At 27.8% G+C, this 232,273-nt stretch overlaps 2 protein-coding genes and 1 non-coding gene across 4 annotated transcripts; 2 read left to right on the top strand and 1 right to left on the bottom strand.

Moving 5' to 3' along the window:
• Positions 1 to 11,146: 11,146 nt before the first annotated feature.
• Positions 11,147 to 28,008, bottom strand: Rab21 (RAS oncogene family member Rab21). 2 transcript variants are annotated; one of them, XM_016063820.3, is made up of 6 exons: positions 27,528 to 28,008; positions 25,227 to 25,286; positions 21,223 to 21,330; positions 19,910 to 20,028; positions 19,725 to 19,813; positions 11,147 to 13,053 (listed from the first exon to the last, which is right to left on the bottom strand). In XM_016063820.3, exons 1-6 carry the CDS (start codon positions 27,663 to 27,665, stop codon positions 12,920 to 12,922), a joined length of 648 nt encoding a protein of 215 aa, XP_015919306.1. In that variant the 5' UTR covers positions 27,666 to 28,008; the 3' UTR covers positions 11,147 to 12,919. The 2 variants fall into 2 exon arrangements, with proteins under 2 accessions (XP_015919306.1, XP_071044044.1); XM_071187943.1 differs by having other exon boundaries at positions 27,918 to 28,004.
• Positions 28,009 to 41,228: 13,220 nt separating this feature from the next.
• LOC107448567 (CD109 antigen) lies at positions 41,229 to 172,603 on the top strand. The gene is made up of 33 exons (XM_016063821.3): positions 41,229 to 41,562; positions 52,403 to 52,676; positions 72,022 to 72,202; positions 105,438 to 105,606; positions 105,741 to 105,811; positions 108,700 to 108,751; positions 108,858 to 109,180; positions 111,157 to 111,387; positions 113,031 to 113,225; positions 115,037 to 115,156; positions 117,364 to 117,426; positions 121,276 to 121,473; positions 122,623 to 122,772; positions 123,575 to 123,715; positions 128,391 to 128,439; positions 129,252 to 129,365; positions 130,668 to 130,791; positions 131,731 to 131,848; positions 131,970 to 132,083; positions 135,157 to 135,273; positions 138,140 to 138,268; positions 138,397 to 138,568; positions 140,843 to 141,043; positions 141,598 to 141,670; positions 144,867 to 145,047; positions 148,218 to 148,307; positions 160,005 to 160,182; positions 160,297 to 160,526; positions 161,388 to 161,549; positions 167,066 to 167,262; positions 168,868 to 169,042; positions 169,131 to 169,236; positions 171,883 to 172,603. The coding sequence occupies exons 2-33, from the start codon at positions 52,498 to 52,500 to the stop codon at positions 172,071 to 172,073; spliced, it is 4,794 nt and encodes a 1,597-aa protein (XP_015919307.1). The 5' UTR covers positions 41,229 to 41,562; positions 52,403 to 52,497; the 3' UTR covers positions 172,074 to 172,603.
• A 41,287-nt stretch (positions 172,604 to 213,890) lies between these two features.
• On the top strand, positions 213,891 to 213,962 carry TRNAG-UCC (transfer RNA glycine (anticodon UCC)). Its single transcript has one exon. It is a non-coding gene; the product is annotated as a tRNA-Gly (tRNA).
• Positions 213,963 to 232,273: the final 18,311 nt, after the last annotated feature.

Raw genomic sequence — 232,273 nt, forward strand, 5'->3', positions numbered from 1 at the left:
ATTTCATAGAGTGACATAAGTAAAAAATGCATAAAATGTAATAAATCAAATTCACAAATTATCATTTTTAAAAGCAAGGAAGGTGTTGTCTTAGTTCACAGATTATAAACCTGAAAAATATTGTAATCAAATCTTGTTTATCTGTAGACATATCAAACTAAATAGTTCATGGAATTTGGCCTTAATATTAAGGTTTTTTTTTCTTTTAGTTAAAAATATCAATATTAATTTCTTTGAAAACTAATATAATTCTTTAAAAATACAGTAAATTTTTTTCTAAAATTATTTAAGTTTTCCAAGCAGAAATCTAAAGAGGCAACTTAACAAAATCAAATAAATAGACAGGTGAAATTTTAAATGGCTCAAATCACATTTATCATTAACAGAGTCTTTCTTTCTTTTTGTATTTTTCTTTCATGCTGATGAAAATTATTTATTCTGCATGTTTGCTTCAGTGCTTCAAGTTCCTTAACTTGTCACTGACTATCAGTACTTATACAGAAAATAAAGTGAGAGAAGTAAAAGGCTTCATTCTTTGTTTTGGCAGTCATGATGGTACTTAGTTATAGGTTTGAAAGAACTCTATGTCTTTATTTTCATTCATTATGTTGTTTACATTTAATAAGTTCAAGTATTTAAAACTTGATTACTAGAAAACTACCAGGTAAAATACAAAACAATTTCCCCACATGGAAAGATAACCTAAAAGTGTGAGTGTAATCTCTATAATTTCCATTAACCATATAACTATCTAATCTAAACTTAGTTTCGAGTACAAGCTGTTAGCTTTCCTACATGGAAAACTAGTTTCTTCACATGTCATTCAATAGAATTTAACTGGAAAACTTTTATACAATTTGTTCTAGTAGCAAATTAGTTAAAGCGTCAAAAATACAAATTAAAAAAAAAAAGATATAATGCTTTAAAAAAGAACTTTTTCATATGAAATAAACTTGAGCTCTTAATATGAAAAAAAACTTATTTAAATGAATTTCAGAAACAGTTTTGAATTTATTTTGCATCAAATTAATTCAAAACTCACTTAAAACTTTTTCATTCCTTAAAATATGTTCAAAATTTATATTTTTAATGATGCCCAAATTTAACTTCACAACCTTGTTAATGTTGCTTGGCATAGATATCCATGATATTTGATGCAACTTGAACCAATATTTTGCTAGTAATAAATTTCCTAAAATTTAAACTTATTTTCTAATTATCCTGCATTTAAAATTAAATAATTTGATTTTATAAAGTGAAATCAATAAATAAATTATCTTTTTTCTTAATTTTTTAAAGAAATTTATTGTGAATCATTTTATTAAGTTTACAAAATATTTAAGGATTGATACAATTGCAATACAAATGATACTTCTGTATTTTTTTTTTTTTTTCAATTTAAGAAAAGTTGGACTTTCTTGATGTCACAAGACACAAATTCTCTTGTAGAAAAACTTATGTACAATTTACAAAGCTATGTAAATTGCTATTGCGCTTTTCTTACATTAAGTCTTTTTGTAGGAAGTTAGATTTAACAATCATCTATCATAAAGTGTTGCTTACTTATTTATTGTTAATATTTACATGCCTTACTAATCTAATCTAAATTGGAACAATGTGTTGAATCTTGCATTTGAGTAAAGTTTCCCTGAGTACAATGTGATGAATATTTTATATAAAAATTTAAATTTTTCTATGCAATATTAATTCCTCACATAACACTGTAAAATAATTTCAGCTGTGAATTTAAGCCTTATTTATGACAAACGAACTAATGATTTTGTGAAAAATCTCTTTGTTCCAAATAATTGATTATATTTATAAGATTTTAAAATAGTGGTAGCGCCAAAACTTCTTTGAAGGAGTAGTCTTTGTTTCCCAACAGGAAGGCACTATATATATAGAGAGAGAGTGAGAGAGACATGGTGCCGTATGTATGTATGACATTTGAAAAATCTTCAAAATTCTCACTTGTCCAAATAAAACTTTTACTTTAAGGCCTATTAATTAAAGCATATACTTACTATGAATCTATCGAAAAAAGAAAAACATTAACGTTATATTTGCCTCAACACTTCTAGTATAATTCAAAAGTATCAAGTATTATTTATAGAGAAGTTGCAAGTATTATGACAAGTCAATATTTAGAAAGAATAAGCATTGGATGAAGCATACACAGAGCATTAATATTAACAAAGAAGATCAATTTTTATAGATATACAGTGACTTGCTTAAGACTAATAATTACAAAGAGTATAGTGTTGAACCATAGCTAATAGACTAAATATCAAATTTTTTTCTTTAGAAATGCGATTTGTAAAAAAAAGAGAAAGAAATCGTAATAAATACAGAACTAATAGTGATGAATATTTCCAAACACAATCTTATATAATTTAAATTAAATTAGGGAGCTCTAGTCCCCCGGCTCACCTAATGGCGCCATCGCTATTTTAAAAGCAACTGGTGAAAATTGTATCTAGAATACTTTACTTTATATCATTTTATAAAGTTACAAAAACATTTTTTTTATAGAAACAAAGAATTCATCTAACATTGGTGCTGATAAAACATTCTACATTTACAATCATATATACTTATTTCAAATCTGTATAAAATAGAATTTTCTTAAAAGAAAGTAATTGTATCCTATAAATATTTAAAAGATGTATTTTCTGCGCTGGTAGATATTTTTGCATCAGTATTGTCTATTACTTGATGTTTTACCTAGATAGTTATTTTGTTTACTTGTTAACTACTATTCAAAATTTTCTTATTTCTTCTCTTACAAATAGTTATTCCAATTTGCTGTGTAGTTAAATCTGTTTTGTAAATAGTTAAATTGTTATTGCACAAAATTTTTTTATTATTTGACATAGTACTATACAGAATGTTTACAAATACAAACTGTTATTAATATATTGTTATTGTAGTTCAGCTTGTTAAAAAATGAACATGCCTCTTTGAGAAAAACTTTCATTCCTTTTATATCGAAAACTAATAATACAGATGGCATTAGCTGTTGAGTCATCAATTAAAACTGTTTCATTATAATTTTAAATTAAAGTAAAAGAAATAAAAACATAGTTCAAATTGATAAAAAAAAAAGAGAACAAAACTTGTGGGTTTTTTTTGTCGATAAAAAGGAGCTTTGTTTATCATGTAAAAACGTTTATGATTACTATGACTATAAAAAGAATATTTACTAATTCTTATCTATAGTTAGTAATTTTTTTAGTTACAGTAATGTTTGAATTATTTTTCCTAAAAAACCATGTTTATATTGCTTTTCATTTTTATTTCATTTTACTTTTAGAGACATTTAAATTTATAATAAATCATTAAAAAAAGCATAATAAAATTGCAAAATAAAAATGATTTGAAATTGGAATAGTTAATTTTCTGTGCTAAAAGTTTTTTTTTCTTATAAAAAAATATTAACTATATTTAAGAAGGTGTGCCATTGTGAATGTTTGAAAAAAAGTTTAGTTTCTTATTTAAATATATTGATCACATAATTAATAAAATAAGTATCTATAATTCTAGATTCTATATATTTAAATTACATTTAATATAGTTAAAAAAATTTTTAAAAATAAATTGCAGCATATGCTGGTTCATCTATTGTCATAATATATATTACTTTTTAAGTAAATTAAGTGCAATATTCATTTGCCATCTCTCTTGCTAAGTCCTTAAACGAATATATTTTTAACAGTCAAAAAACAAAGGTGGTGTTAAGAAAACATTGCAATTTCCATTTTTTTATTGGAACTTAATTTCTTTTAAAAAAATATTCTTATTTTTTAAAAAAGAGTTCTTGCCATGTTTAAATATATTCAAAGGTGGCAAGTTGAAAGAGAGATAGCTTTACAGTCAGGGTCTAACATTTAATTGATAGAAAACTATGAATACAATTAAAAAAATCATACATTTACTGGGATGGATTACTAAAATAGATGTTGTTAAATTTGTATGCAAATCTGATGAAAAGTGAACACAAGTAAAATTCTCTATTAAATCTATGCATAAATCCAATGAATGCTTTATTCTTGTTGTTCTATGAAATTCAGCTTATAGTTTTGTGAAAAAGTTGTATTGAATGTGAGACTCGAAAAATGTGAAAAAAATCTTTTAAAAATTCAGGGATTCTTGAAAATTTTAGCCCTTGATACATAAAATTCCTATTAAATTTTATTTTAAAAAAAATGCAGCATTATATTTTTATTTTTGCTATATGGTACTTTGATATCCAGCTCAGAACTTATTTTAACTGAAAATGTGTTTCAATTGTGTACATTAATTAAAAATTATTTGTCTTAATTTATTGCAAAATTCCTATTTCTAATTAATAAATACAGACAATCATTTTAACTTCAATTTATTCAAAAAATTATGTCTTTTTCTATAAATGTACTTATGATGGAGAAAAGTAATGATAGTTTATAGGCAGTCTTTTATGATATACTTTCATAAAGTTGCAATTTGAATGCTTTTTTTTAATACTTTTCCATTACATATAAGTTTTATAAAAAGTGCTAAAAGATAGTAAACTATGCAAAAGCTAGATTTTTAATGTATATAAAATATATGTTCCAGTTGTTTTATTTTGAAATTATATTTTTACAGAGAACTGTGTTGTTTCTTGTGCTCGATTCTATGTGCTGTATGAAAATAGAATAACTAAATTCACTGAAAATCAATAAATGATTTAATGCTTCAAGATTTATGTTTTTATTTTTATAAATATGATTTTAAATGATTTGGAGAAAATGATAATTGGTAAAGGTTTAATTTAACCCTCTCGTGCATGAATTATTTTGCAGACTTCAATAATTTCACAAAATGAAAACACTAAACAAATTAATCAAATTTAAGATGAAATACATAATTTTAATTTATTTTAAATTTTTCTGGAACTTAATTGAAATTATGTTTCAATCATGCAATCTACAATATACAGGGCAAGATCCTTAGGCGGAATGACAATCATGATACTAGTGCTCAACACTCAATGGATTACTGCATGATGAAAAAGTTTTTAAAAATAACTTCTTTTTTCAGTTCAAAAAATCTGAATCTTATGATGTAGTGCATTAGAAAATTTTCTATGATATTTTTCACTTAGATTCACAAAAACTGTGAAGTTTTCTTCAATTTTAGTTTATCTTTTAGGAAATAATTTTAATGATGTTCATTTTTATGTGTTTGCAGACAATTTAAGTACTGAAGCATCTTTTATTCTGAGGAAGGGGAAGAAAAAGATTTTCTCACTCATATCTCAGTTTTTATTGATGAAGGTGTCATCAATAAAAACGGTAAGGTAGGGTAAACTGGGTGGTAGGACACCAGAAAGTGTCAAATGAAGGTGTATCAGTTACCCCTTCATTTGACAATTATATTTTTACTACTTGTAATTTTTACATAGTAAACTAATAAACTTGATAGGTTTTAGGAACATAGGGTTTTATCATATCCGACCCTCAAAATACAGAAATCAAATAATTAAATATATTTTCAGAACATACGATCTGCTGTTAAAATATGTTTTTTATTTTTGCTATTTCAAGGAGAACACTTCTAGCAGGACCTGCTTTTCAAGTCAATAAATTGACTGCAATCATGCATTCTTAAATTTCGTAATTGTATTTAAAATGCTTTATAAAACTGACAAAATGGACCTTATTACTAAGAAGAGGTTTCTTGAGTTAATGTCCTTTTTTATACATTTTCATTTAAAGTCTATCAGTTCACTAGCTCCAACTACATCCACATCAAATTTTACAGCTAGCCTTCATTGATTCAACAGCATCCTCTATATACCAAAAAGGGACTGTTAAAATATTATGTAAGCATATTTTTGGCAATTTTGGGCTAGCCCCATTTGCCAGCAAAAATAAGCAAATCACAGACCCCCTTCCATGTTTACTCAAATTGTATACCCTCCTGGATTTTGTTTTACCTTTGACATTTACTATTATAGTAATCTAGTTTTGGGATTAAATTTGAATAAAAAAAATTCTTGTAGAATAAAAAGAAATAAAATCTTAAAATAATAAGATTCATGTTGTTTTTTATTTTTATTTTATTTGAATTTTTGAGAAAAAGGGGATTTTTATGTCTCACACAAGAATTGCTCAAACTATACTAAAAAATAAACATATACTAAACCCCTTATATTAAAAAATAAACATATTGCAATCCCTTCTCCCATTAGGTGTTTGCATAGTATTTAAACAGACCTTAATTCTATTATGAGGCCACAGATTCTTTTCTACTAAATCCCTATTACTAGTTAGAAATGAATGGACCCATATTGAGAAAAAATTGCTAAATCTTTTAAATCAATCAGAACCTATGAAAGCTTGCAAAAATATAGAAAAGCAGCTATTTTTATTTTGACCCTCATAATTTTAAAGAAACAATGTTTATAGCAACATAAATTTAGGAAGTACGTACTTTAAAATAACAATAGCTTGTATATTATACAGCTGCTACTAGATTTAAAATCTATAGTAAGGTAGGGTAAAGCAGAAAGGATAGCAGTCCAGTCCTTTGTTTATGCTTATAACAAGGAAATTGACCCCTGTATCACACAAATTAATAATTTGAGCTATTTCTGGGTAAATTAATAGATTCTCAAGTATGCTGAAACTACTTTTATTTCAGTTTTGACAAGAAAATGGATTATAATCCCATCTGTGTGCAGCGTAGAAAAAAAAGCAAACAGAAAATGAAAGTCAACTTACCCCTTTTGCTAATTAACATAGGTCTTTCTTACATTTTTATTTTAAAACTTGTATTCTGCCCAGAGTTCCATAATATGGGGAGGAGATATTTCACGAAATCTTCTGAAATAGAAGATTGGATTAAATCAAAGAAATGTTACCATGTATATTATCAAACTAAATTTGAAACATTTCCTAGATTGGAGAATTCAAGTTCAGTTTTCCACTTTTTAAGCCCAGTGAAACCTTTCAACTTCAAAATCTTTTCCAGAAATCATCCTCACAAAAAATTTGTTGCAGATCGAACACAAAAGCAATTTGATTTATAAAAAGATTGCTAATTACTTATCTTACTTTGTGCCCAGTGGTACATAAGCTCACTCGGATCTTTTTTTCCCCACAAGATCTCGCCTTGGACCAGCTCGTCCACCTCACCTATTTTCTTTCTTCTCCATGTTAGCATGGATCTGCCTCTTTTTCATTTGTCACTTGCTAATTATTCTTGCAATAATATTTCATTTATTGTGCTATATCCCTACCCAAGAAATAAAAAAAAAATATTTTCAGTACCCATTGCCTCACTCTTGATTCATCAAGATGCTGCTAAATAGAAACTATGAAAATTTGACAGTGATTCAAATGTGTAAAATTTTTCCTATTTTCTAAAAATACGAAGAGCTTTAGTTAGAAACATTAAAATGTTCTAAGGTTGATTTAAAGAAAAAAAATCCCAAAATTAAAACAGTTCAGTCAAATCAAGGGAATTTGAAAATAAAGTTCAGTAAGAGCTTTCATAAATTCACGGAACCCATTTTTAGATGTATTGTAAGAAACCTATAAGTAGAATGATTTCAATCTATCATCAGAAGAACAAATGCATCTCACTTCAGTAGGCAAATACGATTTACTTCTTTTTTCCCCGAGATTGTCTTCGATACAGGATTTTTGATCAACTTGTCTCTTAGCAATTCTATATCATCTAAATATATTTATCCTTCGACTTTGTCCTAGTAAATTTAGTTAGTAATTAAAAATATTCCGTTTTTTAGTTACTAAAAATAGTTGAACAAAAATCATTTTCAACTATTAGTGAAAATATAGTAACTAAAAAAGAATGGAAAAATTTTTGAATAAATAATAGGCTTTCTTATATCATAACCAAATAATTATAAAAGTTCTGGAGAGAAACAAATGATATGGAACCATTCTCTCAGTTTACCATTCAAAAATTCTGTTTTCACAGAATTGTAATTATGATGATTTATTTTTAAATCAAATGAGAGAAATGGATTAAAATTTTGAAACTATAAAACCCTTCCACAAGATTTGTTCCTACATTTATTGGAAGTTTTAAGTCAATGAACCCTCAATTTATAACTCTAAAAACAGGCAAAAGCAGAATAGTTAATTGATATTTTTTAAAAATTAAACTATTAGAATCCCAAAAACTTAACCTTGTAGGTAAGATCAGATGTCTGAAATGAGTATAATTTGTGGAAGGTCTCTAAAATTAATGGTTAGGTTTCACAACCTAATCATGATGTTCTATAATTTCAAAATGAATAAATAAAGTAGGTACATTAATTTTTCAAAAAATCAGATCTCTGAAATACTTTCAATGGATGATCCACAAGTTCTAAACATTGTATTTATTTGTGAATTATTAAGATCTATTATTTGAAACTAAAAAATGAACATTCTAAAAGAAAGATTTAAGGTGAAAGATTAATGTACAACTGTCTTATTCTAATCATTCTTTGAAAATATGAATTAGTGAATGATCCCCCCCTTGAAAAAAAATTAAATCAGAATTGCCTACTAGGACATCAGTCATTCATAAAAGTTTGGCCTGGATACCTAAGGCCATTGTGGCCTTTTACCCATTCATAGATAACATGAGGTAACTTGAGGTGATGTCTGTGTGTTCTTTGTACCCTAGAAATAAAAGTAGAAAATTAATAAATGGGCACATTACCCAAATATACATCATTATAAATGGTTCAAATGCACATAGAAAATAAAATAAGAGTAATAGGAAAAATTATACTTCCTGAACGAAGTTAGTCATAAAAACATTTAACGCTCAAAGTCAACACATAAATTGCAAATATAATTCTATTTCTATATCGTATTCAATATGAATTAAGTCATCTATAACAAACAACGTTTATTCAAATATTTATTTGCCATTAAAATATATTATAAGTTCAACTGTATATTCAATTTGAATATTGTCAGCGCTTTCTCATTTTTGCCATAAAATATTTCACTATATGCACACCATTGAGTTTTACTCAAATGATCATTATAGCATCACTTGAAAGAAAAGTGTGCAATTGGCCTTAGGGAGAAATCTTCTATGAGATTTTCATAGTCAAAAATACTGTTTAAATTTTCAGCATCACAGTTCAACGCTTCTTCATAAAAAATTTCAATTCAGTTTGTTAAAATGATGTTCGAAACTGCAAATGTTAAGGTCGGAGTGATTATCACTGTTCCTTTGATACTATCTCACATTCGTACTCTTTCTCAGAATTACATTCTGTTGTCTTGCGAGTTTGCCCAGCTCACTCTTTTAGATGTCGCACCATGCCGGAGAGGTGTAGGTCATGATCAGTCTAATCATGGAAATAAAAAGCAGTCTTTTCAGTTTTCTACTAAACACAAGTACTCGCAGTTTAACAACAGTTAGTTACTTAGTCCTTAACATTTTTCACATGATGTGACCACATTAGTTTAATAACTACTAGACCAAGGTATGTTGCTTTTGTTACTCTTGGAATCATTTTATTAAAAAGTATTAGTTCATTATGCTCTCCTGTCTTTCTGTATAATCAACAATTGTGACTTATGAGTATCTATCTTGAATTTCCAATCAAAACGCCATTCTTCGTATAATTGTATCTTGCAGTTTCTAAATTGCCAGATTTGGGTTACTAGATATAACAATAACACCTGTGTCGTCGGCATAGAATACAGTACATAGTCATCTCTATCAATAGGAAAATCGTGTATAAAAAGGTCATATATATGCTACCCTTCGGTACTCCTGCTCTGATACTTCTCACAGTCGAATTCACATTTTTCATTTCTATTTGCCAGATAGTTGTGTATGAACTTAGTCATTACGAATTTTAGTTCTATCAGTTTGTAATAAATACCATTGTGCTACACTCTATGAGAGATAAGGTTATAAGTCGACAGCTAGTTAATCTTTGGCTGCTTTAGGTAAGATTATGATGTTTTCTGTTTTCCATACATCAGGGAAATAGTTCAATGACAGACAAGCATGTTAAATAGATCTACTAGGACATGAGAATTAAAATTGATATGACATAAGCAATTTTTGGTGAATGAATAATTCCTGAACTTTATTACAACTGTGCAAAAAAAAAGAGGAAATATTCATTATATTTGTTCAATTAGTACTTTGTCCCACAGGCAGAAACTTAAATTTGATAAGCAAGCTTCATGAGGTAAAATTTTCTTCAGAAAAGAATAAAAAACTATCTTTTAATAAAGGAAAATTATTAAGCACTTTTAAGGTACCTAAGGATCATGCTATATAAATAAGCAATTGTTTTCAGAACTCTACACACCACTAATTTTATCAAGTATTTGTGACAATTAAATTTTAGGCCATAGATCAAAATTGTATTTTTCTTCCTAGAGAATCAAAAAAACTTATTTCCTACTGCAGGTTTTAACTAACTTTTCAAAATTACCTAAACCAAACAGTTGAGCCGCAGTGGCTCAGTAGATAGTGTTTACCTCCAAAATGAGGTGGCTGGTTGAAACTAATTCTGCTCTTGGATCGAACCAAGCATAGTGCTGATGTGAAATATCCTCAGAGATAGTTAGATCATGGGATAGAATCCTTTGGCCGCCTGGGCTAACCATGGGAGGTTTTGTACTCCATGTAATGCAAATCCAGCAAAAAAAGTACTCCACAAAAGCAAGTTTGTCCCAATCCTTGTCTTCTGGGTTGCATTCAAAATTACAAGGATACAGAGTTGAGCATTGATAGTCGTAAACTCAGAATTGGGCTGGCAGTTTAATGCAGGTTATAAAATAAACCAAGCAGGCATCATTAAGAGGATTTTTTTTATAAGTTTCTGATCAGAAACAAGATTAGAATAATAGAATGCTGCTTTAAGAGTGCAATATCATAATTAAGAAATAATTTTTAATGTTTAAAATATGTTATTAAAGTTTTATTCAGTGCTTATTTTAAGATATAGTAAATATGCAAATTTTACAGAAGTTGTGAGAGTTATGTATGTCTTTAAGTAGGAAGTGAAAAGAATTCAATATTTTGCAGCGGATTTATCTGTACCTATTGTATTCTGTAGTTTGTCATGTACCAATTTAAAATAATATTCGAAAATTATGTGTGTATTACAAAAAAGGCACAAAGAACAAAATTTTTAAGTTTAAATTTATTGATATATATATATTTATATAGAAATTTGTTTAATCATATTTTACAAGTAATGTTCAACCAAAATGTGTGGTTAAGAATAAAACAACTACAACACTTTTTACAATCATTTGCAAGAGAATAAACATTAAATCATTAATGAATAATATCTTAAATAATTATCAGGAACCTTAATATACAGAAAAAGCTAAACATTCACTTATAAAGCTTTTGCCTTAATTATGTGGCACTTCATAATTGCTTACAGATTTCATGTCATCAAACAAAATAACAAACCCTATGTATAAAAGAGGTAATACAATTTCTATCGGAAGTTTTTATTTTTACAAATTACAATATAATATAAATCCCTCCCCTTAGAGTAATAATAGAAAAATATTTATTTTTAGGCTACCTTTGATCAAATATGATACAGTGAAATCTGTTAAGACAATTACCTTTGTAAGTTGACTTTTTTTAAATCAAATTAGGAAAAAGAAAATCTCCCTGTTATAAGATGGCCACTTGTGTAAGTAGACAATCAAAATGTTGAGCTACAAATGATCAACTTACAGATTTCACTGTATTACAAACAGAAGTTTTTAAATTCTCTCAAAGGGTTTAAAAACTCTTCACCATACTCTTAGAAAACTAAATGGGACAATTTGAAGGAAAAAAAAGAAAGAATAATGACTGTTGAAACACTGTTTCTCCACATTGATTTTGTTCCCATAGTAATTGGCAAACTTGTGTATAGTCTGTCTATGTAAAGAACTTCCCTTAACATTTTTCTAGAGCAGTAGTGTTGATTATGGTTATGAGGTTTAACTATTTGAAGTAGGGATATTTAGTAAATATTTAATACAGGATTTGGCTCGCATTGCTCAGATAAAAGAATTATTTTTCTCTAGTCTATATTAAAGCTCCCCCTCTTTGAAACGTGCCATTTCTTGTTTCCACAGCACCAGGCGGACTTTGTGGTGAGAGTTCTTTATGTGGGCAGACTATACCTTTGGTAGATAAAGCTCAAAAACTAACAAAAAGAACTCTACTTTTATGCTAAGAAACAAACAATAGCATCTGAGTAGTAGAAAAAAAGTAGAAAATTCTTTAAATCACAATATCACCTTTTTTAATACTTTTAAGAAAACTGCTCTGATTTTATCAGATGGAGGTTTCTGATTTAATTACATTATATTGTTAAACATTTCAACAACACACACAATTTACAGAAAGTTTTGCACTAGTAAAAAGATTATTTTGTTTAGATTTATTGACATTTTTTACACCCTTGGTTTTGAAATTTATTTTAACAGTTCTCTCATACTCATTTGTGAGTTAAATACAATCAGATACATATTATCGTCTGAGCAAAGTAATTCAAGCAGCATTTAACAAATTAAAATTTTACAATTTTAAGGTGGAAGATTTTTAAAAATGGAAATAAAGATGCATTATCAATTTATATATAAAAGTTATATTTCATGTACAAAAGAATTAAATATTACTATAGAGTAACTTTTAGAGCATAATGTAAACCAAGTTGGAATACAGATAATGGCAATAAAAAGTACCTGTTTTATACAATTTGAATGATACCAAGTTTCATGACATAAATTCTTGAAATAGTTCCATATGTGTCAGTGGTAAAAATTTAACAATTCCACATACATACATAATATATATTTAGAACAGCTGTATTTGAATTTGAAGATGTGATTTATTTAGAGTTTTCAATCAGCAGCAAATGTTAATGGTATACTTTTGCAATTCATCACCCACCACCACAACAACCAGATCTTTGCTGTTGCGGTTCATCATCTACTATTACTACATTTCTTCTTTGAGTACTTCCTCTTCCCAAACTATTGGCATGTTGATCATTAGCTTCAGAAACTTCAATCATTCCTGGAAAAATAATTATTAGTACTATTCAGCTTCTTGCCAAACTATAATTGCTGAAAAGAAGCCAACTATTGATAAATTGAGAACAAAAGTAATGATATAACAATTAACTAATGAAGAAATGTTTTATTACACTTGAAATTTCTGAAATTTTTAAAAAACGTATTTTAAAAAGAACTTAACTATTTATAACTAAACACTGATATTAAATTTTTTAAAATGTTAGAATGTACATATAACATATATTTATAAACAAAGCTTTCTCAACTTTATATTTAAAAAAGAAAAATGGATTTGATAAAAATTATATGAATGTTATTTGCTCATAATCTCATGTAACAGAAACTTGTCATGGTGTTAGTGTGTGTTGTTATAGCAGAAGCCTTGAAATTTTTAAGTTCATTTAATTGCTATATAGATATTTTTTTCCTTACAATTTATAACATATCTCAAACATATGCCAATATATCAATAACTAGACTAGAGTCCAAGCTTAAGATCATTTTAATGGGAAAAAAACTAATTTAAAATCTAGATTCAAATTTTTTCTGTCTCCATATTTGGGAAGTAGCTCTTGTAGCCTAAAATTAATGATAATATGAACTACGACTTATTTCTACAAGATCGTGAACTGCACAAAACCATAACCTACTATTCCAAGAATTTTATTTTAGGATTTTAAAATGAGCAACATAAGAATTATAAATTAAAAAAAAAAGTGTCTGCCTGTAAATGGCAAGTTTTTAAGCTGAAAATATAAGTTTTGAGTCAAACAAACTTTTGGATTAAAAATCTTAAAAAATATTACCATAAAAAGACTATGTGCTTATATTTTTTTACCTATTCCACATTCTCAAGTGAAAATTTATATTTCATTATTAGTTACTTAGAAATAAAAAAAAAATTACAAATTCATATGTACTTGTATACGTAAAATTGCTGGGTCTATCATGGATGGCCCACCCACAGCAGAGAGGTAGGTAAGTAAACACATTATTTGAGAAATTAAATAAATAAAAAAAATAATGTTGCCTTCAGGAGCTTGGGCAAAATTTATAAAAGCTTTACTACTTAGATGTTTAATAATTAGATAGAAATTCAATGTTTTAAGCTATTCATTTTTATATTAAACATTGCTTAATTAAATGAAGTTTTAGGAACATTCACAAGGAATAAAAATTAAGTTTTTACCTTTGTTTTATTTATGTTTTCAAAGTTTCCAATCTGAATAGAATTATAAAGGGAAAAAATTCGCAATTTGCATCGAATTTCCCAAAATCAGTCTATAAATAACATTCTTTCACTTTTCTATAAATCTTTGAGAAAGTTGAAAAAACTGGAAAAATTGGAAGCAGCACTCATTTGTTTCTTCCAAAAGTGACACCTTTCCCAAAAGGTTGGCCACACCAGATATAAATGGAATGTATAATAGAAAAGAGCCTTGGGTGTTGCGTATTGATTGCCAGTAAGCAAAATCTACGGAAAAATTCTGGTATAGACAACACAGCTTTTATAAATCAGAATCAAATGAATAGTGTAAAAGTTGCAAATTTATATTTAGTAATTTGAGTATACGGTGCTTTTAAACTAAATCTGGAAAAATCAGATTTTAAACTCATCTTACTTTACAAATTTAAATTATGATTCAATTCTAGATACTATTTGGAATCTCACAGAAATAGAAGATAGTCAATGAACAAACTACTTGGTAAATAGAGATTCACAAAGTTTTATACTAGAAGCATGCAACCATTCAAAATATAAAACCAGCAGTTGATGACTTTTCAGCATCACAGACTTACCTATGTGGAAACAGTGTGCTTATGTAAACGGAGATTTTTAGTACATCCAATACTGGATTTTTCAGATATCAGTAAGTGTGATATCTATTTATTAGATATTTCATGTGCACAAACCTAATACCATTAAAATATTTCATACATTTTACTTAAGACTGGAATCTGTATTTTAAATAACTTGTAAGGTTAGCTATGTTTATAAAAGTATTTTGTTTATAAAACAAAAATAAATTAACAAAATTTGATAAATTATAAAATTCGCAAAATAAACAATAGGTTTATTATCACAGACGTGCCAACCTAGCAAAATTAACATTCAGGAATTTCCCTAACAAGAATTCAGGAGGGGTAAAAAAAGGTGCACGGATGCAACATTTGACACTTTTAAGGAATTTTAAGTAAAAAATTTATTAAATATAAGAATGCAAGAAATTTTACACACTAATAGAGCAGAAATTGTGGAAAAATATTAAATGGAAATAAAATAATTAAACACAGATTTAGCAACACAAAACTATATTAGGTAGATACTCTTAATTTAAAAAATAAATACCATTTCCTTAATAAAACATCATTCAAAAACCCTTGACACTGTAATAAAAATGCACAAAAACTTTTAAAAAATAAACAAATTGAAGAACTATTTTATTTTAAAAAACCAATTCAATACTAATGTATAATAATACTAATGTCTGTACAATAGAGAACAAATTATCCGGGATGCTCGGGACCATCGCTATCCCGGATGTCTTCATCTCCCTGTTTTCTGGATTGACCAAAAAGTGTCGTTAATCGATGTTTTATCGAACCCAGATTACAAGGAAAAAGTGTACAAACATTTTAAAGTAAGAGAAAAAAGAAAAGCACTCCTAAATCTAAAAAGGAAAAAAATTGTAGAAAAGAACATTTAAAGAATAAAAAAATTTGCAAGTTTAGACAAGAAAAACAAGTTTAAAAAATAATTACTATTCCTAAATTAACTAATAAACAAAACCAATGATTAAATAACTCAATATATTTCATACCTAATTATAAGGGGGGGGGACGATAAAATAAAAGGAAAACTTATTAATCTAAATAAAAACAACACTTAAAAATTATCGAAGGCACTAGCATAAATATTAAAACCTGGAACAAGGCAAGATCAATGGAATTAAAAAAAACAAAACCTAATGATAAAATTTAGGAATAATAATGATAATTTATTGAGTGCAAAATTTATCATGAAAAGGAAAAAAAAAATCAAACGTAGTGGAACAGAAAAACAAAACTGCAATCTGCTTCATAAAATAATTGCATGCTTAAATTAAAAAGCAATCCTCTTTTTTTTTTTTTTTTTTTACAAAAACACGATTTTTAATTAAAGCAGGTGTGATTCCACAATAAGAAAAACTTGCAAATAATACGGCACTTCCAAAGAATCAGAATTTATTTAAAAGAAAAATATTTTATTTTTATTAATCGATGTTAAATAGATAAATATATTTTTCTCTTTCATCTTCTGTTCACTGATATGCATGTGCAATGCATTTGCCCCACCCCCTCGTAAATCAAAGAGAAAACGAAATCAGCATGCCACTCCTTTGAGTTTGATTGACGGCCTAAAGGAGAAAATAAAGCTCTAAAATCTTCAAGGTGGCGGAAGAAATGACGTTTCTCTGGGTAAACGGGGAAAAAATTTTCCCTTTCCTCACATTTTCTTCTACTCAACTTCAAGGATGAGTCCAATTTCCGCTTTTTTTTTCATATCGTTTTAGTTCAAAATGGCGGGAGAACCAAGCAAAATTTTCCCACGGATTATCTGGATACTGGATAAATGGTTCTCTACTGTATGCATCAAAAAAAAAAAAAGAGTTGCAGATTTAGCTCTTCGCAATTAAGTCTTGCTAAAGTCATTGGTACATGATTTGTTGAAATTGGTTGAATTGGTACTTCCCTTTCGACTTAGACATCCTTGAAAAAAAAATATTTTTAATATATGAAGACTAAACGAATAATGTTGCCAACCGTGGAAAAATACACATTAAACGCTATAAAAACAGCAAGATACAATATCAATTCCAACTATTGAGAGTACGAGTTTCTCCACTCCTGTATGGACGTCACTCGATATCGTTATGTGACGTCATCGCATTCAACTCCACACGAAAGGAGAGGAAGAAGATTCCTACGAATCCCAGTGTAAGGGGGCGGGTGAAATAGGAGTGTTAAAGAAGGGGAGGAAATAAAGCACGTGCAGCTACGCTTCAGGCAGATGGTAGTTCGATAAGAGGGGATGGAATTCACGCTGAAAGAAAAACAAATCTTACGCTCTCGCAGAAAAATTAGGAATTTTGAGTTTGGCCGTCGATTGCAGTAAAATTTGGGAGTTTTTCGAATCAATTCCGGAGGGCGGGAGAATAACTCAAAATTGGGGAGACTCCCGCAAAATGCGAGAGATTTGGCATGTCTGTTATCAGAAGCATTTAGCAAACAAATGAAGAAATATTTCAATACTTTTTTAGAACATATTCATAATTATGTAATAAATATGAAAAACAGGGGTAATCTTATCACAATGAGGAAAACCCTGAAAATTTTATTTGCAGACACACAATATCAAGATATTATATACCATATATGTAAAATCTGATTTTTTGAACTACGATTTATAATTAAATTACCTACGAAAGAAGAATATAGCTCTTCAATGAAGAACATTTATAGAAACTTATCTAAGAAAAAACTTAGTGCTTACAAAAATTGTGATAATGGATTTTAAAAATTATGTGAATATGAAACGAGATATTGGATTTTAAAAAATTCGAAAATACAAATAACTCATGTCAATACGAATCACAATGCATAGCTTTTAAATCAAGTACCTGTTCGAAAATCAATGTTTGATATTACAAACTCATGAATACGAATCACGCTATCGATTTTAAAAATACGCAATTACAAATTGCAATGTACAATTTTTAAATTGTCTGAATAATACTTGCACTATGTTACTTCAAAATCAGGCAAATATATGAAAACTGATGCTTGAAATTATAATTGCGGGAATACGAATCACAATATTAGTGGATTCCGGCACAGTTCCAACAATTGAAAATTGTAAAAATATTCCAAACGAAAAGTATCAAATTCCCAGAAGAATCACATATTTATAAACCTCTTATTAACCCCTTAACTGCCGCGGGCGTATATATACGCCTCGGTCAGACGATGTGTTAACTGCCGCAGGCGTATATACGAGGGTTGTAAATTAAATAGTGGCAACTTAACCTTTAAACTCACAGAAGGACGGGCATGCGCAAATTAGATATGGGATCTGTGAGGTGGGGCTGTTGTCGATGTGTAGAGTGCAAAAAAAAGTCGATTAGCTCAGAAGGGTAGTTGTTGTGTGGCGTTAAAGTGAGGAGTTTCGTTTCCATCGCTGTAAAGCATGTTTTCAAAAGGTGATCAGCGGTCGTGGCTTACAATCGAGGTTGCCCGTGGCAAAAATGCAACAGAATGCTATCGAGGATTAGTGGAAGCCTTTGGAGCAAATGCTTTACCATATAGGACAGTAGCACGATGGATTCAAGCATCTCGTCTTTTTTCGTCATTAAGCCTTTTCACAACATGCTTAGAGCAATGGAAACGAAACTCCTCACTTTAACGCCACGCAACAACTACCCTTCTAAGCAAATCGACTGTTTTTTTGCACTCTACACATCGACAACAGCGCCACCTCACCGCACCCATACCCTATTTACGCATGCGCACCCTTTTGGGAGTTTCAAGGTTAAGTTGCCACTATTTAATTTACAACCCTCGTATACGCTTTCCCGAAGTACGATGCTTTGCATTGTGCTGCTATAGAATAGAACTACACCCCCTACTTCAGAATGCAGTAAAATGGCCTTGAAAGTGTTTGCTTTGCGAATGTATTACTAATTTCGGAGGAGAGGGAATGGGAAAAGGATGTTATGGAAAAGTGATATTGTATTAATTGCTTGTGTGTATTTATTTGAGTAAGGTCGGCTTTATTCTTTTTTCGCTTTTGTTTCCCGTATGTACTTGGTGCTTTTTATTCTTTCCATCAACGTCTTCAAAGAAAAATGCATCGCGAAAATGTGCTGTTTGTTCAAGGAAAAAAAATTCGTCCAACCATGTTTCAGGATTTATCATACAACAGCTAAGTTTTAACATCTTTTATATTGTATTTTCATTTTTTAATTTAAATTTTGTATTTTCTTTCTTTCCTTTTTCTTGTCAAGTAAAATTAAACCGTTTTTAAATTGCAAAGTGTGCATCATTTTTCTCACTCAAAACACCGTGCAAGAAAGTGCACTTGAGCGAGAAACGGTGGCACTGGGGAGTGAATCACGTTAATTTTACTCGGCAGTTGAGGGGTTAATAGGATTCAGCAAAAGCTTTAAATCCTAGAACTTCATGAAAATTCCTTTGCATTATACATTCAATTCGGGGAAGTTTGGGTACCGCTGGTCTTGAGATACTTAGAATTCGGTGTAAAAATTACAGGCTTTGCTCTTAGCTTTTAGACCCCGACAGTAGACCCAGAATTTCGAGGTACAGCTGGAATACAATCACTCTGAAAAAAAAAAAAAATGAAAGGACTAAGATGAAAAATTTCATGAAGCTTCACTGATACAATTTCTATTGATTCTAAGGGAAAACTTGAGGAACCAATGTTAAAAAGAGTCTTTAATGAGAATTAAAACATGAGAAAAATAAGTATTTCTTCCTTGGGTGTCTTATTCCAATACCCTTCTAAGCCATAAACAAAAAATCCTAAATAAATAATTTTTCTTTGTATAAGTCACTATAGATTAGGAGATTGATTAAGACAGCTTTCGACAGAAACATTTAAGATATAATGCATACTTCGTGTCAAATCTAGAAACAGCTCTTCAATTCCTCGGTTCTGCTTGGCTGAAGTCATGAAATGTTTTGCTTTCACAGATGCAGCATATCTTTGAATTAAAAAAATAAATAAATAAATAAAGTAAACAAAAAATTATTTTACATGGAAATTGCTTATATGGAAATTAATGCTTTCTTTTACTTACGATTCAGCTTCACCAACAGGTACAGCTCTATCTTTTTCCAAGTCCATTTTATTACCAGCAATACAAAGACAAACATCTTCCCCCAACATTTTTCTTAGCTCTTTTACCCAATTTTTGACCTAAAATCAAGCAATTTTGCATTTGAGAAGCAATTTCTTAAATAAAAAAGTGTAAATTTGTATGCTAAGTTTAAATGAAAAGACTAAATGATTATAACTATCTAAAAAAAAAATGTTTGAACTAGAATCTTAGCAGAAGAGTTAAAGTGGCATAGCAATTGGGTCTGCATGTTTATTTTTGGCTTTCAGACAAAAAGTAGTAAATAGAAATATCTAATTGTGGGCTTTGCATATAAATTCAGAGGCTTCTGCTACTAGGACAAGAACAGTTTCCTAAGCACTTCAATATTCTATATATATATTGCTTTATAAGTTGATCAAATTACTTATTATTTAAAAATATATCTAATATTTAGCTAGAGATCTAAGCTTTTTACTTTGAAAATTATGAAACAAGATAAAAATGTGTTTATAATTACTAATGAAATATGATAAAAGTGTGTTAATTTATTTGTCTTCAAAACAATGTTGTATCAAGGTTTAACTGTATGTAAAAATCTAAATTTCAAATTTTCTGTCACAAGCTGAATTGGAGTTACAGAAAAAGGACTGGACAACTATTTTTTTTCACTCAATAACTCTAACAATGCTAACATAATATTTCAGGAAATTGAAAAAAAAATTTTTTTTTTCAATTCTACTGCACATTGAACTGCACATTGAAAAAAAAAATTTTTTTTTCAATGTGCAGTTTTTATAAAAATCTTAATTTTGAATTTTCTGTTGCTGATGTTGAATTTCTATTATAGTCACATTCGGGGTTATAAATACTTTTTTTTCCCAGTAAAATTAACATAAGGAAAGGGGTTTTAAAGATATTTTTCCTGTTGTTTCGAAAATTATCAGGTATAAAAAATCAGTCTTGCAAATGATTAACAATTATTAGTCTTGGTTGATCAGGAAAAACTGGGTACTTGAACAAATCCCCCCCCTCCCATTTGATTCCAACTAATTGGATCAGTACTGTATAACTAATATTGCCTGCAATTCTTTATTATTTTAGAAATACTAACTTATAACTGTAAAGAAAATAAATTTTTATAGCATAATGTATATTTTATAAAAATTGAAATTTCAAATTGTGAAATAATTGAACTCTTTTGAATTAGAATGTCATTGCTCGCTTTTATTTTCAGAAAATTGAGAGACAATAGTCAAGATTTTAATATGTCAAGTGTATTATTTTATCAATACCTTTTTGAAAGAGTCTTCATCTGTTATATCATAAACAAGAATCGCCCCATTGCTATCTCTGTAATATATTGGTCCTAATGCATGGAATCTTTCCTGTCCAGCTGTATCCTACATAGCAAAACATTGAATTGCACAATTAATTTCAAAACTCCTTCATTGTTATCAGCAAAACATACATTGGTCTCTCATAAATGTGGTTTTGTTTAAGTTTGATCTCTGATTAATGAGAACAAATATAAAATTACACATTTTTCATACAGCTGCGAACATTTAATGTGTAGTATTCGTTAAAGAATACCAAGTTATTTCTTAATATTTCTGTACAGTGCAACAAAAAAAAAATTTGATTACCCTGAATAACTTTAGATCTAATGATCTTCATGCTCTAGGACTCCATGTTAATGTTTAGAGGGGGTGACCTCAAATATGCTAATTAGTGTATATGATATTTAACGTTACGAAATCAGACACAAAAACGTACTTTCTCTGAATAAACTTACCTTTTTTTAAGATAGACTCTGATTTCAGATCCCCAAATTATAGAGGGTAGCCACAATCTGGGAAATAGGGTCCCAATAGTTCGGTCAGGAGAGCAATCCAAAGTTTGGACCCCCTAATGTTAATTTTTACATATGTGGCTACATCTAGAGAACTTCACAAGCAAAATTGAAAAAAAAAAAAAATGTTTGCACACAATTATAAATTTTAGTAAATATGTTCTATTTTTTATTATTTCATTTAATATCAGTTGAAAAACTTTTGAATAGTAAGGTATATAAATTTTTACATAATTTTAAAGTTTCAAAACTTTACATGGCAAAATACAAAATTGTGCGAAATCGGTTAAATAGTTCCTGAGAAATCGAAGTTTAAATAAACGTGAAATAATATTTTATATTTTTAAAAAAGACTGTAGCAGAGATGCCAACTTGCTCCGGACAGCAAATAAATATTTTAAAGAGGTAGTTTATCAATTGTGATTCTTGGTTTAATAAATTCAATTTAGTAGATTTTTATTCACCACTATTTCAAAATAATTCTTTGGCTTATATAATTCACCACTTTATAGTAGTTATGTTATGCTACACCTTTTAAAAAGCAAGCAAAAATAGTCGAATATTAGCAAAATTTAGTTTGTAGTTATTTACCGTTTTTTAAAATTATTTTGGCTTGTCTGGAGCAGTTGGCATATCTGCTGTAGTATAAGTGAACTTTGAATTTAATGGGATTAAAATATTTTATTCCATTTTCAACATGTGATGATGTCAATTAAAATTTGTCTAAAGTGGTCGGGGAAGAAAAAAATTAAACATTAAGTCCATACGCATAGCAAATTAAGTTCCCTAATGAGCAACATATCACAACTTTGTGCGACAGTTTTGCATTGCAATCTTAAAGGGAATTTTTTTTCACCATATTTATTTTGTTCTTCTGAAAAAATTTTGTACCATATTTTTACCAGTGAATCTAAGAGATTTTCATTATGTTTAAATATGACTAAAAAATTGTTTAAATAATAATTTGTTATGTATTTTAGTTTGTAAAACATTATTTACTTTAGTATTATAAGCATTATTTATTTTAGTTTGTTAAACTCAGTGCCCGCTAGATACATCTGCTACAGTATGTTTGTCATTGTATTTGTGCGATACGTTAATTTTATTAAAGTCCTTCTGTTTCTTGATTGTTCATTGATTTTTTATATCCACCTACCACATTTAGAAACTAAAAATTTAATAAGATTTAATGATGCTTTTTTGTTAAAATTTTTCTTCTTATTTTCAGAAAGTAAAAGTGATGAGCCTTCTTTTTAGCCAAGTAATGTTTAAGTAATTATTGATTAGTAATACGATATAATAGACCAATCTGTCCCTGTAGAATATTTAATATGAATGAGTACAAACTTCGTAGTAAACCAAAGAAAAATTGGGACAACTTTTTACGAAAAATTAAGAACACAAATTATTACATTATTTGAATGAGTATACCAGTCTACTTTTGAAAAAGGCAAACTAAAAAATATGTATATATATGTTTATAATCTGCTCTACCTAAGCACAATTTATTGTACTTAAATAGAGCTGAGTTAGGTAAGTTTTATTGCAAAAAGAATTTTACAAAAATATATTATTTTTAATTTCAGACTTACTTTATTTAGGGCAGACTGTTCAAAATGGAGCTCTGAATAATTTATAAAATTTCGAGATTAGTATTTTTTTTTTAAAGTATTGCTATATTGAATAAAAGATTAACCAGTAGCAATTAGCTAATATTCTCCATACCATTAATTAAAATTTATAATTGAGTTCAAGAAATACTGCATTGCTGATTGGAATCAATCATTTTATAAATCAGGTGAAAAAGATGAATTAATCAAAGTGACATTAAAAAATTCAAACAAATTAAATTTGTTACTGCACATGCTGAATATAAATAAGTGCCTGATTTATTTATATTCAGCATTTTTTCCATGGCTCAACCCACCTTCATGAAAATGTGATAATTTAGAATTGTTTAAAAGTTTTGTTTTAATAAAATTCCAAAAAATTAATAAAAAAAAAAAAAAAAAAAGAATCTGGTGTGTAAGGATTTATATGACTATACATTAGGGATGTCATGAACATTCGGCTCTTTTCCGAATATTTGGTTGATTTTTTACTAGTTTTTACACATATTTGTAAAGTTCTGAAGCTCGTTAACGTATATTTTGAGAGACAAACTAGAAGAATAGAAACTAGATTACTTTAAACTGAACCATAAGCTTTTTACGGCAGATTTTCTTCTTACAGTAATATTCAGGCAAGTCTAATTCATCATTTTTTAAACTTTTTTTTTTTAATGTAATATGTAACATTTTAATGGAGCGTTCATTACAGACTATATTCTTTTATTATAATTTTTTTCCAGAACAGTAAGACAGATAACAGTAACCTAGAAAAGTGTGATTCTTAACATTATGGTTACATTTCAGAAGTAAGTAATTTTTTTTTTCTGTTTCTCTTCTGATCTTTTTATATAACTTTTCTTTTTTATCAGCATTTTATTATGATACGTTTTTTTAAAAAGCATTTCTAATGATTGTTAATTGTTTATGACTACATTTTTCTAAAAATACGGCAATGTAATAAAGTTAAATTGAGATTTTTAACGTTTAAATATTTTGTTAAAAAATTAATAATTTTAGTTTTGGTTTCTATCCAGCCTTTTCTTTTTTTAAAAAAGAGTTTGCTTTCATAAACAATCTTATTATGATGCGACAATTAAGAGGATTTCTAAGAGACTTTATTCTTCACTTTTTTTAAAAAATACATAAGAGAAAAATAAAGGATATACTATGTTTTTTCTATCTCTTTTTTAAAAACTTTATCACTTTATTTTTTTAAATAGCGGTTACTCAGTTTTTCATTTATCTTTCTATAGTTGTTAAGAATGAATACTTAAAATGACTTAAATAATATAATATAGAATTTTAAAATTCAGTATAAATTTTCAAATTCTGGTTCTACATTAAATTTAAGTTATTCCTATAATACTTTGAACCCCCCCCCACTTTTTTTACAATTTGTGTATGCTTGAAAGACTTTAAAAGATCTTTAAACAATACAAAATACTGTCTGAGTCCACTTAAGAGAATATCTGCCCAAGGGAGGAAGTAGATAATACTTTATTTACAAAAGGCTGCCAGGGATATCATAAAATGGTCAATATATTGAAGTGTAAGTCTGGTGAGATTTTAGTATATTGCACGTACAGTTACAATAGTATCAATCATATTACATACAGTTTTGTAAGAAACTAGAGATTTTTCAATAGTTCCTTACTAAACACTGCAGAAAAAACTAAAATTCATACTTTGCTCATAAATATATTTGTTAAAAGCTTAAGAGAAAATATTTAAAGAGATATTATTCATGGAGATAAATATATAAAAAATATATTGAAGATTACTAATATATGCATTATAAAATTGGGACTTTTAACAAATACATGATTAGATAACTTACCCATATGGCCAGGTTAACTTTTTTGCCAGCAATATTTAGCTTTTTGTTCAGAAAGGAAGCCTAAAATAAAGTAAAATACTATGTAATAATGACTGAAAAAATAACTTAAATAGTTAATAATATAATTATTATTATGAAAAAAAAAGGCCTTTTTTTTTTTTAAAGTTTAGAATACTTCTGAACTTATCGACAATTTTTCTAAATTTAGAAAAATAAATAATACCCACTACATCTGAAGACCATATTTAATTCAGTTGATTCATTTAAAAAGAATAAGGGATATGGTTGCTCAAAAAAGAGCATCTTCTTTAAAACAAAGATCTTTTCTGAATTTCCTTTGCAATGGAAAATAAAGAAAAATGTAAAATCAGTAATTGAGAAAAAAAATTATAAAAAGCTGAAATATGATTTAAAAAAAATCAAAATGAAAAAAAGCTTTTAAAAAAAATTAATAAATAAAAAATATTTAAAAATTGAAGAAAAAAAAAAACTATAAACAAACCAGTGCTATTTTAGAAAGTACTGCCAGTCCTAACCCTGGAAAAAGTGTGGAGGGAAGTTAGTGCATAAATAACAATCTTTTAAACTAGATTTTAAACAACTTTCCAGTTAACCGAACCACGTTCGATCCCCAGCAGTTCGGATAATCGGCGCTCTACTGTATCTATATATATATTTAAATAGTTAAGAATATAATATTCTAAAGAGAAAAAAATGCACTAATTAAACCACGGAACATCAAAATTTACAAATAGAAAAACATTTCTAGTGAATTTGCTTGAAGGCTTTCAAAAAATGTTTCTTAACTAGTGCATACTCCTACCGGAACAAACTCTGTGATTAAAAAATCTTCATTAATTCCTATCTTTATTAAATTAAATAAATAAAAAAAAAGATGGAAATTTTGAAGTGATGAACCACCATTATTGTTAACTGCTCTTGACATACATGAAAATACTTAATTAGTGAATAATCAAGTCAAGCTCAAGGATTGTGGTAATGACTTTTAAACAGAATAGAGTGAAAATGTCATTTAGTTGCCTGAGACGGGCAAACGACAATGACAACAGGGAAAAAATACTAAGAAAAATAACATTTTCTTTTGTTATTTGGTTATAAAATTTGGCAATGCTTTGATTTCTATGATCAGAAAAAAAATTCAAGATTTTTGATTGAACTTGATAAATGAAACCATGAATTTCTAGCAAAATGTGAGTCTGAGAATTCTTCTTACTGAATTCAACTCAAAGTAAGCACATTTGGGCCCACAAGTAATTCATCATTAGCTCTTTCATATGATACAGCATGCCTAAACAGATTGTAATTAGATGAATTGCAAAAATGTTGAATTGAGCAATTTAAAAATAAGCATATTTTTAAAACATTACTTTGGTCTGGTGTATAATGTCTGCATCGCCCAGAAACCATTGGGAAGTCAGGTGCGTAAACATATATTTATGGGTATTTTGAGCAAAATATATATTTAAATTGAAAACAATCCTTAAAAATTTATTTCTTTTGAATATTGAGAAAACATTTAAAAAGATTTAACTATATTACTATTAAAAAAAATTCTTAAAGCCTTATATTTTTTTAAAATAAAATAAAAAAAATAGCTAAATCAGGGATATTTTTGTGTTTGAGAATAACGAAAAATTAAGAAGACAAAAGGGTATTTCAGTGCTATAACAAAATTTTTTTTAAGTATTACATACATGTAACAAAACAGATTTAGAAATATCTATTTTCTAGTAAAGAACTTGACAGATTTGACTGCAGCTTTGTTATGTCAAAGTCTTTGTCCTTACTAGAAATGGAATCATGCACTTAAACTTATATAACACTCCAACTTCCTGAAATCACATTGCAGAGAAATGATAAGAGTACTAAGACATTTTGTCAAACCCAGCAAATTCAGATTATAAAACGAAAAAGAAGAATGGTTGGATTTTGTAGAACACTAAAATAAATATTAAATGCCAATTAATTTTTAGACATAACCTTGTTTGATTTCAAACAGTAGTATGCAGAATTACACTTTGGTTTTTAGTAATATAAACCTATTCATTGACATTTGTTTTGAAGATAATTGACAGATGAATAAGTATACACTCTTTACCCATAGGGAAATTTCAATTATAAATATACCAACAAAAGAAAAGGAATTTATATTAGAATTGTATGTGTGTTTAAGATACTTGAGTTTATTTATTAACTAATGCAAACGAGGAAAAATTGTGAAACATTCATAGCTTTGTAAAAGATTAATGAAATATAATTATATAAATTTATAAAACTCACTTGGAGAGTGCTGAAGTGCTTTTCATTAAATTTATTTTCGACATATCTAAGAACTAATGAAGTTTTACCTACACAGCCTTCACCTAAGAGTACAACTTTAAACGAAAAACTACGCCCAGAAGAAGAATTACTGGCCATTTTGTTCAGACAATATATTCTGTTTTCGAAATTCTCTTTTAATTTTAAAAAGCGATTACGAATTCTCAAACTTTCGATACAATGTACAAGACAGTAATTTTCATAATTGGATTTCTAGCGTATGACACCTATTTACAAGATGAATCAACTAAATAAATTTAACAATTTAGAGTATGAGGTATAAACACAAGACTAGAGCGTTGCTTTTAAAAAATTTAATAAAACACCTCATCAAATAAACAAATAATTTACACTATCAAAATAATTATTTATTTTTAATAAGCTTGTAAAACGAAAGAGACTAGCTTGTATCACAATTTTCATTTGTACAAGATTAGCGGTTAAGAGTTAGAAGCTAACTTCAAGTGCTGATAAGTCTTGCAAGGAAGTGTGAAATATACTTACGTTTTATTCACACTGCTAAAATTATTACATATGAGGAGGAGTAATTAAGGGAGAGAAGAGGGGGAAGCTCAATGACGTCTAGAGAACAACAGCTCTCTCTAGTGGCAATTTAGTAAAGTAATAAAAACGGTCTTGTAATACCAGCACATCGCAAACTTTTTACCGCCAAATATAAGAGCTTTTAATTTTTTTTTATCAGAACACAAAATAAGTTTTCTAAATTATAATTTGAATAATACTTTTTTTTGTAGTTTATTCAAATAAAAGTTTGAAAAAGTTGATGATGGGGTTAAAATGTGAGTGAAAAAACAAACAACAACCTCAAATAACAGACACACAGAGAAAGACAGGCAGAGTGGGGTACAATAATTAAAATATGTTTTAAGAATACTAAATAGCGCAATAAATGAACTGCATATAATTTTTTACACAGTGCACAAAAAAAATATCGGAACACCCTGAATAACTTTTGATCTAAGCATTTGATTCTGTCAGGCTTAAGCATTTGATTGGACGGGCTGGATTAACCATTAAGCAAACTAAGCACGTGGATAGGGCACCTGAAGTAAAGGGGGCACCACAAAGCACCAATTATAAGGAGAAAAGAAATTCTAGAAATATTTTTTTGCTTAATTTGATTCGATTGTAAATTCTTACACGTGATCCTGGTTTAAACTAAATTGCTATTGTGTTATATTTATTTCAATCCCACGGAAGCTAAAAATAAATATTGCCGGTATCCCATCAGAAAATGACCAATATTTTTTCTTAACAGACGAACAAAACTAGAGCAGGGAAGAAGCTATGCGTAAACTAGCATAACAAATTGATTTTCTACACTAACGTGCCTAAGCTAAAACATCCTTTTCCTCTCTGAAGCATCTTGGCGACCATTAAACTGCCTCCCAATACTTTTACTTTTTTTTATTTCTCTATATACTAAAGATAGACAAGCTTGAAAAATTTGAATTGTCTTTCTTTGGGGGAACTTCTGTTACAGAAAAGTGGGGAGGGAGCAGTGAAGGCTGAAGACATTTTCACGCAAAGGGTGATTCTGAAAAAGACACTCTTATCTCAATTTGGAAAATTTATCGTTAAAAAAAAGACCCCTCTCTGGTGTAGTCATAGAGTTGCATAAAACTGCCTTTTATATTTCAAATTACAATATTACTACCACAAAATTATAAAATCTAAATCAACCCTGAATGCTGATTTAAGAAACATATGACGAAAATAAATAACAATTAACGATTTCAAGGTTGAAAAACGAAAGACATCATTTTAATTTATGAGAATATCACCGCAAGTATTTTAATATACTTACTTACTTACTTATCTTCTACGTGCCTTTGGGCACTTAAAGCCTCTAGCACAGAGGTGTCAAACTCAATTTTGCAGAGGGCCATATATTAAATTTAGAATGTGTAGGCGGGCCAAAAAAATAAAATGTACTGAACTATTATAACATTTTATTTATCTAATTATATGGTATATAATATACGGTTGTTAAAAATCATATCAAAGTTATAAAAGATGGTAATTATTTTGAGCTCGAGAATCCAGATACCTGACTTCTCTTGTTCTCAGAATGCGTGCTGCATGCTTTTTTAGTTCCAGGTAGTTATCCAAACTCTTGAAATATTGTGCATAAAATGTAAGAGCGTTAACCTCTTTAAATTTTTCTTTCAAAATACTGTCCGATTGAAGATTTATCAACTCCATTTGCAAATGAACTAGTGCCTGTGAAGCTTCAAAATTGAATGGATTGTTGAAAATTGGGAATTCCGTTTCATTTATTTTGTGGAAGTCTTCGAAACGATTGTTGAATTCCGTGATCAGACTTTGCAGAAGTTGAGAATACTGTTCCAATTTTTTTAGGTTCACTGTGCCAAATGATTTTAAATGAGAGAAATGATCCAAAGTTTGATTGTTTTACCTGATTTTCCCACAACCTCAACTTTGTTTCAAAGGCTTGAATACATTTGAGTGACAATCAGATTTTTACCTTGTAACTTTGCATTCAGATCAGTCAAGTGCTAATTCATATCTACCAAAAAGACACAATCAATCCACCAGTCATTGTCATAATCAATTGGGTTGCCTTTTTCTTACATGAAAGCTTGAATAGGGTTACGTAATGCAAAAAAATTTTCATCCAAATCTTGTAAAAACTGCCTGAATTGTCGGTGATTTAGTCCTCTGCTCCTTATAAAATTTACTATTTTAATTATAGGTAGCATGACATGGTCCATTTTTAAATGCTTGGATGCCAATGATTCCTGATGAATTATACAGGGAAATCCCACAAAATTCCCTGATGTTTTCTGTTTTAATTTAGTTACAATGCCCGAATGATTGCCACCCATGGCAGGAGCGCCATCCGTAGTTGTGCTGCTAAGTATATTCCAGTCGAAGATTTCGCCTGTTGCTAAGAAAAGGCGTTACTGTCTATCTCTCTCGCTTGTCTATGCCCGCGCTGCCCTTGAAATTACTTATAAATGTAGTGTGCACATTTTAAAACTTCCGTAGAGGAATAGAGTGAAGTCTAAAAAACACGATTCTTCTTTCTGTGACATATCGCGATCGCTGGCCGTAATGATACGAACCGGGGGCCGGATGCGGCCCGCGGGCCGTATCTTTGACATGACTGCTCTAGCATATCCCTCCAACGCCTCCAGTCTCTAGCAATAGATCTTGCTTCCTCCCAGTCAGATATTCTACATTCTTTCAATTCACCCAAAAACATGCGCTGGATGGTAAGTCTGGGTCTTCCTCTTGTTCTTTTACCATCAGGGGCTCATGTAAGTGCAACAGATGTAATTTTTTCTTTGGGCACTCTAAGGATATGTCCGAGCCAGCTCCATCTTCGTTTTTTAATTTCATCTTCTATTATTTTTATTTTGGCTTTCTTTAATAGATTTTGACTTGATACTTTGTAAGGCCAGAAAATTTTAAAAATACATCTTAAACATTTGTTTTGAAAGGTTTCTAATTTTTGTATTTCGATCTTAGTCTGTTTCCAGGTTTCTGCGCCATATAATAGTACTGCTCTAACAATAGCTTTGTAAACAACTATTTTTGTCAGTATTCTAATATAAATAACCACTGAAATTAATATCTTTAATCATTGTAATCTTTTATGACTTATAAATAAATAAGCATTAACATTGAAATGTATTTTTTCGTGCTTTAGCAGACGCAAATAGTTTTATAGACTCTTCAAAATCAATTCTTTTTGCTGTTTATTTTCAACAGAAATTATTGCTAAAGAACTCTATCGTGTCATTGTAGATCTTAAATAGTTTTTCATAGCTTTTATTTTGCCATAAGAACTTTCAATACTTGCAGTGGGATTATTCACAAAATACTTAAATTATTCAAAAGTTTGGAAAAATATCCTCAACTTGATGCAGTCAAGCACTTTACGGTAGAATTGTTCAACGAGGGCCGATACGGCACAATCTCGATCCCTCCACTGGCTGATCAAAGTTTTCGCACTTCCTCACACTAACCACTGTCAGAAATGCAAGACTTCGGTGATCTATTGGGAACCGTGTCTCGAGAGTTCGAGACACGGTTCCCGGTAGAGCGAGTTCGAGAACCGGTAAAAATTAGTGGATTCGAGTACCGATCCCCTCCGCAGAGGATCAAAATTGTGATGGCATGTCTTCGGATCATCCTCCGGGATGTTTCCCAGACCGTCGCCAATAGCCCATTGTGCAGCTCTAGTGCTTCGTAAATTAACAACAACAACAACAACATCGAGTACCGATAAATACAGAGAGTTTGAGTATGATTAAATGATAGGGGGTTCAAGTACCAATAAAAAGATAGTAGGTTGGAGAATTGTTCAAAGGAGAGTGGGCTTGAAAACTCTTCAATTGATTTCCGGTTGGAGTATCGATAAAAAGATGGTGCGATTGATTACTGAGAAGAAAAAGGAGTTGGTAAGAAAAGTATTCAAATGATAGCGAGTTCGAAATAATGTTCAAATAGTCGATTTGAGATAGAAAATTAAAAAAATAAAAAACCGCAATTTAAAATTTTAATTTTTCAAACAATATTCAAATGATTTTGTTCCATATTGTGAATTTTGCCATCTAAAATTACTTAGTTCAAAATGACATGAAAACTTTCATACTATACAATTCAAAGTTTCTTCAGTCCCGCAGTGGACTGATCGTTAAGACACGGTTCCCAGCAGATCACCGAAGTCAAGCATCATTGGCTGTGGTCAGTGTGTGGGTGAGTGACCACTTGGATCAGTCTGCGCAGGGACCGAGGGTGTGCGGTATTGGCTCTCGTTAAACTGTTCTACCGTAAAGTGCTCGACATCGCGTGCAGGTCGTCGGGCTACCGAAGCTGGGGTGCCATCCCCTCTGCAGAGGATCAAAATTGTAATGGCATGTCTTCGGATCATCCTCAGGGATGTTTCCCAGACCGTCGCCAATAGCCCATTGGGCAGCTCTAGTGCGACGTAAATAAACTACAATTACAACAACAAAGTTTCTTCTACCCTTATTAAAAAAATTTTTTTTTTATAATTATTCTCATTTAAGCAGAAAATAACAAAAAAAGTATATGATTTCTCCTTTTAGTCTATGGCCACTATCGTTTAAATAACAAACTATTACTGAAAAAGAGCATATATGAGGAGTCATTTTTGAGACAATTCATTTTGCTCAAAAATGAGTGCATGATGTATCAATTTTGAGCCTATCACTATACGTAATATTGAGTACGTGGCATTTTTAAATTCGACTATATTGATTTGGTAAGTATTTTGAGTAATTCATATGATGAAAAATGACAAATAAAATATTACTACTATATTGCTTATAACAGAGGTGGCTTATGAGTCATTTGTCAAATTTAGGAACAGATACTATACATTAGGACTTCAGAGAGACACCGGTTTACTGTGGGACTTGAACCCACTATCTCTACGCTACAGAGCCCGCTTGGTCACGGAGTTCGGTTGATGAAGAAGATCTATATGCTTCTCGCTCTTATCTTCTGTATCTTGAGAGAGACGAGCTGTAATTACAGGGTTATCGGAACAACGGATATGGTGTACTAGTACCAACATCTTTGGAGAGCATCAAGTATTCTAAGGTACTCATTAGATAAAAATACCATCAGAGATAGGTAGGTAAGTAGGTACTTTATTTACGTCGCACTAGAGCTGCACAATGGCAATTGGCGACAGTCTGGGAATAATCCCTGAGGATGATCCAAAGCCATGACATCACAATTTTTGTGAGGTCATTTCCTAAATTTAGACATAGATCTGAAGCAGAAGGAAATTTTCTCCAAGTCCCTGTACTCATGGTACTGCTCTGCGACCAACCAGAGGACTATAGATTTCCCAACATGTCTATGGCATTTACTCGATGGGTCTCAGCAGAGTCAAGGATTGAACCCCGACCTTTCCGGATCGGAGTCTGATTCTCTAACCACTGGGATAACACGGCCCCCATCAGAGATAGTTGTAGTTTATTTATGTCCTGACATACGTTACGTACGTTACATCAAAGATCCTGAATACAATAAAAATACCAGTTCAATAGTTAAGTTATTTAATTGTTAATTTAAAAATTGTTTTCAAATTAATAGACTAAAGAGTTGTTTTTCAAATTAATAGATTTAAAATCTTTTATTAGAGTGGGAAAAAGGCAACTTTTCTAATTGATTAAAATTAAATTTATAATATTAATATTATATAAATTAATATTATATTATAAAATTAAATATATATTTCACGATAACCATATAATTTCAGCTCATCTCTCTCAAGTCCCGCAGTGGACAGATAGTTAAGACACGGTTCCCAGCAGATCACCGAAGTCAAGCTTCCCTGGCTACGGTCAGATGTGCAGGTGGTTGACAACTTGGATCAGTCTGCGTAGGAACCGAGGGTGTGCGGTATTGGTCCTCGTTAAACTGTTCTACCGTAAAGTGCTCGAATTTGCGTGCAGGTCGTCGGGCTACCGAAGCGGGGGTGCCATTCCCTCTGCAGAGGATCAAAATTGTGATGGCATGTCTTCGGATCATTCTCAGGGGTGTTTCCCAGACCGTCGCCAATAGCCCATTGTGCAGCTCTAGTGCGACGTATGTTAACTACAACAACAACATCTCTCTCAAGATACAGAAAATAAAAGCGAGAAGCATATAGATCTTTTTTTATCCATAATCGCGGACTTTTTCCTTTTACTCAACTACTTTCACGATAACCATATAATTTCAGGTCATTTCTCTCAAGTTACAGAAGATAAAAACGAGCACGTTTCATCACAGATCCTGAATACTATAAAAATACTAGTTCAATGGTTAAGTAAAAATCGGTCTGTAACAGTGCAATTGGTTGGTAACAGTTGTTTTTCAAATTAATAGATTTAATATCTTTTATTAGAATGGGAAAAAGGCAACTTTTCTAACTGATTAAAATTCACTAATTCTATTCGCTTCCATATTCTTATTCTTATTAATATTGAATATTGAATTATTGTTTGAAATTCTAAAGAAATATTAGTAGTTAAATTCGCAATATTGCTAAATAAACTCTTTAACGAAAAATATTTAACAGTGCAATTGGTATTGCGCAAAGACCGTCTTTACTTTTCAGACAAATTGGTAGTTACGCTGTGCATATTAAACTTATTTTATCATTTCATCTATTTTTTGTTACTTTTTTCCTTAAATAGGAAACGATTATACAAAATAAAAATAGCTATGCTCACTCAACTTATTAATCAAAATAATGAATAGTAAATGACTGTTTAAAATTCTAAAGCTATATTAATAGTTAAACTGACATTATTGTTAAATCGCTTCATTAACAAAAAATATATCACGATTCAGAGAGTGTGATCAGTATTGCTTACATACTTCTTTTATTTTAGAGAATAGGAAATGATTATTCAAATAAATAAATAAATATATATATAAAAACAATTATATTCACTCAAAGTATTAAATTAAAATAATATATAGTAAATAACTGCTTAAAATTCTGTTTGATGTAAGAATAAACGTTTAGCATTTATATAACATATATATATATATATATATATATATATATATATATATATATATATATATATATATATATATATATATATATATATATATATATATATATATATATATATATATATATATATATATATATATATATATATATATATATATATATATATATATATATATATATATATATATATATATATAAAGTAAGACTTTCAAAATCATGTTTGTAAAAGTTAATACATGATTATAACACAAAATATTATTAAATCTAAATTTTGTCTCAATAGAAAAGGGAACTAAATCTTCATTATTGCAATAAAATTTTTTAAATCTTTTAATTGCATTTTTCTTAATTTTGATGCAACATTCTGTCAAAAGAAACAAAAATAGTTGCGAAGTGATCGTATGAATTGGTGAACGAAGCGTGCTTAATCTCCTTTTTCCCGTAATAACGCACGCATGAAGAATTGCGTGAAATAATTTTGTGATGAAAAATAATCATTTAGTCCTTATTTGGGTAGTACGAACAGGAAAACCACGTCACTATGACACGACATATTTTTTACACACCGAGTGAACTTTTTCATTTTTTTTTCATAACGTTTGAGCTAATTTTTGTGAAAATTGTAATTTGCATCATAGTTCATGCAAATACAAGTTTGTCAATCGCATAGTTATAAAACTATTACAGATATTCTAATAGTCGAAGCGTTAGTGTTTTGGATAAAAAACATGACAATGACATATGTGTTTAGTATAAAAATAATTAGGGACAAAAAGAATTTTTTTAATAATATATATTATTCTTCAAAATATATTTATTATACACACAATATTAATAATCTAATAAATATCGAATCTTATTTTTTTTAACGTAATAAATAGGAAAAAGATGATCGTAGTACAATAGTTATAAAAGTAAATGCTTAAAATATAAATGTTTACAAAAAAAAAAAATATATTTTTTACTTTTTATTGCCTTTCTTTTTCAAAATAGATTTAATTTCAAGAATATTTAGCATATAGTGTCCTTTTTAAACAAACTCATCATGTTTTTTGTGTATAACATATTTATTCTTCTCAACAGAGATATTTCAAAATTTGACCAATCAAGGCTTGCCTTACTTCCCACACGCGACTGGCGCAAGCCATCTAATTGATGATGGGTTGCCGGTAGTTGTGGGCAGACTTCTTCATCCCCCCCTTTCTTATTAAAAATTTGGATGCGTATTTTTTCCCATTGAATACAAATTTCACCCGCTTTTACCAGTTCAGTATATTAATTAATAAAAAAATATTTAAATTGATTTTTTAGACTAAGTATTACTGTATTTCAACATAAGTTATTTTAATTAAAACTTCTCATAGATAAGTATGTCGCAGAACACCGTTATTCGAAATTATAATAGTGTATATAGTCTCTGGTATGTTTATAAAAACTACGCAAGTGAAAATGAAAATTTAATATTTGAAGAAATTTTTATCTCTCTCTCCTCTTATTATTATTATTTTTTAAAATCATTGATAGGCTCATTTTTACATATGAGAAATATATTTAAAAAAATACATTAATAAAAAAAGATTTAAAACCGCGTTATAGTTGATTTCACCTTGGCTAGAAAAAATCATATAATGTCCATAATGTCCTATTTAACAAAAAAGAGAATTCTTTGACTGACATCACTTAAAAACTTACCCTTTAAAATTTACAAAGGAAGTTACAGCTGTAGGATTTATCTGTAAATTATTATTTATCTCTTATAATAGGTAATTTTATTCTGTTCTATTTTGAATGCAGAGATATTTAATAAAAGAAAGTTTAAAATTGAAAGTGTTGTTTATAATATTATAAAATAATATCACATTATAGTATCTTATTATGCAACATTTTAAAATAAAGATACTTAGTCACAGTTTTACATTCATTAAATGCTGAATAAGGTATATTTTTTTCCCAATAGTTTTATGTTTAATATTAAAATAAACTGTAAAAAAAATTCTATTCAGTCATCGTATTCAATTAAAATTATAAATTTGAAATAACATATTTCTGTCAGGCTTAATTCGCACTCTCTTTCTTTCTTTTTTTTTTTCCCTTGAAAATAATTGAAAAATACATATTTATCAAGAAAATAATATATATATTTTTTAAAAATCTTGGGACACGCAATATACCTTACCACAAAAATATTGAGATTTAAGTTTTGTTTCAATTTGTTTTGAAATGAAAATTATTGAAGTCAGAAAATTTTTGAAAGGGAAACATTTTTTGATCTCCCCTTTTGAATTTTAGTGCTGCTCTCTCGTGTCGAGTTCTAGCACTAAATATAAATAAATAATATTATATGCTGCTGTTTCATTGAAGTTAGAATAAGTTCCCCATGTAATTCATGTACCAGAATTTATCAAAATTGAAAATGATAAAATAAAAAAATCTTGTTTCCTTTGACGTGGAATGATCCATATGGTTATGCTATAAACAAAATAAAGAATGTTTTTTAATCATTTTATCGACTAATCATTTTTGCCAGTTCTATATTCATGCTTGTTTAAGTGTAAAATAACAATGTTCAGAGATAATACACAATATTTTATGCATATATCCAAGGCTATATCTTTGAACAGCCATGTACTGTAAAAAAATTTGGATCAAATTGCGGTAAAATCTTACGAAATAAATCGTAATTTCATTAGTGTTTATGGCCCTTAGGAATGGTCTCAGAAATGCACAAATTCGCAGAAAGTTTCTTCAACCCAAAATATTTTAAGTATTCTTTTGATATGCGTGCTACTATAGATGAATTTTAACTAAGGTAGCATGCATCAAGTGTTTTGCTGACAACTGATATTTATTTTCGACCTCAATTCGAAAGTAATTTTTCGTAATGTCGAGAAAAAAAGTTTTAAGTTTGTATAACGTTTTAATAAATAAGATTGTTCACAAAAACTTTTAACTTTAAATCTTAAATAAATTAAAATTTTAATTGTTTTTTTTTTAAAAAATAAAGCAAAGATGACTTTATAAATGACAATGATTATGCATTGAAAATTACTATACTTGGCAACACAAAATTTTTACATTGAACGAATATATATTCTAGCATCTGATAATATTAATTGATTTGAAGAAAAAAAAGGTCATACCCTTATTTTCTTACCCTTATTTGATAACTCTTCATATTTTCATAATAATATTCACTAGAAACGTTCTAGTAATCTTTCAAATTACTAGACTTAGTAACGCATCTCAGGAATCTCATCTTAGAATTTAATTTCTCTCTCTCTCTAGAAAACTTTGAAAGTGCATTTAGAAATATTTTTGCACTCGTAGAAAAAAAAAAAAAAGAGAGAGAGAGAGAGAGAGAGAGAGAGAGAGAGGGAGAGAGAGAGAGAGGGAGAGAGAGAGAGAGAGAGAGAGAGGGGGAGAGAGAGAGAGAGAGAGAGAGAGAGAGAGAGAGAGAGAGAGAGAGAGAGAGAGAGAGAGAGAGAGAGTTTATTACCGACGTGGAACAGCAGACCTAATTCTGAAATTTACAACTATCAATGTTCACATTCGTAGTCTTGTAATTTTAAATCCTACCCAGACCAGGGCACTTCTGGATGAATCATTGGGAGAAGTTAGCTTTCGAGGAGAATTTTTAGATGGAACTAACCCGCATTCACGTAACATGGAGGAGAAAACCACGAAAACCTACCACGGTTAGCTCGCCAACAAGAGGACTTAACCCGTCATCCGTCTACCACTGGCGTCTACCGCTTACATCAGCGCTGTGGTTGGTGTGAGCCGGGTTCAAAAGCCATATCATCCAGCCATCGATGGGATTCGAACTTGGGTCACCTCATTGGGAAGCGAGCGTTACATCCTCTGAGCCACCACGGTTAATATAAAAATACTTTTCTTTATATAAAATTTCATAACCGTTGTTGAACAGTTGACCTAATTTTGCGTTTACGACTACCAATGATGTTCAACTTTGTATCCTTGCAATTTTGAACCCAATACTGAAGACAGGGGAACTCCTGGATCAAGGAAATATTTGCCTTTGTGGCGGACTTTTTTGATGGAACTAACCCGCACTTTCGTTACATGGAGAGGAAGACTACGAAAGCCTCCCACGGAAAGCCTCTGATGGGAAGGAGACTTTTACTCATCGGTCTACCCTTGAGGATATTTTATGTCAGCACAGTGGTCGGAGTGAGCCAGGTGTGGAATTCGTATCGGCCGGCCATCTCTGAGATTGAGCCTGGGTTACCTCATTGGGAGGTGAGCGTTCGATTCTCTGAGCCACTACTGCTCAATATAAAAATATTTTATTATATTTTATTTTATAACCGTCGTTGAACATCTGACCTAATTTTTGGGTTTACGGCTACTAATGTACAACTATGTAGCCTTGTAATTTTTAACCCAATCCAGAAGACAGGGTACTCCTGTATTTTAGTATTGGGAGAAATTTGCCTTCATGGAGGACTTTTTGATGAAACTTACCCGCATTTGCGTTACATGGAGAGGAAGACTACGAGAACCTCACATGGTTAGCCTGAAGGCAAGGGAACTCTAACCCATGATTTGTCTACCACTGAGGATGTCATGGCATCCATGGCACTCAACAGAAATGATTTAATAAAATTATTATGGTAACAGAGTTGAAAAAATCCTGGTACAACATTAAGAAGTTAGATTTTTGCGCAGAAGTAATTTTAATACCGTATATTAGATGAACTGTGCTGTATATTACATATAACAAAATTTTTCAACTGGATAAATTAAAATTATTTTCATTTAATAGTTAGTTTAATTGCGGTAAAATAAGAAGCAAGGAATTCTGGGAAATAGCAATTTAGCTGTTTCTGACGTATTAAAAAGGTATTGCACGGACCTTATTTTTAAAATACTAATTAATATGTATCTACATTTACTAAAAACATACAATAAATAAATTTGAATCAAAAATGTTATTCGAAATTTTATTTTAGTAATTAAATTTACTTACGAGTAAAGTCACGGGATATCAAGAGTGCAATTTTTTTTATTTTTTAAAAATGACCTATTTGGGATGTTCTCTACTTATTATTATTATTTTTTAATAAATTTAGTTATATTCCTCGTCGGAAAAAAATTATCATAGAATTTTCTTAAAATGGTTAAAGATATTTAAGTGATAAAAAATTATTTCAAAATTCTGCGGAATCATTGCGAAAAACAAACTATGGAGTGGTCGTGTAAAAATAATTAAAATAACTTTATTTACAGATTGAAACCGGAAAGTTCTCCAAATAGTTTCGATTCGTCAATATACCGAACGAAGAACGGAAGCTGAAAAAAATGCAAGAAGTTTTAATTTTTCAATAGAGTTTTACATGTCATGAAATTAACTTTCTCAGTATTTGATACTCATTACTTTAAGCTTTCAATTGTCATTTCGAACGGAAAAATTATTAGATAAGGAATTCTATATTTAAAAATATAATTACTAATTTAATTAATATCTTCCTTTCTTTGATTTTTATAATTCTTAACAATTCATTTAAAAATGCTATATATACTTTTTAACTCAGCCTTTTCAAGTCAGAATCATGAAATTGCGACATAGAATAGTTAAAATATTTCGAGTCACTTTAAACACACTGTAAAAAATTCCGGATCAAATTACAGTACCGACTCATTGGGTACGCATCATCCATAAAATCCATTATACTGTAAAATTCATTTTACCGCAATTTTTACAGTAATATTTATTTAATTAGAGAGATTTAGTGATTTTGTAGCAATTATTACTGTAAAAATTACTGTCCATCAGATTTTTTGTTCCGTAACACAATTCGGTAAAAAAAGGATTTCATAGTAAAAAATACCGGTACCCTGAATGCTAGTACATTTTACCGTAATTTGCTCCGGAATTTTTTACAGTGAACCATCAGTTATGAATTTCAGTAACACTGTGAAAATGTAAACTTTCATAAGATTTAAATAGCCTCTTTTTATAAAAAAAATTATGATAATACCATGTGACCTCATAGAATTTGATATCGAATGAAATCAAAGCTACCTTCTCGTAATTTTTAACCAATAACGTCGTCTCTTTCCCCCTCTCTGTCTATTAAATATTGCGTTATTGAGTAGCGTTTGAAATCATTGTTCAAAGGAAATATTATGAAAGGTAATTAAAGAGCGAAAAGAACAACCTATTTAATAACAAAGTAGCCAAGCAACTCTAACAGTAGACGTAAAAATGGTTTTCAAATAATATGACGCTTGCGCAGTTCGGACACATGCGCCAAGGAAAGTCGCATTATCAAAATCACCATGGAGAGCCGCTTTTGTTTATTTACTGTCCAGACATTCGCACACTTGGTCCTCGGATACCTTAAGTTTCGTTTCATTAGAAATTATATATTTATATGAATTAGGTGTGTTTTTATAGTAATAATTGCATTGGATTACATTGCAGGCTTATTTAAGGTAAGTTTTTCATTTCATAAATATATAAAAAAAAATTTGGAAATTAATATATTTTTTTATTTTTAAATTGTAATACCATAGTAGAAATCAATTATTTTAATATTAAGGAAACAGTAGTATTTCTTTTTTATTTTTGCCAATATTTTGTTTGAAAATAAAAATGCAACAATTTTATGTAATAAATGAGTAGTTAAAAAAATGTGATGAATTATTAGATATAGATATTACTTTTCTTTAAAAGAAAAGCAATACACTTCTTCTGCAATACAGCAATTCTTTAAAAAAAGCAAAAAAGCAATTGAAGAAACATATTTTTTAAAAATTTCCTTTATTTACCTAATTTGTTTGTCTAAATAATAAAAACGACACATTTTTGAAACTAATTTTAATTTGCTATTTAATGATTTATTTTAAAATAAATTTAATAAAGTGTATTATTATTTTAATGATGGTGTAATGACATCTATTTAGTGCCTAAAAGCATTATAAATAGTCTACAAAATAGAATGATCAGAAAATAGATACTAATATGTAAGCAAACATAATTTACCGGTTTATTAACAGCAACATAAATATATTTTTTAAAAAAAAATTCTTAATTGAGCGCCGGTGGCTTTACTTGAAAAGTTTAATTGAAAATTATATTAAGAAACATTTTAATATATGTTTTTAGAAAATCAATTTTATAATGGATAGAAACACCAGAAAGTGATAGATAAAATAATTTTTTTCTATTGAAAACAATTATATTTAAAGATTTGGCAGGATAAATTAATGTTCTATGGTTACTGTCGTCAACAACAAGGTTTGAAACATGAAAAATTGAGCATTTTCAAAACTTTCACTTAACATGTTCAAAAGACGCGTAACATCTCCACATTCTTATTTAGCATATCCAAAATAAATAAATCATGTAAAGAGTTCATTTAAATCGTGTAAAGTGTTCAATCATTTAAAATGTTTTCAAAAGAAAATTTAGATGTCACTACACTTAACATTATGATGTACTAATAATTTCCCTTGAGCTTTTTGTATATCATAATATACTAATTTATTAATGGAATTGCTTAATGATAAAGTAAAGCTCATTTCCAATATATCGATGTCCAAGATTTTTTTTCCTCAGGGAAACCCCTTTGATATCAGAATTGTCAAAGGTATTAAAGTACAAAATGCATTTTTACACGTTTCATATATTTAAATGTATTTTTCCGCCAATACTAAGTCTCATATTACCAATAATTAAAAGAAATATTGAGTCATTAAAATTTTCTAATTCATTTCTTGAAAGAAATTCAAATTTTTGTACTTTAATGAAACTGCTTTTTTCCTTTTTTAATTCATTTATATTTACTTTAAAAATCTAATCTGAAAATATTTCAGAAATCATTTTTTTGGAATTTTTCGTATATCCTTTTAAAATTCACTATGAAATTTACATATCAATTGAAAAATGCTAAATATGCTTTTTCTTTGCGCTCTTTCATCCTAAACTTATACTGAGAGATTTTTTTTATGAATTTCAATTTTTTAGAACGAAAGTAAAGTCCTAATAAAATGGGTGTGGCTCATTTTTTATTGATTAAATATCTTGATTTTAAGACATTTTATCAATTCCATTGTTTTAAAAATATTTATTAAATGCTTTAGAATTGAAAATTTTCTTGATTTACTTTTTATATGTTTCTTTCAGCAATATTTGTTCGAATATACATTAAAAATCATTTGTAAACAATCTGTAGGGAATAATACAGTTACTCATACAAACGATATTTTGGTTACATTTTTCAAACAAAAGTAGACCGAGACAAAAAAGTATGGTCAAAACTACCAAAATATGGTAAAATTCATTGCGTTCCTGGCTCTGTGGGAACACCCAAAAACTCAGTAGTTTTCACAGAAGCACTTTGATAATGATTTTGGTAAAATTAATAATAAAATATGGTTTTATTATCTGTGATAAAATTTGGTAAATGCCGTAATTTTATAATGATATTTTATAGCATGGCATAAAAACCTTTTATTTGGTTAAATTTTAAATTTTGTATTTTTCACTAAATATGTAGCAATACGAACTATTGTTTTGAAAATCAGAATTTCTGCTTAGCCGCAAATATATGAACAGAAAAATTACAAAATGAATGGTTTAAATACTGTATATTTTGATTTTTATTACCAGAATCATTCTTTTACTAGAAATGTCATTATCATACAATAGGGTAATTTTACCAGAATTTTTCTCTCTATGTATTTAATAGTTTATAATACATTTTACCTAGAAGTTATATAGTTTTCATCAATTTAAATTATTATTAGTAATCATATATGGCAGAACTTTTACTTTCGTTACTTGTACCGCCGGTACAAGTAAAAAGTACGTACTTTTACTTGTACTTCGTTACTTTTTAAATTCAGTACTTTTACTTGTACTTTCGTTACTTTTTTTGGGAAAAAGTACAAGTATTTGCAACGGAAATGTTGAATGAAATCGTTACTTTTTTCTAAAGCTCGGTAAGCTTTCTAAAAGAAAAAAAAAATTTAAAAAAAAAAAAAAAAATTCTGTCAAAATGCAATTATTTTGAAAAATGAAAAAAAATATTAATTTAGAAGTTATTTTCATTCATTTTCGAGTTTTATGCATTTGTTTAATACATTTCAAATTAAAAAATGTTGGATTTTGTTATTACGTTTTTCAATTTTCTTTTTGGACTCACTAATAATACATTTTTGTCTTAATACATTTTTTACTAAATACATTTTTACCTAGTACATTTTTTACTAAAATTATGTTTATGCCCGACCTTGTCAAACAACGCCCAGTCAAATCTCTAAGAACTTCGGAACTATTTGTGCTACTGAAAACTATTATAATTACTATTTTAACTCTTGAAAACTCGAAGGTATTAATTTAGCCGCAGATACTAAAATTCGTTTACAAATTTTAATTATTCCGTTTGGCAGAAATGTTCGGAAAATGATTTTCTCGCATGAGTTCAGCATTAGCCATTGCTACAAATAAAACTGCAGACTGTTCTGTTTCAATTTATACTGATGCACATTCAATTATTTTTTATTAGCTCAAAGATCACAAAGCTATCTGAAACCCCGTGTTTGCTTTGTTTATGTTTGAGCTTTTAAAACGCGTTTCTATAGAGTAAAACAATTTTAAATCAATGGTAATTTAAATAAATAAAGATAATAAACTAAAAATTAAAATCAATAGATAAAATTTCTTTTTCGTGCAAATCCATAAAAAGTTTCATATTAAAATTATACTTGATTTTAAAATTATATTATACGATTATATCATAAAATTATATTATAATATTCCTCCGAATTTAAAAATAAATTAATGTCCATAACTTTCAAAATTAAAAATAATTAAATAAATAAAACCAATTTTGCAAAACCATTGAAGAACATAAGAATATTATTCAATAAAATTTTAGGTTACTTTGAATTTTCGATTTCCTAGAAATGTACTTTTAAATCGTTACTTTTTTTGTTTAGTACTTGTACTTTTACTTGTACTTTTTACTCGTTACTTTTTAAAATAAGAACTTTTTACTCCTTACTTTTTTAAAAATACTTGTACTTTTACTCGTTACTTTTTAAAAGTAACGTTGCCATATATGTTAGTAATCGATAGGGTAATCCGAAGCCAAATAGCAACAAAGTCAACTTTTAAGTTAGAAGTTAGTTTATTAATACGTGAATGCAAGACTTTATTGCTATTTGCAGTAGTACTTGCAAGAGGGTATTCGGCACATAGTGTTTGCGAATAAATTTAAAGATGTGTATTTAGAATTGGCAAAGTAGTAACTGGTGCAAAATGTAGACATTTTTCAACTTTATTTATAGAATTTCTCTGAGCTTCAATTTTTTTTGTGGTACATAAAGGTACAGATCAGCTTCATTTGCTAGCTAATTTTATTTAATTTAAAAAAGTACAGCATTAATTTCATAATTAAAATAGAACATTTTCTGAAATGCATTGTTAAATGTAAGTTTCACGGGGAGCCAGACAATTTCAAAAATAAAAATCTCAATTATCCCTTTATATCCAACAAAAGAAAATAAATTAATGCATGAAAAATTTTGTAAATATCTTGATATCGAAAAGTTTCTTATACTTGTTATATTTTGGTCAGTCCAAAAGATTGTTAAAAATGTTATATAGATTTAAAAAATATTTCATAATGATTGCTTTAAGCTGTTATAGATAAATAACAAAAACTATGTATTGAAAGATTTTTTCTACTCGGAGAAAAAAATTCTGGTAAAATTACCGTATTGCATGGTAATGACATTTTTGGTAAAAAACCTCCATAATTCAGGTTAATAAAATCAAAATACACGATATTTAAAGCACTGATTTCGTAATTTTTCCGTTTATATGGCATAGCTGATTTTCAAACTTATAGTTCTTAATACCACTCATTTAGTAAAAAATACAAGACTGAATAGTAAATTTAAGTGAATAAATGGTTTTTATTCCATGCTCTAAAGTATCATGACAAAATTACCAACTTTTACCACATTTGCCAAATTTTATTAAATATTATATTTTCTTGCCAATTTTAGCAAAATCATAAGAAATGCGCAGCAGTAAAAATAACCGAGCTTTTTGGCGTCCCCATAGAGCCAGAAATACAATAAGTTTTACTTTATTTTGGTAGCTTTGACCATACTTTTTTCTCAGTGTGAAAAATCCTTTTGAAGAATGCAAAACAACATAATTTGTCTATCCAAAATATTATAGACATTGGTAAATATTTCATAATAATACAAATTGATAATTTGATATTCTTATTTCAATTGATTTTCATGCAGAGACATTTGCAGAGTTTTACTTCAAAAGGCTGGCAATTTTTGCTTTTTTTATAATTTTAAGTTTACAAAAGTTAACTGTATTTCAATGAGGAGAAAATTTGTAGCTGTTTTCTGTTCAATATTAAGTAAACGACTTATCATTTATTAAAAAATATTTATATATAATTAAAAAAAGTATGTCTTGAAAATTCACTGTCACTAGATACACTTTTTTTAAGAAACAAAATTAAAGCTATAAGATTTTAATCACCGATTTGTAAAACTAAAGCAAGGAAAAAACTCAAAAAATAAGAATAATTTTATTTTAAAGTATTCGGCTCTTCAGATTTCAGAAGTGCATATAAATGTGAGTTTAAAGATCATTTTTTTGCTTAACACAATTGATTCGGCCGTCAGAAATGGACTTTTCAACATGATAATGCTCGAGTTCGCAGAACTCGTATTTAAAAAAATTCTTGTTTCAAAACAATAATATGGAAGTTATACATAGAAGTATTGATCTAAACTCCTTTATCGAGCTCAAAATCTTTTCAGTCATTTGTTAATTAAACATCCGAAGTTGAAGATCAACGTTATGAAAATAAAACTTCGCAATATCAAAAAGTTATTATATTCATGAAAATAAGTACATTTGAGGAGGTCAAAAACATCAAAAATAGACAAACCATTGATAATTTTTTTTCGGATCGTACATTGTAGCACACAAATTTACGGTAAAAAGAACTGACACTTTAAGTGCACCATCCGTGAAATATTAAACTGCAATTTTTACAGTAATCTTTATTTAATTAAAGTAATTCAGTGACTTCATACTAATTATTACTGTAAAAAATACAGTTTATCAAATTTTTTGTTCAGGTATATCAGAATTTCATGCTTCGGTAAAAATGGATTTGTAAAAAGGATCTGCATCCTGAGTGCCGGTACCTTTTATCTCAATTTGATCCAGAATTTATTACAATGCATGTGTCCTAGTTTTTAACGGACGCATTTCGTAATAATTTTACGTCAAAATGCGTTAAACATGAGTTTTGTCCTTCTTATGATTTATCGAAAGCATGGAGCAATAAAACTGAATTTTTATTAAAGTTTTCTCCGTTTCGAAATTTGCTATTATTTGAATGTTGTTTAATTTTTACTCATATTGCATATCTTTTTACCGAGAAATACTGACAACATTGAAGAAAATTAGCAGAATTCGGTGGTTAAAAGCAACATATATAGCAACAACTTATGGCAAAATAAAATATTGTTTTGAATCCCATCTATACAACAATAAAAACGTAAAAAGGTAATAAAAGTGATTAAAAATAATAATATTTGTAAATAGGACTGGATAGTTAAGGGGTTTGAACATCGCTTTATACACAAGCATGTCTTGCTTTTACCCACTGTGCCGACATGAAATAATTCTATTGATGGATGAATCATGTCATCGGGCTGACCATGATAAGGTTTCATGACTGTAATATTTGTTTCGCAAAATGTATATTAGTTTATCTAAAGATATCCTCCTGGAAAGGTAAATTTTCATTATACTCACGAATTCTCTTATATTTTGAGTTTGGTTTAAAACCACGAGGTCATGTAGGGAAATATTATTGCCTTAAATTTAAGTAAGTGGAAAGGTTGTTTCCCAACGGTGACGAAGTAAAATAAAATAATTAAGACTGATTTTCTAAATTTTTGATAATTATTGAATACAAATTGAAATTTCATGTTAAAACCACGGTTTAAAACCACGAGGGCATGTAGGGAAATATTATTGCCTTAAATTTAAATAAGTGGAAAGGTTGTTTCACAACGGTGACAAAGTAAAATAAAATAATTAAGACTGATTTTCTAAATTTTTGATATTTGTTGAATACAAATTGAAATTTCATGTTAAAACCACGGTTTAAAACCACGAGGGCATGTAGGGAAATATTATTGCCTTAAATTTAAATAAGTGGAAAGGTTGTTTCACAACGGTGACAAAGTAAAATAAAATAATTAAGACTGATTTTCTAAATTTTTGATATTTGTTGAATACAAATTGAAATTTCATGTTAAAACCACGGTTTAAAACCACGAGGGCATGTAGGGAAATATTATTGCCTTAAATTTAAATAAGTGGAAAGGTTGTTTCACAACGGTGACAAAGTAAAATAAAATAATTAAGACTGATTTTCTAAATTTTTGATATTTGTTGAATACAAATTGAAATTTCATATTAAAACCACGGTTTAAAACCACGAGGGCATGTAGGGAAAGATTATTGCCTTAAATTTAAATAAGTGGAAAGGTTGTTTAACAACGGTGACAAAGTGAAATAAAATAATTAAGACTGATTTTCTAAATTTTTGATAATTGTGAAATACAAATTGAAAATTCATGTTAAAACCCCGGCTTAAAACAACGAGGACATATAGGGGAATATTATTGCCTTAAATTTAAATAAGTGGAAAGGTTGTTTAATAACGGTGGCATAGTAAAATAAAATAATTAAGACTGATTTTCTAAATTTTTGATAATTGTTGAATACAAATTGAAATTTCATGTTATTTTAATTAAATGTCAGAAGTTCTTTTAAACTTATGAAACAGAAAGCTTAATTTGAAAATAGAGTGCCTAAAACTGAAAAGAAAACCAGATGTATTTTATAAAAAAGTTTTGTTTGAAAGAACATTTACAAGTATTTTCTTTCAAATTAAAGTTTATTTGTTTTTTTAGAACTTGAGAAAATATTTGGATCATTTTGATATATGTATGTAAAAAACGTAAGTAAAATTTTATGAGGTACTGTTGTAGATTCTAACAGATTAATTATATTATTTTGATTAGCTCAAAGATTATTTTGAGAAGATTAGGCAGTGAGAATGCAAGTTTTCGAAGGGACGAACTGAAAATTGAAAAAAAAAACCTTCTTTAACATCAATATTTTGATCATCAGCTACTATTCAATGAATTAAAATGCGATTTCTTTTGATGCTTCCGTAAAATAAAAAGAATAATAAAACTAAAAGAAGAGAACTACTTAACTTAATCTGATTCTTCAAAGAAAATTGTATTCTTTTTTTCATTGAATTTCTGTCAGAATAAGACAAACTTTAGATCCAAAAAAACCTTCACCTATTGTTTCCACAAAAATATATTTAGTGATTTTCCGCATTACGATGTGTACACAAATTTATTCTGAGTTCTAACGGTTTGTTCTGTGAGAGACGCGCAAGACTTAAAACACTCGAGTTTTTCAGTTGTAAATCTGCATAAGATTGTCATTCATCTTTTGTTTTTATTGTTTTCAATATGTCATGCTTGTGAAGATCTTTTAATGGGTGAAGCTTAGAATATTTGATGGAATATGTTGATATTTTGGGCCTAATATTTCTGAGGGAGCTTTATGTTCAAATCACTCTGACCTAAAGAAAAAAGAATTATTATGCAGGTAACGCGGATATAAAGTTTTACGAGCACCTCATGTACGTTTATACCAATTTATATTCATATCTGTAAATGCAATTGTTTAAATTGTTTCAAAATACTGATTTGATCGAATCTTTTCAACAATTGATGGCATAATGAGAAAAAAAGTGCGGGTAAAGATATTGAATTGGAGTAATCGTACCCGTTCAAATTATGTCAAGGTAAAGGGATCTTACCTGTAAGTTAAATTAATTTTGAAAACACTTATGAATTTTGTATCAGATGTTTGAGGGACAAAATTTGATAATAATTATTATCAAATAATTTTATGAGAATTTCAAAATCCTGTTCTGCAGGAATATCTGATTCAGCTTTTAACATTATAGGCTCTTACTGCTTTAAAATTTGATCTTAAATATTACTAAAGATATATAAAAGCAGAATATGAAAAAAGAAACAAAGTTATGTTCGAATAAAAATAGTTAAAGCCTTTTGGCGACCATAAACAAGAACTATCATGGACTTTTGCTGTGTCATTAAGCTGTAATTATTCATTAGTTAAACGAACACAAAGCTAGCCCACGTTATTTACGAATTTTATTACTGCAATGTTTCCGTGAGTGTGACTTTGTCACAATATAACGAAAATTTGAAATAAAAAAAAAGATATTTTTTGAGAAAAACTGTTTCTTTCAGTATTTAAAAGAAATTGCAATATTGAGGACTTTTTACTAACTTTTAAGTTCCTTTAGAAATTGTGGGCCCTAGGCTCATGCCTATTGGGCCTAGGCGAGAATCAGGCTCTGGGTACAAGTCACTTTATTTTGCTCATTATACTTGAAAAGACCAGACAGAATAAGAAATATTTTTTCCTAAAAAACGAAAAATGTAATAAACAATTCAAATTTTATTTTTAGATAAAACAAGTGAATAGCTTAAAATTACTCATTTAAAACTGTATTTTGCTCATTATACTTAAAAGATCAGACAAAATAAGAAATATTTTTTCATAAAAAAGAAAAATATAATACCAGAAAAAAATATCTGAAATTAAATCTTTTAGAAACCTTTTGACCAATTTTCCTAGAATTTTTGATTTTTTAGCTAGAACTACATAGTTAAAAACGAGGTAAAAATGTGTATTTCTTGCTATTTAAAAATGCTTCTAACATTAATAAACGTAATAATTAAATATAATGAATAATCATAACATATCCTGATGATAACACATAACCTTAAGATATCTCCACATGCCTTGATATACGAGACACATTCATGAAACTAGTATCTTTGCTTAAGAGAGTGTAATTGGATTTTTCTCTGTGTAAGATAAACTGTGAACATATACCTTTTTTATTGAAGAAAATAACTCAATATTTTAAAAATAGGGTTAGAGACATTCTTCGTTGCTTTATCCTTTATATAATTCAAGAAATGATGAATAATCCAAATCCGTCCAAAGAAATACAATATAATTAAAAAAGAAACATAATACTTAACAGAAATACGAATCAGCAACTTCTTTTGCCATAATTTGAAGTGGTAAATTAATAAAAATTGTTTGTAACCAGAGCTAAGTTTGCAGAAAAATTAATCTTACACGTCCTTCCTATGTTCCTATACTTCGGTATGCGATACGTATTCATTTTTGTTCATATAAAACTGCTATTGATTTTTTTATTGCCCTAAAACATGTGGAACTAGATACTTTTTTATACGTGCATTGTTTATTTTAATAAGAAATTAAACCACGTACAATTTTTAATTTTGCAAATAAATTAATTATAAATTTTTTAAAAATTTTTACTGTACTAAAGCGGAAAAAAATTAAATTTTTCAAAGGAGCATTAATTTAAACCTCTGGTTTAGTATGTTTTTCACGGAGAAAAGAATTCTGGTAGAATTACCATACTGTATGATAATTGAATTTTTTGAAAAAAAAATTATAATTATGTCAATAAAAACCAAAATATATGGTATTTGAATTATTCATTTGATATTTTTTCCGTTTATATGGTTACAGTTTACCAAAAATTCTGGTTTTCAAAAAAATACAGAACTGAAAAGTAAATTTTACCAAATAAATGGTTTTTACGCTATGTTTCAAGGTATTATGATAAAATTACCAAATTTTACCACATTTACCGAATTTTATCACACGTTTTATAACCATATTTTACTGTTAATGCTACCAAAATTATTACCATCAATGTACAAATTATTATTATTACCAAAATTATTACATCTCGGTAAAATTTACCGTGGGTTTTGCTGTTCCCATAGAACCAGAAACACTGTGAATTTTACCATATTCTGGTAGTTTTGAATATACTTTTTTCTCAGCGTAGCTCAATATCTTTTACTACATTCATTATTTATTTTATTTTAAAAAATTACCCCTCATATAGTTTTTAATTTTACGAATAAACAAATTAATTATTAATTTTATAGAGTAACAAATTACGTAACTCTAAGGAGCATCAAGTTAAACAACTCGCTTATCTTTATGTTTTTAAAAGTCTGTTAAAAGTATGCGCCCTAGTTTCGATCCATAATATGATTTCTTTAAGTTAAACTCTAAATTTTTTGTTCTTTTTTTCAGATTGTATGCAAACATGAAGCCATCAAATCGAAAGAAAAAGGTTTAGTGTTTAATGTTGTCCTACTTCTAGAACTTTCAATGTGAAAAGAGTCGAGATGCATTCATTTTCAAGAATTATTCAAAGTGACTGCCTGATAATATTTTTCTTTATTTGTACATATGTAATCTATTCAACTTCGCAAGAAACGAGAATCTTCACAGCAGGGGAATGGGACGGAACGTCAGATGAAAATGTTTATCTGTCACTCAGTGGCAGAAATTTCAATGATGATCCGTAAGTAATGAATCTTCCATATCAGACATTTGTGCTGGACTATAAATTTATTTTAAGAACTTATTCCTGTGCAATCCTTTCCATCTTTCAGAATTTAAAAAACAGCTGAATAAATATAGAAATATAAACACAGGAATGACTAACATTCTGAACGTCAATTTAAAAATTCCAGAAGGAGTATTATCCCTCTGTTTATATTTCAAATTTTAATATTTTTCTTAGACATTATTTGAAATTTTAGAATAAAAAGTGAATAGCTTTAATGGAGGCAGGAAATGAGAATGTATTAATATCTTTTCAATTTCAGACAGTTCCCATTTTCACATTTTTGGAAATTAACTTTTCTTTAGTGTTTTGACAAACCTTGTTGAATTTTACAATTTAAAAAATTCCAAATAAAATTACCGTATAAGATACCGGTACGCAGGATGCCAGTAATTTTAATATTGAGACGCTAGATTCAAAGAACTTCAACCACTGAAAAGATGCGAATACTATAAACTAACCTTTTATCGGCACATCCAAAGTGCCTTAAGAAGAATACTTATACACTTAACATGTCTTGTAAGGAGATAAGAGTAGAAGATATTAAAAAAGGCATTTAGTTATAATGCGAAAAGAAAACAATTATTTTAACGTAGATCGTCTCTAGACCGGAAACATCACTCCAATGAACAGAAAACAAGAATATTTTTAAATTATTATGATGGTTCGTATTGCTTCAAGCAATTTATTTTTATGTATATATATATATATATATATATATATATATATATATATATATATATATATATATATATATATATATATATATATATATATATATATATATATATATATATATATATATATATATATATATATATATATATATATATATATATATTCAAATATATATATCCAAATTTTCAATTTTCACATTTTCGTATGGTAGCGTCAACAAAGGTAAAGTTTTCAAAAGCTTGTACTAATATTTGTAATTTAGTTTAATGACATTATACAAAATATATAAGGGCCTTGATGACGGCTTAATGATCTTTATGGATACACATGAGTTATGTTCAACAAAACTAAATGATTATTTTGACTACAAAGCGAATCATAAGACAATGCATAATGTCTTTGGCAGTATATTGTTATTTGGAAACGTTTGCATTCTCTTCTAAATTTTACAGTAATGAAAAAAACTGTAATCGTAAGAAATTTTTTTTCTGTCAAACTTAATTTAAAGCAAAAAACATTTAATTTAAATTTAGTTTAAAAGTTAGTTTTATATCCTTTAAATTATTATGCATGCATTTTAATCTTGAAAATTTGATCTTACTTTTATCTTATTTAAAGCTTAAAGTTAATCTTACTTTACTCTGACTTTAATCTTAAAGTTAATCTGAATTTGGTCGTAAAAGAAAGGTCGTAAGTCCGGCTGAAATATTTTTGTCTTTAAAAAAGTAAAATTTTTTTGTACAAAGAAAACATAATTTAAATTATTTAATAATTGAAAAATAATTAAATTTTTTTTTCTTTTATTAAAAATCACAAAAATATCTTAATTTAATCAATGTAGATTTCAGTAGAAGTTTAAATATTTTACTTCTAAAAATCTTAAATGAAAATTCTTTATTTTAACATAATTAAATATTTGAAACAGTAATTACACCCAGTATTCCAATTTTGAAAAGGAACCGATAAAACATTATCTTTTACTATTCTTTGTTAATAAAACGAATTAAAATCCTTATTTATCTTCTTAATAAGTAATTTATGGGGGTGAGAGAAAATTTTTACTTTGTCTGGCACAAATGTGCCAATCATCATAAATATCTTCACTATATTTCCTTACTTTTTTGCCCAGAGGTTATCTAAAAGAGGCCAGGCATAGGGTCAAGTTGAAACAGGTATAAGATATGAAAGGAAACTGAAATAATTCTTATTGTGAAATGCTCCTGAATTTCAGTGCCACCGACCAGAGAAAAGAGAACTAAGTTACTTTCAGCTATTTGAATAGTTGCTATTGTTTTACCAATAATTCTTCAGAGTGCTTGCTATTTAATATTTCGTCCAAAGAAATATAAAAAAGTAAATCACTAGCCATTGTTGCGGAAGAAAAAACTTAAAACTCTATAGGCGTGCATAAAAATTTCATTTAGTTACTTATACATATGAATTTTTAGAGGAACATTTGAAAAATATAAATATTGTTTAGATATTATTAAACTTGATAAAGGAGCCTTAATGGCTCAGGGTATAGAGCGTTCGCCTTCAAATGAGGCAACCCGAGTTCGAATTTCAGCGATGGCTGGTCGATACGAATTCCACATTCGGCTTGCACTGACCACAGTTCTGACGTAAAATACCCTCAGTGGTAGGTGGATCATGGGTTAGAGTCCCCTTATCGTCAGACTAACCATGGGAGGTTTTCGTGGTTTTCCTTTTCATGTAGAGCAAATGCGGGTTAGTTTCATCAAAAATTCCTCCACGAAGTCAAATTTCTCCCAATACTTGATCCAGGAGTTCCCTTATCTTCTGGATGGGGTTCAAAATTACAAGGCTTTGGAGTTAAACATAAGTTGTCGTAAGCCCAAAGATTTGGGTCGGCTTTTCACGGTGATAAAATTAAATATTAGAATAAACTTGATATAATTGATGAATGAGTCTAAGCATATCCTTTGGAGAAATATTGCTTTCAGATATAATGGAGTGTCTCTGGTTATGCATGAAATAAATGTTTTTAAATTTTCACTCCTTCACTACTTTAGATAATTATAATGATATATTTAGCACTTCAGATAATTTTAGTTACATACGTCTGGAAATTTTAGAGACAAAAAGGCTATTTTACACTTTGCACAAAAACATACGACTATACACTGTAAAAAATTTCCGAAACTCGACAAAAATGTTTCCGAAAATTATAGAGAACTTCATTTGATAGCATGTTTCCTATCCATTCCTATCCATGTATCCTACCCATCCTTTTATTTTTTGAAGTACGAAACTGAATCACATCAACAATGATTTAGTTTCAGAGGTTTCCAAAATATTCAGAAACGGCTTTCAAAACTGCATGCACCGTAGCTGCTTCATATATTTAGAAAAGTTTCGAGAATTTTTTTACGGTGTACTGTAAAAATTTCCTGATCAAATTAAGTTAAAAAGTACCGGCACTTAGAGAGCGAGTGCCTTTTACTGTAAAATTTTATGAAACAAAATTGATATACCGTAATGTTTACAGTAATTTTTACTGTAAAACCACCGAATCATTGTATTGAAATAAATATTACTGTAAAAATTGTGGTATAAAATTTTACTGCACTCAGGTTGCCAGTACTTTTTACCTTAATTTGATCTGAAATTTTTACAGTGTACTTTTATTTTTAAAGATATATTAACTGACTTCTAAATTTTGAATTTTGAGAACAATTTTCGGTTATTACGAGCTCTTAAAGTGTGCAATCACTGGGGGAATAAAAAAAAAACTATTTTAAAAATTATGTAAATAAAAATTCGTAAGATTATTTATAAAAACCTAAATCCGCACTTCAAATTCATTTTTTAAGTTAATATATTTGAGATTTTTTTTGTGACAAAAAATTAATTGCTTCTAACAAATAATTCCCAATTTTTTTCCTTAAATGTAGAGAACATTTTATTTAATGTGTGATTGATTTTTCTCTTTAATTTTCTAATGTGCAAAAACTTCATTATTAAATTTATTTGAAAATTATATGATTCTTCATAAATCTTTCCTAGATTCAAATATTTATTTGTTAAAATATGTGAATAAAAGATATAATTACAGTAAAAAACTGAAAGCTTTTGTGACTTCAGACATTTATTGGGTGCCCTCTTTGGATTGATCCTTGTGGCAGTTGCACCATTGGCCCCTTTCTCTTCATGAAATTGTTTTCAATGCAAGTTTTTAATCTCATTCAAAGTTTCTACAGTAATTAATTTTGCTGTTTTGAAGACTAAATGCGAAAAATTTTATTAATCAGCTATTAAATAATATTGTTTTAAAGGAAACTGTTTTTACGAATTAATTAACTAAAATGTATTTCAAAGAGGGGGATTAAGAGTTTCAGTCTTCCTTTTAATTTAAAATGATGAATGAATAAATTGTTAGCAAAATTATTTTTCATTCATTAGATTTTTACTTCAGCTTTCTATTAATTTTAAGATTTATTATTAGCAAAAAAAATTTTTTTTTTGACATTAGGGGAAAATATTAGGTCATTAACGTAACACTAGTCAATCTTAGCGTCTGAAATGTCGTGAAAATTAGAAATTGCTCATCAACTGATATGTAATAATAGTAAGACATAATGCATAATTAAAAAAAAAGGTACTTTTGTTATTTTTATTTCAATGTATTATCAGTAGCTAGTTCAGTAGGTCCTGGACACATATTTGAACATTCTCAAAAATGTATGCATTGTTTGAAATTTATTTAGTACTATTGCATTATACAAGAGAAAGTAAAAGAAAAAAAAATACAAAATATGCTTAAAATATTTATGAGTTATTTTCATAAATTTTAAAAATTTTAATTTTGAAGAAATTAATGCTTCTCATTATTGATATAAGTGAAAGTATTATGCTGAATTATTATTGCTAGTATATTAGAATTATTATTGCTAGATGGAATATTATACATTATATATATAGAATTATGCTGAATTGAATTGTTTTTCAGCTTATTTCAAATAAAAATATTCATTTGTTTGCATCTTTTTTGCAAATATCATTAAGAATTATCTAATTTTTAAATGCAATATTTCTATTTTTATTATTTTTTTAAACATATAATAACATATAATATAACATATTTTATAGCATATATAAACATATATTATAAAATAAATCTATTAATGTTTTATAAATTTCCTGCAATTTACATAAAATAACTCAAATATACATAGTCTGAATTTAATGTAGATATAGTTAATGGGTTATGAGATAAATCGTTAAGTTGATGAAAGAAGGATTGCGATGAAAATAAATTATATAAATATTCAAAATTATGATATAGTTTTTAATGATGGTTTTATCTAACAATTTAACATTTTAAGACGAAGAATCTAACATTTTAAGATTTTTTTTTGATGTTAAAAGATTAAAAATTATTCCGAATGACGTTTTTTAGTCGAAAACTATCTGAATTGATTAGTTACTTTTTGCAAACAAAATCAAATCAAAGACTTTTAATGAGGAAAAGGATTTTTTTAAAATTAAGCCGATTTTTACTAAGCAGACGACATTTCTGCACAGCTGATTTTTTGTTATATTGTTCATCATATAAAACGTTTTATCATCCAAACTTTAAAACGCTGTTTAATCCTTTGAAGCTCAGTTTTTGTTAAACATATTTTTCTCACAGTTTTTATTATTTTATATTAATTTAGGTCAAAATAAGTGGCAAATATTATATTCAACATTCTAATAATTTATGATTATGAAATACAGTATGAAACACCGGTGTCTTTTTCTGCGTTAATCTTCCAAACAATAATTTTTATATTTGCCGTTATTTAAGTCTAAGAGAAACATAAATTCATTATTGAAATTTCTTAAATTCATAAAATTCTTTATTGATAAATATTTGAATATGAATGGAAAAAACTAAATTTTTGTGTTTTATATTTTAACACGAAAATAATTCCTGTAATCTAACAGATTTTTTAAGCATATATTAGACTGCTTTTTTATAATTAAAAAATACTTAAATATATTTGGTTGTAAGTAGAGCGTCCGAAAAAATATATACAAAAGGAACTTTGGGGTCCCATCTGCCTCAAAGGGAAAAATTGACAGTGATAACGTATTTTCCTCGCATTCTGAAATGATTGTTGAAAATTTTTTTAAAAGTGTATTCCTCAGAAAAGCTGTTCTTAGAAACGCAAAGCTCGCATAGTATTATCATCGATCAAATTAATTTTAGGAAGTGAACTTTTATTTCAAAATGACTATCTCAGCATAAATTATGCACGTATGTCCATGACAAACGTTTATTTCGAATGACCAACTTTCAAGGACAAAGCAAAAAAAGAAATAAAGCTCATCAGGAAGATTAATCCTAATCATAAAATCAAAACATCCCAGTGTCCTTCACAAATACAAATTCAGTTTTTTTTATTTATGGTATTTTTGAATAAGCCTAGCAGGAAAAGTTTCAAGTAATTCCTGCGGGTTGTGTACCTGATGTCTGTTGTCTTTCCTGCAAGATTTTTTCAATTTATGTATGTATTTTTCCGTTGTTCGCATTTTTTCCCTACTCATCATATGAAGGAAAAAATAGATTAGAAAATGTGTCTCGCCATAGTTGAGATGATAAATGACAATATAGACTATTAGTTGATTGTTAAAGAGTGAATGGTGAACGAATTGTTTTTTTTTTCAGGTTTTTTTTATCAATTGATTGTTAAAAATTTTGCTATTATAAAGCAAATTTAAATAGTAAAATAATTTCAAAATATTTGAATTGAATGAAAAAATTATTAGGGATTATATCCTGCGCTGACCTGAGATAAAAAAAAACGGGGAATTCTGAACAATATTTAGAAAGCCAATAGATTTATATATTTTATCATGTAGCTTTCTTCGAAGAGAAAGAGGAATTTATGCATCTTTAACGTGCATATTTTTGCCTAGTGTCTTACATATTTTTGAGTTTTTATACAAGTAATTAAATTTAAAGGTGCCATATTTTCCAAAATTAAGGGCATCCGTAATTTTTAACGTGCATGTTTTTGTCGAGTGTCTTACTTAATATTGATTTTTTATACTACAAACAATTAAATTTAAAGGTGCTTATATTTTCAGATATTTAAGAGCATTCGTAGGAATTTTTACAAGTAAGATGCATTTTCTATAATTTTTCTGATAACAAAAAGCAAGCTCGGAGCTATTGTAATTTTAATATTAGAGCTTGTTTCAGATTAATTATAATATAATATATTGCTCTTAGGTTAAGTGTAAAATTAGCCTGCGAGAAACATATTGCTATTAGTTTTCGAATTAATGAATAATTAGTTTAAATCCTCCAATTAGTCATGATGAGTAGTTGAACAATTAGCTGATGCTCATTACTCATTCTAAAATGTTAGAGTATGGTTGAACAGTAAAATGGTTCAAATTTGCAACAACCTAAGTGTGGTGATAAGTTGAAACCTATTATCGCATTTCGGAAGCTTGATTGCAAGATATTATGGTTCCACGTGAATGAAAATCTGATATTCAAAGATTATATTCAAAGATCATTATATTCATTCAGAAGGTAAGTAAATTGGTTTAGTATATTGAAATGTCAGTATATTAATTTTATTTGATATTCTGATATTCAAAGCTCGCCAACATCAGCAATTTTGGAAGTTAAAATAATTCTCGTTTGATGTAAATGAGCGAATGTTTGGTGTAAGCCTATTTAACCATATGTGTTTAGATTTAATTTGCATCCTTTAAATTGCATATGCAAGCTTGATTTGGTGTCAATCTGAAATAAAGTGTTTCTTAACTTTTTTGGGTTAGTCAGCAATATATTAGGAGAGATATTACATTACGGTTTTTTCAGTGTATGTTTAAAATATGTTTTTGTGGCTAATTTCGTAATTTAAAATATCATCTACACTAATTAATGGAATATTTAAGCTAAGGCATTAAAATTGAATTTTAGAGATTGGAAATCCGATCATTAGATCAAAATATACTCCGAATGTTTTATTTTTTTGCTCACTGTATAGTTTAGTTATTAATATATTTCACTCACAAATTTTGATCAGAATTTGTGAAATTATTTATACATGAGAATTAATCTTTTCCAAGTTACAATGAAGTTTTCATGTAAATATATATGTAGTTTGCTTGACTCTAAGCAGCTTATAAAAAAAAGCGAAAAATACGTTCCAATTGAAAGTCTGGCAATAGATCATTTAAAAGATAGATTGTATCGATTTCAAACATAATTGCAAGTTTTTAATTTATTTTATTATCTTTTTAAAATTTGCAAATTGCAAGAAAATATTCAATTATCGGTGACTTATGTATTATATTTTGACTAATGTAACATAATTAATATTGTGGTAAAATGCAAAATAGATTCTGTTTTATTTTATTTATCGCAATTTTAAACCATTTTTTCCCCAATTTTTTCTTAATTTTTTAAGAGCATTACACTATGCATCAGCAAATTTGAGATAGTTTAAAAAGTTTAATTGCTCATTTATTTAGTTTATTAAACCAATTGTTCTTACAGTAAAATGAATAAAATTAATTTTTAAAGAAAATGTTCAGGTATTCTTTGCAAATGTTTTCCTCACCAAAAAGTATAAATATGTGCTTACGAAATAGAGAGGAAAAGATCTAATTTAGAAATTTGTTCTTATTTTGTAATTGTGTTTATTTCCATCAAAATATCTTATCTTCAAACTATGAAATCTAACCTTGAAATTATATTGGATTTTTCTAACACGGAAATAAAATAATCATATCCGCGGTAAAATAATTGTAAGACGAATAATGAATGATTCATATTGATTGTTTTTACAAAGAAAATATTAATGATATATCCTTAAATCTGAAATTAATCTTTAATACCCTGATATAGATCCTTTTCTTTAATCTTGAATATCTGATAAACTGCTTAATACATTCGAGACTGAAATCGTGTATTTCATAAATTTTTTAAAACTCATTTAATTCACAAAGAAAGTAGTTTTTTCATGTCTCTGTACTACACTTCAAAATTCGTATTTTAAATAATAATTTAATTCACTAATTAATTAAAAATAATGTTTAATATTATTGTCATTTTTTAAACTTTTTCTGAGAGTAGATCAGAAAATGAATTTTCAAAACTATTCATCAATAATTAATTGAATTTTAGATCATTTATAAGTTTGAAACATTCACTAAAGAATGTCAATAAACAAAGTGAGTTAAAGGGATAAAAATTAACATACTTTATTGGCCCACTTTTAATACAATGTACAACTTTTTATTAGGTGTCTACATGAAGAAAAAAATTTTGGTAAAATAAGTGTACTAAATGGTAGTGACTTTTCCGGTAAAAACAAATTCTGGTTGATAAAACCAAAATACGGTATTTAAGCCATTTATTTGGAAATTCTTTCGTTCATATGGTAACGTTTTACAGGAAATTCTGGTTTTTATTACCAAATTTTTAGAAAAATACAAAACTGAAAAGTAAATTTTACTGAATAAATGGCTCTACAGTATCATTATAAAATTATCAAATTTTACCTCATTTACCAAATTTTATCATGCATTATAACCATATTTTATTGCTAATTTTACTAAAATCATTTTCAAAACTCTTCGTTAAATATTACCGAACGTTTTGATTTTCTCATAGAGTCGGAAACAGTATATTTTTTTTCCGCAAAAACATTTATCAATTTATCTAAAACTCAACAAGTAATTAACTAACAATATATAAGATAACTCAAGTTCATTGGAATTAAATGCTTATTTATTTGCGCTTGGAAGTTAAGATTCTAGTAAAGTGACTACGTGATTGTTTTAATTTATTGTATAGTACGCACTTAAGCAGTGATAAGAATATAAATTTCGAGTTAGAAGAATTTCAGATATTAATTCAAACTACTTTTGCAATTATTTTGATTTTTTTGAAATAAATATATCTTAGATTAACTTATCATTATTTTTATCTAAACATAATACTCAGGAGATAATTTTTTTAAATTCTAATCATGCTTATAATTGTGATTAAACTTTCTAAACTTGACCTTTCTGAAAACGACTATTATTATTTAAAAAAATATGTACATTTTACAATGTATGTGTAAAATTTTAAAATGTCCACTTAGAGGAGTTGTAAATGGAAATATAAAATGTTTTTAAAATATGTGTTATTTTGACCATTTAATTAATAACTGTAACATCTGAACTTTCGATTAAGGAATCTTTAAATCTTTTTCGGTGTATAAACTTTCTAACTTCTTGTATTTTTAGTCTCGAAATTTTCAGTTTTGTATTTCAAATTTTTTATTTTAAGTCTCAACATCTCAATTTGAGTTAAATGTCTTTTTTCTTTTTATCATGTATGAGAAAAAAAGCAGAAATGCAACAAAATTTTGTTTTTGAATGTAAATTGTCGAAAATTTATGAAAAACGTTCCTCTTTTCATTTTGTGATTTCTTTTATTTCTACATAAAATGTTTTTATCGAAATTATTTATTAAAATTCTGCCTTGCAATATTTTTAAATAATAAGAATTTTTAAAAAATATATTAAATTTGAAGAAACTTGAATGGCTGTTGTTATATAGACTATTTCTAGGGCGTATGCATTATTGAAATATGTTATTTTTATTCTGTATAAATTGAACCTGTCATAACATTCTATTGTTCTATTGCTATATTAACCACCCTCTACATTTAATTAAATGTTAATATATAAATATGCTCAGCTGAGTTAAATATTTTTTTTCTTCAGCAACCGACCCTAATTGGGCTATAAAATATCTTTTCTTCTTCTCATTTAATGGAATATCATTTTTATTCATAGCGATTAATAAAAAATAGCATATCTTTCATTACACGGTTGATTTAAAGATTTTGCCAACACCTGCGTGTCTAATTCACGATTTCATGATAGCACTGATAACCTTCCGATTCAAGTTTTTGGATATAAGATATTTGTAAAACAAATTTTAACTTGCTTGCTATTCTGAGTTGTTTTATTGCAGTGGATTAAGTGTACATAACAATAGGCAATTTTCAAAAGTTATGTATATTTATCAAAAATGCTAGTAAAAAAATTTTAAAAAAGAAATGTAAAGAGTCTCAAATATAGGAAGCTATTATTTATAACAAGAATCAAATAAAATATTATATTTTTCAAAAAAATTATCAACCTATTTTGCTATATTTTTTGAAAAATTGATTGCTTGACTGATCTTGAATTTTATATAATATGTAAGGCTTGAAATATGGTCAAACGATCAATTTTGGAAAACAATGAACGAAAATAAGTTAAACATCTCCTAAGAGCAATTAGATTAAATATTTCGTTTAAAAGGAGTTAAATACAATAATTTTCATTTGTTTCAAATGTGTCAATCAAATTATTTATCAAATGATCAAATTAAGTTCTCACCAATCTCTGTATTCTTAATAATTTTATAATGAATTATAGTTTGAAGTTTCGGAAATGAATTATTACAATTTTAAATTACAGAAATTGAATACATTTATATTTAATGAGTTAGATTCTAGGTATTTAATCTAAAAAAATTTGGTACAATTCTTTTGCAATTTGTGAAAAAAATCTCTGGAAGTAATCGGCAAATAACGATTTTTTACTTAACTTAAATTAAAATTTGCTTGTTATTTTTATTTCAATTGGTATTTTAATTAAATAATTATTTCGAGTTTTGAAAAATTGTTATATCTATCAAATTTAGTGGTCATAAAATAAAGATATTCAAAAATGATCACAACTTACAGATTTTAAAGATTTTGTCACAATTTTAATTTTTAATATTTGAATATATCGATATTTAATGAGTTAGATGTTAAATAATTAATTTAAAATATTGTTGATACAATTACTTTTATATTTTGCGAGAAAAATCTCTTAAAGTAATCGACCAACAACGATTTTTACTTAAATTAATTATTTTTGTTTTTTATTGTGAATTTAATTGGTATTTTAATTAAATAATTACTTCAAATCTCAAAAGTCGGTAATTCGAAAATGTCTGTATGTTGGTATCAAAGTTAGTGGTCGTAAAATAAATACGTAAATCTAAATGTAAACAATTCTGAAATATATTAAATAAAGAAATATATATTAATAAAATCTGTAATGCTTAGCATTTTAACTCACAGAAAAGTTTCAAAAATAATTATAAAAAGAAGGAAAAAACTGCATGACTACAGTAAGTAGTAAATGTGAAGAAAAGTAAAAATAAAGAAATATTTAAGGCATGCTATATTCTCACAAAGTAATTTAAATAGATTTTGATATTTCATGTAACTAAGTGTGCTTTTTAATTTAAAGTTCATTCCATCTTAATATTCTGAACTTTTAAGACCATCTAATAAAAGTTTTAAGGTCACGTATAAATTAAAGTCAAATAATTAGAGTTTAGTTTTTTAGTGTTTTCAGTTAGAATAATTTTTTTAATTCTACCATATGACCATCGAATTCAAATGAATTTATATTTTATTCTGTTGATAATATGCTGCATATTTATACTCATTTTATACGTCAAACATTATAAATAATTGAAATATATGCAGATGCACATTTTAATATATCAAATATTAGTAATTTTATGAAATAACGTAGCGTTACTAAAATTTTTCATCAGTGTTTAGTTAAGTGCCAATGATCTGTTATTTTTTTTAAATAAAGTTATTCATTTATTTTGAAATAAAAAAAACTCTGCAGATATTTATCAATAATATGTCTTAATTTTAAAAATGAAACTATTTAATAAAATACTGCAAGATGTTACGAAATGCTTTTTAAGCCGCTCTTAGCTTTCTTTTTCTATGTAAAGTAAAGGAACTGCAATGTTATTTTCAAGTTCTCCTTGTATTTGTTAACCGTGATCTTCCTCTAAAATTGTCTTCACAGTAATTTAATTTTCTTTTGTCAGAACAAGTGTTTAGAACTTACATATTTTATTTCTTAACTGTGATTTGGAAATAAAACTTATAGTTAAGGTATTAAAAAACTTTTTAGCAAATAATAATATGTTTAAATTTAGCTTTGATTCACGAATTCTATTGATTTATTTTCACGGTACTTTCCTCAACTTGTTTCTTAATTCAAAATGAGGTGTTTTTAACCACTCCTTTATGAATAGACGATTCATGCCGAATTGAAGGTTAACTTCTTATCTAATAATGCTCATGTGAGGTCATGCGGCACATCTTTTTCACGATTTTCTTTAAAGAGAAAAATATGATTTAACGTTCTTTTTTAATTCCGCTTTGCGTAAAATTAAGACTGCTGAAAAGTAAAATGTATCGGTGTTAGTTTTGAAAATACTTCGTAAAAATTTTTCGTATATCAAGCCAAATATGGTATAGTGCCATAGTACCAAAAAATGGTGGCAACTACTCTACACTGTTTCGCAACACCAATAATCAAGTTCCTGCACTGTTAGAAATTTCTCAGAAAAAGTGGTTAAATAACAGTTTATTTTGTTATTTTACCATATTCAAACAAAACAGTCAAAACATCGCAAATAAGATGTTATTCAAACTGTCAATTGCGAGAAAAACCGTTTATTAACTGGTGTCACCTAATATGGTTAAGAAACCAGAATTTTATCACATCAACAAGGCCCACCTAATGAAGCCACTTAATTTCTTTAAGATAGGTAGATATTATAGCAGAAATGACTAATCTGTCAATCTCAAGACTGACAAAACAGGGGATAGAGTCCCTGCGTTGACACAAAAATATTTCTCTCATTCCCTTCAACACATGAAGAGTTTCCAGTGTCCTGCACTGTTCATTTTATAACTCTGAGTTATTTGAATACGATACCTTCATTCACGTATAGATAGCAGCACCATAAAGCTGCTAAACTATCTCTAATGTCTAGTTAAATTTTACGGTTTACGTTTTTTTACGTTGCGTTTACGGTTTACGGGACATTTTTAAACGGTTTTGAAGCCATGCTAGTTGTAAATGGTTAAAAAACCTCATAGTTTTGTATCCATGGTTTCTCAACCATACTAGTTGTAAACAGTTTCAAAACTGTGAAGGTAAAAAATGTTCTTTACCGCAAACTTTTCGGTTAGTTGGAGGGACAGACTGCTACCGGTAATTTTACCATAATGTTAGAAGGGAAATTCTAACAGCGTGGTGTAGTGAAACACTAAGAATGTTTGTTTACACTACTTGGTGTAAAGTATTTGCCAAACTTTTTGGTTATCAGTAACTTTAAAATTTGTAGCTACAACAATATAAGATACACATAATATACAGTGAAGTTAATTCTACGATATAATATGAACCTGTATGCACTATTTCTTAAAATAAAATTGGCTTATAAATCAAATCTACTCGTAGCACAGTTTTCAATTTCGCTTCAGTAATATTAAAATTTTGCAAGATAAGATGCACATTAGAGTCAGCAAAGTTATTTTTAGGAGAAGATGTAATGTAAGAATCACTAATTTAGGATGAATATATGCATTAATTCCTAAAATAAAATTAGTTTGTAAATCCATACACGTACCACAGAGAGAATATAAGACGAATTCAAACTAGGCTTAACAAAACCGAAGTACATAGAAATTATATTATAAAATTATTTAGTACAGTTCACAGAGATTAAAAAATGATGATATAATTATTCTTATCACACAACTAATAACGGCGAACTTTAATTTCTGTCGAAGTATAGAAGCGTAGAACACAAGAAACATAGGGAATTGTAAACACTTTACTGACGATGTCTTAAGTGCTCCAATATTGGTGTTTTCGGAGGCGAAAATAATTCATGTATGGTGTGAATGCGGGTGAGATTGGTGCAAGCTTTTTCTGCTTTAGAAGTGTAGATTTAAATTAAACCTTTTAAATTGTGATTGAAAGCTCGATTTGTTGTTGAGTTGAAATGAAATGTTCCTTAGGATAATTTTTGTGTGGTATAATTCTTTATCAATTTTCAATTTTTTATACTCAGAAAGTAACAATTTGAAACAAATGAAAAAGTACGCATAAAATCCTTTGCTTCTAATAATTTTTATGAGGATAAATAATTTGTTTTGTAACACATAAAAAATTTAATGTTATACTATTTATCTTTCAAAGTTGATGCAAATTTTTCCTATTTTAAAAGTAACAATTTGAAATGATTAGATAAAATCATTTTAAGTAGGAAAAAATTAATTTTTCTTAAACATAATTTTTTCTGCGTTTGAATTTTTTCAATGAAATAAGATAGATTAAAACCCTTTATTGTTCAAATCATTTTAAAACAGTATTTAATAAATTTAAATTAGATTTTTTGTACAACCTTTAAAGTTAAATTTCTTTTATAATAACGTCAAGGGTAAACGACACAATCTCAATCATCACGATACATTTTCTTTACTCTGCCATTCGTTTAAAAATCAAACAATCATCCTGATATTAAAACGAAAATAACTTTAAAAAATTTTCGCACTCGAAAGAAAAAATAATAATCTGTTGATGATGGAGTTTCGATTAGACATTGATATAGGAAAGTAAGAAGTTGAAATAGTGTGAATTATTGTAAGACACTTTTAATTTAAAATTTATATTTGTTTCATATAACCATTTTATCGAAGTGTATTTAAATAAAAAATGTTTCGATAATCTTCCTATGAGAAATACAAATTTTAATTCAGGAAATTTTTTAAATAAGGTGATAATAAATAATAATAAATAAAATAATAATCAATAAGTAATAATCAATAAATAATAATCAATGAATAATAATCAATGAATAATAATCAATGAATAATAATCAATAAATAATAATCAATAAAATAATAATCAATAAAATAATAAATAAAATAATAACTTATTGATGATCTCGTTTATTCTTGAACCTAGGAAGGTAGGAATTTGTTATGGTATAAAGTTTTGGAGAGCATATTAATTTGAAATTTCTGTTTGTATCATATAACTGTTTTATTGAAGTGCATTTAAATAAAAAAATGTTTCGTGAATTTCCTTATAATAAAGACTAATTTTTATTTATGATAATTAATAAAATTACAACATATTAATGAAGATTTTGTTAATACATCAAACTTTGATATATAAATATAGGAATTTGGTATACGATAAAGTATTGAAAAGCATTTATTAAATTAATTAGCATTAATTTAAAGTTTCTATTTGAGTCATATAACTATTTTATAGAAGTGCATTTAAATAAAAAATGCTTCAAATACTTCGTTATAAGAAATATTTATTTTAGTTTATGAAACTTTTCAAATAAGATGAAAATAAATAAAATAATTATTTAATATAATTTAATAATAACTTATTTTTAACATAGTTCAATATGCCTCATATTTCGCACAAGGTTTCATTAATTTATTCATCATATAAATTGTAATATTTATTTTTAGAATAGAAAAGAAGCATTTAAATTTTGCGGCATTGAACATAATACAATTTATTCAAATTCAGAAATAGCTTTTCCGCTCAATGAATATTAATGATCTGCGATATTATGTTAACACAAACTTGTTTATGCGTTAAGCTCCGATGATAAATATTGTAATCAATTATAAGATTAAACTTTTTTTAGCAATTACGATCGTCTAGTGGTTAGTTTTTTCTGAATATTAAATGAGTTTACGAAACAACAAAATCAAACAATGCGAAGGTCAGTTAAGTGAATGGTATAGTAATTCTGAAGCGTTATACGTACTTTTTAGATGCATTGAGAATGAATGAAGATGTGGAATTTTTTTGTTCCTAACCTTCATCCAAGAAAAAGATGAAGTGTATCTGAGACCAAGATATGATGCGATAAAAAAATAAAAAAATCAAGATCAATTTGCTCTTTTTGTTGTTATGATTTCGGAAAAATGGGAGTAATAATAATTTTTAATCGTGTATTTATTTGTAGTGCTCTATAATAATAAAATGAATGATGTTAAGCAATTGTACAGCTTTATTTCACGCTACAAAATAATACTTAAGTCAAAAATCATTCTGCAACTATGAATCTACACAGTAAAAATTTGGGATTAAATTACGGAATAAAGTAACAGCACTTTGGGAGCGTCATCCGTAAAATCCATTTTACCGTAAAATATCACGCCGTGAATTTTACAGTAAGTTTTACCTAATCAAAGTGATTCAGTGAGCTTACGAGAATTATTATTGTGAAAATTACGGTGCATCAAATTTTTTGTTTTGTAACATGTACCGGTAAAATTGGATTTTATGGTAAAAAGTACCGGTACCCTGAGTACCAGTATTTCTTATTGTAATTTGATCAGGAATTTCTTTTTACAGTGTTGGTCTGAAATACCTTTGTGCTAAATGAGAAAAAAGGTACATAAAAATAATTTTATTCATATTTATGAAAAAAAATTGTCTACAAATACAGTTTCTTATTGTCCCTGACGTGAAGTTGTATTGTATATTATAACATATAAGATTTATAAGAATATAAAATTATAACGGAGGTATGAGATTCGATCATGAGTAAAAATAAAATGGTTATTTTTTTCGATACATTCAATGAAAAAGTGCTATTTGAGCACGAAACTACAGCACTAATAAAAAAATGTACGAGCTTATTTTAGAACGAGCTCATTTATCATTCATTATTTTCTTATTTTTTAGGTTTCAATTTTTTCTCAGGAAATACTGATAAATACATTCAAAAATATATATTCCATCAAAGTTTAGGTGTGTCTTATTTCACAAAACTTTCTAGGTTTTTATTCTAACAAAATCCATGTATACTTAATGTCAAAATGCTCTTACTGTCATTATTATTTTGTAAATAAGAGTTTTAAGAAGTGCATTTATTATGTAGTGTTTTATTATTTATAAGATAAATCATGTTTTGTTTTAAATTTTTTGAGCTATAAATACGTGGTTGCCGTAATCGTGTTTAATTCTGCTATGTGCACAAATAAAATTATTATTTTTGTCGCTTTCGAAATGTAACTTAGTGGAAAAGTTCTACTGCAAGAAGTATTTAACTCGCTAGCTATATCCAACTTATAGATCAAACTTAACTTATAGATCAAATAACAGCAACAAAACAGGCACAATCATTGATCTTCACTATCTTCTTAAAATTTCAATTACTTTTTAGTTTTATCCATAACTTTACCAAAGTATAATTACTTGCCTATAAATTTCTACAGTAACAAATGATTATTTCGAAATTCAGAAAAAAAGATTTTGTTAAAAGTTAGAAACATAAGATAAAGTTTTTTTACTTAACTATGGTTTCAAATGTAAAACATAACAACAAAAGAAGCATGCAACATTTTTCAGAATGGATTATTCTTTATGTGTAAAAGTATACATATTTTTTTTCCTTTGGAAATGATAACTCCTTCGTAATATAGATTTATTAATTTAATTTACATTGATTTGCATATATTTTTTAAAAATTTCATTTTATTAACAGCGCAGACCAACCGAGTTGACAAAATTTTAAAATGTTTTGGTTTTTTTAGTGAATTTGTTACGAAAACGTGATATTTTATCATTTTAAAGGGACACAGAATGAGAAAAATCCTACAAAAATCTTTTTTGTAGGTTTTTGAAATTAAAAAAAAAATCGCATTTAATTCAGTAATATGCAGCAAACTGTGTTTAAATCGGAGTTTTTTTTACTGAGTTATAAGATTATGAATTTGGAAAAGCCCATCAATCAATCAATATGTAGTTCCGGTTGACGAAGATGCTTTTTCTCGTAATGGAATATTTCAATGCTCACAGAACTTCAAAAAGTTTCTTGCTCACCAGTTTTTATTTTATTGTTTTTAGCAATTTTTTAGATACTCTTCGAAGTGTCTTGCTTTATTTTAAATGCATTTGATTAATTCAATAGAGTAATTTAATTTTTTAATAAATGAGCTAACATAATTAAAACGCGTTTTTCGAAGAGAATTTTGGTAACAAAATAAAAATTTAATGGCTCGGGACGTTATGCTTTTATATTGTTACTATAGGCACTTAAATTTATTTAAATACCAATAAACAACGTATTTGGGTAAACATTTAATCAAAAAAAAAATTAAAATTTGCTCTCAAGGAACTTTTTAATTACTAACAATTAAAAGCCATATTTTTAGCTATAATTTAAAATATAATCATCATTCTTTCGAAAACATTTTACACAGATTTATATTAATGTTAGCAATATTCAGTTAAAATTTGAAAATGATAGCATAAAAATTAAAATTTTTTGTTTTGAAATTCCAGTGTCCCCATAAATAACGCTCAATAAAGTCAACTCACGTCGGTATATCTTGAAAGAAATTCCGGATCAAAATAGGGTGTAAAGTACCAGCACTTCAGGCGCATTATTCGTACAAAATCCATTTTCACGGTAAAATATTATACTGTAATTTTTACAGTAATATTTATTTTATTCAATTGATTCGGTGATTTTACGGAAATTATTACTGTAGAAATGGATTTTATGATAAAAAGTACCGACACCCTGAGTACTGGAACTTTTTACCGTAATTTGATCCGGGATTCTTCACAGTGCAAGACTAGAATAAAAAGTTGTAACTTTTCGTTAGATGTGTTCTGAAAATTTCGTTTTAAACAGCATTGTATGACTTTATAAATATTTAATTGAAATATATCTTTCATTCCTTAGGAGATATCTAGTGATAGCTTCAAATATTGTCCGGCCAGGTCAAGTGTATCGCGTGTGTGTATCTATATTATCCTCATCAAATCCTCTCATTGTAAGAGCTTCACTTCACCGTGATGGTGAACAAATTGTATCCGCGACTGAAACAGTCAATCCACAACATGTTTCTACTTTACTTATGCAAGTAAGTTATTTTGTTTACTTATGCAAAGTAAATAAAGTCGTATGATTTATCTCCAGATTTTATAGATTTGCTATTTTTTTCATTAAGCGAGCAAATTCATCGAGCTGGTATTAAGTACAACAACTACAATTATTAAGTACAACAATTTTTTCAGCTTATAAAAGAAATCAATGCCGAAAAACTATGGCGTATAAGAATAAACGGATAAAAAATGGCTCCAGTGTAAAGTTCTGGGAAGGATATTAAAAAAATTATAATTAAACAACGTTGCGCAACAAAATATTAATTAAAAAAATTTACAATCAACTTTCAAAACCATTTTATGGTCTAGAATTGAATTATTATTGAATTTCAAATAAGTTTTGTTCATGACCAAACGAGAAAAGTGAAGGTAGAGTTGTTAAGACTCTAAGAGGGCCAGGTGAAGCTCTATTCCCACCGGCAGCTTGAAGTCTAGCGAGCTTCAGATTGATGGTCAGAGAAGTACAAGCAGCCAGGGTGCGTTACTGACCACATTGCCTCCATCATGTCGTTGGTCTCGAAAATGTGGTCTCTCTAATAATATCCCACAGCAAAAAACTTGCTATTAGTTAAATGTGTGCCTTTTTACTTTTATAAAAGATTAAACGCTTATCGCCTTTTTTTGTATTTCCTTTAATTCTAAAATAAAATGAATTAAAAACGTTAAAAAGGATCTATTTTACGAACGAAATGATTTCTTTTTGCTTTTATTAACAATGAATAGATAAGTAACCCAAATGTGAACGTTTGTTTTTTCTGCATTTATTAATAATTTGTTTCCTCTAACTTAGAAATGTTTTGACTTCAATTTTTGCAAGGATTCTAAAAATAGACATAAAAGGCCTTACTGATCATCTTCTTTACACGTAAAAACTGTGCCAAAGCATTTCTTTTTTCCTTTGTAGTTTAAAGCGCCATACATTGAATTAGTAATTAATATAATTTAATCGTTACTTTATAAAATGTAACAATACCGATTCTTTTCTTGTAACATCAGCATTAATTTTTAGGTACTTCCTATATTATTTCACCTATGTACTTTTGATCAAACGTAACAGTTGTGTTTGCTATTTTTAAACAATAGGAAATTTTTAGTTATTACTAAGATTCAAAAACCTATAATCTCTGTTTTGGAATTAAAGAGAAAAACTTTTAAATTTTTACTTTTTGTCGTTCTTTTAAATGCTGTTTTAACAAACGCTAGTTTTTGTAAAAATATTAGCTGAAAGTATTTTAACTTTTAAACTCGTTTTTCTGGTGCAAAATGCTATGCAAGTGGAAAATCGTAAATATAGGGGAGTAAAAGAGGCACTAATTTTTTAAAAAAAATTTTTTAGAAGTTATTTGCATCAAATTAATTTTTTTAAACTAAATCTATACACCATAACTCTCTTTTCATTGGAGATAGTTAATAATATTAAGAACTTGGAAAAATGCTTTATTAATTGTCATTACATCATGTAATTTTTTGTATGAATTTTTGAAGTGTAATGTTGTTCATGAAACAATCATTTTAATAATAATTTTCGACATAATAATTTTCGATACAATCAGAGAGCGTGGTAATTTAATTTTTATGGAAAACAGAGAGTAAATATGCAACAGTTGACAAACTTATTCTACTAAATTTTACGACACATTAAACATGGTAGACATGGCTATTATAGAATATGTATTAATCTGCTGTTTATTCTTTTCAATTTGTTGTCCGAATCATGATTGTGATTCATGCTTATTCTTTGGTGACAATTTCGAACAAAGAGAAAAAAAGCTGTCTGCATTGATCATCGTCAGTTGTATCAGTAACTGTTAAATATAAGTTCTCAAAACAAAGAAGTTTTATTTAAACACATTTTAAAGATTTCTGTCAGTTTTTCTTGAAATACTAGTATGATTAAAGCTACCATGAAAACTGCTATGAATAAAGTCATTAAATGACAGGTCATTACGTGTCAAATACTTATGCGAAACTTCAAAATCTTGTCAGTGAGAAATTTGAGAGAGAAAAGTTAAGCGTTGATAAATTCTTTCACTTTTGCTTAAAACTGTGTTTTCCAATTCAATTGAGGCTGCGAATATTTTTTTCACTTTAATTGAATCTGAGCACCATTTTGAAAAATCTTCACCAGTTAAGAAGAATTTTGTTCTCTGTAAATTTCCTTACCCTCTAAAAAAGCCAGTTTCTACTTTGCCTCATTCGAAAAAAAAAAATGCAGCAAAAATATAAAATTTTACATTGCTCACAGTCAGTAATGAAAATATGAAATATTCAAAAAGCATATCTTAATAAAAACTGAAAAAAGAACTTTTAAAAAACTTTTTGGAATTGAAATATATATATATATATATATATATATATATATATATATATATATATATATATATATATATATATATATATATATATATATATATATATATATATATATATATATATATATATATATATATATATATATATATATATATATATATATATATAAACACAAGTTTTTTTTTCCTATTTACATAATTTATTGATTGTCAAAGTATGTTTTTTCGTTGTTGAAGGATTCATGTCTAATACTATTTGTAACACGGGTACACTTGTGAGTAATTTTTGATTTTGTAGTTATCATGACAGAAACATATGTTGCATTTTAATATTGTTTCATCCAGTCTACTAGGTAAAACTCAAAACTGTGACTATATAAATTTTTAAATAAATACAGTGCAATTTAATTTTTTAATTAAGGATTCCAGGTTAACTCCCTGACCATCGGTGGGTAATGAGTCACCAAATGAAAACATACCGTTTATACGAATACAGGTATATTACCTAATTTTTAAATACAAAAAGAAATTATTTTCTAACAAGCTCAATTCCTTTAAACACTTGTGCAGCAATAGTTTAATCTAAATTCAAATTATACTTAATTTGGAGCGCATCAATAAATTTTTCACATTAATCAAAAATACAATTTGTATTGCTTATTGTAATTGCTTTGTATATGATTGAAATGGGGAGATAATATAATCACGCATCATCATTTTCATGGACGAAGAAGGAAAGGAATTCAATTGTTGTTTTATTGAATCTTTTTTTTTCTATCCATACTCGATGAAAAATTCCCAAACATGTAGATGCGATTCTCCTGATCAAAGGATTGTTTAACAATTACTTACCTGAAATATTATTATCATTCAAGCCCGATAATATATATTTTTCCTTTTGAGCTCCGAGGCAAGTCGAAGAAAAAAGTGACGGATAATTTACTTAATTATACAGCATTGATTTGCAGTGTCAAAGTTTATAGAAGATTGTGTATAGTAACTTATCATTAGAGAGAAAAAATACTGATTCGAAACTGGTTTGTTTTATGGCTGTTCTAAGAGAATATTTCTGTGACACAAAACGGTGGATCATTCCTTCAATTCCTTTGAAGTCAATGGGATGAAACTAAGCTTAACATCTGATTATAATTTTAGGATCGATAAAAATGCCAGATTTAAAATAAACATACTATAATATGCTTAGAAGTCTGGATGTGTTTGGTAAAGATTGATATTCTTATATCATTTGTTCATCAGAAAAATGTAATGTAAGACTAGAAAATTTACATTGCTCGGCATGTTCAAAACATGCAGAAATTCCAATCTGGCATGTATTTTTTACGCTCATGTGCACAATCGGATATGCAAATATACCATAAAATACCAATTAAGCACTTGTCAAATTTCCACGAATATTGACAATTCGTAGCCCTATTTGTGAGTAACACTTCGGATACTTTCCTTGTAAGATGAGGAATGAATTATCCAATGTATAAGAAAAAATAAGCAACAACACTGTTAGGGGTTTCAGTCAAAAAGTACACTAAAATATCTGGCAGCAGTCTGTTCTTCCAATTAACAGTAAAATTTACGGCTAGGAAAATTTTTCACCTTTACGGTTTTGATACCGTTTTCTACTAGCATGGTTTCAAAACTGTAAAAATGGAGTTTAGCTTGAAAGTTAGGCTTTTCATTAGGTAATGGTTATTGGAGTTAATATGTGGTTAACTTGAGTTTTGTCAAATAAACCGTGGAGTATGGTTTAATTAGTTTATCAAGTGGTGCCATCTATCGGGAGAGACTATTGCTGCTAGACTTTTTGTATCAAGCAGCTCTGTGGTGTTGCATTCTTTGATTGAATGAGGGCTTCGTGTTCTATTAGTTCACGTCACCGATTGGTGCGTACAGGCCGCTGGAAACTCTCCACGTGTCTAAGGAATGGCAGAATTATTGTAATGTCAACGTTGGCTTTTGAACCTATGTTCAGCCGGCCATGAGACTGACACTAGTCCTCTCGGCTATAGTACGAACCCAGTTGCGTGGATTTGTGAAATGGAGCGGATAAAATTCCGGTTGTTTAACCTTATTAGATGAAAACAGTCAATAAGCATTTTTTTTCACACTCAACAACTATAATGCCATATTTTATAATTATTTGGCTGTTTTGATTGAAATTGTAAAATAATAATTACATAAATTGTTATTTAACCATTTTTTCAGAGAAATTTCTGAGAATGTTGAAATATACCATCGGTTTTTACATTTAAAACTGGAAATTTTTTTAAAATTTTTTCTATATAATATATGATTTCCTAAGCATGCTCTATAAATAACGAATAACAATTTATTAAATACTAAAGCCTAAATTTGATAGCTAGGTACAATAGGTAGAAATTCTTAGCCTTTTTGTAAGTATTTGTTTTGATGATATTGTAGTTCATTAATATGAAAAACAAAACGTGTTTTCATAAATTAACTCTGATTTATAATAGTAATAATATTATGCTGTAGAAAAATACAATGGGTAAGATAAAGGTCAAGATCATCAACCCTTCTTTTTAACTTCAAACCTTTATTGTGAAAAAGTTTGCTGATATTTTTCACAAAAAAAGGGTTGAAGTCACACAGCTATTGTTTTTTCTGTCTGAACTGACTAGGTGCACTTGATATAATTTCAATATGCATTGTTTAATTCCTTGATTTGACCAATTAAACCACAACTACTAGAAACGTGATTTGTTTTTGAGTTACGGATCTTTGTTTTTAGTTTTTCTCAGAGCCATCATCAGTTGTTTCATAGGGGAAGTTTTCATAAACATATACTTGAAGCCAAAGATTTTTAATTTTTGCAGGATGACATACACAGAATTGTTAGAACTAGGAGCATTGTTTCGGTTCAAAAAATAATATGACAAATCATTTTTGTAATTTGTCTCATAGAACAAAACGCAAAAAAACATATTACACTACTCGATGTAAATAAAAGATTCCATCAAAATTTCTTCACATGCAACTATTCAATGACCATGTTTGTAATTTGTTCAAATATGAAAACTTTTAATTTTTCATTTAGACAATGTGTGCAAAAGTATTTGCTTGTAGATTTTAAATAATTTTTCTTGTCAATTTATTTAAGCATACGATTTTATAAATGTGTTATTTTTTTTATAAAAGCAAGCAAATATATAATTTTTTTTTTATAAAAGCAAGTATGTACAAATATTTCTTAAGTTAACAATCCTGAAAATCCTGGGTTTCATCCAAAGCAACAGTAGTTTCAGAGCAAAAATCTGGGAAATGTTATAGAAAAGTTATAATTAACCAACTTTGCACATCAAAATAATAATAATCATCATTAAGAAATTTACGCTCAACTTTCCAAACCACGTTGAGGGTTTAGACTTGAATTGTTGTTGAAGTTTTAATAAATTTTTATCAGGATCAAGCGACAGCCGCTAAGGTAAAGCCTATCCCTCATGCCTAATAGAGACTACAGATTATCGAAAGATATGCACAGTAAAAATATTCTTGTATCTCAACTCCAAAAATGTTGGCAACTACTTTACACCAGAGTCATGTTCCACTACATCAAGAATAGTCTCTTACACTACTTGGTGTAAAGTAGCCGCCTCCGTTTTTTCTGTAATCAGTAGCACTAAAATTTATAATAACAGTAAGATAAGATACATATAAGAGTCATACATAACATAACATACCGTAAGAATCATTAACGTAAGAATCATAACCTAAGAGCATAACATAACGATACATAAAGTAAGAATCATTAATTTAGAATGCATATATTCACTAATTCTAAAAATAAATTAAGTTTCTTCTTCTTCTTCTTCTTGCTTGAGCTTGTCAGATATGTGGCACCTCTGCACATGTTGCATTTTGTACCATACTCCAAGCCCAATTTTTCCTAGCTCCATTGTCTCGGGTCGCCTACTTTATTAATATAGTCTGACAGTCCCTTAATGGAATTAAGGTGAAGCTCTTTAGGATATGGATTGCCTAAGGTAGTGAGGCGCGTAAGGGCGAGGGCATCACACTCGTATAGGATGTGATGTGCTGATTCTACCTCTTCACGGCATTTCCGACATATTGGTTCTTGTTCGAAAAGTCCCAATCTATGTAGATGTTTCCTGAAATGATAATGCCCAGTGATGAAGCCTACAATTGTTTGAATCTTCAATCTTGGGAGCCTAAGAATTTCAGAAGCAATTTTTGCAGAAGGGCTGCTGATCATGCTTTTAGCATGTTTTTGTCCAGGAGAATTGCGCCAAACTTTGTTCATCTCCTGTTTTTCCCATTTTAGGACAGCCTTCTTTGTAGTCTTCATATTGATTCCACAGAAGGGTTCCGTTCCTATTGGATTGAAAGAGGATCCCTGTTTTGCGAGTTCATCAGCTCTTTCATTACCATCAATTCCCATATGCCCTGGTACCCAAATAAGAATGATTTTATTCCTTTTTGCCAGTTCTATTAGGAGATTCTTGCATTCCAGAGCAATTTTTGATTTTACTTGAAATGAGTAAAGAGCCATCAAGGCTGCTTGACTGTCGCTGAAAATAAGAATCCGCTTACCATGGTAGCCTTTCTTAATATTTATCTGCAGACAGTTTACAATAGCAAGTACCTCCGCCTGAAAGACAGTAGCATACTCCCCAAGACCTTCAAAAAGGTTGAATCTTGGTGACAAGCCACAGACACCCAGTCCTGAGAGGTTACCTTTCTTTGATCCATCGGTATACCAGATTAGATCATCATTTTTTGTATCGATCGTGTTGTTATCCCATTCTTCTCTGGTAGGAAAAACTACTTCAAATGGTCTTTCAAACACGTACTTTCTCTCCATGCAGTCAGAAGGCATAAAGAGAGTTGGATGGTAAATTTTCTTAGTAATACTGGTATGACTCCAGAAGAGGGCTTGTCATACCATTGATATTGCAATTTCATTCTATATGCAGTCATTCTGGCAGAGCTGCACATGAAGATATCTAAAGGAGTCAGGTCCAGAATTGCCTCAAGTGCTCTGGTAGGGGCCGTGGACATTGCACCTGTGATACACAAGCAGGCCAGTCTTTGCAGACCTCCCAGCTTATCCTTCACAGTTTTCTGTTCCACTTTACACCACCATATCACTGAAGCATATGTGAAAGCAGGCCTGACAATTGCTGTGTACATCCAAAACATCATTTTTGGTTGTAATCCCCAGTTTTTACCAAGCATGCGTCTGCACATCATTATGCATTTTTTTGCTTGATTAATTTTGTAATCAACATGTTTATTCCAGGTGAGTTTTTGGTCAAGAATTAAGCCTAAAAATTTCACCTCAGAGGCAATATTGATTTCAACGTTAAAAAGTTTTGGGATAGAAAAGCCTTCCCTTTTTATTTTACGAGTGAATGGTACTAGATTGGTCTTCTGTGGATTTATGTCCAGATTCCTCTCCCTGCACCCCCTGTTTGCAAATCTAACATACTCTCAGCACGGAAAAAATATTAGAACAAGTTCGAGCTAGGCTTAACAGAATGAAAGTTGATCGAAATTATACAAAATAAAATCTTCCCCAAGGATTTAAAACTTTAATATAATTATTTTTATTACACAATTCAAAACATACATACATATTTAAACGGCAACATTTTGTTTTGGTTAATGGATAGCAGCGACAAAGGCTTCCATTAACTCATGCCAACTTGCATTCAAAAGCAAACAATCTATAGACGATATTCAAAGATTGCAATTATCGGTGTTTCTGGAAGTGAAAATAGCTTTTGTTTGGTGTAAATGGGCGAGTATTGGGCATAAACTTATTTCAGTATAAGTGTTAAGGTTTAAATTATACTCTTAACTTGTACATAAAAGTTCGATTTAGTGTTAACCTGAAATAAAGTGTTTCTTCACATGATTTTTCAGGTTGGTCAACATAATATTCAGAGAGATATTTCATCACAGTTCTTAAAGTACAAAAACCCATTTATTCTCATTTGTTACAAGAATTAGTGGTGCAATTAAGATGTTCCATCAATACAATGCCTAAATTTACATTGAAAATTCTTTATGGATAATAGGAGTTTTGGATAATAGGGTGCTTGTCATGAACGGCCACCCTCCCCCTAACCTCTATCTCCAAGAAAAACGCGAGGGGAGTTCAGGGGGTCATATAACTTTTTTTTTCATTCGAAGGGATTCAAGAAATTTTCCATTTATTGTGTGATAATATCAAAGGAAATAATGGTTTAGATAAGTTTTTGAAACATTTTCTGAGTCAAATGACTAAATTTTGGTATTTTATACTGTAAGAAATTCCGGATAAATTCCTACAAAAAGTACCGGCATAAAATTACGATATGATATTTTGAGGTAAAAATGGATTTTACGGATTATTTACCCAAAGTGCCGGTACTTCATACCGTAATTTGATCCAGATTATTTTACAGTGTATGCATCGGTCACTATTCTGAAAGGGTCGCTATAATAGGAGGTCGTACTATAGAGCATTGGCTGTATAAATAGCACACGTTTCAGCCTGCAAAGGGAAATGACGGTGTATTGAGTCCTTTTCTTTCTGTTATCCCGCATAAAACCATTTCTTCTTTGGGATGTTGAGACTTATAAAACATTCAAGTGGCTTCAAAAGAAATAACATACTATTTTAGTTCAGAGCATCGAAATCTGTAAAAAAAAGTCGTTCGATATCAAGAGTTTATGTTACTCCAGTTAACATTTTTTTGACAGTCAAGTTTCTAAGAGCAATGCTTTATTTTTGTTATTCGTATTGTCTGACAGAAATTTATTGTCAAAACGAAAAAGAAAGCGTTTTTCTAATGCTATTCTTGCATAACATTTGAAAAACAATATAATCTAAGCATGTTTAGAAAAACATATTTTTTTAATTATAAAATCCAAACTATTTGCTTGTAGTATATTAAGTTTATGCCTTTTTTTTCTCATTGTTCATTGTAGTATTAGCTGAGAGTAAGCCCATAGAATTTTCCTGTATTCTTTCATCAAACAATGCAAATATCGCGTAACGAACATTAAGTTTTTTAGGCTTCTTAGAAACTTTAAAAAAGAATAAATTGATTATTCTTAAACAGTCAAAAGTGAGCTGTGATCATTTGCGAGATTGAAAGTGATTAGCGAGCTGTAAATGAGTTGTGAAAACGAACAATACTACACGACATGAATCCTTTTTCACTAGAATAGTTTTGTGATGCAAATTCCTCTAAAACGATTGTTCTATTGTTTTTTCCAAGAAGACTACATCTTTGCATTACAGTGCTATGAATGAACAGGGACCCCTTATGGAAAGTATGTCAATGTAAAGTAAAATTATATTCTATCAAATATGAATTTTATAAAGGAAAATTTGATATGTTCTATCAAGTGTTAAATTCTTATAAAAACATTCAAATTAAAGCAGAAAATATTTTTTATTTCATTAGCTTCTATCTTAAAAAAAACTGCAAAAGATTAGATGAGCAAAATTGTATTGGTTGAGTTATTTCTAATATATGTGTTAGATCAATGTAATATACACTGTAAAAATTTCCGGATTAAATTACGGTAAGAAATACGGATCAAACTACGGTACACTCAAGAGTGTACCGTAAAATCCCTTTTTACTGGAACATGTTACGAGACAAAAAATTTGATGTACCGTAATTTTCACAGTAATAACTACCGTAAAGTTGCTGAATCACTGTAATTAAATAACTATTGCTGTAAAAATTACGATATAATATTTTACGGTGCAAATGGATTTCGTGGTAAAATAGATTTAACGGATAAAGCACCTAAATGCCGGTACTTTATATTGTAATTTGATCCGGAATTTCTTACAGTGTACTTTTTATTTGCATAAAAACTTCTATGTTTTTATCAATTGAAGGAATTTATCAGTGCGCAGTATTTTTCGCTACATGATTTAAACTAGCTCTACTTGTCTTACACGTAATGCAACTCTTAGCTCTTAGAAAATGATATAAAACAAATTTGAGTTCTGTTTAATTGCTTTGAATAAAATAGTAAATATAAGTAAATTATCTGCTTTGAATAAAATTGTAAATTTCTGCAATAAAATAGAAAAAAACACTGTAGTTCACATTTTTCATTTCTCTATTTGCTTACAGTAAAAAATATAATAACTAATAGGTAATAAATATTAGCTAAAAATTTTTAAAATGTAGGTAAAAAATATGTACCAACTTACTTAGTTATTATTAATAATAACCGGTGATTATTAATATTATTAGATTGACATTGATCGTAACATAGATGTTTTAATTAATTATATTCAAATCATTATTATTTATAAATTTTTTTACTGCTGTGTATTATTCGTCATTATTTCATAATTGTTACGATTAAATGAATTTAAACTTTTCGATTTCGAAAGAAGAAGATAAAAAAAAAAGATTACATCGACAATGCTTATACTTAGCATACAATTTATACCCAAACCTATACTGACATCATTAAAATATCACAGAAATTTTCTTTTTGTCTTTGGATGTTGAATACACAGTGAATTTCTCTTGGCCGTGTTTAGCTATAAAAACATAAAATTCAAATCGTGGTAGCGAAGTATGTTACACAGGTCTCCTATCATAAATTATGAATAAAATGAGGATGCTGTCATTTATTCAGCGAGTTTATGTTTTGCAAGTGGAATCATAAAAACGCTTATTTTTTTCAGTCCATATTAGCATATTAATTTAATGACAAAGCTATTTCCGAATCATGAAAGCTTGACGAAACCATCATTAAATAGTTGTTTGGTAATGAAAAAATCACGAAATAGCCATAGAATAAAAAGAAAAGAGATAAATAAAGTTTTCTGAAAATTAGTTATGCTGATGGATTTTATTCACAGGAAAATCATTTTATAGTTTTGTTTTTATTGTGTTATGAAAAAAAAATTACTGTTGCTTGTCGAATCTTAGAGTTAACATATTAGACCATAATTTTACAGTCAAAATATTGCTTGTGCTTACAAATTTTATAAGGGGTAATACCTGTCAAAAAATTAAAACAACACATGAAAAAAAAAACAGGTAAAAAAATTACCGCACTTCACGGCAATGAAATTTCTGGTATTCTGGTTAATAAAACTAAAAGTAAACGGTTTTTAAGCTATACATTTAGTGTTTTTTCCGTTCACACGGTAACGGTTTAACGGAAATTCTGGATTTCAAAACTAATTCTTATTTCCGCATATTAAGTAAAAAATACAAAACTGAAAAGTAAATTAAATTAAAGAAATGGTTTTTATGCCATGATCTAAGGTATTATAAAATTTCCAAATTTTATCATATTTACCTAATTTCATCATATATTAAAAATCCATAATTTAATGTTAATTTAATCAAAATTGTTATCAAAACTCTTCGATAATAATTACAGAGCTTTTTGGTGTTCCCATAGAATCTGAAACACGGTAAATTTATCATAACTTTTTTTTAACCTATGAATTAAAAAGTTTTTGAAAAGTTCTTTTGAAATTAAAACACTATTAATCTGTGGATTTAGAACAATTCTTTCAAACAAATTAGGTACACTGATTAAACTAATAATACTATAAAGTAAAACAAACAGTTGAATTAAGTGTTACTATTGATACTTTAGAATCATTTTAATTGCAACTGAATTATTCAAAAGTTGTTATTTTTGTTCCGAAAATTTCGATAACTAATTAAGACAATATTAAAATTATAGTTCTAGAATTTAAGTGAAGATGACTTCTTGAGATAAAATCCATAGTTTTATTTGAAATAAGTTTTAAATTCCAGTCTTTTATTTCCTTTTAATTTTTGATTTATATAAAAAAAACAAATAATTAATTGCGTTTAATGTAGAAAATGATATGAAATTCATACTAAATATTAAATCAAAAATATCATTTGTTAGCGAAATTAATTATTTCGAGCTTCGATTGTCATTTTCAAAGAGATAAAAAAAAACAGTCCAAGACATATTATTAATTAATATAAAAATATGCTAGTACAATAAAGGTAATATTAGTGTCAATCTCTAGGTAAGAATATTTACAAACTTTGGTATAACTAAGTCCACAAGGTCATTTAAAAGGTAAAATAGTCTGTTCATTTCTTTCTTTGTAGTCATATAATTTGACTGTCAATGAAAATCAACTCAAATTTCCATGGTTGGAAAAATAACAGTTGAAACAGGTGTAAACACAGCTGGAATGTTCCACTTATGTCCAGATGAAATGCAATTTATTTACGTGTTTTCTTCCACGTGTTGTCTGAGCTATTATAATATGTTTGAGGTTAATAATCACTGCAGCATACATACCAATATACCAACTTGATATTTTAAAATATTAAATATCGAAATGCTATCTCTATATTATAAACTAAAATCAATTATTTTTTGTTACTTAATCTATTGTGTAACATCTTATTTTATTTTAGCGTATTAGTACACTAAATGCTTTTCAAAATTATTAAGTATCACCTTTTTAGGCCAACATTCTGCTCTTCCATTAACGACTTGTTTATATTTTTTTCTAAATGCAAATGTAAATACTACATAAACTAAATGTAAATACTCTATGGTAACTGGGAGTGAATGGGTGGCATACAGGGGGAGTAGATACATAAAAGTTTTGGGTGGTGCTGAAAATTCAAGATTTAGAAAATAATATAGCACTTTCTTTTCTTGCCTTTAGAAGTGCTTATAATAGAAAATATACATATAAATAGGAAATGGTAAAATTTTCTTTAAGTATATATTATTAAGGAAATGAAATCCTAAACTATATTTGTATTGATGAATATGCACTTCGAAAAAGAAGCGTGGTAAAATCTACCACAATATGGTAAAATTTATCGTCTTTCTGGCTGTATAGGAACGTAAATCTCATTAACTTTTACCGAAATGCTTCGAAAATAATTTTAGTAACATTAACAATCAAATATTGTTCTACAATATGAGATTAAATTTTTCGAAAATTGTAAAATTTGGTAATTTTATAATGACACCTTAGATCATAGCATAAAAACCATTTATTTGGTTAAATTTAATTTTCAGTTTTGTATTTTTTACTAAATGCGTGGTAATAAGAATTATAATTTTGAAAACCAGAATTTTCGGTAAATCGTTACCATATGAACAGAAAAAATTACCAAATGAATGGTTTGAATATCGTATACTTTGGTTCTTATAACCAGACTTATGATTTTTTTTTATATCAAAAAATGTTATAACTGAAAATTCGGTAATTTTGCCAGAACATTTTTATCTTTGTGCGCTTATTCTGAGATATAAATATAAGTATTTATATTCAGTGTTTAATAATATTATCGTTCTGTTAAACTTACCCTTACCTTCATTTAAAACTTACTCCCATGAGATTCTAGCTGAAGAATATAATTATATCCTGGGTGAAATAAGGTAGGTAGATACTTTATTTACGTCGCACTAGAGCTGAGCAATGGGCTATTGGCGACTGTCTGGGAAACATCCCTGAGGACGATCCGAAGACATGCTATCGCAATTTTAATCTTCTGCAGAGGGGATGGCTCCCCTGCTTTGGTAGCCCGATGACCTGCAAGCGAAGTCGAGCACTTTAAGGTAGAACAGTTTAACAAGGATCGATACCGCGCACCTTCGGTCCCTACGCAGACTGGTCAAAGTGGTCAACCACCCGCTTACTTACCGTGGCCAGTGATGCTTGACTTCGGTGCTCTACTGAGAACCGTGTCTTTACTATCAATCCACTGCGGGACTGGGTGAAATAAATTTCTAACTAGTAAGTGTGTAAAGTTGGCCAATTTCTTAATATAAAAATTAGAAATGGCGATAAAATCAAAATTCGAATATTAATTGATCTAGTTTTTGATTAAAATGGAATATTTCAGGAAAAAGGGAAAGTATTATAGGAACAAAAACAAAATTTAACTTTTAACATGCTGAAAGTAGTTCAGTTAAAATTACTGTATTGTATATAGTGATTACATTTTTGGTAAAAAAAACAAACAAACATGATTCTGGTTAACAAAACCAAAATATACGGTATTTAAATCATTCATTTGCTAATTATTCCATTAATATGGTAAACGTTGACCTGAAAATCTGGTTCTTAAAATTATAGCTCTTATTATCACACATTTAGAAAAAATTACAAAATTGAAAAGTAAATTTAACCGAATAAATGGTATTTATGCCATGCTATGAAATATCATGATAAAATCACCAATTTGACCGTATTAACCAAATTTTATCACATATAACACCATATTTTATTATTGATTTTACTAAAATCATTACCAAAGCACTTTGGCAAAAATTACCAAGATTTATGGTATTCACACGGTAAATTTCATCTATTTTGATAGTTTTAACTATACTTTTTTCTCTGGGTTGTAAGTACTTTATTTTCTCAAATTAGCGTTTGCTGCAATTCTGTTCTTAACAATTCATAATCATGCCAACGCATTTTAATCTGTAGACGTGAGGGTTTTGTGAATAACAGGCTTCACTGATTTACAATGCCCCAAGGCCGGTGGGAGGGCAATTGATACAAAAAGAAACGTTTAGTTTTTGTTTGCTTTTATTTTTTACCGAGTATGAGGGGAAGTGTTTTCCCTTTTATTTAGGACGGGCTTCCTTTATTGTTTTTTTTTTTATGCCTGTTGTTTAAAGATAGCTTGTTCACGCATGACTGAGATAGAGTGCAACCAAAGATCACGAGTCTACAATACCGTAATTAAGGCCTACTGCGTATAACATGAACTGATAACTGTCCTCACCACGGGAGATTTCATAATTGATTTCATGAATCTTGTTAAAATAAAATTGAAGAAAGTGATTTTTTGACATGACAGCCAAAAGCTACTTTTTTGTTTTTTTTGAATTGATTAAGGTGAATAACTTTTTTAGCGTTTGTATGAAGCGATATTTATTTTGTTGAATTAATGTATTAGAGGCGGATTAAATCAGAACTTTAATAAATTAGCAGAAAAAATCATTATATCTGTATCTTGAAATAATAAATGGTGCAAATTTATTTATAATGGTTCAAATGCTATTTTTTTGTTTTTTAATTGATTAAGGTGAATAACTTTTTTAGCGTTTGTATGAAGCGATATTTATTTTGTTGAATTAATGTATCAGAGGCGGATTAAATCAGAACTTTAATAAATTCTCAGAAAAATCATTATATCTGTATCTTGAAATAATAAATGGTGCAAATTTATTTATAATGGTTCAAAAATTATTTTTTTTTTTGAGTTGATTAAGGTGAATAACTTTTTTAGCGTTTGTATGAAGCGATATTTATTTTGATGAATTAATGTATTAGAGGCGGATTAAATCAGAACTTTAATAAATTAGCAGAAAAAATCATTATATCTGTATCTTGAAATAATAAATGGTGCAAATTTATTTATAATGGTTCAAATGCTATTTTTTTGTTTTTGAATTAATTAAGGTGAATAACTTTTTTAGCGTTTGTAGTGATATTTATTTTGTTGAATTAATGTATTAGAGGCAGATTAAATCAGAACTTTAATAAATTAGCAGAAAAATCATTATATCTGTATCTTGAAATGATAAATGGTGCAAATTTACTTCAATTTCATTAAGAAGTTAAATAGAACCATGTTACAGTTCAAGTTGAACTGTAGTGCAGTATTATCAATTGAAAGAATTGCGATACCATGTGCAACACCTTCCAAAATTTTTAATAACACAGATATATCTTAAACGCAAGTGAAAATACTATACAACTGGAAAGAAATCGCCATGGACAGGAGGCGTTGGAGGCTACGTGTGGTTTAGACAGCCAAGGCCTGTAAGGGGCTGTAGTGCTGAAGAAGAAGAAGAAGAAGAAAAATACTATTCAGATAAGGAATAAAAATACCATTTGGGTAAATTAACTTAAAATATTAAAGAGCATAAGGTTTGTTCTAGTATCAGTAAAAATAAATAACAAATTAGTAAAAATCAACTAAAAATAAAATGAAAATCTAAAAGCAAATTATTTAATGTAAAAAAAATAATAAATTCAGAAGCAATTAAAAATAAAATCCTATTGCTGAAAGGTTACTGTTGATAACGTAAGCATGCACTAAGAAACAAGTATTATCAAATCAACCAGAATATGGTAAAATTGATCGTGTTTCTGGCTCTATGGGAACACCAAAAAGCTCGGTAATTTTTACCGAAGCGTTTTGGTAACGATTTTGGTAAAATTAACAATAAAATGTGGTTTTATAACATTCGGTAAAATTGAGCAAATCTGGTAAAATTTGTAATTTTACGATGATACCTTAGAGCATGGCATGAAAACCATTTATTCAGTTAAATTTAATTTTCAGCTTTATATTTTTTACTAATTGTAAATAATAAGAACAATAATTTTGAAAACAAGTATTACCACATGAAAAAAAATTACTAAATGAGTGGTTTAAATTCCATATATTTTTGTTTTATTAACCAGAATTGCGATTTTTTTTTACTATAAAATCCATTACCATACACTACGGTATTTTAACCAGGATTTTTTTTTCTTCGTGTGATATTTTCCTAAAAGTAAAAATTTTGTGATTGTGACGATAGCGAAATATTTCATTTTTAGAAAGGGATAGTTATGTTTCCTACAGTTATGAAGGTTATTTTGAATAATACAATTTTAATTTGCTAAAAATTGAATGTTTAATTTCCACTTTCTCACTTTTTTGTTAGCTTATTGAAAATTGTTATTTTATTCTTCTTCTTGACAAGGTGTTAAGAAAAATATTTTCTTATATTTTAACGTAATATTTAGAGTTATTCTCAATGTAAATAATACTGCTTAAAATTGTAACAGCAAAAAATATTTTAACTCGAAGAGGATGCTATGGAAGGTGAATTAGAATCTCCTTCTATTCACATAATAGGCCAAAATGAAGATATAAATCTAGTATTGAATATTATTATAACTTTGATTATAATCATGTAAAAACTTAGTTGTTTTATTTCATTGTTCTTACAAACATTAGAAATCATCAACTGTTCTCTTGTTCATCAACTTAATATCAACAATTATTTCTATTCAAAAGTGAAAGTAAGCATGCTCTTAAAAAAATAAAATATTGTATACATTTTTTGCCGTGTAAATAATAATGGATTGCCGTCTAAATTAGTTTTTGAAATTTTATGAATTCATTTTTGTTTGAGTTAGGACAATGAAAAACTTAATTTGATCTTATCTTTTCAAAAAAAATCGAAGATTTTTGCTTTTTTTTAATAGTTTTAGGAAACTTTTGAATTAGAGTCGAAGAATTATGCTTTCTTTTATTTCTTAATATCACATGTGTTTTTGATGTGAAGTCTAACATTCGTATATAATGTTTTCTGCACCTGTTCTTTCAAGAAAAATAGTTTAAACTTACGTAATTTAATTTTTTCCAAACAAAATTAACTAAGTGCTTTATTTCCTATAAATTTCATTTCATTTAACCATTATTTACTTTTGTTTTACCTTTAACTTAAGCATAATCTAATTAATAGTTACACAACTTAATTTTTTCCAAGTAAAAATAACAACGTGCTTTTTTGGCATAATAAGTTTTATTTTTGTACCACCACTTTTATAATTGTTCGATAATTTAAATATAATTTAATTGATAGCAAAATAATTTAATTTTTCCAAGCAATACTTATGAAGTGCCCATTAAATTTACTTTCATTTAGCCCATACTTTTTTATTTTCTGTCCGTTAATTTAATTTTGGAAGCCATAAGGCTAGAATGCCTTTTAGTATTTCGATTTTCAAGACATATATTTTATATAATTAGCTCAGTAATTACTATTATAAGAAAAAAGATGTTTCTTACGCTAGCACATACCCTGATAAGCCAAAAAGTTTAATTATAGCAATCTTTGTCCTCAGACAGATTGTTTAATCAGGTTTTAGCTTTTGTAGCTTGTGAATCACTATTTTTCTGAATACATCAGCCTGAATCATCAAATAAGTCACGAATTAGAATGTGCTTATAAAAAAAGAGACCAGAATTTGTTTTCTCAGATGTGAAATTTAGATATATCTTGATTTGGAGAGTTTTACGACTATGCATATCATTATTGATTTAAGAATCATCGCTTTTGGATTATTTTTTGTTTCTATTTTGCCATTTTAATTTATAAAAAACAAGGATAGTAAGAAATGATATACTTGGAAAACTAAGTAATTATTTAAAAGAACAATTTCGTTAATTAGACGAGGGAATTTAATATTTTGAATTTTGAATTTTTTATTAATTTGAGAGTAATTTCAGCTGATTCCTTTATTTTTCAATAAAAATCCTACAGTGCAAAAAAAATGCGGTCAAAACTACTAGAATATGGTAAAAATTACAGTGTTTCTGGTTTTAGGGGAACACCAGAAAGCGCGGTAATTTTTTTTGAAACCCTATTATAATGATTTTGGTAGTATTAAAAATAAGATATTGTTTTATAATACTCCCTAAAGCTTGGTAATTTTATCATGACATCTTAGAGCATGGCATAAGAACCATTTATTGGGTTAAATTTACTTTTCAGTGTTAAAACAAACATGAATTTTTAAAAGTCTGATTTTCCAATAAAACGTTACCATAATTAACGGATAAATTATCAAATGAATTTTTTAAATACCATATATTAAGTTTCAGGACGAGAATTACGGTACTTTCTACCAGAAATATATATATATATATATATATATATATATATATATATATATATATATATATATATATATATATATATATATATATATATATATATATATATATATATATATATATATACCTTAAGTTCTTAAAAGCAGAATCTGACTAATTAAGATTAGATGGCTAATGGTCAGCAACCAGAAAAGTTTGTTGGCTGGACTTAATTATAGAGACTAATGCATAGCTATGCTAATAGATGCGATAGAAGTGTTTCTCATTCTTCTTAAATAATTCACAATACATAAATAATTAGTAAATTCATTCATTAAACTCCTTCATAAATTTTTACAAAAATTTATATTCAATTTAAAAAAGTTAAAAACAAAAAGCAATAAACAATATCAAAAAATAAAGTCAAAAATTAACAAAATTGTAAGTATATACTTAGAGTTCCTAAGGTTATATATATACTGGGCTATTCATAATTCCCTCCGGGGTTTCGAAGCGTTATAGTAAAAAAACGAAGACGAATATGGCAAAAAAGAACATATGAAAATATTCCGAAAGTATTCATGCTTTAATTTAAGCAGTTGCCGGTAGATGGCAGTAACATGTACCACTGAAGCCAGTTGCAGTACAGAAAAATGGCGTTTACAGGCGGAGGGAATTATGAATAACCCTGTATTTTTAAGTATAAATTTTGAATTTTAAACAGTGACATATATCAAGAATATTAAATAGCCTAAGTATTATATTTTTTAGGTATTCTCTAAAAATTCTTTTAAATATTTTCCAACAACATATGCGTTTCAAATTCCTGTGATTATGAAGTACATGCTATTTAAGTCTACTTACGACATGAACACTCGTTGCATTCATATTTTGCTAAAAATATTTAAATAGGTTTATTAGTTAGAATGAATTATGATAAGTGTTTGTAGACATGTTAAAGGAAATGTCTTATATTGTTCAAAATGTATAACTTTTCAAATTTTCATTAGTTTAACGGCGTTGTTTTGAGCACATTGATTACTAAAAGGAGTTCTGAGTTGAGACTTGTCATCTTCTTAGGAAAAAAAAAATCGATTTTTGGAATTGCGTGATCCTATATGGGTCAGTTTCTCGTAAGGAAAGATCATTTTGGTTTTTATACCTTCGTGTCGTTTCTAAAAGCATGCGTTCAGCATTAATGAAATTTGTTTATTATTGCTGAATTAATAAAACTCTTCAGTAAAAATTTATGTTTCAAGCTAAATTTTGAACAAGAACAGAATTTCATGAAAATTAAGTAAAAATTAAGAAGGTAGATTATGAAAGTGTAAACTAAACAAACTACAGTTAATGAAAAAAAAATTGTATTTTTTACTTTTATAGACTTAAAACATCAGGTATTATAGGTGATGAGAAAAACGAATTCTCCGTATTTTCAGCAGAGATGAAAGGATCCGTAAAAGATCATTTTAAGGAGGTGCTTTTAAAGTTAATTTCTATTGAATTAGAATTATATGAAACTATAATTTAAATACTGAATTAGTAAACACCCATTATCAAAGCGTAAATTAAAATTTTTACCACAGAGATTATTTTTTGTTACATTACATGAAATAATACGAGACAAAACTTATATTATTGATTGGTGAATACGTTTTTCTCGATACAAACTATTGTTCACTCCTGCGCTCAAAGAACATTTTCAAACTCTTTAGAGCCTACTCAAAACCTGCTAAAACACACACGCACAAAAAAAAAAAAAAAAAAAAAAAAAAAAAAAAAAAAAAACGTTTAAGCCTTACATTAAAGAAATAAATTGATTCCAACCAAACATTTTGATGTATGGAAAATTCCATTATACTGAGGTTAGAGATTTTTGCAGTCATTTAAATTAACAACTGCAATTGCTAATTAAGTAGAAAAATTTTTCGTCGGTACACTGAGGTTAAAAAGTATTCAATTAAAGATTTTAATTAAAAATGAAGTTGATTGATACATTTTATAAGAAAATTAAAATCATAAATTATTATTTCATAAATAAAAGATCAAAAGTGCAAACAATTTATCAATTTAGAGAATAATATACAGTACAGTACTTTGTTTTACTTTAAAAATTCCATGATATTACATTGCATTGTATTTCATTGTGTTAAATTTATTTAAAAGTTTTCATATTTTATGAGTAAGTGAAACAGAGTGGGGTAATTTTTTTTCACTTGGAAACCTTTTTTTATTGGTTTCGAATAGTAGTAGCATTTCAGTTCAATGTGGATTTGACTGTATCATATTTGTATTTTCGGAAATAGTGTTACTTTCCTAGTCTTTATCGTTGTCTATTACACTGTTTAAAATGCCTTAATCTGGTAAACAGGTAACACCACTTATAAGTTTGCTTTTATTTCCTTCTTACGTACCATCTAATTATAACTTTCTTAAAATAACAAAAATTGAATAGATAAATATCTAAAACATTCGTTTTAGGAAGACATTCACTTCATAATAAGAAGGTGCTATAGTACTCGATAAAATATGCAATAATTCCATGTGACACCTCATTTATAGCCGAATATTTGTTGGTTCAACTAATATTATTCTGAAACGTAGGTGAAGGTTTCATGAAGACGACAGTAAGAAAACAGAAGCCTTCGATTGGCTATAGTGCGATTATGAATACTGTTTGAAAAACTTTCCTTTGTTGAGCTTTTAAGTTCATTGAAGCCTATTATTTTTAGTCGAATGCGAGAAAATACTTCGTTGTGCTTTAATCATAAAAAGATGTCCATAAGTAACCATAGTCAAATGTTATAAGCGCCTTTGAGTTTAGGAAATTTGAGTGATGCTTCATGATTTACACCTGACACATGTACATTAGATTTGATAATAATGAGCATCATTGTAATTGTTATGTTCTAATCTTAATTTTAAAAGAATTTTAAAAAAATATACGATACCTTTTTTCATATTTGTGGAATATATTAAATAATATTTAGCTTTCTGATTACAAATTTCCTTATAGTTGGAGAAATTCAATGTAGGGAGATAGTAATGAAATTTTTTTTCAAATATGTTTTGTAAAAGCCTATTTTTTTAATACTTGTTATTGTATTTTAATCAACAAATGTGGATTTGAATAATTTTCGTTGTAAAGTTTTTTTGGTTGAAGTAGACGCACTACGTAAATTTTTTCTCTCAATCAAATGAAGCTTGCATTTGCCATCTGAACCGAAGCAAATATGAACGAGGTGTTCCTCTAACATTTAATGAGAACCCCAAATAATTAAAACCAGTTACTTTCTGCAGTTAATAATTAAGGAGGTTTTGTTAGTAAATACTAATTAAAACAATTTTTAAAGTTTCGTATACTATTAAGTAAACGTTATTAGGGTGTGTTATATTTACCAGAATTTAGTCATTGTAAGTAAAACATTGTGCGTCGGTCTTCCTGTAACCTTAATTGCTTGAAGAAACATTTCACAAGTATTCAAATTTTGTGATACTTCAGTTTCTGTTTGTTTCCTGTGCAATTGCGTAACTTGCTTTTAAAGTAATATAGGAATCTCTGTATAATCACATCTTTAATGAAAGAAAAGATGTGCAGTACTTTTAGAAGAAAAGAATATAATCTATAATCTCCGGTTGATAATAACTTTCAGTAATGTAAGAACAATTTGACTTGTTTTCGAGGGTGATTCAAATCGGTATATCATACATTCATACTATTTTTCCTCAATGCTTCAGTGTAAAAAACTACAAAATTCAATTTTTTTTAAATAAAAAGTACATTGTAAAAAAATCTGTTAATTTTACAGAAAAAAAAATTGTCAGCTAGTATGCCAGCATAAAACTGCTTATTTCACAGATGTTATATACTGTTATCTGTTATTTAAGCAGATAAGTACCGTAAACCGGGGTGAGTCTACCCATTTTTTCAGTTTGTCAACTTTCAAGTGGTCAAACTTTTGTAAATATTAAACAAAAAAGGCTTTTAATAGGTGTTTCGGAATCGCTATTTATCCCTCTTTAAAGCTGTGAAATCGATTTTATAAAATATTAACAGTTACGCTGTTACTGTATATTTTTATAGAACTGCTGACAAATCTCTCGTATGGGGCGAGTCTACCCATTCTACTAAAATGAATGTTAACATTGTAAATAATCAAATTTTACTATTAAGTTGTTATTTTAGTTACTATATAGGATATTTATGAAGTAAAATTCATAACTTTATGATATATTCCATTTTTTTATTCATAAAATAACACAAATTGAGTATTTGATCGATTATCGCATTTTGATCACAGTTTTGTTTTTATAATCAGTAACATTATAAAATAAAATTTTTTTCTGATTATTGTTGATAAAAATAAATTAAAATTAATATTGTTATTGTTTGGCTTTTATCCTTTGGATAGCTTTTTCCATCTCAGGTGGCATTTTTTTGTAACATTTAAATCCATTTGTTTTGCGAATATAATTTCGAACCATCTGAAATAATAAATAATAATTTATTTAACTTGCATTAAATAAAAAAAGTTAATTTTGTAATATAAAAATTGAAAAAATAGGTGAAATAAACATATTTTATATTTACATTTATATTTAACCTATAAATTTTCTTATTAATGATAAATTTATCAATGCTTAAAATAATATACTCAAATTCATTTAAAATGACTTAATTTTAATATAAACAAAGTTCTAAATTATATTATTATGCTTTATTAAAACTAAATACGAATGGGTAGACTCGCCCCGCGAATTCTGGCTTTTTGTTTACAACAGCAAAACTTACATTCTTTTTGTTTTTTTTCACATATAATTAATGTAATCTTAGTCTTAGATAAGTTTATCGCTTAACCAAAGTGAAAATAGTAATAATAATAATATACTTACGGAGCACCAACTAAAAGTTTGCTGATTTTCAATACAAATCTCTCAAAAGACGTTTGAACAGATCGGTTAAAAAGACACCAAATAAATAAAAACGGATCAAACTACTACAGCGCCATCTTCTTTAGAGTCTGAACTAAGTCCGTAAAACTCCGTCGGTAAAAATTTTCTTATTTGCAATTTAAAACAGTGAAAATTAAATAAAACTAAAATGGGTAGACTCGCCCCTGGATGGGTAGACTCGCCCCTGGATGGGTAGACTCGCCCCGGTTTACGGTACTGCTATTTTAAAAAGTAAACTCTGTTATTTTAGTAAACAAACTCTGTCATTTTAACAAAAAAACTGTATAATTTTTACAAAAAAACCTCTATAAAATAACTATGGTCTATAAATAATGCTCTAAAAAATAACTAGCATGGCCAGTCTACACTAGGATTCGAACCCGTGTCACTGCATTGGATGGAGAGTGCTCAGTCCCAGAACCAAGGCAGCGGTAGGGTTGGATTATGAAAAATAAAAAAACATAAACTGTCTTTATCTTAAAAGTCCTATTGAAGTAATATTTAAGTGTGAAAACGTTTAAAAATTTATTGGTCCTCTATTAATAAAAATGTCTAGCAAATTAACTTAACGAAAAATTTTATATAAAGACAGTTGTATTCAGGTAGAGTATCAATTCGACTATGAAGTCAAATCGCAAGTTTATTTAAACGATGCTTAAAAGCATAAAATAATTTCTGAAAAGTATAGAAAATAATTGTAAAATGATTTGAGGAAAGATAAAGTTTGTGAAAAACAGCTTTAAACCGTAAAATATACGGAGAAAGTCCGAAAAAAAGGGAATGTTTTGCGGTGCGAGTTTCAATACTAAAAGTAGAAAAATTCAATTTATCTTTAAGCAGTTTTTTTTTCAGCAAAAAAATATTTTTTCTGTAGAATTAACAGTTATTTTTTTGCAGTGTGTGATAAAATTTCTACAATTGTTTCTTTATTATACACATTAGTGCTATAAACAATAACATTTTATTTCAGAGCTGTCTTGATTTCATTGAAAAATATTATTTGAAGGTGAAAAAGGAGCACCCTCTCTTGGGAAACAATTTCTAAACGTTACAAAGTCACTTATCTTTCATAATATTTTGTATAAATTGTTAAAATACTCGTAGATAAAGTGTAAAAAAAGCTTTTTTAAAAAAAAGGAACTATCTAAGAAATGGAAAAAAAAAGAAACAACATTCTTATTGCTTAAAAGACTAATTAAATGATTTTTAAAACTCTCATTTTTTGGAATTAGATTCTTATAATCATTTTGAAAAGCTTAAAATACAAACAATTTTACCCTTCTTTTATATAAGAATGATTTTTAGGGAAAATCCAGTGACGTCAAGCTGTTTATTGATTTTAAATCCTTTTTACATGCTGATTCTTTGCGGGAAATCATTGTTTCGAATTGTTGTTTGAAGGACAGTGAGTACGATGAATTTAAACTAAATGAAACATCAAGGTGTAGGGTAGGATTACTACGTAGGAGTTGATAAAAGTAAATGTGTAGTATCTTTTCGTTTTTTTCTTCTTCTGTAGAAAATGGGCTGATTGAAAGGATAAATAGTATACGAGGCCAGTTGGAGCAAATATATATGAGTTAACCTTTTGAAATTGTAATTGAATTAATTAAGAGCTGCACCTATACTTTTATTTTAATAAAATATAGTTTAAAAAATAATTTTTAAAATTCAGATCCTGATTTGTAAATGTATAGTAAATATAAGAGATTTAATTAAAAATTCTAATTTTTGAGAAAAGAGATGATAAATTAAAAGCGGAGCTTAGGAAATTAAATTTGAGTTTTAAATGTTTAAAAAGTTTTATTTCATTATTGCAGGGTTATTTATGTTACTCTTGTCCAGATATTCTTAGATATAAAAATATCTGTTGTAACACGTACTATTGTAAAGATATTTAAAAACACAACAACGCTACTAGAGACCAAAAAATTATTGGCCGCTGGACAGTTGTTTTTTGTATAGAAGGTTTTTTTGATGTTCGGAAAAAGTTGTCATCAGTCGATATACAAAATTCAGTTCAAACAGAGACGCACTTTTTATTTTAAATTCTGTGATTTTCATATGCTTCACTACACTTTAATAAATTCCGCCTCAAATTATGGCATAAAGTACGGCACTTTGGGTGCATCATTCGTAAAATCCATTTTTTTAGTGTAAAATATTATACCGAAATTTTTACAGTAATATTTAATTAATTAAGGTGGTTCAGTGATTTTACAGTAATTATTGTAAAAATTATAACATATTAGATTTTTTCCCCTTTTACATGTTCCAGAAAAAATAGATTTTACGGTAAAAAATACGAATAACTTGATTTGAACATTTTTGCAGTGTATTTGATGTCTTTCAACTTATTAATAAAAGTAGTTTTTTCAAAATATTTTTAAACTGTTCGAACAGACTTCCGATTTGCCACGAAAAGGGAATATTTTTTAACTGAAAAATTAGAACTCATAAGGAAACTCTAGGAGTGATTACGTATAAGGAAAACGCACAAGTATAGTGCGTTTTATGCGATTCCAGGTATTTGTACAAGAGCAAATTGATTCCTACGAGAGTCAAGGATAAAACATGGTTATTTTGTTTTGTTTTCCCAAATCAAGTGTCGACATTTAAATAGTTTTTCCTCTTATTTCTCTATAGAATACCAATAGTACAAATACATCAATAGTTCCTTTTTATAAACAGCCATTTTCGCTTTTTTTAAAAAAAAAGAAAAACAAAGGAAGGAAACAAAAATCAGTGAAATTTCTCCCACCGAAACTGGGTGGATTTGGAGAGATTACTCTGTTTTCAGAACAGTCAAAAAAGAAGCTGACAAAGTGTGGGAACTTTTCAAGAGGCCCTAATCCATTTATGTAGAAGTTCATTTTCCCGATTATTTAATATTTTAGCAATAATTAAAATTCTTCTATTTTTCTGGTATTATAATAATTAAGCTGAAATATTTACTTCAAATAATACGATATCTGTTTATAAAAACCTTATAACAGTTTTAATTATCTTCAAATATCATAATTAACTATTTAATTGTAGTTACTATTAACAACAATCTCTCCTCCGTAAGCATAGACTATGCGTAAAAAGCTTTTTTGGTTTGATTACAGCTGTCGTTCAAAATTAAAGTATAACAACGATCTAATAATGCTCAAAAAAACAAATGTAAATTTCTGCTGTAAATGGCGCTCCTAAATATTTAAATATTATTCATGCCTAAAAGTAGGTTTCAAATTTGTTTTTGTATTATGCACCTTTCTACACTTAGCAATCCATGTCTAATATAGAATTATGAAATATTTTCAGGAAAAAAGCAATTAAATGTTTAGATTAAACTTGCACTAAAACAAAGCTATTTCTCTATCAAGTACTAAGTTTGCTGTGGTAATTCAACATATAAAAAATGATATTTATTTTTTCTTCTTCGGATTAAAACTGACGAAATATTACCCGAAAAATTGTTTTCTTATACAGTGTAAAAAAATCAGTGTATAGTTACTACCATTTTTGGTGCTGAGGTATATTAAATGCATTAACGAATCTGTAGTTATCGAGAAAAATTTATAAAAAATTGACAAAATAACAATTGTTGAAAAGAACTAGCGCAAATATATCACTAAAAATGTGCTTGCTCAATAAACGAATTGTTTTTGAGATGAAACCATAAATTGATTTTAATGCGCATAAGAATATGTGGTATGAGTGAACAAACAAACAAAATGAATACATAAATAAATAAACAAGTGGAACTATGACAGTGAAAAAGTAAATAAAAAATGTGAATACATGTAAAGTAAAATTTTAGTTTATCTTAACCCCGACAAACGTTAGCAACTACACTGTAAAAAATTCGGGATCAAAATATGACAGAAAGTACCGGTACTCAAGATGCCGGTACTTTTTACCGTAAAATCCATTTTTACCGGAACGTGTTACGGAACAAAGAACCTGACCCTTCTTTTTTACAGTAATGATTACCGAGATATCATTGAATCACTTTAATGAAATAAATACGCAAAAAATAAGGCGTAATATTTTACTTTAAGAATGAAATTTACTGTAAAATGGACTTTAAGGATGATGCACCCAAAGTGCTGGTACATAATACCGTAATTTATACTGAATTTCTTACAACAATGTATACACCAAATTTTTTTACAGGATACTTCTAAGACTATGTAAAAAAATGCATGGAGTTTCAACCTCCAATAAGTATGTGATAAAGTTTCATGAACTAATTTTGTCTAATATCTTCGGAAAAATAAGTGTTTAACACGTTCTGCTGTAAGTTTAGAAAGGATTAATGTGAATCTGTTTTCAAGGACATTGACAAGGTAAAAAATGTATTTGAGTTCATAAATTTCTTTTTTCTTGATGACAACTTCAAACACCTGCTAAGTGCACGAGGTCCTGTTCTTCATTAAAAGTAATCTTTGTGACCTCTTAATGACTAAATAAATTCTCATCATCTGTGTTATTTAAAAGGAAAAAAAATACAGCTTTTGTGTTTGCATGGTAATTTTGCACGGAAATGTGTGTTATGTAATGAGAAAAAACAGTTACAAACTCTTTTGTTATGAGAATATGTTGATAAAACTAAATTGAAAATAGATTATATTAAATTTTTTTGGCAGAATAATAACTGTTCGCATGAAATAGGAGTAACATCGTTTCATTATTATGATTAAGTGGGATAAGTTATAATTAAACATTGTCTGAGAGTAATTTCTTGTTTTGCTTTTTATAGCACACCAAATCGTTGTAAAGGGAAACTTATATTCAGGTTTAACTCTTGAGCAATTCCTGTTTATTCTGAAATGTTACGAGTTAATTCAACAATAGTTAAAAAAAGAAGAAAAAGGAAAGTTAACCTCATTTTATAAAGTTAAAAAGTTTCTCACACTATGCAATATTGGAACAGGTGCACACAATGTTAAAACAATAGCTACACTGAGAACAAAAGTATGAAACTGAAACTAGTAGAATATATCAAAATTTATCGTGTTTCTGGCTCTATGGGAACACCAAAAAGATCAGTATTTTTTACCTGAAGTACTTTGGTAATGATTTTGGTAAAATTAACAATAAAATTTATTTTAATATGTGATAAAATGTGGTGATTTCATCATGATACCGTAGAGCATGGTATAAAAACCCTTTATTCCGTTAAATTTATTTTTCAGTTTTGTACTTTTTAACTAAATATGAGGCAATAAGAACAATGGTTTTAAAAACCAGAATTTCCGGTAAACTGTTACCATATAAGCGAAAAAATTACCAAATAAATGGTTGAACCGCATATTTTAGTTTTTTTTAGCCAAAATAATGTTGTGTTTTTTTTACTAGAAATGTTATGGCCATACAGCTTGGTAATTTTATCAGATTTTTTTTCTCCATTTATGAATTGTATTTTTCATTTTAATATTAATGTATAATTAATAAAAAAACTCAAGCTAAATATTTTTTTAACACAGTGCTGGTGACAAAAAAGCAAAGAGAATAAAACAATCCTTTGAAAGGAGAATGCAGCGAAGTGTTGCTTCAAATTTATCACGTTTTTTCTCGAATGCTAAAAGAGCATTATTTTGAGACTATAAACCTAAAAATATTACAATCTGATATTCCGAAATTCAGCGCTTTTCTCAAGGTTATATGGTAATAGAATTATTGTACATTATTACTATCACGAGAATAAACTGTCCTTCCGCAAATGTAAATGAAAAGGAGATTGACTCCGTGATCGAAACAGCAATTACCTCCATAAAACTTAGTTTTCTTGCATAGTAGATTTTCATTTACCAGAGGAAGAACTTGGTTATATTAGTATGCATTTTAGCATAGGTGTACAGTGCGCAAAATAAAAAGTAAATTAAAAAAAACAACAACCTTGAATAACTATTGATCTAATAATCAGATCTTCACGTTTTATGACTCAATCTTAATGATTTAAGGGGGTTACCTTAAAGATGCTGATTAATTAGTGCTGACGATATTTTAAGTTGCAAAATAAAGCACAAAAATGTACTTTCACTGTATAAACATACCTTTTTTTGCTGGATTCGGATTACTGATCCCTAAAATATAGGGGGAAGATGCAATATGGGAAATATGGTCCACATGTTAGGTCAGGAGAGCGATTCAAAGTTTGGACCTCATAATGTTAAATTTATTTTCTGTGCATTTCACTAAATCTCAAAAACTTTTAAGGTGAATTGAAAACTCTTCGCACACTATTATAAAATTCGTTTATCCAAAGATAATTAGTGGCAAAAATAACTTTCAGTAAATTTTTATAATTTTTTATTATTTTCCTTAATAATAGTCAAAAAATTGTAAGGTATACAATTTTTAATATAATTTCAAATAAATTATTTTACGCAAAATTTGAGCGAAATCGGTCGAATAGTTCCTGAGAAATCGAATTTTAAAAAAGTCAAGATTTCAAAATTCCATTTCTCATGAATTATCATTTGTTCGAAGGTTTTTCTTGTGGTATAAGAAACACAGATTTTTGGGAAGTATTTTATAATATCACTTGCTAATTAAGTGACTTGTGCCAACGTATTAAAAAAGAATTTATCCTATACCGAACGTGGGAAATTTATTTCAATATTAAATTATTCGACAGTATTTTGAAGATGCTTTTAGAGTAATGCCAATAATTTGCCTTCCCTCGACGCTTTAAAAGATCATTCTGATCTTTAACTTCATTGAAAATTATTCAAAAGAAACTGTTTAACTGATTTTATCTGAAAATTAAAAATTGATATAAAACATTACAACACAACAATTGCTTATGATTTAAAATTTCGAAAAAATCGAAATTAATTTTTGTTTTGCCGGAATACGGAAGTTTGTTTTCAAACCGGAAAATTAATGTGTTAAACTTATTAGATTAGCACAGTTCATTTTGCTCTAAAAATTTTGTAAAAAATAGCCAACATATTTATAAAGACATTTCTGATAAGAAAAAATGAGAATTACAGCTATAAACACTAAAATTAAAGTTGCTTGATTCATTTATTTGACTTTCTTTTTCTCTTCGTTATGGTAATGGCTTAGCGGAGATACTAAATGATTGATCTTATTAATTAATCATACATTTAATAAAAATTCAAAAAAGAAAATTAAGTTTAACAGATAAAATGTTTTCACTTCATATTTTGAAGAATCGCTATAAAATTAAAGACTATTCCTCGGAGCATTCAATTCACCACATTTTGATAATTTTAAGACTTAAATGGCGGCAACCTTTATCAAATAGAGTGGTATAAGACTTAATAAACTGTTAATTATGGATTCTGGTATGGTTTATTTAAAATGTATTAATGGGCGTTAGAGATGACGTAATTACGTCATCGAACACAGCACCTATCAACCAATTCTTTCCTAATAATTTATTTTCCAAATATCCATCTAAATCTACACAGGAAAAAGAGTCATGGATGATTATTTGAAGTGTTTTTAAAATGTGTTTGTGTGTAACATATTGTGTTACACATACTAGAGTCCAGTGGCTTCTATTTCATGCGGTGGATAATGGTATTTACAGTATAGTTTCACTCTGACCTAGTGAAACAGAAATTTAACTTATGTCTAACAATGAATTATCGCTAAGTTTAACACAAAACTTTGATATTAAACGAAGCAGGTTTTCTTTCTGGAGCCTGAATACGCTATTTATGCTATTCTCGCCGTTTTCATAATTAAATTATTTCTTACATTTTTCAAATGCTTTTTTTCAAAATTTATATACTGTCGGACCTCTATTTAAATCCCAATAAAAAGTTCGTTATATGGAAAATTCGTTAAGTAGAAAATCACCATTTTAAATTCTAAAGCAACACAAAACAGGTTTTAAATTCATAAACCCTAGACATAATTAAAATATCAATTGATACACCTTTTTCTTCTAAATTATTATCAACCTTCGAATTGTTTCAAATGATTTTAGCATTTTATCACATGAAGGTTTGGAGATTTCCTCATCATTTCCTTCTTCATCTTTTTCATCTTCCTCACAATTTATTGCTGTATTGTTTTTATTTTTCACACTGTCCAAAATATCCGATTAAGTTAATGTTTCTGTGGTCGCAGTTTCAGAATCAATAAAAAGAAACTCATTTATGAGTACATCATGATTAATTTTGTGGTTCTCTTTTTTTAAAAAAGATTTTATCAGATTGTTTTAAGCTCTAAAGGAACGTCATCTTCGTCCTCTGCTTTTTCCAAATCCTCCGCGCTGACTAAGACTCCAGCTTTAGCAATACTGCAACGAATAGTACTATATTTTAGTAGTTTTGACAGTTTTTTTTCTCGTTGTAGAGATACGTCAATATATAAACATAATCATGCTTATAAACCTTGTAGGGTTATTATGTTAAGTAAACTAAAGTTATTTCCTTATTCTAATTTTCCTTTTCCTCGATAAAATGTATTCTAGTTCAGTAAGTATGCGTCTGCAAAAAAGAGTGTTATCGAAATAATATTTGTAATTTGCTTGCGCCATGTAAATTGTATTTTGATTTTTGAAGTGATGAAACGACATTCAGCAAAAAGATTAGTTTTTGATATTTTTTTTGTGCACAATATACACTGTAAACATTTACTGTAACGTTTATCATGGAATATTTAGATAGAAAGCAATCTTTTTTATTACTAGATTTGAGGTGTTAAAATCAAATATGCGAGTTATATTGATGACACTTGGATGGTTACTAAGTTGTCAAAAAGAAGAAAAAAAACTTTATGCTGCATTAAGGTGAAAACAAGTCCCAGTACTTTTATGGAACCATAAGTTCATTTGGGTCGAAGTTTGCAATTTTTCCCCTTTTTGTCTTGTATATTATTTTAAACATTTTTACAATCAACTTAAGACCGAGTTTATATAATTTTGATTGATAGTTTTGATGTTAGAGGGGTTTTCGTACCACAAAATAGGAATCTTTGCATCGCTAAGCACATTTTGTGAACAAGTGTTTCTTCCCTCTTTTCTTTTTTTCTTTCTTTTTCTTTCATGTTATAGTGCAAATTTGAGTATTTTATTTTAATATTTATTTTTTTAACTTTTAAACCCAATATTATGAAAATTTTCTTTTAAATTTCAATTGAAAATCCTTCCATCTTTCTTTTTAAATCAAGAAGATACAAGTAAAAGAGTTTCTGAAAACCGTTTTTATAGTTTCTCAGAAAAATATACGAAAGTTGGCCTTTTTAGTGTATGACGCTTCATTAGAAAAATTGTACTTTTATTTCATTTTTAATTAATCTTCATATTTTCATTTTAGGTTCCTTTTAATGCAATTCCTGGTGCTTATTTGTTCAAAGTTGAAGGTCATTTAGAGGGAGATCTTGGAGGCTCTGGATTTAGTAATGAGACATTAGTAGATTTTTCCGAAAGATTCCTCACAATTCTAATTCAAACAAATCAGCTGGTTTATAATTTGGAACAAATGAGTGAGTTCCTTTTTTAAAATAATTTTAATGATATAAATGATAATTGATAAATTTAGAAGTATGCACCATCATATCAATTCTTAAATTTAGATTAGCATTTTGATCATTAAAATACTTAAATTTTTATTTAACAGTGTACATAAGGATAATATTGCTAACAACCGAGTTGAAGCCATTTACTGAACCAATTGATGTTTACATTGTCGTAAGTACTTTAAGAATTTTTGAATTATAGATTTATCATTTTGTTCTAACCTCTGTACCATCCCTTCATACTGCATAGTTGGTTTTAAAAATAGATAAAATTATTGCTGAAAAACCTTCAGAATGCAGTATTTTAGATTGAGGAATAAATTTCATCATATAACTTAAAATTCGTTTTTAAAGATTTAAAAAAAAATCACCTAATTTCGTGATAAAAATATAGTCAAAATTAACCTTTTGACGCAGTTGGGACACCGGTATTTCTTTTATAAATTTTTTTTCCGACGCTCTACTTACAAACAAAAATATATTTTATATTTTTTGATTATAAGAAATTGTCTAATAGTTACTAAAAAAAATCTGCTAGAATGGTGGCATTATATTTGTACTAAATTTTAAAATCCAAACAAAGTAGTTTGGAGTTTTTTTTTTCATTAATATTCAAAAATTTATCAATAATTACTTTCGTAGATTAAAGAAATTTCAATGATGAATAACTGTTTCTCTAAGATCTAAATAACTGCAAATAAGAGCAAACTGAAAAAATTATTGTCTGGAAAAGAGCCGTGTTTCAACGATTTTTCCTTTAACTTCTCATATTAAAATGGAGCAAATTAATAAAATAAAATTAATATTAAAAAAAATCCGCTCAGCTCAAAATATGAAGGGAAATAAATTTTTTTTTCTGAAATACTATTATAAATTTCGTTACACCTTATTTGAAATATAATAATTTCCTAGTTATGAAATAAGATAAAAGCTTGAAATAATATAATATTAAGCTTTTCCTTTGTTCTACATTTATTGAATTCTATTTCAAAGTAATATACATTGGTTGTATAATAATAATGATGAATAAATGAAAAAAAATGATATTTGTTAGTATTGCATAAAAATAAAACTACATTAAGCTAGTGCTATATTAAATGTGTAGTATTGAATGTTACTTAACTTCAATTCGTCACATTCACGAATTGAATATACTTATTATAAGTTTCACTCAATGCGTTGTGAATATTGAATCAGACCTTCAGTAAAATAAAGCGATATCAAAAAGCACAGAATGTACCACTAAGAGCAATTATTCTCTATAAATGTGATCAATCTACATTTTAAGGAATTGCCGCATTCTATTAATCACCAACTTAAAAAGTCTGTATTCCATTTCGAAAATTTGTAAAAAGAAAAAAAAAAAAGAAAAAAAATTTTATATTATGAATCCTATGTTTTATATATTATCCTATGTTTTATAAAGTATATATATTAAAGTATATATAATATCCTACGTTTTTTTGCCCTATTAAAAAAAAATAATAAAAAAAAGAACTCGAATCAACAGAATTTGTGTGAGAGACGGAAGAATCTGTAATAACATGTGGCGCTATCTATGAGGCACTTGAAGAAATAGAAATTTTATGCTTTTAAAAAGTCGGTTGCTTTTACCCTCAACATATAAAATTTTCTCATCCATATTTACTCGATACAATCGATCGTATGAGATATTTTTTTTAAAAAAAATAGTAATTAGAACTGATTTTATTAAAAAAAAAATCATGGATTTTTATTTCGTCGAAGACTTCAAAAGAAATTAAAATGTATTATCCAATATTTAATTTAGCACTAACAAGAGACTAGCATGCGGTTAAATTATTTTGAAAATTTTCACTTTAATGAAACGCATTATTTCTCGTTTCATTTGATCGCAGAGGGAAAATAACAACTAGAGATAAATATAATAATTATAAATATTGGTAGATGGCAGCACCACTGACTAGGAGTACTAGAAATTTTTTTTACTTATTATTCCAAAACAATACTAACTGCTATTGAATCATAATATTTCATATTTTTTCTAAATCCAAAAAAAGTAGTTGCTATGCTACTAAAACTATTATTTTACAAACAATTAAGGATGCAGCATCCCAAAGGGACCAGGTCTGATCGATAATACAGTGAATACTGTATCGGTTAATAATATACAACCAACTATTAAAAATAATTTTGAAACTTTAATGCGCATATATGAATTTCAATTTAATTCAATCTTCAGATTTCCTTGAAATACAATATTTAAAAATATGCAGTTCATGTTTCTACGATCAAAGGGGCTTCCAATTGATAAAGGGACGCTAATACTAAATCTATTACTACTATTTTTATTATGAAATTAAGCTTTTTTGCAAAAGTATAGTTAGCTTCAGCAAAATATATTATGAGGAATGAAGTGTAATTTTTCAAGCAAATTTAATTATGAATTCCTCAAATATTCTTCATATTAAGAGCTTATTCTTCATAATAATCAAAGAACAGCTTACATAGCTGCCGGTTAGACTCTTTACAGTCATTAGATTTGTTGGTGACTATCAAAAATTACCATTTAACCGATTAATGTGCTGAATTAACAATTTTCAATAAAAAAGTTTGTATTAATATACACATAAAATATCAGGCAATCAACTGGAAAATTACAAAAAATTCCTTCCTTAAATTTTTTATTTGAATCTAAAAAAATCGAAAACTTTCTAAGACTTTGAAATACGCAACAAATTTACAAAACAAACTTAAAAAAAAAAAAAAAGAAATAATAAATCTATGTATTATTTTTAAAAAAAACCTTACAGTAGCATTAAATAAATATATGCGTAATACATCAATTAATTAATAAATAAAAAGTTGAATAAGCATGTCATCTGGACAATGCTGTCGACAATGCCGAAATCTTCGTCTGGAGCATTTCTCAAGAATTAGTTTCGCTATCAGCTAAGAAAATATTGCGTATTCATTTTTTTTACAGTGTGGACTAGTTAATTATTTTGTCAATATATCATTTTAAAAATAACGTTCCTTTTTGGAATATTTATTGTAATTAGGATTCTTTAACTCTTTCAGGATTCTAGAGGAGTCATTATGAAACGATGGGTTTCCATTTACCCACTCTTAGGTATGGTATTAATAAAAAAAATACATATAAAATTTAATAAAATATTAAATTTTCATAATTAAATTTTTTTAATTGATGTTTTTATTTTAATGTTGAAAATTTTCAGGTGTGGTTAATTTAGAATTTGAATTACCCTATGATTACCCTGAAGGATGGTGGACAATAAAAGCTGTTGCTCTTGGACAAACAGAGGAAACTCGTGTGTTATTAGAACGATGGTTTAGTCATAGGTTTGATGTAAATGTTGGAACGGATGCGTTTGTCTTAAATTCTGATGAATACATTGAAGGGCAAATATTAGCAAATTACACTAGTGTTGCTACAGTAACAGGAAATATTACTCTCCGAACATATTTGAGACCTTTGGGAAGATACCGTGATTTAGGATTGAATTTTAAGGATCGATATGTGGAAGAATATGTAGATCTTGTAAGTATTTTGTATTTAAGCAATTTACAAAGGTATTCATAATCCTTCTTGTGTTAAATTTTGAACGTGGGATTAAAATCTACTGGCTTAAAAGAAAAACATTTTAGTGGAAAAAATGAAGGCTGAAACTATGGTTTCGTTTTTCATTTTTGTCCAAAAGCGATTCAAAAACATTCTCTCAACTTTCTAAAACTTCTCTGTCAACTACTGGAGTTTGAAAAAGTTTCTATGAAGCAATAGTAAAAAAGTTAGGAAATCAACAACTGTCAGTGTTATAAAAAATTATTTAAAATAACAAAATATAAATTAAGCTTCTGATAAATGCGAATTCTGATAAATTTGAAAAAGCAAAACTTAAATAACAAATAAAAGAGCAAATAAAAAACAGATAAATAACTGAAGTAAAATGATAATTGAGCTGTAATTTTTAAGTGGGATCTTCTCTTCGAAACACTTTTTTGTAAAAGTAAAAACTGCTTTTTTTCCGAAACTATTTCACTGAGAAAGAGAGTATTGGTGAAAGCTACCAGAATATTGTAAAATTGACAGTGATTCTGGCTTTCCAACATAAAAAAGCACGCTAATTTTTATCTAAGTGCTTTGGTAATAACTTTTGGTAAAATTAATAATAAAATATGGTGTTATTACCATGCTGTTTGTGGTAAATGTGGTGAAATTTGGTAATTTTATCATGACACCTTAGAGTGTGGTATAAAAACCACACTCTAACATCAGTTTTGTATTTTTACTAAATGTGGGGTAAAAAGGACCTCTAGAATTTCCGGTAAACCTCTGGCATACAAACGGAAAAAATACCAAATGAATGGTTAAAATGCCGTATATTTTGGTGAAATTAGACGAATTATGTTTATTTATTTATTATTATTTTTGCAGAAATGTCATTACCATGTAAGCACGGTAGTTTTATTATAATTTTTTTCCTCTGTTATATGAGCTTTATTTTGCAAAATTTTAAAGATATTGGGTTTGTGCAATATATCTATATAAAAACCTCTATATTTTATAGCTTATTATACCTGTAATTTTGTAATACCTATATGTTTTATAATTTAATCTTATAACGTAAAATAAATAACTAATTTTGAGATTTCAAGTAATAACCTATTGTTAAAAACTAAACATGCATTCAAAAGAATAGATTGATATTTATTTTTTCATATACAATAAGTGTATAGTGATTATATTCGGCGATATAAGTACTTTAAATATTTTTAAAGTAGTATGTTTTGGACAATATCAAAGTAAAAAAGATTAAAATGGAAAAATATGAAATAACAGTTTTTTAAAAACACAACCTTCTTAAGAAACAGTATTCAACTTTTACATTTAACGAATCGGCGTTATAGTCCTTAATTCTCAATACAGTATTTTAAATTTATTACGAAATGTATGTGATTAAAACTTATGAAATAAAATCCTTTAATGATTTTTTTTGCAAATCCTTCCATTTCTTTTAAAAAAATATAGTCTTGAAAATGTTAAAAAAAACTTTTTTTTCGCAGATTTGAAAAAAAAAAAATTTGAATATTTTTAAAACTGAAAGTTAATCGATGCGGTGCATTAGGAAGTTTTTGATTTTCATTGAAAAAAAATATCATGTAATCATAATGCATTATTCGTCAAAAATGCAAAACATTGGAAAAAATACGCCCTTCGGGGAGCCAGACGAAAGCGATTAGATTGCTCCCAAATGCTCTTAGATTCATGCAAACGACGGAGTTTTGTTACATACATTTGTCAAGAAGACGGGAGTATCGTTGTATTTTGATCTTTTTATAATGGAACATCAAAATAAATATTTTTTCAACAAAAAAAAAAATAAAATAAAATAACATTTACATTTTTAAAGAAATAAAAACCAAAGTAATGACTTTTTGAATTAACGTTTATTTTATCATTCATGTTTATATCTTGATTTTGATTCATTGTAAAATTAAATTAATTTTATTTTTCAGTTTCATGGCACTTATGATTTTAGTATCTCAATGGCTCAACTTAGAGACATGGCAATGCCTGTGCCTTTGGAACACTGCGAAATTGAAATACAAGCTGATGTTTACGAGCGATTTTACGATTTTAAGGTTTCTGCATACGGCCGTCTTCGAGTAGTTAATTCCAGCGTCAGTTTAAGATTTCTTGGAGTTAATCCCCAAGTATTTAAACCTGGAATGCCATTTAAAACTCACGTAAGAATTTTCTTCACTTCAATATTTAGCGAAAATTTACATTAAATTGTAAAGTTCTTTTTTTGCAGACATTCTTAATTTGAAGCAATTAAAATATGTATTTAAATAATTTAAACTAAAGGCATATAATCTACACTCTTAGAAATTTCTCGATAAGAATAGTTAAATAGCAAATTATTTAATTTGTTATCTTAACATTTTCAACCAAAACTGTCAAAAAAATCATAAAAAAGATGTTATTCAAACTGTTAAGTGTGAGAAAAAACGTTTATTGATTGTTTTTACATAATATGGTTTAACAACCAGAATTCTATCCGTGCCAACTCTGCCCACCTTATGAAGCTATTTAGTTGCGTGCAGCTGGGTAGATCGGTCAATTTCTTGGCCGGTTGAGCAGAGGTTCGAATCCCAACGTTGACACCACAATATTTCCTCAATACATAAAGAGTTTCCAGTGTCCTGCACTCTTAAAATGACCCTAAATTTTAAGAACACAAAACTATCATTCAAGCATAAATGGCACAGCATCCACAGAAATGTCGGTCAAGTTTTATCTTTATTGTTTGAAAACTATGCAAGTTGTAAATGGTTACAATACCGTTTAGTTTTACATTTACTATTTTTTGACCGCACAAGTTAGTTATAAATGGTTTCAAAACAGTAAAGGTAAAAAAATGTTCTCGACCATAAAATTTATGGTTAATCAAATAGACAGACTACTGCCGGTTGTCTTATCATAATTTCAGAATGAAAGCTTCAACATTGTAAGGAAATTAGATTTAATTAAAAAAATTACTCGTAATTAATACTTTTTTTTAAAAAAAAGTTTAATAAAGTAATACAAAAGAAGAAGCTCATTATTGATAATTTTTATCTTTGCTTCAGAGGAATAACGGTCTGAAAATAAATCTTAAATTATTAGAATTATTTCATACGTATAGTGAATCGTTTAATTTGATGTTTAAGATGGTGTTGAAATTAAATAGACTGTTTGAATAAGGGAAGCAGCTTAAAATGTAACGTTTTTCTTTTTTTTTCTCCATATTTAAAAGAGAAAAAACTTTTGTCATAGTTACAAAATGCTAACGAGATAATAAATTTTTAGATAAAACACTAATGCTGGAAATTTTCTTTCTGATATTTATATTTTTTTTAAAAAAATCTTCAAAAAGAAAAAAATCGAACTAAGCAAAAAATGTGATACACTTTATTGCAGTGAAACTTCCAGTTTGTAGTCTGAAAGTCTGGAAAAAGTAATTAATATAGCATATCTTAAAGCTAACAAAGCAACATTTTACTTTTCGTACACGGAAAAACACAAAAACACTAATTAACTTTCTAAGTTTCCTCCGTAGACATTCTAGCAATATTTAGGGGGAAAATGTTTAGGGGAAAAATAATAAATCAATAAACTTATTTCATTTTTATGAGATTAAATTTACTTATAGTTATGGGTTCGATTGTTAAATTGACACAATAAATATTTTTTAAACTAATTTGATTTCTTTTTCCTTTAAGTCGTTCTAAGTGCCGAAAAAATAGTTTTTAAAATTTATGTTTAACATTTATTTAGTTAAAAAATAATATGATAGTTCATAGTAATTCCGAAAATTGTTATGTCATTTGTTTTCTCTCTCTTTTAGTTAGCTATATCATACAATGATCTGGTGCCTTTTCCCGAAGATAAATTAGAAACAGCCAGAGTTGTGGTTAATCCAATAGTGATCACCCGTAATGGTAGACGAGAATTGAATCAACAAATTTTATCCTTCAATAGTGATGGTGTTGTTGAAGTAGCTATTGATACTCCAAAAAATTCTGAAAGGATTATAATAAGAGTAAGATGTGTAGAAATAATCAACAATAGTTGATATTTTTTTTATTTTTCATCTAATGTAAATGAAGTTGTATGAAGTTAAATGAAGTTGTATATAGTGTGACAAATTTACCGTGAAAAATGACCTAAAATTTAAATCTTTATAAATTAAATGCTAATAAGAAAAAATAAAGCAAAAAAATTTTTTCTTCTTCTTAAATGTATGCAATGCTTGAATTTTACTGTATTATTTCGTTTTTCACAATAAATGAACAATGTGCAAAATAAACAAAAACCCCTAATTACGTTTGATTTTTTGAACGGATCCTCAGAGCTTCGGAGTAATCGAATTTTAAAAAAGTCGCATTTTTGAAATTCGAGCGATTTTGCTAACATTTTGTATTTTGCCATTTAAAATAGTATTCTTTAAAAAGATGTAAAAATTCGAATACTTAGCAATTCAAAATTCTTTTGACTGTTATTAAATAAATTAACACACATTTTCTGAAACTTATATTTTACATGGAATTATCTTTAGATAGACAAATTTTCTAATTGTTTCTAATTTTATAATTTTTTTTTCAATTCGCTTAAGAAGTTCTCGAGATATTTTAAAATGTACGAAAAGTAAAATTAACATTAAAGGGTGCTAACTTTCAACCGCTCCTCTGACCGAACTATGGTGATCACATTTCTCAGACTGTGGCTACCCCCTTATATTAGGGTCAGAAATCCGAATCCGTCGAAAAAAGGTATGTTTATTCAGAGAAAGTGCGTTTTGTGCCTGATTTTGTGATTTAAAAGTATCGTTTTCACTAATTAACTTTATTTTATTTTATTTCATATTCGTCGGCCTACCCAATTTTTGGGTTTACGACTACTTATGTTCAACTCCGTAGCCCTGTAATTTTTAATCAATTCAGAAGACAAGGACACTCATGGATCAGTACCCCCAGAGGCACTGATTTGTTATGGGAATATGGAGGACTTTTCGACTCGACAGATTTAACGTGCATCAGTCACCATGTACTGCATGGGGAGTCTTCGGCTGCTGGGGATCGAACCCACGAACTCGTGGACATGGGCCAAATGCCCTACCAACCAGACTATCCCGGACTCACTAATAATTTTTTCTTATATAGATCGAGTTTTGGGAGAAATTTGTCTTCGTGGAGGAGTTTTTGATGGATCTAGCCCACATTTACGTTACAAGGAGAGGAAGACCACGAGAATCTCCCACGGTTAGCTTGACGGCAAGGGGACTCTAACCCATGATCAGTCTATCAATGAGGATATTTCACGTCAGCACTGTGGTCGGTGCAAGCCGGATGCGGAATTCGTATCGACTGGGATTCGAGCCCGGTTCGCCTCATTGGAAAGTAAACGGTCTCTCCCCTGACACACTGCAGCTTCTACTAATTAATTAGCATATTTGAGGTCATCCCTTCGAACCATTAAGATTGAGTTCAGTTCTAGAGTGTGAAAATCATTATATCAAAAGTTTTTTACGCACTGTACATAGTAGATAATCAATATAGTCATTATATAATGATTATATAGGGGATGATAAGAAATATTGTAACACAGATATATATATATATATATATATATATATATATATATATATATATATATATATATATATATATATATATATATATATATATTGTAATTAACATTGCAATAATTTATCCTTGTGGAATAAATTAATATGTAATAATGATTTGTAAAAGAAAACCAAATAATTATTTAAAGAACTAGCTATTTCCGAGAAATTCATTAGTAATAATTTATAAATGGTATTTTTATAAATTAAAATAGATATTTTTACAGGCTTATTATGAAGATGACCTGGAAGTTGGTAGTCGCGCACGAACAGAATTAACAGTTTTGGCTATGCACAGTCGAAAAGATAGGTACTTACAAATTTCAACAAGCACAAAACAAGCAAAAGTAAGTGAAAGATTGTGTTTTAAGTGCAATGTAAAACAAATTTCAGAAAAATTACAGTAAAAAGTATTGGCATTCAGGGTACTAATACTTTTTGATGCAAAATTCATTTTTTGGTACAGTTTAACGGAACAAAAACATCTGATATGCATAATGTTTCCAGTAATATTTACTAAATTACTCTCATTCAGTAAATATTACTGTAAAATCTACTGTATAAAATTTTACTGTAAAAAGTACTAGCATTCTGAGAGCCGGTACTGCTTACCGTAATTTTTTTGGAATTATTTTTACAGTGAGAGGTTTGACACTTTTTTAACAAAAATATTTTTTAAACATAATAAAATTTTCGCATTCAAATTATTTGATATTTAACAATGTTTCTTATCTTTGTACGTTATTATATTTATTTAAATTATAAACTACCATTTCTTTATATATTTGTAAGAAACTAAAAAAAAATTGATCATGCCTTCTTGTTATAGGGTGGTTTGACCTACTAAGAAAGAGGCTGAATCAAGGGCAGCTGAAAGAGCAATTAAAATTAATGAAGAAATAGCTAAATGTCTAAAAAATATTACTGATATGTGTCTGAAAATATTAAAAATTATTTACTGATGAAAAATAACAAATCTAAACTAAAATTGTTAAGTAACTTTAGTCTGATTTATTACACTGAAGTATCAGAAAGGTTTTTTATTATTTGCTTTTTTCAATATTCTGTGAAGTTTTCATTATTTTTTTTCATAAGATCCTCTTATATATTATATTTTATAAGAGTTTAATGTATTTCATAAGAGCCTCTTATATAAAAACTAGAATATCAATTTAAATTATATTTGTTATTTGGTAGAGCTGGTCAAATTTCCTTTTATGGCGATTTTGTAAAAAAATTTAAAAGACAGCAAATTGGATAGCAAAAGTGAACAATGAGTATACTGTTTTCTTTATATATTTTAATTCAAGTAAGCTAAGACTTCAATTTTTTTCCATGGCGCGCAGTGGAAAAACTATCACAAAACTTTTCTGGAATAAAATTATATTACACATTATTTTTCCTCGATTTTACGTGCAAATGGCTGATAGGCAAAAATAGTTCGTTATTCTTATTAATACCATGGTGAAATACCTAATGTTCATCCGATAGTAAATGTGAAGGTTGTATTTACTGCCTTTTTATATATTAATCCAAGAACACGAAGAATTCAGCTTTTTTTTTCTATACGGTAAAGGGAGAAAAGCTATCAAATATTTTTTTCTCCATAAAAATTGTATTACTCTAGATTTCTCTTCGATTTTATGTACTTGTGGTAGATAGATAATGTTTAAATATCAAAAAGATAGGGTTGGATAAATATTCCACATGGTAAAACGCTTCATGTTTCCCTATCGTCATCACGATTTCGTTTATTTACTGCATTATTAAACGTTAGTTAATTGCTAAGTTTGCTCTTATACACATTTGCTTAGAAAATAGAGAACTAAGCAGTCCACTTCTGTAAATTTTTCATAAATTTTTTTCATTTTAAAATAATTAAAGTCATAGTAATTTTTTCTAACAGCTCATTTTAGTATAAGTTAATGTAAGTATTGATGACTGACTATATAATAATTTTCCAATCCTTGGTCATTTGTATTCTATTTTGACTATTATTTTTTTCAAAATAATCACTGACTTACTAATATTTTTCTGGTGTAAGACACTATTTCAAAAATAAATATGCGAATGGAGTAGGTATAGATTCGGCATTGCTTTGGTATATATATTTGGTGTATTGCTATCCCAACAGGAGGCTATGTAACCTCTTGTTGTGATACCAATACCCGGTTTCTGATATTCTCTATTTATTAAAAAAGTTATGTTAAATCAGTACTGATACCTGAAACTTCCGATCAATTGAATCATTTATGATATATAACGCATTTAATGACGCCAGTAATGTAATATTTAACTATTACATGTGGTATCATACTATTTTACCGTAATGAAATTTTTTTAATATAAATGATTTAATAATTTTATTAAAATTTCCTGTTATATTTTTTTATTCTCCATTTTTTAATTTTTTCAGACTCTTTTATACTGAATGCTGTAGCAGATGATAATTTTTTATTTTGATTATTTTGATGCTAATTTTTTGAACTTTATTTTAAAACATTTTGCCTTTTATATTAAATCATGTGAAATAAATCAACTCACTTGCTTTCAGGCTGGTGAATATGCAGTTTTGCATGTATGGTCAAACTTTTACTTGAAATCTTTTCATTATTTGGTAAGTTATACACTTGAAACAAGTCAGCTTTTTGCTATAATAATCTTGTAAATTTCAAACAGTGTCATAAACTTAATTGATGGTTGATTCCAATTCAACACATTTTCAAAGTAAATGATTTCATTTTATTCTTTTTGTCAGAAAAAATGCAAAAAAGGTAAGTTTTTTTAGACGCAATTCATAAAACTGGGCACGTTCATATCTAAAAAAAGGAAAATAACACATAATAATTGAAAAACAGGTAATACACTTTAAGATATTCATAAGTATGGCTTTTTTTATTTCATTTTGCTTCTTTTTTTTAAAAAAAGGAAAAATATTGCTACTAATGAATGTAGCATTCCTATATAATACTTTATATATAAGGTTAAAAATAGTTAAATTCAAGGTAATTAGTATGCATCAGCAAATACGTTATTAATGCCTTTTTCAATTTGCAATTTGAAAAGAATCTGTCTAAAAGGAGTAATTCTAATTTGATACACTGAAAGGGATTGGTAATTGAAAGCTGTAAGCAGACCAATAAAGGAGAAATTGTCAGATCAAACCGGTTCATTCTGCTTGTCAATTCCCATTACAAGGAGACCAGAGTGAACCTTTAATGACAAGAATTCTACTTTTCTGGGTTGAATAGAAGGCAGAGATTAATACTAATGAAAGTGGTGAAAGCTGAAATTTGATGATCGTAATGGCTTTGTTGCCATAAGTCGACAAGATACGGAGAATTCTACCAAATGAAAATGATCGAGATTTAGCAAAGGGTAGAAATCAAGACCGATAATTGTAGCGAGGCTTAGTTATTATGGTTTATTTCTGAAGGATTATTCTAAGACATAGAAATGGAAATATTTGGTATTTTATTATTGTATTGTAATTATTTTATTTATTGTACACACACACACACACACACACACACACACACATATATATATATATATATATATATATATATATATATATATATACATACATATATACATATATATATATATATATATATATATATATATATATATATATATATATATATATATATATATATATATATATATATATATATATATATATATATATATATATATATATATATATATATATAATAAATAAATAAAAATTTCTGATTAATTTTTGTCTTTTTAGTAATTATCTTTACAATGGAGAGGATATTTTTCTTCAAATTAATGGAATACCACAAGGATCTAATTATTCATATCTCTTAGCTAACTTATTTTTGCATTATTATGAAAAAAATTATGCTCTTAGTATTAAATTTGTTTTTAGATATATTGATGACTTAATTATCTTTAATTTCCAAGATTTTACTATTTTATTGAGTGATATATACCCTGAGGAATTAATCTTACTTCGTAATCATGATGATAATATTAATTTCAATTTTTTGGATTTGGGTATTATGAAGGTTGAAAATATCTGCTTTGTTGATTTATACGATAAAAGAAATGATTTTAATATTAATAAACTAGTCACTTGGAATTCTAATGTTTCTAGGAGCATCTATTTAAATACCACTTTTAATGAAATGAACAGAATTAAAAGAATACGTAGTAATATTTATTTATCCAAAAAAAAAATCGATAAACTCTTTCAAAATTTGATACAAAACAATGGATACCCAACTAAAGTAATAAAATGTTATATAAAATCATTGAATTAATCGTATATTTTTGTGGACATATTTACTAAAAATTTTTTTTTTGTTTATTTTTATAATTTTCCCATGTGCAAATCCATTTCAGGTAAATCCATTGCCAAAATTATTTACTAAATAATTTCTTTGTTAATTTGTATAATTTTTCCATGTGCAAATCCATTTCGGGGAAATCCGTGGTTAGAATTATTTACTAAAAATTCCTTTACTAAATAATTTCCTTTGTTAATCTATACAGTTTTTCCATGTGCAAATCCATTTCGGGCAAATCCATGGGTAAAATTGTTTGCTAGAAATTTCTTTATTAATTTATACAATTTTTTCATGTGCAGATCCATTTCGGGCAAATCCGTGTTAAAATTATCTATTAATTTTTTTTTCTTTGATAATTTAAATAATTTTTCTATGTGCTAATCCATATCGTGCAAATCCGCGGCTAAAATTATTTGTAAAACAGGCAATTTATGTTTCTCTTTTCTATTTTATATGCTTACTTAAATAAACATCTATCTTCTAAAACTATTTATGATCAATTTCTGAAATTATTCAGTATAATATTACCTTGCGCACATCCATTTCGGGCCCATCCTTGGTAACTAACAAATCAAACTCAGAATAACAAATCACTTCAGCAGTGCAGTAAGAACGACACTTTAAAACCCTGTTGTTACACTCAATTTGCGCTTTTGTTTTCATCATTTGTTTCCATATTTTGTAGTCCCGCAGTGGACTGATCGTTAAAACACGGTTCCCAGCAGATCACCGAAGTCAAGCATCACTGGCTGCGGTCAGTGTGCGGGTGGGTGACCACTTGGATCAGTCTGCGTAGGCACCGAGGGTGTGCGGTATTGGTCCTCGTTAAACTGTGCTACCGTAAAGTGCTCGACTTCGCGAGCAGGTCGTCGGACTACCGAAGCGGGGGTGCCATCCTCTCCGCAGAGGATCAAAATTGTGATGGCATATCTTCGGATCATCCTCCGGGATGTTTCCCAGACAGTCGCCAATAGCTCATTGTGCAGCTCTAGTGCGACGTAAATTAACAACAACAACATATTTTGTAATCTGGCAATCTTTCTGCGAAAAAATTTTTAAATCATTCTTGAAAAATTTTCTGTCCATCTAAGTTGATCTGATTTTGCTACTCGCTTTATAGTCCCTTTTTAATGTTTTTTCTTTTATTTTATTTTCTGTTTTTACTTGCTATTTTTACTTATTTTTACTTTTTGTGATCTATTTTATTTGTTCTTATTTTTATAAAAAAATTTTTGAGTGCTCCTCACACAATTGTATTAATATAATTTGCTTTGACTTTATTGATACAATATCAGAATGCACTCTGTTTCGCGGATATAATCGTGTGGGTTGAAGAAAAGATTCTATCTTTTTTTCCCGCTTTTTTAAATAAAATTTCATCCTTTTTTTTTCTTTTTAAACTGTTGTTTGTTATTTTTTTACTTATTTTTTCCCAATTTATTATTTTTTTACTTATTTGTTATTTTTTTACTTATTTTTTCCCATATGTCTGTTATTTTTCTTTGTTTTATTCTTCATTTTGAACTTATATATATATATATATATATATATATATATATATATATATATATATATATATATATATATATATATATATATATATATATATATATATATATATATATATATGTATATATATATATATATATATATATATATATATATATATATATATATATATATATATATATATATATATATATATATATATATATATATATGTTCCTTTTGAAGCTATAAAACTTTCTGATTTCAAAATATAATCTTTTTTATTATTTGATGTGATGATCGTGATAGTTGATTACTGTAATTGATATTAAAATATTAAGAACGTTATTCAAAATTGTTTTGTTACAATGATATTGTGCAAAATAATAATTTAATAAATGATTTTAGTATAGTTTTAATAAATGTTTAACTAAATGTGACATAAATTTAGCTTTATTTTATGCAATATCAGTTATGACTATCTTCTCAACTGTAATAATATGTTGCAATAGTTTCCATAATAACCCTTTTTACATATATTTGACCTATATGTACAGATATTTATTTTGAATTTCTCGATTCTAATTTTGGTAATTTTAAATTTATTTTAAGAATTGAAATAAGAGAAAGTTATAGTCTTTTTTTAAATTCAAATTTAGGTTGTGGCCAAAGGAATCATCGTTCAAACTGGAACAGAGAAAGTTATGGGAATGTTGCACAGTATAACAACATTTTCCGTACCCGTATCTCCAGAGATGGCTCCAGTATTTCATGTAGTGGTTTACCATATTACTGCTGATGGAGAAGTTTTAACAGATAGCGTTATAATACCTATAGACGCTTTGAATAAACATGACGTAATAATTTTAATAGATAAAACAATTTAAAATTTTTAAAAATTCAAATGTTTTAGCATCAGTGAAGCAATAGTGGAAAATTATTGCAAAATAAATTATGTTGCATTTTGTGCAAAATGATTCATATATTTAAAATGAGAGAAAACTAATCAATCATTCAAACTTTGTATTTTGTAACGTAAAATTATATTCTTTAAAATGATTTTAAAAATTGTAGATATTACAATTCAAAATGTTTTCAGTGATTTCTAAATAAAATATTTAAAAGTAATATATAATAACTGAAAACTAATTTTTGCATGGAATTATTTTTAAATAAAGAAAAATTATAATTTTTTGCGAAAACTTTTTCAATTCACTTAAAAAGTTCTCAAACTGCCAAAATACTCTCAAAGTAAAATTAACATTAAGGGTCCAAACTTTTGACCTCTTTTCTGACCAAACTATAACCTTTTTTTTTTGAAAAATTCTGCTCTCTATAACTGCCATTAGTAAGCTTTAGAAAAATATGTTTGGGAGCAAATGATTAAAAAAAATGAAAATAAATTGTTTTTGTTAATTATTAAAAATATATACATTGTGTTTTGCCTAAGATGCATAAAAGGAGAAATATTTAACATAAATTTATTATTTCCTGGTTTTAGTATACATGCATCTTTTGTGTTTACATTTTTAGCTAGGAATAAGTTTATACCCGTTTTTAATTTTACTTCGCTTATTAAATGATAAATTAAGATCTTTTAAAGAGTGCTTACATACGCAATGCATTATTAAAAAATAAAAGATTTTTGTAATGCAATATATAATTTTATAGATGATAACTTTTTCAATTTTATTATTCCAAATATTGTGTTTTATTAACAAACATATAAAGACTTCTTCTGTGGTAGAAACATTTTTACAGAAAGTGTCAATTTTGTATCCAACATCAAAAAATTTCTTATTTGAACATAATTTCCAGTAATTACTTGAAAATTAAAAAAAATTTTTAAAAAGTTTTTTTTTTTGAGAGTAGCACTTATTTTATAATGAAAGATAAACACTTTTCCGTATACTGCACAAATTATGGTAATACTTTCTAATTAAAAATCATTAATATGATCAATTTTAATTTACATAAAATTTATTTAATTTTTTTTACGCTTTCAGTTTAAGCTGGTTGTCAATATGAAGCAAGAAAGATCTGGAAACTATATTGAGTTGATACCATTTTTAACGTCAGAATCCAACATTGGAATCTGGGGATTTGACAGCGATCACGTATCTACTCATGGACGCCAACAACTAACTGTGACCTCAGTGAGTAGAAAAGAAAATGCAAGAAAAATCCATATGAATTTATAATTTTTCTAATCTTTGCTGGTTCAAGCTATAAATGTTCAAGCTGTAAATGTTTAAATTTGCGATAATGAGTTTCTATGCAAATCGGAATCCTTGTGATGTCCCCTACCTTCCCTCAAAGTTTATCCCAATAATCCTGAGACACATTGTATATGCAGGTTACAAAATATATTAGAATTTAAAAAAATGCCTATGAAGTATTCATTACATATTTTTTAATGAGAATTATTTTGATAGTAAAGAGCGATCAAAAATTTTACTCATCCGATCATAGAATGTCTTCTGTTTTTCAAAATGATGTCTGAAAAGAAGTCATCATTTTCCTAAAAAAACATTCCATATTTAATGATTTATTAATTTTAAACTTGAATGAAAATAATAATAAAAGTAGTTTTGCAGTCAAATTTCATACATAAACGTGGTAAAATTAATCTTTAATAGAAAAAATAGGGTTTGGGAAAATTGGCTAGTATTATTCTTTGAGTTAAAGCAAAGAATAATGCTAGCCAATATTCTTTGCTTTAACTTAATAGATAGCACCATGCCTTGTAGTTTCATGAAATATATAAATTATTTTAATTTTGAACTCAATTTTTGAACATTAAGTTTAAATTGGCTAAATATTTTACATTAATTACATAAATATGTCATTGGAAAGGAATAAATAAGGTTTAATAATTTTTGTAACAGTTAATGTTTTTGATTGTGGCGACTTATGTAATATTATTTATACATTTATGATTTTTTTTTATTGTTTTAGATCAATGAAGCCATGTATGAATTTGAACCTGATCATTTGAAATTTCATCGTGCTTTTTGGCGTAATAGAGACGGTTCTCCTGAAAAAATATCATATTATACAACGCATAATAGTGCAAGAGATACTAAAAATTCTTTTGAGGTAAACTAGTTTTTTTTTAAAATTGCATTATAAGTTGCTCTATTAGTATTTATGATAAAATGTTCATATAATATTTAAGCAAGAAAAAAGGTAATAATAGCAATAAGATTCGAGATTGAAATAAAATGACTGCGATTTTTTTTACCTCTGTTGTACAGTGGGCTAAAAAAAAAAAGAAAAAAAAGATATAACCTTGAATAACTTTCGTTCTAATGATCAGATTTTCACGCACTAAGTATCAATCTTAATGATTCCTGGGGGTGACCTCAAATATACTACTTATTTAGTGCTAACTATTAATTTAGTTACGAAATTGGACACCGAATCGTATTTTCTCTGAATAAACATATATATATTTTTTTACATATTTGGATTTTTAATCTTCAAAATATAGGGGGTAACCGCAATCTGGGAAATATAGCCCCCATAGTTTGGTCAGGAGAGCGATCCAAAGTTCAAACCCATTAATGTTAAGTTCACTTTTTGCGTTTTTAGTCATACTTTTAAAATTAGTTAAGCAATTCAGAGAAAAAAATTGCCCCCACTCATGAAATTCATTTACAAAAAGATAATTTCATGCAAGATATAATTTTTAATAATAATTTATTATTTTTTATTATTTAGTTTAATTGAGGATAAAAAAATTTCTTTAAACTATTTTACCAATTATTTAATTAAATTTTAACACTTTTAAAAATATTATTTTTCACACTACCACGTATATTAATTTTTCCTTAATATACTAATAAACTTTTTAGTACTTTAATTTAGGTTTTCCCTTAAAGTAAAATTCCTTTTTTAATTATTGTAAAGTTTTTATTAAAAGAAAACTCAGAATTATAGCTTACTAGCTGAGAAAAATGTTTTATTAAGAAATTGAAAACATTCTGCTGCTTAAAATTATTCGATTCAAAACAGCTGACTACTTACTAAGCATACTACTTTTTCGAAAAATGAAGATAAATTATTGATTGCCTCTTTTTCATTTTTTTTCTTGTAACTTCATAGATTGTCTTAAATAGTGTTGATGTTTCATAAGTCACTACAAGGAGCATAAAGATACCGAACATAAAAAGCTATCGAAGACGTAGCCAAAATCTTTAAGCGTCTTAAAATATCTCAGTATTTTAAATATCGTTCAAACAACTTAATTGCTAAATTAAATTTTTAATTACCTGGGCGCGTGTCTTACAAAATTGCGTCAACTAATTATTTCATTATATTTTTTACTCCTTCTTTATGCTACTACGTAGATTTTTTCTTATCATATACTAATCTATTTGGTTTAATTTTTATTGGTACTTAAGGTTTTTATTTAAATTTGCACTCGTTGTAAGTAATTGCTAATTTTTTTTTCGATTCTCAGAACTGTAGCTAGTTAGAGAAAAGGGTGCACCTATTTACTATGATCAGTTTTGCACTGAGTAATTTTAACATAGAAAATGCTATAAAAATCTTGTCAGCTAAGATTAAACGAACAAATTATTTATTTACTTACTTAATAGTTTCTTATTTGTTTGCTTTGTGAAAAGTAAACACATATTAGTGCAACTAAAAAAACCACAATTGTTTGCTTTGTTTTTTAAATGAACAAATTCGAACCGCAATTTTATTTTGACGTTTAAATTTATATATTGCACAGTTAATTTTAAGAAAGCTGTTCTTTTAAAAAAAGATGTTAAAAAAATTTACTTTTGCTAAAATTATTTTTCAACTTTAGCATGATTCCCAGAATATTATTATAGCATAATTTGCTATTAGGAAAATGCATTACATATTTTGTTAAACAGCAAATGCCAAAAATTAAAATTTCTAAAAAGGTTCCGAAGCCGTGTCTATTTTAGAATCATCATCGGATTTGAAAAATGTAATAAAAGTACGCAATTTTCGAACATCTTTTGAAGAAGAAAAAAACCGCTAGAGAAGGTTGCATACTTCTTACAACTGTATAAAACTGTGAAAACCAATTTTTCCTATATTTCGTCGTAAGAGGATAAGAATGATATTGCTCCAAGGAACCTAAGCTCAATAATTTTGTTATTTCCCGAATTGAAATCTGTTTGGACGAAATATATTATTCCTTGAAGGCCAAAACGAGAAAATGTTTAACTATAATTATTTATCTAAGCTTATTCCATTAATTTAATGATAGCTGCATCAAGGTTAATGATATGCGATGGAAGCCTCGTATACTATAAACGCATTAAATCATAGAGCTTCACTAATTTATTTTCAGAGAATTATTTATTTATAGGAAATTATTTAATTATTTTAAGCAAATAAGGGTGTAAAAATGAATTCGATCTAAATACGCCTTAAAGTGCACTCTAAAATATACATAGAACCGATAAATAAAATCGGTAGTAATGGTAATCTTTGAATTCATAAACAAGAAATACATTTTCAAACAACTTTGAGCAAGACGGAAACGCTAACTTGTTTGAAATAGTTGTCCTTGTAACTACTTCATTTTGATTCCTGGTGCTAGGGGACATTCCATTTTCACATTCGATTTTTGATATTTCAATTGTATATGGAATTTTCTTATGCCCTTAAAAAGTGTTATTATGTCTAGCAGTAAAAAAAAAATTGTTCTACATTGATTTTTTAGAAAGTAATGACTAATTATTATTTTTTCAATCTACGAACCTATACCTTTATCTTACGTAAAACTTATATTTTAATATCACTTGAAGTAATTTAATATACTGTGTAACTAAATGAATGATTCCAAGAAACTGAATCGTAAAGTTAAAAACTTCATTGATTTAAAAAATAATAGATGATAATAAAAGTGGACATGTTTTGAGCGTCCTATAATTAACGTCATAAGTCATTCACGCCTGATGAAGTCTTGAGAATTGGCGCTTATATTTGAACTCTCGAAGCAGGTCGACTTTTATTTCCCTCTTCATTTTCCTTCCTGAAATTTTTTAGAAATTATACTGTTTTCCATTTGGGTCTTGATCATTATTTTGTTAAGGATTTTATGCTCCTAAAAGTAAACATATGCATTTTAATACTTTAGCAGGATTCATGTGGTCTTTAAAAACGTAAGAGAACCGTAGCATCAATATTGTATCTATGAAGTTATCTTTAACTTTAAAATTAAAATTTTGAGACCAAATATTTTGAGTTAATGAACTTGACCATTTTGTGCCACCATTTCAGTATCTTAAGGACCTTACGAACTCTGTTCGTATCAGATATATGCAAGAAACAATAGTAGCGATAATTAGTGATAAATGTAGCTTTTCGTAATTGAATAGCATGCAATACGACATTTTCTGATGAATTTGCGAAAACAAGTTTCAGAATGTATGTACATCAGGATGCTATTTGCAGATCATCTTTGTCCAAAGATGTAACCAAATGTAACTTAATGTAACCTATATATCTCGTAGAATGAAGCGATTTTGTAAACAATGAATCATACAATATGCAACACATTATTTCAATATGTTATTCTTAAACATAAAACATTTCAATGTTTTTAAAAGGCCACTTAGCATTTAGCAATTCCTTCATTTATAAAAAAAAGAACTATCGTAAATTATATAAAACCTTGTGAATGTGACTTAGAATTACTATAAAATCTACATTTTATTTTTCAGTCACTTTTTTTGTTTCTTTAAACTTTCTTGCCTAGAAGACTCCATCAAAGCTGTAAAAATAATTATCTCTAAAATTTTTTATATAGTTATAATAAGTCACGTAAGATTGATTATAGTATGAAATCTTCGTATAAATGAAGTATAAAAACAGCATAAAAAATCCAATTAATGCCAGATAAGAAGTTCATGTATTCAAATTCTAAAAGCTTAGAAAATTATAAATAATTTATTAATCAATTCAATTTTTCCTTTCAAGGGAGATTAAAAAGAAAAATTTTTTTTTCGTTTTCGTCAGAAATCAGCTGAAAAATTATCTATTGCCTAGAAACTTCAATTTTTGCATAGAAAATTATTTCGATTTTTTTTAATAGTCTGAACTTGGTTGCTTAGCAACGGAGTAAAATTAAGTATTTAAACATTTGAATTAAACTCGTAAATTAGTTTATGGGTTATCTTAAAATATTCATTTGGGGCGGTGATTTTCCTTGGTTGTTTATTACCAAATATATATAACTATGTGGCTTACTAGCCCCCTATTTTGAGAGTCAAGAGAATCAATATATATATATATATATATATATATATATATATATATATATATATATATATATATATATATATATATATATATATATATATATATATATATATATATATATATATATATATATATATATATATATATATATATATATATATATATATATATATATATATATATATATATATATATATATATATATATATATGTTTATTTAGAGAAAATGTGTTTTTGTGTTTAAGTTCGTAACTTGATTAATAATTAGAACTAATTAATTAGCATATTTGAAGTCACCCCAAGAAACCATTAAGATTTACACTTAGTACGTTAAAATCCGATCATCAGAGCGAAAGCTATTCCTGGTGATATGTTATAATTTTTTTTTGCCCACTGTGCATCCATTCATTCTTTGAATGTATGTTGTAAATTGCCTTTTACTCAGGAAATGTTTTATCAATATATATTGTCAGAATTATTGTTATTATGTAAATAGGTAATGAATTAATTTCTTTCTTTCCAGAACTCCAACTTGCTTGTTTTCACTAATTTAATCGTTAGTTATTTGCCATGTAAGTAACTTATTTATTACTTTTCAATTTAATTTATTAATTTTGAAATAAATATCATTTCCAAATAGTTTTAGGCCACTCTACATTATTTCAATATTTATTTTAATTAAATTATTTACAAGTGAATTGTTTTCTCCATTTACAATATTGTAAAAATTTGTGGACAGCGGTGAAGCTTAGCTCTTCAGTTGTCTAACGCGAAATATGTTTTAAAATCATTGTTTAAACATGTATTTTTATATTTTCTGTGCCATAGAACTTTTGACAAGGTTCTCAATTGGTAGTATTAAATTTAAAAGAACAACAATATATTAAATGGAAAATTTTAGATTTATTTATTTAATTTTTAGTATGGAAGTTCTGATTTTTAACACAAATTTATACAGTTTTTAAACAGATAGCCAATAAAGTAAAATTGGATTAAATACTACGATAATCTAGATTGATATGTTTCTACGTTTCTGAGAATGCATTATACATGAAAGTGGTAAATAATAAAATATTATGTTAATTATTTATTGCGTGTTATAGTATAATTACCTGCGAAAAATACATAAAACTTATAGTGTCAAAAATTCCTGTACTAAGGAAAATAATTCAACTTTTAACTGTTGAACCCTGTTCAAAATAAAAAATACTGAATATATGTTTCATGTTCGTAGCTCAAAAATAAAATATTCGTAAATTCTTGTTTATTTTGTACTTTAGTCAAATGTATAATTTGAAGGAGAAATAATTTTTGAGAACAAAAATACGAAAAATATCGTTTTATAAAAAGGGTTTCTAAGTGCACATGCATTATTTCATTTTAGATTTTTGCAATACATCTACAGATTTAAGTTCCTGCAAGTCGGGACAATGTTATCCAACCAACAAAAAATGCGATGGAATTAGAGATTGTGAAGATGGAACTGATGAAGGAAGCTGTAAGTTTCATTTCATATAGTTTTATATAGTCGATATGTAAAAAATAATTTCATAAATACAATATGCTGATAAAAATTAATAATCATTTGAAAAATTATGTACAAAATAATTTTAAGTAGAACTCTTATCGGAGAAACATCGTAATTTCTACCTGTAAAACATTTACATATTTCAAAACCCTTATTAAAAGTTTTTTTCTTTCCGAATATCGATATTTAAGTGAAAAATAATGAAAAACCAAGTTTCAAAATCCGATGATTCATTATTGAGACAAATCTATGTTTAAAAAATATTTGTCGCATGAATTATAGTTTCACTCAAAAAATGCTGATTTAAAATTCATTTGCTTAGATTGACTTTGATAAATATTATACGATTTTGAAACTGATTTTTGTTTCTTTCGTAACGTAAATATTAAATTGGAGGCAAATTAGGCAATTAAACAGCTATTACACTTTGCATTAATCCAATAAAGCTTTTTTTTCATTTATTTTACTAGACCCTGATTCTATTTTGCGGTTTTAAACCATGTTAGTTGTAAATGGTTGGAATATTATATATTTTTTTATTTCGGTATTTTAACCATACCATTTTTAAACGTTTTCAAACCGTAGAGGTTTAAAACCGTTAAAACTTTTTATAATAGGTAACAAAATGTTTACAAGCGTAAACTTCATGGTTAATTGGACAGACAGACTGCTGCAGGCTACTTTACAGTAATTTTAGAGTGAAAGTTCTAACAGTGCAGGGTGTTCCTGGATTATTGGAACAAATTTTAAGGATGGTATTTATGATGGAACTTTAAGTCAAGGGTAAATAGTATGACAGGTACAAGGAACAAAGAGACAGAAAACTAAATAATTTGAAGTATTTATTGGTCAAAGATATTGCACGTTCTGTGGTAGATGATATGCGAAAATGTTACGAAAATGGTTAAAGTTTCTACCATTGCTAGCGACTTTAGCAATGGTTTCTACCATTGCTAAAGCTTCTACTATGGCTACCATTGCTAGAGTCTGACCATAGATTAACGGACTCTCTCAAATACCTGGATTTTATTGGATATCCGTAGCAGCACAGACGATTCTTGCAATGAAAAAATAAATGGTTTAAACAGTGCATTTTATGTTTTCTTGCAATGCATTTTGAGTTCTCTTCTGGCAGATCTTATACAACAAATGAAAGAATGCCTTGTATAGATTTCCAACAAATAGTGTTTTTCTTATTAACACACTGTAAAATATTTTGTATATTTAATTAAATAAAATAATGATAAGTCTGTACATCTATAACTATTTCAGGTTTCCAAATGCAGCTGAATGAAGATAAGGATTTGTTTGAGTTTTATCTATATCGACGAAATAGACAAGGCGCATTTTATGATGCTACAGCAGGGAATTTTGCATGGAAGAACAAAATTATTGGGTAATTTTTTTATATAATTTACAATACGTAATATATGAAATTTATTTTGTTCTATCAATACAATAATTATTTCCATATAAAATGAATATCAGTATTATGTATATATATATATATATATATATATATATTCGCAGAAAATGTAAATGGAAAATACTGATGAATACAACTGCGTCATGAGAGGGGTGTTAGCATGGCGTGAGTGCCAGCAGAGAACTCAGTTGCAGAAACTGCTCCGGCACTGACGGCATATATATATATATATATATATATATATATATATATATATATATATATATATATATATATATATATATATATATATATATATATATATATATATATATATATATATATATATATATAGAGATATATATATATATATATATATATATATATATATATATATATATATATATATATATATATATATATATATATATATATATATATATATATATATATATATATATATAGATATATATATATATATATATATATTGAATAAATTTTTAGAATCTACCCATTTCAAGAAACGGTACGCAAATATGCAACCGTGCTACCGGCTAAATCTCTGTTCTGTTTATAACCTAAACAATATTTGAATAAGAGTAATGAGTTATATAATACTACATTGTTCGAAATTATGGAGAGTATTGAACCATACTGACATGCAAATTTGCTTCAATAGTAATATCGATTATTATTTACACTATACTAGGGTTCAATATAAATGGATGTTTAACGCATTATTAAGATTTCATCAAATTCATAGTGTAGTGTGGTACAAAGTACAGATATTATGCTTCTTCGTTAAGACGTCTTTTTGAGGGTGTAGCTATAGTGAAAAATATGTATCCTTCAGTAGCGTTTGTGATGATTTATTCAAAAATATTTATTTAATTTTATTTTTAACACATCTTTGTAATATAATTTTCTTAGAGAAGATCAAGAAGAATATATAGGAACGACGGCTCCAAAAGGTCCTTCCGCTTATGCTTTAAACGCTGTTGGAATGAACAAAATGTATGGACTTCACATTTTACCCGAATCAATAATTGTAAGCTCTTTACATTTATTTAAATTAAAGTTGATTATAATACCTCATGTGGGAGTATACTTAATTAAAGTAAAGTACGGTAGAACGTCATTAGTACTAAGTTTGGAATCTTTGTTTTTAGTTTGATTCAACGAAACCATTCTTCATTATTGCTGAAGGGCCGGAAGAGGCAGTAATTGGTGAGCAAATTGGCATCAGGGTATCCGTTATGAATTATCAATTTATCGAAATAAAGGTAATAATTTCTTTTTTGTTCTGTACTCATTATCTGCGAAAAATGTTAAGGATATCATTATTTTATTGTAGAATTTATTTCCTAAGAAAATGAGGAATTTACTCCACCCACTTTTTTTTTATCTCAAAATAGTTGAAGAATGCTAATTCATGAAAAATTATATAAATCATAATAATATATCATTTATATATATATGATTTTATATATTAAAAATATTTAATAAGAACTAAAAGATGAATAGAGCAAGGAAGTTTCAAGTTTCGACACAAGTTGGCTAAAATGAGTAAAGTTCAATTCAAGTAAAGTTAATTAAACAATTTTAACGATTAGATTTTATTGTGTAGATTTTTATTGATATTTTTCAACATTTTAATTTACTGTGTGAGCATAGGGGATAATAAATTTAATTTTTTTAACGAAATTTGCGGCTTTTGAAATAATTAGTGTTTTAAGGATCCTATTGCCCTATAAAAGGTATGAAGTTTCTTTGTAGTAAGATTAAAATTATTCTTTTTTAAATGTTTTCCGCAAAAATGAGTAGGAAAAAAACATTTTAATGAAAAACAGTTTTATAATTTCCTTATTTATCATATTGAGAACTAAATAAATTCTTTGTGCACCATAAAGTGCACAACAGAAGTAAGTCAAGTAAGTTAGTAATAAAGTGAGAATAAATTAGGTTTTAACAAGTACAAATTAACTGTGAAGCGAGAATAAAATTACACATGAAATGAAAGTTAGCTGATATAATTATGATATAAAATGGAATAGAATGGCATATAAAAATGAAATGTCATATGAAATGAAAGACACGTGAAGTTAAATAGTAAAAGAAATAAAAAGGAAAAAAATTAGGGGCAAAAGAAATAAAAAGGATTAAAAAATACATTTTGACAGAAAATAAAGCCTGGATGAATTTGCAAAATAAGTAAACAGCAAATCCTTTGTTTATATTTGAGATAGTAAAAGGAGGCAGAAAACTTAATGTTAAAGAAATCTTTAGACACAATCTTTTTTTTTTTATTAATATAGATTTGTGTAAGTGTTTTGCATTTTTATTATCTTCAATATTAGATTTACACTAGTCACAGGAAAATAATCTAAATATGTTTTAAAATGACTTGAAATCACCTTGTTTAGTGAGCAAATCATTAAAAGTATTGCTTAGCCTTCATTTGATTGATATAAAGAAAATTTTCGTAATCGGGGCATTAAGAGAAGTTTTATATCATTTATGTCATTCACTTTAATTATAAGTAAAATTTAAAAAAAGAATTTTGGTATTTGGATACGATGTAAAATTGCACTGAGAAAAAAAATGTATGGTTAAGACTACCAGGATATGGTAAGACTTACCGTGTTCTTTGTCTCCATGAGAACTTCAAAACATACAGCAATTTTTACCATAGAGCTTTGATAATGACCTTTGATATAATTACAAATAAAATACGGTTTTATTAGTAAAGTATGGTGTAAATTCGGTAAAATGGTTTTCTGATAAACTACAAAAGGAGGCGGTAGCCTCAACAGTTCTAGTAATATTTGAAATGACTCAAAAATGTTCAGCAGCTTGATAACCACTATATTATTTAGTAAAAGCTTGTTAACTTTATTTTCGTTCGGTTAGCCTTTTTATTATTTCTATGCAAAATGTAAGCTAACATCTACCAATCTTTAAAACTGTATATAAATCGTATTTATAATATCATATATATAAGCGTAATATACAAATGACTGAACAAAACTGAACTATATCAGTAACGTAATTGTTTCGTATCAGTCTGTCCTAATACCCTAAGATGTAGGTAGTGGGTTCGAATCCCGCTTTAAATCTGAGTGTTTATTTATATTTATTTATTGCAAAAAATTCCAAGGGACCTCCCCTGCCCTTCATATTTTTAGCTGTTTTGCTAAGCACACAGAAATGTAATGGTAGCAAGATCGAATCCCGCCATAACCTTATGTATCTTTGTGCTATCTTTCTCAAACGTGGGCTATCTGTTTTTAAAATTGCCAACTTTTATAGGCCGTTCTTTGTATTAATCTTCCATACCCGCTTATTTATGTGAATTAATAAATAAATCTCACTACCCTCTTAAAAATTGCGGGAAAAAGGCACCCTAGCTTGAGTATCTATCTCAGTTTAGTGAATTTAAAACATTTCAATTCAACACTTGAACGAATTTATTATTCATGCTCCTTATCTGTTTGTTGTAGTTGCGAAATATATTAGGAACAGAAATAATTAACCATTACTTATCTCCTATCAACCAGTTTATATTATTGATAATATTTAACATAATAATTTAATAATTTACCACTATTTTATATAGACAATATAACACCTGTCAACCAATTAAAATGTCATATAATTTAACATTATAATTTAACAATTAACTAAAATTTTACAATTGCAGGATAAACGACTTATAAAGTCTATAACTACCTTATTTAGTAAAAGTCATAACTAAAATCAGCAAATAAATTCATGTTTCGAAGAATAGTCTGGTGCTCAAGGGTAAGAGAATCGACAAAAATGAGGTTTTTATTTCTGAGATGGAAATTTTTGATTTATAGTCTGTTTTACCAACAATTACTTTTCCCAGAATACTAGCATAGCTTGAAACTTGTGAAACGAAATTTTCTATGTCTTTATTTTTGAAATCTGTTATATTTAAAATGTTAATGACAATAAAAAAATGAAAACAAAAATATTAATACTTTTTCTTCAAGAAAATTAAAACCAAAAAAAAAATAAATAAAAATAAAGTTTTCTTTATACGCTGCATGGTTTTTCAACGTTTTTTTTTGAACTTTCATATTAGGCCTAAAATTTTAATAATTTAATAAATGAATGTTTATCAAATTATAAATGCCATAAAATAAATTTTAAGTTTTAATGGAATGCTTAAGAAGAACTAAATTTTATTGAAAATAAAAGTTATGCATAACAGTTTTGATAATTTTCAAGATTCGAATAAATAAATGGAAATTATATGTTATAACTTTGAATTTTTATATTTGCCTTCATTATTTCAGAAATTCTTCCTTTATTAAGTTTTTTTTGTTGTAGGCTGAAATTATTTTGATGGCTTCCGACGATTATAGATTTGTTCAAGTGGAGCCCATGGGAATAGTTTCATCATATAATCCAAGAACTGGAAGCGGAGAGCTGCAACATTTAATCTATGTAATCTTGTTTTTAATAATCCAGTCTGTGCCTTAGCATGTATCAAAGAGTTATTCAAAATTTCAAACATTAAAAAGTACATAAAAATGACTGTCCAACTTTAGGTTTAAAATATAACCAATTTCTTTCAAATATTTACTTGTCAATAATTTTTGAAAATTAATTTTCTTTATTCATGAGTTTATTTATTCATTTATAATTTCGAAGTAAAAGTAATCTATTTATAATATTTTTCTTTTATTTTCAATAAAAAACTTCATTTGGTGTCATTCCTTATATTTTTATTTCTGACACATTTATGAAAAATTTTATAACTTAAAAATGTTTGAATGACATTTACTAAAATTTGCCTTATTAATTTTTATTTTCTAAATGCTTGAATTATGCAACTGAAATTTACTAGTTCTTTTATTAGTTTAAATATTATGCACTGAGGAAACAATTATGGTCAAAACTACCAGATGGTAAAATGTTTCGTATTTCTGTCTCTATAGGAACACCAAAAAGCTCGGTAATTTTAACCTAAGTGCCTCGGCAATGATTTTGGTAAAATTAACAAAATATGGTTATATGATACTTGATGAAAATTTAATAAATGCTGTGAAATTTGGTAATTTTATCATGATTCCTTAGAGCATGGCTTAAAACCATTTATTCGGTTAAATTTACTTTTCAATTTTGTATTCTTTACTAAATGTGTGGTAATAAGAGCTATAATTTTGAAAACTAAAAAATCCGGTCAAGCGTTGCCATATGAACGAAAAAATCATGAAATGAATAGTTTAAATAGTGTACTTTTTAGTTTTATTAACCAAAATTATGTTTTATTTATTTTTTATTTTATTTTATTTTTGTTTTTTTTTAACCGAAAATGTCATTTTTATACTGTACGGAAATTTTACCAGAATTTTTTTTCTCCGTGACGAGTTATTAAAATTAGCGTTTCGAACTTAAAATACACTATATATGAAAAATACGCGTTATCATGCATTGCAAATTATATGTGTTTAACAGTTGAAATAATTGAAAACAACGTGCTATTAAGAATGTTAATATTATTAACTGAAATAGCTTGTAACATAATGATCACAATTTCTAAATTATCCACCATAAATATTAATATTTATCTCACTATTATAATGCTTTAAATATCTATATTAAATGGTTTCTAAAAAGGAGTATTAACCCCAAAATGTGACAGTTTAGAATTTACAGCTTAAATTAACTTTTGAGAGATTTTTTGAGAGATACATGATACAGTATTTTGAGCAGCAATTTCTAACGTCTTGTTTCATATTAAAAGAACAATACAGCTTTTTTAAATATTTTATTATTTCTTCATTTATTAAGTATTTTTATAAAATTTTTTTGGTTCATTTTATAGAAAATTTTATTTAAATAACACTTTATGCTATGTTTATTGTCTAATATGAGACGGCTGGTAAATAAATCCGTGCAAAGAAAGTCAGAAATTAATTTTGCACAATTACACGAATTTAAGCTTTGCAAAAACACGAATCTCTTATTGCTTACAAAATATAAAAGTTTTTGAATTGAAAAAAATATGCAATTTTGATATCTACATTTCTAATGCTCGGTCTCGAAGGCAAAAACCAAGAAAAAACAGGAAAGGAAAAATTTAAAGGCCATTTTTATCGAAGTTTTCCATTGTTGAATGTACGAAGCTCTTATCACAGTGAAAAAAAGTTTCCTATTCTCTCTCTCCTGTAAAAATGATTTTTCTAAAATTTTCAATCGACTGTTTCATAAGTGGAGTTTCAATATTCAGCTATTCCAGAAGTATTCCAGAATATTGTGGTCTGGAGTTGCTCCTCACGGAGAAAAAAATTTTGGTAAAATTACTCTATTATATGGAAATGATATTTCTGGTTAAAAAATACCGTAATTCAGGTTAATAAAATTAAAATATATGTTATTTATACCATTCATTTGGTAATTTTTCCCTTTATATGGTAATGGATTACCGTAAATTCTATTCTTCAAAATTATAATTATTAATACACATTTAATCAATAATGCAAAACTGATAGGTAAATTTAACCGAATAAATGATTTTTATGCCTTCCTCTGAAATATAATGATAAAATTATCAAATGTTACCACATTTATCAAATTTTATTACATATTATAAAACCAAATTTATTGTTAATCTTACCAAAATCGTTTCCAAAGCGTTTTTGGTGTTTCCATGAAGTCAGAAGAATGAATTCCCATGAAGTCACACGGAAAATTCTGATAGTTTTGATTACACTTTTTTTTTCCGTTAGCCGAAGGCATGGTTCATTTTCATTAGTATTTTCTCACAAATTCCTGACGCCCTAGTAAATGTGACCCACAAGTATTAATACAATTATAGAATAAGCTATTATTTTGCAATTCTGGCTCTATAATGGTTTGTTTTTCACATCGAAATAAAAAAAATACTTCATTTCCACTTGTTTAAAAATATTTTCTTTTTAATTACTTTTACTAAAATCGTCCGAATTTTGTGCTGACAATTTTAACCGAAAAGTAACAAGGGTAAGAACAATTTTGGCAATTGAAAATAAAATCCCTGATTAATGTAAAATTTCAAATTGAGTCAAAAATTATTGACTGAAAGTTATCGAGTTTGCTTTTAGGAAAATTAACTAGAATTGTTTTTATATTTTACCAACATTTGTCAAAATATTAACGTATAATAACACACAAAAATATACAATCAAAATACATTTTGGGTTTCAAAAATACATGTGATATTCATTTGAATTTTACAAGAATTATTTTTTAGATATTTTGCAAAATGATCACGTTATATAATTAAATTATTGCTTGTTATTGTTTTGACTATCATATTTATTTTTAGGTTAAACCTGTTAGTCATGCTTTTGTTCACATACCGATAGTTGCGACGAAAATTGGAGAGATTCAAGTAACAATCATAGGAAGAACACAGGTTGCGAAAGATGTAGCCGAAATGACTATAACTATTTCTGTACGACAAATACTTTTATTTTATTTTTTATTCTTAATTTATATTAAATATATAAACTGAAATATACTTCTCTCAATATCAATGAAAATTATTTTCAATCAATAATTGTATTTTTCTATTATTTTCAGCCAGATGGTGTACCTGTTCATAGACACACTTCTTTACTTTTGGATATGAGGAATGAAGCTTATCTTATACGTTACTTGGATGTTAACGTAACAGAAGATCCTATAATTCCTTACGAAGAGACATATCGTTATTACATTTTTGATTCACCTAAAGCGAGTGTATCAATTATAGGTAACTGTATGGTTGTGACTAGTTTTTAAATTTATCAAAACGAGTCTATAGTTTTATTACAATAATTCAATGATTTTACAATGAAAAATAGAAATATGTTAGTTATCCAGCAAAAATATTTGTTTTATATATATATATATATATATATATATATATATATATATATATATATATATATATATATATATATATATATATATATATATATATATATATATATATATATATATATATATATATATATATATATATATATATATATATATATATATATATATATATATATATATATATATATATATATATATATATATATATATATATATATATATATATATATATATATATATATATATATATATAGGCAGGGAAGGAGGGTACAAAATTTATTTATTAATTATTAGGCAGAGATGAGTCATTAAAGTGCACACGAAAAGTTGTGCTCCTCAATTATATGTTGGGGAAATTCTTGCAAAGTAAATCCGTAAAATGTTTCAATTTAGGGAAAGAGGGAAATCTTAGTAATTGCAATTGGTTTATCAAATAGGTCACGCGATTCCCACAAAGAGTAAAGGGGAAAAATATCTTTCTTTTAATTAATGCATACTTGAGTCAAAAATAGATGTATGGACAGGATGTGAATTTAAAAGTGTGAGAAAGCGTTTCGATTAGAATAATAAAATAAAATAAAAGGATTTACAGAAAAGAACTAACATAAAAAGATTAATTGAAGTTTTTTATGCCCCCCCCACATATATATATATGAGTGGAAAATTATTAAATAAATAATTTAAATGCCGTATATTTTAACTTTATTAACCAGGATTAGGTTATTTTAAAATTTATTTTTAATTTTTCTATTTTACCAAAAATGCCATTAACTTATAGTGCAGCAGTTTTGCTAAAATATTTTCTTCGTGTTGTAAAATTTCAATAACTGGTGATAAATTATAAAAATATTATTGAGTTTTTGAAGAAAATTTAAAGCGCAACCTTCAAAGTTAATAAATATATTAAATAAAGAAAATAAAAAAAATATTACAAGTTGTGTATTAAAACAAAACCTAATTTTTTTTACATTTACTTACGATTTAAGATTAATTAAAAATATTTATTTGCGAATAAAAAGTACAAGTAGATGAAATCTGTAAATACATAAAATCAAAATTAAAGAAATGTTTCTCACAGTAAGAAAATAAAATGTTTGCTCTTAATTACATTTTTCTTAAAGGCATTTAAAATGTTTTGGAAACTGCTTTTTAATACGGAACATGAAGAAAATAAAATTAAAATTAATGATTTCCTTGCCTATATTAAATGAATTAATAAGTGTTTTTCATAAATTTATTTAGACAAATAAAACTTATGCATTGAATGGGTTTTTAAATGCAATGGTTTTTAAATGCATCGTATTTATGATTTTTTTGTCTGAAAGTTAAATTTTTTTTAAGAATTTACTCCTATTCTTAAAATATTTTTGAAGTCTTGTTTATAATGAAACTATTTCAAAAAAGGTAGGTAAAACAAAAGCTTTTTGTTCTCTAAGTCTTTTTTTATAGTTCCGAAACGATAAGTGAAAGTGGAAAAAGTAAGTATATTTTCCTTTTAACACGAGTTTTTTTCTGTTTCTTTGACTAAGATATAAATTGGTTCTTATATTAACCATTATTGTTTTTTAAATATTTTATTTTGTCTAAGAAAATAAATGATTTTAAAATTGATGGATTGCTTTACTTAATAGGTTTCAAAATACATTTTCTTTCTTAAGATTAAAAAAATTACGCATCTAGAATGTTGCAAAACCAAATGTAGTATCAATATTTATGTTTTTAGTTGAAAATTTTCATTTAATTGAATAAAAATAGATATTTTTCTAAACATTCACTTTTAATAATAAAATCTACTTATTTTTGGCAATTAATGCACAAAATATATTGAAACTTGATCCCGTAACTCATAGTTTTTAATTATTTTTTTATGTGTATAACATAAAGATGAAATAAATCTCTTATAATACCGATAATAAATATAATTCTCTTTGATTAAATGTTTGATCTAAAAAAGGAATAATTATCTGTTTCGCATAAAATTTGAGACTATATGTAAAATAGTAGATTGTGTGATGAAAAACTATAACGCTGATGATAAGATGTTATTTTAAAGTTATACATTCGACATATTTCAGTTTGATTGATTGAAAATATGTAGAAATTAACTTTCAAAGCAGTGATATATTTCTATATTTCATTATGTTAACCAATATTTATTTTAAAGGTGATGTCGTTGGAGCACCTTTTCCAGAAGATCCACGATCGCCAATAGGTCTTAAGGCATTAGGAATGGCTGATGCTGTCAAATCGGGTGATTTTATCATGTTCGATTTTGCTTACACATTGCTTACACTTCATTATCTCAGAATCACGAATCAGTTAAAATCCCAAACAATGCGTGGCATGTTGGAATATCTCAACAAAGGTAATTTTATTTAAGAATATTGATTTTTAAAGTAACGCAAAATCAGTTTATTCATTTATTATATTTTCATTAAATTAAAAAATAAAAATCTCAAAATTGTTGTATTTGAAAATTTTCTTTCAAAATCGTTTAAGGTATATAATTTATATTATGAAATAATTGTACTTTCATATTTTTAACACAATACGCACTGTTCTTCGTAATAACGAAGCTTTTTTCCTTCGGTGTTTCGAGATTTTCATGCACAATATATTTTATTAAATAAAAAAATTATTTTCTATAAATATTCATAGGATTATTAATTCTTCTCGATCACTATTATTCAGAATAAAACCAAATCTAAGTTCTTATTTTAATTAAAAAGGCTTATTTGAATGGATAGGAATGAATGAAGACGAACTTATTTTCCATTTTTTATATAGCTCTATATTTAAGCTATAAGTAGAATAAACAAACCATTTATGCATAAATTATTATTATTATTATTATTATTATTACTATTTTTTAAACATTAGTGGAAGTTTGAATGTGTGACTAATTGTATCTTTTTTCAGCTTACGTTTATCAATCAGTATTTTATAAAAATGGAGCGTATACTATGTTTAAGGATGAACAGCCTAGTTTATGGTAAGAAAATAAAGTTTATTATTTATGAAATTATTTTTATTAAAATTTGATTTTTCCTTCTTAATTAAACTTCCTGTACTGAAAAACTGTGGTGTAATATCTCTCTGAATTTGATTTTGAACAACCTTAAAAGTTGTATGACGGAATACTTCTCTTCAAGATAGCTAATTTCATTTACATTAATGATTGTATGAAAGCCCTAAACACCGAAAATGCAAAATGTTTACACTGAAATCACTTGCTCTAATACCATACGTTAAATCTTTTCTCTTTCAACAGCACCCATCTTGTTGCATTTGATTTCGTCTGTAATTGCTTACAATCGATAAAGTGTTGGCAAGTGTTTGTGACTGTCTTCAATGTTACTTTTTACCTTCAGAGGCTAAAGTTCGAAGTTAAAAATGTGGATTTATGTTTTTAGTTGTGCAATATGGATATTTATATTTTAATTTTAATTTTCAAGTGTCTGTAAATTGTATTAATATTAATTTTATAATGTATAATTTCATTCCACTCTTGTTCTATTAAACCTAGTTAGAATTCGTCTCAATATTCTATCTTTCGCTCGTAGGTTTGATTTACAAACTTATTTTGTTTTGAGAACTTTTATATGCATGCAACCTAAATTATTGATCCTTATTTTATATTGTCTCGTCAAAATAACTTTACTAATTCTTATGTGCATCATATCTTACATTAATTAGAAATTTTAGTGTTACTAAATAACAAATATGGTGGTTGTGAGCAGCTACGTTACAACAAATAGTGCAAAAGGACATTCTATGTGTTTCACAGCAACAGGAACTACCCTTAGGTTTTGGTGTAATAGACCATTTGGTGTAGTAGACCAAGTAGTTGCCACCATTTTTGGTGTTTAGATACGCGAAATTTTTTTACAAAGTGTAATAAAAAATAATTTAATTTGCGACAAATGAAATAAAAAGCTTTTATCAATTCAACAAGTATAATAACAATTAGAAGACTAACAAAGACTGTTTATGATACGAAACCGTAAACTTTATTCTTTCTTTAATAAGTAGGTATCATTCTTTCAAGGTATTATTCCTTCCTTGATAAAAAATATCGAACTTAAGTAAGAAAATTGTATTGATTTTAACGCAGATCATGTCTTTTACTGATAACAAGCAATGTCAACGTTAGTCTAATTTCTTCCCAATCAATATGACAAAAAATCCAAATGAGGGAATAAAACTAAAACCTTTAGATTGCGTGTTATCATAGCAGAAATAAGTGTGCAAATAAGGAGTAAGACAAGTGACAGTCACACATTAAGAAAACATCTAATGTCAACACGTCCTTAGCGGAAAGAAGTTTTTTCTAAAAGTTGATTTAAACCATTCTTGTCGGATATAGGAAAGTCCTTGAACTTAAAAGACAGAAAGATTTTATAAGACATTTGTGCTCGTCTTAATTGAATACGTCGAATTTAAAACTGAAGATTAGAAAGATATAAAACCAAAAATTTCTTTTAAAAAGCTTATCTATAATAATGAGCATTTGTGCATTACTCAACTGCTTTTTAACGCTTATAACATACTATGCATAGTCAGCGAACTAAAATGCGTTTTACTTGTGGTTAAACTGCTTCTATGATCTCCGAAGCTTACATCGAAGTACAACTCATGCATAGATGTACGCATGCTCAAGTATAATCTATGTGCAACCTAAAAAAACACTTAAAAAGATACATCTGAATTACGTTCAAATATTCGAAAGGAGTTACAATCGTTGTTTAAAACAGTCAAAAGAACTTGACTCACATCAGCCATGCACTGTAAAATATTCCGGATTCACTTCGATTCATCTGTAAAATTCATTTTACCGTAAAATTCATTTTACCGTAAAATTCAATTATCGAAAATCCATTTTTACCGTTAGCTCATCATCATCATATCTGGCTAGACAGCCCAGGGTGGGCCAGTGCCTTCCTTTGAATTCGAATCAACTTCTCTCTACTTTTGACACTTGTTCGCCAGTTTTCTCCTTTAGAGTAAGGAAATCAGTCTCAACTAAATCCAGCCACCTCAGTCTGGGTCTACCTCTTTTCCTGTTCGTTAGGGGTTTGTGTAATAGAATTTTCTTTAAATTTGAGTCATCATTCCTTCTGAAAATGTGAGCTGCCCAGTTCATTCGATTTATTTTAATGAATTTCACAATATCTGGCTCTCTGTAGATCTTATACATGCCATAAATTTTACCGTAATTTTTATTTAATTAGAGTGATTCAGTTATTTTACGGTAATTATTATTGGGAAAATTACGGTATATTTGTTACTTTGTTTCTTAACATGTTCCGATTGAAGTACTTTTTACTGTAATTTAATCCGGAAATTTAACATCATAAAGTTATCTATTTGTCTAAAGCTCTGCAAATCGTGCTTTTCTTTACATTTTTTAACCTTTTACTTTGGTTATGAAAATAAAAACACTATAGAAATACGTTTTTATAAATAAAATAAACAAAATAAAAAGCACTGATTTTTCTTTACAAAAGTTTCATAAACATACATGTGGTGGTAGTTTGAATTATTTTAAGACACGAAATAAATGTATAGAATTTCTTTATTTTAGAGGATCAAGAGGCGTGCTTAGTTTTCTATCAGTGGCGATTTTTTAAATAAATGATGCTCTGGATTATATTTTCAACGCAAAGTTTGGCTATTGTCTATTTAAAACAAAATATTTTTAAATGGAATATTTGAAAGCAATTAGAAAAATCACCATTTTTTAGTCGAGAGACCATTTTTTTAGTTGAGAAAAAATTGTAAGTCTGTATTATCGAGGCCTGCCAAAGAAAGAATATACTTAAATCAAAGCAAGCTTTTACAGCAATCGTTGCTTTTCGCTTACTAACTATTTGGAATTGGTGTCGTATTTGGAGTGAAACTTGTAGTTTTAAACAAACTAAAATCTTATACAATTGCGTATCTTTAAATTAAAACTTTACATAGAATTTCAACTCGATTGGTCAAAAACATTTTAGATATCTTCCTTCTTAAATTCAAATACCATTGCAGTTGGATAAATACTAAATAGATGAAATCACATAAATTTTTATGGAATTGGATTATAGATTGTAATATACCTATGTTTTTGACTTCCTTTAATTCTTTTGCATTTTTAAGCTTTAAAATTACAAATCTTTCGTTAAGAAAAATATTGAATTTTGTTATAGGTTGACAGCGTTGTGTGTAAGAATGTTTCATTTAGCGCAGTATCCTGATTGGGAAAACTACTTATATATTGATCCCGATATGCTATCTCGCTCAGTGGAATATATCTTAAGATATCAGACTAGAGAAGGATCATTTTATGAAGTTTATCCTCAACAATGGAATCGGAAAATGAATGTTTTGGTAAAAATCATTTGGTTTATTATTCAAACTTGTATTAAACAATTATTATAATCAGAAAAATATTTTTTAAATGTAAATCTGTGTAAAAGAAGTGAAATTCTAATGTAAAACGCTTATATAACAAGAAATAAAAAGGACTTTGAATAAGAAAGGAAAACAATAAATAAAAATTTAAAGCAAGAATGAATTGGAAATTAGACAAGTTAATAATGAAAGATATAATCTCATCATCAGCTCCCGCGATTGTATCCGCAAAACAGTGCTTTCTAATATTATATTAATATAGCGAAATCAAAGGAGGCATATAATAGGGTGAGGAGCATCAGGAAAAAGAGAGAGACCGATTCCTAAACATAATTTTTTCAAGTAATAACATCACAAAAATTAAAATAAATGAATAAATAAAAATAAAACACAATTAAGATCATATAAAACGAGAAAGGTGAAATATATCAAGTACTTATAATTATCTTACAAAAAATTATTTAGAAATATTTTCTCAACTTAGATGCCAGATTACAAAATATGAAATTAAAGCGCAAATAGAGGGTAATGGGATATCTTTTAAAGGCACGTTTTTCAAATGAAAAATAAAGGCTTTAATCGGAGCGGAATGGATAAAATTACAACTTTATAAATATCAATTATACAAATGAGGTATGAGATAAAATTTCAAATTACAAACAAAATGGGTTGATAAATTTTTCAATGTAATATTTTTAATATTTTTTTAATATTTAATCACAGTTTCTAATATTTATGAAAGATTCCGTGCATTTTGCTTTGAAGTGTGTTTACTCAAAAAAATCATATAGCATCATAAAGAAAAGCCGTATTTTAATTATAAAATTATCTTAATTAGTACTATATATTTTGCAGATAATATAAAAACTCTGTCATTTAACTTAAAATTATAAATATTAAAGTTTCATTTATAATGCCATTCTAGTTTTTTTAAGTCAAGGAAAAAGAATCTAAAATATTTATTATAAGAGAAAAATTGTAAGTTAAGCAAAAAGTTAAAGAAAAAGAATAATGAATAATTAATGTCTTTCCAGAGAACAACTGTTTGTTTAATTAAATGAGCTAATTAGTTTTCGCATTGGTTAATTACCGTAAAGTATCTTGAGATGTAATTCATAAAAATTACCTCTAACCTCTTAAGAAGATTTATTAATTTGCTTAATTTTTGTGTGCAAAAGTTTTGGAGGAATATAAGAGAGTTAAAAATAAATCAGGCTAAATGGCAAGGGTAATCATTGAGGTATTTTTTAAAAGCCTAATATGGTTTATAAAAGTTTCAGTCACATTTATTCTTTTTATTATACTCATAAAAATCAACTTCTTTCATTTTTGCTCAGTTCTTGGAAAAAACATCTAAATGAAAATTTAGCAGGTAGGTTCTTTCGGGTTCTTTAAGTTGTTTCAAGCCTGTTAATCCATTTTTTTCATACTTAATAATATTTAGGGAAATTTTATTCATTAATTTTTAATAATTGTAATAACTGTGTTCTCCTGGAAATTAGATTATTTAATTTACAACTAGTAATCTGAGAACCGTGGTGGCTAGAGCACTAGCCTCCCAATAAGGAGACCTGGTTGGATCCCAGCAATGGTTGATCGATATGAATTCCACAGCTGCCTTACACCGACCACTGTGCTGACGCTAATTATCCTCAGTGGTAGACTGATCATGGGTTAGAGTTCCTTTACCGTCATGCTAACTGTGAGGTTTTCGTCGTTTTCTTCTCCATGTAACGCATATACGGATTGATTCCAACAAAAAAAAGTCCACCACGAATGCAAATTTCTCCAAATACTTGATCCAGAGGTTTTCTTGTCTTCTAGATTGGGTTCAAAATTACAAGGGTAAGGGTTTAAACATTGGTAGTCGTAAACTCAAATGGGGGTTCAACGGCTGTCTAGTTAACTGAATAAAAAATTGTTTTTTTTCCTAAATAGTACAAAACAAAGTGACACCTGCATTTTATTTCCTTGTTTGAAAGGTATAGCGTCATCAGCATCAGAAATTTTGAAGGAAGAATAAATTAAAAAAATATTTCTTTTATATATAAGAATGGCTTCAAAAACATGTCAAGTTGTTTTGTTACAGCGATTTTTGCTAGAATGGTGCGTTTTTTTAAAGATTAAATTCTCATAACCCTAATCATCAAAAAGTTGCTTATAACGAAATAATTCACATTAAAAGGAAACATTCCTATGTACTTTTATAAATAAAATAATTTTAAGTAAATGGTTTAAATTTAAAGTCTTTCGGGTCAAACTGTAAAAAAAATATAGAAAAAATTTTTGACTTTCTGGTTGCCGGTACTTCTTATCGTAAAATCCACTTTTACTGGAACATGCAACGGAACAAAAGAATCTGATATACCTTGATTTTTACAATAATAATTATAGTAAAATCAATGAATTACTTTAACTAAAAAACTATTTAAAATTTACGGTATAATATTTAATGGTAAAAATGGATTTTACGAATGATGCACCCGAATTGCAGGTATTTCATACCGTAATTTAATTCGGAATTTTTTACTGCTTTTGCTTGAGTTATGAGCTCAGCCAGTTAAAAAAGGAATGTAAAACTCTTCTGATATTTTCTGGTGCAAAAATTGAAAATTTATTTAATCATAATTTGTTTCTTAAAGAAAAAAAAAATCTTTTTATCAAAAACCCTAGGTTTGAACCCCTAACTCTTTTAGCGCTAGAGATTGCTTTAATTTGCACAAGAAGTAAAATATATATTGCCACTTGTTTCATGGTTGAGAAAAAGAATAAATCATCGTTGGTATAATCGAGATTGTTGGATACCTTGATCCATTCAATGCAAGTGTTTTCAATAAATCGAGGATTTGAGCAAAAGAAAAACTTGATAGAAACAAGACATTAATAAATTTCGTGCTTAATTTGCCTTTTTGTGCACAGAGCTACTTAATAGGACACTAAGTGTGCTGAAAAATGTTTTGCTTTGAACGAAATTTCTTTGCTCAAAAATTAATGCTACTGGCTTGAGAAAATTTAGCAATTTTCTTTTTTTTCCCGTATTAATTGCATTTTACTTTTTTGCGTCATTTAAGGTGCTGCTTTTTTGCGTTTTCTGCTATTTACAATTTAAATTATTTTATTCTTAATCTTCCGCATGTTTTTTTCAGAGTTCCAATGATCCATACATAAACTACCAAAACATATCATTGACAGCGCATGTGTTAATAACACTCACTGCAGTGGCTGATTTATCTGGAGTAAGTAAATGTTTCTAGTTAATCTTTAAATATATTGTTGAATGTATAAGGTTTGTGATAGCTTTAAGCCTTCAATAATATGCATCTGAGAAATATGCATAATATTGAAAAAATAAAACAATAATTCCACTTGCACTTACGCACAAATATACCGGCACTCTGAGTGCCAGTACTTTTAATCGTCAAATCCATTTTTACCTTAAAATTTTGTGGAACAAAATATCTGATATACCGTAATTTTTAGAGTAATATTTATTGTTAAATCACTGAATCACTGATTAAATAAATATTTTTGCAAAAATTACGGTATAAAATTTTACGGCAATTACGAATTTTACTGTAAAATGCATTTTACGGGTGTGGTAATTACAGTATTTGTACTTTTTCCCGTCAATTGATCCGGAACTTTTAACATGGTAGGTACATTTTTAAATTTAACTGATTTGTTTCAATTTAGAGAACTTCACAAAAACTCTACTTTTTTTTTTAACTGAAGGTTGCATATTTATTAAAATATGTGTAATTCGAACAAAAGTATATATTTTTTAACTTACATTTTTAAAGCTTTGGTTAATCAATAAGGTTTGCCTATTACACTGAATCTAAAAAAAACTAAGCTAAGCTAAACAAAACTAAACAAATCTAAAAATCAAAACCAAACTCAGTGGTGTGACAGCCCATTAAGGACCAAGACCTTTTAAGATCATCCCAATTTTCTTGAAATTGGACTCAGAAGTGCAGGAGCAGATGATCCGATTGGGTGGTTAGCCGAGATCGAAACCCCCAGTGTGTAGTCCCCGAGCATGCTTGGTACTCATTTTATCGACCCACTGAAGGGGTGAAAGGCTGAGTCTACCTTGTCCGGTCCAAGGAAAGAACCTCGAACCTGTGCCACGCAAGCACGAAGCTCTGCCACTCAGTCACAGGGCTTCTTATTGCAAATCAAACAATTATTTTTAATCAACGAAGCATGTTTCATTATGGCTATGCATTTTATCCTAATCTCTTATGATATTTGTGAAAATCAAAAATAATGGTTAATAAACTGATGAGAATTCAAAGTTAAGTTCTATTTTTGCGATATTTTGTTTAAAAATTTTATTATTATCATTTAAGCGTAATATATTATTTTTAGATTCAAAAATTGATGTTTATATTCGGATTTTAAATTTACGAGACATAAATGTTTTATCATTTAAATAGAATGTAGTTGAAAATCAATAAAATTAAATATTTATGGAATATTTGATTATACTAGTAAGTTTTTTCGCATTTGAATTTTTGTGATTTTTGCATATTCATTAACGTAGAGAAAAACCTTGTACACCTGGGCCGTGGGGTATACAGCGTAGTCCACCTACAAATGAAAACTTTATGCCTTTAATTTAAAAATTGAAAATTACAAATTCCTTAAATAAATATTTGCTCAGAAAAAACAAGCAATTTACAGGTGGCAGAATTGAACTATGTTAAAGAGAAAAAATAGACAATCAGTAAGTTGATAACAGTTAAAAAAATAAAGTATTCCTGCAACAGTCCGCTGAGAACTGGCAGGGTCATGAAGTTAAAGGCTTCACAACTTCGAGATCAACAGCATGATTGTGGTAACGTGGTCAACAAGGCGCACCAGTCGCCTTTATTCCCATACAAGATGGTACCCATAGATCTGTAGTAGGGTGGGCTTCAAGATGCCACTGAGGATCAAACCCTAAATCTTCACAAAATTGACCTATTTATTATGGTTTTTGGAAAGTATCTTATACTGATATCCATGTTTAGTGTGCAATTAAAAATACTATTTAAAATTCAATGTGAGGTAAAATGTGATTCAAAATATTTACATCAACGTACGTATTTAATTCTTTTCAATAACGTAAGGTTAAGCCTTGGTGGTTCAGGGGTAGAGTTCTCGCCTTCCAATGATGTAACGCAGGTTCGAGTCCCAGTGATGACTGTTCGATATCATTCCCCTCCCGTCTCGGACTGACCACAGTGTGTATCTAAAAAAATATTCAATGGTAGACAGATCATGGGTTTGAATTTTCTTGTCGTCGTTTAAACCATGGTATGTTTTCGTTGTTTTCCTATCCACGTAAGCAAATGTGAGTTAGTTCCAACAAAAAGTCCTCCACGAAGGTTATTTTGCCCCAATGCTTGGTCTAAGAGTTTCCTTGTCTTCAGAATTGGGTTCATAATTTCGTGACTACAGAGTTGAACATTGATAGTCGTTAACTCAAGATTGGATCAGATGTTCAACTCTAGGTATGAAATAAAATAACAAAGCGCAGAAGTTCAAGAAATGGAAAAATTTTAGGTGAACTCCAAGTTGGTTATTGTTATCAACTACTTTTACTATGAATTGTAGTTCGTAACGACTGTTTTTAATATAAAACTTCGTAAATTTGAATGGAATAAAATAAGTATGTTCATTATGTGTCGCAAACTATTATTTCAGTGAAAACACAAAAAACGAAATTGTTTACAAAGGAAAAAAAGGAATGAAAATCCTCTTTTCCTCTATTATCCTATTTTCTCCATTAAAACCAAGTTTTTTTTTCTCCATTTGACTGGAATGCAGTCGCTTTCTGCCGGAACTGCTTTAAATCTCATAACAAACATTTTGTATTTAGTAGTTTTTATTTGTATCAATCGCACTATCTTACTTTCTTTACCTATGGGTATCATTCAGAAATAAAAGAAGTATAAGATGGTGAGTTTGCTGTGAATGATTTGTTTAACTCCATTCACACTGGCAATAATGGCTTTTAATACGTTTGTCTTAATATCAATAATTCATCTTTGTCAGAAAATTTCCAATTTACTATATGGCATCAGGCCAATTAATACAGAGATTGGTTCAATTTTATTTTGAACTGATATCTGTATCATAGACTAATGTTCTTAAGCTGAATGGACAGCCCCTTGAACTGATTTCCTTATTTAGAGAAAAACTCTATGATTTGGTTATATTGTATTCTCTTTAGCGTGTAAAATTTTTGGAATACTTTTGTACTCTAATTAATACAGACTAACTCTTTCAATTACTTATTTTATATTATTATTTATATTAAATAAAAATAGAAAAAGAAACGTTAATATCTTTATCTGTGATCATTTTATGTTATGTGATTGTTTTTGTTCGTTTTATGTGTTAATCCAGTTGAGACTCCAGTTGTTGTAAAGCACACCTAAGCTTATAAGTTTTTAATCTATTATTATTATTTTGACTTAGTTATATCCTTATATGAAATTTCACATACGTTAAGAAAAAAAAGAGAATAATACGTGATCAAATTTAAAAATATTTTTCTCATTCATTTCATTTTTTTAAATTGTAAAACGGCTTTTAACGGGACCGTGGCTTAAAAAACTGACATGATAACTATTTACGTATAGTGGTTAACATTTAGTTATTATACATTTATATTATTGCATTACACTTCACAGAATTTAAATCTACACTCATAGTGATTTTGAAATGCGATGAACTATAATATCGTTTAAATTTGATAAAAAAAACTATTATGGTGCTAAATTGATTCAAATTATCTTACTCTTTAAATATGAAAAAAGCTGATAAAAAGATGATTTCACAGCGAAAAGACAGTTAAAAGAATAATTTTGCTCAGAGTTTTTAATGAGTATGAATAAAATTATTTTTATGAATCAAATTTGATATTATAAGAAGAAAAAAAAATCTGGTAAAATTACCATATTGTATGATAATGACATTTCTGGAGAAAAAAATCTATAATTCTGGTTAATAAAACCAAAATATACGGTATTAAACCATTTAATTGGTAGTTTTTCCATTCATATGGTAACGGTTAACCGGAAATTCTGGTTTTCAAAATTATAATTCTTATTACAATGAATTTTATTAAAAAAAACTGAGGAATAAATTTAATCGAATTATTGATTTTAATGCCATGTTCTAAGGTATCACGATAAAATTACCAAATTTAACCACAATTACCAAATTTTATCACGCGTTCTGAAACAATATTTCATTGTTAATTTTACCAAACACATTACCGAAGAGCTTCGGTAAAAACTATCGAGTTTTTTGGTGTTCCCATAGAGCCATAAACACGTTGAATATTTATCATGTCCTGTTAGTTTTGACTAGATTTTTTTCCTCAGAATAATATATTCTAAGCATAAATATACATTCGAAAAGCAATTTTTTGTCAAAAATATTAATTAATTTTGTGTGTCACATGAGACACAAACCCGTTGAAGCGTTAAAAATATTTTTGTGTCATAATTAACATCAAAGTTATTTTTATAAACATTATAAAAATAATGTTTTTGCAAAATTTAAGTCGCATCAAATCTTCATTTATTTCTATTTTAAAATAAATATCTTTATGTCATTTGTTTTTAAAGATAAATTGCCGATATTATATTCTTAAACGTCACTTTTACTGATTTAAAAAAATCTTTTTTATGCACTGTCTAAAAGTAAATTTAAATACGGCATATCTAATTTATTTAAAGGAAAAAAAATATATATTTTATTATATATACTAATTTGATACTACTGCTGAGAGATGGAATGATTTTAAAGTAATTTTGTGGCGCGCATTTTTTGTCGTTTGGGAAAATTAAAAACCAAAGGGAAAGAAATTTTAAAAAAATGCTTAAAATTAATTCTAAGTTTATTTTCCGCTCCCCTTTAGTTCAATATTCTTTATTTTTACAAATTATAAATATGAAAATTAGTGAAGAAAAATGGAGATTTTTTTCAAACAAAATGCAGTGAAACTATCTAATTTCCTTTTTAAAGAAATTTAATTATCTCATTTTAAATAAACCTTAAGACATTTGCCTTTGTTCATTTGAGAATAAATCTAATTACATTCAGAAAGTATTATTTTGTTATTATTAAGTTATTATGACTAGGTAAAAACGTTATTTATCCTAAGGATATTAAAAATAAATACACTTTAGCTCAGTTAAAAAAATTAATTTATTTCTTTTAAAAAGTAGTTTATAATGTAAAAGGCATCTAGTAATTGCTATTTGAAAATTAAGAACTTTTTTACTAAAGAACACATTCGTAATTATTTGAAATTAAAAAACAAGATAAAATATCTAAAGTTAATTCATTAAAAGGATTTTTTTATTATTCGTCATAAAGTAAATTCATTAAAATAATTTTCGTGTTTTGTTATTATTTTATTATTATATTTTATTGTCGACTTTCATGGAGGCGGCGGAAAAAGAAGCATAATATTATGAACATTTTTCCCCAATAATAAGAGCTTCAGTTATAATAATTGATGTAATGAAACAAAAAAATGATAAATATTATTTGTGAATGTTTGATTTAAAAAGCAATAAATATTAAACTTGTTTCTGACGCGTAACGTTCTATTATGCTGATTGCACACTGTTAGTTACTTTTAATCGTGTTGAGCTGGAATACATCAAATTTCTTAACTTTATTAAGGTAATGAAGTGTCCAAAGATGGATATAGTTAACAATTTCAAGATGTAATCTAAGTAAATAAAAGCAATCAATGAATTCTTACCATGTGATAGACTATACATTTATTTAGGAAAACACAACTAATATAATTAAATACCAAACAAACAGAGATATAAAGTTTTTCCTAAAGATCTACATTGTTTTTACCCACACTATGAAGAAGATGAGAATGATGGATATACATTATTACTTACATGTCAGAAATAAAAAAATTCGCAAGCGTGGGCCCTAGCAAAAGATTCAAAATGAAGTCAAGTTCACTGCAAAAGAAATCTGTTAATTAAAGCTGTCAGCTGGTGTGCCCGTATAAAACCATTTAAATCATTAAAAATACTGTCTTTTAAAAACAGACGCCTATTTTTTCAGTAATTAAGTAGGGGAGAGTGGGGTCAATTGTAACATTTTTTACTTAACTATTTTTAACTAGCAAAAAATCCAATATATTATTAGTATTAATTGACAGACAAGTAAAGTAGACTATCCTCTACTAGAAAAAGAAAAAAATACCTTATTTTAAATGTTATTATATTAGTTATTAACAATTTTTGACAGTCGTGCCCTTGTTACAATTGTCCCCACTTACGGGGTCAATTGTAACAATTCATAAATTCAACTAAAACGTAGTTAATTATACATATTATCATAGTTGTGATATATTTTTTTATTGATCAAAATTGTAGTGATATTTTAGGAGTAAAAATAATAATGAGCAGAGACCTAAAGGGTTAAACTTTTAAGTTTAAGGGGCTAAAAATTTTAATTTATGCTGTGAAAGGTGACAAATTAAATAATGCACATGCAACATAATATAAATGATATAGGAAACTATTGGTGGTTTCTAAAGAGTTAAGTAATGGTTTGTAAACATAAGATTATTTATTTTCAGCTGTTACAATCGTCCCTTTACTTATTGTTACAATCGTCCCCAAGACGCCATTTCAGCTTCATTTGTTAAAAACAATGCTAGTTAATTAACAAAACTAATATTTTTTTGAAATGTTAATTAAGGTGTCCACTTACATATTCGGTTAATAATTTTTATTTGTTTAAACAAAATTACTTTGTTACAATATAATATTCTAATACCAAAAAAAGTACTTGCGTAGCGTGAAAATATCTTTTGTGATGTAACTCTTTCAAAAGTACATAAAAATGGTTGCCAGCAGGGGTGTACATGTAGATTTATTAAATACACCTTGTGCGCCACCTAGGAATCAAGTCTAGAATCCGACACTCGAAATTTTTACTCTGTTACAATCGCACCCTGTTACAATTGACCCCACTCTCCCCTACTGTTATTTTAACAAACAAACTCCGTTATTTTAACTAACAAATTTCGCTTTTTTAACGAAAAATTCTAAGAAATAACTACATCAGCATTGTGATCATTAAGAGAAAATATAATAAGTAAGAATATCAGTAAGAGAAAATAAGGCAAACTGAAATTTGATGGAAACATCGCAAAAACTGGAATTTGAACTGAAAGGATTAAGAAAAAGAGGAAAACTTATTTATCAACAAAACAGCTAAAAATCATCAGATATGCAGAGAAAGACTGCAAAAAGAATGGGAATTTTTTACAGTGCGCCAATAAAACAGAAAAAAAAAGTATTTTTCTATAAACGGTTCCTTTTATGAGAAAAATATGGGTTTTTTTGTAGAATTTACAATTGATTTTTACAGTGTATTACAGATTTAACTCTATATCCACTTTTCTTCGAGTTTTCATCTGAAAAGAGGTAGACTTTTCTCGGTATCAGAAAAAAACATTAATTATCACTTGACTTTCGTCCATATATTGTGCTAATAAGAAGTCTTTGCTTATAAAATTTTAAACTCTCAATGCTTGTTCCAGGGAATTAAAACGCATGTATACCAAATGGGTATCTTTGACATAAGCTCGGAGTCAGAAAAAATATTGATTGGCACTTTACTTTCACCCACATTGTACTATAAAGAGGATGAGAAGTTTTGTTTATGAAATTTTAATTTGTGAATGTCTGGTCCAGGAGACCAAAACACATATATACCATCTAGGTACCCACACTAAAAGCTTGGATCTTTTGTTAAACATTCTGCTTTTGTTTTTTCAACATAACAAGACGTAATGGTGGTAAAAAGATGAGGTAAAAACTGTCATTATAAGTCTCATTTTTCTTGATCTCGTGTATGATATTGTCGCTTCAGCAAAATTAAGATAATTTTAAAAACCCATACTTCGAGTACACAAATCTAGTGTTTTTAATTTTTATCAAAAGATTTTCGCGCTCTTTCTCAAGAATACCAAGGATTTCTATTGCTCCAGCGACGTCATTCTTTTCCTTTGTCATGCAGATGGGTCACGCTGTAATATCTGTCATAGAATCTTTCTTTAGGTAAGACTGAAATGACACCTTGTCCAATGGACGAATGCTTTTTTCCCCCAAACAGTATTTTTGAATGTTCTACGTTATAAAACCGTATTAAAACTTGTGATTACTGACAAACATGTAGACACAATCCCCACGTAATGCTTTGAACATCCAAAACTCTGCCATCAATTTTCATTGCCGAATTTCATTGCAATTTAATAAAAAAAAATGAAAATTACCTTTTTCTGTAGTTTCATGGTGCCTAGATTGAACTATTGCTTTCTTTTGCGACTTTATTCCATTGGTATGCGTATTTGCAACTCGTTCTTCTATGTTTGACTATGTGTTGCCACCTAGCATGTCGAATAGAAATTGAGACGGTGTATAGATTTTTTCACATATGCCTATCATACTGCGATTCTCTTTAAATTTTGCACTTATTATTCTCAGCCAATAAATAACGTGTTTTGGTATCAGTAAAAATTATTTGGTTGATTAAAAATTTTAATCAATCGTTTTGTAATATATGCCTTCTTTTCAAAAGTAAATATGTAAATATTGTTTAAAATGATCAATTTATATCTGAGAATAAACCATCATGAGTCATAATAAAAAATTTTGTTACGAGAAAAACTAAAGTTAATAAAGGTCTACTTTAAGCAAAAGGTGTATTCCTCAAAATCATAATTTTAAGCCTGAAATAGCGAAAATCACATGCTATTTTTTCCCTATTTTATCATTCTTTGCCAAAAAGATTAAAAAAAAAGCAATATGTTTTAAATTGACGGATAAACTGTCATAACTATCATCAGAATTTTATTGCGAGATATATTTGTGTAAAGTTCTTAGAAAACTATTTGAAGAAAAGCCTATGCCTGGAAATTATTAATTGCGAACTTAAAATAAGGAAAAAATATCAATTTAACTTTCACCAGTAATATTATTCTTCAAATTGGATAATATATAAGGTTTAAATTAACGAATAAATCATAGTACCATAAAAATCTTGCTACGATAAAACCATTTTATAGTTCTCAGAAGTCTATTTAAAGCTAAAATGTCTATTTCAAGAAATGATTACCTTTAAACTAAAATAATGAAAAAAAAATCGATTTTTTTACTTACCACAGTATTGTTCTTCCTCAATTCAGAATGAAAACAAGAACCAATTAAATTAAAAGAAACTAATTTAATGAATTCTACCCAGTTTAAAATTCGAAACATGAAGTCAAAAGAAATTACTTTGAAATCAAAATGTTTAGAATAAGTTTTATTTGCAAAACATTTTTTCTCAATTCACTTTTGATTTTTAAATTTAATTGTAGTAGTATTAAGTGTATCTCTACATGCTGACATAGCTGGATTTATGTGAATGAAATATATTTAATAGCTTATTTATGTAAATGAAAACATATTCTTCATCTTTTATTAATGAAAATCAGAACATTAAGCAAGGCAAAGATTTTTATTTTATTTCATAAGCAGTAATTAATGAAAAAAATAAATAAAAATATAAGTAAAAATACTGCATAAATTTTATATACGTCTTGTAACTGCACTTTTCTATAAATCTGATAAAACACTTTTTTTATTCTACTGTAAGAAATGGGATAGTGTAAAATTAAAATTAAAAATCAGTGTCTTATTATTTATCACATTGATATATTTCGCAAGGTTTATATGCTCAAAATTATTTAATTCAAGTTTTAAGAATATCCGTGTACACATTTTAAATGCAAATTATTCAACAAAATTAATAAATTGCTTTATGCATCATGTATACCTCGTTTTACTTCCCTTTTCTCAAAACCTGATGAAATTTTATAAGTTGAAATTTTTTTGCTGTATGTCTTTAGAGTATATGAGTAGACATTTCAAATGCGAAGTATTCAATTATATTAATGAATTGCTCTATGAATTTAGTATACCTCTTTTCGCACTTCTTTCCCTTAAATCTCACGAAATTTTATTAAATTAAAATTTATTTACTACAGGTTGCTACTGTTTGTCTACGATAGGTACTCTGTCCGCCATTCGTCTGGAGGGGTGGCGGGGACTATGGTAACGAGGTATGATTATTTCAAGTAGGGGTGCGGGGTCCCTCTTTAAGACTGGTTTCGGTGGGAGAAAAGGAGACTTCTTTCTTCGATCTATTGTATTAGCCCTAGAGTTAAGAGAAAAAAGCATTCGCGCCTGAAACGTTTAGAGCGTGTGATTCCTTTTTTTTTTTAATCTTTTCTCTTTTTCAAAAGCTTCTGTTTTAGAAAAAAAATTAAAAACATTTATATGTATGTATGTACAGCTCAATGTTTTATTAATAAATAACTCATCTATAAATTTATCATACATAGTAAATTGGTTATTAAGAAAAAAATAAATTTGTTAATAAAAACTGTTTTTAATAAATAGTGAAAAAAACTGTACAGGTTACAATAAAATATGAATAAGAAAACGTAATTTAAGCAAAAAAAACTTCAGATAATTTCAGATGGTTTGATGGGTGCTGATAAAAATCATCGTTGATAGTTTTAGATTTCATCCTAGTTGCTGTCACTTGCTTTCAGTTTCAAAAAATAAATAAATAAATAAAATATTTAAAAATTAATAATCAAAACAAAGATATTTAATATTTCTCCAGCATAGATAACGTGAACTATTTTTTTTTTCAGCAAAAGTTTTATCTCCTTTTAAAATCAGAGTTATTAAGTTTAAGCTCTTCACTTTTTCCAGAAAATTCAAGTAATAAAAGAAATTAACTGCTTTAAAAAATGTGCAAGTTTAGAAATTAAACCATCTAACAATCAATGAACATTCATAATAAATATCGTAAAATTAAAAAGTAATATTAAAAAAACCTGTACTACCCTTAATGTCAGAATTTGTTCACTTTTTTCCCTTTGTATTTAAAAAATAACAACTGATTGAATCGAGAGAATTATTTTAAGTAAGAAAGAAATATTCATGCGAATCTTAAAAAAGTTCTTGAATCAGATTAAATAAGTCTCCTACTGGTGGCTGAGTCAGCCAATCTGGTAAACTCCCCATACAAGCTATCATCGAAGGCGAAAGAAAAGGAGACCTCTTCATCGAAGCCACCCTCCCTAAAATGCTCTCTTCTTGTTTCCATAGCACCAGACTGCCGCAGACTTTGTGGCGGACAGAGTACCTATCGTAGACAAACAGTAGGGTATCCGTGTAGACATTTCAAAGGCAAAATATTCAATTATATTAATAAATTGCTTTATTCATCTCGTATTCTTCTACTTCACTTATTCCTAACCTGATGAAATATAATCAAATTGAAATTTATTTGCTACATGTTTTCAGAATATCTGTGTAGACATTTCAAAGGCAAAGTATTCATTTTTATTAATGTATACATTTTATATCCTTCTTTTACTCGACTTTTCTCTAAACCTGATGAAATTTGTTAAATGATTACTATATTTACTGCACGTTTTCAGGTTATCAGTGTACAGATTTCAAATGCGAAGTTATCATTTATATTAATAAAATGCTTTATACATTTTGTATATCTTTTTTTGCACCCCTCTCTTTTAAACCTCATGAAATTTTATTAAATTGAAGTTTATTTGCTACATGTTTAGGTTATCCGTGTAGACATTTCAAAGACAAAATATTCAATTATATTAATGAATTACTTTATACATCTAGTATACCTCTTTTATTCCGCTTTTCAAAACCTGATGAAATTTTATATTTATTATATAATTCAAAAATAAAATAGTGTGAAATTAAAACTCATACTCAGTGTTCACCAATTTCTCATATTGATATATTTAAGGTAAACTTGTTTAAAAATAATAATGAATTTGATTTATTTGTATTTAGGACATTAGGGTAGACATATCCAACGCAAAGAATTCAGCTGTTCGATACTTGGAAAGAAGATTACCACAACTCGATGATCCTTATCAAGTTGCCATAGTTACTTATGCTCTATTAGAAGCTGGTAGTGTAGAATCTGAAATTGGATTTAATAAGTTGGATAGATTGAAAAGAGAGAAAGGTTTACTTTAAACTATGTTTTCTGTATTAAACAAAAAATTGCCAAAATTGACTTTTCCATTTTATCAACAATTTTCGAAATATTTTTTTACTTATTTATTTGTTTTTATTTTAGAGGGAATGGTTTATTGGAGTCCCGATGATATCGTTTCATCTGAAATTCTTTACCAAAATCAAAGACCCTTTATTCTTCCTCGTCTTCCGAGTAAATATGATTCCGTAGCTGTAGAGGCTACAGCTTATGCCTTGTTGGTGTATGTCAGATATAATGGCATTATTACAGATCAAATAGTGAAATGGCTTAATACTATGAGGACGACAGATGAGGGTTTCATTTCATCGCAGGTTTGTGTTTAAAAGTTAATTTAAAGTAAATATTTACATTTAAAAAAAAAGTTAAATCCTGAAGTCGTTTTAAGTTACTTCTTTTTAGTTTTTTAGTTTGGAAGAATTAATTCATTTAGTTGTGAAGATTATTTAGCTACTCATTACAAAAAGTTGTGAATAATAAATAGAGGGGTTAGAGCATGCTAAATAAAACCAATTTTTTGAATGTTTATCGCCTTGAAATTGTTTTAATTTAGGATTTAAATGTTTGAATAAAAATAAGACAGCCAAAATTATATTTTTGTAAAGTCATTCATGTCTTGAGAATTATAAAAAGGTAAGAAAAAGCGAATTTTATATATAAATATTACTTTTTAAAAACTGCAGTTTTTTTTCAAAAATAAGTAGCCCTTTTTTAATTACATACCAAAAAAGAAACTTCGTATGTCTGTAATCCAGAAATATTTTACTTATATAATAAAATTAAATTACTTAAAAGTAAAAAAAGCGTGTAATAATGTAATTAAAAAGTACACTGTAAAAATTAATAATCAATTACTATAAGAAGTATTGGCACTCTGAGTGCATCATCTGTAAAATTAGCACATTTGTCTTCTTTACGATTTTAGAACCATGCTAGCTGTAAAGTTTTATAAAAATCGTCTTGCTTTGTATTATGGTTTCTAGACCGTAAAAGTAAAAAGTATTCTTCACCGTAAATTTCTCGGTTAATCGGATACACAGAATGCTGCCGGTTATTTTACTGTAATTTTGGAATGAAAATTCCAACAATGTAATATGGTTTAAGATACCAATATTAACGTTCAATAGTGAGCCAATTTTTCTGATAGTGTAATGATATTTATGCCTTTTTAATAGGATACTATAGTTGCAACTGAAGCTTTGATAGAATATTCATTCAGAACACATGTTCGAGACATTACGAGTATGAAAGTTTCCGTAGAATCAAGTTCAAATGCTGGAAAAATTCATCAAATGTCTATAATGGTTGACAATCTTGCTGAATCAAGAAGAATAGAAGTAAGTATAAAAAATTTATAAAACATGTATTTTGCGTTTGTAAGTTATAACGCTCGTCGTAAATTATATTAAATTATAAAGACTTCCATGAGTGCTTTAAATATTATGGCATAAAAATAATCTTTTACATAATTTTATAATTCGCATTAAAAATGTGCGAGTGTTACAATGAAATCAAATAAATACATAAACATATTATTTTGCAAATTTTTGTTCATATTGGAAAATGATAAATATAATTTATATTTCTCAGAGGAATATCTATTTTCAGTTGCTAAATTTACGCAACATGTTTGAGGTTTCAACAATGCACATTGTAGGATTTGTTCTTAATTTGACTTACAGGCGGTATGAAACCTCATACACTGTAAAAAATTCAATCACGGTAAAAAGTACCGGAACTCAGGGTGCAGGAATTTTTAACATATAATCCATTTTTACTAGGAGTGTTACAGAGCAAAAGATCTGATACACCGTAATTTTTTCAGTAATAATGACAGTAAAATCACTGAATCCCTCCAATCTAATAGATATTACTGTAAAAATTGTGGCATTTTATAACAAAAGTAAATTTTATGAATGATGCATTAAAAATGTTGGTACTTTATACCGAAATTTGATCCAAAATTCTTTACAGTGTAGGACAAACAGGAAAGCATGCAGGTTTTCAAAAATACAAAGCATAATTATTATGATGATAATAATTATGACATCTTAAAAACATCTTTTTAGCGTTTCAATTTTCAAAGTAATTGATTATGAAATAACGAAAAACGTTCATGAAAATCTTGCTCTTTATATTCACTTTCCGAAAAAGAGGAACTGATGTTGATGAAATGACCATAAAAGATATAATTGATGAAATGAAAGAAGGTTTCAAATGAAGTTACACAGTAAAAACTATGGTACAATGCCAATCCAAAAATCGATCCAAAAATATGTGAATAAATACTTCATTTCAAGATAATAGTGAATAGAGCGTTCATCTACTCTGTTAAAGAATGTAGTTGAATCTAAACACCAATAACTGAGAAGTTTTCAGTTTCATTTACTCCATTCAAGAATGATTTTTGCCAATTTTGGAGCAAGTTTGGAAACCTTCAGATGACAACGGTTGCTGCTGCAAATTCTACAGAAACAGAAGTTAAATGTAATAAAATACATGCATGTTTTTAGTTGTGTCATAAAGATAATTATGTTATCAGAAAACGATTTACATAAATCTGCCAATTGTATTATTTTTTTATGATATTTAATTTCTATCTACTTCTGTTTTGTTAAGCCTAGCTTAAATTCATCTCATTATTTTTTCTGTGCTGTCAGCGCTGTTAAGAGCCCTTTTTTGGACGTTGAGATCTATTCAGAAAACACAAGTTGCTATGTACTTTCGTTAAGTTTTATTTAAGCAAATTGCAAGTTTTCAATATAATTTTTTCGCATCCTGCATAAAGATAGAGCAGAACTAAAGTAATGTACACATTATTACAGACATTACATAATTGTTCAGTAACTTATTTTATTATGCACTACTCTTTCTTTGCCAGAAAATTATTGTTTGAGGCTTGGAATAACTCTTTTAAAGCGTTCTGTAGTTTCATCGGGGTACGATTTAAAAGCAACGTATCAATCTCAACTACTGAACAGGTCGATTTTCAAGCCATTTTAACTCATTACATTCAAACTTCCAAAAAGTGTCTGACAACTATTTTTGAACTAACTTTTACCCAATACTAAATTTCTTACTTCGTAAGTGAGGTTTATAATGTGATTACAACAATTGCGAACTCAGTTTAAAAGGATTTATTCTGATGCGTCAGTCTTTAATTAAAGTCTTTTTTTTTTAAAGCAGTTTTTCAGCAGACAGTTTTTTTCTCCCTGATTTTATACTTAAATCTATCGGAAAGAAAAGAAATTATTTCAAAAATTAAATTTGATTTAATATTCTTATGTTAAGATTAATTTTCCTTATTTAAGTAAAAACGGACAAAAACATCTAAGTGATGAGCCTTCTGAATAGTCAAGTAATATTTTAGAAATTATAAGTTAGCAATGTGAGTTAATAGACCGATCTGTCTCCGTACCTTCTATGTTGAAGGCTTCAATCTAACCAATTTCCCATTTCAAAAATCTAAGAAGAAGAAAGTTGATTATAAATTTAAAAAAAGATTTAGTTTTAACAAGCAGCATTTATAAAAGCTAAGCTTGAACTTAGAGGCACGTAACATCATATTGCATTAACGTTTTATAGGGTTATAATACCGTTGATGTACTTGCAGCAGTTCAAAAATTTAACTGTTTTGAGTTTTCAAAAATGTAACTATTTAACTAGTTTGAGTGGTCTACCAAATCACCTAATCATAATCACTAAATATTTTTGAGGTTAGTACGATTTAGGGATCAGATGATAAGCATTGGACAATCGGTTTCCTAAATCACACCACTTTCAAACCTTTCGAAAAAGCAAAGTAATCTTCATTACATACTGCACAAATATTACTACCAAAAATAATCCAGGTAGCTGAGGAATTGCATTCTATTATTAAAATGTTTCAAATTTTATTGTCAGTGATTTATGAAAAGTAAAAAGTTAAAATACTAAAAGTGGTACGAATTAGGCAACTTTACTGTGCTGTATCGCAAAAATAACTATACTTGTTATAATAACTATACTTGTTCCACCCCATATTTAAAGGAATACTAAATCTCAGTTCACACAGTGTAGTAACAACAGCTTTAGAAATTATAGCAAAATACATATGATTTGTTTAGAAAACACATTTATCTTAAGAAAACTATTAAAGACCTTATAGAAGAAAATTAAACTCTGATCGCAGCCAGCCACAACGTCGGTCTGAATTCAAAATGTTGCGCTTTTCTGGAATGTTTCTTGGCGCCGTTTTTACTAAGCAATTTAATTGTGCCTATGTTTAAATCCCTCCAATAGCTTAGTGGTAGGCGGATCATAAACTTTTGATGGTGGACAAGGCATTGGTGGTGTGTATGATTTTTCTCTTAAATTAATGTGAATTCCGGTTAGTTTCCTTTGAAAAGTTCTCCAAATAGACGGAATTGTCAATGCTTAATCAAGGACTTGCCTTGTCTTCTGGGTCAGATTCAAATTTGTAAAGCTACGGGATTCAATTTTGATATAGTCACAAAATCTATGTGGATTAGCTGTTAAACGCCGAGGATGAAATAAAATTAACTAAGGAAACAGTTTAGAGAAAAAGGTAATGCTATTTTTATTATCTGGTAATGCTATTTTTTTTATAATTTTAAAAAGAGTTTGATTATTATTAAAACTATTTATAATAAATTAATGTATTAAAGTAAAGATTTGGATCATTAACTATTGTTAAAATTTTAACAGGTTATTTCCGAACCACTAGTTGGGAAACAACAATCTAAACAATAATGCAACCAGTTTAATTAATGAATCAATATAAAAATAACAATTCTTAGTACATATATATATATATATATATATATATATATATATATATATATATATATATATATATATATATATATATATATATATATATATATATATATATACACACATATATCTATCTATCTATCTATCTATATATATATATATATATATATATATATATATATATATATATATATATATATATATATATATATATATATATATATATATATATATATATATATATATATATATATATATATATATATATACATATATATATTATATGCACCTATATACACAAGAATTCGGTACTTAATATTTCAATATCGTGGGAACTTATTGTTACTAAACCAAAATTCATTATTTTATCATCAACTCTTGTCGCAAATAGCCATCTTATTGCCATAGCAGCATGAATGTTTATTTTCTGTTATTGAGTCAGCTGGTTTGTTCCAGGAGTTTCGGGATATTTAATCAAAATTCCCTTTGGTCAATAGTGACCAAAAGACTTAGAATTTATTCCACTGGTCATTGGTAAGTACACTTGTCGATGGTAATTCGTATCCGGAATCCACGCTTAGCCAAGCACACGGGAAATGATCGTGCTTTAAATTGAGTGCTTTTTCCAGCCTGCATACATTTGTTTAAGTATATTACATTATTCTTTTTTTAAAAAAAAACTATACTTGTAAGTTAGAATATTTCAAATTATACACTGTTATAAATTTCTTAAAGGAAATGATTAAATTGCAATATATTTAATTGACAATTTACCATAATCAAACAAAAAAGATTTCAAGTCCAGGATTGTAAGTTGTAATATTTCAAACCATACAATGTTACAAATTTCTTGGAAAAATGGTTAGATAACACTTTATTTTATTGTTAATTTATCATATTCAAGCAAAAGAGTCAAATAACCATGAACAAGGTAGTATTCAAACTCTTAATTGTGAAAAAAACCCGCTTATTAACTGCTATCACATAATACGGTTAAATAACCAGAATTTTATCGTACCAACTAGACCCACCTAAGAAAACCACTCAGTTTCCTGCTAATGGGTATATATTTATAATAGCCAAGAGCTCTAATCTTCATTCGCTAATCATTCCCTTCAACAGATGAAGAGCTTCCAGTGTCATGCACTCTCCAATTTGTGACCCTGGGTTATTAGAATATGATACTCTCATCTACGCATAGATGGCCGCATCATAAAGCTGCTAAACTATCTCCAATATCCAGTTAAATTTTTTTAATGGTTTTGAAACCCTGCTAGTCGTAAATGGTTGAAACCGTATAATTTTGTATTCATGGTTTTTTAATCAAACGGTTCCAAAACTGTAAAGGTTGAAAATGTTCTTTTCTGTAAACTTTATGGATAATTGGTTGGACAGACTGCTCCTGGTTATTTTCCAACGATTTTAGAATAAAAATTTTAATAGTGTATGCGTCTATTAGTCTTAAACATGAATAGATTTCAGCCGATACCCAATTATCGTATAAATATTCAAAAATATTCAAAAATTACAAAATATTAAAAATTAATGCTGAGTTAAAAAAATCTTTTTAAAGCACTAAAAATTGATTTTAAAATACTAAACTTCTTTCTCAGAACGTAAATATTTCTTCTGAAGTTGCTTTGTAATATAATAAACTGACAAGATCTTATTTTATGAGTTTTTATAGTCTATTATAAAAAGAAATTCAAATGAAAGAATACGAAACATTTAAAGGTTCATTAAAACGTTTGAAAGAAACTATCAACTTTTCTTAAAAAGTATTACTAAGATTTTTAGCTTTAGCAAAAATTTAAAAAAAAAAAACACATTAAAAATATTCACACTTTATTGTGATACTTGGTGTGCCTTATTGTAAGACAAATCCTGTGCATTTTTGCTAAACTTAAAAAATAGGGAGATAAAATTTCATTAACGACATACCAAAACTTTTTTTTTCTACTCTGTTGAACACTGATTTGGATTAAAAATCTCAACATTTCAACGTATAATTCTCTTAAGGAAATAAGACGCGTAGTCTTTCAAGATAGTAATACAGCTTTTTTTTCTTGTATTTTAGGTAGCTCCTAGAGTTTGGGGTCATGCTGAAATAATAGCTAAAGGATCTGGGTTATCAGTCCTTCAGCTGGATGTTGGATACAATGTTGATAGGGATTTTCTTCTAATTCAGCCACCTGTACCTTCATTTGATTTGACGGTGAAGGGATATTACCATGGAAGAAATAAATCTCACATGAATATTGAGAGCTGTGCTAAGTATGTGCTAAGAGTCATTATCTTTATTATTTAATTGAGTTTATAAAAAAATATTGTTTATTAAAATACAGAAAACCTTTTTAGCGAACTGATTAAACGAAATATTAATCATTGTCATAAGTAAATATTTATTGTTACCATAAATATTAAATTTATCAAAATTATTTGTACTCATGAAACTTCTGTTAGCGATTAATATTGGTTCTTTTGCAAGATTAAAAAAAATCCTTTATAAATGCTTTTTTTTTAAATATCATAATATCATTGCAAGTTAAGTACATCATTATTATATTTTTTAATAATGAGTAATATTTTTTTATTAAAAAATTCCAACTAAGTAAATACATTTATAATGTTCTATAATATATACCATAAAATAGTTTATAGTGCATATTATGTCCTCTTATAATAAAATATACTATAAAATAACATACTGAATTCATATAAGTTTTTGTTATTAGTAAAATTTGACGGTCTATGAATTATTATTTTTACCAAAAAGAGAAAAAATGTATAGCACGCTGGTCATATTTTGAACATTTAAAGTTTTTGGAGAAAAATTGATTTTTGAATATCAGTTCAAAAAAGAGTTTGAATATCAATAACAAATCTTCATCGTCAATTTTTGCTGGGTGTGATTACATGTGATTCTTAAACCAAAAGTTATATTGAAAATTTAGAAAAAAGGGGCTCATTATATTCTTTACTGAGACTATAGTCTACCACTCTAAATTAAAAAATTAAAATGTAATTATTTAAGTTGTGTTTAATTTTTTTTTTTCATTTTCATAGCTACTAATAGCATAATTTGCGAAGAGTCTTCTTTCTCGTAGATGATTTACTATTTAACTGTTTTCAAAACAGTATAAATTCTAAAAATTTTTTTTAAATTTTCTTTCTTGGAAAGAAAATATATATATAAATAGTGGAAAATTTTGACATATAACCTATTTATTGACTTTCAAGTTCCACATTTCCTTTTATGTTTAACCTTTAACTGTTTGCATTACGGCATACGTAATTCTTTATATAATTTAAGGGGGGAATAGTTAAAAGGTTAAATAAATATGCCAGATTACATGAAAAATATAAATTAATATAATAAATACAAGATTATATGAAAATACTAAAGTTCCCAATATTTTCACGTTGGTCTACCGTACCTTTTATGGAGATATTTTTATTTCTTTTCTACGCAGACAAAGTAAAAAATGTTCCGAAATATTAAATTTGCAATAAATACTTAATATTTACCCATTGAAACAAAAAATAAGTACATTTTTCTTCTTTTGTTTTGCTTTTATTTTTCTAAGTAAAATTCTGAGAAATATTGCTTTAATTTCTTAAAATATATCTTTTTTTATAATTCAATAAAAATAAACAAAAGTGATTTTTATTTCATTATGAATTGACATTGCCTTTCTTCTCCTATTACGATTTTAATTTGGTATCAGTCTAAAGCTTCCTTATTCGAATAGATTTGATTTCCATGTGATGGTTAAATATTATCTTTGACGTTCTGTGTCCGGAAGTTGTTAAAAATGTAATAAACTCTGAAACTTACCCAATTAAAATCCATAATAAATCTTTCTTTTACTTGTGTAGATGGACATATACAAAGGAAAGTGAAACAAGTGGTGTTGCTGTGATGGAAATTGCATTACCCACAGGTTATTTAATCCATAAACCAGATATGGACACTTACGTCTTTAGCAGAAAAGTGCCAAGACTCAAAAGAGGTCGGGTTTACCCAAAATCTGCTGTCTTCATGTTTGATTACGTAAGATATTCATGGAAATAATGTGTATAACTTTCAATTATTATTTTTTTGCTGGTCATTAATGAAAAGAAAATAATTTGCTTTACAGTTAGATACATCATGGTTGTGTGTTAATTTTACTGTCCAAAGATGGTATCCTGTGGCAAATTTAACAAGATATCTCAAAGCTAAGGTGTATGATTATTATACCCCAGGTAATCATGTTCTTTTTTTTTTTAAATAAATAAGTAACTATGGAGAAATTTTAACTACACATTTAATTGCAACAAGAATGTATTATATAGTTTCAGTCACTATAGCTTTATATTAATCAATCAATTAATTTATTGACACTCCGATGAGTTTAAATAATTATACGATTTAAGAGTATAAATTTATAAGCTTGCTATTTTAAAACTTTGGTAGCGTTAACGATTTATTGGAATTATTTATTGCATTTACTTGGAAATTGTATGTAGCGCAAGATTAAGACGTATAACAAATTATTGCAAATAATACAATCATGTAATTCAAGCACTGTGGAGTTCACGGAAACAACTAAAATTAGCCTGAAACAAGAGTATCGAATTGTTGTTTCAGGATAATTTTATTTCAAGCACCACTGAATGTTGTTCTGGGCTATTATTGTCTCAGATATTAAACTTTGGGTCAATTCATAATTTTTCATTTATTATTTTTGATTGAGGTTTGCAACAATTGAGGTTTGCGGCAAATATATGTTCTAATACTATGTAGATAAGGTACATACGGAGATATTCTGCGTATCAATCAGACTTGAAAGTACTGCTTAATGCAAAACTCCTTAAACACTTCCCCGTTGCATCCTTTTTGTAACATTTTTATAGGTTAGTGCCTTTTTTTGAATTGGAATAATTATTATGTTTAAGAGTTAATAAAATATAGCTTAGTACATTTATGTTAGGATTTTCATTCTAAAAGTACGGTAGAAAGATCGGCTGCAGTTTGTCCATTCAATTAACCATAGAACTTACGGCTTTCTTTACCTTTAAGTGTTTGAAACCGCTTGCAACTAATATGATTAAAAGACAGCGAATAACAAACTATACGGTTTTGTAACCATTTACAAATAGTATGTTTTCAAAACTGTGAAAATGATATCTAACTGGACATAGGAGTTAGGTTATGCTAGGTTTTTCGTTAGGTATTTTACATAAGAGTTAGGCTTCGGTTGAGCTTTGTTTTGCCAAGCGAATCATGGAATGTGGTTTACTTAGATTATCTGGTAGTGCCATCTATCGTGAAAGATAGAGAAAATAGACTTTTTGTGTTAAACTCTGGGGTGTTGTCATCTATGAGTGAGCGAGAGTTTTGTATTCCAATTGCCCAGGGTCACCAACTGAGAAAAGCAGGACACTGGAAACTACTCATTTTTTGCAGGAATGGAGAAAATATCATAGTGTCTACGTGAGGATTCAAACCCTTTCACTCCGGTCATGAAATTGATAGCTTAGCCCTCTCGGCTAAAGCATGTACCTAGTTGCAATGTTCTAGTTGCAATGCTACCTAGTTGTTGCAATGCATGTATCTAGTTGCAATGCTCGGTTAAAGCATGCACCTAGTTGCAAAGTAATCATCACACACTTATTGCTATAAGACTATTAGGCACCCGCTGTTGTGTTATGTATCTAATGACGGAGAACAAAAACTTGAATTCGTCATCCCTATCACATGGATTAGCTTACAGCTTTGGAAAAAAAGTGCTCTCGATTCTCTTTGGCTATGGGGGCCTAGTTGGACGTATAAAATTCTAGTTGTGCAACCGTATTGGTTGAAAACCATCAATAAACAATTTTTCTCACAGTTAACAGTTTGAATACCATCTTTTTTATGGTTATTTTACTGTTTCGGTAAAATATGATAAAATAACAATGAAATAAATTGTTTTTTTAACTATCTTTTTGAAGAAATTTCAAACAGAGTGTTATATTATTTTAATACGTTCACTTCTTCTAAAAGTGCACATAGAATTCAAATAGTTAAAGAAAACAATTGTTATAAGATTCATTATTATGATTGATAAAATACGTTTCTTTTACTTTATTACTTCAATTTAACAAACATCAATAGTGCTTACGTAACATTAAACTAACATTAAATAAACATTTCCATTTGACATGAATTATTATTGAATTATGAACATGACGTGACAAACAAATGTATTATTATGATCTCCATTAATTAGATAAAATAATCTTTTGTTATGTAAGGCATTATAAAAATAAAACTATTAAGTTCGCCATGCTTTGTTGTGTGATAACTAAGGAGTCTTACGATTACACAAAGAGGAATATAAAAATCTAAAAATTGTAAACCTGGAGACAAATTAACGTTAGCATAATTAGCCAGCACTGAGGCAATACATTGCATAGATATTTCCTAGCTATAGCACCAGACTTAATTTACAATTTTGAAATCTTTGAAGGAACTAAAAAAGCATGCAAATGAGGAGTCTCAGAATAATATTTATGTGAGGAAAAATAAATATTTAACTCAGCTTAAAATTTTGGAGTTGGAGGATTAAAACACCAAAACCTGCTAGATAAAACTTGAAGGCATTTCTAATGACACCTTTCACCTTCTTTTAGATTCCTTCAGTGATGAAACAATGTTTGGTACTTTTAATCTTATCTTTTCCGTCGATGATTAGAGATTTTTGATCCCAAGTTGAGAACCATGATATATTGGATATTTTATCAAGTTTAAATGCTGGATTCTAGAGACGAATTAATATTTTAATAAACTTTTGTTAGAGAATTTTACTACCGTAGTATTTCAACGTTTCCTATTTGAAATTAATCTTACATATTTTTTTTTTCCAGAGAGGTACAAAGAGACTATATATGAAGACTTTGATTTATTTGTTTTGAACATTTGTGAAGTTTGTGGTTCCTATCAATGTCCGTATTGTCCTTACTTCAGTTTTGCTGAAAGAATTAATATGCAATGGATATTATTACTGACATTAGCTTCACTGGTTATAATTATAAATAACAAAAGGCTGTCCTACTAATATGCCAATTCATTTAATCAATTTATATTTTTTATTAATTGAATTTATTGTTTGAGAGTGTTTATACGCTAATACGAAATGTTATAACTCATTTTGTTGTCACAAATAACCTGCATTTAATTTTAGTGAGGTACGTTTAAGTACTTTGTATTATTTCCTACGTTTAACGTTTGATTTCCATCACATAAACTACCTGTGTTCATTTTTACTTTGTGATACAATTGTATTATAAACATTTGTAAATACAATCATTTTTATTATCGCGCTGAACTTATAACCTCGATAGAATTTATTTTTTATAATTATTTCATGAATAAAATTTATCATCTATTAGATATGATATGTTAAGCATGAATTAAAGTATTAGCGTTGATTTAATAAAACTTGTATTGATTTCATGGATTTAAATTACTGATTGCAAAAATTTTGCAAATATTTAAGTAAATTAATAAAATTCACTGATAATTATTAGATTTTCAAATGTGTGTACTCTTTTTCATTAAGTTTATAATAAATTATATTAAACTGTTTGTTTTGTGTTGTTTCGAATAAAACACTTTTGTTACAAAAGATGGATAGGAAAGAATAAACAAAAATTCAAACATGATCACTTACTATTTAAATGTAGACTGAGAAAATAAATATGGTTCAAACTACCGGAATATGGTAAAAATTGACAGATGTCACGAATAACTTAACTGTATGTTGTAGGCTAATTGAAAAATTCTGTTCTGGAAACTGCTGATGACACCTCACAATGCGCTTAAAAACTCACTGCAATAATCATCAAATGGCATCTGCAGTTTGCAAAGAGCCGGATTTTCCAATTGGTCTATATACTGCAGCAGATGTTTCTCAGAATCACTAATAAAAATATTTACTGCATGAAAGAAAAAGAAAGGGATAAAATAAAGAAATGCATATTTTAAAAATTAAGAAGAAAAAAAAACTTAAAAGTATTTTAAAATTGTATTAAAAAAACCTAATAAAAATATACAGCAAAAATAGAACGATAAATCACAATTTCTTACAGAAAAAATATGATGATACAACAGTGAGCAATGTCTTTCTTTCTGTTAAATGCAAAAAAAAAAAAAAAAATTGGAAGAGGAGAATAATTGAAATGGCCTGAAAATAATTGACCTATTCCAATTCAATAATTGACCTATTCCCAAAATTTATAAAATGAAGTTTTGCTTGATACAAGAAGTTTGCATCACTTTTGGTACTATTTCCTTGTTGGACAAAAGTTTGACATCACTATGTCGGAGTAAAATTGTACATTAATTCCACTACATAAAATAGAGGTGCGAAAAAAAAATTGGACACTGCGAAAAAAAAATTGGAAAATTGTTACCGTATGAGACGAAAAAATTACCAAATATATGGTTTAAATACTATATATTTTGGTTTTCATTACTTTAATTATGTTTTTTTACTTCTTTTTTACCAAAAATATTATTACCATACCTTGCTGTAATTTCATCTGAACTTCTTTTTCTCTGCAAGAATCTAGTATGTTTAACATGCTTCAATTAAACACTAGAAATAGTCATTCAGGCCCCTTTTCCTTTTGTTAGAATTGAAGAAACAATAATTTAATTATAATGGAAAAAAGAAACAAAATTGAAATAATTAGATGGTTCAGTTAAAAATTACATCAAAGCCCTGTTATCACAGTGCCGCCATTTTAAAGAAACTATACCATGAAGCATGATAAACAGTTTATAATGTTTATTATCATGATGTTTATTATCTATTTGGTAAAATATATTGTTACTAAACTCTTAAAATTGCCAATTAAATGCTCAAATGAAAAGTACGTTCTGAAGATAAGTTTTTTTCCGGTAAATTTACTTTTCAATCTAGTATTTTTAATGAAAGTGCTGATAATAAGAACTATAAATTTGAAAACCAGAAGTTTTGATGAATCATTGTTAGAAGGTACAGTAAAATTATTAAATAAATAACTTAAATACAAATAATTTGAATGTTTTCATAGCAGAATTCTTGATAATTTTCAGCAGAAATTTCTCACTGTAAAAACTGGATACTCAAATATCACGAAACTTTATTCGTTTTTAATGAAACCATTTTTGAGCAAAAATTTCGTCAAATTGAAGAAATAATTATCCACACTTCTTCTCCTCAGAGAAACGAATTTCGGGAAAAGTAAAGAAATATTTCGTCATTCTTTTTCGTCAAAAAATAAAATACCATGAGACATTCATAGTGCTTCATGGTATATAACGGATTGATCACTTTTTCATGGACACCATATAGGTAGATCAACGTTTCCCCGACAACGCAAGAGGGATAGACAGAACAGAGAAATAAACTATATCCATACCCGAAGAGGGACTCGAACCTGGCTTTTACTGCATAAGGTCCACTCGATCCTTGACCAGGATAGAGACTGGCCTTCTTTTCGTCATTCTAATTTCGATTGTCTAGTCATCACTTTAGTTAACAATCTCCCATAATGCACTGTAATGAGGTTCCGAGTTGAGGAAACATTTTCGTCATATAATTGAGAGTTTACGTTTTGCCGCAAATAACGTGAGTTAGTAACGAAATGATTTTCACAATTAAAGAAATACAGCACAAGGGCTGTGGAATCGTCAAAATCGTTTATTCTGTTGAATCGTTTTATTTCTGAGAGGGCTCTTCCTAACAAATACGTTTTTTTTTTGTTAGAATTATTTTTTCAGAGTTACGTACTTAAAGAATATGAAATGAAATGAAATAATCTAAGCGAAACTATGTTAACTGAATAGTTATCAAATTAAAGTAAGAAACATCCGAGTTAACAATTTAATTTTGAATGAGATCTGAACTCCAAGCCCCTTAATTGGTTTTTACTTTTTTTTTCTTTCAGTTATGCATCTCAAGAGCTTCTTTGTTGAACTACAAAATAGTTATTCGCGTTTATGAAATTACTTCGCAAGAAACTTAATCAAACTCGTTCATGCGTAAAATAATTTTCAAAATATGTTTGCCATTTTTTATTTTTTTTATTTAAAATCATTAAAAATAACAGTTTAAAATAAAATTTAATTGAATATAATTTACATTCCGACAAATTTTTGAATATATAGGTAACAGCACAGTAATTTCATATTAGTGAAAGCGAAATATTGAATAACTACCTAAGAGCAAAAAATTAAAAAAAACATTAATCTTAATTAAAGGTCATATCCAGAACTTTAAGTTTCCAGAGTTAATTAATTATCCTTTCAATTAGAAGCTATTCAACTGTTTCATTTAAGATATTTGAAATTAGTTTTTAGAAATATGTAGTTTTACATGATGTAAAATTTTTGTGTCTTAAAATTAAAAAATACTAAATAAAATAATAATTTAAATTGCTTATTTGATCAAAAATTAAAGAGATAATTGTCCAAAATGGGTAGGTTTCATATTGTGCGCAAAAAAGAAATTTACATTTATAATTATTCAGAGAGTTTAAAACGCAAGATTATCCAGAGAAAATATGTTTTTGAGTCTGATTTCGTAACTTAAAATATCGTCTGCACTAATTAATAAGCTTATTTGAAGTCATCAGCTCGAATCATTAAAATTGAGTCATCGAACGTGACGATTCGGTCATTATATCAAAAGTAATTCAGGGTGGTAAATTTTTTTCACGTACTAAATATAATGAAGGCATGGTTATTTTGTTTTTAAAAATGTGATAGTTAAAACAAATCAATTAATGAAAAAAATTATAACATTTTGGTTTTAGCTTGATATTGGTATGCATTTTAATAAATTTTCTGTTTAAAAAAATAACGAGAAAATTTACTAAACCTACGTTTGGGCATTTCGAGCATCTTGCTTTAATGGATAAACAGAGTACAAAACTGGAAGAAAAATATAATTAATTATATCTGATTGTTCTGAAAAAAAAAAAACAAGTGCTATTATAACACTAAAATTTTTTCCTAAAATAGTTATGATATTTTTTTACCAGAGGAATGAATACTTCAAAAAGAAGCAGAAATAGAAATTAAAAAATGGAAATTACCATTTTAACGATTTAAAAAATGCTAGTCAGATTTAAAATGTTTTTATGGGTAGGTTTTAAGAACCAGGAGTACTGTATCCATTTTTTTTTTCCGTTTAGACTGTAATGCTTTCGGAAGCTAATGAAATATTCAATGACCTTTTTGAATATTTAGAAGGATATCCAGTTCTTGCAGAAAAGTAATTTTGAAAAAAAGAAGCGCATGAATTTTAGATTTTCAGAATAGTTAAACCCTACATACAACCTTGCTATTGCAGAACATATGCAAATAAAAAAAATCTCGAAAAAAAACTGCATTGAAAGGAACAGAGTTTGATCAGAGTTTGTGTTTTTATCTCACTTAAACTATTACTAATAAGAAATATTTATGGTTATCCTCTAAATTGTAAAGCCTAAAACCACGGTAGGATATATTCCCCCCCCCAGATTTAGTTTGTTGCAAACGTGCTTGCAGTAAATAAATAATATCCTGCTTTTATTTCTCATTTAAAAAAGAGAAAGTTAAAAATGATTCTTGTTTCATTATTTTCTTTATAAAAGTTTTCATTTCTATTTCGATTAATTTGCTTAAATAATTTATTGATTTTTTTATAATTTTGCCAATTGAACCATTTATCAAGATGACAATCAAGTAAGTTTGCATGTTAAATATTGTATTCAGAATTTTCTTTTTTTTAATAAATAAATAAATTTTTGAACATTTCTAAAGATAGTTCACAAGACCCATTTGTATTTAAAATTTTAAAATTGAAGAGTAGAATTGAGAAAACTGATTAGATACTTTTCGATTATTCATTGAAAAATAAATTATGAGAAAGTCATTACTCTAATTAAATGCTCGTGTAATAATGTTTAGACTTTGTTCTTTAATAAATTAGTTTCATATCTGATGGCTCATTAAGTACTTCATAGCACTTGAAACTTTTAAATTTTTTTAAATGTTCATGGAACATTTAAGAAACGTAAATAAAAGGTTTTAAAAAGGGTTCAGAAATTAACATTTCTATACTTTAAGAAATATGCGGTTACACAGCTCGGACGAATCTATCCACGATCCGGCTTCGAACCCAGAAATTAATAACCGTGAGGTACCGATGAATCAGATTTTACCATCGCTCCTGGAGATTCCTGTTCCTTTTTAATTCTAAGGACATTTAAACTCACGATGATGTCATTAGAGGTTTTTACTTATAGAATATCGCTCCTGTTTAATTATGCGGTTATCGCAAATTACGATGTTGTCATTGAGGTTTTTATTTATAAAATATCGTTTCTACTTAATTCTAAGGGCATCTCAACTTGTGAGGATGTCATAAGGCTGCTTTTCAAAAACTCTGCCCTAGCATAGAGGTTTTTACTTATAGCATAGAGTTTTTTACTTATAGTATAGAGGTTTTTACTTACAGAATATCGTTCCTGTTTAATTCTGTGGTTATCTCAAATTGCGATGTTGTCATTGAGGTTTTTATTTATAAAATATCATTTCTACTTAATTCTAAAGGCATCTCAGTTTGGGAGGATGTCATAAAACTGTTTTTCAAAAACTCTGTCCTCGCATGAAATGTCGCTTTTTTTGCGAATAATATTCGATTTCATAATTGCTGGGAGTTTCAAACAGTTACTCTTACGTTAAGCTTAACCAATCTTTAGCTAGCGCTTTCGAAGCTTATTCTGAAAATGGCACAAAACGTCCTTAAGGACCAGTTCCAGTTTTAAGATTATGAGAAACGTTTGTGGAATAATTTTTTAACATTTAAAAATTTGCTCCAATGCTGCATTACCTGTTCTTATAAAAATTTGCAAAAGATTAGGATAGAGCATTATCTTTGATAATTTTCCTCTAGGTGGATAAATGTTGCCAAATTGGTGATTTTTAAGGAAGTTAAATAATTTAAAAAATATTTAAGTTATTAGTCCATTCTGAAACTTCCATAATTCGTAATGGCAATATGGCATATATAGTTAAAAATAATAGCTTTCTTTCTTAGGTTCTTAGATTGTGGCTTTAATATTTTCATTGGTGAAACAGCTTGGAAAAACCATGTTAAAAATATCGTGTTCACCTAGGTCGTTAGCAAATAACTATTTTTTTTTAAGTTGAAGCAAGCTGTTTAGTTTGTTTTGCTATTCATGCTGTTTTATAATTATTTTTACTAGTCAAATTATTAATTTTGATTTATATTTATTAAACTTAAAGTTTTGCAAATACCTTCTGATACATATGACACAAAGTCAGATGAGAAGATTTTAACCCTCCTGAGTAAATAAAAATGCTTCAATATTTTTGAAACATTTTTGAGTATTGCTAATATTTTAAAAGTTTAAACTATGTATGTAGGGAAGAGTGTTCTACTTTGAGCCATCGTAACTGTTAACGCGAACTCAGTTGAGTTTTACATTCAATATACGTAAGTGGTGTCTGTAAAAACAGTTACTATCTTCTGCGCTAATGACCATTTCAGGTTTTCCAAGCGTTTTTGTTAGAAATTTTTTTTTTATAGTTATTACTTGCTAAGTTTTTTTGTCAATTCATTTGATTAAGAAGCAATAACCTATAGTAATTAAGATATAATATCTTTATTTTGTGAAAAATAATTTATTTTTGTTAAGCCTAACAAAATTAAAAAAGTGAATGAGTGTGGTAACCTTGGATCAGTCTCTGTATTGTACGGTGAAACGGTATTGTACCAAGGTATGCGAAATAGGTGCAGTTGGCGCAATTGATATCCCCTTTCCGCCATGCTACTCACAATGCGTTTAAAATTTTATGTTCTAAGTAAAGCAATACATTTTTGAAGTTTACCAATAAAATGTTCTTTGGCAATACGATTCTGATTAATCTGATCTAATTTTACCCTATCCTATTTAATTTTATCCTTTTATCCTATGGATCAATTTTCCTGACTTAGAAATATTTTTTATGTATATATATGTAAGATTTGGTTTAAACAAATTTGTATTAATGGACAGGCGTAAAGTGTATTTACCCCAAAGCTTATTTATTTCAAGTTGTTTAAAAACTGAACTTTTGGATAAAAAAAATTAAAATCAGTCCGAACGTCCAGTTAAGTTAAAATCAGTCCGACAAACAGCACTTACATATATAGCACACGTTTTGAAATATTTTGTAAAGTAAGACAATATAAAAAAAAAAAAGTAGAAAAGAAAATTCCGATTTTGTAACAGCGCTTCACTTTTTGAAGCTTTTGTTGATGATGTTTTACTTTTGAAAATGAACTCTTTTGTGGTAGAAGACTTTGCCCAACTTAAAATATACTTAATATTGATACTATAAATAAAATAAACAAACATATAAGCACATTGATAAATCAAAACTTCCTCTATCTTACATAACAACGTGTTATAACAGCGAAGCAAACGTGTCTTAATATTTTTAAATGTACGTTAAAAAAGTAAAGCAATAAAACACGCTAAAAATCATTTCTTAAAATAAATAAATAAATAAATAAATACATAAATAAATAAATAAATAAATAAATAAATAAATAAATAAATAAATAAATAAATAAATAAAACATTTATAAAATACAAAACTTTATAAATCTATCCAAAAATGATTTTGTAATAACCTAATAAATCTATATTTGATTGTTAGACCTAATTAAATTACCATTTCTTTTGTTTTCCAGCAAAAAGCGATGTCAGTTTAAAAAAAAAACGATAATCACACTCATTTGCAAAATGCTTTATAATCTTCTTCTGTTTTTTTTAATTCCCCCGATAAAATAAATGCTCAAATTATTAGAAGAAAATGAAATTTTATGCAGAAACTTTGCTTTTAATGAAAACTACTTACTTTTTTACGGTAAAATCTTTACGGGATTGATTTTTTTTTTCATAATGCAATTTTAATTACTACTTTAATGAATTCATTTGAAGGATTCAATACACTTTTTTAATTTGCTTTAATAAAATAGTAATACTAGTTGTTAAATCTTAATTTTAATAAGTAAATCCATGTTTTTAAATATTGAGAGATGCTTCAAACTACTAGAACTAATATATAGTTATTTATTGCTGGTTTTATACAACTTCTAAATATTTATATATTAAAATTTTTTATCTTTTTTATTTTTTTAAATTAATTCATCTGTGTATTAAGAAATCATGCTATTTTTTAAACAGTTATATTGCCATTTAGAATGCTTTTCTAAACCTAACGCTTTTTATAAAGGGTTTTATAAGGATCATGATGAAAAATAATTCCGGTAAAATTAATGTATTGTTTGGTAAAGACAATTCTGGTAAATAAAGAATACATCTGGTAATAAAACCAAAGCATATGGTATTTAAACCACTCATTTGGTAATTTTTACGTTCATATGGTGCCGGAAATTCTGTTTTCAAAACTATGGTTTTCATTACAGTTTACATGAAAGTTTACATTTTAGTTTTTACTTAGTAACAAATGCAAATCTGAAAAGTAAATTTAACTGAATAAATGGCTATTATGCCATACTCTGAGGTATCATGATGAAACTACCAAATTTTACACCAATTACCAAATTTTAACGCATATTGTAAAGTTATGTCTTATTGTTAACTTTACCCTATTTGGTAAAAATTATTGTGCTTTTTGGTGTTTTCGTGCAGCTGACAGTTTGGTTTATAGCTTTAACCATACTTATTTCTCATTGCAATTTTTCAAGTTAAATGTATTGTTTGTTTTCATATTTGTTTATTGGTTTTAAAATCTTAAGTAAGTATAAATTATTTTTGAAAGAATTGCAAAGTAAATTATTTTTAAATTTCATTTTGCAGTTTACGAAAGTAATAATATTGAATATCTAAGCAAATATCAGGAATACGCTTTTATCGAACGGATAAAAACATAAAAATTCACTTCGTGTCTGAATTTTTTCGGATATATCGGTACTCAAAGATTTTAACTTTTCATTTTTATAAAATACTCTCCTACTCGATATGAATATTATATTTTTGTTTGTATAACATACGTCAAAGCTTCTAAAATATTTCCTAAACAATGGCTAACATCTATGGAATTTCAAATATACTTTCTTATAAATGCTTTATGAGCTTCATGGTTTTATTGAACAAAGCAACATGATAAGAAATATCGATTAAAAAAAATAATTTCCGCATGACTAAAAATAAGTATTATGGAGAAACAAAAGAAGTCTGAACTTAACAATTATTGTTCAAAAATTAAATTAAAATAATTTATTTGTTTTTTTTTCGTAATCAAATACCAATAGATAATATAATTATCAAGTCATCAATAAATAATATTTATTGAGCATGTGAATATCCTTGGTTAAAAATATTAAATACTATATTTTATAATTTTACTGAGTGACAAAAAATAAACTGGGCTGAAATAATATAAAATAATAATGCCCATCAAAATATCACAAATAAATTTTAAAGTAAATATGAATTTTTTTCTTTTTACATATTAAATAAGTGCAACAAATTTTTTTGCAGTGGGCCGAAATTCGCTTTCTAATATTTTTTCTTGGTCAATGCATAATGTTAAAATTTTATGAAGTTTAGAAAAAAATTTTGTTTTCTGTATTGAGAAAAAAAGTGTGATCGAAATTACCAGAATATGGTGAAATTTGCCGTTTGTCTAGCTCGATGCACTGTTAAAATTTTCATTCTAAAATTACGGTAAAAAACAGGCAGTAGTATGTCCATCCAATTAACCGTAACGTTTACGGTACAGAGCATATTTTACCTTTACGGTTTTGAAACCGTAAAGGTAAAACCATACAATTAATACGGTTTAAAGGAGCATGAATACAAAACTATATGTTTTTTTAACCATTTACAACTAGATTGGTTTAAAAAAACGTAAAAAAGAAGTTTAACTGAGCATTAAAGCTAGGCATTTTGTTAGGTAATGACCATTAAAGTTGGATTGTGGTTGAGTTGTCTTTTATCAAATGAACCGTGTAATATGACTTAATTAGTTTTTCTGGTTGCTTCACCTATTGTAAGAGATGGGAAATACTAAACCTTTTCCCGTTAAGCAGCCTTATGGCGCTGCCATTTATGAGAATGGCACTGCCGTTAATGAATTGTATTCTACAAGTTCAGGGTCGCATATTGGAGACAGCAGAACTCTGGAAATTCTTCATGTGTTGAAGGGAATGGAAGAAATATTGCGTCGACGTTAGGAATCGAACTTCCGTTCTGTTGGTCATGGAATTGACAGATTAACCCTCTCATATGGTTTCAAAACCGTAAAAAAGTTATTTAACTGAACATTGGAGCTTGATTTTCCGTTAGGTAATGGCTATTGGATTTCGGTTGTAGTTGAGTTGTCTTTTATCAAATGAAGCATGAAATGTGATTTAATTAGATTATCTGGTCGTTTTACCTATCGTAAGAGATGGGAAACACTCGACTTTTTAGTCTTAAGCAGCTTTATGATGCTGCCGTCTTTGCGTGAATGAAAGCATCGTATTTCACTAGTTTAGGGTTAGCATTTGGGGAGTGCAGGACACTGGAAACTCTTCACGCGCTTAAGGAATACAGGAAATATAGAGATGTCAACTCAGCGACTCGAACCCGGATTATCGGACATGAAATTGACAGATTAGCCCTCACGGCTATAATACGTACTTAGTTATAAGGATTTAAGTGGCTTGATTACTTGGGTTTAGTTGGTGCGGATGAAATTCTGGTTATGTAACCGTATTAGAAGAAAGCTGTTAAAAAACGGCTTTTCACGCAGTTAACAATTTGACTACCCTCTTATTACGGGTTATTTAACTGTTTTGTTTGAATATTCTAAAATAACAAATAAATTATTGTTTTGCAATTTTTTTCGAGAAATTTCTAAAAGTTTAATTACATAGATATGTTGAAAAGCAAATATTTTAAACTTTTTCTTTTACAAAATTAATTACAAAATTTTTTATAAGTATTCACATGGTTATTTTAAAAAAAAATTAGCAATGAAACCATTAATAAAGAGGAAAAATATATACTTAGGAAGTTTTAGTGAGATCTATTTATAATAGAATGAAAAGATACATTTTATTTTTTTATTTAGTCATTGTTTTATATTCCACAATAAAATAGATATAGAATCATTTTTCAAGAAGAATGAATTGGATATACTTTTTTTTTAATTTGAATAAGAAGAGTCTAGCAATCTACATAATTAGAATTGAGCAATTATCATTAGACTTGATGGTTCTCACATGCGTTAATTTATCATTTTCATTACTTCAGTTTCTAACTTCACTTAAGTAATGAGTAGATTGCAATATGTTTTTCATAAAACAGTACCGTAGGCCAGGATGTAAAAGATAATTATTTTTCTTTCAGAAATTTAAAGAATTAATATTGATTGCTATAAACAGACTAATGAAAACTTTTTTATGGTTATAAACATTAAACATGCAATAAATTCAATTTGAGCATTAAAAATAAATAATTATAATTAAAAGTTGGTTGGTATATCGTTTAAAATTTCATAGGGTCTAAAAGGACTTTGAAGAGAGTTGCATCGAATTTTGTTCATTTCTAATTGCTCCACAGGGTGAATCATTAGGACCGCTTTTAATATGTATTTTTAGAATCCTTATCAAAAAGAAAAAAAAACATATGCATTGGGGGAGGCAAATTAGTAATTAATTAACGCTATCGAAATTTAACAAATCACGGGAAGAGAGGAAAAGCATAAAACAAAACAGGTTTTCATTACGGAAGGCAACTTATAAAAGTTGAAAATTGACAACTAGAAGCATCTCCAAGTTTCCACATTCATTTAAACCTGTTTTGATGTTTACTACACGTGCCTTCCTTTACTGTAATTGATAGCTTTACTGTTTCTTTCTTGGTAAAATATTAATCTTTGACCTTCAGTGTGTATAAGTATTTGTTCTTATTTTTGATAAGGACTCTACAAATAAACATTAAGGGTGGTGTTTACTAAACACCGAGTACACCGAGTGTAGATGAAGCGTTACAGAAAGTTTCTCTGTTGATGTGAAATGCCCCTTTGCCTATTAACTAGTCTTAGTTTTCATGCTTACAAAAACTGTTGTTGACATTAAGAAAAATATTCTGATTAAAATATATGAAAAAAATAGCGTGCCTACAGGTTGGATCTGTGCAGTGTGACACACGGAATTCACATTAAACGCTTATAAGTTAAGCTAGAAATATTAATTCTTAGAAATATTAAATATTAATTCTGAATGTAATTATTTTGTATTACTTACATTTTAAGTGCAATTAAAAACATTTAAAAGGACAATACTGTAAAAATGTTACCCATAGTGACAATATTTCTATTTAAGCATTAAGAGCAACATGACATTTTATTTTATTTGCCACCATAATGTTGGATAACAAAAAATGTTTTCCTACACTGTATATTATTTTATGATGTATGGGTTAGGGGCCGCTGAGCGGCCCAGGCACCCAGTTTGTTTTAAATAAAGAAGGAAAGACATTTTATTTTTCATGCATCTTAGTATGAGGATTGTGCAACAGTTTTAGAATATATCATTTTCCACATTGGGAAAATATATGGAGAAAACTGACAGAATATGATGAAATTTATCGTGTTTTTAGTTCTGTAGGAACATCAAAAAGCTCGAAAATTTTTGCCAAAGTACTTTAAAGATTTTGGTTTAATTAATATTATAATATAGTTTTATAATATGTGATAAAAATTTGAGAAATCTGGTTAAGTTTGGTAGATGTGGAAAAATTTGATAATTTTATCATTATGCTTTAGTGCATGGCATAAAACACATTTATTTGATTAAATTTGCTTTTCATTTATTTTTTACTAACTGTGTGGTTATAAAAACTGTAATTTTGAAAATCAGGATTTCTTTTAAATCTTTCCAGGATTTCTTTTTTTTAAGCATCTGGACAGAAAAATTACCACGTGATTGGTTCAAATACCTTTTATTTTGATCTTGTGAACCAATTTTTTTTTTTTACCAGGGATGTTATTATCATGCAGTACGAAAATTTTATCAGAATTTTTTTCACTGTGCACTAATGTTTTGAGAATAGAAAATGGTGTATTTTAGAAACTAGTATTTTTTTTAAAAAGTAGGTATTATATATAATATTTTTCAAGTCAGATAAAATAATTTTATTATTCGAATACTATAATTCTGGTTATAAATAATCATTAATTTGATCTGCGTCAGTCACAAAAACACTTTCTTTTCTAATTAAAACTTTAAAAATAGTAGTAAAATAGTTAAAATGGTAGTATTTCAGTTTCGATTTGATGAAACAAAATTTATTCTGTTTAGGCTCATGGAATTACAAGTCACAAATTTCCTACACGGACAAAAAATCTGGTAAAATTATCGTATTGTATGGTAATGACATTTCTAACAAAAAAAAACATTATTCTGGATGATAAAACAAAAATATATGGTATTTAAACCATTCTCTTGGTAATTTTGCCGTTCTTTAGGTAACGGTTTACCAGAAATTGAGGGTTTCAAAAAAATTATAGCTCATATTACCGCATATTTAGTAAAGCAAAACAAAAATGAAAAATAAATTTAATCGAATCAATGGCTTTTATGCCACACTTTAAAGCATCATAAATAAATAACCTAATTTTACTACAGATACCAATTTTTTTTACAAGATATAAAACCGTATTTTATTGTTAATTTTTCCGAAATAATTTCCAAAGAGCTTCGGTAAAAATTACCGCAATTTTTGGTGTTTACTGAGCCAGAAACACGATAAATTTTATCATATTCTGGCAGTTCTGACCGTAAAAATTTTTTTCAGTGAATACAGGTAGAAGGGAAAAAATGTAATGCAGGAAGAAATTTTAAAAATTATTAAATTAATGCACAAAGATATGTCATAGTTTTATGTGTTTAAATTTAGTATTAAATATACTATTGCTATGATTCAATTTCATTTGTTATATTAAGTGCAATTTTTAAAAAAAAAAGAACTTTGTATAAAATTTACACTAATATTATTTAAACTTAAGCATGATTCAAATTTTAGGATGTTAACTACCATTGCTGCAAAAATTATACAATTGTCAAAATAATAATTTTTTAGAAATAATTATATATAATTACTAAACAATTAACACCTTTTAGTTTCAATTGGATACATAATCCTTGTCTGACACATAAGTACTTATGAATGAAACAAAACTATTTTTATTCACTTGTATTTTATTAAATATAAATGTCACAAAAGCGTAAATATTCCGTAAGTGACTATGGAATGAGGCGAAATTGATATATTCAGAAGAAATAAGCATTTGTCAATATTCTTTTATAATTTTCAAACCGAAATTTGGAGGTAATCCTCTAAACTCGATATATTAAACCTAACAGAAAGTTCAAATCAATAATGTCATCCCAAATTTCAACGTGAATGAACATATTAGTTTGAAACTTAAATGGCAATTCCTATCACTATATATTCACATGGGCTTCAGTTAATTTACTAAACCAATAGTTTAATCAACTTAATGTGAAATGATATTTGCAAACTATACCACTGTTAATACCGATCAATTATGTTATGTTAGTGAAATCAAAATCCTGGGATTCTCTTTCTAAATCTTAATTCAAAATATTTTTGTTTTCTGTTTTCAGCAACATTAATCTAATTTTGTGTTGTATTTTTATAAATTGTGCTAGAAAAAAGGTATGGTTTAATGGAGAAAATTTCATTCAATGAAATGATATGAGCAAAATTTTAGCACAGCACGGCAAAAAAGTGTACGTCAGACACGACACTTTTCGAAAAGCTTGACTCTGTTATTATAACATCTTTTATAATAGTAAAAAGAATATTTTGATAGTTAAAATAGAAATGTTTTCAGTAAAAAATAATTTTGACTTGATAATCAGTACTTTTTTTTCTTCAAAAGCTGATAATATATTGTTTGAAATTATTTAAAAACATATTCAAAATTTCTCATAAACATCGTCAAAAATGCTATATAGTTTTCTCTCGAAAAATTTACAAATATCAATTTCAACACACCTTATTGTAATTGATGGATATCTTGATATTTTAGATAATTCAAAAGTTGATACTGTTGGAAAAAATTTTAATGTGATAAAAGTGAAGGAAAAGTAACAAAATAGAAAAAGGAAAAGTAGAAAAAGAGTTTTTCATAAAATCATTGCAGATCTCAGTTTTATATTTTTTTAAAGTAATTTAATATAGTTCACTTGAAAAAATAATCTTCTATTGTACTTTCATGTATGGATTTTTAGAGATTTAGTTTGTCTTAAAAAAAGAAACTTCACATTTTTCATCAAAACCTCAAATTATGTACCTTAAAACCCCCTTCTACGCCTCAAAATCCAATACTATACTACTTATCCTTATACTCATGATCATCCCAAGAATTTTATCTTTTTTTAAACTTTCTTAAACATTCATTTTCCATTAAATCTTAAAATTTCATGAATCGTTAGTGAACCATGAATCATCGTGAATCACAAACGATTAGTGATTCATGAAGTCATACAAAATCGTAGTAAATCACTAATGAATGATTTTTTAAGAAAAAGTTTTAGAGACATAATAAATATCTTATAAGACACCATGTTGAATTCTACGAGATGTATCGAAACATACATGCAGTTAAATGTATCTCAAAACATTATCTACAGAGCTTTCTGCTGAAAATAACTAGGATAATTCCTCTTGATATATTTTTATTGCCACGTTTTCACAATAGTTCTTTTTTTGTAAATTCATACAGGATCCTGCATCGCCTTACCTCCTGATGCATCTTAGAAAATGTATTCTTGCAACATGTTACACGTTGAAACATGTTGTGAGAATACATTGTTTTTATTCTTATTTTCAGGACATTATGAGCTTAAAACATAGAATGAAAAAACTTGTTTCTTTGTTTCTTTATAGGATAAATATGCAAACAAAATCTAGAAACATAGTTAACATCTACATTGAGAAAAAATGCATGGTCAAAACTTTAAGAATATGGTAAAATTTACAGCGTTTCTGGTTCTATAAAAGCACCAAAACGCTCTTTAATTTTTACCGAAGCACTTTGATTTTGATAAAAATATCAATAAAATAAGATTTTATAATTTTTGATTAACTAAGTTAATGTGGTAAAATTTGATAATTTTTCATGATATCTTTTTCATGGCATAAAAACAATTTTTTCGTATAAATTTACTTCTCAGTCTTGCATTTTTGACTAACTGTGTGGTAATAAGAACTGCAATTTTTAAAATCGGAATTTCCGGTAAATTGTTAACATATGTACCGAAAAACTACCAATTAAGTGGTTTAAATACTCTTTATTTTGGTTTTATCAACCAGATTTTTTATTTAATTAGAAATATCATTACCATATAGTATGGTAATTTTACCAGCACTTTTTTCACCATGTATCTGGCTAATGGTTGATTTAAAAATTATTTCCTGACATAAAAAGAAAACCTTTATATTTGGAATATTATTCTCCAAGGAAACATTTTTAAAAAGGAGAAGCGAGAAATTGAAGGGAAATATTTAAATTTTAATCCCCCATAGAACATTGGAATCTAATACGATCCCCCAAATCATGATTTAGAATATTAGTAGAGAATATATTTTTAATGATTTTTCTACAACATTTTAACCGACATTCATCAAGATTTTCTCCAACAACAGAAATTCGAGAAAACTGCTTCAGGCTGTCTTTTCAAAGCACCTTCACCAACTTCTGGTTTCATTTACATAACAAAGAAAGACCTTTTCTTTAAAGCTGCATCAGCGAAAAGATTTACATATTTCATCTTAGATCCAAGCATATAAAAGGAGAAAAAGCATTAACTTTTCAAGCTTTTCAAAACCACTGTTCAATATTTTAACACCTGAAAAGAATATTATAATGTACGCATATGTTAATTTAATCTTTGCGAATTCATTTTCTTTGGAAAAATACTTAATAAAATTGAAAATGAATAAAATCCTCAGCAATCATGCACTTTTACGCAAATGTTTATTCCTCATTTCTTGGAGCTTAAAACGTAACAAAAGATTAAGGAACAAGAATGATTTAAAATCCAAAAGTAGATTTTAATAATTTTTGTAAGGGTGTAAAAGTTCTGAAATGTAGGCATTGTTGAACATCAAAACCAATCAGTTATAAATCTTAGAACGACAAGAAATCTTTTATCATACAAATTCAACAGATGTATGCATTTGCGAAGATCTTTTAAGATATTTTTTTGGAAGGGAAATTTACAGAGAAAAGAATTTAATTAGAAATTTCTGAAATAAAGAAGATTGCATATCAGCTTTTGTAACTGTAATCCTTTCCATAAAATTGGTTCAAAGAAATAATGAGAAAAGCATTTTGGTGCTATCACACCAAAGAAAATCCCTCGAGCTACTTAAAGTCATGAAATATTTACTAGATTAATGTTGACAATATCTGTTGACGTTGACAATAGCTGTTGCGCATTAAGAAAATTGCTTAGTACTTCAAAGTATTAGACATTTTTATAAAAGTTTCAAAAATAGAAAAGATTAAATGGTATTGATAGCAAAGTTATAAAGAGTTTTGAATTTTTATAATGTGGTTAGATAGGTATTCGTTGTAATCCACCTTTTTTTAGTTTTCGCTTATTATGTTATTACTGTGCGCAACACTTTTATGAAATAAACATTTTTAGCATTACTGTGATACAAAATTTTCAAATGGAATTTTTTTTCCGTTATAGATAAAACAAAATATATTATTATATTGATAAAAAAAATTAAATACTTTGTAAAAATGCTCAAATGCAGCGCAGAAAAAGGCAAAATATAATCATATTACTATCGCTCAAGTTTTCTAAATGATATCATTCATAGTTCATATGTACTCCATTATATTTATTAAAGCCTTCATAAAGTCTATGCATCTAGCTTAAATAGATAGTAACGACGTACAAGTAATGATTGGGAGTCAAAATTTACTGAAAGACGAGGATATAAAAACTTTCCTATAGATCTAACATGAAGGGATCAAAATACTCTTTTTTATTTTCGCGGAATCTCAAAATTATAGGTACGTATTCTATTTTCTCACCTCAAAAATTAATTTTAATCATTTTAAGTGCCAATTATATAAAAAAAATGTTTAATGACCATATATTTTGTGCTATATAAGCATATATTTCTCAGCTTTAAAAAAGTATGATAGCTATATTTTGCATAATAATCGAGTCAGTTCGTTAATAAAATCTTTATTTTTCCTGCTAAAAAATTATTTTTCTGGAAAATTTTGAAAACAAAATTGAAGTTATATCCTTATATTGATGGAGCCGAATCAACTAATCAATAATTTATGTAATTTCAGTGTAGTTTGGAGTGTCTTTTGGCTAGAAAAAAAACAAAACATAACGAAATGAAACGCACCTCGATTAAAATGATTTTGATGCAAGGTAAGAAAACGAAGTTCGAGAGAGTAACAGTGTCTTACTCTTTCATTTCACCAATCTGGACGGTTTCAAAGCTACTTGTCACATCTCTCTAACGACATTAGATACAGGGATGGTAGGTTACCAGGTTTTTGTTTAAATATTTTAATGACAATTATATTCTAGAGTCTTATTTTTTAATATTTAAAGAAATATTGCAATTTATTTACATATTTGCCAACTCAATGGGGCTATGTTGAATGGCTGGGGGGGGGGGCGTATTGGGGGCAGGAGTATCTCCACACTCACACTGGGGAAAACATGTAATGTCAAAACTACAAGAATAAAGGAAAATTTTCCGTGTTTCTGGATCAATGGAAACTCCAGAAGGCTCTGTAATTTTAACCAAAGCTTTTGGCAATGATTTTGGTAACATCAGCAAAAATATCTTTAAAACTAATCTTCAAAATGCTTATTTCTTCTTATTATTTTCGAGAAATGAAACCTAAAAAGTCCTTAAACTTTAGTAATATGTTTTTTTTTTTAAATTTGTACAATTTTACTTGTTTGTGAGTATTATAGAGATTAATATATTTAATTAATCTCAAAGTTAAAAATATTAAGCAAGGAATAGCGTTAAAACTATTTAAGAGACTACATGAAAGACCCATTTCAGCTACTGTAACATATATTCCTAATCTGTTTAAATCATTTTCAAAGACATTGTTCACTTAATATGTCAAGATATGAGCTATTATCTGCCGGTTTACTGAATTCAATAATATATTGTACATTCATAAGCTTTCACACGGTTATGATTAAGACCAAATGAAAGGTTGTTAGAATTCACACGGTTACTGCAATATATCTATATCTGTATATCTGTCAGTTGGAATGTAATGAATTTATATTGATTTATCCAACTGTCGTATATATTCTTGAATATTAAACAAGTTGCATATTATCGTAAATAATTGTGGTTTTAAATTAAAATAAAGAGTTTTGATTAAAATAAAGATAATTTTATTGCAGAAGTTAAAATTTAAATAAAATTTTAAATTAATATAAATATTGCGGTTGTTCGATTTTGTTAAATTTTTGTATGCTAATGTTCCGAATTGCTTGAGACAAGGGAAATGATTTCAATAAGTCAAAGTACTGTTACTTACACTTTAAAGTTACGGGTTGTTCCCTAATCACCACTCTTGATGTATAGTTTCAGAATATTTCTCAAAATTTGTTTGCAAATATAATACTCATGGTTCCTAAAATTCTTTCTTCTTCTTCTTCTTTGAAGACACTTTAGCCTGTTACAGGCCAAAGCCGTCCTAAGCAGTTTCTGCCATCTGGTCCTATCCGTAGCAAGGTTCTTCCAATTTCCCTTTTTTTCCATATGAAAGTCCTTCTCTACCGAGTAAAGCCACCCGATTGGTGGAAAATTCTTTATTAGGATTCAGAAATTAACCTTTAAACCTAGAAAAAAAATAATATTTGAGTTTAATACCGAAAATTTGTGCAGATGGAACTTATTACAGAAAAATTAGAGAAAAAAACTTTATTGATTGACAGAATAAACTAAATAGAGTTGAAAGGCAGTAATTAGTAGGTAATCAAACGAGAAGTGATGTTTTTCATTCCACCTTCCTCACTTTTAATTTTTTTAGATATATGTAGCTTTTATGGAACATCTAGTTTAATAATAGGGCAATTTTATTTCAGTTTTTTTTAAATTTTGTTTACTCTTTTGGTTCAGGTATTCAAGAATTTAAAATTAGACTCATACATTATATAAAAAGTAATTTGCAACTCAAAATTTTTTTTTTTAGTTTTCAGTAAAATATGATCGTTTATCTTTAAAGGTTTGCAATACTGGTCTACATATATCATTTGAAAAAGACATCCCATAACCAAAGTTGTTAGTTTGTTTCATTGCAATCGTCAATTCGTCTCTTATTCTGCCCCCTACAATACAAATATCCAACATATGTTTCATAGTTATATAAATTTAAAACCTTAAAGGATTGCCGATAATTAGCCTATAATTTAACAATAGAAAAACACAACCTCAATACGAAATCAGTTCATTTGTTTTAATTTTGTTACTATCTCAGTTTGCAATAATCTACATTACAAATATCCACTTAATGTCTCTTTGTTACATAGGTTTCAAAGTTGTATTCAAAATCAGAAAATATAGATTTTTTTACAGATTTTTGAATAAAAAGCGTTATTAAATAGGTTTCTTTTTTATAACTTTTAACCACATTTAAGCGTTTGGCTACAATAACATTTCTCTTGCGTGAAGAATAACTAGCAATATAAATATTTCAAAGAGTGAAATAAGTTAATTCATCTTAATAACAATCCTCATTTGCAATATCTTACAACACAAATGCTCATTTTAAGTTTCATCGTTACATATATTTTAAAACTGCATTCGAAATCTGAAAATTTTATAGATTTTTGAATAAAATAATTTATTCTATAGATGCCTTTTTTATAGCTTTTAACCACATTTAAGCGTTTAGCTACCATTACATTTCCCTTGCGTAAAGAATAACTAGCAATACAAATAATTCTAAGAGTGAAATAAGTTAATTCATCTTAATAACAATCCTCATTTGCAATATCTTACAACACAAATGTCCATTTTAAGTTTCATCGTTACATAGATTTTAAAACTGCATTCGAAATCTGAAAATTTTATAGATTTTTGAATAAAATAATTTATTCTATGGATGCCTTTTTTTATAGCTTTTAACCACATTTAAGCGTTTAGCTACAATTACAATTCCCTTGCGTAAAGAATGACGAGCAACATAAATAATGCGAAGAGTGCATTAGCTTAATTGGAAGTGAATGAAACTGAAAGCATATAATTTAATCACAGAAAACAAAACCAACGTGGTAATTCGATTCCCCTAAAAGGTGATTATTTATGTATTTGGTCCGTTGAAATATCATTTTTAATGCAGTTTTGTTCCTTAAGTAGCATTACTTTTCCCTCTTAGAATTTCAATGAATGAACAGATTTAATATTGGAGATTTGCGTTTCCCAAACTTTGATTTATTCTTATGTCTCGTTAGTTTTAGATTTAACAATCAGTTTTTGAAGATATTTATGTATTCTTTTCGTGGTGTTGTAAATACATCTTTCAGATTTTTAAATCCTTCGAATTAATCCAGGAACTTTTTTTACTCATCAACTCAATGTTGTCTAATATAATTTTTATAAATGTGGTACAGTGGGGATGAAAGGGTAAAACAAGGGTAGGACATTTGTCAAATCCCAGCATTGGAAAAAATAATTTTTTTTTCTTTTTACTATTTATAAAAAATTACTTTTTTTAATAATTTATTTTTAGCGTTTGAATTTTAGAGCCATGTTTTCCTCAGAGGACAGAATTCTCGCCTTCCAATGAGGTAACCCAGATTGGAATCCCTGCGATGGCTGCTCAATACGAATTCTACACCCGGCTCGCACTGACCACAGCTGACGTAAAATTTCCACAATGGTATATGCATCATGGGTTAGTATCCCCTTGTCATCATCGTGGGAGGTTTTTGTGATTTTAATCTCCATGTAACGCAAATGTGGGTATAGTTCCATCAAAAAGTCCATCAGAAAGGCAAATTTCTCCCAATACTTGAAACAGCAATTTCGTTATCTTCTGGATAGGGTTCAAGGTTACAAGATTATGGAGTTGAACATAGTTCAATGACGGTTATATAAGAAAAAACAAGTTTCTGTTTTATTATATAGATGAAATAGAAATAAAAGCCATTGTTCTTTGGGAACCCGCACAAAAAGTTCATGCGCGGAGAAAAAATTTCTGGTAAAATGACAGTACTGTGTGGAATTGACAATTCTGGTAAAAAAGCCATATTTCTGGTTAGTGAAACAAAATATATGGTATTTAAACCAATCATTTGGTAATTTTTCAGTTCATATGGTTGTGATTTTCCGGAAATTCTGCTTTTCAAAATTATAGTTCTTATTACCACACATTTAGCAAAAAATACAGAAATGAAAAGTAAATTTAAACGAATTAATGGCTTTTATGCTAACGGTATCATGATAGCATTATAAGACTTTACCACATTTGTAAACTTTTATTAAATAATATAAAAATATATTGTATTGCTAATTTCACCAAAATTATAACCTAAGTGCTTCTGTAAAAATTACTGACATTTTTGGTGTTTTTATAGAGTCAGAAAAAACTGTAAATTTTACCATATTCTGGTAGTTTGAACATACTTTTTTTTTCTCAGGGTATAATGAAAATGATAGTTTTATACAAGCCATGTTATTTGAAACACCACAAATTTAGATTTTTAAACTAACTCTCTTAAATTAAAAATGTATCAAAAGTGATTTTTTAAATTTACACTATTTTTTCGTAAATTGTGGGATATGCTACGTAATCATGTTCTTAATCCATTAACAGCTAAATTCGAAAATTTTAAATAAATATATTAATTTCAGGCGTTAGTTTTTCTCGCTCTAATGGGCCATATTAGATGCGTTAACATAACGCCGAAGGTAAATTGAAAGAATTTTCTTGGCGGCTTCATTTTCCAGATCGAAAACTCCACTTGATTGCTTTGGAATTCCTGATAGTTGAAATGCGTAAAGGATATAATTTGCAATTTCTGTTAACTTATTTAGGCATTAATAAAACTATTTCATTTGGAAATAATATTTTCAAAATGTATAACCATACATTTTAAATATCAGTGCATGTAATATTAATAAACTCTAATATATATTTGTTAAAATAATTTATTGATAAATCATTTTCTAATTCAAATATTATATGATGAGTTTTGTTAGGATAATAATTTTTTGAGACAGGTCAAAAATTTTATTTTGCTCTGAACAGTAGTTAAAAGATAAATAAAAAAAGAAATTAAAGTTTAATATATCCAAGCATAAAGTATCATGAATAAATACACATTTCTAGTCATCGAAACAGATGCAATGAGCTACATAAATAATAGTATAAATCTAAATTTAAATAGGCCAAAACATACTGAATAAACAGAGTATTAGGTCTACTTAGAGAGTTGTGTTTGATGCAATTTACAAGGTGGTAATTTAAAATATATGGCTTTTGATGATTGCATAAGCATTCTCAATACATTTACTGGCATAATGTGCAAAAAAGAGCTTGGATTATGAGAAAAAAGTTATTTTTGATCATAATGACAGACCATACACTCTCAGAAAAATCGGATAAACGTTGAACAACAATATTGGTACCTTGAATGGTAACGCTGGGCAAATAATATTGTGTTATCTGAACCTTAGGTATCATAAACATTCAAATGTACTAAGATAATTTGTACTATAGCATAGTTCATTTAGGCATATTTTTATAACCGGCATTGAAGAGTCAGCCCATTTCCGGACATACAACTTCAAATGTTCAATTCCTTAGATTTGCAATCTTTCACCCAGAAGATAAGGGAATTCCTGGTTCAAACATTTAGAAGGACTAGCCTTACGGAGAACTTTCTGATGACACTAACGAGCACTTGCATTACATGGAGAAGAAAAACTGCTAAATCCTCACACGGTTAGCTCGACAGCAAAGGGATTTTAAACTATAATCTGTCATTCACTGAGGATATTTTATGTCATCACTGTGGTCAGTATGAGCCGAGAGCAGAATTCGTATCTACCAGCTACCGCCGGGATCAAACCTGGATCGCCTCCGCTTTAACCCCTGAGCCACCACGGCTCTTTATAAAATTAGTGTTGTAAGGTATTAAAGGTTGTTTAAATATTATTAATAATTATTTATAACTAAAAATCAGAACAATTTCTACTGCTTAATCTATTCCGCTGCATTGGAATTCTTATATTGAGCAATTTTGTAGCATCTGCAATGAAGTATTATGTTGAATTATGTTGTCATGCAAATACTTCTTCATTAAATTTGGTTGTCTAGTACTTGAACTGATCATTGCTTCAAAAGAAAAACGAAAATTTGCACAATAATGATGAACCTATTTTTTTTGAAAGTGAACAGCTCATTCGATAAATTATTTATTTTAACAAAAGAAATTTTTTTTTATATCGAATTGATTTCTAATACTTATTCAATACATTTCCGAATAAAATTAGCAATTTGCATTTTATAATTACAATTCTTAATGATAAGGCATCATTTTGATTCAAATCGATTTCTTAGTATTGTATATTACAGTACAGAAGTAATTGCGACTGCATAAGTATTGCAAAATGCGAAGTCAATATCGATTTCTATTAACAAACTGTGAAATCATTATCTACGCAAACAATAAAGCTAAGAAACAAACCATGAAAATTTTATTCCAGAAAACTTGGCGCAAAATGATCATCATTTATTTCAGCAATGAAACAAAAATGAAAGTTGAGGAGAACAATTTAACTGTGGAAAAAAAAGGAATTGTGACCAGAACAAATACCACGTTTAGTGAAAAATTAATAGGTAGGATAGAAAGTTTATTTTTTTTCGCAGATGAAAGATGAGGTTTTAATTATTCTATCTAGAACTTTTATGTTTGCTGCCATAATCTTTTTTTTAATTTTTTTATTAATTGTTTGATTAACATAATAAGACTTTTTTGTGTTCATTAAATTACTCAGAATTTTTTTTTTTTGTAAATTAATTCACATTCATTTATCAGCACACAATATGGGAATTCACTTCAACCAGTAGTACTTAAAATTCGCTTTAGGTCTTTATTTCTAATAATAATAAGAGTTATTTTTTAGGTGGAAATATCTCTTTCGGTATATTTACACCTCCCAATCGGATTTAGGGAGAACTTTTTAAGTTATACAGATCGTAATATACTGCCAAAAATATTTAATTATGATCAAAAATTGATAACTAAAAGTTGGAATAAATAAAAAGTGAATTAAACTATTACCTTTTTAAAATTTAATAAAAGCTTTTTTGCTTAGAATTCGTGAAGAATGAAGTTTTTATTTATAAATGTGTATTAAAACAAAACTGCGCTTTAATAGAATTGAAAGAGGGCCAAAAATTCCGTAAATAAACTCCATTGAAAAAGATTTAAAGCCATTGAAGTGTGGAATAGTCTGGAGAAGGATAAGACCCACTTTGGGCTGTTGAGTCATTGATAATAATTATGATGATTATTTTAGTTGTATAGTTTCTTTATTCGAATATTATACTATTATACAAATATTCGAGTTTCGGCTCTAAATAAAGTTTGCATTTGACCATGCCAGTCGAATGTCATATGTTCTTCTGATAATAAAACGTTTCTCTAGAATTTTTAGATAAAAGTAAAATTTTTAAAAGTAATAAAGTGGTACAATCAGTAATTTGCTTGTGTAGTTTATTTCAAAATGAAGATAAGGTACATTTTTGTGCTATAAAACAGCGTGAATAAAGTACAAGTAATAGCACAAAAGTAGCCGTACTATAACTTTGATTATTTGAAGAAAAACCTTTCTGTGTCAAAACACAGAACAGCTGAAGAAAACATGAGACAAATAAGTTACAACAAGAAAAAAAGTGGTTTAATCTATAGAGGAAGAAAAACTAAATTAATTAAACAAAAGTAAGAGAGAGAAACATAAATGTTGGTGAGTAAGGTGAGAACTGCGGGTTTGTTAGATGTAGTAGATATCATAGCAATAGGAAACAGGAATGCTATGATATCTACTATCATAGCATTCTTGTCATAGCTATGATATCTTCAGTATATTATGGAATAATAATTTGCTAAATTATTAGTATTTTTCAAAGTATGAAATGATTCCTAAAAGTCAAGGTAAGTGACTGAAGAGTAGTGCTGAATTATAGGTAAAGAAAACTTAAGCCTGTGATGAGAATTTCAGCTATGTAAGATGACTGAAAATCACTTAATTTCCTGATTTTGAATATGTCTTTCACGTTTTTTAAGTCAATGTTGAAGGATACTTAAAGTTTATTTAACAATACGCTATCAATGGGAGATTTTCCTCTCTATGTAACGCAAATGCAGATTAGTCCCATCAAAAAGTTCCCAACAAAGGCTAGTTTGTCTCAATGCTTGATCCAGGAGTTCCCATGTCTTCTGGATAGGGTTCAAAATTACAAAGCTACGGAGTTGAACATTGATAGTCGTAAACTGAGATTGGGTTAGGTGTTAAAACCCGGTTATAATATAAAATAAAATATAGGTAAGGAGCACACCAATACGAAATTTGATGGACCCCAGCTAATAATATCAGCAGCAGTCTTAAAAGTTTGTGAAACTTAGTTTGTTTATAGGAGAGAGAATGACTTTAAAACTGAAATTTACTCAATTCCTTAGCAATTTAGGAACCGATTCTAAAATAGTAAGGCAAAGTAAGCAGTTTATTGGATTGAGAGATTAATTTCCTGTGGATGGAATCAATAATATTAGAAGGAAATCCAAAGTATTTATCGATAGCTATAGATCTACCTTCTCGCCTCTTTTCCTAGCAGAACTCCTAAAACTTAAAAGCTATTGACTAAAATGTTCCATATAGTTAAGTAATTTTAAAGTTAAACATTAAAGTGAAGGCATTTAAATTTCACTTTATGCACCTTAATCATCTGAATTAACACTTAACTAGAATAAGAAAAGGTAAAAAGAAAAATAAACAGAGCAAACTTAAATTGACAAGCAGCATAATGGCGATAATGTGTTATTCCTCAGGCAAATTAAAGATGACAACTATTCATCTGAAGCTGGATAGAATTCAAATCAAAGACAGGACTAGAACCTCAATCCTTAACAACATTGATAGCTGAGTGTCTTGACCATTGTTCCATAGGGACAACAACTTTTCTTACTTATTGTGGAAATTAGACAAAAATTAGTACTGAGCTAATTACTGATTGGTCTAATACACCACCCACCGGCACAAATATTATATATATATATAAATATATATATATATATATATATATATATATATATATATATATATATATATATATATATATATATATATATATATATATATATATATATATATATATATATATATATATATATATATATATATATATATATATATATATATATATATATATATATATATATATATATATATATATATATATATATATATATATATATATATATATATATATATATATATATATACTTCAAACTCCTTCAAAATTTGATTAAAAGAACAATGGATACTCAACTAAAGTAATTAAATTCTATATAAAATCATTGAGTATATTATTGTAAATAAATTTACTAAAAAACTTTTTTGTTGATTTATATAATTTTTACCATGTGCAAATCTTTTCAGGCAAATCTATGGCTAAAATTATGTGCAAAGTAGGCAATTTATGTTTCTTTCTCTTTTCTATTTTTTCCCCTTAAATAAAAGTTGATTTTCTAAAATTATTAATTATCAACTTCTTTAAATTATCCAGCATAATATTACCTTGCGCACATCCAGTTTTTGGGCCCATCCTTGGTAACTATCAATCAAACGCACTTCAGTACTGCAGTGGGAACGCACTGTAAAACAAAGTCCCTCTATTTACGCTTTTACCTCAATTTGCGCTTCTGTTTTCATATTTTGTAATCTGGCAATCTTGTTACGAAAATATTTTAAATCATTCGTGAAAAAATTTCTGTTCATGTAAATTCATTTGAATTCGTTACTCGCTTTGGAGATTTCGTTTTATTCTTTATTCTGTTTTTTCTCCATGTTTTATTTTCTGTTTTAACGTGATACTTCCACTTAATGTGTTCCATTTTATTTGTTGTGCATTTTTTAAAAAGATTTTTGAGTGCTCTCATACTATTGTATTGATATATTTTGCTATATTGATACAATATTAGAGAGCCCAATCCTTTGCTGTTATAATCGTATAAGCTAATGACGAGATTATATTTTTTCCCTGTTTTAATTTTCCACCTTTCTAATTTTTAATTTTTTTTAAATTTTTAAATATCTTTCTTTTAAATATCATTTTTAAGCACTCCTTTTTGCGTATATAATCGTCCGAGCTAATGAAGAGATTACATCTTTTATTTTCCGGATTTTTATAATTTTTTAAAACTTTTTTCGGAACTTCTTTTTCTGGATTTCTATTATTTTTATTATTTCTCTTTTTTCATTTTTCTGTAATATTTTTCATGCTTTCTTTACATTTTGAACCATATATATATATATATATATATATATATATATATATATATATATATATATATATATATATATATATATATATATATATATATATATATATATATATATATATATATATATAAAACATGAATAAAATAAAAATAAAAAACTAAATGGTAGAGAAACAAGAATGGTAAAAGCAAATAGTCGTTGTCAAGACACATCTAATTGCCATAAATAATGCGATATTTCTGAATAAAGAATAATTATCCTAAGATAAAAATTATTCTTTATATGTGTCGATATCGCAAAAAACCTTATGTTGTAAAAAATCATGAAATAAAAGAAAAATGTAAAAGGAAATCAAACTTACCAGCGTGAATTAAAACGCGGTTTAGGTTTAAAAGTACAATAATAAAACAGTTAACAAAAATCGCGAAGATGTAAAATATTGCTTATAGCTTGAATCGAATATAATAAAATTAAAAAAACATTTGATCGAAGAAGAAGAAAAAAAAAAAATATTTAGGTAAAATATTAGTGCTGCCATCTATGAGAAACAATTAGTAAAAAGGTAATAAAATTGAAATAATAATAAAAATGTTTAACGGATTGAATAAATTAGCAGTCTTAAAAAAAAAAAATAAATAAATAAAATATATATGTATATATATATATATATATATATATATATATATATATATATATATATATATATATATATAAGTTCAAAATGAAGAATGAAACAAAGAAAAATATTATAGACATATGAAAAAAAGGGGGGTGGGAAATAATAAGTAAAAAAATAACAAACAACATATTATTTAAAAAAAAAAAAAAAAAAAAAAAAAAAAATGTGAAATTTTAATTAAAAAACCGGAAAAAAAGCCGGAAAAAAAAGATATAATCTTTTCATCAGCCCACACGATTATATCCGCAAAACAGAGTGCTTTCTGATATTGTATCAATAAAGCAAAAGCAAAATATATTAATACAATAGTGTGAGGAGCACTCAAAAAATTTTTTATAAAACAACAACATAAAATTAGATCATAAAAAGTAAAAATAACATGTAAAAACAGATAATAAAATAAAATTAAAAGAAAAAACATTAAAAAGGGGGGACTATAAAGCGAGTAGCAAAATCATAACAACTTACATGGACAGAAATTTTTCAAGAATGATTTAAAAATGTTTTCGCAGAAAGATTGCCAGATTACAAAATATGAAAACAAAAGATGAAAGCAAAAGCGCAAATCAAGTGTAACAAGAGGGTTTTAAAGTGTCGTTCTTACTGCACTGCTGAAGTGATTTGTTATTCTGAGTTTTGATGAAAAGATTATATCGTGTGGGCTGATGAAAAGATTATATCTTTTTTTTTTCCGGCTTTTTTTCCGGTTTTTTAATTAAAATTTCACATTTTTTTTTTTTTTTTTTTTTTTTAAATAATATGTTATTTGTTATTTTTTTACTTATTATTTCCCACCCCCCTTTTTTTCATATGTCTATAATTTTTCTTTGTTTTATTCTTCATTTTGAACTTATCTAATGAGTGCTGTTTACTTGCAGCTTAAGCGCAATAAATGATACTTATTGTTTTTCTTAACTATCTTAGTGTTTTCTTGTATTTTTTTTATTTATATATATATATATATATATATATATATATATATATACAGTGAATTCGCGATAACTCGAATCTGATAGGACTGACGAAAAACTTCGACATATCGGAAGTTCGACTTACCGTTAGTTTCGGTCTTTCAAAATATTGTCGGATTATTTAATTATTGCTTATTAATTACAAATCTAAATGCTTACAATATTTAAGATCATTTTTTTTTTGACAAGCCATTTACGATAAGACTGTTCGAAGCACTTTATGGTATCCTGGTCCATCGGCTGCAACTTTGCTGTTGTGTTTGGCGGGAGAAACTGCAAGTTTACTGCTTTCAAATAAGTTAGATCACTATGCGCTGTGCATTTATCCATAAAGAGTATCACTTTTCTTTTTTTAGCGAAGAATTTCTGATCCAATTTTCTTACATAGTCTTCAAATAATACTGATGTGATCCAAAACTTTTTGTTAGACTTGTAATCCAAAGGATAAGTTTTTACATTCTTGAAACATCGGAGATTTCGGTATTTTCCGATAACAAGTAAGGGCAATTTCCCTGTCCCAGACGCATTTCCTTCAACTAGGACAGTCAAACGTTCCTTGCTCATTATACCCCCTGAGCAGTTTTCATCGTTAAACATCATAGTCCTATTTGGAAGACATTTAAAAAATAACCTATTTCATCAATATTGAAAACATTAAAAGATCTACACAAAAAATCGAGTTAAAGGGAGTAAAATTCGAGTAATCGAGAATAATTAACATGAAATTGAAGATAAAAGGGTCGGGACCCCTTAAAAAAATCGAGTTATAGTAATATTCGAGTTATCGTACTTCGAGTTATAGCGAATTGACTGTATATATATATATATATATATATATATATATATATATATATATATATATATATATATATATATATATATATATATATATATATATATATATATATATATATATATATATATATATATATATATATATATATATATATATATATATACTCCAGTGTGTTTTTTTATTAATGTTTTCCTCAGTCTCTTTCAATAAAAAAAATTATTTTCACTTGAAAAATACACTTGTAAAGAGTGGCATTCCTTAAAAAAAATTCCCAATGTAGAAGTATTCCATTATCTCTAAAAATAGAGGCAATGCTTTAACTTTTGTCATCTCATGAAAATATACTTCTCCGTCATATATTGTCCTCTCGATCAACATTACATACAGTCCCTTTCCAATTCCGATAACTACCGCCAGCTTAAATTTAGATAAAAATCTTGGAATGAAACTTCAGTTAATCAAATGTTTTCATAATTTAGAATTTAAAACCGTAAACAGTGTTTTTGATAGTGTCTCCCAACATAACGACTTATTAAATAGAATATCTCATAGAGAGATAAAAACGTGAATTTGATGCTTTGACGTTATTATATTTTCATATGCAAAGTTATAAATATAGTAGAGATCGTTAGACTAACGACAGTTTATAACTAATGAATATTGTTTCTGAAGGTCTTCTAATTTATTCTTCTTCTTGGTATACTATATTCGAATAACTACATTAACTCAATGAAAATGACTCAATGAACTAAATGAACTATATATATATATATATATATATATATATATATATATATATATATATATATATATATATATATATATATATATATATATATATATATATATATATATATATATATATATATATATATATATATATATATATATATATATATATATATAAAAACTTCAGTACGCTTTTTTACTAATGTTTTTCTCAGTCTATTTCAATAAAAAAAATTATTTTCACTTGAAAAATACACTTGCAGAAAGTGGCATTCCTTAAAAAAAATTCCCAATGGAGAAGTATTCCATTATCTCTAAAAATAGAGGCAATACTTTGACTTTTGTCATCTCATGAAAATATACTTCTCCGTCATATATTGTCCTCTCGATCAACATTACATACAGTCCCTTTCCAATTCCGATCCTTTTCAGCTTCAATATCAGCAACTCTGTCCCTTCACTAGTTCAGTCCTATTTTTCTGTTATTTGTGGCAGCTCTTTTGACAGCCGCGGTAAATCGATATTCCTCAACGGGATCACTGAAAATACTTTTTTATTCTGACTTTAACAAACAATCTGAGTTAGATAATACTTTAGAACTTTATTATAATGCATGAAACAATCGAGAATTTGTAAAGGGTTTGCCAATATATCCTATAAAGCAGTATATGTCCAAGCTTGCTTTATATCGAATTTTTGAATAACTAGGAACTGAGAAAAAAGTTGATTTAGATAATTAGGCCAATAGTTAGGGATTTAAATCCAAAGAAAGTTGTCTGCAAAGTTTTTTTTAACTGCTTTTGTAATGTCTCAATATGAATTAGCTACGTTTTCTCACTTTGGGGATGTGAGCGGCGGCTTCTAGGTCAAAAAACGTGACCTGATATCTTCCAAACAACGCTCTGCGTTGAAAAAGTGTAAAGTGTAAATACAAGAGTTGTAGGTAATTAAATTTCGAAAAAAATGAGTACCAATATGATATTGTTTATTTGGCCAACTGTAAAAGTTGACCTAAATTGGTAACTTTTTAAACAAATTTCCTTTTTTCAAGAAGTCCTTTCATTGAGTTCATTGAGACATTTTCGTTGAGTTAATGTAGTTATTCGAATATAGAATGCCAAAAAGAAGAAAAAAATAGAAAACCTTCAGAAAGAAATTTCATTTATTTTAAACTCTCGTTAGTCTAATGATCTCAACTATATTTATAACTTTGCATATGAAAATATAATAACGTCTAAACGTCAAATTCACGTTTTTATCTCTCTATGACGCAATCTATATAATAAATGGTTTTGTTGGGAGACAATATCAAAAACACTGTTTACGGTTTTAAATTCTAAGTTATGTAAACACTTGATTAACTGAAGTTTCATTCCAAGATTTTTGTGTAAATTTAAGCTAGCGGTAGTAATTAAATCTTGAATGTATATATATATATATATGTGTGTGTGTTTGCGTGTGCTTTTTAATATTGGCTTGTAAGTCGTGTTAGCACTCAATCTCAGACATTTATTGATACAGCGCTTGTCTTTGACGAAAATTTGAATAAATACAATAAAAACTATCAAATTCTTCTTCAAAAACTATTATAAATTTTTAAGCTCAATTAAAATAATTTACTATTTTTTAGAGAATATTCACATTTATTTTATTGTAAACTCAATAAGTACTTTCAAAGAAATTTCGTAGGTACTTCTTATATTTTTGCACTTTTTTTGCACTTAAAATAATAATGTATCAATATTTTTTATTTGAATAGTTTTAAGATAAGATATTAAAGAAATTAAAACAAGATACGAACTTAAGATAAGAATTTTTTTTAAGGTGAGAAATTAAAACAATGCGGTACTTCGAATACCCCAACTTGTATTATCTCAATTTAAAAACCTCTATTGTAACCAACTTGCATTATCTCAATTTCAAACAACTTTTGTATTATGGAAATTTAAAAACCTCCATTTTAACCAACTTGTATTATCTCATTTTAAAAACCTCTAATTTGACCAACTTCTACTACTCCAATTCAAAAACCTCCTTTTCCTTTTACCGTCCGTAAATATTCATGTCTGCACTTTTCTACACTATAGCATATAATTTTAAAAACTTTATTAATGATGAATTAAATCTGTTCTTCCGAGAATTTGTCATCTAGTGAAGTAATGCTTTTTGACGTATAATATGTTATTTCTATATTTATTGTGTTTGTAACAGTTATACATGACTATTGGGTGAAGTTTTGTCAATCTTCAGCTAAAGTCTATTTTAATCTATTTTTTTAATATTTGAAAAGTTTCTTCAACGATACATTATTATTGCTCATAGGAATTTGCGAACATTATGAATTACTCTGGGGAACAAACTTTTTTTTTGTTTTCTACTGCAAGAGATTTTTTCAGTGGTTTACGTCACTGATTTCAAGTCTGCAATCAGCTTGTTTCTTAAAATTACAGTTTCTTTTAAATGGCATTATTAGTCGAGGCTAAGTGGCTTAAAAAAATCTGTAGCTTCAGGACCAAATCTAATTTCAGAATTGATAACCCTACACCTGAATTAGGTAAGAGTACAAATGCAGCAAAAAATTTGTTCCATGGTGTTATTCATTGATTTTAAGCTCGGATCAAACATTTCTCCAAATTGATAGTTATTTAAAATGTTTATAAATTTTTTTTAAGTAAATCATCTATTTTTTTTGTTCTAAAGCTCAAATAATGCATCACGGCAGGATAGTTTATCTAGGTTGGTAGTTTAGCCTTTCTTCGATATGCTTATAATTGAACTATTTTCTTTCAAACAAAAACCTCCGGAAAATACCATTAAAAACATTTGGGACATCTATGAAAATAGCTTCATCTTTTGAATCGATAGTTAATTGAATCCCAAACCTTCTTCAAGAAAAAAGGTCAACTTATGATAAAAACTCCGTAATAAATTATCCTCACATCGTTGATAAAAAGACCCGATAGAAGAGTCTGAAAGAAAATATAGAAAAAGAATAAAAAAAAGCAAGGTTTATAGGTATTTGGGCTAAATAAATATCTAGATATAAGACATTATATGGTATCGTAAATCTAGGATTATATTTTGACTACTTTATAAAGAATAATGCTTCTTACTAAGCTGTGATGTGAATGATTGCTTTTTATACCCTTAACTAAAACTGGAACTACACAATAAATAGCATTTGGATAGAAAATCTTTTAACCGACTATTATTTTACATGCATTGAATATTGTTATAGTTATAAATGAAATTATTTTTAGCTTTTTCAAACCTAACGGGACATATATGTCCTATCAGACTTTCCAGCTAGACTGTTGGGCGAAATAGATCCCATTTTAACTTTAAATTTGCATATTCCAGTCTTTTGAACTTTCCTCCTTATATTTGGATGTTTGGCAGAACTTGTAAAACTCTCATGGTGACATAGCTTTAAAGAAATCACCTGTTTTTGAAGATTTAATCATTATTTCGTGAGAGAAATAACTGAAATAAAGCAAAGAAAAAGCATCTTAAGTATTATTTATATCAATTTACGCTGTTTTGAATCATAATTTGAATCGAATTTTTGAATCATAATTTAAAAGTTTCCAGCTTAATTTTCATTGGTTACCGTTGGATATTGGTGCGACAACATATGTCCCATTAAAAATATAATAATAGGACATCAATGTCTCAAAGCCTAACCGACAGAAGACTTCTAGAAGATCTCAGATTTTAAAAAAAGGCAATGTGCTGCCAAAAGCAAAACTTTCTCTGCAAATTTTTTTTAAAAATCAGTCTTGAAAAAGTTTTAAACAATGCTATAGTTCATGTGATATTAAAAGAACAAACTAAATTGTTTATTTGATTTTTGTTTAGCAAAATATAATGCAACTTAATATGAAGTTAGAATGTTATTAGACAACAAGTTAATTAGACAACAAGAATGTACTTTGCAAAAATTCAATCATGTGTAAGTACATGATGATATTTTGACAGATAAATTTAAATTTTGTCACAATTAATTATTTAGCATTTTTGAAGGTAACCTGCCTTTCAAAAGTTAAAACACAACATGTTTTTTTTAAAACTCATCACCAACACATGGCAATAGCACCAAAATTCATGATTTATATGAATGATAGTAAAGATGCTTAAAAAAATTGTATGCGAAAATGACAGACACTAATTTTAATTTAAAGATATGAACACTTATATAGAAATAAGAAAAAAAATGCAAAAAGAAAAAAAAAAAACTTTCGTACTTTGTGTATAGGTTTTGTGGATTATTGTTGATCTTTACTTTTCGGGCAAAATATCCAGAAGAGTCTAGAAATATCAGAGAAAAAATTATCCACCCGATTCGGTAATTTCGCGATCAGTTCCATGAATGGAAATGAGCTTGTCACAAGTTGATGCTTCGAGAATTCTTCATCTGTCTCGCTACTAATGACTGTGAAATTATTTCAATATAAAGATTTTGAGCCCTGAACACATGTTTCAGACCAATCACGAGTTACAACACCTGTGGGAGATCTTTCCTCACCTCTTTTGACCCTAAAGAAGAAAGGCACTCTTTTAGATCATTTTGTCAGGATCAAAAATTTCCTTAGTAGTTATGGTTTGATCCATAGTAGTTTTTTTAGTAGTAGTAGTTAAGTTTGATCCATAGTAGTAGGGTTTGAAGATTGAAGCGAAGTGAAGGTTTAGATACACAGCCATCTGTTCTGTGTGTTCCTTCGAAACTGGAAATATAGAACTGCTAGTTTATATTAAGCAAAAAAATCCGTTTCCAGGTCCAGGCAGCAATTGGGCTTCTGTAATCTTCACAAACTAGCTGAACATTACTGTAAACTACAGTTATGCTGGCGGTGGTATATGAATGGTGGGAATATTGGGACGAGAACCATATGCCAATGTTCCATTCTGATGGATGATAATACGTAACCTCATAAAGTTTTGTTTGCTTAGAACTAGCTTGAGGGTGCAACGAATGGTATGACCAGCTCGATCTCCAGACTTAAATACAATAGAGAATATTTGGGACTACCTAGACTGACAAGATACGTTAAGTCTTATATTACGCTGGTTTCATAACCAAAGATGGTAAAAACTCTATGATTCAGTGTGGGTGTAAAGTAAGAAAAAAGTTGTTATATGATTTGGGTGAAGGGTAATTCCGAGTCTGGTCTTCGCTTACCATTTCGGAGCAACAACTAAATTGGAAGCTTGGGAAGTCGATGTTACTGTGTATTGCAGACAGATGTTAATAATTTCTTTCTTGAACTGCAAATGGGTTCTAAAAGGGATTCATGCTAGTATTGCCACATTCCATTCTAGGACCCACTTTCGTAAGGTTTCCTTGACAATTTTCCATTGAAAACTATGATATTCACTTGTCTCTGAAAAGGGACTTTTCTACTAAGTATAGGATCAAAGTTTTCGGAAAGAGTAGTTAGCGAGAATGCTACAATATGTTTAAAGAGTAATACGTAGAAAAGAGGTAATATAGAGGTAATAAGAGGCAATATGTAGAAAATTATATAAAATGGCGTAAATATTTATTATTTAATATTCATATAAATTATTTTTTGAATGAAAGTTTGAAACATTGTCTTTAGAATTATAATTTTATTTTAACGTTATAATATTAGTTTTTCCAGTTAATTTCGCATTGTTAAATTTTTATATGAGAAATTCTACATTAAATCATGCAGCAGAGATATGCATAGCCAAAGGTAAAATTAGGTTTCGAAAAGCAATTTTTTTACTATATTCCCTGACCGAAATGTTACATTTTTAAAAAATATTTACTCCTTTTAAGTAAGCGAAAGATAATAAGATCTCAAAATAAAAGAGTTGCTACATTCTTTGATAAAAAAATTTATATTTCTTTTAATAATTTGTGATAAATGATAATTTTTTTTTTAAAGAAACCACTACTTATTTTCTTACATTCTTCGACTAAAATAGTAGCATTTTTTAAATACACTGTAAGAAAATTACAGTTCAAAGCACCGGCACCCAGAGTTCCGGTCCTTTTTACAGTAAAAACAATTTTTACCAAACAATAGATGCAAAAAATAAAAAAATCTGCTATGCCATAATTTTTACAAAAAAAGTTACAGTAAGCAACCTGAATCTCTCCAACTAAATAAATATTACTGCAAAAATAATACGGTAAGGTATAAAAATTAAGGTAAATAAATTACGATATGGCACGGTACAATATTTTATGGTAAAAATTGATTTTACGATAAATTGGATTTTTACTTGTACTATATGGGTGATTCTTTGGAAACACGACAATTCGGATCCAAAATTTCTTCAAATTTAAAGTCTTCAAAATAATCTAATTTTTTTTGTGTACTCATTTAGTTACATTTATTAATATCTTACAGACAGCAGTGTAGTTTATTGATGTTTGCTCAAGAAAAAAAGAAAAAAATAGAAATTCACCAAATCCTGAATGCCAGGAAAATGACATATTAGCTTAGAAGTTTAAAAAACAGTCATTTTAAGCTAATAATAAGTAATTCAACTTAAGCCTCTATGTGAGATGGCCCATAAATTGCTTAAACTAATTTTCTTTTTATCCACTGTAGAAAGAATAAAAAATGTTTCTGTTGCTGATATGTACAGAATAAAATGGTGTATAATAATCAATCCTTAAATAAAAATAATAACTTTGATTACATTCAAACATATTACAATATTACATAAACTTGGTATTAGGTTAATATTTGCTTTCTCTCGTTTCATTCAACTGCTTAAAAAATTTTCTAGTAACACTTCAATGTCCTGGCACTCATAAGCCAGGAAAATGACAGCCAGGATAATGACAAATTTGCCATTTTATAGCATTTAACTTTACTTTAATTTAACATTTTGGCCTAAGACGTTTACATTCCACAGAAACAACAGGATTTCTTGAAATAACTCTGATAAATATATGCAGTTTATATTATTAATGATTTCAAGAAGACAGGAAAATGACAGCATGAAAACCTACTCACCTTGAAAAATTTTTTGAAATAGATTTTGAACCAGAAAGTTGGTTCTTTATTCATGCAACAAGGCATGTTCAGATAGGATGGTATCTAATCTATCTATGAACATAAGATATTGATTGCTGGCGCTATCTATTTTGGTTATAAATCACTAAATAAAAGTAGCCAAGAAAATGACAGATTTTCTTGTGACAAACAAATTATTGACAGAAAAAATTATTTTAAACGAAGTTTTTGTATATATATATATATATATATATATATATATATATATATATATATATATATACATATATATATATATATATATATATATATATATATATATATATATATATATATATATATATATATATATATATATATATATATATATATATATATATATATATATATATATATATATATATATATATATATATATATATACATATATTTGATCCGGAGTTTTTTAAGCTAAATAAGGTTTTTAAAAACAAATTTCCCGATATACCAGATCTGTTTCAAAGCTTAAAGATGATATATTTTCCTCTAAAGAATAAAATATTGCCTTTTCATTACTCGGACTAGTTATATTGAGAGATAAAAGGCTTAGTTTCATATAAATGATTCTGATGAATTTCGTGCATCATCAATTTAACTTTCTAAAGCCTAAAATGCCTTAAAAATATTATATCTCATTAGTGAACCCTAGCAGCACAGAAATGAGAGAATTCTAAGGCAATTAATTCAAATTAGTTGCCTCAGCAATACGTTTGTAGTGCGAGCAACTCATCGGCGTAAAGACTTTATGACATCGTTATAGCATCGTATATGACAGGGTTTCTTTAGGCGAAGTGTATAATTAAATTATGCCAGCACATGCTTCTGAAGAGGGAAGTATGGAAACATCATTCTTAATTTAAATTCGTGGACAGAATGGCTTTCAAACTTGGGTCAAAAGTCTGGAATAACCTTAATTGTTGTTTAATTTATCAGCACAGTTGCATGGCTTTTCTAATTAGTTTAAGTCAAAAGTATTAAGAATTCTTAAAATCAATTCGCTGGAAATTCTTTCACGGTCTTTATTTAAATTCTTTTTTTTGGGTGTTACTTCAATATTAATTTTAATAGTTTAATTTGAAATATTAAAGTCATTTCTGAAGCGATAGAGCCAATTTTTTTTATTATACTGTGTAGATTAAATGGGGCAAATTAGTTTCTATTATTTTGCTTTTAAACCTGAGCTTTTTTAATAAACTACAAATCACCATCTGAAACAAATATTTTGGTTTTTTCCCCCTCGGCAAGTGATACTAAAAGTTCATTGAAGGCATGATTAATTTAACAAGCGTATATGACTATTATGGCGTACACTGTGAAAAATAGTGAATCAAATTACGATTAAAAGTACCCGCAGTTTTACCACTGCTGTTACTTTTTACCATTTCCAAAATAACATTTTCCTTTTCACCATTTATATCCATTTTTGCCTTTAAACTTTACGGGAAAAAGAATCTGATAAACTGTAATTTTTATAGTAGTATTTACTAGTGCGTTACTAGTTATAAAATCACTGAATCACTGTAGTTAAATAAACAATACTGTAAAAATTATAGTATAAAACTTTACTATAAAAATGGATTTTACGGAAGAAGCACCCTGGGTGCCAGTTCTTTTTGCCGATCGTAAGTTTTTTACAGTGCAAGATTGTAAATTTTTGTTAGACATTTGACGAGGCACTTAAACATAATTGTTAATATTTTTTAAACGTTTGATAAGGAATTTCGACATGATTTGGTACCTTATCATAATTTAAAATGGTCAAGAGATTCATACTAAAAATTCAAATAATGTTAGCTTGATTGGCATAGATATTCATCAATTTTAAATCCAACTATGGAGTATTTTCAAGAGGTATTTAGTAAAAACATATTGCGTAACTAAAGAAATATCATCTTCAATAATGCTATAAAAATTTGGTTAATTGATGATGAAATCAAAATTAAGTGAACCAATCTATGGAATCAATATCAAAACAGAAGTGCTCATTGCAACTAAAGAAAAACATATCGCATTTTAACTATTTCTGCTTTCTATTTTAAAATTGATAGATAGAATTAAAATTTAAGAATATTTTCGAGGCACGCAATTCGCCTTTATAAACAAATATTATAAGCATAATATTATAATTAATAAATTTACAAATAATAAGTAGACAAATAAGTATATTATTAAAAAAATTAGTGTTTGGATATAAAAAGCGTTTTCTTAAAACAGTGCTTTACATACTTGTGCCCTCGATCTTTTCTCAAAAAAAAAAAAAAAAAAAAAAAAAAAAAAAAAAAAAAAAAAAAACATTTTAAATGATTCAAACAAAACTTTTCCAGTTCGTAGGTTACTAATAATTTTGCTTCCGTGGTATGTATTTTTTTAAATTTATTTTTTGATCAGTTAAACAGTGAAGAATATTAGGACATTTTTCATTGAATAAACTAATATTCGGCTTAATAGGATTTTAAAAAATGTGCGTAAAATAGGGATTACATTCGTAACGTATTATACGCTGTTAAATTTTTAGGAAATTGGAGAAGTTAATGGTTACTTTTATGTGCCGTATTTAGTTTTCTTTTACATTATTTTATGAAACATTTTATTATAATATGAATCATTCAAAGTATGGAAAAAATTTAATCTTTTTTTTATGTATTTTGAACTCAAGTATTATATATAATATATTGTACACTGTTAAATTTTTAGGAAATTGGAGAACTTAATGGTTACTTTTACGTACCTTATTTATAAAACATTTTATTACAATATAAATCATTCAGAATATGGCAAAGGTAAATTAATCTTTTTTTTATGTATTTTGAAATCAAGAATTTTATCCAAAAAAATTAGTATAAAAAAAACAGTCCGTTTTTAGCTATTGAAACTCACTTCTTTAAAGAGAACGTGGCCTTTTCAACAAAGAGGAAGCAAACGGAAAACAAGTTTGGAGAAAATGAAATTTAAGAGAAACTGCTCTTTCGAATCATCTAACAAGCATCACACCAGTAAAATTGACCTGGATGTTTATAAACGTGAAAGCTTCTTCTTTTGCTTATCTCGAAGCGTCGGTGGTATAACGGTTAGCATAGCTGCCTTCCAAGCAGTTGACCCGGGTTCGACTCCCGGCCGACGCAGACAATTTTTTGTTTTGTATTATATTAACAGATTAATATAAGGGTATGAATCATTTGATAATAAAATATACATAAAGGAGAAAATATTAAAAAATTTTAATCGGAATATTTCTTCAAAATGAAACCTGTTTATTTTTCCAAAAAAAAAAAAAAATAAATGAATAAGTAAATAAGCAAGCAAACTATCTAAATGTGCATTATTTAAATAATAAATAAAAAAATAAAATATATTTATACATTTTTCACTATTCTACGAATTTCAAGTAAGTTTTGGGGATATAGTAAACACGTTAAGATTGATGATGTAAGATTAATTGTAAAGACATTTTTGTGAAAAAAGTGTTCAGTAATTTCTTCAATTTTCTACCAGTCTACAAAAAAATTAAGAATTTTGTTAGCTTAGTTTCAGTTTTGCTTAACTATGCTTCAAACTTTTTAAGTTTGCATTCATTCTAAGTAAGGGATCAAAATTAAATCACTTATTTTCAATCTTGTAACTTGCTTTGTATCTTGTTAAATTCTATATTAAATTATTATTAAACTATTTTTTAATTAATTAATTAAGGAACCTAGATATATTTCTAGCAATAATTACACAAAATGACAAAACAACGCAGGATTAATAATTTGAATTATTTAAATTATTTATGAAATAAGTGGATGAAAAATTTTGACCTTCCATGGATTTGATAAATATAAAATCTCGAATTTTAGATTAATTTGTCTTTATTTTGTACCTTATTAAATTCTATATTAAATTATTATTTGGTATATAATTTTCAAATTATTTATAAAATTATAACTAAATCTGATATCAATCAATTTATTATTTAATTTTAATTACCAACTATTTTTTAATTAAATAATTAAAGAACCTAGATATATTAGTTGTATTACTTCTACAAAGTGATTAAACAATACATGATTAATAATTTTAATGATTTAAAATATTTATCGAATAAGTGAATCAAAATTTTTGACCTTACATAGATTTGATAAAAATAAATATCTAATTTTAAATTAACGAAATGAAAATAATTCAGACTTTCTAAAACTTAGAAGTTAATTAATGGTAAAATGAAAAATAAAATTGCAGCGAAAAAGTGTGAAATTCATCTGCATTTATTTAAACATACGCTTTTAATAAAATCTTTTCTTAAATTCAAATTAAATACTATTTAGAATAATGCAAATTTTCTTATCCAACTTTTACTGCAAAGTTAATTATGTTTCTTTATTTTATCGGGTGTATTAGTTTAAAAATTTTGAACTGTCATTTCATGAAATATGCACGGCGTCTTAAACCCCTTTTCCCAAGTGATGGAACTAATTAATTTTACGAACATGTCTATGTATAAGTAACTCTTTCTTAATGTCAGTTAAGAGAATTTGTCACGCTTAAGAGACTTAAGCAAATATTTTCTCAAAGAGAGTTTGTTTAAAAAAATATATTTTATAGCACATTATTTGAACGTCATTTAAGAATACTTAAAAATCTTTTTATCCCCCCAAAAAAGTCTAACTGCTATTTAATTTTTAAATATGTACTAATAGTTAGATTAAGTACTAAAGTGGTTTTTTTTAGAAAATATACATATTAAATTCATTAAAATAACATAATTGGATTTTTTTTTCTTACACGTTACTATGCAGTTTAATAAATGCTGGCGAATTTAAATAATATATTATATAAAGAATAAAAAGGTATATTTTATTCTTTCAATACTAAGTTAACTAAATATTCGTCTAATGTTTAATCAGGAAAAAAATTGTGTAATTTAAATCTATTTCTTTTACTATTATTTATTTTGAAATAGAAAAAAAATGCTTCTAGTGGTCGAACATGGATCTCCTTTTCAGGAAGACAATTCATGGATGGTAAAAACGAAAGAAGAAATTAAAATTGGAAAGGAGCCTCGTTACCAATAGAAAATTTGGAAAGCTTCTTTGTCGAACACAACGCTCCTTCCCTGGACGACAACGTGTGAATGGTGGAAATGGAAGCAGAATTAAATCTGGAAAGAGACTTCGTAACTAACAGAAAAGTAGAAAGGCCTGACGAGGAGCTTCATGTTCGAATCGACCTTTCTTTCATTTTAACAATGAAGCAAAATAATTTTTCGTTTATTTTAAAGTTATTTTTCTGTAAATTTTTAAAAAAAATGAAGCTTTAACATTTTATCAAAAAATGTGACCAACCTTTACTCTAAGAGTGTTATCGTAAAAAAAATTAATAAAAAAATTTAAAATATTGGTATTTTTGCTGCGTAGTTTATTGAGTATTGAATAAGAACATGAATTCATTTAACTATTAAGTTAATTTCATGAATCTAAGATTAAAATCAATTTTCGATAAATACTTACTGTTAATATCCATTACTTGAGAAAAATTTTATCCGATCGATTTGCTTGGGATAGCATTTTGATTCTTGTTATCCCATAAATACTGGAGACATTGGAGAGTAAAATTAAGATCAGTGAAGTAGAAAGAATAGCTTGGATAGAGGCCAAAATAAGATCCCCTTAGAAATTCCTTTACAAGCTGCTATCCCCACCACCCTGTCAATTGGGAAAGCATAAACCACGGCCCCCTATTTCAAACTTCGAGGAAACTAATTTCCCTAACACGTGTCGAAGTTCCTGAAATCTCACCGACTCGTTGAATTCATTAAATGAAAATAAGGAGTGAGTAGGCGTGAATGCCTGAACTTGCCTTGTGCAGGTGAAAGTTACTGACATTTTGTCCCTGAGATCCTGTCAGAAAGACATGACAGAATTCGTTAATGCATGATCGTTCTAATCACCGAGACAGATATAATCTTTAACATTATGAACTTTTAACATCTATTTAGTTGTTTATAACATCTTCTAAGCAATTTCCTTAACTCTGAAATGTATATTCATATTAATTTGGTTTATTTTGTATTTAATAAATCGAGATATTTTTTTTTAAAAAAGGAAGAAAGAAAAAGGAAGTTCAGAGAAAAAATCCTGGTTTATAAATATTGGGTTGTTTGGAAAATCCGTGCCAATTTTGGAGAAAAAATGAAATGCAGCACATTTAAAATGCGGTCAACATTTATTAAAGTGTATAAAAGCCAATATGTTTCGCAACTTTTATTCATATTTCAGTTATTAACTTAAAAATACCGCCCTTTCAGAAACTTGTAGGTTTTTTATTGAAAATGTTTTATAAGTGAAGCTTTAACAACTAAATAAATGAAGTTTTCCCATTAAAATATTTTTGTAGTGAGATAAATAAATTGGACACCATGTCCTGTGAATATGGTAGGTAGGGTAAAATATCCTAATCAAACTTTTATTTATCAACCTTGTCAACCCTTGTCAAAGATCTAATTCTCTATTTTTGGAAGTATTTGCCTAACCGTTTAGAGCAGATTGGAAACCGGTGCCCCTTTTATATTTTTTTCTGACGCTCTAATTACAAATAATAATATATTTTGGTTTATTTTAGCTATTTTAGGGGGATACTCAAGAGATAGAGAGTTTGCTTTCCAATGAGGCGAACCGGGTTCGAATCCCAGTCGAGACGAATTCCGCATCCGGCTTGCACCGACCACAGTGCTGACACGAAATATCCTCAGTGGTAGACGGATCATGGGTTAGAGTCCCCTTGCCGTCAGGCTAACCGTGAGAGGTTCCCGTGGTCCTCATCTCCATGTAATGCAAATGAGGGTTAGCTCCATCAGAAAGTCCTCCATGAAGGGAAATTTCTCCCAATAATTGATTCAGGAGTTCCCTTGTCCTCTGGATTGGGTTCGAAATTACAAGGCTACGGAGTTGAACATTAGTAGCCGTAAACCCATAAAATTGGGTCGACTGTTCAACGACGGTTATAAAGTATAAGAAACAGTTTAATAGTTACTAAAAATAAATTATTACATTTTCGAATTTATATTTGCAGCAAAATATAAAATCCAAAAAAAGTAGTTGGAAAATTATCTTTTGATTCATATTCAAAAATTTATCAATAATTGATTTCGTAAATTAAAAAAATTTTAATGAGGAATTTCTGTTTTTTTTTTTTAAATATATTTAAATAACTGCAAATAAGTGTAAGTTTGAAAATTATTGTTTGGAAGTGAGCCGTGTTTGGAATATTTCACATTTAACGCAGAAAAAGACAACGGTGTCTCTTGCTGTATTTCATGCCCATAAATTATTAAAATGCTATATATTATATTTATCAATTATTTTGACCTAAATTAACACATAAGAATGAATAAATACATGAAAAATGTGTTTAATAAAAATTCTGTGTCATAGGGTTAATCGCTATTTTAAATTCTAATTTAAATAAAAATAGGATCCTGTTTTTAAGAATATATACGCATGTCGTTAGTTTTCAAACATTATGGTATATCAAGACCTGTCCGAAAGTTTCCCAGACCGTCGCCAATAGCCCATTGTGCAGCTCTAGTGAGACGTAAATCAACAACTACAAAAACAAAAACGTTACCTATTGAAAATCAGCATTAATTTATAGACATTAGAATTATAAAAAATTTTCATATACGTTTTCATGATATACTAATTTAATTAATAAATATTAAACTACTAAATGTCCTGATTTCTGAACGTCTTCAAATTCTTCGATTACTTTTTTCGGAATCGCCGATACAGATGGCTGACCCCCCCCCCCCAGAAAAAAAGCTGATTAAGTATCTTCTAGTTTCCTCTAAATAATTAATTAGATCTATAATGTGTAGGCATACTATTTGGTTAAGTTAAAAGTTTCTTCTATTATATTCTATAGGTTATTATCACGATTGAACAAATTATTTTAAAGAACTAAATTATAACAAAAAAATGTAGAGCATACCCGCAATAAGCCGTTGAGGGTGTCGGGGTCTTCGTAACCAACAGCATGAAGGTGGTAATGTGGTCAAATTTTGCTTTTACTTCCCGGAAAAGTTTTTACTCATCAATCGGAAGCTGGTTTATTTGCAACCCAAAACAGGGAATAGTATGACAGTCTTTCATAATAACAGATAAGTGCCTTAACCTGGCTCGAAAAAAAATATTATTTTCCCCAAAAATCAAAAAAAAAAAGAATAATAATAATAATTAAAGATTATTTTCCGAATAATAAATGCGTCATATATCTGTTAAATATTTAGTCAATAAATGCGCTTCCAAATTTGTATTTTGTTCTGCAGTTTATTTTCCTGAAGACGATGCAGCTGTATAAATTTTCACTTCTTGGCTCTTTAATTGATAAATTTTACATTTGGTATATTAGAGGCTTAAATAACAGCACTAAAAAGTAGCGTATAACCACAACAGTCCGTTGTGGGCCAGAGGAGTCTTCTTAATCAACGGCACGATAGTGTCAGTGTTGTTTGTACTTCCCAGACAAGCCGATAGCCATCGATCTAAAGCTGCTAACAAGATACAAGCCACCACAGGGAATAGAATTCCAGTTTTTCACAATTACAACTCAGTGCTTTAGCCATATTACCATCAACTCTTAAAAAAGTAAAAATAAAAACGAATGTTTTTTTTTATCACAAGTTAAAAAAAAAATTTAAATTTCCTTTTTTAAGTTAGTTGGCCTATTACAGGTTGCTAAATATCTAAACAATAAATGCGTTTTTAAATCTGTATTTTGCTTTATAGTTTAAGAGGTTGCTGTTGTATAATTTTTTCTTTCTGCTTTGTGACTCATTAGCCAAAAAAATTCGCTTTTATATTTTAATTTTTTTCAGTATGGAATTTACGGTAGAAATTAGTATTTTACATAATTCAAAACTGTTGATACACATCTTTTGGCATATTTACAAGCAACTCAAGCCAATAGTTTATATTCAGTTTGCCTGATATTTAATTAATAAAGAGTTTTTTTTTCTAGTAAGGAAAATCTAGTATATTTCTTTCGGAAAATAAATAAATTCAGACATTAATTTAAATATATATTTCATAAGGAAAATTTAATAAACCAATAAAAAATCTACAAAAAAACAAAGGTTTCAAGTAAATAAACTGGTAAAATGAAACTTTTAGTCCAAAATTTAACTAACTTCTACTCAAAAATAGTCATTCAGCTTTTTGGTTAATAGTTTTTTTTAACTGGAAGTAATTTCTGGGAAAATATGTATTAATAAAGACGAATGAAGCATTTGGAGATTTTTTTAGAAAATTATTTGCATAAATTTCACTATTCATTTCTTTTTGTTATGTGGAACATATTGTATTGTTTAGACAGTAATAATAACTAAGTGGTATTATTCCATAACAAAAAAATCAATAAAACCAACAAAAAATTTTAATTTCTCATTCTATCCCACTTACTGAGGTAGTAAGCTGACAATAAAACATAAACGATTTCGGAATGCAAAAATATATTTATTGATATATTTTGACAATGTGACATAATAAATGGCAATTGATATTTATTTTGTATTGAAAAATACATATTTTCCCTGGAAGTTCTAAGAAGGTAGTTAGTTTAGAAACAATTACCCTAAATATTAATAAAAACACAAATTTTAATCAGTTTTTCGATATTTAAATACATAATTATTTTCTGCATTAAGGAAAAATACTGCTTCATTTGTATTTTCCCATCGATATAATGCGTTAGAAATCTGTCTGATTGTAACATCTGTCTGATCGAATGTGATAAAATTTGGTAATTTTTTCACGATACCTTAGAGCATGGCATTAGAACTATTCGATTATATTTACCTTTCAGTTTTGTATTTTATACTAATTGTGTAGAAATCAGAGCTATAATTCTGAAAACCTTAATTTCCGGTAAACTGCTACTATATGAGTGGAAAAATTACCAAATCAATGGTTTAAATACAGTATATTTTGGTTTTATTTACCAGAATTATGTTTTTTATTTAGTGCAGTAATTTTAACAGAATTCTTTTCTTCATGTATTTTAAAAATTTCTAACATTTACACTCTATAACAAAAAAATCGACGCTCGATCAGGCTGGAATGATGCCGACTGGGGACGTATAGTCTTTAGCGACGAATCCCGCTTCCAACTGTGTCCTGACGATCATCGAAGACGTGTTTGGAGACGCACAGGGCAGAGGGGGATCCTGCCTTCACTATTGCACGCCACACCGGCCCTCAACAAGGCATTATGGTCTGGGGTGCCATTTCCTTTGACAGCCGGACCCCTTTGGTCGTCATTAGAGGTACAATTACTGCACAGCGGTACGTCAACGACATCCTAAGACCTGTTTTGCTACCGTTCCTTTTGCAGCGCCTTGGGCTGGTTTTTCAGGAGGACAATGCCAGACCACATACGGCACGTGTTGCTAGAAACTGTCTGCAAGCTTGTGAAACTCTTCCTTGGCCTGCCAGATCACCAGATCTCACTCCCATCGAGCATGTCTGGGATATGATGGGAAAGCAATTGCATCTGGCACGGAATGTTGATGACCTCGTTCGACAATTCGATCGAATTTGGCAGGAAATACCGCAAGAAACCATCCGGGAGCTTTATCGGTCTATGCCACGCCGTGTGGCAGCTTGTATCCAGGCTAGAGGCGGGTCAACACCTTATTGAACTTGTTACTGTAACTTTGCAATAAATTATTCAATTATTCTGAAATTTTAATCATTTACTATTCTGTACATTGTCTTCTTATCCATCAATTTTCGTTTCAATCGAACAACTCCTTCTTGGTGCGTCGATTTTTTTTTTTTTGTTATAGAGTGTATTTTAAACGATTTCTAAATATCACCGATTTGGCAAAATTCGTCCACGTGATGAAAATTATCAAAATCCATGAATAATTCTCAATTTTTGCACATCTTTATGAGCCCATATTATGCAGCTATGGAGTAAATTTTTAAATATTAAAAAATTTGATCACTAGCGCCTTTCTTTTTAAACAAAACTAAGGCTTTTCTTTATAATGACAGTTTGTGCCATTTTTGGAATTAGCATCAAATACGCTGGCTAATGATAGGTTAAATTTGACCTAACAGTCAGAAATAACTGTTGCAATGCAACATATCGTTAACAAAAAGGCATCGTTAAAAAACAGTGTTGTTTCATGTGATGCGCTGGCTAATGATATATTACATTTGAACTAACAGTCAGAAATAACTGTTGCAAAGCAACATATCGTTTAAAAAAAAGTGTTGTTTCATGTGACGATAAAGACTTCGTAAGAGCAAGTCATAATTTGCCGAACACTGGTCTACTGAAAAGAGATAGGCAGAATATCATACTTTGGAAACCTAAGTTGTAGGTTAAATTTAAATATCATAAAAGCAAGCTTTTATGATGTTTAAATTAAACCTTTTTGTATAATATACAGTGCATGTTATACAAATGACTTCGCGAGTGATATCTATATTTCTATTTATCTAAAAAAAGGACATTCCCTTAGTTTGTGGAATCAATTTAGGAAAAACAATCATCAAAGATAGAATAAACTTCTTGAAGGTATCACACAATAAAAAGACATGCCTGTCTCAAAACCTCGTGACTTATTTTCTTGCTGATGAAGCAGATTTGTTGACGTTGGAGGTTTGTTGCTTCCATAATAAGGGAGGAAAACGTCTGAAACTATTTTCTTTTCTAAGCTTATGCAACAATTCAATTCTCTAGACTTATTTTACGTCGACTTTCTTTGCCGACAAACTTCAGGTTTGCACTTAAGATATATTTATAGGGAATGTGGAAGGAAGAAAGGAATTTCTTCCGTCGAAAAGAATAAATCCCGGAACTTGCAGAACATTTTCTGTTAGAATGAAAAAAAAACCCTTTTAGTATTTCTATATTTTTTTTCAGATTTCATAATTTCATTTGAACCCAATGATCTTTCAAAAAATAGATATCAATTTTATTCCTTTTAGGAAAAAGCTTTACAAGTGAAAGCTTTATCTTCTTTCACCAGAAGGCAAATTTTAAAGAATATATTGCCCTGTTGAATTTTCTAAAAAGTGTAGCTTTTTATATTTTTTTCACAGTTCAATCTCTCAGAGTTAAGCCAAAATTTAAAGATAATAATAAAATTTCTATTTAAACATAAATATAATTATTGTAAATTATTTTAATCATTAGCGTTAAAGTTTTAAAATTTATGGTATAATTGAAAATATCGTACATTATCATAACAATTTTAAAAAGCAGAATTTATGTAAAGAACAAAGGAAGTTAAATTTTGAATTGTGGGATGATTAGTTAAAAAAGATATAATTAGTGAAAATGAAAAAGTTCTGTACATATAGGGGAGAGGGGGGCACATGTGAACAATTTTTTTTATTTCTTCATTTTTCCAAAAATTTAATCAATTTCTCTCTGTAAAGAAGTCCATATGTTTGAATAGTCTTTTCCTCGTCTTATGGAATTTTTTGAGATTTTTCAATAAAATGTTTCTTTACTTTATAATATTTTAGAAAAATGACTTCAATTGTTCACATGTGCCCCTATGAGGGGCACAGAGGGGCACATGTGAACTTGCCTGGGGCACATATGAACAATGTTAAAAACACAAAGCAATCATCATATATAAAAGAAGAGAAAAGTCTTTAATATAACAGATTTAGATACACATTATATTGATGGGGTTGTAGTTTACTAAGTGAATTTATTGGGTTTATTTGTTATGTGAATTTATTGGGTTAATTTCGTCAATTGGATTTTTCGCGACTTCATGTTCCTCAGAAGTTGTAATGAGCCTTTTTCTTTCTTCTCTGATACTCTTTCATGCTTTTTTTCCATTTTTTCTATCTTTTCGTTTTTAGCTTTAGCAATTCTATCTTCCTCAGGTGTATCAGTTAATATGCGTGATTTTTCCTTTTCACGTTTTCGTTTCTTTAAGTTACTTACTTCTCTTGGAAATGGTCGGAATGATTCTGGTGTAGGACAGGTACTGATGGCACTACTGTTAAGATCATTGTCAACATTTTCCGCTTGACCATTAGTGAACTTTTAATTTGCTTTAGTAAACTTTTAATTTGCTAATGACCATTAGTAATCATAAATTTTTAAAAGAAAAAATTAGCAATTAATTAATCAATTATGGAAAAGTAAATAATAATAATTTTAAACGCATACATATTTTTTTAAACTTATAATATCATGAGGATAATAATCTTAATACAATGTAGGGGCACATGTGAACTGTTCACATCTGCCCCACATATTTTGTTCACAAGTACCTCATCATCTTTCTTAAACCTAACTTGAAAAATAAAGAATTTTTAATTGAGTAAAAAGAAATAATAACTGTCATAAATTTACCTGAATGTTCATATAATGGTCTGCAATAGTTAATTTTAGCTTATTAGTTGATTTATACTGTGTTTTCACTTGAAGAAGCGAGTGATAAAAGTATACACAACACCAGCTGATACAAAGAAATTGTCAAAATAGTACAACAAATTGGAGCATTGTTCTGAAAGTTTTGCAGAGAGGTAGGACTAGTATTGTCATCAATTGAAAATTTTTCAAGATTTTTTATTTCAAATCAAATTGGTAAAACATACCATGTTCACATGTGCCCCCTGTTCATATGTGCCCCCCTTTCCCCTAGTGGTTTTTACAAAGGAGCAACGCATTTAACATGTAACGAGTAAAAGTGTAAAAGTAATTTAAGGAAACAATTATGAAAGGAAAAACAGGATTTTACAAAACTGCCTATGAGCCAGGGCCGAATTTTAGGACCAAACAAGTTCTGGAATGGAATGTAACGCAACAGCTTTTTGCGTAAATAAAATTATACGAAAACAATTTTTAAGTTGAACTTAATTTTCTCAAAATAGTGGTCAGAAGTATGCTTTTGGAATCTCGTCAAGACCAGAGTGCTATAAATAAAACCCGAGTAAGGAGTAAAAAAACATATAAATAAACAGTACATTTAGGAAACAGTAACGAGTGATATAACCTATAGTAAAATTTATCAACCGAAGTACTGAATTAATGTTTTTGAAATATAATTAATTAAAAGTAATTCATTTTATTATATTTTAATTTTCAGAATATGGATTTGTGAAATTTTTCAGCTGAACTTAATTTGGTTATAGAAGAAGAGATACTTAAATGTTTGAATTATAAGAAAATAATGATGATTTGTTTAGATTTAACATGATTTCGATTTTATTTAAGCCCCGTGTAGATACAAAAGCTTGTTATTCTTTAAGATTCGTCCTAAGTTATAAGTTTACAATAACTTTGGTGCTTTTTTTAAGTGATATATATATATATATATATATATATATATATATACAGAAGAAAATATGTTTCCGTGTCTGATTTCTTAAATTAAAATATCGTCTAAACTTATTAATTAGGTATTTAAGATTAGGTCCTCGAATTATTAAGATGAGTCCCAGTACGTATGGTGAAAATTTGATTAATAGGAAAAAAAGTAATTTTTGGTGTTCACTTTTTTTTGCGCACTGTACTTTAACATTCCAATAAATGCTTCAGGAAACTGTGTGTTTTACTGGCTCATATTTGCTTCATTCATCAGGATTTTATATTGACTGTTTTTATAGTACATTAGAATAAAGCTTGAATATTTTATTCTTTGTGTAATACTTCTACAATATGTATTTTCTTAATTAAATGCTTTGCAAAATGAAATATTTGTTTCTTGGTTTAAAACTAGTTCAAAGAAAACTGTCCTAAAGTATAACAAGATGCAGGTGCAGGCTTTCCATTTCTGTTTTAAGAGACAGGCAAAATGTTTACTTTAAAATTGTTTGCATTGAAAAATTTTTTTTACTGGAGAGAACGTTTGTGTATTTAATGGTTGTCTTTATGTTATAAATTTGACTAATTAACGAAGCTAAGAATTAGCATGTGAAAAGGTACAACTCACTTCCTACTGTGTTCAAGTAAAACACTTTATACTAGTAAGAAAAAGATCTTCATGCGCATAATGAAAAGCGGAGTGAGATTATTTATTAAAATCTGTTACAAATGAGCTATGTCTATCGGAAAATTACTTTTCAATGCATGGTCTTACAACTTAATAGGTTAATGTCATTTAATCTCAGCAGCTAGATAGGTCGGTGAATGCATTGGTTCCCGGTTGATTAAAGGCAAGGTGAATCCAACTAATAAAGGAGATGTATCTAATTACAACCCTCGTGATGTTCAAAAAATAGTGATCTCCTTAAGGTTACAATAAAAGGAATTCAATGCTGGACATAGCTGAACACTGAGTTTTAGTATTTTTATATTTTAGTCTCTTTTTTTGTGTTGTACACCTTTTCAGCTAAAATCTTTTATGTAACAAAGCCAAATCGTAAAATTAAGTAGACTATAAATAAATAACATGTTTAAAAATAATACTGTTTATATGAAGCATATAACACTCGTAAGAAAGCAATTTTCATGCCCACTATAAAAATCGAGAGAAATTATTTGATAACATCTGATACAAATGGGCAATCAGAAAGTTTGTTTTCAATGCATGGCCTTCCAACTTAGTTGATAAGTAATTTAAAGTCACAACTGACGGATGAACCGATGATTCTTATTAGTTTCCTGTTCTTAATAGAAAAGTGATTCTAACTAATAAATGAGACGTATCTCATTACACCCTTTAGATCGTACAAGAAATAGAGACCACCTTAAGATAAATAATCAATTTTATTCTGAACATTGATTTTAATTGTTTTTCTATTTTAGTCTCAGTTTTTTGCTGTATACTTTTTTTTAGTTAGAAAACCCTTACGTAACAAGGCCGAATCGTAAAATTATGTAAAATACTAATAAATCACATGTCAGGAAAGTATACTATTTATATGAAACACATGACAATCGCAAGAAAGTAATCTTCATGCCTACAATGAAAAATGGAGAGGGAATATTTTATAACATCTGCCACAAATGGACTTACAGAAAGTTTGTTTTCAATGCTTGGTTTTCCAACTTAGTAGATTAGAGTTACAGCTGCCGGATTAACCGGTTCTTCTTATTGGTTTCCTGCCTCTTAAAGGAATGGTGAATAAGTAATTAATGAGACGTATCTTATTACAACCCTTACGATCGTTCAAGAAATATAGATTTCCCTAGGATAAGTAATCAATTCTATGCTGGACGCTGCTATTATTATAAACACTGAAGCATTATTATATTTGTTTCAGTTTCTTGCTGTAAATACCTTTCTAGTTAGAAGCTTTTACGTAACAAGGCCAAATCGCAAAATTAAGTAAAATATAAATAAATTAAATGCTTGAAAAGTCTACCGTTTACATGCAGCACATGCACTCGTAAAAAATCAATCATCATGCCCACCATGAAAAATGGAGAAGAATTATTTGATAACATCTGCTACAAATGGGGTATCAGAAAGTTTGTTTTCAATGCATGGTCTTCCAACTTAGTAGATTAGAGTCATTTAGAGTCACAGCTGCCGGATGAACCGGTGATTCTTATTGGTTTCCGACTGCTTAACAGGAAAGTGAATCCAACTAATAAATGAGACGTATCTTATTACAACCCTTACGATCGTTCAAGAAATAGAGACCTCCTTAGGATAAGTAATCAATTCAATTCCCCTGTTCCCAAAGCAGTCTCCTTGTTCTCGCCGCATTGCTTGATTACTCCTGACTTCCATCTTCTTTCAATCCCTCGATTATCCCTACATTCTCCATGCTTTGATTTCTCTCTCTTTAACGTCTAACTACAGTGATTTCCAAAAAGCCTTGACAACTTTGGCGACACAGAAGTTTTATTACTTTACGTACATCTCCCGGGAACTGTTTTCTGTTTTTAGTTTTTTTTTTTTTTTGAAGAATTGGAAAGTGTCTTAAGTTATTGGAAAATAGAGAAAGGGGCTGGTGTGCACTACTTGTTTGTTTATTTTATTTATTTGTTTATCTTTAAATTTATTATTACTGATATCAGAATGGGAGAAAAAGTTTTTATTCTGAAGACGAGAAGTTTTGTTCAAAGTTTTAACACGATCCATGGCTGAGAATTCAAATTAATTCTATGTATGGGCTTGGGTATTAAAGAATAACAGTTGAGAATTTAAATGCACTGTTCAATTTAATTCATATATTATCTTTTCAATGCGTAAATATTTTTCTTAAACTTCAAGTTAAATATCCTCTCACTCTGTTCTGAAACATAAACAGCTATATTTTAAATATGATTTTAATAGAAGTGCTTAATTTTTTACAGCTAAAACTCTTTACTGTAGTTAATACGAAAAAATAATCTTAATTTTAGCCACATTTTCTTTTTAAGGCATAATGCATATTTTACAGTTCTTTTTTAAAATTAAAAGCCAACTTATCAAAGTATTTATTGCTCATTTTATCCGAATTACCAGCTATCAAATAGCTATCAATGTTATAAATGCTCAACCTTTATCCCCCTTCCCTATTCTAAAAGGCGAAGCTGGATTCCTTTGAGCCTCGGTGGCTCAGAGGATAGAACGTTAGCCTCCCTATGAGGTGACCCAGGTTCGAATTCCAGAGGTGGCTAGTTGATACGAATTCTGCTCCCGACTTGCACCGACCACAGTGCTAACGTGGTCTCATCAGTGCCTCAGTGGTAGGCGGATCAGCGGTTAGAATCCCCTTGTCGTCGGGCTAAGTTTTTCGTGTTTTTCGTGTTTTTCTTCTCCATGTAACGCAAATGCAGGTTAGATTCATGAAAAAGTCCTCCATAAAGGCTAGTTTTTCCAAATGCTTAATCCAGGAGTGCCCTTGTCCTCTGGTTTGGGTCCGAAATTCCAAGGTACAAGGTACACAAAATTACATGGTACAAAGAACATTAATAGTTGTAAACTCAGAATTTAATCGGCTGCTATATAGTTATGGAATAAAATAGAAAGTACTAAAAACTAAATATACGATTATGCCAAATTTTTTGCTGCATAGTTAGCAATGCAAAGGACATGCCGCACAGATGCAAGTAACGAAGACATGAACGTGCTTCAAAGTTTCTGGTGCTCGCCTCATCTTAAGACAATTTTACCATATCTAATTCCTTCTGTTTCTTTCTATTCTATTTATTTATTTTTTTGAGAATATATTTAAAAAAAAATCTCTAGTTTAGAAGGTAAGAATTTAAAAATTGATGATTTGAAATCTACTATTGCTTAAATAATTCAAGAAGTTACACGTAATTTTTTGATCCACGCTGTTTGATAATAATCTTAGACGAATTTAGATTTGGTTAAAAAAAAAAAAGACGATGATTTTGAATAATTATTATAAACCAGTTTAAATCATTATTAACAAAATAATTTTTTTAGTGATTATAGTTTAGTGTTTATTATAATTTTGTGAATCATCTGTACTGGAATTTTTAAGACTTCTCTGGAACTATATACAAGCATCAAACAATCATGCATTCTAGAAAATTCATATTCACGAGACAAATCTCACGCACTCTATAAAATTTACAAAACTCGTTTACTTAATCTCCTGAAACCTAGTGCCATATATATTGTACGGCATTTGGTGTAATTATACCACATAAAAATAATATTTTAAGATTTTTTTTCTCTTTGTACATCCTGACAAAGGGATTGAAATGTAAAAATATATTTGGCTTAACTCTCGTTGGTCATCATTTTTAATTACTTATAAAAATAATAAAAATGGTATGAAATTTGATAAAAGTAAATTTTCGAATAGTTTTGTGCATAGATATTTTATTATTTCAGTGGATTTTGCATCATGATCAAAATGTGAAGAAATATAATAAAAAGATGCAGAAAAAAAAATATATTTTGTGCACTGATAAAAATGATTTTGAAAATAATAATTAAGTTTAATTAATGAAACTTTTTTATCACATTTGCAAGTTTGCCGCATTCTAAGATACATAAACCAAAATCAAACTTTTTTGCCATTATTAAGGGCTCAACTTTCAGGAGGGTAGAAAGTTTTCAATTCCAATGTAAAGAGCACACTGTAAAAACTTGATTTATAGTTGACCCCAGTTTTGGTTGTTCTAAATTAAATACATTTTTAAGTGCAGAACTGTAGTAAATTGGCAAAATAACTATTGTTTGAAAGAATTAGTGTGAATATATTACTAAAAATGTGTTAGTTTTTTAAACGAAATGTTTTTGCTGTAGAGCCATAAATTTATTCTAATGTGAATTAAAATATGTGTTTTCAATAAGTAAATAAACAAAAATTGGATAAATAAATAAATTAAATTATAACAGTGAAAAACATAAATTAAATAAAAATTGTGACTACATGAAATGTAAAAAATTTTAGTTTACCTCTACACCAAAACTAGTTGCAAATATGCACCAAAATGTTTTACAGTGTATGCCACAATTTTAAAAATTAACTCTGTTCTAAAAATATAGGTTCCGTGGAGGAAAACTGAGATATTAATTTTCAGTGCCTTCCTGATAAAGTTAAAGCGCAATATTCAGTGCCAAAAAATAAATAAGTAAATAAATTTTTTAAAAAAATGGACCACCCTGAATAAATTTTGTTGTAATGAACAGATCTTCACGTTTTAGTACTCAAATTTAATGGTTCGTGAAGTTGACCTCGAATATATTAACTAAATGAATGCAGACGATATTTTAAGTTATGAAATCTGACACAAAAACGTACTTACTCTAAACAAACGTACCTTCTTTTTCATTGGATTTATGACTCCCTAAGATATAGGGGGTAGTCGCAATCTGGGAAATATGGTCCCCATAGTTTGGTCAGGAGAGTAATCCAAAGTTTGGACCCCTTAATGTTAATTTTACTTTTTGCTTATTTCGCCATATTTCGAGAACATTTTAAAGCGAATTGAAAAATCTTTGCGCACAATAATAAAATTCGTTTAACCAAAGATAATTTCATGCAAAATAAATTTTGGTAAATATTTCTTATTTTTCATTATTTTATTAAATAATAGGCGAAAAATCTTGAATTGTAAGGTATACAATTTTTACCTTATTTTAAAGAATATAGTTTTACATGGCAAAATACAAAATTGAGCAAAATTAGTTGAATAATTCATAAGCAATCGAATCTTAAATGTACATTTTCTTTAAACTTCAATTCCTCAGAAACTAAAAATTATTTTTCAAATTTTAATTTTTTTTAAAAAATGAGCAAATTTCTTTCAATTTCTTTTTCTTTTTTTATTTAAAACTGTTGTTTAAAAATGCTATAAACATATGTATTGGGAGTACAAATTAGTTCTGTCCGTTTTTTGTGGTCGAAATTGCATTTATTTCAGAACGAAATGAATCAAAAGATTAATCAAAGTAATGCCCATCGCTGGCTACTAATTTTTCTCACCTCTCAGGCATTTTTTGAATTCCATCTCGAAAAAATGTCTCGTCTTTTGAGGCGATCCAAGTTAGGAAACAATTTTTGATTTCTGCGAAAGAAGTAAACCGGTGATCTACAAAATCATGCTGCATCCGTCGGAACAACCAGTAATCAGAAGGAGCAATGTCCGGCGAATACGGCGGATGCGGCAAAATATCCCGCTTGAGCTTTTCCAAATAATTTTTTTCGACTTTTGCGACTTGAGGTCAACCGTTATCATGCAGAAGACTAACTTTGCCTTGTCTTTGCTCGTATTCCGGCCGTTTTTCTCGTAATGCACCGCTCAGACGAATCAATTGTAGCCTATACCGTTCGCTCGTAATGGAATCACCAGGTAGTAGCAGGTGTAGCAGCTCATAATATGCAACACCATCCATCATTCTACATTCACCATTCACCATCTACATTCTCCATTCTTGAAACGTCGATACCATTCCCTACATTATTTATCATTGTGAGCATTGTCAGCATAAACTTCTACAAGCATTTGATGCTCTTCAACTGCACTTTTCTTAAAATTAAAGCAGAAACATAAAGCCTCTCTCAAATGCTGCTTAGTTACCACAAAATTTGGCATATTTAACAAATTAAAAAACAGGGTTTATGTATGAAACTCAAAACGATATAAACTGAATATTATTGACAGATGTCTAACTTCTCTAAAACCGCCGAAATCAGCTGTCCCTATGAAACATTCATAACAACCAGAGCCATCTTTTGAAAACCGACCAAACTAATTTATACTCTCAATATATCCTATAATTAATTTTTTTTGGATATTACTAAATAAAATAATAAAAAATAAATATTTTTAAGAATTATTTTGAGTGGAATTATCTTCGGATAAATAGTTTTATAATTAAGTACAAATATTCTCTGATTTACTAAAAATAATCTCGAGTTAAGGCGAAATATGCAAAACATAATATTAACGTACAGGGACCCAAACTCTCGCTTAGAACTAATAAATTTTCTATTTCTAAACAATACTAACTACGTATAAAACCGTCCACTGGAACAAAATTCATTCAGGTTTGGTATAACAC

Source organism: Parasteatoda tepidariorum, chromosome 11 (genome assembly GCF_982258835.1).
Source record: "Parasteatoda tepidariorum strain Cologne lab strain chromosome 11, Ptep-v5.0, whole genome shotgun sequence".
NCBI lineage: Eukaryota > Metazoa > Arthropoda > Arachnida > Araneae > Theridiidae > Parasteatoda > Parasteatoda tepidariorum.

Coding starts and splice junctions, on each gene's coding strand:
- LOC107448567 (XM_016063821.3), top strand. CDS start 52,498: ATGCATTCATTTTCAAGAATTATTCAAAGTGACTGCCTGATAATATTT. Junction 135,274..138,139: donor AGCTGCAACATTTAATCTAT/GTAATCTTGTTT, acceptor ATTTATTTTTAG/GTTAAACCTGTTAGTCATGC. Junction 138,269..138,396: donor AAATGACTATAACTATTTCT/GTACGACAAATA, acceptor TATTATTTTCAG/CCAGATGGTGTACCTGTTCA.
- Rab21 (XM_016063820.3), bottom strand. CDS start 27,665: ATGGCCAGTAATTCTTCTTCTGGGCGTAGTTTTTCGTTTAAAGTTGTA. Junction 20,029..21,222: donor ATGAAGACTCTTTCAAAAAG/GTATTGATAAAA, acceptor GCTTGATTTTAG/GTCAAAAATTGGGTAAAAGA. Junction 19,814..19,909: donor CCTGTTGGTGAAGCTGAATC/GTAAGTAAAAGA, acceptor TTTAATTCAAAG/ATATGCTGCATCTGTGAAAG.